Source organism: Mytilus edulis, chromosome 9 (assembly GCF_963676685.1).
Source record: "Mytilus edulis chromosome 9, xbMytEdul2.2, whole genome shotgun sequence".
In the NCBI taxonomy this organism is placed as follows: domain Eukaryota; kingdom Metazoa; phylum Mollusca; class Bivalvia; order Mytilida; family Mytilidae; genus Mytilus; species Mytilus edulis.
Genome location: NC_092352.1, coordinates 25,282,559 through 25,570,916, shown reverse-complemented (window position 1 = coordinate 25,570,916; position 288,358 = coordinate 25,282,559). Strand labels below are relative to the sequence as shown.

At 31.6% G+C, this 288,358-nt stretch overlaps 4 protein-coding genes across 38 annotated transcripts; 2 read left to right on the top strand and 2 right to left on the bottom strand.

Annotated features, from left to right (window-relative positions):
• Positions 1–50,587: 50,587 nt before the first annotated feature.
• LOC139487895 (uncharacterized) lies at positions 50,588–62,909 on the bottom strand. The gene is made up of 9 exons (XM_071273094.1): positions 62,750–62,909; positions 61,210–61,278; positions 60,163–60,225; positions 59,327–59,565; positions 55,915–56,558; positions 55,342–55,476; positions 53,595–53,780; positions 53,013–53,253; positions 50,588–51,518 (listed from the first exon to the last, which is right to left on the bottom strand). The coding sequence occupies exons 2-9, from the start codon at positions 61,274–61,276 to the stop codon at positions 51,420–51,422; spliced, it is 1,674 nt and encodes a 557-aa protein (XP_071129195.1). The 5' UTR covers positions 61,277–61,278; positions 62,750–62,909; the 3' UTR covers positions 50,588–51,419.
• A 6,271-nt stretch (positions 62,910–69,180) lies between these two features.
• LOC139487894 (protein sidekick-2-like) lies at positions 69,181–105,993 on the top strand. The gene is made up of 34 exons (XM_071273093.1): positions 69,181–69,630; positions 72,453–72,722; positions 73,607–73,900; positions 74,937–75,045; positions 75,305–75,522; positions 76,035–76,185; positions 76,669–76,796; positions 77,331–77,447; positions 77,765–77,935; positions 78,465–78,743; positions 79,418–79,570; positions 80,084–80,275; positions 80,777–81,391; positions 81,780–81,878; positions 82,332–82,523; positions 82,760–83,130; positions 83,535–83,760; positions 84,092–84,207; positions 84,741–84,930; positions 85,244–85,534; positions 85,987–86,182; positions 86,455–86,558; positions 86,910–86,980; positions 88,533–88,758; positions 89,640–89,755; positions 90,165–90,345; positions 90,706–90,843; positions 91,205–91,363; positions 93,009–93,134; positions 94,518–94,676; positions 96,347–96,475; positions 97,731–97,884; positions 100,626–100,773; positions 101,172–105,993. The coding sequence occupies exons 1-34, from the start codon at positions 69,522–69,524 to the stop codon at positions 101,544–101,546; spliced, it is 6,573 nt and encodes a 2,190-aa protein (XP_071129194.1). The 5' UTR covers positions 69,181–69,521; the 3' UTR covers positions 101,547–105,993.
• Positions 105,994–109,785: 3,792 nt separating this feature from the next.
• LOC139487892 (uncharacterized) lies at positions 109,786–168,842 on the top strand. 3 transcript variants are annotated; one of them, XM_071273090.1, is made up of 20 exons: positions 109,786–109,870; positions 116,828–116,884; positions 126,467–126,526; positions 127,459–127,515; positions 127,913–127,969; positions 128,368–128,424; positions 134,999–135,055; positions 138,935–138,991; positions 140,156–140,194; positions 141,950–142,111; positions 149,969–150,526; positions 155,123–155,191; positions 156,177–156,344; positions 158,075–158,156; positions 158,326–158,513; positions 160,196–160,372; positions 160,884–161,005; positions 162,881–163,052; positions 164,258–164,416; positions 166,350–168,842. In XM_071273090.1, exons 1-20 carry the CDS (start codon positions 109,825–109,827, stop codon positions 167,339–167,341), a joined length of 3,336 nt encoding a protein of 1,111 aa, XP_071129191.1. In that variant the 5' UTR covers positions 109,786–109,824; the 3' UTR covers positions 167,342–168,842. The 3 variants fall into 3 exon arrangements, with proteins under 3 accessions (XP_071129191.1, XP_071129192.1, XP_071129193.1); XM_071273091.1 differs by lacking the exon at positions 127,913–127,969; XM_071273092.1 differs by lacking the exons at positions 127,913–127,969; positions 128,368–128,424.
• A 45,201-nt stretch (positions 168,843–214,043) lies between these two features.
• LOC139487890 (regulator of G-protein signaling 6-like) lies at positions 214,044–279,009 on the bottom strand. Of its 33 annotated transcripts, none has more exons than XM_071273056.1 (18): positions 278,879–279,009; positions 256,324–256,411; positions 253,663–253,823; positions 243,420–243,474; positions 242,669–242,733; positions 242,069–242,145; positions 241,331–241,354; positions 238,906–238,987; positions 235,636–235,734; positions 234,935–234,996; positions 234,103–234,222; positions 232,776–232,979; positions 230,877–230,978; positions 226,139–226,276; positions 225,399–225,599; positions 221,006–221,020; positions 217,227–217,271; positions 214,044–215,239 (listed from the first exon to the last, which is right to left on the bottom strand). In XM_071273056.1, exons 1-18 carry the CDS (start codon positions 278,918–278,920, stop codon positions 215,029–215,031), a joined length of 1,791 nt encoding a protein of 596 aa, XP_071129157.1. In that variant the 5' UTR covers positions 278,921–279,009; the 3' UTR covers positions 214,044–215,028. The 33 variants fall into 33 exon arrangements, 31 of the variants coding, with proteins under 31 accessions (XP_071129157.1, XP_071129175.1, XP_071129159.1 ...); XM_071273074.1 differs by lacking the exon at positions 278,879–279,009 and adding an exon at positions 270,590–270,761; XM_071273058.1 differs by lacking the exon at positions 278,879–279,009 and adding an exon at positions 262,255–262,527.
• Positions 279,010–288,358: the final 9,349 nt, after the last annotated feature.

Genomic DNA, 288,358 nt, shown 5'->3' with positions numbered 1-288,358 from the left:
TTTGGACCAAAAAATACTGTCCTAATAACTTTTCTTTGATTCTAGCAAGGTTTCGTTAAAAAAATCAACTTCCTAAAGTCTGTGTCTCGAAAAAGGCTACCATTGTCGCCTATGGGGAAATTAATTGTTTATTTCAATCTATACAGCATCGACATTTCTTTATCATAGTGCTCAAAAAGTGTCAAAAACAGTCATTTTACTTGACATTTGATGTGAAACCGTATTTTTTGGTGACAAATGAAATATTGATTATCTAGTTTTTAAGCTATAGTCTGTTTCATATTTGTATTGCGTTTCACCTTAGAAACATGGGTGGGCTCGACTTTTGACTTACTGTGGAACGAATATGTCATTTTCTGAAGTTCTGTTGATTTGTTCGAATAGAGCAAGTACACGTCTAGAGTTTGTGAATATAAACCGATTTTTAAACATAACAATCTCGACCCAAGTGCTGTTATCGAAATTACCAAATTCAGCGAAAATGTACGGAAATGATCCCCTTCGAACATTGAAATGTTCAAACGAATAACAAACTAAAAGAATAAGAATAAGCATGCCATTTTGTAGTTAACAAACAGTTATCGATGTCAAAACACAAATATTTAAACATATTCCATATTTTGAAATGCTATAGTCTGTTTCAAAAATGTACTTTTATACGAAAATGGTTTCATTTAAAACTGTTGTTCAAAATTCACCGTAGTAGTTATATATTGGATTGGTTTTGGTATCAATATAATCAGTACTTGATGATATATAAAGAATCATTGGAGAAAGTGGGCATTATCTTCAGTCCCTTTTTAACAGTACCGCATTTACTTAAAAAAACAAAATTTTTTTCTTCACATTTTTCGACTGGGGTCACCTCCGATAAAAAATTGTGAAAATTCAGAGAGTAAAGCCAGAACGGTTTGAAGATGATTTATTTGTGGCATATATATTTGTGCATCTAACGCACTATGAATTGCACGATACAAGAAAGTATTAAATACCGTATAGGTTACAATACACCATTAGATTTTATGGGCGCAGCCATTTTATGAGCATAACATGGTGTTCAGAATTAAGAGTATGGCGAATCCTGATTGGTCGATATGTGCGCCCGTTATTTTTTATTATTAGAGACTTCGTGCACTCTGCTTTATACAAAAGGCAAAATAAAAATTATTCCGTAGCCCTAAAGGCACTGAGATGACTTTTCAACGCTAGGACAAGACACGTATTTTTAAGGGCAAAATTGATAGGCATGGGAGATAAGTACAAAATACGCTAAGAAAAGCAACGCGAACCTATATTTTTTGGACCAAAAAATACTGTCCTAATAACTTTTCTTTGATTCTAGCAAGGTTTCGTTAAAAAAATCAACTTCCTAAAGTCTGTGTCTCGAAAAAGGCTACCATTGTCGCCTATGGGGAAATTAATTGTTTATTTCAATCTATACAGCATCGACATTTCTTTATCATAGTGCTCAAAAAGTGTCAAAAACAGTCATTTTACTTGACATTTGATGTGAAACCGTATTTTTTGGTGACAAATGAAATATTGATTATCTAGTTTTTAAGCTATAGTCTGTTTCATATTTGTATTGCGTTTCACCTTAGAAACATGGGTGGGCTCGACTTTTGACTTACTGTGGAACGAATATGTCATTTTCTGAAGTTCTGTTGATTTGTTCGAATAGAGCAAGTACACGTCTAGAGTTTGTGAATATAAACCGATTTTTAAACATAACAATCTCGACCCAAGTGCTGTTATCGAAATTACCAAATTCAGCGAAAATGTACGGAAATGATCCCCTTCGAACATTGAAATGTTCAAACGAATAACAAACTAAAAGAATAAGAATAAGCATGCCATTTTGTAGTTAACAAACAGTTATCGATGTCAAAACACAAATATTTAAACATATTCCATATTTTGAAATGCTATAGTCTGTTTCAAAAATGTACTTTTATACGAAAATGGTTTCATTTAAAACTGTTGTTCAAAATTCACCGTAGTAGTTATATATTGGATTGGTTTTGGTATCAATATAATCAGTACTTGATGATATATAAAGAATCATTGGAGAAAGTGGGCATTATCTTCAGTCCCTTTTTAACAGTACCGCATTTACTTAAAAAAACAAAATTTTTTTCTTCACATTTTTCGACTGGGGTCACCTCCGATAAAAAATTGTGAAAATTCAGAGAGTAAAGCCAGAACGGTTTGAAGATGATTTATTTGTGGCATATATATTTGTGCATCTAACGCACTATGAATTGCACGATACAAGAAAGTATTAAATACCGTATAGGTTACAATACACCATTAGATTTTATGGGCGCAGCCATTTTATGAGCATAACATGGTGTTCAGAATTAAGAGTATGGCGAATCCTGATTGGTCGATATGTGCGCCCGTTATTTTTTATTATTAGAGACTTCGTGCACTCTGCTTTATACAAAAGGCAAAATAAAAATTATTCCGTAGCCCTAAAGGCACTGAGATGACTTTTCAACGCTAGGACAAGACACGTATTTTTAAGGGCAAAATTGATAGGCATGGGAGATAAGTACAAAATACGCTAAGAAAAGCAACGCGAACCTATATTTTTTGGACCAAAAAATACTGTCCTAATAACTTTTCTTTGATTCTAGCAAGGTTTCGTTAAAAAAATCAACTTCCTAAAGTCTGTGTCTCGAAAAAGGCTACCATTGTCGCCTATGGGGAAATTAATTGTTTATTTCAATCTATACAGCATCGACATTTCTTTATCATAGTGCTCAAAAAGTGTCAAAAACAGTCATTTTACTTGACATTTGATGTGAAACCGTATTTTTTGGTGACAAATGAAATATTGATTATCTAGTTTTTAAGCTATAGTCTGTTTCATATTTGTATTGCGTTTCACCTTAGAAACATGGGTGGGCTCGACTTTTGACTTACTGTGGAACGAATATGTCATTTTCTGAAGTTCTGTTGATTTGTTCGAATAGAGCAAGTACACGTCTAGAGTTTGTGAATATAAACCGATTTTTAAACATAACAATCTCGACCCAAGTGCTGTTATCGAAATTACCAAATTCAGCGAAAATGTACGGAAATGATCCCCTTCGAACATTGAAATGTTCAAACGAATAACAAACTAAAAGAATAAGAATAAGCATGCCATTTTGTAGTTAACAAACAGTTATCGATGTCAAAACACAAATATTTAAACATATTCCATATTTTGAAATGCTATAGTCTGTTTCAAAAATGTACTTTTATACGAAAATGGTTTCATTTAAAACTGTTGTTCAAAATTCACCGTAGTAGTTATATATTGGATTGGTTTTGGTATCAATATAATCAGTACTTGATGATATATAAAGAATCATTGGAGAAAGTGGGCATTATCTTCAGTCCCTTTTTAACAGTACCGCATTTACTTAAAAAAACAAAATTTTTTTCTTCACATTTTTCGACTGGGGTCACCTCCGATAAAAAATTGTGAAAATTCAGAGAGTAAAGCCAGAACGGTTTGAAGATGATTTATTTGTGGCATATATATTTGTGCATCTAACGCACTATGAATTGCACGATACAAGAAAGTATTAAATACCGTATAGGTTACAATACACCATTAGATTTTATGGGCGCAGCCATTTTATGAGCATAACATGGTGTTCAGAATTAAGAGTATGGCGAATCCTGATTGGTCGATATGTGCGCCCGTTATTTTTTATTATTAGAGACTTCGTGCACTCTGCTTTATACAAAAGGCAAAATAAAAATTATTCCGTAGCCCTAAAGGCACTGAGATGACTTTTCAACGCTAGGACAAGACACGTATTTTTAAGGGCAAAATTGATAGGCATGGGAGATAAGTACAAAATACGCTAAGAAAAGCAACGCGAACCTATATTTTTTGGACCAAAAAATACTGTCCTAATAACTTTTCTTTGATTCTAGCAAGGTTTCGTTAAAAAAATCAACTTCCTAAAGTCTGTGTCTCGAAAAAGGCTACCATTGTCGCCTATGGGGAAATTAATTGTTTATTTCAATCTATACAGCATCGACATTTCTTTATCATAGTGCTCAAAAAGTGTCAAAAACAGTCATTTTACTTGACATTTGATGTGAAACCGTATTTTTTGGTGACAAATGAAATATTGATTATCTAGTTTTTAAGCTATAGTCTGTTTCATATTTGTATTGCGTTTCACCTTAGAAACATGGGTGGGCTCGACTTTTGACTTACTGTGGAACGAATATGTCATTTTCTGAAGTTCTGTTGATTTGTTCGAATAGAGCAAGTACACGTCTAGAGTTTGTGAATATAAACCGATTTTTAAACATAACAATCTCGACCCAAGTGCTGTTATCGAAATTACCAAATTCAGCGAAAATGTACGGAAATGATCCCCTTCGAACATTGAAATGTTCAAACGAATAACAAACTAAAAGAATAAGAATAAGCATGCCATTTTGTAGTTAACAAACAGTTATCGATGTCAAAACACAAATATTTAAACATATTCCATATTTTGAAATGCTATAGTCTGTTTCAAAAATGTACTTTTATACGAAAATGGTTTCATTTAAAACTGTTGTTCAAAATTCACCGTAGTAGTTATATATTGGATTGGTTTTGGTATCAATATAATCAGTACTTGATGATATATAAAGAATCATTGGAGAAAGTGGGCATTATCTTCAGTCCCTTTTTAACAGTACCGCATTTACTTAAAAAAACAAAATTTTTTTCTTCACATTTTTCGACTGGGGTCACCTCCGATAAAAAATTGTGAAAATTCAGAGAGTAAAGCCAGAACGGTTTGAAGATGATTTATTTGTGGCATATATATTTGTGCATCTAACGCACTATGAATTGCACGATACAAGAAAGTATTAAATACCGTATAGGTTACAATACACCATTAGATTTTATGGGCGCAGCCATTTTATGAGCATAACATGGTGTTCAGAATTAAGAGTATGGCGAATCCTGATTGGTCGATATGTGCGCCCGTTATTTTTTATTATTAGAGACTTCGTGCACTCTGCTTTATACAAAAGGCAAAATAAAAATTATTCCGTAGCCCTAAAGGCACTGAGATGACTTTTCAACGCTAGGACAAGACACGTATTTTTAAGGGCAAAATTGATAGGCATGGGAGATAAGTACAAAATACGCTAAGAAAAGCAACGCGAACCTATATTTTTTGGACCAAAAAATACTGTCCTAATAACTTTTCTTTGATTCTAGCAAGGTTTCGTTAAAAAAATCAACTTCCTAAAGTCTGTGTCTCGAAAAAGGCTACCATTGTCGCCTATGGGGAAATTAATTGTTTATTTCAATCTATACAGCATCGACATTTCTTTATCATAGTGCTCAAAAAGTGTCAAAAACAGTCATTTTACTTGACATTTGATGTGAAACCGTATTTTTTGGTGACAAATGAAATATTGATTATCTAGTTTTTAAGCTATAGTCTGTTTCATATTTGTATTGCGTTTCACCTTAGAAACATGGGTGGGCTCGACTTTTGACTTACTGTGGAACGAATATGTCATTTTCTGAAGTTCTGTTGATTTGTTCGAATAGAGCAAGTACACGTCTAGAGTTTGTGAATATAAACCGATTTTTAAACATAACAATCTCGACCCAAGTGCTGTTATCGAAATTACCAAATTCAGCGAAAATGTACGGAAATGATCCCCTTCGAACATTGAAATGTTCAAACGAATAACAAACTAAAAGAATAAGAATAAGCATGCCATTTTGTAGTTAACAAACAGTTATCGATGTCAAAACACAAATATTTAAACATATTCCATATTTTGAAATGCTATAGTCTGTTTCAAAAATGTACTTTTATACGAAAATGGTTTCATTTAAAACTGTTGTTCAAAATTCACCGTAGTAGTTATATATTGGATTGGTTTTGGTATCAATATAATCAGTACTTGATGATATATAAAGAATCATTGGAGAAAGTGGGCATTATCTTCAGTCCCTTTTTAACAGTACCGCATTTACTTAAAAAAACAAAATTTTTTTCTTCACATTTTTCGACTGGGGTCACCTCCGATAAAAAATTGTGAAAATTCAGAGAGTAAAGCCAGAACGGTTTGAAGATGATTTATTTGTGGCATATATATTTGTGCATCTAACGCACTATGAATTGCACGATACAAGAAAGTATTAAATACCGTATAGGTTACAATACACCATTAGATTTTATGGGCGCAGCCATTTTATGAGCATAACATGGTGTTCAGAATTAAGAGTATGGCGAATCCTGATTGGTCGATATGTGCGCCCGTTATTTTTTATTATTAGAGACTTCGTGCACTCTGCTTTATACAAAAGGCAAAATAAAAATTATTCCGTAGCCCTAAAGGCACTGAGATGACTTTTCAACGCTAGGACAAGACACGTATTTTTAAGGGCAAAATTGATAGGCATGGGAGATAAGTACAAAATACGCTAAGAAAAGCAACGCGAACCTATATTTTTTGGACCAAAAAATACTGTCCTAATAACTTTTCTTTGATTCTAGCAAGGTTTCGTTAAAAAAATCAACTTCCTAAAGTCTGTGTCTCGAAAAAGGCTACCATTGTCGCCTATGGGGAAATTAATTGTTTATTTCAATCTATACAGCATCGACATTTCTTTATCATAGTGCTCAAAAAGTGTCAAAAACAGTCATTTTACTTGACATTTGATGTGAAACCGTATTTTTTGGTGACAAATGAAATATTGATTATCTAGTTTTTAAGCTATAGTCTGTTTCATATTTGTATTGCGTTTCACCTTAGAAACATGGGTGGGCTCGACTTTTGACTTACTGTGGAACGAATATGTCATTTTCTGAAGTTCTGTTGATTTGTTCGAATAGAGCAAGTACACGTCTAGAGTTTGTGAATATAAACCGATTTTTAAACATAACAATCTCGACCCAAGTGCTGTTATCGAAATTACCAAATTCAGCGAAAATGTACGGAAATGATCCCCTTCGAACATTGAAATGTTCAAACGAATAACAAACTAAAAGAATAAGAATAAGCATGCCATTTTGTAGTTAACAAACAGTTATCGATGTCAAAACACAAATATTTAAACATATTCCATATTTTGAAATGCTATAGTCTGTTTCAAAAATGTACTTTTATACGAAAATGGTTTCATTTAAAACTGTTGTTCAAAATTCACCGTAGTAGTTATATATTGGATTGGTTTTGGTATCAATATAATCAGTACTTGATGATATATAAAGAATCATTGGAGAAAGTGGGCATTATCTTCAGTCCCTTTTTAACAGTACCGCATTTACTTAAAAAAACAAAATTTTTTTCTTCACATTTTTCGACTGGGGTCACCTCCGATAAAAAATTGTGAAAATTCAGAGAGTAAAGCCAGAACGGTTTGAAGATGATTTATTTGTGGCATATATATTTGTGCATCTAACGCACTATGAATTGCACGATACAAGAAAGTATTAAATACCGTATAGGTTACAATACACCATTAGATTTTATGGGCGCAGCCATTTTATGAGCATAACATGGTGTTCAGAATTAAGAGTATGGCGAATCCTGATTGGTCGATATGTGCGCCCGTTATTTTTTATTATTAGAGACTTCGTGCACTCTGCTTTATACAAAAGGCAAAATAAAAATTATTCCGTAGCCCTAAAGGCACTGAGATGACTTTTCAACGCTAGGACAAGACACGTATTTTTAAGGGCAAAATTGATAGGCATGGGAGATAAGTACAAAATACGCTAAGAAAAGCAACGCGAACCTATATTTTTTGGACCAAAAAATACTGTCCTAATAACTTTTCTTTGATTCTAGCAAGGTTTCGTTAAAAAAATCAACTTCCTAAAGTCTGTGTCTCGAAAAAGGCTACCATTGTCGCCTATGGGGAAATTAATTGTTTATTTCAATCTATACAGCATCGACATTTCTTTATCATAGTGCTCAAAAAGTGTCAAAAACAGTCATTTTACTTGACATTTGATGTGAAACCGTATTTTTTGGTGACAAATGAAATATTGATTATCTAGTTTTTAAGCTATAGTCTGTTTCATATTTGTATTGCGTTTCACCTTAGAAACATGGGTGGGCTCGACTTTTGACTTACTGTGGAACGAATATGTCATTTTCTGAAGTTCTGTTGATTTGTTCGAATAGAGCAAGTACACGTCTAGAGTTTGTGAATATAAACCGATTTTTAAACATAACAATCTCGACCCAAGTGCTGTTATCGAAATTACCAAATTCAGCGAAAATGTACGGAAATGATCCCCTTCGAACATTGAAATGTTCAAACGAATAACAAACTAAAAGAATAAGAATAAGCATGCCATTTTGTAGTTAACAAACAGTTATCGATGTCAAAACACAAATATTTAAACATATTCCATATTTTGAAATGCTATAGTCTGTTTCAAAAATGTACTTTTATACGAAAATGGTTTCATTTAAAACTGTTGTTCAAAATTCACCGTAGTAGTTATATATTGGATTGGTTTTGGTATCAATATAATCAGTACTTGATGATATATAAAGAATCATTGGAGAAAGTGGGCATTATCTTCAGTCCCTTTTTAACAGTACCGCATTTACTTAAAAAAACAAAATTTTTTTCTTCACATTTTTCGACTGGGGTCACCTCCGATAAAAAATTGTGAAAATTCAGAGAGTAAAGCCAGAACGGTTTGAAGATGATTTATTTGTGGCATATATATTTGTGCATCTAACGCACTATGAATTGCACGATACAAGAAAGTATTAAATACCGTATAGGTTACAATACACCATTAGATTTTATGGGCGCAGCCATTTTATGAGCATAACATGGTGTTCAGAATTAAGAGTATGGCGAATCCTGATTGGTCGATATGTGCGCCCGTTATTTTTTATTATTAGAGACTTCGTGCACTCTGCTTTATACAAAAGGCAAAATAAAAATTATTCCGTAGCCCTAAAGGCACTGAGATGACTTTTCAACGCTAGGACAAGACACGTATTTTTAAGGGCAAAATTGATAGGCATGGGAGATAAGTACAAAATACGCTAAGAAAAGCAACGCGAACCTATATTTTTTGGACCAAAAAATACTGTCCTAATAACTTTTCTTTGATTCTAGCAAGGTTTCGTTAAAAAAATCAACTTCCTAAAGTCTGTGTCTCGAAAAAGGCTACCATTGTCGCCTATGGGGAAATTAATTGTTTATTTCAATCTATACAGCATCGACATTTCTTTATCATAGTGCTCAAAAAGTGTCAAAAACAGTCATTTTACTTGACATTTGATGTGAAACCGTATTTTTTGGTGACAAATGAAATATTGATTATCTAGTTTTTAAGCTATAGTCTGTTTCATATTTGTATTGCGTTTCACCTTAGAAACATGGGTGGGCTCGACTTTTGACTTACTGTGGAACGAATATGTCATTTTCTGAAGTTCTGTTGATTTGTTCGAATAGAGCAAGTACACGTCTAGAGTTTGTGAATATAAACCGATTTTTAAACATAACAATCTCGACCCAAGTGCTGTTATCGAAATTACCAAATTCAGCGAAAATGTACGGAAATGATCCCCTTCGAACATTGAAATGTTCAAACGAATAACAAACTAAAAGAATAAGAATAAGCATGCCATTTTGTAGTTAACAAACAGTTATCGATGTCAAAACACAAATATTTAAACATATTCCATATTTTGAAATGCTATAGTCTGTTTCAAAAATGTACTTTTATACGAAAATGGTTTCATTTAAAACTGTTGTTCAAAATTCACCGTAGTAGTTATATATTGGATTGGTTTTGGTATCAATATAATCAGTACTTGATGATATATAAAGAATCATTGGAGAAAGTGGGCATTATCTTCAGTCCCTTTTTAACAGTACCGCATTTACTTAAAAAAACAAAATTTTTTTCTTCACATTTTTCGACTGGGGTCACCTCCGATAAAAAATTGTGAAAATTCAGAGAGTAAAGCCAGAACGGTTTGAAGATGATTTATTTGTGGCATATATATTTGTGCATCTAACGCACTATGAATTGCACGATACAAGAAAGTATTAAATACCGTATAGGTTACAATACACCATTAGATTTTATGGGCGCAGCCATTTTATGAGCATAACATGGTGTTCAGAATTAAGAGTATGGCGAATCCTGATTGGTCGATATGTGCGCCCGTTATTTTTTATTATTAGAGACTTCGTGCACTCTGCTTTATACAAAAGGCAAAATAAAAATTATTCCGTAGCCCTAAAGGCACTGAGATGACTTTTCAACGCTAGGACAAGACACGTATTTTTAAGGGCAAAATTGATAGGCATGGGAGATAAGTACAAAATACGCTAAGAAAAGCAACGCGAACCTATATTTTTTGGACCAAAAAATACTGTCCTAATAACTTTTCTTTGATTCTAGCAAGGTTTCGTTAAAAAAATCAACTTCCTAAAGTCTGTGTCTCGAAAAAGGCTACCATTGTCGCCTATGGGGAAATTAATTGTTTATTTCAATCTATACAGCATCGACATTTCTTTATCATAGTGCTCAAAAAGTGTCAAAAACAGTCATTTTACTTGACATTTGATGTGAAACCGTATTTTTTGGTGACAAATGAAATATTGATTATCTAGTTTTTAAGCTATAGTCTGTTTCATATTTGTATTGCGTTTCACCTTAGAAACATGGGTGGGCTCGACTTTTGACTTACTGTGGAACGAATATGTCATTTTCTGAAGTTCTGTTGATTTGTTCGAATAGAGCAAGTACACGTCTAGAGTTTGTGAATATAAACCGATTTTTAAACATAACAATCTCGACCCAAGTGCTGTTATCGAAATTACCAAATTCAGCGAAAATGTACGGAAATGATCCCCTTCGAACATTGAAATGTTCAAACGAATAACAAACTAAAAGAATAAGAATAAGCATGCCATTTTGTAGTTAACAAACAGTTATCGATGTCAAAACACAAATATTTAAACATATTCCATATTTTGAAATGCTATAGTCTGTTTCAAAAATGTACTTTTATACGAAAATGGTTTCATTTAAAACTGTTGTTCAAAATTCACCGTAGTAGTTATATATTGGATTGGTTTTGGTATCAATATAATCAGTACTTGATGATATATAAAGAATCATTGGAGAAAGTGGGCATTATCTTCAGTCCCTTTTTAACAGTACCGCATTTACTTAAAAAAACAAAATTTTTTTCTTCACATTTTTCGACTGGGGTCACCTCCGATAAAAAATTGTGAAAATTCAGAGAGTAAAGCCAGAACGGTTTGAAGATGATTTATTTGTGGCATATATATTTGTGCATCTAACGCACTATGAATTGCACGATACAAGAAAGTATTAAATACCGTATAGGTTACAATACACCATTAGATTTTATGGGCGCAGCCATTTTATGAGCATAACATGGTGTTCAGAATTAAGAGTATGGCGAATCCTGATTGGTCGATATGTGCGCCCGTTATTTTTTATTATTAGAGACTTCGTGCACTCTGCTTTATACAAAAGGCAAAATAAAAATTATTCCGTAGCCCTAAAGGCACTGAGATGACTTTTCAACGCTAGGACAAGACACGTATTTTTAAGGGCAAAATTGATAGGCATGGGAGATAAGTACAAAATACGCTAAGAAAAGCAACGCGAACCTATATTTTTTGGACCAAAAAATACTGTCCTAATAACTTTTCTTTGATTCTAGCAAGGTTTCGTTAAAAAAATCAACTTCCTAAAGTCTGTGTCTCGAAAAAGGCTACCATTGTCGCCTATGGGGAAATTAATTGTTTATTTCAATCTATACAGCATCGACATTTCTTTATCATAGTGCTCAAAAAGTGTCAAAAACAGTCATTTTACTTGACATTTGATGTGAAACCGTATTTTTTGGTGACAAATGAAATATTGATTATCTAGTTTTTAAGCTATAGTCTGTTTCATATTTGTATTGCGTTTCACCTTAGAAACATGGGTGGGCTCGACTTTTGACTTACTGTGGAACGAATATGTCATTTTCTGAAGTTCTGTTGATTTGTTCGAATAGAGCAAGTACACGTCTAGAGTTTGTGAATATAAACCGATTTTTAAACATAACAATCTCGACCCAAGTGCTGTTATCGAAATTACCAAATTCAGCGAAAATGTACGGAAATGATCCCCTTCGAACATTGAAATGTTCAAACGAATAACAAACTAAAAGAATAAGAATAAGCATGCCATTTTGTAGTTAACAAACAGTTATCGATGTCAAAACACAAATATTTAAACATATTCCATATTTTGAAATGCTATAGTCTGTTTCAAAAATGTACTTTTATACGAAAATGGTTTCATTTAAAACTGTTGTTCAAAATTCACCGTAGTAGTTATATATTGGATTGGTTTTGGTATCAATATAATCAGTACTTGATGATATATAAAGAATCATTGGAGAAAGTGGGCATTATCTTCAGTCCCTTTTTAACAGTACCGCATTTACTTAAAAAAACAAAATTTTTTTCTTCACATTTTTCGACTGGGGTCACCTCCGATAAAAAATTGTGAAAATTCAGAGAGTAAAGCCAGAACGGTTTGAAGATGATTTATTTGTGGCATATATATTTGTGCATCTAACGCACTATGAATTGCACGATACAAGAAAGTATTAAATACCGTATAGGTTACAATACACCATTAGATTTTATGGGCGCAGCCATTTTATGAGCATAACATGGTGTTCAGAATTAAGAGTATGGCGAATCCTGATTGGTCGATATGTGCGCCCGTTATTTTTTATTATTAGAGACTTCGTGCACTCTGCTTTATACAAAAGGCAAAATAAAAATTATTCCGTAGCCCTAAAGGCACTGAGATGACTTTTCAACGCTAGGACAAGACACGTATTTTTAAGGGCAAAATTGATAGGCATGGGAGATAAGTACAAAATACGCTAAGAAAAGCAACGCGAACCTATATTTTTTGGACCAAAAAATACTGTCCTAATAACTTTTCTTTGATTCTAGCAAGGTTTCGTTAAAAAAATCAACTTCCTAAAGTCTGTGTCTCGAAAAAGGCTACCATTGTCGCCTATGGGGAAATTAATTGTTTATTTCAATCTATACAGCATCGACATTTCTTTATCATAGTGCTCAAAAAGTGTCAAAAACAGTCATTTTACTTGACATTTGATGTGAAACCGTATTTTTTGGTGACAAATGAAATATTGATTATCTAGTTTTTAAGCTATAGTCTGTTTCATATTTGTATTGCGTTTCACCTTAGAAACATGGGTGGGCTCGACTTTTGACTTACTGTGGAACGAATATGTCATTTTCTGAAGTTCTGTTGATTTGTTCGAATAGAGCAAGTACACGTCTAGAGTTTGTGAATATAAACCGATTTTTAAACATAACAATCTCGACCCAAGTGCTGTTATCGAAATTACCAAATTCAGCGAAAATGTACGGAAATGATCCCCTTCGAACATTGAAATGTTCAAACGAATAACAAACTAAAAGAATAAGAATAAGCATGCCATTTTGTAGTTAACAAACAGTTATCGATGTCAAAACACAAATATTTAAACATATTCCATATTTTGAAATGCTATAGTCTGTTTCAAAAATGTACTTTTATACGAAAATGGTTTCATTTAAAACTGTTGTTCAAAATTCACCGTAGTAGTTATATATTGGATTGGTTTTGGTATCAATATAATCAGTACTTGATGATATATAAAGAATCATTGGAGAAAGTGGGCATTATCTTCAGTCCCTTTTTAACAGTACCGCATTTACTTAAAAAAACAAAATTTTTTTCTTCACATTTTTCGACTGGGGTCACCTCCGATAAAAAATTGTGAAAATTCAGAGAGTAAAGCCAGAACGGTTTGAAGATGATTTATTTGTGGCATATATATTTGTGCATCTAACGCACTATGAATTGCACGATACAAGAAAGTATTAAATACCGTATAGGTTACAATACACCATTAGATTTTATGGGCGCAGCCATTTTATGAGCATAACATGGTGTTCAGAATTAAGAGTATGGCGAATCCTGATTGGTCGATATGTGCGCCCGTTATTTTTTATTATTAGAGACTTCGTGCACTCTGCTTTATACAAAAGGCAAAATAAAAATTATTCCGTAGCCCTAAAGGCACTGAGATGACTTTTCAACGCTAGGACAAGACACGTATTTTTAAGGGCAAAATTGATAGGCATGGGAGATAAGTACAAAATACGCTAAGAAAAGCAACGCGAACCTATATTTTTTGGACCAAAAAATACTGTCCTAATAACTTTTCTTTGATTCTAGCAAGGTTTCGTTAAAAAAATCAACTTCCTAAAGTCTGTGTCTCGAAAAAGGCTACCATTGTCGCCTATGGGGAAATTAATTGTTTATTTCAATCTATACAGCATCGACATTTCTTTATCATAGTGCTCAAAAAGTGTCAAAAACAGTCATTTTACTTGACATTTGATGTGAAACCGTATTTTTTGGTGACAAATGAAATATTGATTATCTAGTTTTTAAGCTATAGTCTGTTTCATATTTGTATTGCGTTTCACCTTAGAAACATGGGTGGGCTCGACTTTTGACTTACTGTGGAACGAATATGTCATTTTCTGAAGTTCTGTTGATTTGTTCGAATAGAGCAAGTACACGTCTAGAGTTTGTGAATATAAACCGATTTTTAAACATAACAATCTCGACCCAAGTGCTGTTATCGAAATTACCAAATTCAGCGAAAATGTACGGAAATGATCCCCTTCGAACATTGAAATGTTCAAACGAATAACAAACTAAAAGAATAAGAATAAGCATGCCATTTTGTAGTTAACAAACAGTTATCGATGTCAAAACACAAATATTTAAACATATTCCATATTTTGAAATGCTATAGTCTGTTTCAAAAATGTACTTTTATACGAAAATGGTTTCATTTAAAACTGTTGTTCAAAATTCACCGTAGTAGTTATATATTGGATTGGTTTTGGTATCAATATAATCAGTACTTGATGATATATAAAGAATCATTGGAGAAAGTGGGCATTATCTTCAGTCCCTTTTTAACAGTACCGCATTTACTTAAAAAAACAAAATTTTTTTCTTCACATTTTTCGACTGGGGTCACCTCCGATAAAAAATTGTGAAAATTCAGAGAGTAAAGCCAGAACGGTTTGAAGATGATTTATTTGTGGCATATATATTTGTGCATCTAACGCACTATGAATTGCACGATACAAGAAAGTATTAAATACCGTATACAGCATCGACATTTCTTTATCATAGTGCTCAAAAAGTGTCAAAAACAGTCATTTTACTTGACATTTGATGTGAAACCGTATTTTTTGGTGACAAATGAAATATTGATTATCTAGTTTTTAAGCTATAGTCTGTTTCATATTTGTATTGCGTTTCACCTTAGAAACATGGGTGGGCTCGACTTTTGACTTACTGTGGAACGAATATGTCATTTTCTGAAGTTCTGTTGATTTGTTCGAATAGAGCAAGTACACGTCTAGAGTTTGTGAATATAAACCGATTTTTAAACATAACAATCTCGACCCAAGTGCTGTTATCGAAATTACCAAATTCAGCGAAAATGTACGGAAATGATCCCCTTCGAACATTGAAATGTTCAAACGAATAACAAACTAAAAGAATAAGAATAAGCATGCCATTTTGTAGTTAACAAACAGTTATCGATGTCAAAACACAAATATTTAAACATATTCCATATTTTGAAATGCTATAGTCTGTTTCAAAAATGTACTTTTATACGAAAATGGTTTCATTTAAAACTGTTGTTCAAAATTCACCGTAGTAGTTATATATTGGATTGGTTTTGGTATCAATATAATCAGTACTTGATGATATATAAAGAATCATTGGAGAAAGTGGGCATTATCTTCAGTCCCTTTTTAACAGTACCGCATTTACTTAAAAAAACAAAATTTTTTTCTTCACATTTTTCGACTGGGGTCACCTCCGATAAAAAATTGTGAAAATTCAGAGAGTAAAGCCAGAACGGTTTGAAGATGATTTATTTGTGGCATATATATTTGTGCATCTAACGCACTATGAATTGCACGATACAAGAAAGTATTAAATACCGTATAGGTTACAATACACCATTAGATTTTATGGGCGCAGCCATTTTATGAGCATAACATGGTGTTCAGAATTAAGAGTATGGCGAATCCTGATTGGTCGATATGTGCGCCCGTTATTTTTTATTATTAGAGACTTCGTGCACTCTGCTTTATACAAAAGGCAAAATAAAAATTATTCCGTAGCCCTAAAGGCACTGAGATGACTTTTCAACGCTAGGACAAGACACGTATTTTTAAGGGCAAAATTGATAGGCATGGGAGATAAGTACAAAATACGCTAAGAAAAGCAACGCGAACCTATATTTTTTGGACCAAAAAATACTGTCCTAATAACTTTTCTTTGATTCTAGCAAGGTTTCGTTAAAAAAATCAACTTCCTAAAGTCTGTGTCTCGAAAAAGGCTACCATTGTCGCCTATGGGGAAATTAATTGTTTATTTCAATCTATACAGCATCGACATTTCTTTATCATAGTGCTCAAAAAGTGTCAAAAACAGTCATTTTACTTGACATTTGATGTGAAACCGTATTTTTTGGTGACAAATGAAATATTGATTATCTAGTTTTTAAGCTATAGTCTGTTTCATATTTGTATTGCGTTTCACCTTAGAAACATGGGTGGGCTCGACTTTTGACTTACTGTGGAACGAATATGTCATTTTCTGAAGTTCTGTTGATTTGTTCGAATAGAGCAAGTACACGTCTAGAGTTTGTGAATATAAACCGATTTTTAAACATAACAATCTCGACCCAAGTGCTGTTATCGAAATTACCAAATTCAGCGAAAATGTACGGAAATGATCCCCTTCGAACATTGAAATGTTCAAACGAATAACAAACTAAAAGAATAAGAATAAGCATGCCATTTTGTAGTTAACAAACAGTTATCGATGTCAAAACACAAATATTTAAACATATTCCATATTTTGAAATGCTATAGTCTGTTTCAAAAATGTACTTTTATACGAAAATGGTTTCATTTAAAACTGTTGTTCAAAATTCACCGTAGTAGTTATATATTGGATTGGTTTTGGTATCAATATAATCAGTACTTGATGATATATAAAGAATCATTGGAGAAAGTGGGCATTATCTTCAGTCCCTTTTGAACAGTACCGCATTTACTTAAAAAAACAAAATTTTTTTCTTCACATTTTTCGACTGGGGTCACCTCCGATAAAAAATTGTGAAAATTCAGAGAGTAAAGCCAGAACGGTTTGAAGATGATTTATTTGTGGCATATATATTTGTGCATCTAACGCACTATGAATTGCACGATACAAGAAAGTATTAAATACCGTATAGGTTACAATACACCATTAGATTTTATGGGCGCAGCCATTTTATGAGCATAACATGGTGTTCAGAATTAAGAGTATGGCGAATCCTGATTGGTCGATATGTGCGCCCGTTATTTTTTATTATTAGAGACTTCGTGCACTCTGCTTTATACAAAAGGCAAAATAAAAATTATTCCGTAGCCCTAAAGGCACTGAGATGACTTTTCAACGCTAGGACAAGACACGTATTTTTAAGGGCAAAATTGATAGGCATGGGAGATAAGTACAAAATACGCTAAGAAAAGCAACGCGAACCTATATTTTTTGGACCAAAAAATACTGTCCTAATAACTTTTCTTTGATTCTAGCAAGGTTTCGTTAAAAAAATCAACTTCCTAAAGTCTGTGTCTCGAAAAAGGCTACCATTGTCGCCTATGGGGAAATTAATTGTTTATTTCAATCTATACAGCATCGACATTTCTTTATCATAGTGCTCAAAAAGTGTCAAAAACAGTCATTTTACTTGACATTTGATGTGAAACCGTATTTTTTGGTGACAAATGAAATATTGATTATCTAGTTTTTAAGCTATAGTCTGTTTCATATTTGTATTGCGTTTCACCTTAGAAACATGGGTGGGCTCGACTTTTGACTTACTGTGGAACGAATATGTCATTTTCTGAAGTTCTGTTGATTTGTTCGAATAGAGCAAGTACACGTCTAGAGTTTGTGAATATAAACCGATTTTTAAACATAACAATCTCGACCCAAGTGCTGTTATCGAAATTACCAAATTCAGCGAAAATGTACGGAAATGATCCCCTTCGAACATTGAAATGTTCAAACGAATAACAAACTAAAAGAATAAGAATAAGCATGCCATTTTGTAGTTAACAAACAGTTATCGATGTCAAAACACAAATATTTAAACATATTCCATATTTTGAAATGCTATAGTCTGTTTCAAAAATGTACTTTTATACGAAAATGGTTTCATTTAAAACTGTTGTTCAAAATTCACCGTAGTAGTTATATATTGGATTGGTTTTGGTATCAATATAATCAGTACTTGATGATATATAAAGAATCATTGGAGAAAGTGGGCATTATCTTCAGTCCCTTTTTAACAGTACCGCATTTACTTAAAAAAACAAAATTTTTTTCTTCACATTTTTCGACTGGGGTCACCTCCGATAAAAAATTGTGAAAATTCAGAGAGTAAAGCCAGAACGGTTTGAAGATGATTTATTTGTGGCATATATATTTGTGCATCTAACGCACTATGAATTGCACGATACAAGAAAGTATTAAATACCGTATAGGTTACAATACACCATTAGATTTTATGGGCGCAGCCATTTTATGAGCATAACATGGTGTTCAGAATTAAGAGTATGGCGAATCCTGATTGGTCGATATGTGCGCCCGTTATTTTTTATTATTAGAGACTTCGTGCACTCTGCTTTATACAAAAGGCAAAATAAAAATTATTCCGTAGCCCTAAAGGCACTGAGATGACTTTTCAACGCTAGGACAAGACACGTATTTTTAAGGGCAAAATTGATAGGCATGGGAGATAAGTACAAAATACGCTAAGAAAAGCAACGCGAACCTATATTTTTTGGACCAAAAAATACTGTCCTAATAACTTTTCTTTGATTCTAGCAAGGTTTCGTTAAAAAAATCAACTTCCTAAAGTCTGTGTCTCGAAAAAGGCTACCATTGTCGCCTATGGGGAAATTAATTGTTTATTTCAATCTATACAGCATCGACATTTCTTTATCATAGTGCTCAAAAAGTGTCAAAAACAGTCATTTTACTTGACATTTGATGTGAAACCGTATTTTTTGGTGACAAATGAAATATTGATTATCTAGTTTTTAAGCTATAGTCTGTTTCATATTTGTATTGCGTTTCACCTTAGAAACATGGGTGGGCTCGACTTTTGACTTACTGTGGAACGAATATGTCATTTTCTGAAGTTCTGTTGATTTGTTCGAATAGAGCAAGTACACGTCTAGAGTTTGTGAATATAAACCGATTTTTAAACATAACAATCTCGACCCAAGTGCTGTTATCGAAATTACCAAATTCAGCGAAAATGTACGGAAATGATCCCCTTCGAACATTGAAATGTTCAAACGAATAACAAACTAAAAGAATAAGAATAAGCATGCCATTTTGTAGTTAACAAACAGTTATCGATGTCAAAACACAAATATTTAAACATATTCCATATTTTGAAATGCTATAGTCTGTTTCAAAAATGTACTTTTATACGAAAATGGTTTCATTTAAAACTGTTGTTCAAAATTCACCGTAGTAGTTATATATTGGATTGGTTTTGGTATCAATATAATCAGTACTTGATGATATATAAAGAATCATTGGAGAAAGTGGGCATTATCTTCAGTCCCTTTTTAACAGTACCGCATTTACTTAAAAAAACAAAATTTTTTTCTTCACATTTTTCGACTGGGGTCACCTCCGATAAAAAATTGTGAAAATTCAGAGAGTAAAGCCAGAACGGTTTGAAGATGATTTATTTGTGGCATATATATTTGTGCATCTAACGCACTATGAATTGCACGATACAAGAAAGTATTAAATACCGTATAGGTTACAATACACCATTAGATTTTATGGGCGCAGCCATTTTATGAGCATAACATGGTGTTCAGAATTAAGAGTATGGCGAATCCTGATTGGTCGATATGTGCGCCCGTTATTTTTTATTATTAGAGACTTCGTGCACTCTGCTTTATACAAAAGGCAAAATAAAAATTATTCCGTAGCCCTAAAGGCACTGAGATGACTTTTCAACGCTAGGACAAGACACGTATTTTTAAGGGCAAAATTGATAGGCATGGGAGATAAGTACAAAATACGCTAAGAAAAGCAACGCGAACCTATATTTTTTGGACCAAAAAATACTGTCCTAATAACTTTTCTTTGATTCTAGCAAGGTTTCGTTAAAAAAATCAACTTCCTAAAGTCTGTGTCTCGAAAAAGGCTACCATTGTCGCCTATGGGGAAATTAATTGTTTATTTCAATCTATACAGCATCGACATTTCTTTATCATAGTGCTCAAAAAGTGTCAAAAACAGTCATTTTACTTGACATTTGATGTGAAACCGTATTTTTTGGTGACAAATGAAATATTGATTATCTAGTTTTTAAGCTATAGTCTGTTTCATATTTGTATTGCGTTTCACCTTAGAAACATGGGTGGGCTCGACTTTTGACTTACTGTGGAACGAATATGTCATTTTCTGAAGTTCTGTTGATTTGTTCGAATAGAGCAAGTACACGTCTAGAGTTTGTGAATATAAACCGATTTTTAAACATAACAATCTCGACCCAAGTGCTGTTATCGAAATTACCAAATTCAGCGAAAATGTACGGAAATGATCCCCTTCGAACATTGAAATGTTCAAACGAATAACAAACTAAAAGAATAAGAATAAGCATGCCATTTTGTAGTTAACAAACAGTTATCGATGTCAAAACACAAATATTTAAACATATTCCATATTTTGAAATGCTATAGTCTGTTTCAAAAATGTACTTTTATACGAAAATGGTTTCATTTAAAACTGTTGTTCAAAATTCACCGTAGTAGTTATATATTGGATTGGTTTTGGTATCAATATAATCAGTACTTGATGATATATAAAGAATCATTGGAGAAAGTGGGCATTATCTTCAGTCCCTTTTTAACAGTACCGCATTTACTTAAAAAAACAAAATTTTTTTCTTCACATTTTTCGACTGGGGTCACCTCCGATAAAAAATTGTGAAAATTCAGAGAGTAAAGCCAGAACGGTTTGAAGATGATTTATTTGTGGCATATATATTTGTGCATCTAACGCACTATGAATTGCACGATACAAGAAAGTATTAAATACCGTATAGGTTACAATACACCATTAGATTTTATGGGCGCAGCCATTTTATGAGCATAACATGGTGTTCAGAATTAAGAGTATGGCGAATCCTGATTGGTCGATATGTGCGCCCGTTATTTTTTATTATTAGAGACTTCGTGCACTCTGCTTTATACAAAAGGCAAAATAAAAATTATTCCGTAGCCCTAAAGGCACTGAGATGACTTTTCAACGCTAGGACAAGACACGTATTTTTAAGGGCAAAATTGATAGGCATGGGAGATAAGTACAAAATACGCTAAGAAAAGCAACGCGAACCTATATTTTTTGGACCAAAAAATACTGTCCTAATAACTTTTCTTTGATTCTAGCAAGGTTTCGTTAAAAAAATCAACTTCCTAAAGTCTGTGTCTCGAAAAAGGCTACCATTGTCGCCTATGGGGAAATTAATTGTTTATTTCAATCTATACAGCATCGACATTTCTTTATCATAGTGCTCAAAAAGTGTCAAAAACAGTCATTTTACTTGACATTTGATGTGAAACCGTATTTTTTGGTGACAAATGAAATATTGATTATCTAGTTTTTAAGCTATAGTCTGTTTCATATTTGTATTGCGTTTCACCTTAGAAACATGGGTGGGCTCGACTTTTGACTTACTGTGGAACGAATATGTCATTTTCTGAAGTTCTGTTGATTTGTTCGAATAGAGCAAGTACACGTCTAGAGTTTGTGAATATAAACCGATTTTTAAACATAACAATCTCGACCCAAGTGCTGTTATCGAAATTACCAAATTCAGCGAAAATGTACGGAAATGATCCCCTTCGAACATTGAAATGTTCAAACGAATAACAAACTAAAAGAATAAGAATAAGCATGCCATTTTGTAGTTAACAAACAGTTATCGATGTCAAAACACAAATATTTAAACATATTCCATATTTTGAAATGCTATAGTCTGTTTCAAAAATGTACTTTTATACGAAAATGGTTTCATTTAAAACTGTTGTTCAAAATTCACCGTAGTAGTTATATATTGGATTGGTTTTGGTATCAATATAATCAGTACTTGATGATATATAAAGAATCATTGGAGAAAGTGGGCATTATCTTCAGTCCCTTTTTAACAGTACCGCATTTACTTAAAAAAACAAAATTTTTTTCTTCACATTTTTCGACTGGGGTCACCTCCGATAAAAAATTGTGAAAATTCAGAGAGTAAAGCCAGAACGGTTTGAAGATGATTTATTTGTGGCATATATATTTGTGCATCTAACGCACTATGAATTGCACGATACAAGAAAGTATTAAATACCGTATACAGCATCGACATTTCTTTATCATAGTGCTCAAAAAGTGTCAAAAACAGTCATTTTACTTGACATTTGATGTGAAACCGTATTTTTTGGTGACAAATGAAATATTGATTATCTAGTTTTTAAGCTATAGTCTGTTTCATATTTGTATTGCGTTTCACCTTAGAAACATGGGTGGGCTCGACTTTTGACTTACTGTGGAACGAATATGTCATTTTCTGAAGTTCTGTTGATTTGTTCGAATAGAGCAAGTACACGTCTAGAGTTTGTGAATATAAACCGATTTTTAAACATAACAATCTCGACCCAAGTGCTGTTATCGAAATTACCAAATTCAGCGAAAATGTACGGAAATGATCCCCTTCGAACATTGAAATGTTCAAACGAATAACAAACTAAAAGAATAAGAATAAGCATGCCATTTTGTAGTTAACAAACAGTTATCGATGTCAAAACACAAATATTTAAACATATTCCATATTTTGAAATGCTATAGTCTGTTTCAAAAATGTACTTTTATACGAAAATGGTTTCATTTAAAACTGTTGTTCAAAATTCACCGTAGTAGTTATATATTGGATTGGTTTTGGTATCAATATAATCAGTACTTGATGATATATAAAGAATCATTGGAGAAAGTGGGCATTATCTTCAGTCCCTTTTTAACAGTACCGCATTTACTTAAAAAAACAAAATTTTTTTCTTCACATTTTTCGACTGGGGTCACCTCCGATAAAAAATTGTGAAAATTCAGAGAGTAAAGCCAGAACGGTTTGAAGATGATTTATTTGTGGCATATATATTTGTGCATCTAACGCACTATGAATTGCACGATACAAGAAAGTATTAAATACCGTATAGGTTACAATACACCATTAGATTTTATGGGCGCAGCCATTTTATGAGCATAACATGGTGTTCAGAATTAAGAGTATGGCGAATCCTGATTGGTCGATATGTGCGCCCGTTATTTTTTATTATTAGAGACTTCGTGCACTCTGCTTTATACAAAAGGCAAAATAAAAATTATTCCGTAGCCCTAAAGGCACTGAGATGACTTTTCAACGCTAGGACAAGACACGTATTTTTAAGGGCAAAATTGATAGGCATGGGAGATAAGTACAAAATACGCTAAGAAAAGCAACGCGAACCTATATTTTTTGGACCAAAAAATACTGTCCTAATAACTTTTCTTTGATTCTAGCAAGGTTTCGTTAAAAAAATCAACTTCCTAAAGTCTGTGTCTCGAAAAAGGCTACCATTGTCGCCTATGGGGAAATTAATTGTTTATTTCAATCTATACAGCATCGACATTTCTTTATCATAGTGCTCAAAAAGTGTCAAAAACAGTCATTTTACTTGACATTTGATGTGAAACCGTATTTTTTGGTGACAAATGAAATATTGATTATCTAGTTTTTAAGCTATAGTCTGTTTCATATTTGTATTGCGTTTCACCTTAGAAACATGGGTGGGCTCGACTTTTGACTTACTGTGGAACGAATATGTCATTTTCTGAAGTTCTGTTGATTTGTTCGAATAGAGCAAGTACACGTCTAGAGTTTGTGAATATAAACCGATTTTTAAACATAACAATCTCGACCCAAGTGCTGTTATCGAAATTACCAAATTCAGCGAAAATGTACGGAAATGATCCCCTTCGAACATTGAAATGTTCAAACGAATAACAAACTAAAAGAATAAGAATAAGCATGCCATTTTGTAGTTAACAAACAGTTATCGATGTCAAAACACAAATATTTAAACATATTCCATATTTTGAAATGCTATAGTCTGTTTCAAAAATGTACTTTTATACGAAAATGGTTTCATTTAAAACTGTTGTTCAAAATTCACCGTAGTAGTTATATATTGGATTGGTTTTGGTATCAATATAATCAGTACTTGATGATATATAAAGAATCATTGGAGAAAGTGGGCATTATCTTCAGTCCCTTTTTAACAGTACCGCATTTACTTAAAAAAACAAAATTTTTTTCTTCACATTTTTCGACTGGGGTCACCTCCGATAAAAAATTGTGAAAATTCAGAGAGTAAAGCCAGAACGGTTTGAAGATGATTTATTTGTGGCATATATATTTGTGCATCTAACGCACTATGAATTGCACGATACAAGAAAGTATTAAATACCGTATAGGTTACAATACACCATTAGATTTTATGGGCGCAGCCATTTTATGAGCATAACATGGTGTTCAGAATTAAGAGTATGGCGAATCCTGATTGGTCGATATGTGCGCCCGTTATTTTTTATTATTAGAGACTTCGTGCACTCTGCTTTATACAAAAGGCAAAATAAAAATTATTCCGTAGCCCTAAAGGCACTGAGATGACTTTTCAACGCTAGGACAAGACACGTATTTTTAAGGGCAAAATTGATAGGCATGGGAGATAAGTACAAAATACGCTAAGAAAAGCAACGCGAACCTATATTTTTTGGACCAAAAAATACTGTCCTAATAACTTTTCTTTGATTCTAGCAAGGTTTCGTTAAAAAAATCAACTTCCTAAAGTCTGTGTCTCGAAAAAGGCTACCATTGTCGCCTATGGGGAAATTAATTGTTTATTTCAATCTATACAGCATCGACATTTCTTTATCATAGTGCTCAAAAAGTGTCAAAAACAGTCATTTTACTTGACATTTGATGTGAAACCGTATTTTTTGGTGACAAATGAAATATTGATTATCTAGTTTTTAAGCTATAGTCTGTTTCATATTTGTATTGCGTTTCACCTTAGAAACATGGGTGGGCTCGACTTTTGACTTACTGTGGAACGAATATGTCATTTTCTGAAGTTCTGTTGATTTGTTCGAATAGAGCAAGTACACGTCTAGAGTTTGTGAATATAAACCGATTTTTAAACATAACAATCTCGACCCAAGTGCTGTTATCGAAATTACCAAATTCAGCGAAAATGTACGGAAATGATCCCCTTCGAACATTGAAATGTTCAAACGAATAACAAACTAAAAGAATAAGAATAAGCATGCCATTTTGTAGTTAACAAACAGTTATCGATGTCAAAACACAAATATTTAAACATATTCCATATTTTGAAATGCTATAGTCTGTTTCAAAAATGTACTTTTATACGAAAATGGTTTCATTTAAAACTGTTGTTCAAAATTCACCGTAGTAGTTATATATTGGATTGGTTTTGGTATCAATATAATCAGTACTTGATGATATATAAAGAATCATTGGAGAAAGTGGGCATTATCTTCAGTCCCTTTTTAACAGTACCGCATTTACTTAAAAAAACAAAATTTTTTTCTTCACATTTTTCGACTGGGGTCACCTCCGATAAAAAATTGTGAAAATTCAGAGAGTAAAGCCAGAACGGTTTGAAGATGATTTATTTGTGGCATATATATTTGTGCATCTAACGCACTATGAATTGCACGATACAAGAAAGTATTAAATACCGTATAGGTTACAATACACCATTAGATTTTATGGGCGCAGCCATTTTATGAGCATAACATGGTGTTCAGAATTAAGAGTATGGCGAATCCTGATTGGTCGATATGTGCGCCCGTTATTTTTTATTATTAGAGACTTCGTGCACTCTGCTTTATACAAAAGGCAAAATAAAAATTATTCCGTAGCCCTAAAGGCACTGAGATGACTTTTCAACGCTAGGACAAGACACGTATTTTTAAGGGCAAAATTGATAGGCATGGGAGATAAGTACAAAATACGCTAAGAAAAGCAACGCGAACCTATATTTTTTGGACCAAAAAATACTGTCCTAATAACTTTTCTTTGATTCTAGCAAGGTTTCGTTAAAAAAATCAACTTCCTAAAGTCTGTGTCTCGAAAAAGGCTACCATTGTCGCCTATGGGGAAATTAATTGTTTATTTCAATCTATACAGCATCGACATTTCTTTATCATAGTGCTCAAAAAGTGTCAAAAACAGTCATTTTACTTGACATTTGATGTGAAACCGTATTTTTTGGTGACAAATGAAATATTGATTATCTAGTTTTTAAGCTATAGTCTGTTTCATATTTGTATTGCGTTTCACCTTAGAAACATGGGTGGGCTCGACTTTTGACTTACTGTGGAACGAATATGTCATTTTCTGAAGTTCTGTTGATTTGTTCGAATAGAGCAAGTACACGTCTAGAGTTTGTGAATATAAACCGATTTTTAAACATAACAATCTCGACCCAAGTGCTGTTATCGAAATTACCAAATTCAGCGAAAATGTACGGAAATGATCCCCTTCGAACATTGAAATGTTCAAACGAATAACAAACTAAAAGAATAAGAATAAGCATGCCATTTTGTAGTTAACAAACAGTTATCGATGTCAAAACACAAATATTTAAACATATTCCATATTTTGAAATGCTATAGTCTGTTTCAAAAATGTACTTTTATACGAAAATGGTTTCATTTAAAACTGTTGTTCAAAATTCACCGTAGTAGTTATATATTGGATTGGTTTTGGTATCAATATAATCAGTACTTGATGATATATAAAGAATCATTGGAGAAAGTGGGCATTATCTTCAGTCCCTTTTTAACAGTACCGCATTTACTTAAAAAAACAAAATTTTTTTCTTCACATTTTTCGACTGGGGTCACCTCCGATAAAAAATTGTGAAAATTCAGAGAGTAAAGCCAGAACGGTTTGAAGATGATTTATTTGTGGCATATATATTTGTGCATCTAACGCACTATGAATTGCACGATACAAGAAAGTATTAAATACCGTATAGGTTACAATACACCATTAGATTTTATGGGCGCAGCCATTTTATGAGCATAACATGGTGTTCAGAATTAAGAGTATGGCGAATCCTGATTGGTCGATATGTGCGCCCGTTATTTTTTATTATTAGAGACTTCGTGCACTCTGCTTTATACAAAAGGCAAAATAAAAATTATTCCGTAGCCCTAAAGGCACTGAGATGACTTTTCAACGCTAGGACAAGACACGTATTTTTAAGGGCAAAATTGATAGGCATGGGAGATAAGTACAAAATACGCTAAGAAAAGCAACGCGAACCTATATTTTTTGGACCAAAAAATACTGTCCTAATAACTTTTCTTTGATTCTAGCAAGGTTTCGTTAAAAAAATCAACTTCCTAAAGTCTGTGTCTCGAAAAAGGCTACCATTGTCGCCTATGGGGAAATTAATTGTTTATTTCAATCTATACAGCATCGACATTTCTTTATCATAGTGCTCAAAAAGTGTCAAAAACAGTCATTTTACTTGACATTTGATGTGAAACCGTATTTTTTGGTGACAAATGAAATATTGATTATCTAGTTTTTAAGCTATAGTCTGTTTCATATTTGTATTGCGTTTCACCTTAGAAACATGGGTGGGCTCGACTTTTGACTTACTGTGGAACGAATATGTCATTTTCTGAAGTTCTGTTGATTTGTTCGAATAGAGCAAGTACACGTCTAGAGTTTGTGAATATAAACCGATTTTTAAACATAACAATCTCGACCCAAGTGCTGTTATCGAAATTACCAAATTCAGCGAAAATGTACGGAAATGATCCCCTTCGAACATTGAAATGTTCAAACGAATAACAAACTAAAAGAATAAGAATAAGCATGCCATTTTGTAGTTAACAAACAGTTATCGATGTCAAAACACAAATATTTAAACATATTCCATATTTTGAAATGCTATAGTCTGTTTCAAAAATGTACTTTTATACGAAAATGGTTTCATTTAAAACTGTTGTTCAAAATTCACCGTAGTAGTTATATATTGGATTGGTTTTGGTATCAATATAATCAGTACTTGATGATATATAAAGAATCATTGGAGAAAGTGGGCATTATCTTCAGTCCCTTTTTAACAGTACCGCATTTACTTAAAAAAACAAAATTTTTTTCTTCACATTTTTCGACTGGGGTCACCTCCGATAAAAAATTGTGAAAATTCAGAGAGTAAAGCCAGAACGGTTTGAAGATGATTTATTTGTGGCATATATATTTGTGCATCTAACGCACTATGAATTGCACGATACAAGAAAGTATTAAATACCGTATAGGTTACAATACACCATTAGATTTTATGGGCGCAGCCATTTTATGAGCATAACATGGTGTTCAGAATTAAGAGTATGGCGAATCCTGATTGGTCGATATGTGCGCCCGTTATTTTTTATTATTAGAGACTTCGTGCACTCTGCTTTATACAAAAGGCAAAATAAAAATTATTCCGTAGCCCTAAAGGCACTGAGATGACTTTTCAACGCTAGGACAAGACACGTATTTTTAAGGGCAAAATTGATAGGCATGGGAGATAAGTACAAAATACGCTAAGAAAAGCAACGCGAACCTATATTTTTTGGACCAAAAAATACTGTCCTAATAACTTTTCTTTGATTCTAGCAAGGTTTCGTTAAAAAAATCAACTTCCTAAAGTCTGTGTCTCGAAAAAGGCTACCATTGTCGCCTATGGGGAAATTAATTGTTTATTTCAATCTATACAGCATCGACATTTCTTTATCATAGTGCTCAAAAAGTGTCAAAAACAGTCATTTTACTTGACATTTGATGTGAAACCGTATTTTTTGGTGACAAATGAAATATTGATTATCTAGTTTTTAAGCTATAGTCTGTTTCATATTTGTATTGCGTTTCACCTTAGAAACATGGGTGGGCTCGACTTTTGACTTACTGTGGAACGAATATGTCATTTTCTGAAGTTCTGTTGATTTGTTCGAATAGAGCAAGTACACGTCTAGAGTTTGTGAATATAAACCGATTTTTAAACATAACAATCTCGACCCAAGTGCTGTTATCGAAATTACCAAATTCAGCGAAAATGTACGGAAATGATCCCCTTCGAACATTGAAATGTTCAAACGAATAACAAACTAAAAGAATAAGAATAAGCATGCCATTTTGTAGTTAACAAACAGTTATCGATGTCAAAACACAAATATTTAAACATATTCCATATTTTGAAATGCTATAGTCTGTTTCAAAAATGTACTTTTATACGAAAATGGTTTCATTTAAAACTGTTGTTCAAAATTCACCGTAGTAGTTATATATTGGATTGGTTTTGGTATCAATATAATCAGTACTTGATGATATATAAAGAATCATTGGAGAAAGTGGGCATTATCTTCAGTCCCTTTTTAACAGTACCGCATTTACTTAAAAAAACAAAATTTTTTTCTTCACATTTTTCGACTGGGGTCACCTCCGATAAAAAATTGTGAAAATTCAGAGAGTAAAGCCAGAACGGTTTGAAGATGATTTATTTGTGGCATATATATTTGTGCATCTAACGCACTATGAATTGCACGATACAAGAAAGTATTAAATACCGTATAGGTTACAATACACCATTAGATTTTATGGGCGCAGCCATTTTATGAGCATAACATGGTGTTCAGAATTAAGAGTATGGCGAATCCTGATTGGTCGATATGTGCGCCCGTTATTTTTTATTATTAGAGACTTCGTGCACTCTGCTTTATACAAAAGGCAAAATAAAAATTATTCCGTAGCCCTAAAGGCACTGAGATGACTTTTCAACGCTAGGACAAGACACGTATTTTTAAGGGCAAAATTGATAGGCATGGGAGATAAGTACAAAATACGCTAAGAAAAGCAACGCGAACCTATATTTTTTGGACCAAAAAATACTGTCCTAATAACTTTTCTTTGATTCTAGCAAGGTTTCGTTAAAAAAATCAACTTCCTAAAGTCTGTGTCTCGAAAAAGGCTACCATTGTCGCCTATGGGGAAATTAATTGTTTATTTCAATCTATACAGCATCGACATTTCTTTATCATAGTGCTCAAAAAGTGTCAAAAACAGTCATTTTACTTGACATTTGATGTGAAACCGTATTTTTTGGTGACAAATGAAATATTGATTATCTAGTTTTTAAGCTATAGTCTGTTTCATATTTGTATTGCGTTTCACCTTAGAAACATGGGTGGGCTCGACTTTTGACTTACTGTGGAACGAATATGTCATTTTCTGAAGTTCTGTTGATTTGTTCGAATAGAGCAAGTACACGTCTAGAGTTTGTGAATATAAACCGATTTTTAAACATAACAATCTCGACCCAAGTGCTGTTATCGAAATTACCAAATTCAGCGAAAATGTACGGAAATGATCCCCTTCGAACATTGAAATGTTCAAACGAATAACAAACTAAAAGAATAAGAATAAGCATGCCATTTTGTAGTTAACAAACAGTTATCGATGTCAAAACACAAATATTTAAACATATTCCATATTTTGAAATGCTATAGTCTGTTTCAAAAATGTACTTTTATACGAAAATGGTTTCATTTAAAACTGTTGTTCAAAATTCACCGTAGTAGTTATATATTGGATTGGTTTTGGTATCAATATAATCAGTACTTGATGATATATAAAGAATCATTGGAGAAAGTGGGCATTATCTTCAGTCCCTTTTTAACAGTACCGCATTTACTTAAAAAAACAAAATTTTTTTCTTCACATTTTTCGACTGGGGTCACCTCCGATAAAAAATTGTGAAAATTCAGAGAGTAAAGCCAGAACGGTTTGAAGATGATTTATTTGTGGCATATATATTTGTGCATCTAACGCACTATGAATTGCACGATACAAGAAAGTATTAAATACCGTATAGGTTACAATACACCATTAGATTTTATGGGCGCAGCCATTTTATGAGCATAACATGGTGTTCAGAATTAAGAGTATGGCGAATCCTGATTGGTCGATATGTGCGCCCGTTATTTTTTATTATTAGAGACTTCGTGCACTCTGCTTTATACAAAAGGCAAAATAAAAATTATTCCGTAGCCCTAAAGGCACTGAGATGACTTTTCAACGCTAGGACAAGACACGTATTTTTAAGGGCAAAATTGATAGGCATGGGAGATAAGTACAAAATACGCTAAGAAAAGCAACGCGAACCTATATTTTTTGGACCAAAAAATACTGTCCTAATAACTTTTCTTTGATTCTAGCAAGGTTTCGTTAAAAAAATCAACTTCCTAAAGTCTGTGTCTCGAAAAAGGCTACCATTGTCGCCTATGGGGAAATTAATTGTTTATTTCAATCTATACAGCATCGACATTTCTTTATCATAGTGCTCAAAAAGTGTCAAAAACAGTCATTTTACTTGACATTTGATGTGAAACCGTATTTTTTGGTGACAAATGAAATATTGATTATCTAGTTTTTAAGCTATAGTCTGTTTCATATTTGTATTGCGTTTCACCTTAGAAACATGGGTGGGCTCGACTTTTGACTTACTGTGGAACGAATATGTCATTTTCTGAAGTTCTGTTGATTTGTTCGAATAGAGCAAGTACACGTCTAGAGTTTGTGAATATAAACCGATTTTTAAACATAACAATCTCGACCCAAGTGCTGTTATCGAAATTACCAAATTCAGCGAAAATGTACGGAAATGATCCCCTTCGAACATTGAAATGTTCAAACGAATAACAAACTAAAAGAATAAGAATAAGCATGCCATTTTGTAGTTAACAAACAGTTATCGATGTCAAAACACAAATATTTAAACATATTCCATATTTTGAAATGCTATAGTCTGTTTCAAAAATGTACTTTTATACGAAAATGGTTTCATTTAAAACTGTTGTTCAAAATTCACCGTAGTAGTTATATATTGGATTGGTTTTGGTATCAATATAATCAGTACTTGATGACATATAAAGAATCATTGGAGAAAGTGGGCATTATCTTCAGTCCCTTTTTAACAGTACCGCATTTACTTAAAAAAACAAAATTTTTTTCTTCACATTTTTCGACTGGGGTCACCTCCGATAAAAAATTGTGAAAATTCAGAGAGTAAAGCCAGAACGGTTTGAAGATGATTTATTTGTGGCATATATATTTGTGCATCTAACGCACTATGAATTGCACGATACAAGAAAGTATTAAATACCGTATAGGTTACAATACACCATTAGATTTTATGGGCGCAGCCATTTTATGAGCATAACATGGTGTTCAGAATTAAGAGTATGGCGAATCCTGATTGGTCGATATGTGCGCCCGTTATTTTTTATTATTAGAGACTTCGTGCACTCTGCTTTATACAAAAGGCAAAATAAAAATTATTCCGTAGCCCTAAAGGCACTGAGATGACTTTTCAACGCTAGGACAAGACACGTATTTTTAAGGGCAAAATTGATAGGCATGGGAGATAAGTACAAAAATACGCTAAGAAAAGCAACGCGAACCTATATTTTTTGGACCAAAAAATACTGTCCTAATAACTTTTCTTTGATTCTAGCAAGGTTTCGTTAAAAAAAATCAACTTCCTAAAGTCTGTGTCTCGAAAAAGGCTACCATTGTCGCCTATGGGGAAATTAATTGTTTATTTCAATCTATACAGCATCGACATTTCTTTATCATAGTGCTCAAAAAGTGTCAAAAACAGTCATTTTACTTGACATTTGATGTGAAACCGTATTTTTTGGTGACAAATGAAATATTGATTATCTAGTTTTTAAGCTATAGTCTGTTTCATATTTGTATTGCGTTTCACCTTAGAAACATGGGTGGGCTCGACTTTTGACTTACTGTGGAACGAATATGTCATTTTCTGAAGTTCTGTTGATTTGTTCGAATAGAGCAAGTACACGTCTAGAGTTTGTGAATATAAACCGATTTTTAAACATAACAATCTCGACCCAAGTGCTGTTATCGAAATTACCAAATTCAGCGAAAATGTACGGAAATGATCCCCTTCGAACATTGAAATGTTCAAACGAATAACAAACTAAAAGAATAAGAATAAGCATGCCATTTTGTAGTTAACAAACAGTTATCGATGTCAAAACACAAATATTTAAACATATTCCATATTTTGAAATGCTATAGTCTGTTTCAAAAATGTACTTTTATACGAAAATGGTTTCATTTAAAACTGTTGTTCAAAATTCACCGTAGTAGTTATATATTGGATTGGTTTTGGTATCAATATAATCAGTACTTGATGATATATAAAGAATCATTGGAGAAAGTGGGCATTATCTTCAGTCCCTTTTTAACAGTACCGCATTTACTTAAAAAAACAAAATTTTTTCTTCACATTTTTCGACTGGGGTCACCTCCGATAAAAAATTGTGAAAATTCAGAGAGTAAAGCCAGAACGGTTTGAAGATGATTTATTTGTGGCATATATATTTGTGCATCTAACGCACTATGAATTGCACGATACAAGAAAGTATTAAATACCGTATAGGTTACAATACACCATTAGATTTTATGGGCGCAGCCATTTTATGAGCATAACATGGTGTTCAGAATTAAGAGTATGGCGAATCCTGATTGGTCGATATGTGCGCCCGTTATTTTTTATTATTAGAGACTTCGTGCACTCTGCTTTATACAAAAGGCAAAATAAAAATTATTCCGTAGCCCTAAAGGCACTGAGATGACTTTTCAACGCTAGGACAAGACACGTATTTTTAAGGGCAAAATTGATAGGCATGGGAGATAAGTACAAAATACGCTAAGAAAAGCAACGCGAACCTATATTTTTTGGACCAAAAAATACTGTCCTAATAACTTTTCTTTGATTCTAGCAAGGTTTCGTTAAAAAAATCAACTTCCTAAAGTCTGTGTCTCGAAAAAGGCTACCATTGTCGCCTATGGGGAAATTAATTGTTTATTTCAATCTATACAGCATCGACATTTCTTTATCATAGTGCTCAAAAAGTGTCAAAAACAGTCATTTTACTTGACATTTGATGTGAAACCGTATTTTTTGGTGACAAATGAAATATTGATTATCTAGTTTTTAAGCTATAGTCTGTTTCATATTTGTATTGCGTTTCACCTTAGAAACATGGGTGGGCTCGACTTTTGACTTACTGTGGAACGAATATGTCATTTTCTGAAGTTCTGTTGATTTGTTCGAATAGAGCAAGTACACGTCTAGAGTTTGTGAATATAAACCGATTTTTAAACATAACAATCTCGACCCAAGTGCTGTTATCGAAATTACCAAATTCAGCGAAAATGTACGGAAATGATCCCCTTCGAACATTGAAATGTTCAAACGAATAACAAACTAAAAGAATAAGAATAAGCATGCCATTTTGTAGTTAACAAACAGTTATCGATGTCAAAACACAAATATTTAAACATATTCCATATTTTGAAATGCTATAGTCTGTTTCAAAAATGTACTTTTATACGAAAATGGTTTCATTTAAAACTGTTGTTCAAAATTCACCGTAGTAGTTATATATTGGATTGGTTTTGGTATCAATATAATCAGTACTTGATGATATATAAAGAATCATTGGAGAAAGTGGGCATTATCTTCAGTCCCTTTTTAACAGTACCGCATTTACTTAAAAAAACAAAATTTTTTTCTTCACATTTTTCGACTGGGGTCACCTCCGATAAAAAATTGTGAAAATTCAGAGAGTAAAGCCAGAACGGTTTGAAGATGATTTATTTGTGGCATATATATTTGTGCATCTAACGCACTATGAATTGCACGATACAAGAAAGTATTAAATACCGTATAGGTTACAATACACCATTAGATTTTATGGGCGCAGCCATTTTATGAGCATAACATGGTGTTCAGAATTAAGAGTATGGCGAATCCTGATTGGTCGATATGTGCGCCCGTTATTTTTTATTATTAGAGACTTCGTGCACTCTGCTTTATACAAAAGGCAAAATAAAAATTATTCCGTAGCCCTAAAGGCACTGAGATGACTTTTCAACGCTAGGACAAGACACGTATTTTTAAGGGCAAAATTGATAGGCATGGGAGATAAGTACAAAATACGCTAAGAAAAGCAACGCGAACCTATATTTTTTGGACCAAAAAATACTGTCCTAATAACTTTTCTTTGATTCTAGCAAGGTTTCGTTAAAAAAATCAACTTCCTAAAGTCTGTGTCTCGAAAAAGGCTACCATTGTCGCCTATGGGGAAATTAATTGTTTATTTCAATCTATACAGCATCGACATTTCTTTATCATAGTGCTCAAAAAGTGTCAAAAACAGTCATTTTACTTGACATTTGATGTGAAACCGTATTTTTTGGTGACAAATGAAATATTGATTATCTAGTTTTTAAGCTATAGTCTGTTTCATATTTGTATTGCGTTTCACCTTAGAAACATGGGTGGGCTCGACTTTTGACTTACTGTGGAACGAATATGTCATTTTCTGAAGTTCTGTTGATTTGTTCGAATAGAGCAAGTACACGTCTAGAGTTTGTGAATATAAACCGATTTTTAAACATAACAATCTCGACCCAAGTGCTGTTATCGAAATTACCAAATTCAGCGAAAATGTACGGAAATGATCCCCTTCGAACATTGAAATGTTCAACGAATAACAAACTAAAAGAATAAGAATAAGCATGCCATTTTGTAGTTAACAAACAGTTATCGATGTCAAAACACAAATATTTAAACATATTCCATATTTTGAAATGCTATAGTCTGTTTCAAAAATGTACTTTTATACGAAAATGGTTTCATTTAAAACTGTTGTTCAAAATTCACCGTAGTAGTTATATATTGGATTGGTTTTGGTATCAATATAATCAGTACTTGATGATATATAAAGAATCATTGGAGAAAGTGGGCATTATCTTCAGTCCCTTTTTAACAGTACCGCATTTACTTAAAAAAACAAAATTTTTTTCTTCACATTTTTCGACTGGGGTCACCTCCGATAAAAAATTGTGAAAATTCAGAGAGTAAAGCCAGAACGGTTTGAGATGATTTATTTGTGGCATATATATTTGTGCATCTAACGCACTATGAATTGCACGATACAAGAAAGTATTAAATACCGTATAGGTTACAATACACCATTAGATTTTATGGGCGCAGCCATTTTATGAGCATAACATGGTGTTCAGAATTAAGAGTATGGCGAATCCTGATTGGTCGATATGTGCGCCCGTTATTTTTTATTATTAGAGACTTCGTGCACTCTGCTTTATACAAAAGGCAAATAAAAATTATTCCGTAGCCCTAAAGGCACTGAGATGACTTTTCAACGCTAGGACAAGACACGTATTTTTAAGGGCAAATTGATAGGCATGGGAGATAAGTACAAAATACGCTAAGAAAAGCAACGCGAACCTATATTTTTTGGACCAAAAAATACTGTCCTAATAACTTTTCTTTGATTCTAGCAAGGTTTCGTTAAAAAAATCAACTTCCTAAAGTCTGTGTCTCGAAAAAGGCTACCATTGTCGCCTATGGGGAAATTAATTGTTTATTTCAATCTATACAGCATCGACATTTCTTTATCATAGTGCTCAAAAAGTGTCAAAAACAGTCATTTTACTTGACATTTGATGTGAAAACCGTATTTTTTGGTGACAAATGAAATATTGATTATCTAGTTTTTAAGCTATAGTCTGTTTCATATTTGTATTGCGTTTCACCTTAGAAACATGGGTGGGCTCGACTTTTGACTTACTGTGGAACGAATATGTCATTTCTGAAGTTCTGTTGATTTGTTCGAATAGAGCAAGTACACGTCTAGAGTTTGTGAATATAAACCGATTTTAAACATAACAATCTCGACCCAAGTGCTGTTATCGAAATTACCAAATTCAGCGAAAATGTACGGAAATGATCCCCTTCGAACATTGAAATGTTCAAACGAATAACAAACTAAAAGAATAAGAATAAGCATGCCATTTTGTAGTTAACAAACAGTTATCGATGTCAAAACACAAATATTTAAACATATTCCATATTTTGAAATGCTATAGTCTGTTTCAAAAATGTACTTTTATACGAAAATGGTTTCATTTAAAACTGTTGTTCAAATTCACCGTAGTAGTTATATATTGGATTGGTTTTGGTATCAATATAATCAGTACTTGATGATATATAAAGAATCATTGGAGAAAGTGGGCATTATCTTCAGTCCCATTTTTAACAGTACCGCATTTTACTTAAAAAACAAAATTTTTTTCTTCACATTTTTCGACTGGGGTCACCTCCGATAAAAAATTGTGAAAATTCAGAGAGTAAAGCCAGAACGGTTTGAAGATGATTTATTTGTGGCATATATATTTGTGCATCTAACGCACTATGAATTGCACGATACAAGAAAGTATTAAATACCGTATAGGTTACAATACACCATTAGATTTTATGGGCGCAGCCATTTTATGAGCATAACATGGTGTTCAGATTAAGAGTATGGCGAATCCTGATTGGTCGATATGTGCGCCCGTTATTTTTTATTATTAGAGACTTCGTGCACTCTGCTTTATACAAAAGGCAAAATAAAAATTATTCCGTAGCCCTAAAGGCACTGAGATGACTTTTCAACGCTAGGACAAGACACGTATTTTTAAGGGCAAAATTGATAGGCATGGGAGATAAGTACAAAATACGCTAAGAAAAGCAACGCGAACCTATATTTTTTGGACCAAAAAATACTGTCCTAATAACTTTTCTTTGATTCTAGCAAGGTTTCGTTAAAAAAATCAACTTCCTAAAGTCTGTGTCTCGAAAAAGGCTACCATTGTCGCCTATGGGGAAATTAATTGTTTATTTCAATCTATACAGCATCGACATTTCTTTATCATAGTGCTCAAAAAGTGTCAAAAACAGTCATTTTACTTGACATTTGATGTGAAACCGTATTTTTTGGTGACAAATGAAATATTGATTATCTAGTTTTTAAGCTATAGTCTGTTTCATATTTGTATTGCGTTTCACCTTAGAAACATGGGTGGGCTCGACTTTTGACTTACTGTGGAACGAATATGTCATTTTCTGAAGTTCTGTTGATTTGTTCGAATAGAGCAAGTACACGTCTAGAGTTTGTGAATATAAACCGATTTTTAAACATAACAATCTCGACCCAAGTGCTGTTATCGAAATTACCAAATTCAGCGAAAATGTACGGAAATGATCCCCTTCGAACATTGAAATGTTCAAACGAATAACAAACTAAAAGAATAAGAATAAGCATGCCATTTTGTAGTTAACAAACAGTTATCGATGTCAAAACACAAATATTTAAACATATTCCATATTTTGAAATGCTATAGTCTGTTTCAAAAATGTACTTTTATACGAAAATGGTTTCATTTAAAACTGTTGTTCAAAATTCACCGTAGTAGTTATATATTGGATTGGTTTTGGTATCAATATAATCAGTACTTGATGATATATAAAGAATCATTGGAGAAAGTGGGCATTATCTTCAGTCCCTTTTTAACAGTACCGCATTTACTTAAAAAAACAAAATTTTTTTCTTCACATTTTCGACTGGGGTCACCTCCGATAAAAAATTGTGAAAATTCAGAGAGTAAAGCCAGAACGGTTTGAAGATGATTTATTTGTGGCATATATATTTGTGCATCTAACGCACTATGAATTGCACGATACAAGAAAGTATTAAATACCGTATAGGTTACAATACACCATTAGATTTTATGGGCGCAGCCATTTTATGAGCATAACATGGTGTTCAGAATTAAGAGTATGGCGAATCCTGATTGGTCGATATGTGCGCCCGTTATTTTTTATTATTAGAGACTTCGTGCACTCTGCTTTATACAAAAGGCAAAATAAAAATTATTCCGTAGCCCTAAAGGCACTGAGATGACTTTTCAACGCTAGGACAAGACACGTATTTTTAAGGGCAAAATTGATAGGCATGGGAGATAAGTACAAAATACGCTAAGAAAAGCAACGCGAACCTATATTTTTTGGACCAAAAAATACTGTCCTAATAACTTTTCTTTGATTCTAGCAAGGTTTCGTTAAAAAAATCAACTTCCTAAAGTCTGTGTCTCGAAAAAGGCTACCATTGTCGCCTATGGGGAAATTAATTGTTTATTTCAATCTATACAGCATCGACATTTCTTTATCATAGTGCTCAAAAAGTGTCAAAAACAGTCATTTTACTTGACATTTGATGTGAAACCGTATTTTTTGGTGACAAATGAAATATTGATTATCTAGTTTTTAAGCTATAGTCTGTTTCATATTTGTATTGCGTTTCACCTTAGAAACATGGGTGGGCTCGACTTTTGACTTACTGTGGAACGAATATGTCATTTTCTGAAGTTCTGTTGATTTGTTCGAATAGAGCAAGTACACGTCTAGAGTTTGTGAATATAAACCGATTTTTAAACATAACAATCTCGACCCAAGTGCTGTTATCGAAATTACCAAATTCAGCGAAAATGTACGGAAATGATCCCCTTCGAACATTGAAATGTTCAAACGAATAACAAACTAAAAGAATAAGAATAAGCATGCCATTTTGTAGTTAACAAACAGTTATCGATGTCAAAACACAAATATTTAAACATATTCCATATTTTGAAATGCTATAGTCTGTTTCAAAAATGTACTTTTATACGAAAATGGTTTCATTTAAAACTGTTGTTCAAAATTCACCGTAGTAGTTATATATTGGATTGGTTTTGGTATCAATATAATCAGTACTTGATGATATATAAAGAATCATTGGAGAAAGTGGGCATTATCTTCAGTCCCTTTTTAACAGTACCGCATTTACTTAAAAAAACAAAATTTTTTTCTTCACATTTTTCGACTGGGGTCACCTCCGATAAAAAATTGTGAAAATTCAGAGAGTAAAGCCAGAACGGTTTGAAGATGATTTATTTGTGGCATATATATTTGTGCATCTAACGCACTATGAATTGCACGATACAAGAAAGTATTAAATACCGTATAGGTTACAATACACCATTAGATTTTATGGGCGCAGCCATTTTATGAGCATAACATGGTGTTCAGAATTAAGAGTATGGCGAATCCTGATTGGTCGATATGTGCGCCCGTTATTTTTTATTATTAGAGACTTCGTGCACTCTGCTTTATACAAAAGGCAAAATAAAAATTATTCCGTAGCCCTAAAGGCACTGAGATGACTTTTCAACGCTAGGACAAGACACGTATTTTTAAGGGCAAAATTGATAGGCATGGGAGATAAGTACAAAATACGCTAAGAAAAGCAACGCGAACCTATATTTTTTGGACCAAAAAATACTGTCCTAATAACTTTTCTTTGATTCTAGCAAGGTTTCGTTAAAAAAATCAACTTCCTAAAGTCTGTGTCTCGAAAAAGGCTACCATTGTCGCCTATGGGGAAATTAATTGTTTATTTCAATCTATACAGCATCGACATTTCTTTATCATAGTGCTCAAAAAGTGTCAAAAACAGTCATTTTACTTGACATTTGATGTGAAACCGTATTTTTTGGTGACAAATGAAATATTGATTATCTAGTTTTTAAGCTATAGTCTGTTTCATATTTGTATTGCGTTTCACCTTAGAAACATGGGTGGGCTCGACTTTTGACTTACTGTGGAACGAATATGTCATTTTCTGAAGTTCTGTTGATTTGTTCGAATAGAGCAAGTACACGTCTAGAGTTTGTGAATATAAACCGATTTTTAAACATAACAATCTCGACCCAAGTGCTGTTATCGAAATTACCAAATTCAGCGAAAATGTACGGAAATGATCCCCTTCGAACATTGAAATGTTCAAACGAATAACAAACTAAAAGAATAAGAATAAGCATGCCATTTTGTAGTTAACAAACAGTTATCGATGTCAAAACACAAATATTTAAACATATTCCATATTTTGAAATGCTATAGTCTGTTTCAAAAATGTACTTTTATACGAAAATGGTTTCATTTAAAACTGTTGTTCAAAATTCACCGTAGTAGTTATATATTGGATTGGTTTTGGTATCAATATAATCAGTACTTGATGATATATAAAGAATCATTGGAGAAAGTGGGCATTATCTTCAGTCCCTTTTTAACAGTACCGCATTTACTTAAAAAAACAAAATTTTTTTCTTCACATTTTTCGACTGGGGTCACCTCCGATAAAAAATTGTGAAAATTCAGAGAGTAAAGCCAGAACGGTTTGAAGATGATTTATTTGTGGCATATATATTTGTGCATCTAACGCACTATGAATTGCACGATACAAGAAAGTATTAAATACCGTATAGGTTACAATACACCATTAGATTTTATGGGCGCAGCCATTTTATGAGCATAACATGGTGTTCAGAATTAAGAGTATGGCGAATCCTGATTGGTCGATATGTGCGCCCGTTATTTTTTATTATTAGAGACTTCGTGCACTCTGCTTTATACAAAAGGCAAAATAAAAATTATTCCGTAGCCCTAAAGGCACTGAGATGACTTTTCAACGCTAGGACAAGACACGTATTTTTAAGGGCAAAATTGATAGGCATGGGAGATAAGTACAAAATACGCTAAGAAAAGCAACGCGAACCTATATTTTTTGGACCAAAAAATACTGTCCTAATAACTTTTCTTTGATTCTAGCAAGGTTTCGTTAAAAAAATCAACTTCCTAAAGTCTGTGTCTCGAAAAAGGCTACCATTGTCGCCTATGGGGAAATTAATTGTTTATTTCAATCTATACAGCATCGACATTTCTTTATCATAGTGCTCAAAAAGTGTCAAAAACAGTCATTTTACTTGACATTTGATGTGAAACCGTATTTTTTGGTGACAAATGAAATATTGATTATCTAGTTTTTAAGCTATAGTCTGTTTCATATTTGTATTGCGTTTCACCTTAGAAACATGGGTGGGCTCGACTTTTGACTTACTGTGGAACGAATATGTCATTTTCTGAAGTTCTGTTGATTTGTTCGAATAGAGCAAGTACACGTCTAGAGTTTGTGAATATAAACCGATTTTTAAACATAACAATCTCGACCCAAGTGCTGTTATCGAAATTACCAAATTCAGCGAAAATGTACGGAAATGATCCCCTTCGAACATTGAAATGTTCAAACGAATAACAAACTAAAAGAATAAGAATAAGCATGCCATTTTGTAGTTAACAAACAGTTATCGATGTCAAAACACAAATATTTAAACATATTCCATATTTTGAAATGCTATAGTCTGTTTCAAAAATGTACTTTTATACGAAAATGGTTTCATTTAAAACTGTTGTTCAAAATTCACCGTAGTAGTTATATATTGGATTGGTTTTGGTATCAATATAATCAGTACTTGATGATATATAAAGAATCATTGGAGAAAGTGGGCATTATCTTCAGTCCCTTTTTAACAGTACCGCATTTACTTAAAAAAACAAAATTTTTTTCTTCACATTTTTCGACTGGGGTCACCTCCGATAAAAAATTGTGAAAATTCAGAGAGTAAAGCCAGAACGGTTTGAAGATGATTTATTTGTGGCATATATATTTGTGCATCTAACGCACTATGAATTGCACGATACAAGAAAGTATTAAATACCGTATAGGTTACAATACACCATTAGATTTTATGGGCGCAGCCATTTTATGAGCATAACATGGTGTTCAGAATTAAGAGTATGGCGAATCCTGATTGGTCGATATGTGCGCCCGTTATTTTTTATTATTAGAGACTTCGTGCACTCTGCTTTATACAAAAGGCAAAATAAAAATTATTCCGTAGCCCTAAAGGCACTGAGATGACTTTTCAACGCTAGGACAAGACACGTATTTTTAAGGGCAAAATTGATAGGCATGGGAGATAAGTACAAAATACGCTAAGAAAAGCAACGCGAACCTATATTTTTTGGACCAAAAAATACTGTCCTAATAACTTTTCTTTGATTCTAGCAAGGTTTCGTTAAAAAAATCAACTTCCTAAAGTCTGTGTCTCGAAAAAGGCTACCATTGTCGCCTATGGGGAAATTAATTGTTTATTTCAATCTATACAGCATCGACATTTCTTTATCATAGTGCTCAAAAAGTGTCAAAAACAGTCATTTTACTTGACATTTGATGTGAAACCGTATTTTTTGGTGACAAATGAAATATTGATTATCTAGTTTTTAAGCTATAGTCTGTTTCATATTTGTATTGCGTTTCACCTTAGAAACATGGGTGGGCTCGACTTTTGACTTACTGTGGAACGAATATGTCATTTTCTGAAGTTCTGTTGATTTGTTCGAATAGAGCAAGTACACGTCTAGAGTTTGTGAATATAAACCGATTTTTAAACATAACAATCTCGACCCAAGTGCTGTTATCGAAATTACCAAATTCAGCGAAAATGTACGGAAATGATCCCCTTCGAACATTGAAATGTTCAAACGAATAACAAACTAAAAGAATAAGAATAAGCATGCCATTTTGTAGTTAACAAACAGTTATCGATGTCAAAACACAAATATTTAAACATATTCCATATTTTGAAATGCTATAGTCTGTTTCAAAAATGTACTTTTATACGAAAATGGTTTCATTTAAAACTGTTGTTCAAAATTCACCGTAGTAGTTATATATTGGATTGGTTTTGGTATCAATATAATCAGTACTTGATGATATATAAAGAATCATTGGAGAAAGTGAGCATTATCTTCAGTCCCTTTTTAACAGTACCGCATTTACTTAAAAAAACAAAATTTTTTTCTTCACATTTTTCGACTGGGGTCACCTCCGATAAAAAATTGTGAAAATTCAGAGAGTAAAGCCAGAACGGTTTGAAGATGATTTATTTGTGGCATATATATTTGTGCATCTAACGCACTATGAATTGCACGATACAAGAAAGTATTAAATACCGTATAGGTTACAATACACCATTAGATTTTATGGGCGCAGCCATTTTATGAGCATAACATGGTGTTCAGAATTAAGAGTATGGCGAATCCTGATTGGTCGATATGTGCGCCCGTTATTTTTTATTATTAGAGACTTCGTGCACTCTGCTTTATACAAAAGGCAAAATAAAAATTATTCCGTAGCCCTAAAGGCACTGAGATGACTTTTCAACGCTAGGACAAGACACGTATTTTTAAGGGCAAAATTGATAGGCATGGGAGATAAGTACAAAATACGCTAAGAAAAGCAACGCGAACCTATATTTTTTGGACCAAAAAATACTGTCCTAATAACTTTTCTTTGATTCTAGCAAGGTTTCGTTAAAAAAATCAACTTCCTAAAGTCTGTGTCTCGAAAAAGGCTACCATTGTCGCCTATGGGGAAATTAATTGTTTATTTCAATCTATACAGCATCGACATTTCTTTATCATAGTGCTCAAAAAGTGTCAAAAACAGTCATTTTACTTGACATTTGATGTGAAACCGTATTTTTTGGTGACAAATGAAATATTGATTATCTAGTTTTTAAGCTATAGTCTGTTTCATATTTGTATTGCGTTTCACCTTAGAAACATGGGTGGGCTCGACTTTTGACTTACTGTGGAACGAATATGTCATTTTCTGAAGTTCTGTTGATTTGTTCGAATAGAGCAAGTACACGTCTAGAGTTTGTGAATATAAACCGATTTTTAAACATAACAATCTCGACCCAAGTGCTGTTATCGAAATTACCAAATTCAGCGAAAATGTACGGAAATGATCCCCTTCGAACATTGAAATGTTCAAACGAATAACAAACTAAAAGAATAAGAATAAGCATGCCATTTTGTAGTTAACAAACAGTTATCGATGTCAAAACACAAATATTTAAACATATTCCATATTTTGAAATGCTATAGTCTGTTTCAAAAATGTACTTTTATACGAAAATGGTTTCATTTAAAACTGTTGTTCAAAATTCACCGTAGTAGTTATATATTGGATTGGTTTTGGTATCAATATAATCAGTACTTGATGATATATAAAGAATCATTGGAGAAAGTGGGCATTATCTTCAGTCCCTTTTTAACAGTACCGCATTTACTTAAAAAAACAAAATTTTTTTCTTCACATTTTTCGACTGGGGTCACCTCCGATAAAAAATTGTGAAAATTCAGAGAGTAAAGCCAGAACGGTTTGAAGATGATTTATTTGTGGCATATATATTTGTGCATCTAACGCACTATGAATTGCACGATACAAGAAAGTATTAAATACCGTATAGGTTACAATACACCATTAGATTTTATGGGCGCAGCCATTTTATGAGCATAACATGGTGTTCAGAATTAAGAGTATGGCGAATCCTGATTGGTCGATATGTGCGCCCGTTATTTTTTATTATTAGAGACTTCGTGCACTCTGCTTTATACAAAAGGCAAAATAAAAATTATTCCGTAGCCCTAAAGGCACTGAGATGACTTTTCAACGCTAGGACAAGACACGTATTTTTAAGGGCAAAATTGATAGGCATGGGAGATAAGTACAAAATACGCTAAGAAAAGCAACGCGAACCTATATTTTTTGGACCAAAAAATACTGTCCTAATAACTTTTCTTTGATTCTAGCAAGGTTTCGTTAAAAAAATCAACTTCCTAAAGTCTGTGTCTCGAAAAAGGCTACCATTGTCGCCTATGGGGAAATTAATTGTTTATTTCAATCTATACAGCATCGACATTTCTTTATCATAGTGCTCAAAAAGTGTCAAAAACAGTCATTTTACTTGACATTTGATGTGAAACCGTATTTTTTGGTGACAAATGAAATATTGATTATCTAGTTTTTAAGCTATAGTCTGTTTCATATTTGTATTGCGTTTCACCTTAGAAACATGGGTGGGCTCGACTTTTGACTTACTGTGGAACGAATATGTCATTTTCTGAAGTTCTGTTGATTTGTTCGAATAGAGCAAGTACACGTCTAGAGTTTGTGAATATAAACCGATTTTTAAACATAACAATCTCGACCCAAGTGCTGTTATCGAAATTACCAAATTCAGCGAAAATGTACGGAAATGATCCCCTTCGAACATTGAAATGTTCAAACGAATAACAAACTAAAAGAATAAGAATAAGCATGCCATTTTGTAGTTAACAAACAGTTATCGATGTCAAAACACAAATATTTAAACATATTCCATATTTTGAAATGCTATAGTCTGTTTCAAAAATGTACTTTTATACGAAAATGGTTTCATTTAAAACTGTTGTTCAAAATTCACCGTAGTAGTTATATATTGGATTGGTTTTGGTATCAATATAATCAGTACTTGATGATATATAAAGAATCATTGGAGAAAGTGGGCATTATCTTCAGTCCCTTTTTAACAGTACCGCATTTACTTAAAAAAACAAAATTTTTTTCTTCACATTTTTCGACTGGGGTCACCTCCGATAAAAAATTGTGAAAATTCAGAGAGTAAAGCCAGAACGGTTTGAAGATGATTTATTTGTGGCATATATATTTGTGCATCTAACGCACTATGAATTGCACGATACAAGAAAGTATTAAATACCGTATAGGTTACAATACACCATTAGATTTTATGGGCGCAGCCATTTTATGAGCATAACATGGTGTTCAGAATTAAGAGTATGGCGAATCCTGATTGGTCGATATGTGCGCCCGTTATTTTTTATTATTAGAGACTTCGTGCACTCTGCTTTATACAAAAGGCAAAATAAAAATTATTCCGTAGCCCTAAAGGCACTGAGATGACTTTTCAACGCTAGGACAAGACACGTATTTTTAAGGGCAAAATTGATAGGCATGGGAGATAAGTACAAAATACGCTAAGAAAAGCAACGCGAACCTATATTTTTTGGACCAAAAAATACTGTCCTAATAACTTTTCTTTGATTCTAGCAAGGTTTCGTTAAAAAAATCAACTTCCTAAAGTCTGTGTCTCGAAAAAGGCTACCATTGTCGCCTATGGGGAAATTAATTGTTTATTTCAATCTATACAGCATCGACATTTCTTTATCATAGTGCTCAAAAAGTGTCAAAAACAGTCATTTTACTTGACATTTGATGTGAAACCGTATTTTTTGGTGACAAATGAAATATTGATTATCTAGTTTTTAAGCTATAGTCTGTTTCATATTTGTATTGCGTTTCACCTTAGAAACATGGGTGGGCTCGACTTTTGACTTACTGTGGAACGAATATGTCATTTTCTGAAGTTCTGTTGATTTGTTCGAATAGAGCAAGTACACGTCTAGAGTTTGTGAATATAAACCGATTTTTAAACATAACAATCTCGACCCAAGTGCTGTTATCGAAATTACCAAATTCAGCGAAAATGTACGGAAATGATCCCCTTCGAACATTGAAATGTTCAAACGAATAACAAACTAAAAGAATAAGAATAAGCATGCCATTTTGTAGTTAACAAACAGTTATCGATGTCAAAACACAAATATTTAAACATATTCCATATTTTGAAATGCTATAGTCTGTTTCAAAAATGTACTTTTATACGAAAATGGTTTCATTTAAAACTGTTGTTCAAAATTCACCGTAGTAGTTATATATTGGATTGGTTTTGGTATCAATATAATCAGTACTTGATGATATATAAAGAATCATTGGAGAAAGTGGGCATTATCTTCAGTCCCTTTTTAACAGTACCGCATTTACTTAAAAAAACAAAATTTTTTTCTTCACATTTTTCGACTGGGGTCACCTCCGATAAAAAATTGTGAAAATTCAGAGAGTAAAGCCAGAACGGTTTGAAGATGATTTATTTGTGGCATATATATTTGTGCATCTAACGCACTATGAATTGCACGATACAAGAAAGTATTAAATACCGTATACAGCATCGACATTTCTTTATCATAGTGCTCAAAAAGTGTCAAAAACAGTCATTTTACTTGACATTTGATGTGAAACCGTATTTTTTGGTGACAAATGAAATATTGATTATCTAGTTTTTAAGCTATAGTCTGTTTCATATTTGTATTGCGTTTCACCTTAGAAACATGGGTGGGCTCGACTTTTGACTTACTGTGGAACGAATATGTCATTTTCTGAAGTTCTGTTGATTTGTTCGAATAGAGCAAGTACACGTCTAGAGTTTGTGAATATAAACCGATTTTTAAACATAACAATCTCGACCCAAGTGCTGTTATCGAAATTACCAAATTCAGCGAAAATGTACGGAAATGATCCCCTTCGAACATTGAAATGTTCAAACGAATAACAAACTAAAAGAATAAGAATAAGCATGCCATTTTGTAGTTAACAAACAGTTATCGATGTCAAAACACAAATATTTAAACATATTCCATATTTTGAAATGCTATAGTCTGTTTCAAAAATGTACTTTTATACGAAAATGGTTTCATTTAAAACTGTTGTTCAAAATTCACCGTAGTAGTTATATATTGGATTGGTTTTGGTATCAATATAATCAGTACTTGATGATATATAAAGAATCATTGGAGAAAGTGGGCATTATCTTCAGTCCCTTTTTAACAGTACCGCATTTACTTAAAAAAACAAAATTTTTTTCTTCACATTTTTCGACTGGGGTCACCTCCGATAAAAAATTGTGAAAATTCAGAGAGTAAAGCCAGAACGGTTTGAAGATGATTTATTTGTGGCATATATATTTGTGCATCTAACGCACTATGAATTGCACGATACAAGAAAGTATTAAATACCGTATACAGCATCGACATTTCTTTATCATAGTGCTCAAAAAGTGTCAAAAACAGTCATTTTACTTGACATTTGATGTGAAACCGTATTTTTTGGTGACAAATGAAATATTGATTATCTAGTTTTTAAGCTATAGTCTGTTTCATATTTGTATTGCGTTTCACCTTAGAAACATGGGTGGGCTCGACTTTTGACTTACTGTGGAACGAATATGTCATTTTCTGAAGTTCTGTTGATTTGTTCGAATAGAGCAAGTACACGTCTAGAGTTTGTGAATATAAACCGATTTTTAAACATAACAATCTCGACCCAAGTGCTGTTATCGAAATTACCAAATTCAGCGAAAATGTACGGAAATGATCCCCTTCGAACATTGAAATGTTCAAACGAATAACAAACTAAAAGAATAAGAATAAGCATGCCATTTTGTAGTTAACAAACAGTTATCGATGTCAAAACACAAATATTTAAACATATTCCATATTTTGAAATGCTATAGTCTGTTTCAAAAATGTACTTTTATACGAAAATGGTTTCATTTAAAACTGTTGTTCAAAATTCACCGTAGTAGTTATATATTGGATTGGTTTTGGTATCAATATAATCAGTACTTGATGATATATAAAGAATCATTGGAGAAAGTGGGCATTATCTTCAGTCCCTTTTTAACAGTACCGCATTTACTTAAAAAAACAAAATTTTTTTCTTCACATTTTTCGACTGGGGTCACCTCCGATAAAAAATTGTGAAAATTCAGAGAGTAAAGCCAGAACGGTTTGAAGATGATTTATTTGTGGCATATATATTTGTGCATCTAACGCACTATGAATTGCACGATACAAGAAAGTATTAAATACCGTATAGGTTACAATACACCATTAGATTTTATGGGCGCAGCCATTTTATGAGCATAACATGGTGTTCAGAATTAAGAGTATGGCGAATCCTGATTGGTCGATATGTGCGCCCGTTATTTTTTATTATTAGAGACTTCGTGCACTCTGCTTTATACAAAAGGCAAAATAAAAATTATTCCGTAGCCCTAAAGGCACTGAGATGACTTTTCAACGCTAGGACAAGACACGTATTTTTAAGGGCAAAATTGATAGGCATGGGAGATAAGTACAAAATACGCTAAGAAAAGCAACGCGAACCTATATTTTTTGGACCAAAAAATACTGTCCTAATAACTTTTCTTTGATTCTAGCAAGGTTTCGTTAAAAAAATCAACTTCCTAAAGTCTGTGTCTCGAAAAAGGCTACCATTGTCGCCTATGGGGAAATTAATTGTTTATTTCAATCTTTAGTTTGATCATTTTGTGCAGAGTTGTGGTCCTTGAACTTAGAAAATTCACTTGAATAATTAGTTGTCCACACTTTTTTTAGTATGCTTTGCTTGAAGATATTGATTTGATATTTGTTAGGCCTATATAGTTTACACCATGACAAGTTATAGATCAAATTAGCATTTTGTTTCAGTACAACAAATTTTAACCAGTAGCGGACTATGAATTACTGCATGCAATACTCAGAATGCTTGTTAATTCCAACCAAAACAGAAATGCAAACTCAACAGTAAATCATCTTCTGACAGTAATGTCCAAATTTCAGATGAATTTCTGTAGGCACAAGGAAAAAATAACATGAACTAGATAACTATTTATTTCAGAAAGACTTAGTGGCAGGACATAATTAATAAAATATCACAGAAGACTATCACAAAGATAACAAGGCTAACATAGCTGATTCAAAAAACAAGATGTGTTATTACTTGGGTGTTAGAACTCAAGAAGACATTAATCCATGCACAAATGGCACCAAATTGCTATTTCGATTTTACATGTACCAACAAAATATAATATGCATTAAAGTTCAAATCCATTCCATCTGAATCAATAAATAATAAATAGAGCTTAAACATAAAATAAATGAGGAATATGTACATGGGACATAACACAAGAACTGTAAAAGTGATGCTACCCAAAATTTGTACTTGACCTGAGTTTTGCAGTAATAAGCATGGAGAGATGTCTCATTGGCGCTCACACTACATCTTCCTATATCTATTGTTCATAAGTTTCATAACATTTGAGTTAGAGAAAGGAAACAAATATTTCAGCAATTTTCTATTTGTAAAGGGGCAGAAGTCTAGAACGATAAGGTGATGCCACCAAAATTGAAATCAAAAACTGGTCTGTGTTTTGTGGTAATAAGCATTGTGTATAAATTGCATAACATTTGGTTGAGGCAAAGTTAGAGAATGGAAATCAATTTGGTCAAAGGTACTGTTGTACATACATACATACAGTCAAGGGTAAAACTTGATGCCCTTTCCACTACAGTGGGGGCTTAAAAGAACAAGCCTTTTTCCCCCAGGAAATCTTTAAAAAGAAATGCATCTAAAATTTTGGCAAAGTAAGAAAAAAGAAAAAGATTTCATACTGTTCCATACCATTATTCTAATATTATTTTGGTATCAAGACCTTTTTGTAGTCATAATCCTAATTATATTATTACTTTTTGATATCACTTCATCCTTCTTTACAGGTCTCTTCTTTTGATTTTCATCACAAGCCTGTAAAAAAACAAACAGAATTGATAGAAATCAACATACTAAAGTATCCATAACATATGCTATAAACCATATACTTGTTTTGTGAACATTTATTTGTTCAACCTAACAAATGTTTTACTAGAAACTTTATAATAAACAAATGATATTTGCTTCCTATTGGTACAAATATTCTATACCATTTATTCTGTTAGCAACATATTCTGTATTATTTAGTCCAGTGGAAATAATATCCCAGAAAACATTTCTATTTAGAACTTCTTCTATTTCGTGACAGTACAAAATGTATAACAATTTAATCAGAAGTGGCGAATTCAATTTATGCCATTAAGTGCCAGTCTGCCTATGAATCAGGCAGTGGTGAAAACATGATAAAAAAAACCCACCCTATTTGACATTGATTTCAGTTCATAATATGTAGTTATGCACAAAAATAACATTCATTTCCATTTTATGTTCTGGTAATACATTTTGTAGAAGATACAATTTGGTTGAAATGCACTAGAAATTAACAAAAAGGGGAGATAACTCTGTAATTTGCTATCATTCTAACCAATTTTCTAACCAAGTTATTTGATATTACCAGACACACACAAACAAAAGACCAATTATTTTTAACTCAGGATGATGGTTAGTATTAAATAGCATGATTAGCTCGGTGGGTTTTTTCTAATCATGTTTTAATTTTTACTTAAATTGCCTGATTCTTACAAAGACTGGCACTTAAATGCTAAGAAAGCAATAATCAAATTAAATCAATCTACCAATGAATGAAATACATATGGCTATCTGTGTAAAAATTTAAGTTTATTTTTTCAATTGGACTTATTTTTGTTTTTTGTTTTTCATATGGAAAGTCAGTCATATCAGACAAACTAAAACAGAATACAATGTTTTGGAGAATAACTATAATTCAAGTTGAGGGTATATAAAAAAGAAAGATCACAAAAGAAGTTTGTATGAGTTCACAATTTTGGAAGTTTGATTCATAAGATAATTTCCCAAAGTCAAAATTTATCCAAAATTTATAAGAATTTGAATTTGTTTTAGTCTGATGATCACAAAAGCAAAAGGAAACTTTCATCCAAATACTTTTCATAATAGTTTCAAAGAGAGATTTATAAAATTTCAGTTGTTTTGTTAAAAAAAAAAATATTGATGATACAGAATAACTGTTAACCCTTTCCTCCATGAATTTTTTTTTTTACATACTTGATGCGCATAGGATTTTTTCAATAATTTTTTTTTATCAGGTTTAAGGTATAAATGCATTGCGAAAAACAAATATTTCATCAATGAAATTCCAGTCAGATATTCTCATGAATAACCTTTTTATATTGGATACAAATCTTATTAAGTCTGATACAGATTTTTCCAAGGTAAAATGTTTCAACTGAGGCACTACACAGGTGTCAAAAGGCGTCATTATGGAGTAAAGGGGGTGGCGTCAAAAGGCGTCATTATGGAGGATAGGGTTAAATAATATGTTAACTATACCTCAGCTCTTACAAAATCTCCTGTCAACATCTGTAAAGGGTAATACATCATAACATTATATAATTCCTCCACAGTAGTTCTGGGTTTTAATAACAAGCAGTCTAATAATACTTTACTATCATTATGACTGTGTTTTCCTATTGAATGAAATGTATCTAAACAGTGCACTGGATAAGAATACACAGGTTCTTTTAATTTAACAGCAAGCCTTAAAGCTTCCAGCACATTTGTTGACCCATATCTATAAGGAAAATGAAGAAAAAAGTCAATAAATAACAAATCTATTAGTAATTGAAAAACATGTTTTTAACTTTTTAAAAATCATTCTCCTATTAGTTTTCAGAAGAACACAGTCCGAGGTTAGGCAAGGGTTGAGCCCTAACAAACATTGAGGTCCTTCATTATAATTTAAAATCGTGTCATTCCAATATGCAGGTCTAGAAAATTTGAGAGCAATAACATGATCAATGACCATTACTAATTGAGAGGTAATGTAGCACTTTGCTATGTAAAAAAGCTTTTTATCTTTTCATTCCATATAAATGTACCGGTACTGTATCCTGAATTAATTATTTCACTCACCTAGAAAAAATATATTGTGCATATTTAATGAAGTTATTGGTGTTTATATCACAGTCTGAACATATATCAAAGTGGTTATCTCCTGGTTTATATTGTATCACATTATCTTTGGCTAATTTTTGTAACCCACATTCTGTTTTGGCACTTACTGGTATCATGGTATAGTCTGGTAATTCCTCTCGTATTCTGTAAAGCAGAAGTAAATTAACTATTATAAGAGGTTACTTAAACATGCATCCTGTTTATTTTTAAACCTGCCAATTTTCCTGATTTCTCATAAGGGGTGTCAATTTTACTCTTGAGAGCATTCAAGTGGTTAAAATAGCAAATATACTTATTGACAATCACATTATTTTAGACAAAACACTGTTTTTCATGCATAATGTTTAACGGTAACTACTGAATGAATGTAGTCGACGTTACTCAACCATAAGAAAAAGAGCTTTATTTCCTTAAAAACTCATTCCGTCTAATCGCAAACATTAATTATTAATTCCTTGAGTTTTCTTCAGTTTATTTGAATATCAGTAAGATCATATTTATAATTTTTACAACACAATTTGAATCCACAATTTCAAAGTTTTTTACCACATGAAAATCTAAAATTTTATTCGGACAATATCTTTAAAGTGCACACATAATCTAAACCAGGTGCTCTGTAGGGTGCAGCTTTAAACGACCGCAGAAGTCGAAACCCTGCAATTAGTCCAAAACCTGACATTTCTTAATACTGTACATAATATACAAGTAGTGTAAGGGAGGTAAAACTGAACATACCCAACATTGTATGTTAAATGTTTTAGAATTACCTCCCTTACACTGCTTTTAAATTGTCTTAATTGTTCTAGACCAGAAATACCTAGTTATTCCCCTAATTCCAAAACATTTGAGCCATAACCCCCAAAGTCAATACTAACCATCCCTTTATGGTATTGAAACTTGTGGTTTAATTTTAGAGACATTCATACACGTAAACACAAGTTATTGTTTGAAAACTACAAAAATGATTATTTTGGGCCCCCTTTTTGGCCTCTAATTCCTAAGCTATTGGGAACATAACCCTCAAAATCAATCCCAACCTTCCTTTAGTGGTATTGAACCTTCTGGTAAAAATTTATAGAGATCCATACACTTAGACACAAGTTACTGTCTGTAAACTAGAAAAAATGCTTCTTTTTGGCCCCTTGTTCCTGCATATTTGGGAAAATTAACCCCAAACTGAATCCCAGCCTTCCCTGTGTTATGTGGAACCATGTGGTACAATGTCAGAGAAATCCATACAGTTACACACAAGTTATTGTCTGTAAACTAGAAAAATGCTTGTTTTTGACCCCTTTTTGGCCTCTAATTCCTAGACTGTTTGCCCAATAACCCCTTAAATCTTGATCTTCTACATATGGTATTAAACATTGTAGTACAATTTCAGAACAATTGAAATGCTAATGCACAACAGTTTGTCCTGAAACTAGGTAAATGCTGTTTTTGGCCCCTTTGGGTCCCTAATTCCTAAACCTTTGGGACCATAACCCCCATTTTTTTTCACTTATTCAAAAGTTATTATCAGGAAACAATCCGTCTTGGGACGACACTGACGACGACGAAGTGATACCAATATACGACCAAAATTTTTTTTATTTTTGCGGTCGTATAAAAATTTAATGCACATTCTACTTAACAAACAAAAAACGCTTAAACTTATTCATATTAACTTTTATGTTAATAAATGTTCTATGATAGTACACTGTACCTTTTAATATTACTTTCAGAAGTTGTTAAATCTGCTTTGTTCAATACCAATAACATAGGAAATCTAAGTTTTAAAAAATGATCAACAATTCTGTGAACAGTGTCTTCTTTCCAATCAGGCAGGCAAGATAGTTCTCTACAATATAACAAATACAAAATAAAACCAATAATTCACAAAATCATACACTGGTATATGTTTATACGTGAGCAAATGGAGAGGTTGGTTATAACTAGGCAGCAACCAAACAACAAAATACAACAATATTACACATGAAGTTTCTGTTAAGGATTGTTTCCTTTATGTTTTTAGTTTTATTGCACTTCAAAACAAAAATTTTAAAGAGATAATAACTGACCTGCAGTGGAGGATCCAAAAGGGGGCGTAGAGGGCATACCCCTACATGGAAGCCAAATTTTTTTTCTTTCTAAAACTAATGTTTTTCAAGAAATATATAAAATTTTAAGTATAAAATCGTCCAAAAATTTGATAATAAATTATCTGAAATTATGCCTACCCCAATAAAAAATCCTGAATCCATCCCTAACCTGTAGCTACAGGTTGATAAAAAATTACCTTTCTTTAATTCCTGCATTAGCCAATGCTGTATGAATTGTTGCTCTGTTTGCATGGTATCCAGTGAACATATCTATCAATTTATTTGGCTTTCTAACAATATTATCCCATTTACTCCACACATTTTGAAATATCCACTGATGAAGTTCTTGGTATAACCATGATACATCTTTAACAGGATCATAATGTTCAGTTTCTTCTCCTTTTTCATTTGTAGTTCCAGAAATGTCAACTATGTGCACTAAAACATCAGCATCTAATAAGTCATTTAAAAATCTGTTACCCTTTCCTTTACCCTCCCATGCACCAGGAACCAGTCCTGCTACATCTTTAAGTAAGATGGGAATATTTCGATCCCCTCTAAAATCATGTCCATAAGTAGCATCACACAAAGTCAATCCAAGGTCATGACAAGGACAACATATAGAATAGAATGCCTTTCCAATATTTGGTTCTATTGTTGTAAATGGATGAGCAGCAATTTTAGCTAAGTCCATTTTTGTAGCTGCATTAAAGAAAGTTGATTTCCCAGCTGACGGCTTCCCTATTAATCCAATTTTATATTCCCATCTACCTCCTGATACCTTTGGTTCAGTCAGTTTTATTTTTGTGAACTGGTTACCATCCTCTTGTGCTTTAGAAACCTGATATAAGAAAATGATTTGACATGTTATACATTCAAACGAAAATGGCATTGCATTACAATTACATATACAATGACATTGCATTACAATTACAATGTCATTGCATTACAATTACAATGTCATTGCATTACAATTACAATGTCATTGCATTACATATACAACCAGATGCTCCGCAGGGCGTAGCTTTATACGACCGCAGAGGTTGAACCCTGAACGGTTGGGGCAAGTATGGACACAACATTCAAGCTGGATTCAGCTCTAAATTTGGATTGTGATTAAATAGTTGACACAGCATAGGTTTCTGACACAGAATGAATGTGTTCTAATGAACTTAAATTTTTTTCTCTTAGAGCAATTCACTATGCTGTTGAATATTAATCCTCTCAAAAAAATGTTTGAAGAAATTTTCTTTTTTATTTATGAAATTACAAATGAGAAAAATTGAACCCAATTTTTTTAATCACATCCCCCTTTCCCTTATTCCAAAACTAATCTCAATTAAAATTTCTAATGGAGTTTGCAACAATAACTACTCATTAAAATACATCATAAAATATTAAGATGTAAAAAAACTGCTTGTTATCACTGAATGGTAAAGATTATTTTAATTTATCAGTTGGTAGTAAAAAGTGAATATACATTGTATATTGTATATAACAAAGATTTAAGTTGATTCTGGACAAAGAAAGATAACTCCAATTAAAAAAAAATCTTGCTATTGCACAATATTTTGCAATTAGATATTTCTTGCTTACTATTCTGGACAAAGAAAGATAACTCTAATTAAAAAAAAATTTGCTATTTCACAATATTGTGCAATTAGATATTTCTTGCCATTGCGCAATACTGTGCAATTGAAAAGACTTGCTATTGCACAATACTTAATATAATAATTTTAGATCCTGATTTGGACCAACTTGAAAACTGGGCCCATAATAAAAAATCTAAGTACATTTTTGGATTCAGCATATCAAAGAACCCCAAGATTTCAATTTTTGTTAAAATCAGACTAAGTTTAATTTTGGACCCTTTGGACTTTAGTGTAGACCAATTTGAAAACAGGACCAAAAATGAAGAATCTACATACACAGTTAGATTTGGTATATCAAAGAACCCCATTTATTCAATTTTTGATGAAATCAAACAAAGTTTAATTTTGGACCCCGATTTGGACCAACTTGAAAACTGGGCCAATAATCAAGAATCTAAGTACATTTTTAGATTCAGCATATCAAAGAACCTAACTGATTCATTTTTTGTCAAAATCAAACTAAGTTTAATTTTGGACCCTTTGGACCTTAATGTAGACCAATTTGAAAATGGGACCAAAAGTTAAGAATCTACATACACAGTCATGACAGTTAGATTCGGCATATCAAAGAACCCCAATTATTCAATTTTGATGAAATCAAACAAAGTTTAATTTTGGACCCTTTGGGCTCCTTATTCTGTTGGGACCAAAACTCCCAAAATCAATACCAACCTTCCTTTTATGGTCATAAACCTTGTGTTTAAATTTCATAGATTTCTATTTACTTATACTAACGTTATGGTGCGAAAACCAAGAAAAATGCTTATTTGGGTCCCTTTTTGGCCCCTTATTCCTAAACTGTTGGGACCTAAACTCCCAAAATCAATACCAACCTTCCTGTTGTAGTCATTAACATTGTGTTTAAATTTCATTGATTTCTATTTACTTAAACTAAAGTTATTGTGCGAAAACCAAGAATAATGCTTATTTGGGCCCTTTTTTGGCCCCTAATTCCTAAACTGTTGAAACCAAAACTCCCAAAATCAATCCCAACCGTTCTTTTGTGGTCATAAACCTTGTGTCAAAATTTCATAGATTTCTATTAACTTAAACTAAAGTTATAGTGCGAAAACCAAGAAAATGCTTATTTGGGCCCTTTTTGGCCCCTAATTCCTAAAATGTTGGGACCAAAACTCCAGAAATCAATACCAACCTTCCTTTTGTGGTCATAAACCTTGTGTTAAAATTTCATAGATTTCCATTCACTTTTACTAAAGTTAGAGTGCGAAAACTAAAAGTATTCGGACGACGACAACGACGACGACGACGCAGACGACGACGCCAACGTGATAGCAATATACGACGAAAATTTTTTCAAATTTTGCGGTCGTATAATGACATTTCATTATGTATACAATGTCAATGCATTCCATATACAGTCATTGCATTACATATACAATGTCATTGCATTACATATACAATGTCATTGCGTTACTTGTATAATGTCATTGCATTACATATACATTGTCATTGCATTACATACACAGTGGAATTGCATTCCATATACAGTGACATTATATTATATAGTGAAGAAAGAAAGATTTTTTTTTCAAAGATATATTGAATCTGCATTGGAGAAGATACTTAATAGGTTTTTGTCTTGCATTCCATTTTTATATTAAAGCAAATTGAATATGCTTAAACAAATAAATCAGCGCTTTCACTTTGCTTTTGGGTTTTTAAGTAATTACTGTGTCAAGAATTAGGAAAACACAACTTCCTGTCTTTTCCATGGACATTTACAATGAGTCTTGTGACAAGGCTGATTGTGAATTTAAAAAAAAATATATTTGCCTATCTAATAAATTAAAATAAATGGGATGCCTATTTCATGGAGTCCGGACTCCATGAACATTTAACTGATAAAAAGACATTCTGCTTTGAGCTGATGATGTCATCGTATTATGTTTATTCAATCTTTTGGAGAAACTTGTTTATCCAATTAAATTAATTTTACCTCTTCAACTGAACTTTCAACCTGTTCCTCAATATTTGTATTAATCCATTGCTGTGCAGCATCTACCAAGGTAAATATGACTGACATGCCTAGGTTTTCGTCTGCTACTGTATGTAAGTACTGTAACAGGTCAGACACATGTTTGTCTGATAAAACTTTGTTCCTCATAGGTACTTCTATTATAGGTGGGCTTGTTCCAGGATAGCCTAGGGGCATGGTTAACCTTATAGACACAGGACCTTAAAATATAGAATTTTAAATGTAACCAAATTTATGAATCAAAAGCATATTTTTTTTTTTGTAATTGGAGTAATGATGATTTAAAAACAAATTTAAGAAAGTTTTTCGTCAATTTTATTTGCAAATGTTCACATATTTTGAAAGAATTCATTCAGTTTTATTTCACAAAATATAAATGCATTATTTTTCTTATTTTCACATAAAGTTCAACAAGCCAAATGCATATATATGCATTATAATTTTTAATACCAAAATCTGTGCCATAGTCAATTTACTGTTCCTTGCCTTTTTCATCAATTTTAAATGTATGCAATCTTAAACAAATGCACAACTATTCCAAGAATGTTCATTCAATATTTATGAAAATAAGAGATAAATGTATTGATCTTTTTTTTTAGTTAAAGTTCATAATTGTTTTATGCAAAATCAGTGACATCATCCATTTACTGTAACTTGACCCTTTTTACTCATTACAAAGCCATGTTACATAATTTTCTAAAGAGCTGAACAGTAGGATAATAAATGAAGAAAAATTCTACAAACAATACCACTTTTTACAATATTTTAAAAGTAGAGCTTCTCATTTTATATTTTACCTGGCAGGTTAACTGTTATATCTGTCAGCTTTATCATAAAACATGGTGGGTTACCAGATATCTCTAAAAAAAAACATATTTTAAAATAAATAATTGATTCTCTGAATATGATATACTTTTCAACAAAGGGTTATAAGTTCAGCAATTTATTTAATCTCCAACAACACATTAATTGATAATAATGATATTAAATCAAACAATTTTTTTTGTATATATTTCAGTATGTTTTGTGGTCAAACTATATATTTCTATTTTAATTATTTAATGTATTCTTAATTTTCATAAAAAATAATTCATATTTTTCATTTTAATTATCAACCCTCTGCAATAAAAAAAAAAAAATTAACGGTACCAATTTTCTTGCACCAGATGCGCATTTCGACAATACATGTCTCTTCAGTGATGCTCGTGGCCAAAATATTTGAAATCCAAAGCTTATGTAAAAAATGAAGAGCTATAATCCAAAAGGTCCAAAAAGTATAGCCAAATCCGTGAAAGGAACCAGAGCTTTGCATGAGGGAGATACATTCCTTAATTTATAATAATTTCTATCATTTTGTAACAGTAAATTTTAATAACACAAAAAATCCATATTTTCATGCCAGTACCGAAGTACTGGCTACTGGGGTGGTGATACCCTCGGGGACTAATAGTCCACCAGCAGAGGCATTGACCCAGTGGTAGTAATAAAATTAACTGTACCAATTTTTGCACCAGATGCGTATTTCGACAATACATGTCTCTTCAGTGATGCTCGTGGCCAAAATATTTGAAATCCAAAGCTTATATAAAAGATGAAGAGCTAACCAGCTAACTTCAAAAATACTATTTAAGTTTGTTTCTAAATTTTTTCAGCTGATTGGTCTCAGTTCCCATCATTTCAAATAGCGGGTCCAACCCTGTGTGGAACACACACCATGGATTTGCAAATGTTTAAATGTTTTATCTGAAATAGACAATAACCTACTTATTTTTTTCCCTTTTAGAATACATGCAACCAATGTAACCCTCTTAAAATGCCATTAATATATAATTGTAATACAAAACCTGTTATATCTTCATTAAATATTGCATGAAGTGCCTGTAATTCTTCTTCTTGTTCTTCTCCCGCCATTTCTGTCAGTGAAAAAAAAAGTCATTTAAATATTAATTTACTGGAGATGAATGAATATTCACACTTCAGTAAAATAACAATATGACCAAGTAAAAGTGGAGACTGTCAAATGTTTTAGAACAAAATAGAACATGTGACAAGTTAAAGTGTAGATACTCTCAGACTTTTTCAATGGAAAATCAATCAAACTATGGTACATTAAAAAGTACCTGATAATCCACTGCAAGATTATACACTTCACCACTTTTCTAAGATATAATTTTCTTTAATTGGAAAACAGAATATCTGGAAAGTTGTTTTCGTTCATAGCAAATATGTGACTTTCATAAATGATTTTACCCAGTATAAAAGATGATACTGATAATAATTTGTTTTTAGTGCAAAATTGCTTAGACATCCAAACTATCCCTGTTGTGCAGTACTACTCATAGATTGGGCTAGACCTATCATTAGTCAAATCCAAGTCACAGAAGTGTATTCGCAGTGTCACCTATTCAAGTAAGAACTGTTATCTTCAACATCATCTTTTATTCATGCCTTATATACCTACAAGTTTTATACTTATAATGGTTATATGCAGGAGGAATGCTCATAAAAAGCCATATATGGCAAGGTGTTTTTAATATATCTATTCTCTAAAGATTTTTAATATAAAAATAAGAAAATGGTGTATGATTGCCAATGAGACCAAATGACACAGATATTTTAAACTAAGGTTCAACTTGAGCAAATCCCATACATTAAGCATGATTGTATTTTTTTTTATCAGGTCTTTTACATCTTTTATAATGAACCTTGCATACCAAGTTGTAAAACATGTGTACATTTACAAGCTTGATGTTAATGAGTCTATCTTAAAAAGTAAGGCAATGAAACTACTTGTTTTTAGAAAGTTTATTTTTTATAAACTTTTAATACATCGATCAATCCGATTTTAGTTTAAATTTTGAAGAACATTAAGAACTTATTCAGATAGATAAAGAATAATATATAGCCTTCCAAGTGGGTCTATAAGATCATTAAGATTGTAAGTTGCATGTTTTATATACCATTTTCTGTTTAACAGTTTATATTTTCACAATCATCCATACTGCACACAGACTCAGAAATTATTGTAGTTATAAAAAAGAAGATGTGGTATAGTGTTTTCTAACAAATGTTTTGTCAATGGTTTCAGAAAAAGTATCAGTCGCTACAAGGGACCAAATTTTGTGTCATTTTAACCCCCCTTTTTGCAATAGTTTGTATCAATAAAGGCCAATTTTTGCCATGGTTACACAAACAAGGTTTAAACTATTGGAAAACAAATCTATGGAAGATGATGTTTCAATACATATGCACATACAGGACACAAACAGTTATTTGTTAGAGAGCAAGTGAAAGAGAGTGGATAAAAATAAGGAATGTAAAAAAAAATTTAAAAAAAATCTAACAGTACCATTTTATATATTACATGTTAGTGTCGAACCTTACCTGACACAAAGGAAAGAATATGATTTTCTTAATTTTCGAATAAATCTGTTCTTTTTATGTAAGTTTTCCTATGGTTTTACGGACTGCCAAACACTTGTGTTGCATAACAAACTTCTCTTGCAGTACAACGTGCAACTTCCGGTTTCACTTTCACTTTAATGTTTATCCCAAAAAGGTTCCTAAGGGGGCAAGGTTAGAGTCATAATCAAGGTATATTGTGTCATAATATTCAGTTATTTCAAAAAATATTAAGAGTGAGTAATTATAACAAAAAAAGAAAAAAGAAATTTGTTTTTTTTAGTTTTTTCAGTAAGTATATAATTTTCTGGGAAAAAATCAAGTCGAACGCAATCTAAAGATTTTTCGCTACATATTGTATATAAAACTACATTTAAAAAAAAATATATATATTTTGGGTCATTTTTGGTTTGATTTTAAGCAACTATAGGTACCAATAAAAGCAGAATTGTCACAGTTTATTTGTTTATTTGGTTATCATTTTTTTCGTGGATCATTTTCATTTTTTCACGAGATAAACACACATATATTATTTTCTGTTCAGAAATTCTCTATATATATTCAACCAAATTAAATTATAACAAATTACGGTATGTGTTCACATCAAGAGAAAACAAAAAAAAAACCCGAAGACAGAACATCAACTATTACTGAATAAACAAACATATTTTAGACAATTGATTATTCTACGTCTTGGATCAACTCCTGTGCACACGTAGTTCTACCCAAATATAAAACAAATACTATTGCTTATGTTAGCCTTGTCAGTTGTGTCTTGCAGTTATGAGAAATCGTTTTTTGCGCTACGGCGCCTTTAAACATGGAACAGGTCAACAATGACGAAGTTGAAATAGCTCGATTTGGACTGTCAAAAAAGCAGGATAAACCACAAAAAAAAACTATCAACTTCAGGGGGGGGGGGGGGGGGGGGCTTTCATTTTAAGTTCGCAAATTGTTTCCATTAAAATAAGTAAAAAATAGCTTGTGAAGAGTCATAAAGCAGGATAAAGCGTAAAAAGAATCTTACTTTAACGGCACACCCAATCTAATATAAATAAAAAAGAAGATGTGGTATGATTGCCAATGAGACAACTCTCTACAAGAGACAAAATGACACAGAAATTAACAACTATAGGTCACCGTATGGCCTTTAACAATAAGCAAAGCCCATACCGCATGGTCAATTATAAAAGGCCCCGAAATGACAAATGTAAAACAATTCAAACGGGAAAACTAACCGGCCTAATTTATATGCAAAAATATGAACGAAAAACAAATATGTTACACATCACCAAACCAAAACCACTGAATTACAGGCTCCTGACTTGGGACAGGCACATACATACAGAGTGTGTCGGGGTTAAACATGTTAGCGGGATCCCAACCCTCTCCTAACTCTGCTGTATTCAATATATTCAAGGCGCTTATTTATGAAATGTAGCAAAAATCTAACAAGTGGTGGATTCTGTGGAGGTACATTGCATACAGGGAAAATGCCCGAAAAAATATGATTTTTTGCATAAAATGGGTCCAAAAAAAAATCGGCAAGCTGCCTCCCCTTACCGAGGCCAGGCAATTTACGGCCCTGCAAGGCATGGACTTAATAATATGTATAATGTTTCTTAGCTCGTTTTGACAAAATTGAACCAATCTGACTATCTAATAGCTAGTGCCCCTTTCAAGTAAACTATAGAAAATGAGAAACAAGCTCATGTCAAAATTCAAATAAACCAACTGAAGTTGAAACACATCATCTTGAATTTAATATAATCTTGACTTTTCTAAAATTGAACATGACATGAATGTTGTCGAAGATAGGAAGGATTTTTTGTTACAGAGGATGACCTTGAGGTCACTCCGATGTATTGTTATCGCTTAAATTTCCGTCATTCATAAATAATAGTCAAATTAGTTTTGGGTTTTCAACACCAGTGAAAAAAGTGCATTTTCATACCTGCGATTTCTGTTCTCCGGTTGTACGATGTTTCAACAAAATATGGAATCATTTCAGTTGTTGATTTAGTGGTGAAAATTTGACTGAATTATATCTTAATATATACGATTTTATATGTTTAATTGGTGTTTCAGAAAGAGGTCAGGTGCTCTTGTTCATTCATAAAATATCGTTCATTCATAAATTTATCGTAAAATAAAAATCACTACACAGGTTATACGTGTAGTGTAAATGACCACCTGTAATCTAAAAATAGCGGTCTCACTTATAACGACAAGAAGCGTCAAGAACGGACAAGAAGAATAAATCAAGCGACAAGAAGACTATTTAGCGACATGAAAACTTCTCGTATCGCATGAGGATGACACATATCAAATGAACAATTATGTGTGGGACTTAGTTTTAAGAAATGATGTCAAAGTAACACTATGAAAATATTTTTAGTAAGCTTAAATATATATTTATTTTTTACATGTTTATGTCTTGTAAGTTATTTTATTTCTGTCCCAATTTCAAAATTAGCGTCTCGAAAGGTGAAATGTTTTAACTGAATGGTTAATTTAAATTAATTATGAAAATTGTTAAAATTAAATAAATAAAAGTAATTATTGCCCAGTTACAAACACTACCAGGGGATAATCCATAATTACCCCCAACTTTAGCCTGGTAAACTTGTTGTCTCCTTGTGAAATATAAAACATATTAAAAATAATTTCCTGCTTAAGTCTTTTATTGATATAAAGTCAAAACCTTCTTGCTTTTCACTAGACAACCATGTCCTGTCAGGTTTAATTCTTATATATGTAGATAAAAAATAAAAGTCCCCAAATAACATGGCAGCAATTGCTTTTACAGCCTTTACGGCTTTGATTTTTTTACAGAAGTGTCCACCATGCACTTGCACTGCACTATGATAATAGTAGAATAGAATTATCATATACAAATAGATGAAAATTAGATATACATGCAATCGTAATATTAATAATATATATAACAACAAACCAGTGTATTCTCTACGACTATCATTATATAAGTATAATAGTCCAAGGTATACTGATTTCTTGCACTACAATATAATAGACTAAGTTATTACGGTGAGGTTGAATTTCCTGTCATTTATTCATCATCCAAGCACGAACTTGTATCAGAAAAAAATATCTCTGTAAATTAACCCAAGTTTCAGGTATAGAGATGTGATCTGTTTCTGTGAAATGTGCTTTTGACCATCCACAAGAACCTGCGGTCATCCGATGTTCAGTACTTCAGTACTTTGATTGTAGTTGTATTGGTTCTATCAAGTTTTCTGAAAAGAATATATCATAACTAACAGTATTTTATAACTAGATGCGAAACTTTTAATGACGATTTCTCTAATACGAATAATATTCGGTTAAAATGTCAAGGAAATCGACAAAACATTTATCACCATTCATCATTTGTAAATTACTGGAACAAACGAGCAAAATATGTAATCAATATCCTCATTATAGTTACTTCTAAATCCATTTAGCTCACATATTTATTCATTAGTTATTCATTTCAACTCTTTTATCAAAATTAATAAGTTTAAAAATGAAATAAGAAAAGGCTAAATCTAATGTTACTTCAATATGGACTTGGGATATTGTTATTGTGTAAGACTACTTGTTTTCTGTTTTTTATTCACGTTCTCTTGTCAGGACCACAGTTGTGAAGAGGAAGAAGGTAAGAAATGATGTCCATAAACGCGATATTCAAAAAAAGGGTAATCGTAACCTGATCAGTTCATGCCCTCCAACGGTGACCGATCCCTCAATCCCGCTCGCGCGTAGCCGTCGTATATATATGATACACTAACAGTATCCTCAAAGCAGTATAAAATTTGACATTGTTTACTTTTTTCGTATAAGAGTTTTCTGACTAATAAGTTTTAACATGTTTTGTATCCATACTATACGAATAGAGGTTTAAGTATTGACATTTTTATGTAGCCCATAAACGGGGCTCATAAATAACACATATTTTGATTCGCTTTATAAGTTTTCCTGTTTGTGATAAGATTGGTGAAAAAAGTTTGTAAGACTGCATATATATACGACAACAAAGGTGCAATTTTAAAACTTCATATGATAATTCAATTTTTAGAATTTATGCATTCGTGTTTTCTTAAAAATTGAGAATGGAAATGTGGAATATGTCAAAGACACAACAACCCGACCAAAGAACAGACAACAGCCGAAGGCCACTAATGGGTCTTCAACACAGCGATACTTGAAATCCCGCACCCGGAGGTGGTCCTAAGCTGGCCCCTAAATAAATTTTGAACTGTTTCAGTGAAAATTGACGTCACACTAAACTCCAAAACATATAAATGAACTAAAATTAAAAATCATACAAGACTAAAAAAGCCAGAGGCTCCTGACTTGGAACTGGCGCAAAAATGCGGCCGGGTTAAGCGTGTTTTTGTGAGATCTTAACCGTCCCCCTATACCTCTAGCCAATGTAGAATAAAGAAACACATAGCAATATATACAAACAGTAAAAACTCAGTTTAAAAGAAGTCCGATGTCAGAATAGGTAACAAAAGAATCTAAGCAAAATGACAATGCTACATAAATGAACAAAGTACTATACTAGCAATTACTGAAATGCCAGCTACAGACATCAATTAAACTGATTAAAATATTATGACTTCGTCATATGAAAAAATCAAGCACAATCCCTCCCTTAATGGGGTTAGTATCATACCATGGATGAACAAGTTTATAGAGGAAATGGCAAAAAATGCAGAATATAAAGGACAAAAAAGAACAAAAGAAACCACATCTTCCTATATCTAAAGAATAGAAAAAATGTGCCTAAAAAAATAAAGAAAAAAAGTCAAATAGCGTAATGACATAAAATTTACGAGTATATATATATATATAGAATAATGGACTAAAACTTAAAAAAAGAACTAAAAAACAATTGTTGAAGGCCATATAAATTGTGTTTGTATGCTTGTCCTTTGCAATTTGGTAGAAAGTTTGAAGCGAGATGAAAACATTTATTTTATTTCCCTGCATTTAAAAATAAAGATGTACTGTAATTTTTTTTAAATAGCGTTTTGAAAATGGCTCTTATGCATGTCAAATGAATTCCGTGGGTCTCGCAAGTGTTCGTCGGTTCTATATACATCTTTGTCAAACCAAAGACGAAAAAAATGATATTGTCATGACGGCTTCTTTAATAATGCCACTCGCCATTAGCTGATTAGGAGTTGCATCAAAAACTGGCAGACTTGGATCCAGATCATCCGGGTAAGTGGACATGTTTTTTCCTGCAAAATACAGTCGAAAACTCACGGAGGGTTTCAACCAAGGATAAAAGGGTGTTTAACCATACGTTCCCATTCAACTTGAAGCATTGATTGTTCAATAGATAGGAGTGTCGGCCCTCCCTTTGATCCGCCAATCGGGAAACTACTGCATGTAACACGCACGGTGTGCTATTGAAGTCTCAAGTGTTAGCATATTACAAATACGTAATCCGCGTGTCAGTCAAGTACAACGTATGATACATCCATTACTCACTCATACATGAAATGATTAACTCATATAGTTCAAAGATTATATAAAATATGTCTTTTTTATAAAGACATGCATTTTATAACTTGTTTACATCTTTCTTCAAATATAATTATAAAATATTACATAAACTAAAAATATTTTTTCAGCTTAATTTTCAAACTTTTAAGATCTTTAAAGACCTAAAAATATCATAATGTTGGCCTATAGCTTATCTGACTTTAACTTTTACTTAAGTAATTATACAGATTTAACTATTTTGCTATTATTGAAAACGACGACCATGTTCAGTATATAATTGTTCCAGGGTGGTCCTGGGACTGCTTTTTTTTTTTTTTTTTTTTTTTTTTTAATAGTTTTCTTTAGTTTAGTCGCAGTCGTAATGAATTAAATAGAAAATGTATCGTACTATATTAATTCTTGTTTATAGATAAATATTTTGTTTTGTGAAGCAAGGATGTCACTATGCAAATCCTTGTGGGAAGATTTATAAATGTCACCCGGCATGTCTTCAGCACGTTTTCAGCTTAAAATTTAAATTTTGTTAGTTTGCTTTCAGATTGATTTGTTATTTTTTCTTTAATGTTTTTGTTTGTTGTTGTTTTGTTATATTTTTTTGTATAATATGAATGTCTATTTTATCACTCGAATAACTTAATGTTTCCATTTGTGCCGATTATATAAAAGAAAATCATGATACTGAAACTTTTATAAGACTTTGTTATTTTTTTCACATAAACTACCACCTTATTTTCAACAATTGAAAATGAATTTGTTACATTTTTTCTAGGAGTGTATTACAAGTTGAATAAGATCAAATATTTCAAACAATTATACAAAATTAGTGGGTGAGAAGATTTACGCGATATGACACTTTTCATACCTTTGCTTACCTGACCTGACTCATCACTTTCATCCAATCAAGTTATTTGTTTTGGTCACATGAACGGAACTACTAATGTCGAATGGAATTTGGACAATTACTCTACTTTAACACAAAATATGCTTAATTAGAAGACATTTGCAGACAAAAAATCAACAAAAAGATTTTATTTATAAATTTCTGGAAATTTATTTCGTCGAACTATTCAAGATAAACTTTAAAAAGAATATTTGGGATGCCGTGTCCCGAAGTGTATTTATCAATATGGCGGATCATAACTTCCGATGGTGGAGAATAAAGAATTTTAACAATATTCATTCTAAATACTTTTGAAATACATGCTAATTACTGATAAATGTAAATATCATTACAATGAAACGTTATAAGCGATTAGAAATGCCAATGCTATCCAGTAAAGCATATTTTACAACTCTTTTCTTAACCTTTTTGTCTGTTTGGCCTGACAAATGTCTCATGCAAGGTAAGAAAATCAATGTTAGGTAATTCAGAGTCTTGAATATTATAAAATGGACCACATCTTCACACAACATTTACACATTTCCTAACCAAATATGTGTGCAAATTGAATATTATTACGATTGCTTCTAGTCAGTTTTGTTATCAGGTAACCCTGGGGGCTGATCGAAGGGATTGTTTCACCACACTATCGCTGAACGGGTCACCAGTTCACGGTTGACCTGTGAATTATGAGAAAGCACCCTAGGTATGTTTCTTGTTTGGAAACTTACCCAAATTGAAGTAAAACCTGTTACAGGTACCTAGAAAAGGAATCCGGTTCCGTTCGCGCCCATTCACGTTCGCCCCCTTTCACTTTCGCACCCTACACGTTCGCGCCCAATTTTTATTGGTTTTGTGTTAAATATTAACTTTGTAGTCAAGTTTTGGCAATTGTATTCCTATACGTATATTTGTTGTCATTGTCCTAAATTAAAGTGAGACAACGTTTTTTTTTGTGTTGAATAAATCTTAATCTTGTTTTGGTTAAGTGTATTGCTAAATTTAATTTCAGTGTTTCAAAATAAAGAGTGACTATGACAACGTATTTTTTTGTGTTGAATAAATTTTAATCATGTTTTGGTTAGTGCATTGCTACATGATTTTTTGTTTCATTGTTTCAGATCAAAGGGGCCTATAAGCTGTTTTATAAAACCTTATGTGTTTTTCATTTAAAATCTTAAATGTTTTTACCCATACCAAGCTAAATACATGCAGTATTTACATCAAATCAATTAAAAACAACAATCTTGATTTTCTACTTATTCAACTGGAATTTCATTTAAAATTGGGTGCAAACGGACCTTGGGTGCGAACGTGTAGGGCGCGAACTAACCTGATACCCTAGAAAAGTGGCGAATCTGGGAGGGAAGTAATGCCGTTTATCGTCAGGCATCAAACGGCCATTTTCGATTACTGTTAGCGTCAAATTGATTAAATTTTTACCGTGTTTCCTCAAAATATCCTTACAGGGATTTGTCAGAGGTCTCAAATAATTATTGTTACCCTTATGGAAAAAAATTAAAGTGATTCGTCAAAATCATTCGATTTTTGTATTGTCATGCACCAAAAATCACCGTTAACGTCATTTGGCAGGTATTTTTACCGTTATTCGTCATGCAGGTACCCCCATTATCACCATCATCCAGGGGGAGGGTTCACAGGGTTTGAACCCCCTCATTTTTTTGGACAAGCAATGCAGACTTGTAGTTGGAAACCCCTTCTGCCCCTGCACTGCTGGCTGCTGCAGGGCCAGATTAACCCTGATGATGCTGTTTTTGGAATATTTTGGTAATTTTAAAAGTTGCAAATGCTGAATCGGCACTTGTATTTTAGTCATTATGGCAGTCATAATAAAAGTAAATGATGGTATGATACTAAACCCCTAACGGGAAGGATTGTGCCTGATGTTCATATGATGAAATCATAATCTTTCAGTCAGTTTCATTGAAGTCTGGAGCTGGCATGTCAGTTAACTGCTAGTAGTCTGTTGTTATTTATGTATTATTGTCATTTTGTTTATTTTCTTTGGTTACATCTTCTGACATCAGACTCGGACTTCTCTTGAACTGAATTTTAATGTGCGTATTGTTATGCGTTTACTTTTCTACATTGGTTAGAGGTATAGGGGGAGGGTCGAGATCTCACAAACATGTTTAACCCCGCCGCATTTTTGCGCCTGTCCCAAGTCAGGAGCCTCTGGCCTTTGTTAGTCTTGTATTATTTTAATTTTAGTTTCTTGTGTACAATTTGGAAATTAGTATGGCGTTCATTATCACTGGACTAGTATATATTTGTTTAGGGGCCAGCTGAAGGACGCCTCCGGGTGCGGGAATTTCTCGCTACATTGAAGACCTGTTGGTGGCCCTCTGCTGTTGTTTTTTAATTGGTCGGGTTGTTGTCTCTTTGACACATTCCCCATTTCCATTCTCAATTTTATTTTATGATTTAAATGGTTTCCTGAAATAAATAGAAACTTATAAATGTACTGAAATTCACAATGTTCTGCATACTTTTCTCTTTCCAAATGAATCTTACTACTATTGCACAAAAAACATTTAAATATTTGATCAAATAAAAGTACCCATGTACTTTATAATGGTAGCAAGGATGATGATGACCTGTGTTGTCATACTACCTTAACAGAATGAAAATAAAAAAGACTAACAGGACAGAAGCTTTATTTCATGACTTTATAACGGAAAATTACCATTATAATAAACAATCAAGCTATTCAAAGTTCTACAAGGCTACTGTTGAGGTACATATATGAGATTGTCTTGTTCTTCAGTGATTTCATTTCAAACAGTAATGTAACTTGATAATTCTACTGATTTTGGATTAACACTGCATGAAATATAAACTTATAAGTAATGCAAGGATTCCACTGGGTCAATTCCAATAAATATATTTGTATCCAATACACTAAGCAAGTCTGGACAAAAGCTGTACAACTGTACTTATATTGTGTGTGTATTCATGTATGTTATATAAATACAAATGTATATATAAAAAAAGAAGATGTGGTACGTATGATTAACAATGAATGAGACAACTCTCCACAAGAGACCAAATGACACAGAAATTAGCAACTATAGGAACTGTTATATGTATGTCATTTCAATTCTTGTAATTACCATAAAAACTTTTTAAGTGAACTATTTATTTAAAACACAATTCAGTGATGATTTTATTGATAAAATTTACCAATTAAAGATACTCTTGCAACACTCATATTAACCTTTATCTATATAATGTTACAGTCTTAGACAATGTCTTTTTTTACAGACTATCCACCACGAGAGTTTTCCACAGAGCCAAATACACAGAATCCAATACCGGAACTCTCATTAAAAATAGTATTATGTCGAGCGAGTAGTTCACCTAGTGCACAATACAGATGGATGAAGGATGGAACATATATCACAGAGTACAATGCATTAGATTATTCATATAGAATGATGTCTGTTAATAGAACTGATGCTGGAATTTATAGATGTGTTGCAAAAAATTATCTAGGTGCTATACGAAGTAAAGGAGCAAAAATAGTCATTGCTTGTAAGTATAATTGTGAAGGTTGTAAGGTATATGCAATCTGGGTGGAGTAGCGTCATGAATTGATTCTAATAAGGTCATGGTCATGATGGTAGATACATGTAGGTGATAATTTTATTCTTTTTGAATCAGTTAATTAGAAAATGAAAGACATTGGTTTTATGTATGATTCATTCATCTTTAACTTTCATAACTACTGATTTAGTTCTTATGATCTAGTGTTATGTTAAATACAATTTTTTTACATGTCAATCATTTCATCATGTGTAAATCAGTATGGTTGTATGATTTCTCATAGGTAACTAAATTACATGAACTTTACCAGTTACCCATGGCTAACCGTGTAGAAAAGTAAAAAAATATCTATTAACAAGTTTTACAACAGCCCCCTCATTTCCTCAATAAATGTTGATCTAACAGGGAAAAAATAATGAAAAATACAATAAATTATTTCTTAAGATTTCATATGTGATAAAAAATCATTTAAAAGCAGTAAAATAAAAACAAAAAGGACCTTATCTTATAATTTCCACTAATAAATAACTGTTCATCTTATGTCCATATAAGATTTCAATTGATATAAAAAAAAATAACAATTTAGTTGTTTAAAATCAACTGGAACACTTTCATAGTTATCAGCAAACTGTAATTTACCTGGTAGGAAATACAGGATTTAATAAGTTGATAAAACATTGTTTTAGCTTAGCTTTTGTCGATGATTTGAATTATTGACATGTCACAGAAATGCAGACAACCAAATTCAAGCCAAACTTTTCAACAAGAGTTGAAGATCAGGATTTTCATAATGCAATTTCATTTCTGAATTGATTCATAAATACATAATTTATTATTACAACAGCAAATTTACATATTGTTTATCATTTCAGATATTGATAATTTTGAATCTCATACAAATCAAACAGTAAACGTATTGTCAGGGGACGGTGTTGTGATCAACTTACCTAGTATAAACTCTGTACCAGATCCAGCTGTATCATGGTATGCTAGTGGTGTAGAAATGGCACCAGAAGCACAGAGGCATCAAATTACACTTGAAAAAAATCTAGTTCTATTGAGCACAAGTATTCATTCTGATAACGGGAAGATATATAAAGCAGAAGCTCTTAATGGTATCAATGGAGTCAGTAGAACAACAAAGGACTTTGCCCTCAGAGTTGGAGGTAAGTGATAGAGCATGTACTTATGACAACATTCATATCTGTATGATAATATCATATGTATTGTATAAGGGGCCTCAGGGACCAACTGATCTAAGAAGTCAAACTACTGTATCAATAGCTTGTCAACACTCAGGTTGTGAGTTCCAATCCTGCAAATGGCAGGTGCATCTGAATCAAATCTTGAGGATGTTCGCTTGTCATGTTTTGGAATTTTTGTCAGATTTTCAAAATCCTCTGTTTTTATCCATTGAATGCCTTAAAAAAAATTGCCCATTGACCCCCAATTTTCTTTTTATAAATCTTTTACATGTTGTATAATTATAAGCCATTTGTAAAAGTCTTATAAAATTAATAGTTTTTGAGAACTTTAACTTGTCAATGATAAAGCTATGAAAAATCAAGAGAGAACATTTCCCTGCCAAAATTTCAATGGCTAATATCTTGAAAACATGCACGTTGACCTCTATTTTTTTTTTGTTGCTTTTTTGCTTCCTTAATTAGTTCCCTATCAATATATACCAGTGTTATGGAAAGTTGTTTATTTTGAAACTGAGTAGCAAACTTCCTTTATTGACTAAGATTGTCAATTCTCACAGAAAGTCGGTGGTTCTCTCTGGCACATCGGCTTCTTCCACCAATAAAAACTGACTGCCATGAAATAAACAATTGTGCTGAATGTGGAATTAAATACTGACCAATCAATCAATCAATGTACTAAATTGTATAGAACTTCTGTAAGGAATAGACCTGACTTTAATTATGGTTTAATATTTATTTTGCACATACATACAATATTTAGAGTTGTCATTTAGATAAGTCCATGAACATTTAATTTGACTAACCACTTTCTTCGTTGATTAGTTCCTTAATGCATACAGATTCTAGAGTGCTGAGTGTTAAATTATTATATTATTACTCGATAATTAAAATTAGTAATATAATTCTGAATGACCTCTCAGTTGGTTTTAAACAGAAGACTTAAAAATGATAATTGTGCTGCCATAACTCTTAGAATCCTGATATTTCTTTGTTTCAGACACAGGGGAAGGAGTAACAAAACCACCAGCTTTACTTGTTGGTCCTAAAAATACCACTGCTAAGACAGGTGATCGCGATACAAAGCTAGAATGTATTTATAATGCCAGGTGAGCTTTTTATAGTAATTTTAATTGTCTTAAACAAATAAAAGTCTTATTTTGTACAAGTACAAAAAATTCTTTAACAATGCAGAATAACCACATACGTGATTGAGAATATCAATGAATTGCTGACATCTCATTTACTAAATGTCAGAAAATGTATCTTGTTATAAAGTTAGAACATCTCGACAACTGTTTCTCACCTCATTAAATTAACCAAGGAAAGAAGATACTAATTACAAAACAATATTTGATGTTTTTTTAGGCCTTTATCAGGATTACAAACAAAATGGTACAAAAAAGGATCTCAAAGAACAGAAATTGTTGCCAATAATAAGTATATATTTAACACACTGTATAAACGTGTATTGACAATAAAAGATCCAGATCTTAGTGATGCAGGCCAGTATGAATGTGAAGCAGTGTTTGTTAGTAATGGACAATCCAGTACCATGACATCAGATGCTTACCTTACTGTTAATGGTATGTGGAAACACTAATTTACTTCCTTGTTTGTTGATCTTATTAAAATATATTTTAATTAGCATACCAATCTGATACCAAGACATCATATACTTACCTTACCGTTCATGGTGTGTGGATTCATCAGAATATTTTGTAGTCAACAGGCTTAATCTTAAAATGTAGAATTTTTATGATCATTTCCTGTGAGTTTGAGGCCATTATAATCTGATAATATAGTATTGCTTACACTTCAAAATTTATAACTCTTACAATGTGAAAGCTTGAACATGGACAGGATACACACAACTTTGCTGATCTGACAGAGTTCAGAACAATAATGAAATGCTACAGAAAAAAGATAGTCTTGAATTAACGATATTTGATGATAGAAAATTTGTACATATTACTTTCCTGTTTCCTTAATTGACAAGATTGCCAGTTTTACTTTAAATCCTCTGAAATGGAAATAAATTAATGTTTTAAAGGGTTTAAAAAAAATTGATAAGCATATTGTTTGTTTAATTTTTCAGAGGCTCCTTTGATTACATCACAGATACAGAGCCAGTATCTTAGAGACTTTGGACAATCAATACAAGTTGACTGTCAGGCAACAGGAAACCCATCTCCTACAATCACCTGGTACTTCAATGCACAGCCAGTATCTTCTGTTGCAAACAACAGGTAAACTCATTGTGTAAAACAAGGCCAGTTATTATTTAGGAAATGTTCAAGTGAGCATTAATTCTGTAACTGATAAAATAAGCAAAATGGCCATGTAGAGAATGAAAAAGAGCACTTTATTAAGCTTTTGTATTCAAAGTGATGTTAGGAAAGCTTAACCATAAACATTTGAAAGCCTGGAATATGTCAATATTTAGAAATGTTAGGAGCTGCTATAAGACTGAAAAGGAACTAAGAATAATAGCCAAATTCATATATTGTCAACTTTGCCTGATAGAGTTAGAACCATAGTATCTTATTTCTTGTTCAATTGTGATGACACTTATCATATCAACAGACATTCTCCTATTCATATTTAGTTCTTTATACTTTGAGTAAAAACAATAGGTGTGTGATGATTATTCTATAGTTTTTTTTATATTATAATATGATATATGTAGATTAGTTATTGATACATTATAAAATTACTACATTTTTTTTCAGATTAAGCATAACTCAGGGTGGATCCTTAAAAATAGAGAACTTAGAACTGAGTGATTCAGGAGTGTACCAGTGTTTTGCTTCCAATGCAGCAGGAGAAACAAAAGTATCAGCATGGATTAAAGTAGACCGTAAGTCTGAAGATTTTGCAAAACTGAGCATTTTAGTTGTTATACCTACCAAGTTTGTTGCATGTAGATTAAACAAAATCTGTTTTTATAGTATACATGTTTGATTTTTTACTGTCAAGGCTAACTCACATGGGAACAGTGAAATATGTTGCTCTACTAAACCATTTTTTTTCTTACTGATAGCTGATCATTTAAGTAAGGAATAAGTAAATATCAATTTAAAGTTGTTACTTGTTGATTGAATGCATATTAGTTCCAAGACCTCTCATATTCCATACAAAAATTCCACTGTATAGCCACGAAGACTGTTTATTTCTCAGTGAATCTGTGATGATCTTTAAATGAAATACCCATACTGCAATCCACTTAAAAAATACATTTGTTCAGTTTCATTCTTGCCATCTTAAATTTGATAGAATTCTAGACTAGATTGAAAAACATTAATGAAATAGTAAAATAATCTTATACATAGTTTCTGAGACTGTTAGGTTAATTATTGAACTTTCATGAATGAATGTTTCATTTTATTTACAGAATCACCACCAATGTTCATCTCCTCACCATTGAATCTGACATTAGTAGAAGGAGCAGATGCTAGATTTCCATGTGAAGTTTCAGGAGCACCTAAACCAGTTATTATATGGAAGAAAAGTATGTACATTGTAACTTTCTTATTTCTGATTAATGGCTAACTATTTGAGAACAAAATATAAAGGTACATCATAATTTCACTTATTTGCTCATGTGAATATAAATCTTAAATTTCTTTGAATGTGTATTCTTTAATCTCTACAATATCTACATACACTGGTACTTATATGACATCTTGTTGGTCTAAACTTTATATTTTCCTTTTGATTCTTTATAAGAAGTGCTCAAATGGGATATTTACATTTATCCTGTTTTATTTGTTAAATGTATTGTTATATAGATGTAATCAATAACAAGTTTATTTCATATTCACATAGAACTAGACAATATAGAATCAGAAGTAACAACTGGTGGCAGGTATCAGATTAGTCCAACCACAAACGAGTTACTGATCATCACAACAGAGCCTAGTGACTCAGCTTTATTCTCATGTAATGCTTCAAATAGCCAAGGGAGCATTTATGCTGAAGCTACCCTCAATGTTTATCGTAAGTAAATCTTTAAGGTCTTAAGGTATTATAGACTATATAGAACACAGAAAGTTCAAAGTTAGTTATGACTTTTTAAAAATAAAAGACATTTGTTTTCTTAGAAAATCCAAACCAATATTTTCTGGTACAGTTTCCTTAAGTATTGTTTGATGATTTTTACTGAGTTGATGAATGTTTTTGAAATCTGTGATTAATACTCAGTTGCAAAATATCACACCTATTAGGACTAGTATATGTTAATGCAATATAAATCTAAACCCTGCTTTTTAAATTCCAGATTTGCTAGCTTAAAATTTAAGTCTAAATGAAGACATGCCATCCTACTCAGACACATTATTGCACCAACCAGACTTTGCTTTTAGTCCTAAGTGCTGCAGACTTTGCATAGAAGCAGCAAATTATATTTTCAAGTCTTTCAGACAAGGGATAAAACCAACACTCTACCACAGAGACATTTATATGAGTAAAAGCAAACCTATTGAATCTTGTGAAATGAATCAACCTACATATATTCTTCACATTTCAGAGAGAACTCAAATAACCCAACCCCCACAAGCCATTACAGAAGTAGAGAAAGGATCTGTAGCCTCACTTCAGTGTGGAGTGTCACATGACGTCAATGTCAACATAACCTGGAAGTGGTATCAGGGTCAAGTAGAGCTCAATCCATCAGACAGAATAACAATAGAACAGGATGGCACATTGACGATCCTTAGTGTTTATAGTAGTGACAGTGGTGTCTACAAATGTCAAGTTTTATCTGCAGGTGGTAATGATGAGAGGTCTACTAACCTTAAAGTTATAGGTTTGTGTTATTTATATATTCATTCAGATAGCCTTAAATACCAGGGTCATTATCTTATACAGTTTTAGCAAAAAATCTTTACATCTATTGAAGTTCTGAAAGAATAGTGTTCCAAATAATTGAGTCACCTATGAAAACAAGCGTTATTGATTTGGTTTTAAATATACTTATCTCATGATAAAGTAGTTAGCAAACATATTTTCATGAATGTTTTTTCCGATTTAGTCTATCCTAGCCAAATATGATTTGACTTATTTTCAGGATTTTTTGAAATATTAATACTAGTACATGTAGTATGTGGGAAGATTCAAGTTTCACGTATTCATGATGAATTATAATTGTCTAATCTTCCTGTCTTGATAGTGGCTTGAAAAATAAAATGTCTGAAAATTTGTTAGGTTGTATTATTTTTGTCATATGTTTATAATGGTTGCATATTTTCACAAGAATGATTAACTGCAGTTTGATTTCCTAGTTTGTTGATATTGAAGTTATAGATCAGTATACCAGTTGACACAAGTTTTATTTGATGTTTATTTTGGTAAAAATGTGAAACTGAAGAAATGTTAAATCCCAATTGATTGGATACATAGTAGGTTACATCAAATACTCATGTTTATGAACTTCTGGTATAGTTTTGATTATACCTCAAGATGTCTTACATTTATTTCCAGAATTACCTTTCATGCCTGTAATAACAAATATAGCTGTGCCTCCTACTGCCCTGAAAAGTGCCAACATTTCATTTTCTCCTGGTCCTAATGGTAACACACCAATAGAGAGGTTTATATTCCAGAAGAGAATGGTTACATATTATCCTGACAAAGGTTGGTAGAAAAGTTATATAACAAAATATATTCAATGATCTAATATGCACTATCAGTTTACTCCTCAGATAAGAATGTGACAAAAATGTAAGTTTTAACAGAAAATGTGTGTACTCAAAGAGGTCGCTTCAGTACAGAAATATCCTTTATGACATCATGAATAGACATATTGGACTATGAAATAGCAATTCACATATAAGTTTGATTTAATGAAATAAGGATTTAGCACACTTAAAGAAAATATGTTTAACTTGCATCTTGTATGACATTATATTTTTAGGCTAAGGCTGTTGCTCATATGTAAAGATTAATTTTAAGATTAGAAATGAAGAAATGTTCCCACTTTTTACTGTCTTCTCTTCCCTGCAAGCAGTTTAATGGCCTAAAGTTATTTGACGGAAGTGATCTTTGTGATTTTCTAGCTTACAACCCTAAAAGTTAAAATTTACATTTTTATCTTGCATGTATTTGTGTAATCAGCAAAGCATTCCACTATAGTGTTATTTTTTACAGGTGTAACTATGGGAGAAGATGAAGGCTGGGAGACATACCCACAAGATGTCGCTCCCAATGTCCGTTTCTTTGTTATGCCAAATCTACGACCGGCAAGATACTTTCAGTTTCGATTAAAGTCTGTTAACAAAGTAGGGGTAGGACCAGCCAGTCATGCTAAACCAAATACTCCATTACTTATGCCTGAACAGCGTTAGTATTAACTCAATTATAATTACTTGTTGATTGGATGGTATAACAAAATTACCTTGTCTGTCTGTCCATTCACCATGTTCATTGTTGTAACTTTCTTTACATTTTATTCTGCTTATGAAGTAAGAGACAATTTGATATTTGATTTGTAATGTTAAATTTTTTAGATGAACCCTGTAAGCAATGTTCAGATCTGTCAAATAGTCCCTTCCTTTTTGAATATACTTACATGTGCTTGCACACATATCTTTTATCTGATACTTCTCTTAAACAAGGTTTCAGCAAGAACATAAAAATTTACAGTCCTGAATTATTTTATCCACAGTAAAGATGGTAGGTACTTTATGAACTCAGAGGAAGAATTTTCCATGAAATAATATTGATACAAATTAAAATGTAATTTAATATTATAAAAGCTATGATCATTCTGTTTTATTTAGTTTAAAAAAAATTATACTTGAAATTTTAAAAAATTGTATCGAGTATTTTTGTATTTTATAGCACCGGAAGCTGCACCAAGAGGATTTTACGGAAGCCCAAGATCAAATTCTTCTATAATGTTGAATTGGCAGGCCCCACCATCAGATACTTGGAATGGAGACTTAACAGGCTATAAGGTTAAATACCGATTAAAGGGATATACTAGCCCATTTTTAGAGAGGAACACAAATCCATGGCCAAGTACTTCTTTCGAATTGACGGGACTTATCGTATTTACAGAATATGAAATAAAGATAGCAGCATATAATAATGAGGGTGTAGGCCTGTACAGTGATAGTATAAATGTCCGTACTAGAGAAGGTGTACCAGGAGTACCACCAACTGATGTAAACGTATCATCTGTTAATTCAACAGCCATTAAAATTGTTTGGCTACCTCCAGATGCTTCAAAAATAAATGGTGTCAACTTAGGGTATATCATTTTAGCCAAAGGTCCAGGGAATATTGAAGAGAGGCTTACTGTTCCGCCTGATCCTACAGACCCCTATAATTTTCAGCAGGCCTTTATGTACAATCTGAAGAAATTCACGGACTACACAATAACAGTTACATGTTACACAGGTCAGGGACCAGGACCTGCTAGTACTCCTGTTCATATCAAGACTGAGGAGGATGGTTAGTATTTCCTATTTCAAATCCTTTAAGGAATTCGCAGTTTTAGAATCTTGTATATTGCAAACCCTTTATGGAATTCAGAATTTTCCTGGTTAGACAAGTGCTGTTTTACAAAGGTTAAATTATCAGCAATATTTATTATTATTATATCACAACTCAAGTGTTCCTTTAGTCATGCTTCAGATGTTTGCAATGTTCGATTTGAACAGACAATACATTAAAGACTTATAAGTTTGCATTTTACAGAGTTACATATTTTTAGTGTTAGATTTTTATTCTTTTGTTGATAAAAACAATTGCTTAGGAATTTTTATCTACAATCCATTCATTTAAGCTGGTAATGAACTTATTGTATCTGTTTTGTTAACAAATTTATTTTATCTTTCAGTGCCTGATGAAGTAGTGCATCTATCCTTCACAGATATTTTTGATACTTCTGTCAAAGTTATATGGCAGCATCCTGTCGAAATCAATGGTATACTCACAGGTGGGTATTTTATGTAAAAAAATAATAATTATCATGATTATATAAACAAACATTGATTTGCAACAAAGAATGAGAAAAATAAGGGAAATGTTTATTCTCTTATTAATCTGTACTTCTGAAAGTTAAATTATGGTGTAACCTATTACTAACGGAAGATTTAAAAAAAAAAATTTGTTCAAAAATAGGTACTCTTCATTCAAAAGTACTCATTAACTCCTTATTCAGTTGTTGATTGGCAGGCAATAATGTCAGATCAATTATTAAATGGAATTTAAGTAAATTTTGCCTACGATGTGATTAGAATCTAAAATGTTTTCATTTTTCTCAGTATAAAAATATTGTATTAATTTCTAAGCTTACAGTGTTTTTTGCTTAAAGCACCAGCAGTAGTTAAAAATTTTGGTTCTCCAAAACAAAATTTAAATGCATTTAATTTTTTATTTACGTATTAAGGTTATACATTATTATGGGAAAAGAAAAATCAGAATAAGACTCGTAAAGATATCAATCTGAGTAACACTACACTGACCTATACTGTGAGAGACCTGGATCCCACAACTAAATATACCATCTATATCTATGGTAAAACAAGTAAAGGAGCTGGCAAGAATTCATCTGCTGACTTTGAATCTGGAGTGCCACCTGGTGAGTAGAAATTGAATTATATTCATATTTCAGAGTTTTTTTTCACAATATGCACTGACATTACTGACAGTTTTGATTAAATATTTATGCACCTTTTAAAACTTCACAATTCAGAAAATTAACAGGTAAAATAGTATGAATTTATGTGATAGAAGATGAGAGTGCATTTCTTTAGTTAAAATTTTGTTCTTGTATATTCTAATTCAATGACATATTTATATTGCTTTATTTAATAGAGAGACCAGGAGCACCATACAATCTGGGAATTTCAGACATTCAAGCAAGGTCTACACTACTACAGTTTTTACTAGGGTATGATGGGAAAACATCCATTACATTGTGGAGAATCCATGGACAGATTGATAACAATGATACATGGGTACCAGTTTATGAAATCTCTGATCCAGATGCAAGGACGATACTGGTACCAAATCTGAGGCCATTTACCATGTATAGACTCCGCATTACAGCTGTAAACATCGTAGGACCTGGTAATTACAGTGCACCTAGCCGACAGTTCCAGACTGCTCAGGCTCCTCCTAATGTACCTCCTGATAATGTTACTGTTCGTGCCATTAATTCCACTGCACTCAGGATAAGCTGGGCTGTAAGTACTGTTACTATATAATTCAACTTTTAGTTGAGAATAGGCCTCTTTGAGTGATGCAATTTCACAGTCAAATACACCAATCTCTAATTGTTTTTATATGAATGAGTTACACTGATTGACCTGTGGTGAGTTAGTGTAACTGACATCATTTAACAATCAGTTCTTACTTTGATTTAAAAACAAAAGCATTGTGACATAGGAAATGTAAAGCAAAGTGCATGAATTTGCAAGACGCCTATATAGTTATATTATTACATACATATATATTTGCTTTAAAATTTTCTGTTTGTGACACAAAACAATGCCAGATACATGTATAATTATTGAAAAGTTAATAATATTCACATTCTGATTGTATTAATTGTCTAAATCTTATATCTGTTTTATAATTATTTTGACAGCCTCTTTCCCAGTTGAACTGGAATGGTTACCCTCGTGGTTATAGAATGATTTACAAACGTAAAGATGAGGTGAATACCCATGAGGTAGTGTTAGACACAGACAGTGAGAGTTATACATTGGCTAAGTTAGAGGAATGGATGGAGTATGAAGTGAAGATGAATGCCTATAATGATGTAGGGTCCAGTCCCTTTAGTCCCATCAGTACAGAGAGGACCAGAGATGCAAGTAAGTATTTTTATGTGCATTATTGTATAAGGCTTTAAACTGATTTAATATGCAAAATTATATAGATATATACAGATAGTCATTTTGGGGCCCTTTATAGCTTGCTGTTTGGTGTGAGCCAAGGCTCTGTTTTGAAGACTATACTTTGGCCTATAATGGTTTAGGTTTTACAAATTGTGACTTGGATGGTGAGTTGTCTCATTGACACTCATACCACATCTTCTTATATGAACAATAAGCAAATATATGAATTTGGTTATATGACAAAACTTATCTTGGTACATTAAATTGTTATTATGGCAATTCTATATTTGAAAATAAACAATTACAGAACCCAGTCATGGTCCAGTTGCAGTAACAGCTGATGCAATATCATCAACAGCCATAAATGTTACATGGGGAGATGTACCACTGGATGATAGAAATGGCATTATACTTGGTTATAGGGTGAGTAATCAATACATATTGGTTTATAATGAGACTGTTTTAAACAAATTTTAGCACTCAAATAGAAAATTCAGTGAATTCACCATTGCTTTACACATATTTGTAATAATCTCCAGAAATAAAAAAAAAAAAAACTAATTAAGGCATTAATAAAATTGAGAATGGAAATGGGGAATGTGTCAAAGAGACAACAACCCGACCATAGAGAAGACAACAGCAGAAGGTCACCAACAGGTCTTCAATGCAGCGAGAAATTACCGCACCCAGAGTCGTCCTTCAGCTTGCCCCTAAACAAATATATATACTAGTTCAGTGATAATGAAAGTTTATAGCCATGTGGATAGCACCTGTGTGATAAAATTATATTTGAAATGGCATATTTTTTTTTATCCAAATTACATATTAAGTAATATAAGAATTAGTTACATGATAGAAAGAATTTTGATGGTATAAAAGTTCCTATCTAATGTCCTAACACTAATTTGTCAGAATAGACGATACAAGTTTATCAGGCTTTTACTTTTTTTGTATAGGTTATGTACAAGTCCTTATCAGAGAACATCAAAGACCAGTATAAAGATGTACCAGGCAATGAAACATATTATGTACTGCTAACTAATCTAAGAAAGTATGTGGAATACCAGGTACAAGTGTTAGCTTATACCAGAATGGGAGATGGTGTCCTCAGTCAGAATGTACTTAGTGTGCAGACAGATGAAGATGGTAAGATATAAATTGATTATGATCTGTGTATAAACCCCAAGATAGGCTCTTAATAGTATAAATTGGATAAAGGACTGTGTTAATGCATTCGACCTGATTACAAGACCTACAGTGATTTGAGCCTCAGTCTGAATTGATTTTCTTTATATTTCAATACTTTAAGGTCAAGAAAGATTTATGGACAATTTTGCAGTACCTAAGGCATAAACCATGATAGTATTTTTAATGTGGCATTTTTAATGATTTTTTCCCGTTAGACTTAGGTTTTAAAAATGGATTGTCTACTAGAACTATACCCCATATTATTTTACAGTACCAGGACCTCCAACTAAAATATGGTTTCCAGAAGTTACTTATTCCACTGCTAAAGTTGTATGGGAGCCTCCAACACAGCCTAATGGTATACTAACTGGTTACCTAGTATCCTATAAAGAGAGAGATGGCAGCCTGCAGGGTAACAGTTCAGACTTACCCGTCACACAGAAGCAATATACAGTGGCAACATTACAGAGGGAACAGTATTACATCTTTAAAGTGATGGCAAGGACCAGATTAGGATGGGGAGAACCTAAAGAAGTTCTTGTCTATACCATCATCAACAGAAGTAAGTGAATATCTAGGAACAACCAGATAGAAAATATATATCAATATAAAACATGGCTGAGTTAACCATGTTTGTTAGCACTCAACACTCCCCCAACCTGGGAAAGTAATACAATGTAGCAGCAAATCAGTTTTTAAGAAAATTATGTCACATAATGTAGGATTATATACAAGTAAAACATGTTAAAATGTATGAAATGATTGGGAGTTAATGGTGTAATTTTCAATAGACATCATAAGTTTCTCTCTTATTTTACCGAAGTAAAATTTGAAAAAATAATTTTTAAGAATCATTTTAATTTTTTGTTGGAACATTGTTACTTCCTGTTATTGCGGACAAGTTAGACATTTTTATGTTGACACATTAATAGTCCATTCTTTATTTTCACCTTTTATTTGGTAAAAATCATCAGTCAAATACATGTCATTTTAATGTATTATTTCTGACTTCAGGAAAGCCAGATAAGCCAATGAAACCTCAGATAACAGCTGAAGTACAGGCCAGGAATATAACAATTAGTTGGCAACCAGCCTATGATGGTTATGGTCCTATTAGAAACTATACCATACAGTATAAGAGTGAAGGAAAGAATTGGGTTGATTTCCAAGAGAGTATTCCTCCATCATCTTCAACTTTTACAGTTACTGGGTAAAATTTTAACCTATTTACCAGAATAGACCATTACCAATTTAAACAAATAAATTTTACCAATAAATGGCAGTCAACCTTACTCTTCTACAGTTATAGCAGCAGTCCTTTACAAATGTGTTGTTCAAATGATTATATTAAGTCGTTTTTTTCCAGGCATGTTTGTGCAAACAGCTTCTTTTCTTATAACATGTACAAACTGCAATCTTCTTCTGAATTCTAATTTATTGATATTTCAGTGATATATGACTATTGTATATTATTTACTTCAGATTACATCCTAACACTCGTTACAACTTTCGTGTAGCAGCTACCAACGATATAGGAAAAAGTAATTTCAGTGATCCTTCAGATGAAGTGAGAACTCGACAAGACAGTAAGTTTAACCATTAACAATGATTAAAGGATTGAACTATGGCTTTAATCTGAGCTACCCAGCAGTCCAAGATTGTTAAGAAATCTACTAGCCCATACAACTTACAGATTAATTACAACTTTCTCTTTCTGCTGGCTGATTTGCAACTTTGTGTATCACTTATCAAAAATTGGAGAAATACTTTTTGGATTTACATCTTCTTTGCCCTTTGTTAACTTTTGAAAATATCGTTTCCTCTGAAACTAATATTTTGGTACAAATTCTTTAAGTAATGTCTGCAAGTAAAAATAATTTGTATGGTTTGGTATCTTTTACATTGCATATAAAGTTAATTTTCTATTTACTTTTCAGAACCTGAAGGAGCTCCACTTAATTTACAGGTCAAACCTCTCACTACCGATTCAATTCATATAACATGGGAGGTAAGTCAACCTATAAAGTATAAAAAAAAACCCAATAAATTGTGCTTTTTTTTTTTTTTTAAATTTTGAAACCTATAACTGGATTTTTTTTTTCAAAATCAAAAGTGGCAACAATTTAGATTTTTAAGTAGGTGAGGGAGTGTAAAGCTAAATATGATACTTAAAGCATAATTTTAAGTAAATATTTGATATTGTGAAATTACAATATATAATTATATAATCAATCAAACATACATCTTAGTGATACACCATTTTATTACATAGATTATTTATATATTATATAAATATTTATGTGAAAGTAGTTAGCGTTAATATTTAAGTTTGTGCATGATGCTGGCATGAATAATGCATATTTGAAAGTTATGAACATGAAACTTTTGAAAATGAGATGTGCAACTGCTGTTTTTTTCTAGTTGCATGAATATTGAAAAACTAATAATATCTGATAGCTCAGGTATATTAGATATGTGAAGTATTTTAATGAACTAGTTTGGCTTATTATGCATGTAGGCTCCGCCGAAGTTACTTTGGAATAGTGACAAACTAAACTACACAATGAGTTTTAGAGAATATTTCCCAGAAGGACCATGGATTTATCAGGCAGATACATATTTGTACTCGAGTGTTGTCACTGGTCTTCATCCTAAGACATATGAGTTCAGAGTACGAGCAGTCAATGACCTAGGATGGGGCTCGTGGAGTACTAGCACCGTGGAAGACATTGAGCTTGGTACTAAACATTGGTGTACCTAAATATTTGGTGTTGTAGCTTATGAAATACTTTCCATAAGAGAGAAATTTAAATTTAGAAGAAAATAAACTCAAAATATATGTGTTTTTTTTTGGTTATTGTTGTAATTCAGTTAAAATAAAAATTAAAAACCGTTGTTGTAATTCAGTTAAAATAAAAATTAAAAACCGCTCATTTTCTCTCTCATGAAAACAAGTATTTTTGCGTCTTTTCTGCATGACTTTTTTATGGTTCTGATACTTGTGCACTCTGCATGTTTATGAAATGAATGTTTAAAATCTCTCCTAAAATCTTAAGCTTACATGTATAGATGGAAAATATGAATGTTTTTTTAGATAATTCCATCAAAACAGTAGATGAAACTTTTATTGTAAAAGATAAAACAAATTTTTAAATAGAAGAAATACTGTAAACCAACTTATATTTCAAGTTTAGTTCTTCCTTTCAAGATTCTAAAATTGTCTCAATGAAGATAGATAAGGAAAAATCGAAGTTTTACATATTCACGGCGATTCATATTGGTGTTATTTTTCTGCTCGTGAAAGTTGCGAAAAAAATTGCTATGGAAAATTAGTTGGTTTACAGTAATAACAATTGTTTGATGATTTATTTTACTACAATATTTGAATTTGAATTGAAAGGTCATTTATATTTTCCATCTTGATAGAGTAAGAGCATTTTGTCAACACTGATTGCCAACAGATGCTCCTATTCCATTTATGTCAACACTTATTTCTCTTAGCTTTTTTATGTTTTTAGTACTATGTTATATGTTGTGGTAATAATTTTGTTGTTGTGTAGCATCCTGATCCTGCAACTTGGAATGGCGCTATTGTTGGTTACCTTATACAGTACCGTAAAGCAGATATGGCGAGTTACAACGAGATATCGGTACAATACCCAAAAAAGGAACTCATACTTGATGATCTTGTCAAATATGTCAATTATGAAGTGAAGATTATTGCTTTTAATTCAATTGGCAATGGGCCACCAAGTACTATTTCATCTGTATATGTTGGAGAAGCAGGTATGATAATAATAACAACACCCTGTATGATTGGTATTGGGGTCATGGCACTACCATTTTAATAGGTCATTTTGCATATAACATTGTTCAAAGTTATAAAACGTCTTTGCTGGCCTTCTGTTTTCAACAAATTCAACTCCTTGGACACAAGATTTTTTTTTGGTGATGTTTTGACTAAGATAAACTAATTATTCATTGAATGCTGTATAAAGATAATTTGTTTGATAAGTATAAAATGAAAGAAACAAAAACTTTCTTGATTATCAAAAGTACAATTTAAAAGTGATTCCATATCATCTCAGGGCTTTCTAACCAAACTATCATGAGAATAGTGGATGAGTCATTTATCATGGGGTATGGGTCCATTAAGTTATGGTTTCATATGTGTCCAAGAAGTCAGTTTAATTATATAGGGAGGGAATTTAGAAAGTGCAGACATGAGCTTTAAATTAAAACATTGAAAATTGAACAGATAGTTTAAAAAAGCCATGGTACTTTTTACATTTCTTTATGCTTTCTTTGAATGGACTGGTATGTCATTTGCATGAGGTTTATTGTACTATTCTATTTAAATGTGTTTATTTTTGTATTTAATTCTTTGTAGATTAACTATAACATTGATGGGTCTTTATTATATGTTATAACAATGAGGAATGAATAGCTAAGTTTTGACAAGCATGATGTCTACAGTTTATTTTGAATGTTTTAACTTTGAAACTAAAAAGCCTGTTCTATTTGTAATTAAAATGTATGTTCTTTAGATTTTAATACTCTGTGATGTTATAATTTGTCTCAGTTTTGCTGATCAAACATGCATTGCCAAGAATTGATTGTTTCTTCTATGATTGATTGATTAACATTGCTTTATCTGATTTCTATAGCACCATCAGCTGCTCCTGTCAGTATTACTACAGAGGCAATGAATTCAACACAAATCAAAGTTAAATGGGAACCACCACCTACAGAAACACATAATGGAGAACTTTCTGGATACAAGGTATTAAAAATATAAATAGGAATAGATATGAGTGAAAAAAAGAATAAAATCTCGAAATATATACTAATCTGTACAATGATGGTTTCACAATTGGGCCACCTGCCTATTTTTATGTTATTAAAGCTTTCTTATTACTTTCAACGTAGTAAATTTCAGGCAGTCCTCAATAAGGTGGTCCATGTTTGTTAATATTTGGTAACTTGATAATGTCAATAGTGAACATTTCTCAGGGTTGGAAGACAATTGCTTTTCCCCTAGACAGCAGAAATAACAAAGGCTTATGATGTCATGCATTCTGTTTATACTCAGCTGATGAGAAAAAAACATATCTATTGTGAGATGAAAAATGGCCGTTCAGCAAGGTCAAACTAGAACTAATTTGAATTTTTGAAATGTATAACTTTTGTAGGTGTTCTACTGGTTGGCATCCTCAGACCCAAATACAGCATTGTCAGTAATAGTGAGAGAAAAGGAAGCATTCTTGAAGCATCTGTCAATCTACACAATGTATCTTATAACAGTCCAGGCTTACAACTTGGCAGGAGAGGGACCTAAAAGTTCCCCTCATTCTAGTAGAACGAAACAAGAAAGTAAGAATGTGTTGTATTATAGTCTGTAGAATTAAGCAAGAAAGTATTTTTGTGTTTTAATTGAGCAAGAAAGTATATGTTTTTTTTATAGCCATATATCATATGAATTTATTCCCCCACTTTTATAATCAGATTTGAAGTTATGCTTTATTTATTTTAACTTATTAAGGATGTGAGATGAGATATCCATGTTAAAACCAAACTTTTAATTTTAGAATATTGATTTACCTTCCAGTTACAAAATCATCAAAGTTGTAAAAGAAAATTATTTTCATTTTCATATTTTATGTATCAAGCTTTCATTACAGTAAAATGGATGACCAGACCAGTTAAATTAAACTTATCTGTTATATCTTACAGAACCTGGAGTGCCTGGTGAAATAGTCATAGTTAATGCTACCATGACAACAGTCAATGTAACATGGGGTCGTCCTAAAGAGCCAAATGGTATAATAACAGCATATGAATTAGCGTATAAACAACAGCAATCTGGAGATGGTTAGTATTTTTGAATTATTGATAAATTGTTACTGTTAGCACATCTTTTGTGGAAATATATATATCATAAATAAAAAAGGTTTCTGAACATCACACTAAAGTATACAAAATATAAATGAACAAAAATGTGAAAGTATTGGAAATACTTCCAAATGATCGAATTAGTGTTTAGATATAGATTTTAGAATATTTTAAATTATTGGAAGTACCTATATTGTTCTAAAAACCTGATATAAGCAATATCCAAAAGATATTTAAATCACTACATATAAGCGATAAGTTTATTATTATGTTTTATATAGAATTTATTATGAAGGCCATAAAAGTGTACATTTAATAAAATTGTTGTATTTATTTTTAGAGAGTCGTCTTACTCAGTTGACAATACCAGGAACCAGAGAGCATGTTGTTATAGATAAACTGGAAGAGGGAAAGGTTTACGATTTCACTGTCAAAGCTGTAACATCTATAGGGGCTGGACCGGAAACAACTAAATCTATAACCATGGGACCACAGCCAGGTTTAAATTTTAACAATTTTATCATCATATGATCCTTTTAATTTTTCTGAAAAGTTGAATATGTTTTGCAGGGCCATAACTAGCCTGTTTTAAAAGTGAGGCAAAATATATTTGCCGAGCGTAGCAAGGCGAAAAATTTTCAGCGAGGGGTCTGGGGGCCGCTCAAGGCCCCCAGAAGCTCTGAGAAAAAGAAAGCAAAATCGTGCATTCTGAGCGTTTCCCGGACTCTTTCTTACATTGAAACGCAATTATCTTTTAGCTATTTTTTTCGACAAATTCTGGTCTCAAAGCAAATATATAGATTGATTGTAATTTAAAACTTTTAGGTTTTAGGGACAACATCAAAAGGCTGATATATAGGATAAAGCAAACATCGTTATTCTCATAATCATTAATACCGAAGCTGTCTGTTCTTGTCTTGTTTTGTGTTTAGACTTGGGTGATTTTTCTATAACTGGATTTATTTATATTGACAGTGCAGTATTATACTTTTAAGTACTAGTACTGCTTAAGTCGATACTAGGGACAATCTTGACCTTGTGTAATGGTATTAATGATTCATGCATTGTTGAAGACCCTCCAGTGACTATTAAGATGAAGAACAGGAATGAAAACCCTGACCATTGATAATTTGTATTTTTTCTATGCATTGACTTTGTGTGCGATTAGGTTTCGTGCACGTTTACTCCATATTCCTTTATTTTCTGCACTGTGAAACTCTGTTACAGGGTCTGAACATGACTTAATGCAAGTTTAACCCTTCAATGCAGGGACAGTCTATACCTAGTATAGAAAGTCCCTGTTCAATGTAAAAGATCATATGGCAAAACATTGTTGTTGTTTTTTAATGATTTGATACCGGCAGATTGGTGGTCTTACTTTAGTTAAAACCATGTCAGCTATCTAGTTTTATCTATAAAAAAGAGCCAGTTTAGTATTCTTTGATATTAACCTCAATTCTCCTTGAAGAAACGAATATTTTTTCTGTGTCCAGTAGCATCGTATCTTAAAACATTTCTCGCATAATTTCTGAACATCGGTGGATATGCAACATTGCCAAACCGCACATTTACAAATGAAAGTCAACACTTAGACAATAGTCATAAACTAGGACAATAAATGAACAAAAGACAAACCCGGGTACAAATAATGACATCAACACTAAAAACTAAAAGTAAAATAGAAACAAGGATCACGAAAAACATGCAGGGGTGAAGAAAGCTTGCTTCTTGCAAGACACTTGCCGTGAAAACAATTTAATAGGAAGACAAGCTTTTGATTCAATTTTTTTTTTTTTTTTTTTGAAATTTCCAACATGAGGCATTTGCCTCATTTGCCTCCATGTAGTTACGGCCCTGTATTGTATACGGCCCTGTTTTGTATACTTGAATGGCTATGTTTCACTCTTAAACATATATACAAAGGCTTTCTTTAAAAGAATATTCTATATTTTATCCAAATCTTTAGAAATGTACTGCTATTGAAATATTGTTGTTCTGTACTTGCTGAGGTTTCTGTATGCAGTGACCTTAATCATGACACTTCTCAATTGGTACCTTTCCATCATGATTTCTCAATTTCCCTTTTTAAAAATTACATTTCAAGAAAAGCTGACATATTTCATAACAATAACTTCTATTTTCAGGTTCTCCTGGTAGACCAGATCAACCCACTGCTGTAATTGAAGGAAGAAATGTTGTGCTACAATGGAGAAATGGTTCAGAAGGGATAGCACCTATAACAGCTTATTACATACAAGCTGTTAGCAGAAGTAAGTAGTTTTATCCCCATTTATTGTTAAATACATATTCAAATGATAGACATACTGTATTGGGGGGAAATGATATTTTTGTAGATATTCAATTTTCATCTGGATACAAGTATATCTAGTATATTCTTCTTTGACCATATATATTATACAAATATAGCCTTTGTATGAGGTCGATACAAGGATATATTGACCTGAAAGAAGTATATTGACTGAGAACGAAGTCCGAGGTCGATATACTTCTTTGGGTCGATATATCCTGTATTGACCTCATACAAAGGCTATATTTGTTATATTATTAATTTCCGACCATGTTTGTATCAAAATCGTCATTTTGGTTTGTTGAAACTTTATAGATATTACATTGTCTCCTTGACAATAACAACATATTAGTTGTTATTTAATTTACTTTTTTTTTGGACATCTTATGTATTTGAAGATTTTTTTTCGTCAAATAATCGGTCACAGATATCATTTGTTTCAAAACATTAAACAATATCCTGAAATTCATTACATGACGTCACAAAGTATATTTCGGTTTTTAAATATTCTAAAAATAACCGTGCAATATGCTTTTTGCCGGTCAATATGCTTTTTGCTATCCGCCGTTTTCTCTCTACCTTCGAAAATATAGTTTAACATGTGACTATCCCTAAACGAATCAAATTTGTTAAAATATACGAATTATTAATATTAAAAGTTATTATCCTTTACCTACAAAATAAATTAATATTGGTATTCCATGAATAATAATTGAATTCAGATAAAATTTTAACTACAACTTGCTTTAATCTGGAAAGTAAGATAGTAACTGTATGTAGAAAAAATATGTGAATGATTGTTTGAATGCTGTAGTTTTTTCCCAATCATATATGGACTTGCATTCCATTGCCTTTTCTGCTTCACATTAGGATGAATGTATTCTCTCATAATGTTGTTTTACATGATATAAACACTATAAAATAGTGTTCCTGTCTACATCTACTTTATTTATATAAATAGAAATCAATATATAGACATTAACTAAATAAAACATATAGAACAAGAATGTGTCCCCAGTACACGGATGCCCCATCCGCACTATCATTTTCTATGTTCAGTGGACCGTGAAAATGGGGTTAAATCTCTAATTTGGAATTAAAATTAGAAAGATCATATCATACAGAACATATATACTAAGTTTCAAGTTGATTAGACTTCAACTTCATCAAAAACTACCTCGACCAAAAACTTTAACCTGACATGGGACAGACGGACGGACGGACGAACGGACGAATGAACGAACGAACAGACGGACGGACGCACAGACCAGAAAACATAATGCCCATAAATGGGGCATAAAAATAGGAAATTTTAGTTACAGATAGATTATTATATTCATTACAGGTACCTTGACATGGAGAATAGTTCATGTCCAGTATTCTAGCAGCACTAGAGTCAGTTTACCATGGCCTAACATGTGTAATGATGGTGGCTGTCAATTCAATGTTATGGCATTCAATTATAAAGGAACAGGTCTTGCAAGTAAACCAACACAATGGCTAGGTATGTTACATTTGATATACCAGTTTTTGACATCATCACTATAAGAATAGAATATTCTTTTTAATTATAATGGCAGTTTTTTACATACACAAAAAATGTTAGCCAATCAAGGAAGAAAAGCTGTTTTTTCTTTATGTAGTAAAATTGTAGATGAATATTATAACTGTGAAACGTTACTGTCCTTATTTGATACTTATGTATCTAGTATACTTAATTATAGCTGTGAAGTGTGATGATATAGAGAAAGTACTTTTATATTTTTTAAAACGAATTCTAAAGGTTAGAAAAACTGCTGTAAATAACCTGGTTTACTGTGAATTGGGACGTTATCCAATGTATTATGAAAGACAAAGAAGACTGATTCAGTTTTGGTTTAAATTATTAAATACTGATAACTGTATACTTAAAGCATGTTATGAAGATATGTTGGAGAGTTCATTTAAAAAACCCAATGACAAATCGAATTGGGCATGTTCAGTCAAAGATATTTTATGTAGATATGGTTTTCATGATGTATGGCTACAACAAAGTGTAAATAATGTTTATATATTCATACATGAGTTAAAACAAAGAATGAAAGATACCTTTATTGCTGATGTTAATGCTTTTTTTAATGATTAATCAAAATGTATTCTTTATAGATATATATATGACACAGATATACTGCAATTTAATTTAGATAGACCTGTTAATCAAATATATAAACCTTTTATATGTAAATATCGTATATCCGCTCATAGCCTCAATATAGAAACAGGCAGATATTACAATGTAGATAGAGAAAACAGATTTTTATGTACTATGTGCGATAACAATATGGTAGAAGATGAATACCATGTTATTCTAGAATGTAATAGATATAGTGATGTAAGAAAACTATACATTAAGAAATATTATTGGCAATATCCATCCACTTTTAAACTTATACAGTTGTTATCAGTTCATAATGTGAAAGAACTTAATAATTTAGGTAAATTTTTGTTTAATATTGAAAAAATTCGTAATATGTAGTTGTATTATTTATTTATCATATGAATTTATTTTCATTCTCCGCCATACATGTATTGTGTATAATTATTGTATTTATATTTCACTGATGCATTCAAAAAAATATTGAAAAATTGTATATTCTATAAGCTGTATTGCTTCTGAATAAAGTAATATTATTATAGAGAACAGAAAATTTACTTATATGGCTTATCATGTTTGTTGATGTTATCATTGTTTTCTTTTAAATTTTTGGAAATTATCATTTATCATAAAATTCAGTATATAAAATTGAGAATGGAAATGGGGAATGTGTCAAAGAGACAACAACCCGACCAAATAAAAAACAACAGCAGAGGGTCACCAACATGTTTATTTTCAACATTATATGTGTTAACTATTGAGGAGTTATGACTTTTTAAACATTCAAAATTCATACAAAATTATTTTTTTTAAGTGTCAATTTCTGCTTGCCTTTAAACTCCTAACTTCCCAATATAATAAGTTTTCATTCCACTTATAATTCTTATTAATTCTAAAGAAAAGCAGCCTCCCACAATTTATTACTGTGAGTTCCCCTCATTTCCACCATGTGTTTAAATTTAGAACAGGCAATTTTATATTGCTACAGTATTGACTGAAGTAAATTATTCATTCATTAAACATTAAATTTCTCATTACAGAACAAATAGCAGTAGCTAAATCATTCCATAATCAGTGGTGGTTTCTCGTTATAATGGCATTAGCAGGAGCTGTGATTATACTGATGGTTGTGTCACTATTATGCCTAGTTCACAGGAGAACCAAAAATGGTAAGTTGTTTCTTATTTGTAACAGTGGCTTCTTTTCAGGGTTGGCAAAAACCCGGGTTTTATGAGTATTGCCCAGCCCAGTGGGAAATACTGGGAAAACCCGGGTTTTACTGGGTTTTAGTGGGTAATACTGGGCAATACTGGGTAATATAAAATACTGGTCTAAATTTTATAGAGGATTCAGTGAATAAAAACAGATGTAATACAGTTAAGATATTTATAACTGGTTTTGTGTGTCTAGATTGGTCAAACTGTAAATATAAAGCAAAAAAAATCTTTTTTTTTCAAATAAGTATAACTCTTATTAACATGATTAAGAATTAACAATTACAGGTAAAATAAGTACATTTGAATAATGTATATATGTACTGTCACTAATTAATAAGTAATTATTCAGATTAGAACACAGATTTGTTTATGTAACAATAATCAGCCCTTTCAATTCTTTAAGGTTAATGGCATGACCCCTTTGGGTGTTTATTTAGCAATATCATCAATTTCAATATGAATGTTAAAATGACAATTCACTTTAAAAGAAGCAATTTTATCAAAGTTTGGAATATTGAAACAATGCTTGGTAATTAACAAGGTATCCTTAAATGTGCTAATCTTGTATTCTGCCTACATATAGAAATAATGAAAAACAAGTGAAATTGAATATTAATTCTTCTAGAAATGACTCTCAATGATTATCTGTATAAAAAGAATGTATTTAGCTGTAATACTATGAAACTACAACAAGTCTTTACTATTTTGTGTTAAAAAAAGCTTAAAAAATCATATTGCCCAGTAATGCCCACTATTACCCATTTCTGGGAGTATTGCCCAGCCCGGGAAAACCCGGGTTTTCCCACCCGGGAATTCCCGGGCGGGTAATACTTTGCCAACCCTGCTTCTTTTTATAACCTATACATAGTGGTAAGTTAGTGCCTAAAAACAAGGAAATACCAACATTATATTTGATAAATGGCCCAATGTTTTGGAAGACATGCAGAATTGTTTGATAATAATCTAAGTGAAAATAGTGATGACACAGATTTGAACCAAATTTTTATAGACATCCAGAATTTTGATAATCAGCAATGCTAAATCATAAAACAGTTAAAAGTTCCACACTTCTTTTAGACCCTAGAAGTTCGAATTTGGGTTACGTCACTGTTACTTTTCTTGAGTCATGTCCTTTTATAACATGTATATGCCAGCTGGGGCATCTTCTCTATCCCATGGATGAATTCTCCATTTATATTTTTTATAGATAAAAAACCTGCCAATGTTGGTATGTCAAACCCAATGGAGACTATGGAGCCTGAGGAAGGAGGCTTCTCTACACTGGATAGAAATGCCAGACAATCACAGAGAAATATAGCTACCATCAGAAATGGCTTTCCAAGGACAGGCACACTACCAAGGTTCGTTATATCTGTTAATAAGGATGTCAACCTGTACTCAATTACTATAGTGTCCCTGGGAACAAACTATTGAACAAAATAGTATCAACTGGGAAAATTGGTTCTTGAGTAATCAAGCTTTTCATTAGTGGAACTATGTGATTGGGTGATGATCCCAATAATAAGAACTTGCATTCTAATATCTGATACATAAATCTGTATGAAGATTTTCCTGAAATTATACACACATATTTTTCCATTCTAAAAAATTCACAATATTAAATGCACACATTTTTTTCTGAATTTGCAGTAATTATTCATTTATGTGTTTTATTTTTCAAGCAAGTGCTTGGTTATTGTTCAGTTATATATTGAAATAAGTATCCTTACTTATAACATACTTTTGCTAGAAAAATAAAACAATATTTTTATACAGAAGAATTGTTTCTAAAGATATTTTGAATGTTTGATTCTTTGCACTCCTGTCTAAGGTCTAATTTCCCATATTGTTGAGGTTGATTTATGTTCCAGACTTAATGCACTAAATTCAGAAATTATTATGTGTATTTATTTTTTCAATAGTTGGACAATCAACACAAAACAATTGATATAAATGTGAGTTGAATTACAGTGAGATGCTTGTAGGTGTTACTGTAAAATTTTACCTATAGCTCAACCGGTTTTTAAAATTGTCAACACAATAGGGACATTTAAATTGACCAGTTGGTATTGTTAGATTTAAATCTACCTTGATGCTACCTGTAAAAAATTTTATTCACCTAACCAAAAGTTTCAGCATGCTTTTTTCCTGAACTTTTTTTTACCTAGGATTATTCTGTTGAGAGATTTTTATTTTACTGTCATTCAAAATCTTATATGAGTGATCAAGCCAAACAAGAATGACTATATCATATATTTTATTTTCTTGCAGTTGTAATTTAAAATTGCATGACCTAAAATGCACTACATTTCATCTAAATGTTTGCATAGCCACTACTAGCAGTGTTTAATACCCTAAATAATCCAGTTGTAATATTTCACTCACTTTAATGAAACCTCAAAATCATATTTGAATAAACAATTTCATTTATTTTTTTACACTAATATTTGACATCTCAACCAGAATTCCAAAGACTTTAAATAATTCCCAATTTCATTCATTTTTCACTACTTCACTAGATTTTTTTCTAAATCCATAGTATAAATTCTGATTAACTTCCAATGATATACATCCTAATTTAACAGGTGCAGAATCTATACATAATTCAGAATCATTTCCATTACTATATTCCAAATAGTTATCCTCACTTAATTTTAATATATCCACAGTAAACATTGTATTTCATTTCCTATAATAAATTTCCAAATCAAACAATATTTGATTCAGAATTTTATAATGACTATTTCCAATTTCACATTCACTGAAAACATTTCCTCATGTTAGGAATATTTTAGAATATTTTACTTTCATTTTTCACTTTATCACTAGATTAGACTATATCCGCTGCATTACTTCAACATTTTATTTCATTTCCTATAATAATTTCCAAATCAAACACTATTTGATTCAGAATTTTATAATGACTATTTCCAATTTCACATTCACTTTTAAAAAACATTTCCTCACGTTAGGAATATTTTAGAATATTTTACTTTTATTTTTCACTTTATCACTAGATTAGACTATATCCACTGCACTACTTCAACATTTTATTTCATTTCCAAGATCCCATTTAAATAGGGAATCATCTTAAATTTGTAATAGATCCAAAAATTAATAATGAATATTTCAAAAATCACATTTAAAGCCACAGAAACATGTTGGATGAACACACACTATATCTCCTACTTGAATTCCAGTTTTGAAATTTTGAAATCTTTAACATAATTAAATCCCATTGTATGCAAAATTGAATTTCCTTTAGTGAACACAGCATTTTCTGCACAAAACTCCCACTAATATTATAATAGATTTCAAAGAAAAAACACTGCAAGGTATACTCCAAAATTGTTTCTAATTTTATATGTACAACATCATATGTAAGCCCCACAAAACGGTTAGAATGAATTATTTCCTCCTTGATGTCCGTCATGACAATAAAATCTTGAAAGAAACACATCACATTTTAAGAAGCAAAATTGCTAGTGAATTCAAATAAAATAAATCCAATATTGTATGCACAATGACACCAAAAGATTTAAAACATTGCAAATAATAATCCAAAATGAAAATCTTGAAGGGTCATGTGAAGAAAAGAACAACATATCCCTCTGAAAATTTAAACTGTAAACACCTGAGCAGCTATTTCTTGTTTCACTGGCAGCTGGACAATACTATATATAAGGGTTAGAATTTTAAAGAAGCATTTTGGTGTAAAAACAGTTTAAATTTTCAAACATAGTAATACATATTTATTTTAATCTTTTACTGATTTCAGGAAAAAAGCATGCTGAAACTTTGGGTTAGGTGAATAAAAATCTGTACAGGTAGAATCAAGGTATATCTAAATCTAACAATACCAACTGGTCAATTTAAATGTCCCTATTGTGTTGACAATTTTAAAAACAGGTTGAGCTATAGGTAAAATTTTACAGTAACACCTATAAGCATCTCACTGTAAAGCGATTTAAGAAATACTACATACAAACGATGCCATTAAAATGTAAAGATTTTGGCAATTTTCACAGTGATGAAAACATTGCAAATATTTTTGAGTTTACAGTAGTACTATGTTTTACACAAGTATACTTCTTCTGTACAGACAACCACCAAGACCAAGTCCTGCTAGTGTGACGTACTCTGAGAGTGATATAGGAGCTACACCACAGAAAGGACCGTTACCAGATGATGATGATGATGGTAGTAGTGACACAACACAGAAACCATCAGATCTAGAAGATAGTTCAGGGGTAAGAAACATCACACAATTAACTATAATACAAAGGTTAATCAGCTTGTAGCTTTTATATATTGTCAAGTAAAGAAAGAAAGATTTTGCTTGAGGGACAAATGTAGGCCTTCAATCAATGGAAGCAAAATAAAAAATGGAATTCATTTCAAAACAATGGAACGAATTAAAAAATATTAAACAAGAGTAACATTTCAATTGTAATATTTTCTTAGTTGTTTTAGTTATGGTTTTTGATGCATGTAACTATTTTGACTTAATCTAAGGTAGTTATACACAAGAGCTGAGTTGTCTGAGAAAGATTCAATGATTGAAGTTAAATCTGCACCTTTGGCAAATGGACAATTTATGTTGTGTATACATATTATATGTATATACATTTTTATTTTATCTTTACAGGGAAGTGAAGATGAGAGTGATTTGGATGACAAGCCATTACCACCACCACCACCTCCCCTCCCACAGGAATCTCCCCCACGCCCTCCATTTCCAAGGGGCACCTATAATAATGACTATTCAGATGAATATCCTAGACTTAATCACCATGATCATCATGATCGCCATGATCACCGTGATCGTCATGATCATCATGATCACCATGATCACCCACCACAAACTCCACATAGAAATCAGAGTCACTACAATGCTTATAATTATACAGACAGTGAAGCCAGTAGTAGCCATTATGGCATCAGCTTAAACTCAGGACAGATTGTGATTAACAATGCAGCAGGATCAAGAGCTCCTTTACCAGGATTTTCATCATTTGTATGATGAAGGCATGTTACAGTATTGTGTTATCAACGATGTTAGTTAATCATGACACGAAAATTTGAAGAGACAATCGATAAACGAATTGATGTCTGTTTCTGTGATCAGTCAAGAGTTACCTCCCATCAAGGCCAAAACATGTTTATGTCGATTAATATAGTGCTTAATCATAGATGTACTATAATCATACTATATCATCTGCTCTTCTGTTCACCCCTTTAGAGCCTCCATGAACAGAAGTGGGAGAAATCCAAAATGGTCATTTTACTGCATATGTTTAAATGAATGTATTTCAGACTGTATAGAACTTTTACAGTAAAGGTTCAGTCCTGGTGCAATAAGTATTTATAATAAGCATTGTATATTTAATCATATCATCAATGATATTTAATAGTTCATAAACAGTTCTAATTATTGACAAATGTATTTTATTAAATACAAATGACATATATATATATATTGTCTACATGGGTGTTAAAGTGATGTAAGCTTGCAGTGTTTACTATTTATTGTGCATTTAATGTTGATAATAGAATGTTTGGGAAATTCCCCCAATAAAAACGAAAAGTATTCAGCTGAAAATCTGAGAATTATTTAACCAGTCAGTATAGTTTACTATTATGTACTTGATATAGTAACCAGATTTAAAACACTATAAGTGTGCCTGTAATTTCTTATAGGATCACGGCAAATCCATTGGGTTTTAATAAGAATATGTTTTGTGATAATATATGGTTGTTGTTTATGTATGTACATAGAATATTAAACACTATTTATGTACATAGATACTATGTTATTTTTTCAGAAATGCAAGATTAACAATTGTAAATTTTGAAATGTACATATAACAAAAAACAAAATATCTAAATATCTTTTTTTAGAGATATATGTATATGTACATTCTTGGTAAGATTAAAAAAATTAACAAATTTTAACAATACTCAATTTATTTGACAATGAGATGTAATTCAAATGAGCTGCATAAGTAAGGAATGGACCTTATGCAAGTGTGCATATTCATGTTCATGTATATGCTTTTGATTAATTTTGTAAAGGTTAAATACAAAATTAAAAAAAATATATGGAATCAATTTTCAAACAAGTACAGACTTTGTATAGAGATTTATTCAACCCAAAATAAATTTACAGAGGTAATTTTATTTATTTGCATAAGGTCGACCTTTATCCCACACAGCTCAATTGTTGAATAAGCTGATCAAAACAATTTCATTTATTCATCTGAATTGATGTAGAAAATGAATGATATACAATTTAATATGATTAAAACTAATTCTTTTTGCATAGAATAATTTTTTTGTTGATGCATTCTGCAAACACACAAGCATTAGAATAATTTGTTTTTGCAAAGTGCAATTTAAGTTTTGTTGATTTCAACTTATCATGATAAAGGTCTGTAAACCAAAAATTAGGTTGTGTTATACACCTAACAAGGAGAGAAATGTTTTAAATGTTGTATTTAAATCTTATTTATTGTATTTTTACACGATACCTAAATCATATCAAATAACAAATTCCAAATATCGAAAAAATGAATTTTATAAATAGATTCTATTTAAATTATACATATCAACTATTAATTCAAAGTATGAGAAATATATTTTTCGTGAATCTAAAAAGAAAAATGGACCAATTTACTTTTTCATGGAGTTATTTACGAATTAAACCTGATGTTAAATATTCTCCATGAACTATGTTGATATTGGTTTTATGTGGTTGTGAATATGTTAAAAAGTATATATTTTTCTATGCAAGTCATGTCAGCATTGTTTTATAATTGTTTCTATGTACGAATATTTAGGTATCCATTCCATATCAGAAATAACATTCAGCATTTGTGATAAATATATAGATACATTTTATTTAAGATAACAAAGACTTTATTTTTTCTGAAATACCACAATAATTTTATTAGTTTTTTGTACTTTTAATATTTAAAAAAGCATAATCAAAACCATTAGTTCAGGGAAATTATTTATTTAGCTTTTTATCCCGTTGGCATTTCACAAGATTAATTTGCATTTTTTTTCTTTCGTGGATGTACTTATGTGCTTTCTCAAAAAAATTCATTGAATGCATAATTTTATTATAATGTAATTCAGATATTTCTATTAATGATTTTTTCAAGATTACTTTGAGATAGAAAAGATTTGATATCAAAACTTAGTTTCAGTTTTTACTAAAAGAAAAAAATTATTAATTGTAAGGGACATAATTCAATGACAAGAAAAATTACAAGAGGATCTTTTTAACATATTAAACTTAAATAAAGGATATTATGAATAACGAAATAATTGATTTTGAGGTTTAAATTTATGTTTATGTCAAATGATGCCCTGCCCTGAAAAGTAAATTATATCTATGCATTCATTAGAATACAATTTTATTATTTTTGCTGTGAAGACTTAATATTTCATTTTTTTAATACACTTACCAAAAAAATGTAATTTAATTTCTTTTATACCCAATAAAAAGATGCAAACCAAATACATGAAAGCCTTGCAAGTTATCTTAAACTTGTAGTATTACCATCATTTAGACATAAACTCATTCAAGCTTCAATTTTGACAATATAACTGTTCCTACAAATTCGACCCTAGGACCTAATAGTTAACATTTATTTTCACTATATGCAGGTTGTCTCTCCACCAACCAATTGGTGCTACAGGTTGTGGTTAATGTACTTTTATGTGTTTATTGTGTATCATAGTGCAAACTTTTTTGTTTTATAGTTTTATATATAGTTCTGTACATATTTGTTATACAATTATATTTTAGTTATTCTTAGTACAAATTAATCATTGTTCAATGCAATATAATGATGTATGTAGCATGTTTAATGGTCCATACAGAATATATTTTTTAAGCTCGCTGATTATGAAAAATATTATGTATGACTATTAATTGAAATTTAATGAATTTTTCCAAATGCACTTGTAAATATCATAAACTTATTAACCATAATAAATTTAGAATCACAATTATTCATTTATTAACAATCTAGTCTTAAATGTGACTCTAAAAAAAGTTTTAAAAAGAGTTTTTACTTATTTTTTATGCTCATAGATTTGTACTTAGCCAATATCGCATTATTTACTTTGCAATAAAAAAACAGTACAGCCAATATGTCTATTTCTACTTTGCAAGTAAAACATCAAAGCCAATTTCTCAATATTTACCTTGCAAGAAAAACATAAAGATAAAGTAATTACTTTTTTAGGTACCTTGATTAGGTAATGTTCAGACAATATTAAAAGACACTTTTTATTTTCAAAATATTAAAATAATTTATTTTTCTTACACATATTGTGTAAATTTAATTATAATAAATAAATACATTAATACTGTTAATCTTGCAAAGTTTTTAATTTTAGTTCATATATTTTTGTCTCATTTCAATGATTTTTATGTGTGATGGATGTGAGTTTTATTTTACCAGATATCATGTAATTCTAAAACTAAAATATTCAAAGGCTTGAATCAAGTAGAATTAAAAAAGTATATAAGCATGCACTAGAAAATTTAACATTTACACTGAAATACTATAGACAAGTACATTAACATGTACTAGCATTTGATTATTAATAAATAGGTTGTGATATATTAAATAAAAAAAATAATATCCTTTTTTTAAATGAAAAACGAGAAGTGGACAATTTTTATACAACCAGCAGTTTATTTACTGTTAAATGTCTCATTGGAACCAGTTGTTTTACTGGTAACGTTCCTGATAATACTTACAGTGTAGTGAGGGCATTTCTAATTTAATGTTTGTTTTCTGGACCCATGAAATAGATACAATTTTGTCAACGAAAATTTGAAATGGGATAGCAAATTTTGTCATATGAAATTCCAATAGAAAACAAGGTTGTTTAATTATATATTGACTGAACCTGAAAAGTAAAATTTTATTGTTAGTTTATTCAAAACATATTTTAGTTTGAATTATGCCATAAACATTTAGGTCGACACAAATCAAAAGCAAATTACTTTTGATTGTATGTTGAATTCTATATAAGATATTATTTACCATAACAAAAACAAGTACAATAAGACTGTGTATCTAAGTTTAAATAGAAAAGAACTTAAGGTTATGAATATTTATTTTTAACCAAAAACAAGTTCGAATTGTTGAATGAAAATAGAATTTCAAATTGTTTGCTTAGTTATGATATACAAGGTAATGAAATATGCATTTCAAAGTTTTATCAATTTCGATACCATTTCTATGGTATGTTAAGTATTGTAAAATCTGAATTGTCAATGATAAAATATATTTGACTATTGCTTGACTGAATGCATTAAATCCTGGATTAATTTTATTTTACTTTTATTTTACAATTATCATGTGATACTAGTTGATGATCTGTTTACCAAATGGTATGTTTAATGATGAATGGTTTTCCATTTTGAATAAATTCATTACGATATAGATGAGAGTTTTTATTTATTGCATGCAACAATTATCAATTTACTTTATTTGAGTAGAAAAATGTGACATGATAACAGTGACAATAATGTAATCTCACATCATCAGATACTGCAATCACACTATTGTCAGTTGTTTAAATACTACATAGAAATATGCACACATTAACTTCTGAATTATACAGTAAATTATATTCATGTATAGGTACTCATGTAGCCCTGGCAGAGTAAATATTTTTAACCACCTGTTCAGCATTTCAAAAGTCAGATGATTACAAATCTTTTTGTTAGGATGCAAACAACAATAAGTTAAAAGCCTCAATGTCAGGAAGTATGTAAAAACATTCATGATGCATTCTAATGCAACAACGTTTGTAACGTTCATTTTGATTGGATAACGTCACTTTCTTACATGGCATCAATTGACAATTGATGCTATGGGACGTACGCGCAAGCGCAGACGGCATATGACAGATTTTAAATACATGTTTTAACGTTATTTTCTGTCAGTTTCATTAGAATGGAGATAACAATATTGTATTTTAAGCTCCGACGGCATCAATTGGGGATTTGATGGTCGCAAAAACCCGTTTACGGTCTCCGCTAACGCGTCGCCAGTAAACTTAATTTGCGACCATCAAATCCCCAATTGATGCCGTCGGAGCTTAAAATACAATACAGTTATCTCCTAATTATCTAATTCAAACATAAACACATTACAATATGAATACATTGATATTCCTAAATTATGTAACAATCACAGGATGGGAAAATCTTTTACCTTATTTATATTAATATACCATTTTTGATCAACTTTGCTACAAGCCTTGTGTATAGAGATACTACTGTTTAACGGAGTCAATAGCATTGGTGTTCAATTATTCAGATTTGAGCATACCTGAAAAAGTTCAATTCAGAAAAGCACTCTGGGTGCATGGAATTTAAACGTGGTGAGACAAGTAGTACAGAAGTCCTTTGCCTTGAGATTTTATAGTTCACCGATACTGGTATTACTGGCATCTTTGTACAAGACTAGTATTTTTTGGTCTTTGGATAGGTAAGTAGTGGTACAACATTAAGACTATCTCTTAAGGAATCAAAATCCTTCTGACATCCAACAGTTCACTTAAGACTAGAATTCTTGTTAGTGAGTGATTAGTGGCTGAAAGGTATGATATAAGTTAGAAATAGTCATTTGTCATAGGCAAACACAGTTTGATCTCTACTGTCTACTTCAAATTTGACCTGCCAGTTACCACTTTTTATACGACTGCAAAAAATTTTGCGGTCGTATATTGGTATCACGTCGTCATCGTCCGAAGACGGATGGTTTCGGGATAATTACTTTAGTATAAGTAAATAGAAGTCAATAAAATTTTAACACAATGTTTATAACCACAAAAGGAAGCTTGGGATTGATTTTGGAGGTTATGGTCCCTAAGGTTTCTGAATAAGGGGTCCAAAGGGGCCAAAACAAGCATTTATCTAGTGTCGCTAATTACCATTAGTTTTTCATAAAAATACCCTTTAGCAATCTCCACGTAATTTTGCATAACGATGCAATTCTTAGACCAATGACCCTCTCATCCACATCTAAAGATTTTTTTTCTTAAATGTCATATCTCCCTAGGTCCAATGTTTTTTTTATTAACCCTGGTTCAAAAAAGGCATGTGAAATGATTTGCCAAAATTTGATAACAATTCTTTACTTTCTAATCTCCAAATTTAAGTTTCAATTTTGCCAAATTCATAATCTGATTTATCTCCAATGCGTTTTCTTAAAATTTGTTAGTTCATTTTACTATGTACTGCCGTCTCAAATGTTGTGTATCTCAAATGTGGGTATCATGCTATGTAGCTATACTGAAACGGTTTGTAGCTCTTTTAATTGACCAAGGGCTACTTATACCCGTCGAGAGGTTCTCCCAAAAAATCATGCATAGATTTACTTGAAGGTTGGGGATATCTAATAACTATGATTACTTAAGCCTCACATGTCAACTGTATACATTTGTCTACCAGTTGAGAAATTGTCAGTAGTACGAAAAGATACTAGAAAAGGTGAATACTCACGGTCTTTACTTCTCTGATAAACTGATCACGATACAAAATAACAAATACTCCTTTGAGATTTGAGTCAACTATAACACTGATCTTAATAAAAAGGTCAATATTTTGGAAATCGTCAGTTGCCAGTGACTTTTTACTAAGACTTTTATAAGATTAATTGCTTTTAAATGGCGGATTGTTCCTTTATATATTGAATGTAGGAAAAAAAGTCACAGGAAAAAAAGTCACGGAAAAAAAGTCACAGGAAAACCGGTCACAGGAAAAAAAGTCACAATATGTATTTTGTATGAAGCAGTCACATAGTTTTCCTTTTATTTGAGTCAAAATAAGAAAAAAATCACAATTATTTATATATTTGACTACATGTTATTTTGATTTTTTAAGATGAGAATCCTTAGATTGAGTATCAAACAACTCATTACCATTAGTAATAGTTAGGTATTTACAACAATTATTGATAGGGACTGTTGATATCGTTTAGTGGCTTCTTATGGCACATTTCCCTTTTTAAAGACTTTTCACTACCTGTATTGGTAGGAAGCCATGCCAATGAAAAACAATGTGTGCTCATTATTAAATAAAAGGAAACAATAAGCTTTCCCTGTTTATTAAAATGTCAGTTTTGAATAAAAAGAAAATATTCTTTTACACTATTATTAGTTGATATATAGTATGTCAGATATAATGAAATAAAATTTACCACTAAAAGATAATTAATCTGATACAAGTATATAATGACTTTTTCTATGCATTCAAAAACTTAAGTTATCTATTGCATACATGCAAATAGTGAATTGTTAATGTGCATTCAAACATACTTCTGATAAATAATTATACTTAAATATATATTGTGACTTTTTTTCCTATGACTTTTTTTCTTGTGACTTTTTTCCTGTGACTTTTTTTCCTAGGCATTTTGTGACTTTTTTTCCAATGACTTTTTTTCCTGTGACTTTTTTTCCGTTTACCTATATATTGGCTATTATTTTGGAACAATAATATAAGTAATAATGATTGAGCTTTATTTCTTAGTTTGCTGGCCAAGGGTGTTAGGAAATTGCTGAAGAATGAAACAGACAGTCACAAAGACGGAGAATCGAGTTAACTTCCTAGAAAAATTTATTATTTAATTGTAGAAAAATGTTTTACAATGACAAATGAGCTTCTATCATTACGTAGTTCATTATGGCTCCTTTTTTCATTTATTTTATCAAAAATCTCTTAAAATCTTGATTTTAAACAACACACAATACAAAACACATACGACTCAATGGGTATCATCAAGATAACAATTTGGAAAAATAACCGTTAGAAATACCACGGACTCAAATTATTTCAAATTTTTCATAAACTGTGTTTACTAATACAAGACATCAATTACCTAGCAAAACGAAAAAAAAAATCTCATAAAACTCTGCGCACTCTTAATGAAATATACGTACAAAACAAAAATAGGGAATACAAATATAGTTAGTATGCATGGAACATTGTAACAATTGACCTGCCGTGCTGTAATTCGTGACGTTTTTATATTACCAATCTGATCGAACTAAGATAACTTTGAAGTGTTAAAACAAAAACATAATGTATCTTGAGCTTTAAACATTTACGTACTTTAATATGTGTTATCAATAAATTAATGATTATTAGGTTTTGGTAAAACATACCTTTAACGTAAACTGATGAACTTGAACAAGATTTTAATTTAGCTATCCAGAATAAAGTGCACCCTAGATTTAATTCAATATTGAAATGCCAACGAAGCATGTTTGTTTTGGATTTACCAGTAGTTTCTATGTATATTTGTATTGGTAAGTATATGCTATCGCCTTAGAGTCCATCTACTGAAGGGAATCGGGAATAATAAAAAAAAATGTATTTTCTTGCAATTCAAGTAAAAACTGTATGTATTGTCTTTACGGTTTATTCACTTTTATTAATTCCGTTAGTCTTAATCTAAACGTTTGAATTTTTACTGCATATCCTTATATATTAGGATTGTTGGCATAAACTTGTACAAAATATAGCAAGTAGAAATAGAAATAAAAGTTGATATATTAGATATACATCAACATAGCAACTTTAAACTGATTTTTACCTCGAAACTCTGTGCTCCTCTACTTTCGTCATCGTAAAATTACAATCAAATTAAATAAAAGGCGAAAAGAGTTACACTTTTATATTGAGGATCTATTTTTGGAAGTTTGTATCAAGTGAGTGTTTTAAATTTGTTAGTTTATATAAATATTAGACATCCTTAAAATGTGAGAAAAAAGAATGCCGATATTCACGTATGGTTTAGGAATTTCATTATATATTTCAGTTTGATATATAAAAGAAAATGATGTTCCATTATATTTCAGAAAAAAACCCAATATGTTGGTCGAAATAGATCAAAATTAAGGTACACTGAATCAGTGACGAATGTTATTAACATTTCTTAAAGTTTAAATTAAGTGTTCAAAATAAACATAATTGAAGTATTGGTCATGCATGTTTATATTTCAATAGCAAAATATTTTTTGGTCCTATACTCCCGTGATTGCCCCATAAACGTGCCTCCATAAACAAAGCAACTCCGACTAAATTATATAAAAATGCTATATTTAAGAACCATTAAGACTGAGTGAAACCAACGATTATTTGTATATAAATTATGAAACAGATCTTACAATTTTTCAACGACAAACTAAAAAAACATCTCGTGCTTTTCAATATTTTTTTAGGCAAGTAAACTTATCATAGATACCAGGAATACAATTTTGTACGACAGACGCGCGTTTCGTCTACAAAAGACTTTTCAGTTAACCCTAATTTATATTCCAATTTCATGATTTTACTCGTATGAGTGTTTTTGAACGAGTTGATTAGGTAAACTTACAGTATTCGGCAACAGGCAGGTGACTTTACAGTTTACCAAGCCCTTAATCAGAGTTGAAATAATTTATAGCATCATAACCTACCATTAGAACCAAATTCTACCGAAAATAAAAAAAATCGTATAGAAATAAAAACAAAACTACTGAGCTTTGCAAACGATAATAAGTTACAACTTATCAAGGAATTCTAGGAGTTATTATAAACAAGATCAAAATGCTGAAATTGCTGATAACAAATAAAATGTCAAAATAATAGCCATATGTCAGACAATGTATAAATTCTGCAAGTTTCTGTATCAAAATAAAATTCCTGGTCTAAATAATTTTTATTTTCGTTATGTTATAAAAAGTATAATGTTATTAGGGTAAATTAACCTCTCATTCTCCGATACAGTGTTTTCCGCAAAAAATAATATCCCGATTTAAAAAACCGTCTCTATAATTCAGTAAAGGTTATGGCGATGTCTTCCTCTGAAATTTATATTTCAAAGCAGGCGCAAACCATGTTGAAATTACACAAAGAAATCGAACTCTTTATTAGAGAAAGTAAAAAAAGGCCAAGCAGATAAATTTGAATTGCAAACATGCTTCTACGGGCTTTAAAAGTTTATGATTCCGATATATTTATTTTAATTTAACTCATGGTATGGAGTTTCCAGATATTTATATATTTCACATAACAATCGATTGTGGTAGTTTCAAATACGTTTTGATATTTTTTTGTGTATAAGCACAAATTCCATCGAAAAAACACAAAGAAAGTTAAAAGATCAAATTTTTTGATAATTTATTTGCATCTCTGACACACTAAACCTCTCACTTGTACGACAGTTAAATCAAATTTAATAATATTGATAATTATGCGTGAACAAAACAAACAGACACAATAGGTAAAAATGTCACAAATAAAGGTAAAAAGTCTAACACAGTCGTGAAAAAGAAACGGGATTGTAGTATCGACATAAGGAACATATCCGATATCATCTATATAACAGATATGCCTTAACGGTCAACCAACTTGTGATGGCGTCCGTAAAATTTACGAAGTGATGATTTCAACTTCCCAATGCTTCACTATTGGGAAGTTGAAATCATCTCTTTTGTCGTAAAGTTTTGTTTTCAACCAACCCTCATAGTCAATTTCTAGATATAAGTCCTAATCAAGTAGCAAAATCAAGAGCTCAAACACATCAAACGAAGGGATAACAACTGTCATATTCCTGACTTAGTAACACAGTGATGACTATTGTAACCATATGTGGACTATTTTACCGATTATGTCTGTTTTGTTTACGCATCGTTGTAAAAATAACGGTATTTGATGCGACTGTCATAAAAGTGAGAGGTTTAGCGCTATAAAACCAGATTAAATCCACCATTTTCTACATTTGAAAATGCCTGTACCAAGTCAGGAATATGACAGTTGTTGTCCGTTCATTTGAATGTGTTTTATCCTTTGATATTTGCCATTTGATTAGGAACTTTCCGTTTTGCATTTTCCTCGGAGTTCAGTATTTTTGCGATTTCACCTTTTACTAAAATTACTTGACGACCGATTAACTTTACAAGTTGAACTAAAAGAAAAAAAAAGAAAGAAGAAAAACCAGCTTAGTTGTGTCTAGGGTAATTCAACCTAAATTGACAGCACGTCATCACAACAACAGCTTCAAATTTTACGAATTAAAAAATAAGGTAGCGTAATGTGGAGAGAATTAATGGTATGAGTGCCATTGAGACAACTCTCTATCCAAGTCACAATTTATAAAAGTAAACCATTATAGATAGGTCAATGTACGGTCTTTAACACGGATCCTTGGCTCACACCGAACATCATATTTCTGGACTTTAGTAAAAAAAAGATACAAGAACAAACTTAAGTTTTGACAATTGTAAATTCCAGTCATATGTTACATTGGAATTTCAACGCGAGTTGTAATTCATCATACTTTGTATATCTGTCAGCTGAAGACCATGCGCTATTTCCCATTTTTTTGCATCTTTATCCTCCTGTAGTTTTTATGAAGAAATTGTGGATTTCGAACTGATTGTTGCTGACTTGCGTGTGGTTGTTTATCTTGGATAAGTCATATTTTACCTGTTCAGTGATACACTATAGAACATGTTTTACTTGTTCAGTGATACACTATAGAACATGTTTTACTTGTTCAGTGATACACTATAGAACATGTTTTACTTGTTCAGTGATACACTATAGAACATGTTTTACTTGTTCAGTGATACACTATAGAACATGTTTTACTTTAGGTTATTGTCTTGATGTCATATTTTTTATTTTAAAGATTTCATGTAACTGCATATCCTGTTTACAGTTTCAGACGAGTTTTGTTCTAATCGTTTCTGAAGCCCATTCTTCCCCATGTCTGAAGTCTAATCGTTAATTGTTTTCTCGCGATACATTTAAAAAATTGAAATACATAAACTTGAGGGCAGTTTTAACCTTTGTATGTTTTGATTATAGTGACTGTATTATCGTAAGAAGTTTCGGAAAAACATTAAGGTCGAATGCTATTTTTGGAAGACGTATCATAATTATTTGGTCTGTCACAATCAACACTTTGTACAATTTAGTTTTATCAGTAATTGTTTCATTTGTTACCTTCGCTTGGATACTCCGGTAATTAATACGATAACATCTTTTTAAATTTAAATCGTCTTCAAAATCTGCATTTTATTTGCTTAGTATTGGATAGGTGTCTGAAGAATTAAAACATTTGGTTACTGATTGTATCATCTAATTTTGATAAACTATTGTCCCCGTATATCCTTTGTTCATGTGCACTAAATCTAACCTGGATCTCGACTGACGACTACACTTGTGGGAAGCCTTACATACTAGCGGATTCCAGTTTAGACTAAACCTTGACCGATTAAAAGCACAGTCAATACTCCGTATTATACCGACTCCACTTAAACGTTTTCGTCACTTGATTAATTGATTTATTTGTGTCATCATACAGACAAATATTCTACCCATATATTGGACGAGAAAAAACAGAAGTGGAGGATGAGAAATATGAAATTGCACTAGAATGAGAGAATCTGATAGTAGAACTTAAATTGTACCGTGCGAATAGATCGCATGCAGATGGCTGAAATTATTTATAGGGTTTTTCTGCAAGCAGAAAGTGTGAATCTATCCTTGACACATTGCATTCAATTAACGTTTTCAACAGACTTAAATAAAACCATAACCGTGTCTATGTTTGCTTCGCTGAAATTGTTTGAATTAACATGAAGCTGAATGTTCCCTTAAATCATTAATACCCCCGAAATCTTTAATGAATATGAATGTTGTTAAAGTACAAACTATTGACAAACAGGATGTGGCTGCATGACAGATGCATAATTGCTAAAACGCTTCATGTCATGAATAATCTATGTTTGTGATATTATAGTGAATCGTTCATCGTAATTTGCTGATCACCTTATAATGTATTCCACTTATTTTTTTTCTTTTAGTTTCTAATTCCACCAAAGAAATTATATAGATTTTTTTGGTGAGAACCTTTCTTCCTTTTTTTTGTTCTTAATGGTTATATATTAGATGACAATTTCACTAGAATATTAGATCTTTTAAAAGGCACCATAATACCAACAATAGTAGTTTATCTGTTAATTTACCGATTATGTTTTGTTCACTTTGATGATACATTGAGTTCTGATTCTCATGGCAGATATTGCACACATAACAGGAGACACATACCCTATCTATACACCTGTCTGGATTGTTTGAAAGATTTTGTTCTGTTATGAAATTTGAACATCGTTAAACTTCTGTTATATATATATATTCTACCTATTAAGATACTAGATGCTTCTACGATCATATCGTATTGATTACAATATCTGAATAAGCTTTTCGAAAATAATTTTATTCAACTTATTCTATGAATTGGCATATTGATATGCATACTCACGGTGGGTATGGTTGTCCTGCGAGAGAACGTTCTGTGCTGGTGATTTGGTCCTGTCTGGTGCTGGTGGGTCCTGATTCTGTGCTGGTGGGTTTGTTTACATTGTATCAGAACGGCAATAAAACGACTGTTTTGTTGATTATTTTTTCTCTGATACGTCATAAGTACCATGCAAAGTATATTACAACAATATTATATTGCAAAAGTCGTGCAAGTTCGTTAAACGGAATTGTCCTGACGCTGTGCTGGTGATAAGAAAAACTGTCCTGGTTCTGTGCTCCTATGTCCTGGTTCTGTGCCTTTCTATTTTATTTAAAAGTGGCATATATTCAAGATTATTGATGCTGTACTGTTATTGACTAATTAACTGTTGTCTGCTATCTTGAAATTGACATTGTTGTGAATCTGTTTACTGTTATTATGAGAGAAAAATACCCCTATTTTTTTCTATTTTTTTTTAAATTAACTGTAATCTTATTTATTGATTTATTGGCCTGTTAATGGAACCCTTCTTGCCCCCTTTTAAGATAAGAAAATATGTTTACGATTTTCGGGATAACGATCATTTTTTTTTTGGGGGGGGATGGGGGATAAGTTAGAGCGAGGTTACAGTGAAAGTTTTAAGCTTGGAATAGTTTCCCGTTAGATTTAAAAGTTGTATTTTAAAAGAAAAATGTATCTTATAGCTATTAAGAATCACTTGCTGTATCTGTAAGATTTTTTCAACATAAGTTTTGAGACTTTTTTAATCGACACATTGGGATTTTTGTATATGAGAACATGGTTTATCTATTAGTTGAAAATGCGGCTTTGAACTAGCTTTCAGTACCTGCGAGCATTCGTTGTCAGTCAATAATGTATGTCTTTGTGTTATTATTTTATGTGATAAATTGTTGTGTTGGTACACCACTGTAACAATGAAGGAGGAAATGAGGAGGGTTGGTTGGGTGGAAGTGGGGAGGGGTATGCGGAGCGCTAACAAACATGTCTATGCGGCATGGGCTTTGATCATTGTTGAAGCATCAATGTAAGGGGCATTTAATATCTTATTAAAACTATTCTTATTTTAGATACTATATATTGTTATCTGATATTAGACGAAAGATATTGCCCTTTTATGTAATTAAGTAATACAAGTTACGATCATTTGAAAACACATATTAAACAGCCAAATGGATGCACAAGAGCTAAAATAGGAGTCATAGATCCTATTGACAACAATTATCTGCCCAATTTAATTGATTTTGTAACATTTGTTTCAAATATGACCAAATTCTTATCCAAAATCACCAGCACCGTATCAGGACCCACCAGCACAATGACAGGACCCACCAGCACAGTATCAGGACATGAATAAATTGAGAAAATGCTAAATTTTAATAAATTGCAATGTTTTTTCACAAAATAGTTTTGTCGTGTGGATTGCGGTATAAAAAGCGGACTCTATGAGCATTTTTGTTTTATTTTTTTCAGTTCTAGATTTTCTGAAAATGAGCATTTTTGTGTTACGCTTACTGAAACAGTTTAGAGGGTCTACTTTTTAATGGTTTACATATGAACTCATAAGAAACAAAATTGAAAAATCTCAACTGTTTTTTTCCATTTTTTATGAGTGAAAACGTCAAAAATCATCATTTTCGTCTTTGTTTACATTTTTTCATTGATCGCCAGCACCCGTCAGGACCGAATCACCAGCACAGAACGTTATCTCGCAGGACAACCATACCCACCGTGATACTATAATATTGAAATATTTTTGACAGCCTGAAGATATAATACAATCCCATAGAAAAAGATATTAACTCCACATTTGAAATATACCCACCCATCTGACAACCCAGAAAACTTGGTATATTCCATGAATTGAGACAAATCATTCATTTCTGTTACATGACTTTTACTATACTTCATATATTGTTTGGAAGTCAATTACTTGATAATATACTTTTTGTAGGTCTTATGATAAGTTCCACATCAGCAGAGACAACTATACCAGCAGGGGATCCAATTCGTAAGTGGCAATGCTTTTATTTCATTTGATCGAAATTTGTTAAATGTATATTGTCGAAGCGATTTTTTCTCTCATTTAAATCAATCAAAACAGAAGCGAAGGACACAAAAGGGACATTCAAACTCGAGAATAAACCGACAAAACTGCAAATAGAATGATCGCCTGATTTAGTTATGATGAAATTAACACCTGAACAACAGTACTATCTAACGTATGTTTTAAACAGAAATCTGACATATAAAGAACTATAAAAAGATATAAGCAGATGTGGTATGAGTGCCAATGATACAACTCTCCATCCAAGTCACAATTTGTAAAAGTAAAACACGCGGAGCCTTGGGCCTCACCGAACAGAATGCTATAATGGGCACAAAAATTACTATTGTAAAACCATTCGAACAGTAAAACTAATGGTCTGATCTATATAAAATACAAGAACTTATCTGAAATAATAGTTTAACATCACAACAAAGAAAAACACACTATAGAATATCAATTGAAATGGCTTAACTCAATCAAAAGATATATCAACATAAGTGAACATACCCATAGAGAATAAATTTGATCAACAATATTATGTAAAAACAAAATCAATAAGATAAGGGGTGAATGAATAAAGGCAACAGTAGTATACCGTTGTGAAATGTTAAACAATTTAAAAAAAACCCAACAATCACCTTGAACAAAAAGCCGCCAAATACAAAAGCATACACAGGTAAATGAAAAGGATTTTGTTGTAAGGAGTACAGTTTAAATGGGAAATGGAAATATTTTTTACAAAATAAATAATTGTGTTGTTCATAGTACGAAGAAGTGAAAATCTATAGTAATACCAAACACTTATCAAAGCTGGTATATAGACGAGATATAAACCTGAATTAGTAAATATTATATAACAAAAAAGCATTACAAATAGTATCAACAGGTCATATTAACAAGAAAGTACGATTGGAGAGTACTTGCAGTTACTGCTAGCTAGTTAAACGCCAAAAACTATTAATAATAATGAAAAAAAACATGCATAAGAGACAAAAATCAATTTCAACACATCCAAAGGAATTTTAACGTCATTGACAGTCAAAGATGCAATGCCAAATGTATCGATAGGCAGTAGGAAAGTTAGCAGTTAACTTCTTTATAGATTTTTTTTTAACTTGGATGTGTTTCTTTACATCCCGTTTGAAAATTGCCAATGTTAACTATATTCAAAGATCTAATAACAACATTAGAAAGATAACCTCTACTAATAAGTTTGTTTAAAGGCTCGATTTAGTGATTTCCGCGCTTTTAGTACAATATTTCCGTAAAATTTATGATGTGAAATACCGTTTTTGATAAGGGTTCTACAGGTAAAGCCACATGTACTACTCAAATCTTTGTATCTTTGAAAGGATTCAGTAAAAAAATTAAGTAATTTGTGGTAACGAAAGCCCTGACTTATTAATTTACCAGTGATGCATAGATAAATAAATAAAATAAATAAATAAATAATCTTTATTTCAAGAGGATGATCCCATTAGTTAAAACTAATCTTCCTGAGAGTCCTCAAAATAATAATAACATATTTATAAGTACATAGAGTATTATAAAGTTATATTATACACAATATACAATTGTATTTAAATAATAATGAAAAAGCATATTAATTTGCACAATTGATGAAAAATTTGTAACATTTTGTTTTAAAAGATACAAGTGTATTACTCATTTTTATTTCATTTGGTAAACTGTTCCATATTTGAGAACCTGAATATGTAAATGTTTTCTTTAAAAAATTTGTTTTTGGTTTTGGAAGATTTAATACTTTTTCATCAGCTGAACGTAAGTTATAATTTTGATTATCAGTAAAATGAAAATTTTCTTGTAAATAGTTAGGAACCATACCATTTAATGATTTAAATACAAGTATTGCCTTTTGGTATTGAATGCGTTTTTCCACATTTAACCAGCGTAAACTATTAAACAATAAACTGGATGATGTCATTATGTCAGCTTCTACTATAACCCTAGCAGATTTCTTTAATAACTTATTAAGTTTATTTATTCCACTTTCACAACAGCTTCCCCATATATTGCAACAATAATCAAATAATGGCAGAATATAAGCATTAAAATAGATAATACGTATATGCATAGGTAAATATTTTCTTATCTTTTGTAATAAATTGATTCTGTTTGATATAGTACATGACATTTTATCTATCTGCTGATTCCAATTTAGGTTTTTGTCAATATATAAACCAAGAAGTTTTTCACAATCTACATTTTCTATTTGTTCATTTGAAATATTGATATCTAAACTGTTTCCAGTTGAACAAAGTCTTTGTTTTGAACCAATAATCATTGATTTACACTTTTTGGCATTTAATTTCATACAATTTTGCGCACACCAGTTTTCAATTACATGAATATCATTTTGAAGGTTAGAAGTTAACTGAAGTAAATTATTACCTTTACAATGTAATGTAGAATCATCTGCATATAAATCTATTAATGAATGTTCTATATTAAGTGGTAAATCATTGATATATAAAATAAATAACAAAGGGCCCAGGATAGAACCTTGTGGTACCCCAGTTTTTATGCATTTAGTATTAGACATGACGTTATTGACCTTAACTTGTTGGCTTCGTTCAAACAAGTATGACTTAAACCAGTCAAGTGTACAATTTGAAACATTATAATATTCAAGTTTTTTCAATAAAATTATATGATTAACCAGATCAAAAGCTTTCTTTAAATCTAAAAATATAACTCCGTTTATCTCTCCATTATCTATATTTGCCAACCATTCATCTACTAATTTAGTAAGTGCAGTAGTACACGAATGTTTAGGTCTGAAACCTGACTGTGTAGTATTAAGAAGGTCATTACTATTTAAAAATATATACAAACTATTAGCTATATGTCGTTCTATGATTTTTGAGAGACAAGGCAAAACTGCTATTGGTCTATAATTATCAGGATTACAGGCATCGCCACTTTTAAAAATTGGGCAAACTCTTGCAGTTTTAAAAATACTTGGAAATTTACCACTTTTGATGCTTAGATTAAATATATATGTCAAGGCTGGTGCAATGACATCGCTGCACATACTTAAAATATTTGGTCCGACATCATCTAAACCAGTTGCTTTAGACTTGTCAAGTTTTTTTAAATACATGTTTACATCTAAAATACTCATTTCTGGTATAATGAATTTTTCACTACCCGTTTGTAACTTTGATTTTACAAATTTATTGAGTGCATCAAATCTGGCACCATCATCATTATTACATAACTTGTCATCAACTATACTTTCAGCAATATTTGTGAAATGCACATTAAATGTATTTGCTATATCAACATCATTTTGAATTACACTATTTTTATATTCTAAATGCGTGATATTATTATGTACTTTTTTAGGATTTAGACTTTTGACATACTTCCAAATAGTTTTACTATCTTTACAATTTGAAATAGCATTTTGGAAATATTTTTTCTTTGCATGTTCTATTAAAAATGTAACCTTATTACGCCAAATTTTATAATTATATATATCACCAATTCTTTGAAAATAATCTCTTTGGTGTCTAGCGCTATTTATATCAGAAGTCCACCACTCTGGTTGTTGGGTATTTTTCACCCTTTTAATTTTCTTAGGAGCATGTTTGTCTAGGGTGCTCAGAAATAAATTATACCAATAATTAGCTGCTTCATCAACATCTCCAATCGATTCAATGAGATAAAAAGAAGTATTTGTTAAATTTTCAATAAATTTATTTTTATCAAATTGTTTGAATGATCTATATTCTATGGACAAATGCTCCATTTTTGTTATTTTGGGGTTAAGTTTTCTTGTTACGCAAACAGGATAATGATCACTGACAGCATAACTAGGCACCTTTACTTCTATAATATGGTCTACATCGGTCGTATATATATGGTCTATGGTAGTTGCACATTTATCTGTTACTCGTGTCGGTTTATGTACAATTTGTTGTAAACCACACAAATTAATACAGTCCTTCCATTTTTGATTTCCGACAACTGTATGATTTATATGTGAAAAGTTTATATTGAAATCTCCTAAGAGTATAATTTCTTTATTTTCTGCAGACGCTTCATCTATTTCTCTTTGAGCTGAATCAATCCAAGATTGAAATGAACTCGGTGGACGATAAAAAATGCCTATTAAAATAGAGTTTGTGTTTGGAAATTTAATTTCAATCCATAAAGATTCAATACTACTTATTTCTAAATCGATTCTTCTCTGATGACATACACTATTTCGTATGTACGCAATCACACCTCCGCCATAATTAATAGCGTTTCTATCTTTTCTTTCTATTTTGTAACCTTCAATTTGTAATGTTTCGGTACCAATTTCATCATTTAAAAATGTTTCTACCATACCAAATATATCAAATAATTGTTCATATTTTAATAGAAATTTTATTTCTTCAATTTTTGGTTGTAAATGTTGAATATTTAAACAACCTAGTTTAAACCCTTTTTTAAACAACCAACTTGCTTCATTATTTCTACTTTTATTTACAGAACTAGGTGTTTTATTTTGACTCTTTCTATGTCTCTTTTGAGATTTTCTCCAATTATTATTATTACTGTTGTTTATATTATTAATGTCTTTTATATTACATGAACATTGTATACTACTACATTTATCACATAACAGATTTAAAATATTATATCTGTTTGAAAAACTAGAACAAGCTAAATGCTACCTATGAACATAATCTGACTTACGTACAGAGTTTGGTGAATGATAGTTAAAAAATGGTGCTCTGTCTACATTTTGTCTATTTAGCTCATTATTGTTTTCCCACGAGTCACGAGAGTTCATATTGAGATCATTCCTGTCCTTTACGTTTCTGGGGTTGATTCCTGAATGGTTGAAATTTCTTCTGTCTGTTGTATTCATGTTGCTCCTAGGTTGATATCTTGGTTTTGTAGGGCTCCTTCTGAAGTTGTTTGCGTAATATTGGTGACTGGAACTTTGATATCTATTTCTGTTTTGTTGGTTCAAATGATGCTGTATTTGTTTTCCCTTGAATACTTTAATTACTTTATTAACATTTGCCAACAACTTTATTGTTCCATATCTATTTAGATGAATGCCATCTGTGGTGTAAAATGATTTAGCTATATGATCATCTTTGTAGACAAAAGATTCATAATTTGATATGAATTTGACATCATTATAATGGCACATTTGTTTTAGGATTGTGTTATACTCAGTGACATCACATTGTATCCTTGGTAATATTCCAGATACAATTGCTCGACAGTTTTGACATCTTACAAAGTTAATGATTTCTTGAAAAATGTCCACAAATTGTTGTACATTCATTTTGCTACTTGCATCATTGCCACCTACATGAATTATAATTGTATTGTATGTACTCAGATCCATATTTCTTATGTCTTCGTATAAATCTAGTACATTTGCTCCTCTGTGAACATGGACATCTATATAATCTTTTAATTTAGATGGGTCAATTCCTTAGATTGAGTTGGTTAAAATATATGACATCACTACACACACGGGTATAACGAATGAGTTGTGATATATAAACACCATATGATGGAGCCAAAGAAACATCGGCGTCTCAAAAAGGAAAATTAACAATAGCGAATAAAAAAATCATTTCTTTTGTCGTAAATTTGAGTATGGACTTTCCCTTTAGAAATTGCAATATTTAAATCTAGAACAGGACAAGTACTGATGTTTATGTCAGATTTATTCAAAGTAAGTTCCTTTGGGTAAATTCCGGTAGTATATCTAGATAATTCTGGATTATTTAACGAAAAAATATCAGCAAGATAACGGTTGGTATTGTTGAACGTATCGAGCAAATGTAACAATGAAGTATCTTTAATGAGTTTGGTCATAAACTGAGATTTATAGCAATGCCGGAATAAAACAGTTAGTGTACATAGGAATACCTACACTTCAAAAGACATCTGACATACATCATATCTACATTAATTTATGTAATTAAACATAGTCCACTCTGCTGGTGGACTATCAGTCCCCGAGGGTATCATCAGCTCAGTAGCCAGTACTTCGGTACTGACATGATTTAACAATCTTTACTAAAATTGTCCGTTTATAAATTTTGAAATTATTAAAAAACTAAGGTTTCAACTCCCTCAGGCAAAGCTGACTTTAGATGAATTTGGCTATTTATTTTAGGTATTTTGTCATATAGCTCTTCAACGGTTTCAGTACTTATACATCTTCGGATTTCAAATGTTTGGATTTGAGCGTTCCTGATGAAAGTTAATCAAGAAAAGTGTTTCGAACGCATAAAATTATTTAAAGTGTTGTTTTCAATTTTTTAATCTATATAAACGCATAGGTGAAGATTGACGATGAAATTTACCTGCAACAGATGTGCGTTAGGTGCGTGCTCGATATTTGAAAATCTAAAAAAAATATTCAAAAGTAAAAAAGCATAATAAATTCCCAAATTACTATAGGTATAACTTTACCTGGACAATATTAGCGCTTCACAAAAGGAAGATATATTCCTTAATCTTACAATTTCCAACAATTTATAACTGTACTTAAAAGAAACCACAAGATATGTATGTCATGCCCGTACCGAACTACTGACACTGGTCTTATGATACCAACGGGTACTAACAGTCCACCGACATAGAAAATAACACACAGCTCGCTTGATAGAACACCTGACTAAATAAAATAACCTACCTTATTAAGATACATCAAATACAAGATAACCTGCATCACGCTTATTGAGCCATCTAACATATTTAGTGTAGGTACTAGTATATAATGTTTGAATTGACATATATTCCTAGTTTTGGATTAGTTAGCCCAAATATTTCCAAGAAGGTCTATTATTATTCTAAGTTATCCACCGTAATTCATACATACTAAATCTAACGTTAAAAAGTGATCAATGTATATGTATTTACAAGATTTTCACAAACCTTTGTGTTCTTATAGTTCTGAGTGCGAAAAAGCATATATGTTCGTCTCTCTGTTGACTTTTTAATACAATGAGAGAGAGGCTTTATATCAACACAAAAAAAAGACTGATTAACCCATCGAAATTCAAGTCAAAAATAAACTATTTCCCATTTTCTATTATGGAATACGATTTGTGGACACTTAATGCATCTTTTGGAATCACTGTTTTGTTGCCACTCCATTGTAATATGCCTCATTCTGTTTTTTATTTATTAGACATTCACGTTTTTCAATTTTTCTTTCTAGAATTACAAACGGTCATTTGCCAAAACGATGATGGTACAATATCATGCGACGATGATTTTATCATAATAATAACTAGCTCGACGTACGGGCGACTAGATGGGACATTATAATTTGCCTTATCTAATGTCAACCGATTAATGTTTGTTTAGAAATACTTGGTGTAGAAACATTTGATTATGCAACACGCCAACTTTTGTGTTAATTTTGGTTAACTGGGTTAATGGAAGGTATAATGCGGTTTTCTACACATTTTAGTTTTAATCAATATTGTATAATGATCTGTAACATAAAGCTAGTAACAATATTTTCTTAGAGATAAATACCTGCACATACATAGGAAACTGTCATATACTTTAATTGACCAAGATACGGATCGGTAACAATATCGCCTGGTTTGAAAGTGCAAGATAGGTTATAATTGCACTGCTGCATAACCCAATCTTGGGAATCAATTGTACACGGATCAGTATAAGTATCTGCAGGCCCACATGTTGTCCCATCTAGTCGCCCGTACGTCGAGCTAGTTACTGTAAAAGCAGAAATTTTCGTGGAGGATTTAATTTCGTTTATTTCGTGGAAAGAATATATCCACGAAATTAAAAACCCCACGAAAATTTAACTTTCATATAAAACCACTTCCAGTTTAAGGAAACCACGAAATTAAATCCCCATGAAATCTTACAGAGAGACAAAACCACGAAATTTTAACCCCACGAAAATTAATGTTTCTACAGTATGTTCTCATTTCATTTTATTTGTTCTAGAATATAAAGAAATGGTTATTTTCTCACTGTTTCAACATGATGTACTTTATTTAAAAATGAAGATGTAAATCAAGGGTTTTCGTGAATAATGAAATTTATTTTGACTTATTTAGGGCTGTTTCAAGTTCCGATTAGTAACACAATCTAATAGCGTACTTCCTTTGTCCCTTGATTAAGGCATGTAAGAAAATGGTCTAACGCCATTTAATTTTGATTTGCAATACGCTTGTAGAAGGATGCATTGAAAGCAAGCTGACAATGCCAGGGCAAAACACGACGAAAAGACAGTACACAAAACACAACAAAGAAAACTAAAACTGAACAACACTAACCCTATCGAAAAACGGGGGTGATCTCAGGTGCTCTGTGAAATTTGGCAAAAAGAAATCATTTAGATATCGTCTTTGGATTGAATGATTTTTTATCTGAGCGTCACTGATGAGTCTTAAGTAGACGAAACGCGCGGCTGGCGTATCAAATTATAAGCCTGGTACCTTTGATAACTATTATGGTTATCATTAATTAATCAATGGACATCCAAAACTCATCTAAATTCAATTTGATTATCGTGATATGATTTTATGATATCAATGAATCATATAAGGATATTCTATACCATTCAAAGAAATATATACATCATTCAACGATATCTATTTTTTTTCTATTGATATCATTGATCACAAAAAATATCACTTATAAGGTCAAGTGATGGATGTCTTAAATCCAGCTAATGATAAATCTCCTTAAATGAAATAGTAGTGTTAACGATGATATTAAAACGCCATGGCTACAAAAGAAAATGATCAACAGTACTCAATACACAACATAGAAAAAACACACTAAAGACTGAGCAACACGATCACAATTAAAAACTAACGGGTGATCTCAGGTGCTCCGGCAAGGTTAACAGATTCTACTTCACATGTGACACCTGCCATGTTGCTAATGTAAACATGAACCCGGTGATAAGTCTAATTCGGTCGGTCACATACGGCTTAAAGGGGACGGGATCGTTGTTACGATAATTGGAACATATCCGTCGTAATCTGTGAAACACACATTCCATAACGGTCAACAAATTCATGTTATTGAAATATATTAATTCTTTTTCAGTATTCATGATAAAGGGATTTGGCTTCTCAGTTTCAAAATAATTAACTTTTCATAACACTAGCATATACTGATAGGGGATTAATAAAGGAATCAAGAGAGCAAAAACAATATATAGGTCACCGTGCTTGTTTTCGAGATATTAGCCATTGAAATTTTGGCGGGAAAATGCTCTCTTGACTTTTCATAGCTTTATCATTGACAAGTTTAAGTCCTCAAAAACTATTAAAAATAATTAAAATTTTATAAGACCTTAACAGACAGTTTATCATTATACATCATCATATATATCATTATAAATTCAACAAAAACCGAAGGAAGATCTTTCCTAAAATTATTTTTTGTTTTCCAATTGATCTGAAAATTGTTGCTGAGAAATTGGTATTTGACAAAAGGTAATATAAACTAATTTTAAGTTGTTGAAGATTGTATTCATTAATTTGTTTTTTCACCATGTAGATTCTAGTATGTTCAATACTGACACAACAATAGCTGCAACAGAAGAGACTGTACCAGTTGGTAAGTAAACTTTATCATTTGCTAAAACAAAGAAGGTGTTTGTAAAATGAAGTCATAATGTGTGTGTGTGTGTGTGTGAGAGAGAGAGAGAGAGAGAGAGAGAGAGAGAGAGAGAGAGAGAGAGAGAGAGAGAGAGAGAGAGAGAGAGAGAGAGAGAGAGAGAGAGAGCAGTTTGTTCAAAGCTATTTGTTTCGTTAGGTCCCGCTAAGTACCATTTCCTCAAAACAATAGGTATTTTTTTGGAACTTAAGTTTACAAGCAGTAAATATAAATGTTTACGGAAAAAGTTGATTCTTTAAAAGTTCAACTTGACATTGAATACAAGTGATAGATATCATCAAATCTCTTGAATGATGAGTAAATATAAAAAAAAGTCCATATCGCATAGTCAGCTATAAAAGGACCCGAAATGACAATGTAAAACAATTAAAACGAGAAAACTAACGGCCTTATTTATATACAAAAAATGAACAAAAAACAAATAAATAACATACAAACAAACAAACGACAAGCACTGAATTACAGGGTGAAACATGTTAGCGGGATCCCAACTCCCCATAACCTGGGACAATGGTATAACATAACGACATAAGAACGAACTATAAAAATCAGTTGAAAAAGACTTAACTCATCAGATGGACAAAAATTTAAGTGGACGTGTCCGGGTACTTGTACATCCAAACAACAAAATGACACTAAGTACAGATCTGAGAATACTCGCAGTTAACTGATAGCTAGTTCAAAACCACTAACAACTAATAAAAAAATCATGCATCTAAGACTAAATTATCAATCCGTACACATCAAACATCTAATGTTAAGGTCCCTTTAAGTACAATTTTCCTGACAATTGATATTTTGCCATCGGATTTATTAATGTTTAAGTTGTAACACATTACATTGTTTATTCATTACATTTGTTTTCAATGTAGATCCCATAATAAATTCTGAAACAACAACAACTACGCCATTAGAGACTGAACCAGAAGGTAAGTTAAATTACCAGTATCAGCTGATAAAAACACGTTTAAAGAAAACCACAACTTCTCAAGTGGAGACTGTATTGTTCCAATGTTCAGTTTGGTCAAATCTTTTTGTTCCGTAGGGTCCTGTTAATCCAAATTTCCTCAGAACAATGGGTATTTTTGGAACAGAATATTAATTTTCCAAAGCGTAAATATATATATAAAAAAGGGCTAAGAACTATAATGTTTCTCACACACTCTTAAGCTAAGTGTAAAAAGTGACATTTTTATACAAGTGATAGGTTTATGAAATATCTTGATAGTTGGTAATGTGCCTTTAAGTAAAATTTACCTGACAATTGATATTTTGAGGACCGGACTAATCTCATTCTTTCATTCATAACATTTGTTTTCAATGTAGATCCCATAATCAATTATGAAACAACAACAACGACACCATTGGAGACTGAACCAAAGGGTAAGTGAAATTACCTATATCAGCTGTTAAAAAAATGTTAATAGAAAACCAATACTGCTTGAGTGTATTGTTCCAGTGACCAGTTTGGTCAAATCATTTTGTTCCATAGGGTCATGTGAATCACAATTTCCTCAGAACAATAGGTATTTTTGGAACGGAATCTTAATTTTCAAAAGCGTAAATATAAGTCTTAAAAAAGGCTAAGCATTAAAATGCCTCTTAAGCTAAGTGTAAAGCGTAACATTTGTATACAAGTGATAGGGTTATCAAATATCTGGAATGGTGTGTAATGTTCCTTTAAGTAAAATTTACCTGACAATTGATATTTTGAGGACCGGACTAGAAAATGTTTTAGTTGTACTACATTGTTTTATTCATAACATTTGTTTTCAATGTAGATCCCATAATCAATTATGAAACAACAACAACGACACCATTGGAGACTGAACCAGAGGGTAAGTGAAATTACCTTTATCAGCTGTTTAAAAAGTATTAATACAAATCGCCAGTATTTCTGCTGTCAGCTTATAATTGACAGAAAAAAGAAAAATCTGAGCCCACAATACAGGAGGAAAATGAAAACGTTTCAATACTATATGACTTCAAGTGTCCGACGAGTATATCGAAAATGTAACCACACCAAGAACATTCTCAAAGGTGAGTTCGGATACCATTTTCTAAGTGTAATTAGATTATTTTTGTACCGCAATTAGGTTTAAATTGTTTTGCATTATATTCATAACTATTTTTGCTTGAAGATCATATCATCAATTATGAAACACTTACAACAAATCCATCAGAGTCTGTAACACGTTGGGTAAGGTTGTCCTGCGAGAGAACGTTCTGTTCTGGTGATTTGGTCCTGACGGGTGCTGGTGGGTCCTGATTCTGTGCTGGTGGGTTTGTTTACATTGTATCAGAATGGCAATAAAACAACCGTTTTGTTGCTTAATTTTTATCTGATACGTCATAAGTACCATGAAAAGCATATTATAACAATAATTTATTGCAAAAGTCGTGCAAGTTCGCTAAACGAAATTGTCCTGACGCTGTGCTGGTGATTTAAAAAAACGATCCTGGTTCTGTGCTCCTATGTCCTGGTTCTGTGCCTTTATATTTAAGTCAAAAGTGGCAAATTTTCCAGATCATTGATGCTTTACTGTAATTGACTATATCTAGCTGTTATCTATTTTCTTAAAATAGACATTATTGTGACTATGATTGTTATTATGAAAAAAGTAACCCATAATTTTTTAATTTATTGTTTTCTGTTTTCTCATTTAAAATGATTTAAAAAGCTGTTATCGGTTATCAATATGTCAATGAACTGAAATTTAAATAAAAACATGTACAAGACTTACAAAGCCAAGAGTCTCCTGACTTGGGCCGGGCGCTAAAATGCTTGAGGATTTAACATGTTTTGTACGAATCAGACACAAACAAAGTTGATCAAGGCAAACAATCGGATTCAGTTGAGCCTGAACACCTCTTAGATGAGTTTAGATAATATCAATTATTGGTAATATTAATTATTTGGAAAACAAAATGTCCTGGAATGGAGTATTTTCTTCAACAGCATTGTCCTATATAAGTTATAAATAAAGTTGAATTCTTTGATTACAAAATGTAGCTGTTTTACGTCATGCCCGCTAACAAATAGAAAACTGTACCTATACGCCTTATTTTAAGTCCAGATTTTTAGTATTCGTATTGTCATCTTAGAAAGTCTTACTGATTAAAATACTATAATAGGGAACAATTTGACAATGATTGAATTTAGTAGTGTCAACCCTGTGATTATGACCCGTGTATATAGCAAAATCCGAAATACTACGTTTGGTGGTGCGCCTGTCAGATGCAGAACGTACAGATAAGGTAATAGATAACAGGTGAATATACTATTGGTATCGGTTTCGGATTCTACCCGGAACTTGTTAATTAGTGGCAATATTAATTATGTGGAAAACAAAAGGGTTTTGAGCGTTGTAAATAGTTATCAAAAGTACCAGGATTATAATTTAATCAACACCATTGTCCTATATTGGCTATATATATAATTGGATTCTTTATTTGCCGTTTTTACCCCATGACGGCTGACAAATTGGACCTCGTTATTTTAGTATTATAGATATCTTGCATACATTCTTTCACTTGCAGTTTGAAGCAGCCAGAAATATTACTGGACTTCCGCAATTTGCAAGTAAAGAGTCCCTACTTTTTAAAACTGGATGGGAAACTGTGAGTTCTAGAAGAAATAGACGTAAACTATGTTTATTTCATAAAATACACAGCAATAATGTTCCAGAATATCTTATGGATTGTATCTCGAATTATACAGATGATAATAGTTATAATACTAGTAACCGTTCTCACTATATAATACCGAGATGTAGATTGGGCATATTTTCTAAATCTTTTTTCCCTTCTTCAATTCGTGCATGGAATTTATTACCATTAGCTATTAGATCCATACAATCATCTCCAAATTTCAAAAACACAGATGTAGTCCTTTAAAAGCTGATTTATACAGAGTTAATTAAGCAGGTGACCCATGATTTATACAGAGTTAATTTAATAAGTGACCCAAGTTGTGAATGTGGCTGCCCATTAGAAGATTCGATTCATTTTTTCTTAGAATGTACACTCTACATAAATTTTAGACATCAGCTCTTTAAAAACATTCAACACTCAGCTGCTATCTCTATAGAACATGAATATAATCATGAAAGACAGCAGGGTCACCAGGGTGTGAAGTCCCTATCATCTGAAGTTAATACTAAGCATAGCTCTAGAAATAGACAGATAACTAAATCATGACATTTAAAAAAAATCTCTCTTGTTTTCGAGGTTTTTGTAGTTTTGTTTTGCCTAAACAAACTGACACAATAAATTTAGTATTGTTGAATTTTTATAATTTATATTCAATATATACATTGGTAACACCGGTTACTAGGATGATAATCCTGTCACGTATGAGTTGGGTAAAATAAATCAGAAAAAAGATGGTAATATGACAATTAACATGCGATGAGTGCAACAACATACCGACGATTAACATGGCTCACCAGAGTTGAAGCTAAAAAGTAGATCAAACTTCATGAAAAATTGATAAAAATATAAAAAAAAAGATGTGCTTAAGGATGATCGCTTGTCATCTTTTGGAAGTTTTGTCAATTTCCGGAATCCTCTAGTTTTATCCATTTGAATGCCTTGACAAATTTTGCCCATTGACCCCCATTTTTTCTTTTATAAATCTTTTAAATGTATAATTATAAGCCATCTCTAAAAGTCTTACAAAATCGTTGTTATTTTTAATAGTTTTTGAGAACTTAAACTTATCAATGATAAAGCTATGAAAAATCAAGAGAGAATATTTTTCCGCCAAAATTTCAATGGTTAATATCTCGAATACAAGCACATTGACCTATATTTTTTTTGCTATTTTGGTTCCTTTATCTATCCCCTATCACAGTATACTAGTATTTTGAAACTGAGTAGCGAACTTCCTTAAGATTGCCTATGATGATCTATGATACAACTCTCCGCAAGAGACCAAAATGACACAGAAATTAAGAACTATAGGTCACCTTTGTTCTGTTCGTTCCAACAAAGTTATTTAGATTTTGTTGAAAATTTAACCATTTACGACAAGAAGAAAATTGTTTAGAATTTAATGCAAAGAAGTTTTAAAGTTTTTTGCCAAAACAAACTATCAATTTCTTCTTATCCTTTGTAAAATTCCATGCAATGTCCATCCACTCATGATCATTAACTGTAAAAGACTTCTTGGTATCTTTTAAATGCCTTTATAATGTCTGATTTATACATAGTTATGAAATAACTGTTGTGAGCACAAGATTCATTGCACACTTTTAAAAGTTCTAAATTATCAAACATTAAAATATGAACTTTATGATCGGTACGATTGAGATTTTTATCTAAGGGAATTTGGTTTATCTACCGGTATTAGTTGAAGATGCGTCTTTGAACTAGCTTTCAGTAGCTGCGAGTATGCGTTGTTCAATAATTTTTGTCTTAATGTTATTTATTCATGTGATAAATTGTTGTGTTGTTACACAACTGTACCAATGAAGGAGGAAAGGAGGAGGGGTTGGTTGGATTGAGTTGCGAGGGGTGTGTGAAACGCATATTTAACTGAAATAAGCCAGTCAAACCTTAATGTCAATATAAGACCCCCTCTTATAAATGTCGCTTTATTTTAAGCACCTTTTAAAACTGTTTAAGTTAACATATTTTGTAGAAAATCATCAATTCAAGGGCATTTAATATCTTACTAAATAAAACTATTCTAATTAGATAGACTTTCATCTGATATTGGTCGGAAGATGTTGACCATTTATGTAATATAAGTTACGATTTATCATATAAAACAGCCAAATGGATGCACAAAAATTAAAAGGAGTCACAGATCCGATTGAATACAATTATCAGCTAAATTTTATTGATTTTGTAACATTTGTTTCAAATATGACAAACGTTTTACCCAAAATCACCCGCACAGTATCAGGACATGAATAAACTGAGAAAATGCAAAATTTTACTAAATTGCACTGGTTTTTCACAAAATAATTTTGTCGTTTGGATTTGGGTATAGAAAGCGAACTCCATGAGCATTTTTGTTTTAGTTTTTCAGTTCTAGATTCTCTGAAAATGAGCACTTTTGTGTTACGCTTACTGAAACAGTTTAGAGGGTCATCTTTTTAATGGTTTGCCTATGAACCCATGAGAAACAAAATTGAAAAATTTCAACTGTTTCCTTCAATTGTTATGAAAGAAAACGTCAAAAATCATCATTTTTGTCTTTTTTTACATTTTTTTCATTGATCACCAGCACCCGTCAGGACCAAATCACTAGCACAGAACGTTTTCTCGCAGGACAACCAGTTTGGTCAAATCTTTAAACTCATGTAAAGTACCATTTCCCCAGAACAATTGGAATTCGTTTGAACGAAATCTAAATGTTACAAAGAATACATATAGATCTTTAAAAAGGCACAAATAACATGTACATAAAAACTAAGCGTCAAACGTGAAATTTTATACAAGTGATAGGGTGTATCAAATCTCTTGGATGATTGTAAAGTCCCTTTAACTACAAATTTCCTGACAATTGATATTTTGCGGAACGGACTAATAAATGTTTAAGTTGTGACACATTTTTTATTCACTACATTTGTTTTCAATGTAGATCCCATAATAAATTCTGAAACAACAACAACTACGCCATTTTTGTCCATGGATTTATGAGTTTTGAACAGCGGTATACTACTGTTGCCTTTATATATTTTGCGCAATGTTTGATATTTCTAATGATGTTTTGTGGATAGGAATATTTCATGTTTTGTTTGGTGGGCATTGTTTTTATAACATTAATTTTCAACGTAGATCCTTTAAAGGGGCACTAGCTGTCAAATTCATGGTCACTGATTTGACTCAAATTCTCATATTTGATTTATAACAATGTAAAACATTTATCCAAACTATCAAAAGTCTAAAATAAACAGTTTACAGAGCATGGGGTAGATAATATATAGGTTCGTTTCGTGTGTATTTTAGTCCAGACGCCATCTAATTAACTATCGATTTGACCTCAGATGACCATATAAGCGATGTAAACATAAATAAAGATATGAATAGATTAAACCAGCACGTGCAATTGGATTTGTAGAGGTCTGTTTGATTTTATTTAATAGATTAAAAATAGATGTTTCTCATTGTTTTTAACCGTATAAGAATGATTTTATGTGCATCGAATTAGTATTCAAATGATTTACCGTAGTTTCACTTTCATTGTTGACATTCTCTTTCTTTAAATAACCAGTACACTACAATGCATGCGTTGTCAATTTCTAGCTAGGGGTTAAATTGAAGGTCACATGAATACGGATTTAAAGAGGTCGACTCATTCACTTGCAAGTGAATTACTAATTATCAATGTTTTTTAGCGTAATTTGTCAAAATGGAACCTTTTTGGCTGCAAAAAGCGAATTATTAGTTCACTATTTCACTTTCATTATTGATTGAACAGAAAAAAAATCAAACTTTAGATTTTTTATATATCTCGTAGCTAGTGCCCCTTTAATCAATTCTGAAACAACCTTAGTTACACCAGTGTGGACTATACTAGAAAGTAGTTACAACATAATTTTCATGTTTAAAAAATTGTGCGTCAAATCCAAATTGGTAGTATTAATAAAATGCCAGTTAGTATTTAAAAGTCAGTAAGAGCGTTTTGACAAATGAAGAAAGATTAGAGTCTGCAAAATATGAATACGGATATTTTTCATACTATTTTACCACAAGCAGTTATAGACACTGATTGAAAACCCATTAACTGTAGTTTTTGCGCTTTTAATCAGATATAAAGATAGATAGAGATAAGATCAGACGTTGGACATTACACTTTTATTATTATCAAAATTCAAAGAAAATGGTTAATGTTTTTTTTTATTTATTCATTATATATCATGCGCAAGATTGTTCATATTTTTTATAAAAAGAAATAATGTAAAAATATGATACTAAGAAACAGCTGAGATGTAATTACCAGATACTCAACAATTCTAAATAGAACCATAATTCATGCATAAAGATCACAATATTCAACCTCTTTACAATGATAACTTAAAACTCTGTATAAAGTTCTTCTATGTCATTCGAATCATGATCGCTAAAACGAATAACAAAAGGGGAAGAATTTGAGAATTAGTGAATATAAATTCGTTGAGCGCCAAGTCTTTGTGATTCTAACAAATAACTAAATAACCACAAAAGGGTGTACAAGTGATAAGTTGGAACAAATCTCTGTATTCCGTTTGATAAACAGTGAAAATATTACACCACTTTTTAACTTCATGCGTCCGAGGAGCTTTTCTGTAATAACCTTCATCAGGAATGCACCAAAGGTCAGCTGACAAACTTATTCCTAAGTGTAATTTGTACTTTTCGTACCGAAATAATTAATGTTTAAATTGTTGTGCATTGTATTCATAACATATTCCCTTGTAGATCCTATAATCAATTATGCGACAACAACATCTACTCCGGTGGAGACTGAACCAGATGGTAAGTATACATTATCATTGTTATAAAAGGTGAAATTCAAATTCAGTTAGGCAGTATTTGTGAAATGTCAGTTAGTATTTTAGGTGATAGAAGAGAGCGTTTGATAATCATAGAAAATTAAGGGTTTCCATTATATGAAGTCTGATATGATATTAGACAGGTTTAACTTACCATTTATTTTTAAAATGTTTTATGCCAATTCGCGAATAAAGGAGTTGTTAGCAAATAGTCAGTTTCTATGTATGTTGGCATTAGTATTTGTTAATATTCATTGTGTCCGATGTTTTGCTCTTACAGTTGATGTGTTTTCCTCGGTTTTAAGTCTTAACCCTAATTTTGATTAATCGATTTATGAATATTGAACAACAGTATACTAATGTTGCCTCTATTCATCATATGTTAGTACACACAATTTAATTTTGAGTGTAACACGGGTTCTGATTGGCTGAAGGTGTTTTGTTAATCAGCCCATAAACATAACTTTGTCATGTGACCGTGATGTCACTTTTTTTCCTCTTCAAATTTTACTTCTTACAAATGAAATTAAGAATTAAATTATAAGGAATGACTGGAATATTTTTTTCTGTCCATTCGAAAAAGACTGAAACGTTTAAAAAGACTGCACACGTTTAAATAAATCGCTCATCAAATCCTGGATCCATGTCTGAAGAAGACCAAATTTCATGGATTTAATTTTTATATTGGTGAACCCCTTATCTAAAATTTCTATAGACTTGTTTATAATACAGACTTTATCAAATATTCACTCACAAAATTTACAATTTTCCGCCAATCCACTACTAAATTTTTATCTTTTCCAGTACAATTTCGAACAACATTGACCTATCATAGCAGGCATTGTTAACTATATTAACCTGTCAATCTGTTATGTGATATTCTGTATATATTTCTTCGTTATTTAATTAAGGCAACATTCCAGATTTTTCTACAAAAGAAATAATATAAAATATAAATAGCTGTCGTGCTATTGGCAAATACAAAAAAAAATCCAATGAAAAATAATCAATAAAATATATCTATAAGGTCACAACGAACAATCCATAAACAGTTAAGACGTTAAACCCCATTTGTTTTAAATTCGAATCACGATCAATAAACGAATAACAATTACAAATGTTTTAAACATCATCGTGTCTTACAAATAAGTAAACATAAATGTGAAACTCTAATCTTTAAACTATTTATAAGTGATCGGTTTTATTTAATCTCATTGTATCTTAACGAATCTGAGATACTAGATAAACAATACAATTTACCGCACATTTTTATGCCCCACCTACAATAGTAGAGGGCCATTATGTTTCTGGTCTGTGCGTCCGTTCGTCTGTCCGTTCGTTTGTTCGTTCGTCCGATCGTCCCGCTTCAGGTTAAAGCTTTTGGTCAAGGTAGTTTTTGATGAAGTTGAAGTCCAATCAACTTGAAACCTAGTACACATGTTCGACATGATACGATCTTCCTAATTTTAATGGCAAATTAAAGTTTTGACCCCAATTTCACAGTCTACTGAACACAGAAAATGAGAGTGCGAAGTTCAGGTTTAAGTTTTGGTTAAAGTTTTTGGTCAAGGTAGTTTTTGATGAAGTTGAAGTTACATCAACTGGAAACTTAGTTCACCTATTCCCTATGATGTGATCTTTCTAATTTTAATTCCAAATTAAAGTTTTGATCCCATTTTTACGGTCCACTGAACATGGAAATGATAGTGCGAGTAGGGCATCCGTGCACTATGGACACATTCTTGTTAGTAATGTTTTTATAAGGGTTGTTTGAGTAAAGACCAGTAACAAATATATCTGTGTACCTCCATTCGATTCGGAAAGATATTTTCAAATGAATTATGTGTTCGGCAATGATAATACTTTGAGATTTGATAAAAAGTTAATAAAGTTTCCTAAAGTCTTTTTTATAACAAATAAATATATAAAATTTAGACAAATATTTCTTCAAAGAACTATTAATAATTGTTATGAATATCACTTTTATTCAAAATTATTTCTTCTTTATATATACCTAGTAAAATTCATGTTCTAAATACCTTGTTTTGTGTACACTTTACATACACAATGCCTACCTATCGACTGCATGTAGACAAAACATTATTAAACTACATGTAAACATTGAGTTTTATTAATAGGAACATAATTATGTTTAGTTTACGTGTGAATCACACTAACACGGTCACAGAATATAAGTTCCCTCATAATATTTATTCCAAAGATAATTTATTATGTAACAAAAGTTCCAATTGGAATTATTGTTATGTGATATTTATTCCATCTACATAATAAAAGGACCGAGGCCTCAGAATTTTTATCACATAAAACAAATTCCAATAGGATGTTTTATTACATAATAAATTATCTTTGGAATAAAAATTATGGTAGAAATTTCATCTTATGACTGGTATAACAGTTTATCATTTTGACTTTTATCATTTTGACATATCTCTCATTAAAATGAAAAAAATCTTATATGATAATTATTCCGATTGGAAAAAATATTATGCAATATATATTCCGTTTGGAAAAAAATTATATAATATCTTTTCCGACTCAAAAATATTATTATATTCTATCCATTAATAATGCCGGATTGGTAAATTGGTATTTACAATTATTATCAGAACAGGTATCGTGAATATGGCAAATAATTGTTCCCGATCTTGAAGATATTAAACAATCATTTTTGAATTATCCACAATGACTGGTATGCATTTAAGAACATAAATGTTTTCTCATACTCATCAGTCTCTGTGTTTCAGTATACATTCAGGTGTTGTGTACAGGTGAATATATATATATATATTACGGATTACAAATGTGTCGAGGTTTGTGATTGGATAACAACACAGAGATGTCAGTATATATTCAGGAAACTGCCGGGGTATATACGACGTTTTTATCCCCAATTGGAACCTCAAAAACGTCATCATAACACCGGTTACCATGTGACGTAGTCAAAAGCTATCAGACTGTCAGAGGCTCACAGAGGGAAAATAATGACGTGCTTCAGTCAATAATACATTTTTGATACAAAATCACGCATTTTACACTTTTAATACTTAAATTTAATGTTAAAAGTGTTATTATGAATTATTACATACACGATAAAATTATTTTCACAGCAAATTAGAAAATCCTTCACGTATGCCGAACATATCAGGTTGGGTTTTTCAATATATATGTGTTGTCAACAAATACCTGCACTGGAAAATAACATTAAGTCAGGGGTAATCCGTAATATATGTGTAATTCAGGTCTCAGAAAGGGTATATACTGTGACATTCCCGGCTTAGGGCTTATATCCCCTTCGCCTTCGGCTCAGGGGATATAAACTCTAAGCCGGGAATGTCACAGTATATACCCTGTCTGAGACCTGAATAACATATAATATCCAACTCATAAACACTTTTCTATTTACATAATAATCCTATAATTAGCATTTAAAACCTGTTTTGATTAAGAATATAATCAGCATTTAAAACCTGTTTTGATTTATATAATAATCAATCAGGTGTAAACTAAGCTTCAGCATAAAAAGGAACATTTGTTATACTCATCAATATATAAGATAAGTTCCTGTTATCAGAGGAACAAATATAATACAGATGGAAAAAGTATTCCATGACACAATTTCCGCAGAACAAATATTATTATAATATTGTTTCCTTCAGGAACAAATATTATTAGGAACAAATATACGTTGACAACACAACACCGAGCTTAGATCAATGTGAACACGGCCTAAGTTCATGTTATGGAGTACGATTTCCTCAGACCAATTAATACTTTATGGAACGAAATTATTCATGTTTAATTTGTCACACATTGTTCTTACAACATTTCGTTTTTAATGTAGATCCAAAAATCAATGCTGAAACAACTACAGCTACAACAGTAAAGATTGAAGCACAAGGTGATTAAACATGACATATGTTATTAAAGTTGTACATCAAAAACGCCAGTTGGTATTTAAAAGCCAGATAGAGATGTTGACATACATAGACAAATTAGAGTCTGCTATATATAAATACTGATATTGTTTCATACAATTTTACCATATATTAGTACACAGGGCTGTATTATCTAAAACTAGTTTCCAGCAAAGCCTGATGTTTATCCAAAATACCCCAAGGACAATGAAGTTAAAATTGTATTACCAAAGATCAGTATACAGTACAACAATGCCTTATGTTTACTTAGCAAACATCAACATTATAGTATAATAAAGTCTGATCAGTGCAAGTCAGGAATGTGACTGATGTTTTCCATTCGTTCCGTTGGTTGATATAAAGAGTGTTTGTCATGTTTTGTGGACTTCCTCTTTGTTGTTTGTCATGTTTTGTGGACTTCATTCTTGTTGTTTGTCATGTTTTGTAAACTCCCCCCTTTGTTGAATTTACCTTCGTTTCCGGTATTATTTTTAATCTTTCTAATTACCAAAGGTTAGTCTACAGCAATGAATTATATACACTCTGCACAAATCAAAGAAGTAAGAAGTCGTAATAGGGAGAAAGAGAGAATATATCAAAGTGGTAACCCCAATTCATTAGTCCAATAAAAACAGACAACACCATCTTTTGTAAACCTAGATATGATTTGCATTGATACACTGTCACTGCATCACACATTACTGAGAAAACTGATTATCTGTTTTTCAAGTTTGCAACTGATTGTTGACCTACCGAATTAGACTATTTACCAGACTTGTTATAACATAAGCAACACGACGGGTGCCACATGTGGAGCAGGATCTGATTACCCTTCCGAAGCAACACAGATCACCTCTAGTTTTTGGTGGGGTTTGTGTTGCTTATTCTTTAGTTTTCTATGTTGTGTTATGTGTTCTATTGTTCGTCTGTTTGTCTTCTTTCATTTTTATCCAGGCGTTGTCAGTTTATTTTCGATTTATGAGTTTGACTGTCCATCTGGTATCTTTCGTCCCTCTTTTACCTTCTTCGACAATAATTTAACCCATATCCGTAGTTTTCAAATCAAAACATATATCATAGCTATGTTGTTTAACTTTCCATGTTATCATATATATTTTTTTGATAAATACAATTTAATTTTTTAACAGACTCTACAATAGCACCAGGAACAACATTACCTCCTGAGGGTAAGCTTTCAAAATATCCAATTTACAAACAATAAAATTGAGAACAGAAATGAGGAATGTGTCAAAGAGACAATACACTGACAAAAGACCAAGCAACATCCGAAGGCCAACAATGGGTCTTCAATACAGCGAGAAAATCCCTCAACCGGGGCCTGAGTTTTAAGAGCAAGAATAAACCTTCATTTTTGGAATATTTCAGGTTCAGACAGAACACTTTATACCAACCTTTCAACAAAAAAGAAAAAAAAATATCGAGTGTTTTCCTTGTTAGACGTCCCTTTGGGCCCTTTCATTGTGTGCTTATTTTCAAAAACCGTGCAATTCACCTGTGTTTGTAGGAAAATGTAAGATTTAAATGAACGTTATATATGTTAAAGTAATATATTATTATTAAGTCACCGATTTCGTTATTATAAATAACTACAAAATTCTTTCATATACATTGTAATCAAATGTTTTATAATTTTACACTATCTGTAAATATCTTATCAAAAAGATATATTATCATTCTCTTTTTTCGTTTATGATATTGTTTTTACTGCTCTTATATTAAAATATGACAAAATTATACTTAAACTCTAAAAATTACATACTTAATGAATGGCAATAACTTATTTTGAATTTATTGAACCATAAAATTAATTTTTGACTCTTCACATTAAATAATTCGCGAAGCGGATTATGTAAAATGTGAAGAGTCAAAAAATAATTTTATGGATCAATAAATCCGAACTTAATTATTGCCATTCATTATAAATAAATTTCTGTCAAAAATAAGGCTCAAAGAACTTTTTATATTATTTTTATTAACAATAACAACGTACACACATGTTGGCGTATGAATACACAACGTCAGAGTCGGCTGTCGCCATAAAAATTGACAATATTGAAAATAGAAGTAATATTTTTAACCAATAAATAAAGGCAACAGTAGTATACCGCTGTTCAAAACTCATAAATCCATGGACAAAAAACAAAATCGGGATAACAAACTAAAACCGAGGGAAACGCATTAAATATAAGAGGAGAACAACGACATAACACTAAAATGTAACACATATAGACAAAATCCCACGAGAATAACAAATATAACATATATATATAACATCAAAACCAAATACATGAATTTGGGATAGACAAGTACCGTGACACGTCTTATCGCAATGTGAATTTACACTCAAAAATAAGAGAAAACAAACGACACAACGTTATAATGTAATACACACAGAAACGAACTATAATATAACAATGACCATATTCCTGACTTGGTACAGGGCATTTTTAAAGGAAAAAATGGTGGGTTGAACCTGGTTTTGTGGCATGCCAAACCTCGCACTTTTATGGCCATGTGAAATATAACATCAAAATGACAACACAGGACTACAATATAAATAAATTGGAGAACACAATTGACAAAGAATCACACGAACAACAGCCGTAAATACACCAAATTTATTTATTAATCTGTACATTTATCAATAAAATAACATCATTTGAAAAGGCTTGAAAACGTTTACCTTTTTATGAAATTTCAAAGACCAAAAAATGGCAAATACCCTCCTTAAAGAACATTAGTTATATATATTTGTATGAGGCATGTGACAAAGTCATTCAGGCAGAAACGGGTGTTCTATATCCTGTTCCATATTGGGTTGAGACGTGAATTGAAAAAAAACCTCACATTGATCTGCATGACCATAGTTTTAAAGCACACCAACAGTATTATTATATAGATATATCTGTGTTCAATTACAGACGGAGAATGGGGGGAATGGAATACATGGACAACTTGCAATGCATATTGTGGAACAGGAAAACAATACAGATCAAGGTCATGTAACAATCCAGTTCCATCGAATGGAGGTCAAGATTGTCCTGGTAGTTCAGAGGAGTCTAAAGATTGTGTAAATGGTGAATGTAAGTGGGAAAAGTACTTAATTGTCTTTCAACACTCAATCACGCAAGATTCCGAGATAAGATTGCAATATGCAAAAAAAAAATAATTTAGCAAAGGTTCTTATTTAGAACTCCCTGTTAACTACGGCAATATTTTTTAATGACAGATATTTCACCTCCTTTTATTTTATATAATCATCTATACTATTAAATGAGAAGACCTCAATGTGTGTGTCGCTTCTCTTTCTTCCACACTAAATTGATCATCATGCCTTTGTAGGATTACGTAGGAACCTGGGGGACAGGACAATTTTTGTGCTGTATACTATGAACGTACATATACTATGAATAAAGTGTACATTGTATATGCTATTTACTATCAATTCCGAGTTAAGTATCAGCGGTGGTAATATATTATAGGGTTATAGCTGTATATGTCTTTCCATAATATACAGAAAAACGCGAAAATAATTGAAATTAATAGAAAACTAAAAAAAAACCCTGATTTTTAAAAAGGGTTGGGCTAAAAAATGTTGTCCTGTCCCGTAGGCTTTTGTCGCCTTTCCTGAAAGTCATAAAATCTTTAAAACAAAAATCATCCTATAACAGTTTAGATACACTCTAAATGCCCGCGATTTAGCAGGTGTGTTCCAGTATTGATAAAAGAATGATGTCTTAGTTTCTACTGTAGGTCATCTAATTCATATGGAACGGCTGCAATATGAAAACAATCCAAGTATAGTCGTCTGATCTGTAGCTTTACCAATTGTAATAAAAAGACTTTAGTGTCTGAGGTACAGTGGTTGTCGTCTGTTTATGTAGTTCATAGATTAGACCGTTGGTTTTTCCGTTTGAATGGTTTTACACTAGTAATTTTTGGGGCCCTTTATAGCTTGCAGTTCGGTTTAGGCAAGGCTCCGTGTTGAAGGCCGTACCTTGACTTATAATGATTTACTTTTATAAATTGTTACTTGGATGGAGAGTTGTCTCATTGGCACTCATACCACATCTTCCTATATCTATTTAAAAACTTTTTTTTTAAAGTATATGCTAATATATCCGATTTTGGTACATATTGGCTTCACCTTCGGTCCTTTTTTGGTTTGATCAGCGCTGAAACGTTTGTATTATGTTCGGGTTTTTTTTTGGCCTCCAGCATCACCATAGGGACATTAGTTGTAAAAATACGCTTATTAGGTAGTAAAATTGATATTGTTAATAATAATGTATTGCAAACAGCACAGATAAGGTCGTTTATACATATAAATGTAAACGTTGTCGACAATATTTTATGTATATACATATGTAGGACTAGGAGATGCGAAGGGTACACTGAGGTGCGATGGTCAATTTGGAGTGCGATGGTTTACGCCGGAGTGCGATGGTCCGTACGATGATGTTTAATGGTCTATAAAACGCGTGATGGATAGTAAAAAATCTACAAATGTGTTATAATTATCAGAAGTATATTGTTTTCAACTTTGCACTTGTTTGGCTTTATAAATATTTTGATATGAGCGTCACTGATGAGTCGTATGTAGACGAAACGCGCGTCTGGCCTACTAAATTATAATCCTGGTACCTTTGATAACTATTTGATATAAAGTTTATAAATTTGATTACTGTCTATGTATGTCCTTAATTGCAGTTGCATACTAGATGAGAGATTATCCTCATTGATTTTCTACATGTAGACAAAATTCTGCTTTAACTTTTTATTTTTACTCTGTTCCTTTCATGACTTCATCGTATATCGTAAAATTATAATACAGAGATTCTTTCTGCGGATCCGTATGTATTAAGGGAATGTCACGCTCCATCAAACGTAAAAAAGATTATCTTTTTAATGATTTCAAAACAAATCCGGTGAAGAAGGTTATATTATTTCCCCTGTTTACCAATTCTCACTGTATCTAGTAGTAGTATTTCATACGCCATTTATTAACTAAGAAATCTGAAAAATTGCTTTTAACAAACGAAGTTACTTCTACATCAACATGAAAACTATTAGAAATATGGTTTATGCAGATAATCGCACTGCAGCGTTATCACCATCGCACTTCGGCGTAGCTATCAACAAGTTCACGTCACAATGCCACTTTCGCACTCCGGCATGATCAAATCCGCACTTCAGCGTGACCTTCGCGGTTTAAAGTAGAACATAGATCAAGGAAATTTTATCTTCAGGTTTTAACCATCAATGCCCTCTTATTATCAATGATAGAAAAACACTAGGATGTGCATATCTTAGATTGTTTTATACATGAATTTCATACCTGGTGTTAACTATAACATAAATGTACGAGTATGTAACGTTACACATATTTAATATGTAAGTTACATTCAAAATGTTATTTTCTTTTTCATTGTAAAGCAACCTAGTATTTCCAACAGGACGTAACGAGAAAGTTACTGTGTCAAAGTGTATTACATTGCACTTTGTATAGTGGAAAAGCTTCAAATATCTGAAACAGTCTTTCAAGTTTGTTAAACAGTAAAATGGTTATTGCATGAATACTGCTGAATACTTTTCATCTTAGAATAAATATTGAACTCGCAAGCATTATAATATCCATTTGTTTGTGTTGCCTACTATAATTTGAAAACTATAATAGATGGATAAAAACTGTAAAAAGCTAAAATATTTGATAACACACGATCTTCAGATTAGTATATACATTTTGATTATGATTGAACCCGTGAAGTGACACCTTTTTAGTAACATTTCTATCATTTTTGCACTATTTGGTCGATACCACTGCTGGTGGACGTTTAGTCCCCGAGGGTATCACCAGGCCAGTAGTCAGCACTTCGGTGTTGACATGAATATCAATTATATGGTCATTTTAATAAATTTTCTGTTTACAAACTTTGAATTTTTCGAAAAACTAAGGATTTTCTTATCCCAGGTATAGATTACTTTAGCCGTATATGGCACAACATTTTGAAATTTTGGGTCCTCAATGCTCTTCAACTTTGTACTTGTTTGGCTTTATAAATTTTTTGAAATGAGCGTCACTGTTGAGTCTTATGTAGACGAAACGTGCGTCTGGCGTATTAAATTATAATCCTGGTACCTTTGATAATTTATTACTCATTGCTCTGCATTTTTTGCTTTAAATTTGAAAACATATGATAGAAAGGATTGTAGGGATAATAATACGGTTTAAGTAATATATTAAGCGCGATGATTAAAATATGGACAGTATATAACTTTACCCTCTCAAAATAAACAAAAATAATGATTTTTTTAAAAGGAATTTTTTACCTTGATTCTAGTAACAAAGATATATAACGTTACTTTATAAGAATGGTTCTCACAAACATGTTAAACCCTGCTGCAATTTTGCGCCTGTCCCAAGTCAGGAGCCTCTGGCCTATGTTAGTCTTGTATGATTTTTAATTTTAGTTTCTTGTGTATAATTCGGTGTTTAGTATGACATCCATTATCACTGTACTAGTATACATATTTTTTAAGGGGCCAGCTGAAGGACGCCTACGGATGCGGGAGTTTCTCGCTACATTGAAGACCCATTGGTGGCCTTCGGCTGTAGTCTGCTCTATGGTCGGGTTGTGTTCGATTTGACATATTCCCCATTTCCTTTCTCAATTTTATTCTGCGTGTGACACTTCCGGCAAATAATAAATTAAGAGAATTACAATAAGTGACAATATCAGTAATTATTACATAGAATTTTAGACAAAACACTATCAACATACTTTAAAACTCATGTGCTCCTTTGCAAAGAACAAACAGGCTTAACAGATCATATGTTTTGTATTAAAAACTTTACGAAATAACTTTTTGATTTCTCTTGTGAACCTGTAACATTTAATGACATAATTTTTGTTATCTACCAGTAAAAATATGTAATGAATTGTCCTCATTTGCTAAAGAATGACATTTGGAAAAAAAGTCGGGTAGAATCAATAATAATATTTAATTCCAGTATGATAACGTTTAAATTGAAAATGTCTGAAAAAAACATCTATCTAGGTGCCTGTTTTGCATCATCTGGTACATTTACATATTATAAGCTTGATATTCATAATAAATGTTTTAAAGCATTATATAAATTAAAGAAAAGTATTTATTATAGGAGAAATTTATGGTGTATAAACTGGATCTCCGAAGGACTTTTTCATGTTTGTGAGTGACTTGGTCTAGTTTATACACCATTAAATTCCTTTAAAAGGGCGATTAATCCTTATAATTCTTTAAAATTGGTGACGAGGAATTTATTTTTCCACACTCTTAACCTCTATCACACGTTTATTGTATATATGTGTCGTAAATTAGCCTGGCGCATGGATATATTTGTTGGTTGACACAAACATGTGTACTCCATGAAATTTGCTATATGATAAAAAAATAAACTAAAAATATATCTTAATATCATTCAGATGAATGTCTTATTATTAAATTTAACTTTTAGCAGGAAGTGAAAATAAATATTTCCAACGTCGAAGCTGAGTATGTTATTATCGCCACCAACTTGTTTACATTGGTTACAAAAAGTATTTCGGTCAATGTCGTTTAGACTCGGACTTCTCTTGAACTGAATTTTAATGTGCGTATTGTTATGCGTTTACTTTTCTACATTGGTTAGAGGTATAGGGGGAGGGTTGAGATCTCACAACACAGGCACTTGTTTCTGTCAATGTGGGGTTTACTATCCATACCAGTACAAAAAAACACAAGGTAGCTAACGGAAATTTTCAATGTGTTCGCTTCAACCAATATTTTTTTAATTTCCCTTGATTTTTTCACAAATAAAAGTACACCAGTCTGTCGGTAATTGATTTATCTTTACAATGAACAACTTTCACGTACCTTGAGAATACCCCTCAAACAGAATAACACACTTCAGATGAGAATTATTGACCTTTTTCCAGACCATTGAATTTGTAAGGACTTAACTTCCGGTTAACTTAGGAAGTTAATATAACTGTGTAATCCCATTGGTCATATTTTTCTGGTTACTGGTAACTAGTATAAATAAACAGGTAACCAGATGAGTTAAACCAATGGGATTGCACAGTTATATTAACTTCCTAAGTTTACCGGAAGTTAAGTCCTTACAAATTCAATGGTCTGGAAAAAGGTCAATAATTCTCATCTGAAGTGTGTTATTCTGTTTGAGGGGTATTCTCAAGGTACGTGAAAGTTGTTTCATTGTAAAGATAAATCAATTACCGACAGACTGGTGTACTTTTATTTGTGAAAAAATCAAGGGAAATTAAAAAAATATTGGTTGAAGCGAACACATTGAAAATTTCCGTTAGCTACCTTGTGTTTTTTTGTACTGGTATGGATAGTAAACCCCACATTGACAGAAACAAGTGCCTGTGTCATACAAACATGTTTAACCCCGCCGCATTTTTGCGCCTGTCCCAATTAAGTCAGGAGCCTCTGGCCTTTGTTAGTCTTGTATTATTTTAATTTTAGTTTCTTGTGTACAATTTGGAAATTAGTATGGCGTTCATTATCACTGTACTAGTATATATTTGTTTAGGGGCCAGCTGAGGGACGCCTCCGGGTGCGGGAATTTCTCGCTACATTGAAGACCTATTGGTGACCCTCTGCTGTTGTTTTTTATTTGGTCGGGTTGTTGTCTCTTTGACACATTCCCCATTTCCATTCTCAATTTTAATCATATGTTAATTATATTCAGAAAATATTTAAATTTTTGAATCTTGAATATTATATATATAAATATATCAAATCATACACAGAGCTATATAATAAATAAAGAAAAATCTTGTTTAAAAAAAATTAGGTCTATGGCACAAAGAACTAAATTATAATAATAAGACAATAGCCAAAACCGAAAAGAAGTTAAGAACATACAGAAAATTTACCGCGCTGAATTACGTCCATTATTCATTTTTCATTATTCAAAATTAAATAATGAATATTGAAATAGTTCATTATTCACTAATCAACGTTTAAACAGAACAAATATTCTTATTAATATAAGAAAAAAAACCATAACGCTCTGAAATTTCATATTTATTTATGTATTCAGTTTCGGAGGATAAATTAGTGGGTTTCCTAGCTATTTTTAACAGAAGTTCCTTGGTTTAATATATGGAACCAAATCATACAAAAAATAAAATACTATACATTGTCTTTTTTTTAATTTTCACTGCACCTTTGCTATTCTTCTTCCCCTGATTATATATATAACTTGCCGATTGTGCCGCAATGACCAATGGAGGGGTTACGGAGGACCTAAATGCCAAAATACGTGTGAAAATTAAAAATAGCAAATTTTGAATAATGGAATGGATATTTTAGATAAAATTATGGACTGCTGCGACCCTTCAGCCCCTAATTACAGATATCATTCAAAGGGCATCGTGATTGGTTGATAAAATCATCTGTATCTGTATCTAATAGGGTAATGAGACTTTTAATTCAAAAATAAGGAGATGTGAAAGGATTGCCAATGAGACAACTACCATACAGTAAGCTTTTAAAGATTCAGTCACGTCAAAACAATAAGAAAAAAACCGGCCTGATTTATACTTTTAAATACAACAAATCAAAAAGCAAATAATGAAGACAGCAATTAACGGTAACCACTAAATTATAGTATGCTGACTTAGGATAGGCAGCGATAACCACTAAATTATAGTATGCTGACTTAGGATAGGCACATATATAACGGACGCTCAACCCTCCCATAACCACTAAATTATAGTATGCTGACTTAGGTTAGGCACATATATAATGGGCGCTCAACCCTCCCATAACCACTAAATTGTAGTATGCTGACTTAGGATAGGCACATATATAATGGGCGCTCAACCCTCACATAACCACTAAATTGTAGTATGCTGACTTAGGATAGGCACATATATAATGGGCGCTCAACCCTCACATAACCACTAAATTATAGTATGCTGACTTAGGATAGGCACATATATAATGGGAGCTCAACCCTCCCATAACCTATTGTAACCACTAAATTCTAGTATGCTGACTTGGGATAGGCACATATATAATGGGCGCTCACCCCCCCCCCCCCCCATAACCTATTGCAGTGGCGTGACAGCACAGCATACGAACAAACTATAAAATCAGTAATAAAAGCTTTTGCTCATCAGAACGACACTAAGCACACATAACAATCTAACAAAAAGATAGAAACACAAAGTACCGATCTAAGAGTACTAACAGTTACTAGTAGCTATTAAAAGCCTATTTCAACGACTAAATAAACCATGTTTTACAGACTGAAATTAAAGTACCCTCCACCTTTGTCTCTAGAAGGTAAAATAAACAAACATACACCAATGCGCACAGTTAAACTCAGTTTAAAATAATTCCGATACCGATGTCAGGGTAGGTAACAGAAGATACAAATCAAAATGACAATGATACATAAACTAACAAAAAAAACTACTAGCAGTTACTAACATGCCAGCTCAAGACCTCAATTAAATTTATTGAAAGATTATATCTTCATTATATGAAAATAAAGCACAATCCCTCCCATTAGGGGTTTATTATCATACCATCATATAATATATGAGAAGAACATATCCCGTAGCATGCCAACAACTGGTTTGAGAATAAATGTGTGTATTCCAATGCGAAAAGAAATTTCAAGTTAAAAAGATAAATTAAAGCCCTCTAGAAGAATTCTCTAAATATAACCTTGCGCCTGATCTCACTTTCTCGTTTCTAAGTCTAAAAGGTTAAAATTGCTAGCACGACAAATGTTCAAGTGTTTACCCATGAATCAAGTTTTTGTGTAGAATGAATGTGAGCGAGACTCTCATTTGTCAAATGTGTTCATGAAAATCTGACGTTTGTTAAATGTTTTCCATTCCAATATATATTTGATAGCGTATTAACTTTTTGTTTAGGTTGTGCGCCAAGAGTATTTGACATGGTTTTCTTGGTTGATGTTACATTTTCTTCATGGCGCATTAGTTATATTAAGACCTTCGTAAAAAATGTAGCTAACGTAACAGCAATTGGACCTTCCAGAACAAGGATATCGTTGGCAACATTAGGTTCCACTGTAAACCTGGAGTTTGATTTTGTAACTTACACATCATATTCAGACGTATCTGAAGCTCTTGGGAGTAGTATATCAAAAAAATATGCAACACCAAATATTAAAGACGCCTTAGAGTATGCAAGGGGTACAATGTTCACACCAGAGAATGGGGATCGATCTGATGTTAGCGATGTTGTAATCATGGTTATTTCTGATAGCGTTGTTGACGAAGACGTAGACATTGCTGCTCAAAGTCTGAAGGATAATGGAGTTTATCTGATAGTAGCCGAAGAGGAATCATATTATTCTACATCCGTAGTGGAACCTGTGTCAGACTTATATGCTTCTTTTTACTCCCCAACGACATCTTATTTAGCCACAGTGCAAAGTACCATTGAAAATGGATTTCCTTGTAACTATTGTAAGTTTTCCTATAATATAGTACAGTTGTAAATGAGTTGAAAATACAAATTTTTGTATTTTGATTTCTTAAAAAAATACTTAATAACAATTCTCTGTAATCATCAACATTTTGTACAAGCTTATGCCGCTCATAGTTGTTCATTTGTTCAATTTTGTTGAAATAAAATAACTTTTATCAAATATGAAGGAAACAATATCAATTTAAATTCATGTTTTTATGGTTGGAATTGTAACGTCGAGTACTGTTTTTAATGAAAAGGCTGCATAAATCCAGAAGATGACAATAACAAATAGAACGTGGTTTTGGACTAAAATAAACTTGTTTTTAATCATCTTTTATGGTACGTAGTAAAAAAGGATTAAGAAAATTATTTTGGGAATGTTGACCTTTTTTTAAACAGTGATATATGCGTATTGTTTTGTTATTAAAAAAATCCAGATATTGAGGAAATTGATGATTAAAAGAAATGATTAATACTTGCATTCCTATCAACATAAGCTTTTATTGTGATTCAAAAAAGGTTAATGACCTATTTAAGCTTAGATACTGATCTACATTAAGTAGTGTTCATCTATATACACGTTAAAATTTAAAAAGGTAGGCGAAGAATATCAAAGGGACATTAACCTTACAATAAAACTAATTTAGGCCAGATAAAGACAATTAACTTTACCAAATGTTTTAAAGTGCAGAACTTCTGACCATATTTTGTCTGGTACAAGTTTAAATTATTGCACTAATTCTTGGAACCAACTGTTTACCCCTATATCTTCATATATGTTGCTAGGAAACGTTGAAAAGATGACAAAATCAAAGATCAAAACCAGTTTAGTGTACAGAAGTTCTATCACGATTGATTGATTGTTGTTTGATTTACGCCGCATTAGCACAGAAAGGCTATATCGCGACGAGAGCTAATTCGAATATTATAATAATTTCTATCAATAAGACTTCTGATATACACCAAACAACTGTAATGTAGTATATACTGTGAGATTTATACTCAATATTGAAATATAGGAAATTAAAGTTATCTTTCTTCGTAAAATTTTATCAATACTATAAACACCCTGTCATTGCTAGGGGCTAGTTGTGCAAAATGACAGATTGCATTGCATCCTTAAAGATTTATCACTATTATAAACAACCTGTCACTGCTAGGTGCTAGTTGTGCAAAATGACAGATTGCATTGCATCCTTAAAGATTTATCACTATTATAAACAACCTGTCACTGCTAGGTGCTAGTTGTGCAAAATGACAGATTGCATTGCATCCTTAAAGATTTATCACTATTATAAATACCCTGTCATTGCTAGGTGCTAGTTGTGCAAAATGACAGATTGCATTTCATCCTTAAAGATTTATCACTATTATAAACACCCTGTCATTGCTAGGTGCTAGTTGTGCAAAATGACAGATTGCATTTCATCCTTAAAGATTTATCACTATTATAAACACCCTGTCATTGCTAGGTGCTAGTTGTGCAAAATGACCGATTGCATTGCATCCTTAAAGATTTATCACTATTATAAACACCCTGTTATTGCTAGGTGCTTGTCGTGAAAAACGACTGATTGCATTTCATCCTTAAAGATTTATCACTATTATAAACACCCTGTCATTGCTAGGTGCTAGTTGTGCAAAATGACAGATTGCATTGCATCCTTAAAGATTTATCACTATTATAAACACCCTGTCATTGCTAGGTGCTAGTTGTGCAAAATGACAGATTGCATTGCATCCTTAAAGATTTATCACTATTACACCTACCCTGTCACTACTAGGTGCTAGTTGTGCAAAATGACCGATTGCATTGCATCCTTAAAGATTTATCACTATTATAAACACCCTGTTATTGCTAGGTGCTTGTCGTGAAAAACGACTGATTGCATTGTATCCTTAAAGATTTATCACTATTACACCTACCCTGTAACTACTCTGTGATAGTCGAGGAAAATGTTCTGAGACACGTAGTTCTTGAGACAAATAGTTCTGAAACACCTAGTCTTCGAAACACCTAGTTCCTGCGACAACTAGTCTCCAAAGCACCGAAGTCAATAGACAATTAAAAACTACCTGTGAGAGGGATTGCGACAATTCCCGTGGAAAATTACAGTTTTACGACTGGCTTATTAATTTTCCAGTAAAGGCTTCAAACCACAAGCTTTCAACTGGAGCTGATTGGTTTACAAACTTCCCAGACCCTATTCTAACTGCTTTATTTGCTAGGATTCACTTTCCGTTGCTTAACCATCACCCACCAAATTACAAATGAACGAACATGCACAATGTATTGGTGTCTTTATATACCTATAGCGCGGACCTCAAGGAGAGAACCGTAGCAACAACGAGTCTCATAGCAACCAAGGATAAAGGAATGATGTAGTTTTCGTTAACGTATTGTTCAAACGGATAATTTAATATAGATTATAATTACACATTGAATTACAAATATTGTCTTATGCTTAAACTGCATTTGTGTCACAATATCTTTACATTCAGCATTAGTTTGATAATAAATTGATCATCAGTATTAAAATTCTTTTACCAACTGTGACGCTCGAATAAACAAATTATTCAAAAGGCCAAATAAAATATTCCTTGGGTAGGAAACCCTTAGTATTTCGTACATAGCCTAAGCTTGTCAACAGGTAATTTGTGATTTTAACCATATCAATGATAATTCATGTCAACACAAAAGTGCTGACTACTGGTCAGGTGATACCCTCGAGGATGAAATCTCAACCGGCAGCGAAATCGACCATAAATGTGATCCTCATAGTCACCATACATTGAGTCATGTAAAAGGATGCACATACCCATAGAGCGGACTGTAATAAGTTTAAAGAACATGCTAGGTTTGTTTTTATCAAATTTCTTGACCAACACATTTACTTATCTTTTTTAGTTTAGTTTAGTTTAAACATATTTTATTTGCTGAATTAAAGCAAAATGGATTAGACACAAGTAAATCATACTTATGAAGTCTTCTCCATAATACAATATAAAGTTACAATAATAGTATAATATAATGGACATGCATATAAAACAAACAGTTTATACAATATAATACTAGCTTTCATAGGTGAACAAAGAGGAGACAAAGTAAAAAAGGAAAAAGAAAGTTTGAAAAATCGTATACTTCTGTGACGATGACTTGTGGATTGATGGCAACGATGACGTCCTGTGTCAGCAATAATAACGCTCTATCAAGGCATAAGAAATCTGTTTGACCTTTTTATGTAATTCTGAACATGTTTGAAAATTTGAATATTTTGTTCGTTCGAAAGTTCCAAGTGTCCGCAAATTAATAGTTTTGTATCTAAAACAAAGTTTTCAGATAGCCAGTTAAGGTTATCGAATAAGTTTTTCCTACATAATGTGTATTTTGGGCAAACGAAAAAGTAATGGTAGACATCCTCAATATCGGACCCACAATGACAAGAGGGATCATTTATAATGTTAGCTCTAAATAGGTCATATGTCCGTGAACAGAGTATACAGACATATTGGCCAATGTCGACAAACAAATTTCTATGCAACCTACAGATTGTATAACCACTGACTCAGCACTCATTTATTTGGGACGCAGGAAATTGAATTTCATCTATTTTTCTTCTTTTTGATAACCGAACGTTTGGAAAGACAATTATCATCCATTATTTGGATTTGATGTTGAGAGTGCCAAGTTGTAGCAAAGGAGTAAGTTAGGTAAGGGCCATATTTGGCACCGATCATAAAGTTTAATGTAACAAGATGAAAAATGTTTAAGGTTGACTTTAAGACATGTGAGAAAGTTAAATAGAACTATGTTTGTGTAAAGTTTCATTCTAAAGCGTCGACTTTTACATCCAAAATAGGTCAACACAAGAGATTTTGGCAAAATTTTACAATACGAAATCGGCCGAATTTCAACCAAATTTAGGACCAGGAAACATGGAGCGCAGGCGTCGACATACTAGATATTCAAAGAAGACATGTAAAATGTATTTACAAACATTATTTAAAAGATCTTTGTTGTCAATGTATGCGCTCTATGTTTCCTGTCCAAAAATCGAAGATTTTTTCGGGGAAAATCAAAATAAGTACTAATTGTGACGTCATAAGTAAAATTCAGGAACGCAAATTTTCAACAAAAAGGCTTATTTTCTATCTAGTTACTGTATAAGCTATGATTTATTGATAAATTGGTTAGTGAATGACAGTTTGAAATTTAAGCTAAAAATGGGGGCCATTTTAGGACCTTACCAAACCTACTTGAATTTAGGAAACTCTCACGATAAAATTTGGAGGAAAACATACTGAAAAATACATAGATGTAAAAACCTTCATCTTAACAAGCATGCAAAATATTGTTAAGCACATCGAGAACACAATGAAAACATATATGAATGTTGCTTTTAAACAATACAACATTAATAGCGGAAGAAGAATAAATATTGTTCTTATGCTTTCTTTTGGCAACAACGAGTCGTTCTATTAGTTTGAGCCTTATCTTGTCTTTTGTAAACAAGTAGTAATTGTCTTGCTGAAATGCAAAAAAAATAATATCAGAGCCATATTAAATTTATAAACAAATATTTTTTTTTCAGTTTGTGCAACATCTTTCTTTGCCTTAGATTCCCCTTCAACTCTGTCAACAGGAAATGACTCAAGTTCAGGTAAATACTTATTTCACCTGATTGTACATAACATTTTTTTAATTTACTTACTCAGATAAAAAAAATCTTGAGATTAACTTATATATAAAACACACATAATTTAAAATTGCACACTAAGATTTAAAAGTTCACTGAGATTTAAAAACAACCTATTAATAATGAAAAACACAAGTGAAAAATATAAATTTACACCTAGACTTGTTGGCACATTTAATGTGCGTTGGCACATTTAATGTTCATATATTTGATAAGCATACTTCGGATGTGCTTTTATATGTACTTGAGGTCACCTATAGAAGGCATTTGTAAAAGATAAAAGACCCATATGCGAAGCACATCATATAAAAACGAGTTGGCGTCATATAATGATTACGATTTGTGCACAGCGAACATTATAAAACGCATAGTGCACATAATATGAATTAGAGTGTATATAGTATAAAGTAGAGAGTACATAATATCATCTACTTATCATATTAAGTTATCTTTTAAAGTGTATTCATAACATTTTTTTCTGATTGACCTTCCCCACCAAACTAAATATGTTTTTGCGACAGCAATACCATGTTGCCCGATCTATTTCAAATGTGTATACATGAAAAACGTTAAATAGCAGAAATGGTTCATTTTTATATTAAAGTTGTACAAGGTCTAAATATATGTTGTGAGACCTAAAATATGATGATCCAAAAATTGATTTTAAAATATATGGTATTATTGATGAAATTGTACGAATGAACGGGCGACATCATTCATTAATGAATTTCTAAATAGGCGCTGTCTAACTTAATCTTTTGTGGACTCATTATCTATAGCATTTACAATACAAAAAAAAAACAAAAAAAAAACAAAACAAAAACAAAACAAAAAACAAAAACAAACCGTGTTATCATAGAGGTAGATAAACAGTCAGCTCATTGTTGCCGATTGCATCTTCACTACTGATAGCCGGTTATAAGGTTTAGAATTGTTTTTTTTTATACAGGATATTTATATGTTATGACGGACAGTCCTTTCAAAGCTACGTGTTGTGGTGCAGCATCAGCATGGGAATTTTTTGCGGTGAATTATGGTGTTGTGGAAATGATGATTTTCAGACAAACATCTTCTAATGACTATTACTTAGTTGGATCGACGACCATAATAGTACCTGGTAACTAGAAAAATTGCAGATTTTTTTATTTTTTATTAATTCATTTTCATCGGTTGTAATATATGTGTTTGCATATAAGGAGACGAATGTTTGTGAGAGTGCAATCAAAGGGCACAATGAACAGACAGATATGTGGGGTTCATCAATAGGCAAGCTTCCAATCGCTCCCCCTTTTAAAAGAATTGCGAATCGAATAAAAAACTATCAAAGATTTCTATCTTCATAAAATTCGTTTAAGGAAAAAAAGGATGATAATATGAGACAATCATTGACTACTCTTAATATATCTAAGGCTTCAAATACTATTTTTTAAACAAGTAATATCCTAAAAAAATGTTTAAATAATTCGTGAATATTATAATTGTGTTTAAAATTATTATACTAATACACAATGCTTAAATGAAGATTCCATATACGATTTTTTTTTAATAGTGAGATATAAATTTCCTAAAAGTGACAAGTAAATAGTGAACTCTGGACTTTTATTTGCTGATATGGTATAAAGTATAAAGGCTCTTTAAATCTTGTTTGTTTATTACTTTAAAATCAGTACCATAAACAATTTAGCATAAGCTCTATAGAGCTTTTATAAGACACAAGGCCCAAGGACAAGACTGATATTCATAAACATTACACAAAAACACATTTACGAATGAAAGACAACAATGTTAGAAACATCAGGTATATGAACGCATAAAAAGCATGGGATTGTATCAAGATAACATTATAATTAATGCACAGATCATATCATTTGAATTAATACAAATATATGTGTATGTTAAAATACAATTTTACAATGAATTTGTGGTCACCACAGCTTAGAAACACAGTTTACATGTTTATTAGTATGCGATATGTTAAACAACATATTCCATATCGAGGTTTTGAGCAAGATTTTTGCGGTTCACTGAACATGTAAATGTGATAGCGCGCGCATGGTGTCCTTTAGCCACATAATTTTTTTAAAATGTTAAGTTTTAACTATATAAATTTCTATTCCAATATACAAGGACTGTGTAATAACAAACTAAATTTATCCAACAACATGTCGTGGTGTTTGACCATAATATCGCAAGTTATTTTCCTATTAACCGTCTTATTGCTGGCGTTAAAATACGGAATCAAGTTTAAGAAAACGTATTGAAATTAAAAAAGTGAATAATAATTGTCTTTTCTTTAAAAGTAAAGCTCCATAAATTTAGGTTCTCTGCGACATTTCTGACTGTTCTTGGAATTAACAATGACATACATTTATTTAATACTCTTCTTTAATTGATTTTAAAACAACATAAATAAATGACATTTATTGATATCAACTTTATACTAAATATTCCAATATAATCTGTTCTCACATGTTTTATTAGTGTTATATTTAACATTGCCATGAACGGAGGAGGTTCTGCTGTCCACAAAACCAGGTTCAACTCACCATCTTTTCTTTCTTAAAATGTCCGGTACCAAGTCAGGAAAATGACAATTGTTATCTTATAGTTCGTTTCTGTGTGTGTTGCATTGTCGTTTGATTTTTGATGCACTTTTGTACTTCTGTTGTTACGTTGTTTTTCTATTATGTTTGATGTGTTTTCCTCAGTTTTAGATTGTAACCCGGATTTGTTTTCTCTCGATGGGTTTATAACTTTCGAAAAGTGGTATACTACTGTTGTCTTTATTTAACATGCAAATAGTGGCAAATAAAGGTAAACATGTATATAAGAAACTCTCTATTTCAGAGGAATATGCCAACACAACAGTTTCTTTCTCTTTGACGTCTTCAGAAAGAATAGCGATTGTTGAAGGTGACATGTTGGCATGGTACGTAGTCAATAAACGTTTAGATCAAGTGATTCTTTTCTAATTAGCTGATAGAGACAATTGAAATTAATTTGACTTATAATATCGATACACTTTATTTAAATTGAACTATGAAAATTCTTTTTACTATTAAATTAAAGTCTTCTTATATTTATCCTTTACTTGATAGGTATACAAATGGGCCTAATATGATTGGTCATGCTGATTGTACTACAACAAGTAGATCGGATTGTCCACAATTCAACAAAAGACTACACTTACCAAGTGCAAAATTTAACGCAGGAGATTCTATTGACTTTTCATCAGCAGAAACAATAGCTAACAAGGGTTTCTCAATAAAAGTGTCAACAACAAATAGTAAGAAATCTCGTTATTCATGTCATTTTCTGTAAAATTCTTGAGATGTAAGTTTTCAGTTGCAAAACGTATTTAAATATGATATCTCAAGCTAAATATATTTTTTATCAACTAACTAAATATTATTTATCACTGACAAAATATGTTATCGGTCAAAGATTCATTTTTTGAAAGGAGCAAGAACAAGTTAATTTCACATATTCAAGTAACTTTTTAAATCAACACTTAATGAATAGCTTTTTCCTATAAGTAAACCAAAATATAAAAACAACATTGTATGTGGATGTGTAAAACAGATGACTGCCTGTACGAAATGAAACGACTGTTAATTACATAGAATAAGGCGCAGATTTCATACAAAATCCTGACCTGATTGCTGTTTTTAGCGAATGTATGTCCAAGCGTCACCGAGGCGTTAAACAAGAGTTACTGATGCAGAAACAATGCGTAAATTTATTCATTTGAACTGAAAAATCAGTGATAATACAGTTATTTAACTGTTGACGCCTGTGAGTGCAACACACGCTATTAATCATTTTTTTCTCAATATTTAACACTATGAGGCCTATCTACTTGTTTTCAAATTAACAGAAACTAATCAAATGAACTCATCATAGATACCAGGATAAACATTTTATATTAACGCCAGACGCGCGTTTTGTCTACAAAAGACTCAAATGATATCTAAATAATGAATCTATATGGAAAAATGTGTATTTTGCGATTTGTTTTTAAGCCAAATCATAGTTTAAAAAAAATCTAAGTAGTTAACTTTAAGAAAATGGTTTAAAAAAAGAAAAATATGAGTGATTATTTTGTTATCTCAATAAGTTACAGTTATTATTTATAGTGACGTCTCTGTAAAATACCTTATTTGATAATCTCCCCAATTTAAATATATTTTCAAAACAATTCACAATAACAATTGTCATACGGCCTTCCAAGAGCAAACTGCAGGTTAATGAAATAAAATATTATACATTCTTTGTGACTTTTGTAAAATAATTAAAATGTTTTTCAATATATTATAATTTGTGTTGCTTTTGATAATAAACCAAATGATATAAAAATGTTAAATCAAAATTGCAGAAAACACCAAAGCTACTGGAAATTGACAAAATACCATCATATAATGTCAAATTACCATCGTATAATGTCAAAGTACCATCATAATTAGTCAAAGTAATATCGTATAATGTCAAAGTACCATCATATAATGAAAGTTTTTAACATAAGGCAGTTACGGCGTTCCATACTATACGGTATGAGGAAAACAGAGGTTTAGAATATATTATTTTGTCGTCTGCCTGATCAGAACTTTTTTTTTATCAAATTGGGAATTATAAATTTTCAAAAAATAGAATAAAAGACATAATTCCCTCCACAATCCCAACTCCCCCTTTGAAATTAAATGGGCGTTCCCTGACGCCTGGTTTAGGCGTAATGTGCCTAATGATTTCATACTTGTACATATAACCTTGAAAACCCCAAAAGACTTTTAGATAAAAAAAAAAAAAAAAGAAGGGATTCCAGCATTTGGTATGATAAATACGAATCAATGTTGCTAGAGATAAAATCCAACAGATCAACAGTGAAGACCATCGATATTTTAATCTGAAGACAAGAAATAATATTTTGGTGCCACTGACACATCATCCAGTAAATTATTCTTTATTTTGTAGATACAGAACTTACTTTGATAACCATTCAGAACGAAACAGAAATAGAAGAGAGTACACCAATTGGAACTAAAGTATTATACTTTAGAGTTGAAGATACCGATTTAAACGATAACATCACATTTACCCTATCTGGAGATAGTGAACTATTTGTAATTAGTGAAGTTCAATACGAAAAGGGTAAAGATTTAACTACAGCTTACTTCAGCTATACAAATCAACATGGTTATATCTTCAAAACTTAAATATCATTTGATAGAATATGAGTTCTTATTTAATGGCAACAATGCAACATATTTGTCGTTCATGATCTGATGAGATGTAGTAACTCTATTTGTTTGTGTTTGAATAATAATATTACATGTGCATTCACTATTGGATTGATTGATTTTTTATTTTTGGTGTTTTAGAGAACTTGATACACCCTTTTAAAATTATCCTTATCATGCTACAATAAAAGCAACGGTAGTATACCACTGTTCAAAAGTCATAAATCGATTGAGGGAAACCAAATCCGGGTTACTAACTTAAAGCGAAGGAAACAACGAAACAACAGAAACACTGAAATGCAAAACAAAAACTAACGTCGATGCAACATACATAGAAACAAACTATTTGATAACAATTACCAAATTCCCGACTAGTCCATTTATTATATAATCATTTAATAGTTTTTCACTGTTTATTGCAGTTACATTAAACCTAAATTCGACAGTTCCTAGGAGTGGTGGTCCTTACATAATAACAGTGGAAGGGACAGATTCTTGTCAGCATACAGCTTCAGCAACTGTCACAGTTTCTACCTATAACGCTGTAAGTTTTTGAATAAGCGTATCAATGCCATATGCATCGGCAAATGTAAACTAATGGTACTTGTTTATTTATATAAAAGAGGGACGAAAGATACCAAAGGGACAGTCAAACTCATAAATCTAAAACAAACTGACAACGCCATGGCTAAAAATGAAAATGACAAACAGAAAAACAATAGTAAACATGACACAACATAGAAAACTAAAGAATAAACAACACGAACCCCACCAAAAACTAGGGGTGATCTCAGGTGCTCCGGAAGGGTAAGCAGATCCTGCTCCACATGTGGCACCCGTCGTACTGCTTATGTGATTACAAATCCGGTAAATAGTCTAATTCGGTAGGTCACAAGGGATTGTAGTTACGATGTAAGGAACATATCATTTGTGAAACGGTTATTCCATAACGGTCAACCAACTCGTAATGGCGTCCGTAAAATTTACGAAGGGATGATTTCAACTTCACTATTTGGAACACTTGGTTTAAAAGCTTCCTTGTGAGCAGCAACCCTCTATCAAGAAAATCATGATAGGAAATGCAAGCACGGGAATATCGTATCAATTGGGAGATATATACCCCGTATGCAGGTGCTGCTGGAATGTTGCTACTTAGAAATGGAAAGTCCACAATTGGAAAGCTGAAATCATCTCTTTTGTCGTAAAGTTTTGTTTTCAACCGACCGTCATTGTCAATTTCTAGATGTAAGTCAAGATATGTAAATTGCACGACTTAATTTAGAACTAAAGGTATAATAAGCAAAGTTCATTTTTTTTAATTCGAAAAGTGGAGAGTTTATGTAGACGAAATGCAAACCTGGCTTACCAAATGTAAGTCTGGTATCTATGGAGACAAAATGCAAACCTGGCTTACCAAATGTAAGTCTGATATCTATGGAGACAAAATGCAAACCTGGCTTACCAAATGTAAGTCTGGTATCTATGGAGACGAAATGCGAACCTGGCTTACCAAATGTAAGTCTGGTATCTATGGAGACAAAATGCAAACCTGGCTTACCAAATGTAAGTCTGGTATCTATGGAGACAAAATGCAAACCTGGCTTACCAAATGTAAGTCTGATATCTATGGAGACAAAATGCAAACCTGGCTTACCAAATGTAAGTCTGGTATCTATGGAGACGAAATGCGGACCTGGCTTACCAAATGTAAGTCTGGTATCTATGGAGACAAAATGCAAACCTGGCTTACCAAATGTTAGTCTGGTATCTATGGAGACAAAATGCAAACCTGACTTACCAAATGTAAGTCTGGTATCTATGGAGACAAAATGCAAACCTGGCTTACCAAATGTAAGTCTGGTATGTATGTAGACGAATGCGCACCTGGCTTACCAAATGTAAGTCTGATATCTATGGAGACAAAATGCAAACCTGGCTTACCAAATGTAAGTCTGATATCTATGGAGACGAAATGCAAACCTGGCTAACCGAACTATAAGTCTGGTATCTTTGATGAGTTTCTGCATTATCACTTCACATCATATCCTTTAAACGTTATTCGTTTTTGTATTTAGTGGTTTGAAGATTTGTTTGTCTTTTCGATTTTTTTGTCATGACGTTTTTAAAATTTCCCCTTTGAATGTATCCATTCAGCCTTCTTTCAAATAGCTGTGAATTGGAAGATTTTTTATTTCTAATTAATTGTTTTCTAACAGTTTGCGTGGTATTATAAAAAAAATGATTTTGTGAATAATAGAATAATGCCACTCTCCAAGTATCTAAGTTTCCATCCACATTCTATTGAGATTATTGACCTTGCTTTGCATTTCTTATTTGTTAACAGTCTTTTCTATATATATCATATAAAATATGAATATGACATAAAGATAGAATATAATGATAATTTTTCTTATTGTAGCCACCTATTATTAACAATTTGCCATCTATTCTCGAGATCAGCGAGTCAACGACATCGTCAATATTTCTATACACAATCAATGTAACAGATGCCACGAATGATGAAATATGTTGTACCTTAGCATACACATTACCTGTCACTTATAACTTTAAGTTTATAGAGAACGCTGGAGGTATGAGAATGTAAAAAAAGAAACTCATTAGCAATCATGTCACATCTTCTTTTTTATTGACACAATCTCGTCATTATTGAGATGAGATGTATGGTTTCTTATACAAACCGAAATATTGACCTACTTAAATTGACCTAATTAAAGACGTTACCATGTACAGTATGTTAAAAGTTTAAAGTTAGTTATGAATTAAGCATTACTTAGGAGAACGGGACCGAATAATCTTTGTCTTGTATGTTTTTTTTATTTTTAGTTCATTTATATTTTTTTTAGTTTAGTGTGACGTCCATTTTCACTGAATTAGTATACATTTTGTTAAGGGGCCACTTTAAACTCGCCTGGGGGTTCGGGATTTTCTTGATGTGAAGAAGATCCATCGGTGGCCTTGGTCTGGTTTCTGTCCTTTGGTCGGATTGTTGTCTCTATGATACATTTCACATTGCCATTCTCAATTTCATCATCAATATTAGACTAATGATGCTCATAAAGCTGCCTACCAAATATTATTAACTTGCAATTAATGGACTGTCCCCTTTATTTGGCATTATCCTAAACTTGAACAAATTTTTGACGTCGCCGCATTCACATGAAACAACATACTGCATCGAAACGAGGTAGCTACCTTTTCTGAAATATTGGTACGGTTAATGGTATAATAACATTTGATTCCAATTTTCTAATTTTTTTAAAAACTTTTCAAGACTATCTTCTCAAATTTAAGTTTAGTACTATTGCAAATTGGACAAACCTGTTTTTCCAACTTAATTGATTCACCACCCTCAGTTACTCATCTGTCACTAGATGACATACAGAAAAAATATAAATTTATTGAATGAAATAAATGTTTTATCTACGAACTGTTAATTCCTGTATGCTGATATGGTACAAATGATGAAAGCAGAACTTTTGAGTAAAAAATCTGTGCCTTATTTTTAAAACAATTTTCTTCTTTGCTTTATCTTGTAAATGAGAACTGCAAATGTTGCTAATAGATAAACAATATATAGAAGAGGGACGAAAGATACCAAAGGGACAGTCAAACTCATAAATCTAAAACAAACTGACAACGCCATGGCTAAAAATGAATATATCAATTTCTAGAATATATCTTATTTCTACTTAAATTTATATAAAAATAGCAAAATCTAGCCAAATTTTACATATTCGTCAGAAAAGTTATTCAAGATGACTGTTGTGTTTTGTAGTATATTCAATATGGACTGTTGATGAGCCGGCTTTTGCATACAACGATATAGACTCATATCGAATCTTTATATGCTGTCAGGATGCCCTTGGGTCAAGTTCAAGTTACTTAATATTGAGATTGACAGAGGATACTGAAACTATACCATATATCCCTCCAGGTACTTATGTCACATATATAGTTAATATAAGACTAGAAAATATGATGATAGTTAAGCATGAAAATCTGAGCCCAAATTTATGAATTTTCGAACATAATGAATAAATGTATATACACCATACGTAGTGAAAGTCAAAACAACATAATGGACGAATCAGCAGCAATAACGACGAATATGTAACATGACAAGTATTTATCTTGAAGGTGGAATTATAATTTTTTTCGACAAAGGATGAAGCACAACAGACATACTTTTCTGATATACGAAACGGAATTATCACTTCCAGAAAGTAACAAAACTGTCTAATCTGAGCTGTCTTTTGTGTGTAGTTTTAGCTTGAATCAGGCATTTGGTTTTCTCTGATGAATTGTTGCAAATTATAACATGACAGTTACTTTTATGACGTTTTAAGCTATGTGGGATTTGCTCTTTGCTGAATGCCATACACTGGCCGAAGGTTGTAAACATATCATCTTTTTGTCTCTAGTGGTTGCATTGGCCTTGCATACCTGATCTCCTTATTTTTGAAAATAATAACTCTTGGAATAATTAGAAAATATCACAACAAAGACAATAGCAAAACAGGCATACTCTCTGCTGGACGATTCATAAATTACTACTAAAAGACAGTAATTAAACAGAAAATGTTCTCTGATTTAATATGATAATGAAGGTTAGACCCGGAGACATCTTACAATTCAATAAACTGGTGATATTCAGTAACACTTATTTATAAACATGAGGAGTTTCTGGCTGTAGAGTAAACAAATATTTTCACATTACCGTGACCACGTCATGCTCCGGTATATCATTATACTAAAATTGGTGTAAAGCATCCGCAGATTGTAAGCAACTAACGAGAAGTTTGTACTAGAAAACACGTTTTAAAATTAATTCGTTGCTAATATTTCCCATTTTTGATGCGTCTATCGGTGTTCACTGGAGAAAACCAAACATTTGAAATAGACTCATGGTCTCTAGAGTATCCATCTTCAGGTAACAAGAGACATACTAGATGTAATCACTCACATACAGATGATCAAAATATCGTTAAAGATTTTGCTCTATGACGCTTGGGTATTTTTTGTTTGTTTTTATCACTCAGTAGGTCTGTCTTTAAGCAGGCTTTATATTAGTTTAAGACCACGTCGAACCGAGAGGGAAAACAATAAGTACCATTTGGAATACAGACTATCGGTTGTAATATCGAACCTTCAATAAAACAAAAAAGAATGTTATCGATTTAAATTTTTAGCATTCATAAGATGCAAAGTCAGCATAGTTTTTAAGCATTCATAAGACACAAAGTCAGCATAGTTTTTAAATGAATATTTTATTGGCCTGGGGCAAGAAACGTGTGTTTGGGTTTACCAATCTCAAAGAGAAAAGGCATTGGAAAGATTTAAAATTTATTGTGAAAGGTGGCTTTTGTAAAACTTGAGCTAATTTTCAAATGAAATGTTACGCTTCTGTCATAGGTAATAAGGATAAAGGTTGGCGCATGTTAAAACGTTTAAACCTGCTGCATTTTAATCAAACTGTTCTAAGTAAAAAATGAAGCCTGTTGTTGAGTGATTGTCGTTTAATTAGGTTTTTCATATGTGTTTCTCGTTTTGCATAAAGGTTAGACTATCGATTTTTCTGTTTGAATTGTTTTACACTAGTCATTTCAGTCCCTTCTGCTTGGTGTGAGCCGATTCTCCATTTTGAAGGCCTTACTTTAACCTATAATGGTAACTCTTTATATATTGTGACTTGGGTTAAGAGTTGTGTTATTGGCACACATACAATATCTTCTTTTTTTATATAGAATGTTGAAAAAAAATGATTCATGTATCTCTTAATTAAATAATGTTAATCTTGAAGTAAAAGAAGGACATATCAGTTAAAAAGAATATCAGCCATTGTTAAAATTATTTTTGTTTTTATACAGATTGGTTCTACAGAGCAATCATTATTTCTTTGCTGCCTATATCATTTATGACAATACTTTCCGTTGCAACGCTTGTAATAACCATGTTTTTCCTAGACGGCGATATTATAGTACCAGAAAGGACTGAAACGGCAGTATTATTCAGCAGAGAGCCAACACTGGTATCAGATGACGACGATGCTACTATTCTATCTGAAATAGATAACACCACAATTAAGCCTGTAGGAAAGAGTATAGAGTTTAAGGACTTATATAAAAATGAAGTCGTACAGATACCAGTATGGACAGGGAAATTTCGTAAACCTCCCCAGGAAACTACCCAGAACGCATGGCGTGAAATATCAAATCGTTCCTCTAACATTGATATTGAAGAGCAATCTAATTTGCCATCTGGATCACGAACAAAAGGAGATGCTTTTGGAGTACAATTGAAGTTATTTCACTTTGGTAAAAAGCCAATGAATTCACTTTCAGCAGAGGAGAAAGCAACGCAAATGCTTCAAAAAAAGAATGCACTTAAAGAAAAGTGGAAAGAAATAATTGCAAAAGCAGAATCAGATAAAAGAAAGAAAGAAATGAAAATGAAGACGGGAAACAATGATTTGACGCCACCTTTAGATAAACAAAATTCACTCGTACAGAGTAGGAGCAATTCTATCAATATCGTTGACGAAAAAGGCAAATCTCCAAATATAAATGAAGAAAAAAGTGTATCTCCATTAAAGAAAAAAGCTTCTATCACAGTTATCAATGAAAACAATTGTGATATTTCCATTGAGAAAAAGGACGAATCTAATGAAACAGTGAGTCTTGATTTAAACATTGTCAACCAGTCGTCCGATAGTGCTGCTGACAATACAAACGCAACAGCAGACGAACATTCTAGCGTCGCTAATGTGAATGCGTTGAAAGATGAAAGTGAAAATCTCAGTATATTCAATGAAATCGTAGAAACAGGTACTGCAGCTATTGTTACTGATATGAATACATGATTTTCATATGACACGATATATGTTTCGCTCAACAATTGAATCAATGTAACTTTCTTTAACATTTTAGGTATATGATGACAAAATTTGTTTTCGCATGCATGAAATTGTTATTTCCACATAATTCGAAAATGACCATGCTGTTGATGACGGTACTCTTTATTTTTATCAGTTTTATAAGTTATGAAGAGTAACAATATTCGACATTGTAAAACCGTATACAAACAAATTTCAGTCCTAATTAACAGCTTTCCTTAATTCACATATAATTTTATCAAAAGCCTAAAGAGGATTGATAATTATATAAAATACACATACAAATGGGTTCACCTTCTTGTGGTGTATAATTGCAGCCATATCTAATTTAATAAGAATTTAGTGTATTTGTAGAAATCTTCTGAAGGCCGCTAGGCTGAAAAAGATTTTTATTCACAGTCGAGTTTAGTATGATAAGAAATCTCTTTCTGATTTAACCATAATGACATGTGGCCCACTGAACAAAATCGGCTATTATTGTACAAATTTCCCTCCTGAATATGATAGAACTGGTAAATGATATTGAAAATCCATAGAAGTTGAGTTTAACATTTGAAGACTAGTAAAATTATTCATCCAAGATGTTAACAAAAACAGCCGCATTTAGCATGATACACACATAACCAACCAACTGTGTAAAGGGTGAAAAGTAAAATTACAAAAATACTGAACTCCGAAAATTCAAAAATGGAAAGTCCCTAATCAAATGGCAAAATCAAATGAAAAAACACATCAAACGAATGGATAACAACTGTCATATTCCTTACATGGTACAGGCATTTTCTTGTGTAGAAAATGGTGGATTGAACCTAGTTTCACTGCGAGCTAAACCTTTCACTTATACGACAGTCGCATCCAATTCCATTTTATTGATATCGATGCGAAAAAGGCATATATTATCCGTCAAAAACCATTGCAAAGGGGTGTAAAATCCATATCCAGTGCATATCCTTGTAGATGGTTTAATATGAACAATATTCAACTTGTACACGTAAGTATATGATAAATAGATTGGCTATCAACGAGTCAAACTCCAAGATGCATGTATAAAGTGTATAAAGTTTGAACATGTAGAATATCTGCATTAATAAACTATGGATCATGTGTAGTATTTGTAGCTGTGGACGTATTGTAGTTTTAAGTTTATACGAATTTGATAAGGTGTATTTGACGTCAATAATACGTGAACCCTTCGTCACAAACCACAAAAAGACATCTAGACGGGTTTGCAAAAAGACACGTTCCTATAAAAATTGAAAAATAACGTGAAAATGTCGTTATCACAATCAATAGGCACGAAATACAAATACTATATATTCATATTAAAATGTATTAATTGAAATATGATTAGATCTAACTACGTAAACAGATAATGAATAATAATGTCCAAATAACAAATACATGAACTATAAAGAATTGTACATAGTAATACATAATTGGTTTAATTTAAAAAGGTTAATGTCTCTAATGTCGTGTTATCATTTTGGTTCTTGTGTCCGCATTGTACTACTTAAACGTGATAAACTACTTATGATATTAAAGGAGGTGAATATTATATAGAATATAATTGATCTGTTAAACAGATAGATGTAGTATCGTTAAAATGATCTTTATAACAAATTAAATTGCAAGAGTTTTTGTGATCAGAGGTGGCTTATATATGTGACATGTTATCTAATTCAAAAAGACAAAATGTTGTTATTTAATTGTCTCATATACTTATTAAAGTACGGTTATTAACATATTCACAGAAAAATATTTTGTCGAAAATTGACTTAACTATGGTAGAAAATAGTTAAGAATTTAGTAATCAATTGTTAAGCAGTTGAAAACAATTTTGATTTCTTTAATAGGACGACTAATGCCAAATATTGTTGAAAGCCTGAATTTGTACAATCACTAAATTTTACGTGCGAACACAACCTTTGTAAGTTTGTGTTTTGTATTGTTTTTTTTTGTTAAATTGCGGAAAAATGTAAAAACTATTTCATAACTGTTGACCAGCAATACATACGAAAATGCCCGTACCAAGTCAGGAACATTATAGTTATTTTCTATTCGTTTTGATGTATATATGAACTTTTGAGGTTTTGCCATTAATTATGTTAAGGGACTTTCCGTTTTGAATTTCCCTTGGAGTTCGGTCTTTTTGTTATGCTACTATTTATATATACAAAAAGGAAAAACAATTCAAACATTGATTCTCAAAATCTTAAGTTTTCCAACAAAATAAAATATAAATCCCCTCTAACAAAATATCACAAGCTTCGTTTTATAATTCTCTGCTCAAGAGCTCGCTGCAATAGTCATTATGAAAACTTGTTTTTCAGGGTTTACAAATCACTTCTAAATAATTCTTAATATCAGGTATATCAGAAATCAAAAATAAATTTTGTGTTACGGTTAACACTCCCTTTATAAGGGCGTTATGAATTAAATGTGAAAAAAATCAAAAGATTTTGTGTGAATACAAAATTGTAAGTATCTGTCCACCTGCAATATCATTAATTTATTTACTTTGGTACTGGCATTGAAGTACGGATATTTATTCATTAAAAAGTGCTGTAACAAAATTTGGCAAATCAAAGAATGCTATAATCTGATTCCTTGCCTATCTTAGACTTACTTTTTATTGGGGAGGGGTTGGGGGGTTGGGGGGGTCTTCCAATTTTCTAATAATCCTTGGATTTTCAAATGTTTTGGTCTTTTGTTTCACTGAAAAGACTGAAATGTGCATCAGGTGCAGTTAAATTTATACCGTTAATGTGATTAGATAAGAAATAAGAAGTATCCAAACAATGTTTCATAAAACCTATTGTTAAAATAAAAACACATTTGTTGAACTACGAAGGGATTAATCATACTTTGTAAGAAGAAACAAACTTTTTTAAATTCTCTAAATGATTACGTAACCAAGGATCTTAATTTTCATTGGAACATATTTTTTACGTTTAGAGGCTGTATTTATCAGAGACTATCGACATTCCTTTGGGAACTAAATGTATGATTTTCTTCTTTCCAGTTTGTTCCTTTATCTATTTGAGGCAGAGTTAATATATGAAATTCCGAAAAAAATAAATGCAGTTATCGTTCAAATTCACATGCCGTTATATGTATGGTGTCCTATCCCTAAACAAACACGATTAGGGGGACATATGTTATGCCTGATCTTCTGACCTTCCCGGAGCACTTGAGATCACAACTCATTTGGATTCCAGTTGCGAAGTCTTGAGTTTCCTTTGAATTGTTTCAGAAACTGTTGTGACTTTTCGTCGTTACTCAGTTTTTTTTTTATTTCTCTTTGACTTTATCCTGACTATTTGATTTTTATAGCAACAATGTGAGGAAGATTATTTCAATTATTTTTCATTTGTGGTAGTCGTAATACCGTCCACCTTTTACTGTTGATAACCTCATCGAATGAAATTTGCTATCGGATTCTCGATTAGCATCAACGAAGCGTGTCATTTATGGAGTAGAACTGATAATCCTATAAAGACAATCCATTTGCATTGGGGTTCGTGTTTCTTCTTTTCTTTGTAGTATTTTTTGTCTGTTTCTTGTTGTCTGTCTGCCTCGACTTAATGTTAAGATTGGTATCATTTAATTTGATGCAACTGTCATATTAGTGGGAAGTTTAGCTAACATTAAAACCAGGTTCAATCCACCTTTTCTACATAAAAAAATGCCTGTACCAAGTCAGGTATATGACAGTTTTTATCCATTCGTTTGATGTGTTTGAGCTATTGATTTTGACATTTGATTAAGGACTTTCCGTTTTAAATTTTCCTCGGAGTTCAGTATTTTTGTGATTTTACTTTTTATGTTATTGTTATTATTTCCAATCTATCATACTAGTCCAAACAAGTCCATTGCAGTATTTGGGTTAAAAGGTCCGGTTCTTAATTTTTATTTCACCGCCCTCACAGCTCATATCTTTTTGGAAATATAATATTTGTAAGGACTTCTTGTAAGGCACTTTTTTTCTGGAACATTTTAACCATTGTCTGGCAAAATACTCCACAAAATTCATGTGGATGTTAAAACTACGTTAACAATTATATAAATCTTAGCTTATAGTATTAATGCCTGTTGATTTACACATTTAGGCCATACGTCTTGTTGATAGTTGGTCACGGTGAGTTGTTCATCCGGATTATATGTGAATGTTGAACTTAAAGAAGTGCAATGCAGTTCTGAAATCTAGTATTAAGATCCTTCAACACGTTTGTTGTTAAATTTGCTAGGTTACAAATGGTATACCTGAAAGCTATTTATTACAGTTGCAGCTTCCGAAGGGTGCTCCGAATAGCGGAGAAATATATATCAGTACATGCATGCATACGATGATGTATACCACTGCTGCCGATAACTTAATACATTTCAACTTCGTATTTATTACAGTGACTTGACTGTTAGTGTTGCTCTCCACCAATTGCAACTCATTCAAAATTTTGACCAAATTGCAATTTGTTTTATTAAACTAAACTGTTCAACTGGTCAGAATATTGAACAAATTGTTCAGTCAAAATGTGAAAGTGCAAGGTGATAAAATAAAATATACTTACAATCCTATAAGACTTTAACTTCACTTTAATGATGTTGTGACAAAATTAGTTTATCAGTTTGTATAGTTATATTATAGTCATTTCCATGCTGAAGAGGAACTGTTTATTTTGAATTGTTATAAAATTGTCCAAACTAAGCTTTCATATAGTTTTTCTTTCTAAAAGTATTCTATATTTATAAGAATCAGATATCATTTTAAATAAAACATCATATATTCAGTAAAATATGTGTGAAATAACAATACGCTATTGATAAGTTTTCAGGGGAGATAACCTAAAATATTATTCTTTTGAATAAAGACTTTTTGAAAGAAAAGTTATTATCTCCCCCATGGAAACTTCCTACAAACATATATTGCAATTTTACACATATTTTACTGAATATGAAATGTTTTAATTCACATAATGTCTGATTCTTATAAATATAGAATACTTTTAGAAAGAAAAACTATATGAAAGCTTAGTTTGGACAATTTAATAGCAATTCAAAATAAACAGTTCCCCTTCAGTATGGAAATGAATATAATATAACTATACAAACTGATAAACTAATTTTGTCACAACATCATTAAAGTGGAGTTAAAGTCTTATAGGATTGTAAGTATGTTTTATTTTATCACCTTGCACTTTCATGACTTGGCTGTGGTTTTCTACAGCAGTTGGTTTAAATTTCTGACCAGTTGAACAATTTGATTTTATAAAACAAATTGCAATTTGGTCAAAATTTTGAATGAGTTGCAATTGGTGGAGAGCAACACTAACAGTCAAGTCACTGTAAGGCTTTTTAACTTTTTGGTTTTAAGCGTCACTTATTATTCTTTTGTAGACAAAACTCGCATCTGGCGTAAAATTTTGTAATCCTGATATATATGAGTCCGAATTATTAAGGATTTTTTTACCGCAGAAAATAAGATTACTTAAGCTGTCTTTTGCGAATCCGCAATGCTCTTTTGCATTTTTTATTTGGTCTTTTTAAAGCATTTGATCTAAGCGTCATTGACGAGAATGCGCGTCTGGCATACATAATGTTAATCCTGGTATCTAAAATGAGTAATTTTACTGATCAAACTATAGATAAATTTCAAACGGTACTCCATTAAATGAAGGTGCAGAATATCTGGACAGGTGTCACAAAACAAACTTTGTTTCTTCCGGTGTCACCTATTAATTCTTACACTTACACCAAGTCTATTGCATCAAAGATTTTCAACCACAAGAGGGTTTTAGAGTCCTTTTACCTCAAAGATGTGAAATCCAAGCCTACGGATTGCTCATGTGCATCGTCACAATACAATTATAGTCCAGCTGGTTATGTTATTACTGGTGACCTTGGCATCGCTAGCAATGAACAACTAAGAGAGTTGTTAGCCAAGGGACAAAAAATATAGAATACCCCAGCCCATCAACTGGAAAAAGAACTTCAAGTTACTGATGAATGCAGTTGAGGACTATGCAAGAAAATGGGTAAAGCGTGAACCAGTCGAACCAGAACTGGACACTTTGTCTGAAAGGATCAAAGCTATTAGATCATGCTACCAGAAGCGCATTTAAAAACTACGATGTACTATAATCACAAGATTAACTAACCCTTTCAGGAATCCGGATGTTGTGGATGCTTTATCCTCTTTGCATGACAAATATTTCGTTGTTCCAGCAGATAAAGCCTCCAATAATATTGTCTTCATATGTTAAAACCATTATTTGCAATGTTTCACAACAGAGCTTGGAATAAATAGAACTACTGGTAATCCTAAATATTCTTTAACATCATTTACCAAGGACGAAATTTTACAAATTCACAAATCTGTCCTTCTTTCTTTTGGTATCAACATCAAAGAAAACGAAAAAAAAAATTACCATCATTATACTGGATACCAAAACTGCACGAAACTGTATATACATACGATACATAGCTTAATCATCAAAATGTTCGACTATACATCTTTCTAAAGTACTGACTACTATTCTTTCTACAGTTAAAGATGTGCTTTAAAAATATTGTGATGAGATATATTCTTCCAGTGGATTCTCAAAACATTCGAAAGATCTACGGCCTAATACTCGATCACAATCTTTGCAATTTTGCAGCAACATAAAGACTTTTGATTTTTCTTCGCTTTACACCATGATCAGTTGAAAGATCAACTTCACCATCTCATTAAACAGAGCTTTTTCTATAAAAATTGGAATCGTAGATACAAATTTCTTGTGTTGGTTTACAATAATTCATAAGAACCACATAAATCTACCAGAAAATATACTAAAAAAGCAACTTGCGAAATTCTTTAATTTTACTTTCTGATATATTGATGATGACCAATCATTAAATAACCCATATTTCAGCCAATACTTACATTTCATATATCCCAGTGAACTTAAAATTAAGGATACTATTGGTACTAGAACGACTGCTTTATTTTTCCCAGGCGGATAACCCTGGCCTCACAACTTTTGGGAACTTTTGTTCCTCGGCGATCTTCAACTTTGTAGTTGTTATGGCTTTCAATCTTTTTTCATCTGAGCATAGTTTTGTGTGAACGTAGCGCGCGTTTGGCGTATAAAATTATTTATTAACCTGTTTCCTTTTGATGGCTATTATTCGTTTGTTTCTCTGTCCTATATTTTCTCCCATTTATTTATTGTAGTCTTGTCGTGTAATGTTGTCATTTTAATGTTAGTATTAACACTGCCATTAAAGCGGGATGTTTTGGCATGCCACAAAACCAGGTTCAACCCACCATTTTTTTCATAAAATGCCCTGTATCAAGTCAGGAAAATGGCCATTGCTACATTATAGTTCTGTGTGTTTTATATTTCGGTGTTGTGTCTCTGTTGTGTCGTAGTTCTTTTATATTTGATACGTTTCCCTCAGTTTTAGTTAGTAACCCGGATTTTGTTTTTTTTCACTATCGATTTATGAATTACTACAGTATGCTACTGTTGCCTTGATTTATACCTTGATCTTTACCTCAATATTGACACAGATGGACGACTTTACACCAAAATATATGATGAACGGGGCGATGGCAACTTCCCAATTATCAATTTCAATTTTCTCAGCAGATACATACCCTCTGCCCCTTCGTATGATGTTTATGTATCTCAATTGCTACGTTATTCTCGTGTATGTTCACACTATACGGACTTCATATACAGGAGTGTGCTCCTTACGCAGAAACTGCTTCGACAAAGTTATGAGGAGAACAGATTAAAAATGACACTCCGTAAATTTTACTGACACCATCACGAATTGGTTGATCCATACGATAGGTCTTAGTCAAAACTAACTAAGGACATTTTTAGCACGTGCCAGATTGTGGTTTGTCATTATGTCGTCTGATCTTTTAATTAACGAACGTGACTTATTCCCGATTGTGACTGTTTTGCTGAGTGTGAATTGGCATTGCTATAAGACGTGCCACGGTACTTTTCTATCCCAAATTCATGTATTTAGTTTTGATGTTATATTTGTTATTCTCATCGGATGTTGTCGAATGTCTTAACGTTTGTAGTTGTAACTTTTATTTTTTTCTGTTATATACGTGTGTTATGGTAAAGATAATTAATTATCCAGTTTATTTATTAGATTTTAGTTTGGGTGAACGAAATTTATACGACATATTTGGTTTACAGATTGAATCAGAAGAAACACCGACATAGCTAGATAATACCATTAATTATCTAATTACTACTACAATTTGATATTGATTAGTATTGTAATTTTCATTGTTATTCATAAATGTTATATCAGTATTACAAATCTTATCTGGAATACTATCCTTATTCTATCTTCTTTTTTTTAAATGTTTTTTTTTAGAAATTCGAATTTGATGTTACTTTGTGCGTTGATAGCCTTGGCTAACTCGGCTGTGTATTTTTATGTGCTGGTTTGGGATGTTTTATGTAATATATCCGTTTTATTCTGTAGTTAGTCACCACTTCGGTTTTATCATGTATATCTATTGTATAGTCATTTAATAAAATTCACTATTTGCAAAAGTATAAATTATTCTAAATAATAAGAATGTTCAGGCAGAAAACCCTAGCCATATTGGGCACAACTTTTGGGAACTTTTGATCTTCACTGCTCTTCAATTTGATACTTGTTTTGGCTTTCGAACTTTTTTCATCTGAGCGTCACTTGTTAGTCTTGTGTGGACGAAACGTGCGTCTGGCGTATTTTATTTTAAACCTAGTACCTTTTATTAGCTGTTATTCGGGTGTTTCTCTGTCCTATATGTTCTCCCATTTATTTGTATTGTAGTCTTGTCATGTAATATTGTCATTTTTTAAAAGTCTATATTTAACATTGCCATAAAAACGGGAATTTTGGCATACCACCAAACTAGGTTCAACCCACCATTTTTTTCTTAAAATGTCCTGTACCAAGTCAGGAAAATTGTTATTGTTCGTTTCTTTGTGTGTTACATTTTAATGTGGTGTTTCTGTTGTGTCGTACTTCTCTTATTTGATGCGTTTCCCTCAGTTTTAGTTTGTAACCCGGGTTTCTTTTTTCTCAATCGAGTTATGAATTTCGAACAGCGGTATACTACTGTTGCCTTTATTTTTTCCTCATGTAGAAAATGATGAATTTTACCTGGTGTTATATAATTTGTGTGGCCCCTCAACAAAAATGTGTACTAGTTCAGTGAAAATGGACGTCATACTTTACTCCTAAACATGTAAATGAACAAAGTGCGAGCAAAAAAAAAAAAACCCACATCTTCTTATATATATATATTTATCTGTGAATATAATAAATAAAAACGTCATAAATTGGAGTACAACAGTCGACTTTGTAATATGATCTTAAACACTATACAACACATAATTGTTTCAATTAAGATAGATATATGATAGAACTAATTCCAGAGAAAGATTAAATTTTAAATTATCAAGTTATCTAGAATTACGTGAATAAACATTTTTGCGCTGCGGCTAATCTAGTGGACAATTTCTTTTATAATAAATGCAGATGAGACTGCAATGACCGTTGCTTGTATGGAATTTTGTGAAACTTTTAGGTATCCAATCAAACACAATAAAACCTCAGATTTCCTGTTCAATGTAATGTTCATTGAAGCCATGAAGGACTTATGATTTGCCAAAATCTCATCCTTTGCAAATGAAATGATTTTGTATGTGGTATTACCTGAGTGGTCATTTATTCACAGAATATATCCTTTTCTCTCATTAAATCAAAAGTATCTACCGCCTATTAATAGGTTCTTTAAAAAATATTCTTTTCAGTATAAACACAGACAAAGCACAGACAGTTGGATTTCGAAGAAATGATCTGAAAGTATGAGCATGCTCGCAATTTCTGTTTTACTGCTTTCCAGTTTTAGACTAGGTAATTTTTTTAGATTTTTCCTAGACAACAAATATTAATTCGTATAAGCCTGCATTCTTCAACATTTTTAGAACACAAAGAATTACATGAGAATGAATGCTTCAGCAGATCAACAATCAGAGGTACAAACATGAATATATAATGGTCACGCAACATCGACTTTACCAATCACACACTTCTCATAGTAATTTACAATAGACAAGATACACAAATCTTACATTACAGGCCAATCAGCACAAAGATACATTAACTGCACTGGGGTAAAGCTGATGACCGTAACTGCATTCACGGTCATCCCAAGATGTCGGATGAAAAATTAGGTCAGTTTCTTTATTGTCTGTTTAAGTGTTTCTATATCATTTTCTTTACAAATCATACATTGAAACGATGTAAGTTTATAAAAGAATCACTCGAAAATCACTAATTACTTCCGAGGAATGTGCATGAAACGGGAAATTCGATTTGAAAAAATCGTTAAGATGACCGTAAATCATAATCAAAATATTTTCAAGATGACCGTAACATAAAACAAGGATGACCGTGATTGGTAAAAAGATGACCGTAACTTGTAAAGGATGACCGTAATTTGTAAAGACTGACTGTAATTTATATAGGACGACCGTAACTTTTATAGGATGACCATCAATTCTAAGAAATATCCGTATTGTATTCAAAGCTTTTTTGTTGAGTTTGTCGATCTCAATAGGGGGTCGGTTAACGGATATAAATATGTTTCATAAATTTCTTTTTTTAAACTATAATTTAATTGGCCATATTTAGGATTTATAACAATGATAGCAAATTGCATATTTCTCGTAAACAATGAAATATTTATTGATATCGACGTTAAACTTTTAACACAAATTTACAGCGATACGACGAAAATTTGAAGAAACATGAATGTGTCCCTAGTACACGGATGCCTCATCTACACTATCATTTTCTATGTTTAGTTGACTATGTAAATGGGATAAAACTGTAATTTGGCATTAGAAATAAAAAGATCATTCCATAGGGAAAATGTGTACTAAGTTTCAATTTTATTTAACTTGAAGCTGGACAAACGTACAAACAAACAGACGAACGGACGAACGTACGCACAGACCAGAAATAACATAATGCCAATAAATGGAGCATTAAAAACATTAATAATACATACGAATATTTGGTAATCGAGCCCATGTGTATGGGTCCAGAGGAAGCAGATTAAAATCTTAATTTGTCTTGATATATGCAGGCGGAAACACTTTTGAAATAGAACAAAAGAATCGAAGCTCTGTGTTTATCGAGAAAGCGATAAAAGTTAACTGTAATGTTTGATATAGTAACAAAATTTTAAAAAGTTATTAGAAACAAATAAAACGACAATTTTCTTATTTTAAAAACACCATTTGCAAAAGTTTTCAATGTATCTATTACATAGTAATGCAAAACAATAAGATATCAAGTCGACGACATGGTTCTTATCGGGGCCTTTTATAGCTGACTATGCGGTATGGGCTTTGCTCATTGTTGAAGGCCTTACGGTTACCTATAGTTGTTAATGTTTGTGTCATTTTGGTCTTTTCTGGATAGCTGTCTCATTGGCAATAATACCACATCTTCTTTTTTATATATAGTATCTATAAGTTGGATGTAGAAAATGCATAACCTCCGATTTTTTTTTTATCACGGACGGAGAACATATCAATCTTTTAGTTCAGAAATTTTCGTGTCTGCCCTTCCATTATGTGAATCAAGAAAAAATTCCCCAAAACGGGTAACGATTGTATCGAAAAGAGAAAAATCGAGTGCACCTTTCTATGTTTGGGCATGTTTGGGGTGTATATTTTGTCTTTAAAACGTACAAAACAAGAGTATTTTTATATAGCATCTCGCTTCAGATTCTATCATTATTGTATATCAAAGCTACAGGTTGACTTTATAACGTAAAAAAATGACAGTACGAAAAGATGAAATATATGGTTTTATTGAGATACCTATCTAATGAATCACAAAAACACAGTAGGTGTGTTCGAATAGCTATTTTTTTCTAAAAGTACTTGACGAGTCTTTTAATTTGGATGATGAAAATGTGTGTGTGATAACTAGGTTATAATCTTCAACCACTGAAAATGTTTAGTCTGCCCTTCCACGAAATATTTAATTAGAATTTTTTTAAATGGTTAAGAATTTTCAAAAATTCCATCTGACATCCAAACAGACAATATTTTTAAGTTGAATCAATGCAGACAAGATCATTAACTAATGCTCATTAGCTAGTAGATACATTTGTATTTTAAAATATAACTGACATATAACGATCGACCGTAATGGTGCTATGTGGATCAATTTATCAGTTTTCAAGAGCAAAATTGGCAGAGCGTCATCCCTACAATGGCTTCCATTTCTACGACTGTGAGCATGAACTTGCGTAATGGGGAGATAATTTTGAAGAAGTAGAATCCTGACTGTATGAATAACATGAATAACATTTCTGTATATATACAAATTGACAACGTTCCGCCTTGTGATACGCTTTTCGCACAATACTATTTTAAGGATCTATTTTGCTGGAGCTCACCTTCACTAGTTTATTCGAATGATATTTTCAAAATATTTCTGTTATTTTATTTGCACGACAAAATGAAAGACGATATAATATCAATGGGTGTACATGCAATTTTTTGGCATTTTTAAAAATGTGTATTTATTATATGTCATTAAAAGGAATCCCAGAAACAAAAACAAAATCTTTTGGCGAGCAGTTGAAGGCTGTGCACCGCATGTCTTTTGGCAAATTCATTTTAAAAATTGAACCCTCTACTTAAAAAAAGATACATATGGTAATCTGCATTTGAAGCACGTCTTATTTTCTTCTACCTATAGGATAAAACTTTCATATTAATATGTGTATACCAACACGATTAATCATTTGATACAAAAAGATAGTTATATAAATACGGATATTTCTTAGAATTGAGGGTCATCCTTTAAAAGTTACGGTCATCATTTACAAATTACGGTCATCTTAAAAGTAGTTACGGTCAGCCTTGTTATGAATCGCTGATTCTGTTACGGTCATCTCGATTGTGATTAACGGTCATCTTGGCGATTTTTTCAAATCGAATTTCCCGTTTCATGCACATTTCTCAGAAGTAATTAGTGATTTCCGAGTGATTCTTTTATACATTTACATCGTTTCAATGTATGATTTGTAAAGAAAATGATATAGAAACACTTTAACAGACAATACAGAAACTGACCTAATTTTTCATCCGACATCTTGGGATGACCGTGAATGCAGTTACGGTCATCAGCTTTACCCCAGTGAACTGAGTAGATTCCTATCTTTCAGCAGCCACATGCGTACATGGTATAGTGTTGTCATTAGTTTTGTTGACAATTAATCTTTGAATTGTTACCTGTGGAAAAGGGGGAAAATTGTTTCATAGAGGCGATCTATCATTGATACTGAGCTGTGATATGTTTATATCAAGTAATTACTTATGCTTCAAGCGAAAATGATGGTAATCTTAAATCCTGGTGACAATAAAATCATGATATTTATGAATATTTTGGAACATTATCTTTTGCATCTTTGATTTTTGGGTCACTAGGGCATAAATTAAGGGCACACCATCTATGAAGTAATTAAATAGTTATCAAAGGTACCAGGATTATAATTTAGTACGCCATAGGCGCGTTTCGTCTGATAAAACTCATCAGTGACGCTCATATCAAAATATTTATAAAGCCAAACAAGTACAAAGTTGAAGAGCATTGAGGATTCAAAATTCCAAAAAGCTATGCCAAATACGGCTAAGGTAATCTATGCCTGGGATAACAAAATCCTTAGTTTTTCGAAAAATTCAAAGTTTAGTAACAGAAAATTTATCAAAATGACCACATTATTAATATTCATGTCAACACCGAAGTGTTGACTACTGGGCTGCTGATACCCTAGGGGACGAAACGTCCACCAGCAGTGACGCTCATATCAAAATATTTATAAAGCCAAACAAGTACAAAGTTGAAGAGCATTGAGGATCCAAAATTCAAAAAAGTTGTGCCATCTAGGTAATCAATGTAATCTATGCCTGGGATAAGAAAATCCTTAGTTTTTCGAAAAATTCAAAGTTTTTGCCAGCAAAATGTGGGCAAATATTTGGTATCTGGACGTTAACTATGAACCAATAACTTTTCCGTACAGTGAGGAACGCATCTTATAGTTTTGCGCTGAATCTGTCAAAGGTGACGATCGTAGCAGCTCTCTGTAAACTTAAACTTTAGAAAAAAGGTTGATTATGGATATTATCTATGAACCACTTTCCAAAATGCCAATATCACAGCAGCAACATAAAACGGGGAAAACTTTATTTTTAGTATACTAGTATATATTTTCCATTCGTTTTATGTGTTTGAGCTTTTGATTTGGCTGTTTGCTTATGGACTTTCCATATAGAATTTTTCTCGGAGTTTGGTATTTTTGTTATTTTACCTTTTAAACCATTTGTCCAACAATCATCAAAATTAGCCTGATAATTTCCAGTTGAAAAAAAAAATAGACTCCTGCAGATATTTTGAAAGGTATGTTTCTTTTTATCATTTAGCAAAAATTGTCAACCGCCTGTGCACTTTTCGTAAAAAAAGAAATTATAAACAAAAAGACAATAAATTGAAAGGGTATTAATAATTATAGAAGCAGATCGATTTGGACCAAGATATTGCATAGAGATGTTTTTATTTAGTGCCAGACTCGTTAATTTACCTCATTTACTATAAATCGTTAAGATAAAAAACGAAGGCTTTTGTAACCTTCATATACGGTGCCTCTGTGATTTTCTTTAACTTTAGTAAGACAACTGGTATTTTCATTTGTCTCTTCAGCTGAAAGTGGAGTCTGGGGTGACTGGACACTTTGGACATGCTCTGTTCCCTGTGGATCTGGAACTCAATATAGATCAAGAGTGTGTGATACTACATCTCTAAGTGCATGTGTTGGGGACTCTGATGAATCATCTAATTGTGATACTGGAGTTGATTGTGAGTAAATAAGCTCATCATAGATACCAAACTAAAAAAAACCATTAGTAATGTTTTTTATTGTTCTCAAATGTTTCAGAACGGCTAATTAAAGATCAATTACAATAAGAAAAGTAAATGTGTTATGATTGCCATTCAGACAACTATCCACCTGATAGCTCAGTTCAGAAAATGTAAAAAGCTATATGTTATAGTACGGACTTCAAAAATGAGCAAAACCAATATCGTATAGTTAGCTATAAAAGGCTCAAACTTTAAAAAAAAACGAGAAAAAACAAAGTACTGATGACAAAATAATTAACAAAAATATAATGGCAGAAGCAACCAAAGACTACTCCTGGAATACAGACTTTAAATTTGGGAAATGAACTATATAAAATGTGAGAAGCTCCACACTACAATTTATAACAAAAGAGACGATTTTTCGTTTCCTATTGTTAATTTTCCCTTTTTGTATAGTGATGTTCCTTTGGCATCATCTTACGTTTTTTATATTTCCTAACACGTTCGCTATGCATGTGTCTGTTGTGACGTTTTTTTTTATTTTAACAAACGTAATATATGTGTTACTGGTAAATCATTAAGGGCATACAATACAGTTACAGGGGAGGTAATGACGTTTCTAACGTAAATTGTTATTTTCGAGAGGTCAAACTATGACTTATCGGGAAAAGATACAGTTGTCGACTGATTTTTATCATTCAAACTTATTTAACTTGAAAACGAGTTCATGAACCCTCATTTTTAAAATGCCATTTGGTATGATTGCGCAAGAGTTATGTCTTTCTTTTGAAAGAGAAAGTACGGCTACAAATCCGAATTTTGAGCAAATATACAAAATTTCGACCTCATTTTACTACATGAAGGTATATTTTTTTTACATATTTGATTTAATCAGGTAAAAAATAGTCCATATGGAATTTTTTTTTATCAAAATGTAAATACGGGATCAAAACTGTATCGTATGCCCTGAAGCCGGAGATTTCGTTACCACACATTACTTAAAAATTTACTAAATTCTCCCATAGATATAAAGATTTGGTTTTGAACTTTGGTTGTTTCTGTAGAAAACTTATTCCAACCGGGATAGCACATCGGAGATGTTGTTTATCGTGCCCAGAAGTTTAGAATCAATCCTGGTAAACTTATTGATCCTTTAAATAAATTTATTCTATACATTTACCAATTCAGCACTGCAATTAGATCATTGAATATTGTTTTATTGATATTAAAATTGATTTTCTTATCAGTAAACTAAATGTTATTGTTATAAACATATACGCAGTCATGGATTTTTTTATTAGCTTTAGTGGTTTTGACCTAGCTGTCAGTAACTGCGAGTACTCCCAGTTCAGTACTAAGTGTATTTTGGTTGTTGTGACATACAAGTACCCGGCAACGTTCATTCTGTGTTTTGTAATACATATATCTATGTGTACCCATGTGATGAGTAAATCCTTTTTTAACTGATTTTTGTAGTTCGTTCTTATTTCCTTTTTTAAAATATTATTATTTTATGTTTTTGTGTGCTTAATCCTTTTCTAACCTTGAACATTTGTGAAACATAACATGAGATCAAACTGTTATTACCAGTTGCGTTTTGCGGATTGGTACGAAGCACAAACGAAGACTTACATAAAATTGAATACACAAAGTATCGACATAAGAGAAATCGCCACATTTGCTGTGTGTGCTGCATAGTCATTTTTTGGTTTTTTAAGGTGCACTGCAGTGTTTCGGTTGTTTCGTTGTTTTCCTCTTATGGTTGATGTGTTTACCTAAGTTTTAGTTTGTAACCCGGATTTGTTTTCTCTCAATCAATTTATGACTTTCGAACAGCCGCATTCTACTGTTGCCTTTATTTACTGTTGAAAATGAGGGGCAAAAGATAGTTCACAGCAAATTACAACTTATAAATTAGCCATACTCCTCAAAACATATGCAACGAATTTAGAAGAAAGAGATCCTAATAAAAATATAAATTTGTACAATGCCAAATAAAAGTATTGGTAGGACAGGATGTATTACCAAAAAAATTCATAACATATTTTGTGATGTGTTATAATAAAGTTTTTTTTTAAAAAGATCAGTGATTTCGCATTTATCGTGTCTTCAAAATATGCTATCAAATGTTCATTTACTGTTTATGATACAATCTGATCGAACAATTTTGCATATAGAAGTATTTTCTTTTGAGGTTTGTTTCCTTGTGTGTTTGAATCCTAGTTTAAGTCTTTTCTGTTTACAAAACCTTGAATTTTTCGAAAAACTAAGGATTTTCTTACCCCAGGAGTAGATTACCTTAGCCGTATTTGGCACAACTTTTTAAATTTTGGGTCCGCAATGCTCTTCAACTTTGTATTTATTTGGCTTTTTGAACTATTTTGATCTGAGCGTCACTGATGAGTCTTATATAGACGAAACGCGCGTCTGGCGTATAAAATTATAATCCTGGTACTTTTGATAACTATTTACTTTTTAAAAGTATGCTCGTTTAAAAACATTTTTTTATGGTATTTTGTTTTATTTCTAGTCACCTTTTTTGTTTGCCTTTGGAATATTTAAATTTACAAGTTACACGTTTTTCTTTTTTCATTTATAATTTGTTCTTTCTGACTATCCTGATTAAAACGATGTGTTCCCTTCTGTTCTCATACTGTGAAGAACAAAATTATATATTTTGTAATATACATTTCCGTACCTTATTGTATCCTTACGACATTTTTTTTTTAATTACCTGTGTACGATATTGTCTTTGGCGGAACTTTGTCGAAGTTGTCTTTCTGATATTATTTGATATCTAACTGGTTTTTTTTTTTATTTTGTGTGTACATTGTGACATAGATAAAATTTATTCGTTCAGTGTATACTCATTTGTTTCTGTTAATATGTCATTGGATTGAAGTCCGCCATTTCAATTGATATTTTATAGTTTGATGTTACACTATGGTTTCAGGTTGCGTGAAAAATAGTGCCTATTAAAACGTTAAAACCCGCTACATGTGTTTGTACCTGTTCTTAAAGAGGGGCGTAAAATATCAAAGGGACATTCTAAGTTAGGGACCTGATGTTCAGTGGTTGTCGTTAGTTGAAGTGGTTCATAAGTGTTTCTCATTTGTTATATAGATTAGACCATTGGTTTTCCTATTTAAATAGTTTATAATAGTAATTTCTGCGCCCCGTATGTCTTAACTGATCGATCTGAGCCGAAGCTCCGTGTTGAAGACCTCCGTGTTGAAGACCGTACTCTGACTTATAATGGTTTATTTTTTACAAATGTGACTTGGATGGAGAGATATCTCATTAGGAATCATTCCACATGCTCTTAAATCTATGGTACACATTTTCCTCAAAGATGAATTGATTAAAAAGAACAGAAATTAGAATTTTTGATATTTTTGACAGTTTTTACATATTTTCTTTATGTCCGTCAAATTCCAAGTTTCACTGTTTTACTTGATAATTTTTGCTATCCAAGAATTTACGATTTTGTGATAAGTAAAAACTGAATTCAGTTTTTGTGATTAGTGAATACTGATTTTAGTTTTTGGGATTTCGTTATTAGAATATTCTGTGTTTGTGTGTTCTTTGGTTGTTTTTTTTTATATCTCAGCCCAATATCCTGAAAAATGTTTTTATATTCTGTTTATTATTTTTTAAATTTAAAGGTACGACGAATGTGTATGATTTGATATTTCAAATACATTTTCATATATGGAATTGAATTACACAATTGCTAATCTTGTTATTGTTACAGGTTGTGCACCCAAAGTGTTTGATATAGCGTTTCTGATCGATGTGATGTATAATTCATATCAAGTAAAAAATATAATGACTTTCTTCAAAAGTATAACAAACACGTTGAATGTGGCTTCTTATCAAACCAGAATACCAATTGCCAAAATGAGTTCAGTGGTGTCTTTGGTCATTGACTTCAAAACAGCCACATCAAATATGGCAGTGGAAGATGAATTAGACGACATTGACAGGTCATATGGGACAATAAACACAGAAGACGCGTTTATTTTTGCAAGAGGGACAATGTTTACAGAAGAAAATGGAGCACGGTCAGATGTAAGTGACATTGATCATGCTGAAAGACGGTACATATTCTGATTCGAATTCAGATGTAGAGGAAGCAGCTCAAAAGCTTCGGGATAGTGGGGTATATGTTATGATTGCTGAAGAAGATACTACAAGGCTTAAAGATGTCGCTGATCAACATTCAAGTTTTAGATCGGCAATAACAATAAGCCTTAACGACACACTAAATCTTTTCACCAGCTAACAGCTAGTTATAAAACTAAAAAGAGGCAATGGTACAAAACTACAAAAATATAATTGATCAAAACATGAACATAATGATGAGGAAATTCCGAATATCATAATATCATATTGTTATGTATAAATACTCATGTATGCCACTGGCATTAATTATCGTTTCCCCCTAAAAACTCTAGTATCATTCGTCGTAACTTACAGTGAGTGGAACGCTTTTGCTTAATGTTCAATGTTTAGATATAGGTAACAGTACTATACCGCTGTCCAATAGTCATAAATCGATTAAGACAAAACAGTTCAGGGTTACAAACTAATACAGAGGGAAACAACATATCAACTATACGAAAAAAATAACCAGACAATAAAGACACAAAACTGAAACAAAAACAAACACCGATATACATAGAAACGGACTTTTGAGAACAACTGCTATTTTCCTAACATGATACAGGACATTTTAAGAAAAATGTTGGTTTGAACCTGGTTTTATAGCTAGTCAAACCTCCCGCCGATGTGGCAATGTCATTGTGAATTTAAGACAAGATCATATCCATTGTATTTTCTATAATAATCGAAAATCGGAACAACGGTGATCGCAAAAAAGCAAATCCTGAATTTATTTTTATTTCTTAGGTATCTTGAATCTGCTAGCATTTGACATATATGTTCTTAACAATGTCGAGTTTGTCGCTAATGCGATGAATGACACTCATTTCCTTTATCTTTATGTCAATAACACTAAGCAGACGAACAATTAACGTCCCCGATTTACCTTTTAGTTTGTGCAGCTTCTTTCTTTGCCTATGACGATCCTGCAAATCTGGGAAGCAACGCTGATTCTAGCTCAGGTAACTAAAAACTCGTTAATAAACAGTTACAAGTAGTATCCTAAAAAAATGTTAATTATTAAATGAATGAATAAGTTTCACCTTTTCTCTGTTTAGACTTGTTCATCGAATTTGTTCATTTAAAGTCTTTGTTGTGATTTAACATAAGAAAATGAATTTGACGAGAAAATGTTTGCATACCTATCAATTTAAAAAAAAGTTCAGAGTCTAAACAGCATCATTCATTACATGCATAGTACGATTCGCAGCATCATTCATTACATGCATAGTACGATTCGTAATCATTATTCATAGATATATAGAAATTACAATTCAAGTACATTTTATTTTGAGTTCAGAAGAACTTTAATAATTAAAAGATAAATGCAAGAGTAAGGCAGTTCAAATAGTTAACTTGCTACTATTGTCACCACGATTTAAGGATATATATTTTAGCCATGAACTTTAACAACCAGAAATGTGCTCTTTTGTATATAAAATCACACTGAAAACTTGAAGTGTAAAACATTTTGGAATTTTACTTTTTACATATAAATGAAGAATATAATGCCGTTCTGATATATAGAAAATGATTGATGTGATCGGCAAAACTTCTTGATGTATGTTTTATATACAAAAAGATAAAATAACCTTCATAATAAAACATTTCTTTTAGGTTTCCGTGTATGTCGTAGGGCATTTCTTCTGTAAACATTGTTTTGATGTGCCTACACAAAAAGAATATGTTTCAAAATTGCATTACTTTTTTTAAAATACAGGATATCTATACCTTATGACAGACATCCCATTTCAAGTTACTTGTTGCGGTGCGACGTCTGCGTGGGCATTTTTTGCAAAGGACTATGGAATAGTAGAGATGATGATTTTCCGGAAATCTTCTGCAACTAATTATCGGCTGATTGGATCTACAAGAATTATCGTTCCAGGTGGTATAATTAGGCGTCCATAAACATTAGGCGTTAAAAAACAAATCTAAAGCATGGTTTACTCATTGTAATTGATTCATTAATATTGGTCTAATTTTTGATTTTATCAAAATGTCTTTAATCAGGAACAATATTGTTTTATGTATATATACCAGAAGATGACTACAAGAGACTACAGGACAACTGCAGATCACAGTGCTGCATCGACGAGCAATAGCCATAATGTATAATAAACTTTAGTAGGTCCAGTGAAGTCAAAACGTGAACCAATCTAAGTGTATGCTAAACGGCCTCATTTTTAATAACACAAATAAATGCTCACAATTATTGCATACAGGCTATCAGTATATTACAAGATCCTGTTTTTAGCAGCGGTTATAGATTGAGACAAGGGAAACATATTTGTGAGCAAAGAATCATCACCCTAACCTTTGAAAGTGAAACTACAATAGAACAATCGAACAATTAAAGTTGTAAAATTCCGTCGAAACAGTCTAGACTAATGACTTTTGTTCTAGGCATAAAACAATATAAACGAATCAACACCATTAAGGCCACATTTGTATACATATGTTCAAAGTTGCAAATCGATATAGAGGAAACAAACCGGGTTACATGTCTTTTGAATGAGTCAAGTCATTTCAATTGATATTTCATATTGTGTCTTTGTGAAATTACACTATTGTTTCAGGTTAGGGTGAATGTTGCTACCTATTAAAACATTCACACCAGCTGCATTTGTTTGTAACTATCCTAAGTTAGGAACCCGAGGTTCAGTGGATGTTGATGTGGTTCATTATTTTTTCTCTTTTCTCGTTTTTTTAATATAGATTAGACCGTTGGTTTACCCGTTTGAATGGTTTTACACTAGTGATTTATTTTGGGTTCCTGTTAGCTTGCTGTTCGGTGTGAGCCAAAGCTCCGTGTTGAAGACCGTATTTTGAACTAAATTTGTTTACGTTTATAAATTGTGACTTGGATAAAGAGTTGTCTTTGCACTCATTCCAAAGTACATAACTCTAATATAGAGCATCTGAAAAGAAACTGTAATTGTAAGCTGATTAACCTTAACTCATAATATCCGCCCAAAAACAAAGAATGTTAAAACAAGACAAAATAGTTATCAAAAGTACCAAGATTATAATTTAGTACGCCAGACGCGCGTTTCGTCTAAATAAGACTCATCAAAAAGTGCATGCCAAAAGGTAATGTGTTTTGTTTTTATTTGGTCGGGTTGTTGTCTCTTTAACACATTCCCCATTTCCATTCTCAATTTCATATGGTAACAATTGACTAACATTATGTTCTTGTTATATATTTTCCAGAGGAATATGTTGACACGTTAGTTACGTTTTCGTTGATAGCGACAGAAAGGATAGCAATAATTGCAGGAGATGTTATATGATGGTAAATATACATTACATAGAAAGAAATATAGAAATAGTTCTTGAATCGGATGCATTTAATTAAAACATATTTATAGTAGTATACTAGTAGATAACTTCTATTTGCCCGTACCAAGTCAGGAGTATGACAGTTGTTTTCCCTTTGTTTAATGTGTTCGAGCTTTTGATTTTTCCATTTTGTAAAAGACTTTCCGTTTTGAATTTCCATTTGTTATTTGACTTTATCTTGTGGAATAGAACATGTCTCACAGTTTGAAAACTAATACTAAACGAGACGAGTTAGTTCAATTAAGGATGTATTCTTCTGACATTTCAGTCTAGTTCAGTCTCATTGAAATCTCGTTTTGGAATTATTTCCAAAACATGTGATATAAGTGGAAAATAGCAATGAATTTGATAATTATCATAATCAAACTTAACTCTGTGAAAGAATTGTGTAATTCCAGTAAGTAGTTTTGAGTAATGAAATTTTCAAATTTTATTACTAATCAAGTCAGTCTTTTTTAGTGAAATGTTTAGAAAAATGGGTACAAAAAATGATTTTGCCAGAAACATAAACATCCCATTTAACTTTTTCTTTTCAAATTTCATAAATATGTATTTTTTTCAATTATTTATAACAAGGAAGTTGAAAAAAAATACGCATTTTGTTTTTTCAAAAGAGAAAAATCACAAATTTACAAAATTGACAACATGGTAAATTTGACACGAAAAAACATCAAAATATGATAAAACCTTCTTATATTAACACCTACCTATAGTTTTTTTAATTTAATTTATTCAGATTGGTCCCCTTCATCTTTACTGAGAGTATGAAAAAAAGTTAAATTGTGGAACTGTGATTTTTTTCACGATAATATCCCAAAATGGTAAAAATTGATGAAAAATGGAAAAATCATCAAAATTGGGTACTTTCCGAGGGCCATACCAAAAAAAAAGAAGCGCACCACCATATGATTTTTTTCTTCACCAATTATTTTTTTACAGTCATATAAACCAAAAAATCAGGTTTAGATAAAAAGTTTAATTCTAGAAATTGTTTGCTCCTCAGAGGTGTACATCCTAAAATGATACATTCCGTTTTCCAGGTCTTTTTTTCATTAACTGGGGGGTTTTCTTTAATGTATTGCTCTGTTAAGAATAAATACTTTACATCAGATGCCTTAAGAATGCATGGTCTATATAACTACTTACCAATTAACTTAGTAGAACTTCATCATATATATATTCGTTTATTAATTTTGAAATCTCGCTTGTTTTCAAACATTACTTCTTTTTTAAGGTACTCCAGTGGGTCTAACATTATAAGCTATGTAGATTGTGATACAGTCACACGATCAGATTGTCCACAACAAAGTAAAAAAATACATAGGCCTATGCCAAATGCTTTATTCACTGCTGATGACGACATAGATTTCTCTGCAGCGACAACTGTACCAAACAGGGGATATTCTGTTAAGTTATCGACAGCAAACAGTAAATTGCATTTAACAAATTACGTTATCAAAAAGAGTTAAACATGTCGCTTTTTATTACTTATAATTTCGATCACCACTGCTTTGAACCACATTGTCTAAGTGTGAATAGTGTGCATCACATTACAATTGACTTCTGTTTAGTCAGTAACAAAAGCCATTGAATATTTGAATGATTGAAAATACCTAAATCAAATACTACAAGGCTGTCTTACCCTTCCGGAGCACCTGAGATCACCCCTAGTTTTTGTTGGGGTTCGTGTTGTTTATTCTTTAGTTTTCTATGTTGTGTCATGTGTACTATTGTTTTTCTGTTTGTCTTTTTGATTTTTAGCCATGGCGTTGTCAGTTTGTTTGAGTTTGACTGTCCCTTTTGGTATCTTTCGTCCCTCTTTCGACCATGTTGACAAAACAATTAACATGCTGTACGCATGACGCGCGCTTCGTTTACAAAAAACTCATAATAAAATTTCGAATAAAAAAATTAATAACGTCAAAAAAAGTACGTAGTCAAGATCATCGACAAAAAAAAATCATAGACTCTCAAATAAAAGAAAGTGAGTGATGCCAATTCAAAGAATAGTCAAACTCATAAGTCAAAATCGAACAAATCCTTGGCAAAACACTACACAGTATATAATATTGTATTGCCATGTTTTATTCAATACTTCAATCAACAGGAAACATAGCTTCATATAATTCAGAATTTAAAATTAAAAATCGGTTCCATTTGAAGTATCAATTTTAAATTTTAGTGAATAAGATATGTATCTATCTCTGGTGAGGAAACTTGATACCATAAGGAATATATATTACTCAGGTGGCATGTATTGATCAAATCCAGTATCTGAAAAGGAAGGAAACAAAAACGTCAAATATCATAAGTAGAACATACACAGATATTAACCTTGCTTAAATATAAAAGGGCTACTGACATACAAGCACAACACAAAGAAATCTGAAGATCACGGCTTATATTCAAATCCACGCTGAACTTATTACGTCTATCCTGCATATACTGTTCTTCTAGCGAACATTGACGTTGACATGTCTGTAAAGATTTAGGTTACACCTTACAATTGACATTTACAATCATTTACAAAATGTTCTTAAATTTATTTTCATAGTTGATTTATATATTCAGATACAGAGTTAGTTCTTAGTCCAATACAAAACGAAACAGAACTTGAAGAGAATACACCAGTTGGAAAAAAAGTTTTATATTTTGATGTAACAGACACCGATGTCAACGATAACATAACTTGGACTTTAACAGGACAACATGAATTGTTTATAATGAGTGAAATAAAAAGTGAAAAAGGTACACATTTATATGACTGTAAGCATATTGTTAAACTTTAGAAAACAAGGGACAACCACAAAATATGCACATACATGGAGGTTATTGTTCTTTATATTTATTAATAATGATCGTCTTGCCTACACAATGTTTTGTATATGAATCAAACACGAATTTAAAAAAAAACCATTATATTATTAATATTTAATGGATGCATACACATCTGCCATACAAGTGGGAGGTTTAGATAGCAATGAAACCAGTTTTAACCAAACATTTTCGTCGGGAAAATGCCTGAACTGAGTCAGAAAATGGTACTTGTTTTTTCACTTGTTTCTTGAATTAATAACGTTTAATTCTGTCAGTATTAACATGATTAATGGACTTTGTTAGTCTTGTATGATTTTTAATTTAGTTTCTTGTGTTTATTTCGGAGTTTAGTATGACGTCCATTATCACTGAACTAGTATACATTTTTGTTAAGGGGCCAGCTGAAGCACGTCTGCGTGTTTCTCGCTGCATCTAGGAAACATTGGTGGCGTTCGGCTGTTGTCTACTATTTGGTCGGGTTGTTTTCTCTTTGACACATTCCCGATTTCCATTTTCAATTTTATTGTTCTCTTTGAATTTGCCTCAGAGTTCGGTATTTTTGTTTTACTATTACATATAACTCATTGAACCAAAAACAAACATCCACTTCTGTTTTTCGTTAAAATGTGCGATTGTGCTAATTTTATTCATCTTGATAATTGTATACTCTTTCAGTGCATGTTTTGGATACTATAAAAATTCAACTTAAATTTTATTTCGGAAAAGAGATTTGATGACATGGACTACTACAATCAGTTAGACCGACGTTTCTTTTAAAAGGGGATCGTTCCATCCAATTTAAAATGGTATGCTCCTTGTTGGGTTATCTTAACCTTAATAACGTTGCTACTTACTAGTTTGAGAGATCTGTGGTAAAATTATTTCTGGGCAAACATTGTTTACAGATACAAACTATACACTTTTATATAACTAGCAATTTTCTGCAATTCCTCCGAAATGATCCACTATTATGAAGAACAAAATAGGCGAACGATACCCTTGGGATATTCAAAACTTATGAATAGAATAAAAATAGACATCAGAATGGTTTGAATTTTCCTTTGACATCGTTCGCCACTCATTTCCTTGATATCAAAATTTGTACAAACATTGTGATTAAGAGTTTATACATGTACATATATTTAAAAAAAAATTCACATGAAAATATTTTGTCTATTGCAGTTACTTTGAACTTGCAGACAAAATTACCATGCGGTGGTGGTCTGACATATATAATCACTATCACTGGTACTGATTCATGCCAACATACAGCATCGGCAACTGTTACTGTAGCCTCCTATAACGCAGTAAGGACAATTTTAAGTTCATTGTACATAAAATGTCCCATTATATTATATCATACTCAGGTTGATATCCATTTGAAATCCTACGAAAAAAAATTAAACTTTTTATTGCAGATGGTAAATTAAACCAATTTCATATATTTTGAATTGTTTACATCTGTTCTATGGGCTTTGAAAAATTAAGTAGGTACATAAAAGAGGGACGAAAGATACCATAGGGACAGTAAATTCATTCATGCTTTTGAGAATCTTGTATACGTGTCTATACTTAAATTATATTATGGAGTTTCGAGATACATTTGTACTTGTAAAAATTCTATGCGTATTGTTGTGCGTTTTTTTTTTCTATATTGCGCCATTGGCTAGAGGTATAGGGGGAGGATTGAGATCTCAAAAACATGTTTTACTCCGCCGCATTTTTGCGCCTGTCTCAAGTTAAGAACCTCTAGCCTTTGTTAGTCTTGAATGATTTTTAATTTTAGTGTCTTGTGTATAATTCGGAGTTTAGTATGACGTCCATTATATTAGTATACATATTTTTTGGTGGCCAGCTGAAGGGCGCCACCGGGCGCGGGAGTTTCTCGCTGCATTGAAGACACATTGGTTGCCTTCGGCTGTTGTCTGCTGTATGGTCGGGTTGTTGTCTCTTTGACATTCCCCATTTCCATTCTCAATTCTATTCAAATTATAGACAATATTGTTTGCAAAACAGACGATTATAGTATGTGCAAATATATGTTGATTTTTTTTGTACATAGCATATATTCCTCCGAAAACGATTCCACAAAAAGATAAACGAGTGGACGTGTTAAAGCATTAAGGGTGAAAGACCTCTCTAGTGAGTCATACAAGGTGTGTTAGAATACCAAAAATAAAAGAAACTTCGTTTTAAGTTTGACGTATATTTCGGACTTGTATTTTATTTTATTTTCATTGACTTATTTTTCAATTGAAATTAAGCCATAGTAATGATTTTATTCACGAACTTCACAAAAGTCGAGTCGTTTACACACTTAGTTATATTACGGAAAATTTAAGATAATAGACTTTGCTTACGGACCTTTTGTATGCATAACTTTTTTGTTTGTTTTTGCGATATCAAGGCTAATAAGTACTCGACCTCAGACAATTTTAAATCTGCCCGTCTTCGAATTATCTAAATAGAATATTTTTGTGATTGTTCGATTATTGGTTATTCTTTCTGTGCTAAATTGACAGCCCGTCATCTCTACAATGGCTTCTATTTTTAAGATTGAAATATACTTGGCATGATGGAAAGATGATTTTGGCGTAGTAAAATAATGTCTGTTAACATCAATTTTGTTGTAGCCACCTATTATTAACAACTTGACGTCTATCCACAAGATCAGCGAGTCAACAAAATCTTCAATATTTCTGTACATAATCAATGTAACAGATGCAACATACGATCCATTATGCTGTACCTTATCGTACACACTACCTAACAGTTATAACTTTCAGTTTCAAGAAGAAAATGGCGGTATGTGATACTATAGTCATTATCTCATTTAGGGTAATGTAATTATAAATATGTATGTCTATCATAATATATTAAACATGTCTGTTACAGCGTTGGCTTATTTCAGCTTTTGTACAACGTTTAGTAAGATAATTTAAGTCAGAGGTCAGTAAATATACAGACGTTCCTGGTTAGATCATAAAAATAACTTATTATGAATCTTAGACAATAGAGGCAAAGCAACGGGAAAACCACCCAGACTTCGTGATTAAAGTATCAAATGAGCCTGATATGAAAGTAATCAAGCGTTGCAGAAATACGAAATTTTTATCACAAGTAGTTACTAATAGTTGTCATTTTTTAGTTTTCCAATCAACAACGTAATAACCGAACATATAAATGCATACGCATACTTCTTATGTGCAATACTTGAACTAATATTTTTAAGAAAGAGGGACAGTATTTTTGTGATTTTACTTTAAACATTTATATTTGTGATTACAGCAACTGTTTAATATTTTTGAAGTAGAAAAAAGCAATTTACGTACACAAAATTCACCAAAAGAAAGAAACAAACAACTTTTTTAAACACTATTATGAGGCCAAATTTACATGTGTAATGTATATTGTGAACTTTTTATGAATTTTGTGTTTCCAGTATATTCAATATGGACTGCTGATGAACCAGCATTTGCATTCAATGACATAGACTCATACAGAGTATTCATTTGCTGTCAGGATGCATATGGGTCTACTGCCAGTTACTTAATATTGAGGCTAACAGAAGATAAAACAGAAGTGACCTATATCGCTCCAGGTACTGATCTCATGTAAACATATATAAGTTGATCTTTATTAAGGGTACAATCGAATTAAAATTTGGGAAACAAAGAAAATAATAGTTATCAAAGGTACCAGAATTATAATTTAATACGCCACACGCGCGTTTCATCTACATAAGACTCATCAGCGACGCTCAGATCAAAATAATTAAAAAGCTAAACAAGTACAAAGTTGAAGAGCATTTAAGACGAATAAGTTCAAAATAACACTGAATGTGTCAAAATTCGTCTATTGTTGTTTCGTGGTTCTCCTCTTATAGTTGATGTGTTTCCCTCAGTTTTAGTTTGTAACCCGGATTTGTTTTTTTCTCAATCGATGAATTTCGAACAGCGGTATACTACTGTTGCCTTTATTTGTTATAACTAAATTTATCTTGGATATATCAAATTAAAATTGATTTTTTATTCTTATACAGAATGGTTCTACAGAGCAATCATCATTTCTATGCTGCCTATATCATTTATGACGATACTAGCCATTACGACGCTTGTTATTACAATGTTTTTCCTAGACGGCGATAGTATAGTACCAGAAAGGCCTGAAACGGAAGAACCAATCAGCAGAGAACCAACACTGTTCTCAAATGACGACGATGCTATAATTCTATCTGAAATAGATAATACTATAATTAAGCCTGAGGGCAAGTGTATAGAGTTTAAGGACTTGTATAAGAATGAAATCGTACAAATACCTGTATGGACAGGGAAATTTCGTGAAGCTCCTCAAGAAACTGCTAATAACGGATGGCGTAATATATCAAATCGTTCCTCTCAGATTGATATTGAAGAACAATCTAATTTGCCAACTGGACCACGAACAAAAGGAGACGCTTTTGGAGTAGAATTGAATTTATTTCATTTTGGTAAAAAGCCGGTAAAACACTTTCTTCATAGGAAAAGGCAGGTAAAATATTACAGAAAAAGAATACCCTTAAAGAAAAATGGAAACAAATAGTTGTACAAGCTCAATCGGGTCCTAAAAATAAGGCAAACGGAAAGAAGATGGAATATCTAGATGTTGCAAAACGAAACACTGCAAAGAGTCCGATATTAAGCAAGACGGTTACCACGAATAAAATACAAAAGGAGCCGGAAAAATATACAGATTCTTGTACTGTAAGCAGTGAAAGCGATTCTGTTATAATTGCAGTGGAAGAGGACAAACAACACACAAAAGAAGACGAACACTCTGTTATAAGCCACGACTTCCATATGAATTTGGAAAATGCGGCTCGTAGCACCAGTGAATTCCAACAGACAGATTCCGGAGATGAAGATACACCAGAAAACAAAGAAGATACAATTAGCGTATTCGGCGAAATTATGAACACAGGTACTGCAGCCATTGGAACTAATATAAATATTTGATGTTTATCACCTTCTGGACAGCTGATTTCAACATAATTTTCAGATAAGACGTTTTGTGTACATGCATGAACTCCTTACCATTTTTTTCCATATAGTTAATCTTCCCTTGGTTTATTGATTTTACGTCTGTATGAACTGTTTAAATCAAATGTGAACTGTGAAGAAGATAAGATATTATCCTTGTTGCTATGTGTTACATTTGATATTAGAGTTATCCAAGGGCAAAAGGTTATATATATTTTTTTTAAAATATAACCGAAATATCGTCTACATTCTAAATAAAATTTGAAAGAATTCATGTAATTAGTTATGATGTGTCTTTTCTAAGTCTGGTTCGATATTGTCTTATGTCTTATTGTTTGTAGTAGTTCAGTGCTTTTATTATTCCGCTGTTTTGCTCTTACAGTTGATGTATTTCCCTCGCTTTGGTTTGTGACCTTGATCGCTTAATCGATTAATGACTTTTGAACAGGGGTGTACAAATGTTGCCTTTATTGATCAGATCAACAGCTAATTTTCTCCACTACAAAATTTTGGTACAGAAAAGAGAAGACAAATCGCATTGGAATCTTTGTTTGTTGTTGAGGAAAATAGATAATTAAAAATGCAAGACTCTGGTTGATACTCGTAAAGATATTTCACATCGGGAAGTATGAATTTTTTGAGTGAACAAATCTTCATTACTCCCTCAGACTAGGGAAATAAATATAGCAGGAACTCCAAATATTTCCTGCTATGAATTATTATTGATCATCAGCCACATGATAACACAGTCATATCAAGTAGTGAGAAGTTAAAGCAAGGACATGAAAAATCCGATACAATTGGCTTGTTCATGTAATACAGATTTAAACACATCCCACGTTACTTCAAAACTTACTGGTACACACTAGCGATCAACCAATCAATAGTAACAAACATGTGAAGACATAATTTCAGTCATTCATGCAAATAATTTTGATGGCGTCATTTATTAATTAAAACATATCTTTATTAGTGAATTCTCCATTATGAGAACAAGCAGTAGGAAGATTAGTTACCGGAGGTATGACATTGCAATACATTGCAATAAGCTGGAGCAGTACGTAATGGGGATATATCTTCCGTTTAAAACCATTTTTTTAAAGAATATTTCCCAACAGCTAATTTGTAAAGCAAGTAAGACATTACAGTGGTTCATTCTTTTATTAGGCCCACCAACTATGAATTCAATTAACACAACAAAAAAGATGGCTTTTAACTGCAACACCAATGGACTTTGAACTGACAACAATCAACCAATCTTAATTATAAAATGTGTGCCCTACCAGTGTGTGTCCTGGTGATGGTCTTTGACGTTGATCTTGTTTTGGCTTTTTAATTATTTTGATCTGACGGTCACTGATGGTTGCTAACCCTTTCAAGATCCCTATCTTGTGGATGCTTTATCCTATTTACATGACAAATATGTCGTTGTTCCAGCAGATAAAGCCTCCAACAATATTGTCTTCATATGTAAAACCCATCGGTTGCATTGTCTCACAACAGAGCTTGGAATAAATAGAACAACTGGTAATCTTACATATTCTTTAACATCATTTATGAAATTTTACAAAATCACAAATCTGTCCTTCTATCTTTTGGTATCAACATCAATAAAAAAGAAGAAAATTTACCGTTATTATACTGGATACCAAAACTTCACAAAACTCCATATATATTAACGACACATAGCTGGATCATCAACATATTCGACTAAACATCTTTCTAGAGTACTGACTACTATTCTTTCAACAGAAAAAGATAGCCTTCAAAAATATTGTGATGAAATATATTTTAACAGTGGTGTTAACCAGATGTGGATTCTCAAAAATTAGAAAGATCTTCTTCTTAATCTTAGATCACAGTCTCTGAAATTTTGAAGCAAAATACAGACTTTTGATTTTTCTACGCTTTACACTACTATTACTCATGCTCAGTTGAAATATCGACTACACCATCTCATTAAACAGAGCTTTTTCTAGAACATTAGGAATCGTAGATTTTCTTGTTTTGGGTTATTCAATTCAATTCAATATTTAATTGGAAAGAGCACAATAGAGGCGTGATCCAAATACAGACAACTATAATATTTAAACAACGTATAAATGAAGTAAAGATGCATGAAAAAACAAGTCATAAGTAAATTCTATGGATACCATAACATTCTAAGTATATTCTATGAATACCGTTACATTCTAAACTCATATTAACTTATACATCAGTATTGTTCTAAAAAAAATATAATGATTCTTATTTTGTGGAGAACACACTGAAACTACCAGAAAACATACTGAAGATTTTATTATCAAAATGCTGGTCATTTTGATCGACAATATATTTGTTGGGTTTAGAGGATTGATATTTAAACAGACAGTCGGTATTCCAATGAGTACTAATTGTGCACCCCTACTGGGCGATTTTTTTTTTTTTACTCGTTTGAAGAAGAATTCAGAACCTTCGAAAAGTCACCTTGTGAAGTTCTTTAATTTTACTTTTAGATATATTGATGATGTCCTATCACTGAATAACCCATATTTCAGCCAATACTTACATCTCGTATATCCCATTGAACTTGACATTAAGGATACTGCTGATACTAGAAACCTTGATCTTTTCCTCAATATTGACACAGATGGACGATCTCACACTAAAACTATGACAAACGGGACGATTTCAACTTCCCAATTATCAATTTCCCATTTCTCAGCAGTAACATACCCTCTGCTACTAACTATGGTATTTACATATCTCAGTTGATACGTTATGCTGGTGCATGTTCACACTATATGGACTCGTTATGCAAGAGTGTTCTCCTTACGCAGAAACTTCTCCAACAAAGTTATGGGGAGGAAAGATTAAAAAGACACTCCGTAAGTGTTTTGGACACCATCACGAATTGGTTGATCCATACGATGTGTATTTGTCTGAATTAACTAAGGGCATTTTTACCGCGTCTTAGTTTGTGGTTTGCCATTGCATCGTCTGGTCTTTTAAGTACCGAACGCGACCTATTCCCGAATGAGACTGTTTTGCTGAGTGTGAATTCGCTTTGCTATAAACGTGTCACGGTATTTGTTATCCAACATTCATGTCTTTAGTTTTGATGTTATATTTGTTATACTGATTGGATATTAGTTCAAGTCCTATCGTTTGTAGTTGTAATTCTAACTTTTTTTATCACCCCGTTCATTTATAAGATTTTAGTTTGGGGAGCTAAACGTTCACGATGTATTTTGTTTACAATTAGATTGAGAAGAAATACCGCAGAGCTAGATAATACAATTAATTCTCTAATTACGGACACAATTTTATATTAAAAGGATTGTTATTTTTATTAAGAATTGAATGCTTCTTTGTGTAACTTCATTGGGGGTGTAAAAGCGTTGACCAAAGTTCATTTTGTATCTAAAAATGTGCGTACGGTCAACGCTTTTACAAACATATGAAGTTACAAAATGAAGTATTCAATACTTATAATTACATTTATTTGGTTAGGATCATGAAAACACGATTTTTATCAAGTTTTTATTTAATTTACCTGTGCACTTTATTGTGGGACCTCGTGTCATCATGAATGATAAATTTTATTGTGTAATGGAGTTGCTTAAGGAATAACGCGAGTTTGCAGTGTAGCCAATCGCAATAACGTATTATAATGAAACATACAACTAATGTAATTATTTGTTATTAAATACGTCAAATATCATTACTACGAATCTTGTTTTGAACTATACCCTATTTTGGGAAATTTTACGAAATTTACATGTGACGTGACTTATTTGCGTCGATCTAGTCGGTGACATATAAAGACAACAGTAGTATACCGCTGTTCAAAACTCATAAATCCATGGACAAAAAGCAAAATCGGGGTAACAAACTAAAACTGAGGGAAACGCATTAAATATAAGAGAACAACGACACAACATTAAAATGTAACACACACAGAAACGGACTAAGCATTAGACAAAATCCTATGAGAATAACAAATATAACATCAAAACCAAATACATGAAATTGGGATAGATAAGTACCGTGACACGTCTTATAGTAATGTGACTTCACACATACAATGCGTGGTTCGGCTGTGCTGTTTTATGTGCTGACCCAAGTTGTTTTACGTGTTCATTTTTATTCTGTGGTTAATCACCACTTCGCTGTTGATATGTATATTGTTTATATTGTTATTTATATAATTTACTGGTTGCAAAAGTATGAATTATTTAAAATACTAAGGATTTTTTTTTATCCTAGGCAAGTAACCTTAACTTATTTAGGATAACTTTTAAGAATTTTGGGTCATCAATGCTCTTCATCTTTGTTTGGCTCTCTCTACTTTTTTTTACCTCAGCGTCACTGATGAGTCTAATGTAGACGAAACACGCGTCTGGCGTATTAAATTATAAGCCTGGTACCTTTACTAACCTTTTGCATGTCCCAATGTTCTATTGTTTTGTTTATTTTTGTCTATTTCTTTGTCCTGAATGTTCAACCATTTATTTGTATTGTAGTCCTGTCAGGTAATGTTGTCATTTTAGTGTTATATTTAACATTGCCATAAAAGCGTGAGGTTTGGCTAGCCACATTTTTTCTTAATATGTCCTGTACCAGGTCAGGAAAATGGCAATTGTTATCTTATAGTTCGTATGTGTGTGTTGCACTTTGGTGTATCTGTTGTTTCGTTGTTTTCCTCTTATATTCGATTTGTTTCCCTCAGTTTTAGTTTGTAATCCGGTTTTGTTTATCTCAATCGATTTATGGCTTTCGAACAGCGGTTTTTTTTTTTGATTTTGATTTTAAACATATTTTATTCATTAAGATATGAAAAGGATTGAGCAACAGGCACAGCCTATAAAAGCTCTCTCCATATTACATGTACAAGGTATAATTCAATCACAACAACTGTATTTAAAATAATGCAATATAGTGGAACATGCATGCTACTTGTGAGCACACACGAGCAAATATATGTTAACAGTGTTACTTACTAAATGCAAAATATATTTAAATATATAGGCAATTAATCATCAGTTATTTAAAGTACCTTGAAACATGCAAGTATCCTTTATAAGTCATTAGAAATATATATATGGCTTGAAAGAGACACTAACTTGCTTAGTGGAACAAATGAATTAATGTTGGAGTGTAGAAAAAAAAAATTAAAAATAAAAATAGATGAAACAAAAATTAAAGTAAGTTTCAAACAAAACGTTGAGTGTCACTGATATATTTCTGAACAGATTTAAAAATAGCAATATTCATATCATATGAAAATAATCTGTTTCCAAAAAGTAGTAATTCAATATTTATGTCAACATTATCAACAATGGAGTAAATGGAATCAAGAAGGATCTGTCTTACATCATTATACTTAGGGCAAATAAAAAAGAAATGTTGGTTATCCTCAACAGGATGGTTACAGTTTGTGCAAAAAGTGTTCTCGGATAAGAACTGATTAAACAAATGAGATTTAAGGTTGCTAGCATTATTTCTGAGTTGACAATGACTTATATTTAGTTTCCTTATCCCATAGTTGAAAGGTTTAAATATATCATCAGTCCTATAAAACTTATCTAGTCCACTTCTAAATATACCCAAACTTAGTGATTTTTGTAAACTCAAAGGAAGACTATTCCAAAGTCTTATAGTGGAAGGAATGAAACTATTAAAATAAGAGCTAGTTCTAGCAAGAGGCGGGTGAAAAGTGTTATTTTCATTCCTCAAAGTATAAGGGGTTTGTCTGGGAAGATATGGCTGAACTAACTCATATAAGTATGCAGGTGTCATCCCATTTAATATTTTGTAGAATAGTATAAGCTTATGTTTATTACGTCTATTCTCCAGAGTTTCTAAACCTAATTCAATATAAAGTTTTTGTCTGGAGGAATTTCGTCGTAATCCTGTAATAATTCTAGCAGCTTCTATCTGAATATTTTCAAGAAGCTCAGTCTCATGCTGGGAGCAATTGCCCCAAATAACATCACCATATTCTAATATAGGTATAATAAAAGCATAATAAATACGTATAAGTGAACTCCTATCTAATAAGTGTTTAACTTGACGAAGCACAGAAAGACGAGAGCATGCTTTTTTATAAATAATATCAATATGCGTGTGCCATGAAGCTGATGACTGAAATGTTATCCCAAGATGACAGTGAATATTTATTTTCTCAACCTCTTCACCATTTATCCCAAAAAATACAGGTGGATGCTCCCTTTCCCTTCTAGTAAATACAATATTTTTAGTTTTCTTAGAATTAAATTGAACAGCCCATGATTTTGCCCAATTTGAGATAACATCCAAGTCATCAGTCAAAGAAGCAGCCGCTACAGCATGATCATCATCTACTATGACAAATAAAGAGGTGTCATCTGCAAAAAGTCTAATATCATTAGCAATGTCATTTACTATATCATTTATATAAATAAGAAACAGAAAGGGTCCCAAAACTGATCCCTGGGGGACACCTGCATGTATACTTCTTAGAGTTGATGAAAAGCCTTCTGAAACTACCTTTTGTTGACGATCCGAAAGATAACTTTCTATCCAAGATAAGAGCTGGTCATTTAAGCCAGATTGTTTAAGTTTAAATAAAAGTCCTTTATGCCAAACTTTATCGAAAGCTCTAGATACATCACAAAATACAAACCTTACATCCCTACCACTATCCATATTACTAATAATTTTATGATATATTTCAATTAACTGATTAACAGTAGAATCACCTGGTTGGAATCCAGATTGAAACTTTGACAAAAGGTTATTACTCCTCATATAATTATACAAATGTTTAAATAAAACTTTTTCCATAATCTTACAAACAATACTAGTAACAGATATTGGACGATAGTTTAGAGCTGAATGTGGGCTACCTTTCCCTTTAAAAATAGGATTAACATGTGCAATTTTCCATAACAGTGGAACCTGTTTAACTGATAGAGACATATTAAATAACTTAGTTAATGGTTTAGAAATAAAGCTAGCAACCTCTTTTAAAATTCTAGGACTGATACTATCAGGTCCAGCTGGTTTATTAACATTCAAAATTTTTAACTGGTCTAAAATTTCTTTCTCAGTGATGACAAATTTGTTTAAATGACATGGAGGAGGCTCATTATTATCAGGAATTTCTGGTTCTATATCAATATTAGCTATATCAGCAAAATGATTGTTCAGGATCTCTGATTTGTCCAATGGATGAATAAAAATTTGGCCATCATGTTCCAAAAAAGGGGGGGGAATCTCTGTTTTTAGTAAAATTTGAAACAGACTTGGCAATGCGCCACCATTTACCAGGAGGAATATTTTTGTCAATAAGTTGTGATGTCAGTTTGCACTTATAATCATCCTTTGCCTTTCTAACTAAACTGATAATTTCATTACGAATTTCTCTAAATTTTTTCCAGTGATCTGGATTATTTGAAGTTTTCGCTTTGTGGTGAATTCTATAACGATGTCTTATCTTGTTTCTAATCAAGTTGTTCATAAATGGTTTATCATTTGGTCTAACTGTAATAGTTTTAGTAGGTATGTATCTATTGACAGTACTTTCGAATGTTTTGACAAAGTTCATATAAACATCATTTATATTATTTGAATTAAAAACAACATCATCCCAGTCAGTATCATTCAACTGGTTTTTAAGACCTTCATAATCTGCACGCTTAAAATCTCGAATTTGTCTTTTAAACGAGTGTTGTTTAAAAGTTTTAAATGAAATTTCGACTGAAACAGGAGAATGAGAACTGCATATCGGTGTAAGTACAGTCACTGATTTAATTAAGTTTTTGCGATTAGTCACACATAAATCAATACAAGTTCCAGTTTGGGTTGTAAAGTTGGTAGACTCCCAAACAACATTTTCCAAGTTTAACCGGTTAAGTAACTTTTTAAAAGAGTTACTTGAGTTTGACATCATATCACAATTGAAATCACCACAAAGGAAAATTGGCAAATTACAATCAAGTGCTTTATCTACTGACTCACTAAATAAGTCCCATAAATTAGAATTTGAGTTAGGAGGACGGTATAAAACACCAACTAAAATTTTTTCATTACTACAATTCCTCACTTCAACCCAAAATAATTCAAGATTACTTACAGATATGTCATTCCGTATAATAAAATGTAAGCTATTTTTTATATAAATGGTCACACCTCCACCATGTCTATTTCTATCTAACCTAATAGGTTTATGAAACCCATTTAATTTAATTTGGTCATCAGTAATTGACTTGTCAAGATGAGATTCTGATATACAAATAATGTCATAATCGTGTAGTTCATTGTTAATGAGATCTAACTTAGGAAGTAAACTACACACATTATTGTGTACTATTTTCAAATTATTTTTGTTACTCTGATCTGGACCTGGATTTTGCTCAATTCCAGCAACCAGTAATAAAAACTGTATTATACTACTGAGGACAAAAACATTTTTTATGATTATAGGGAGGATTATGTTATGAATAATAGTATAGTTTACAAATTCGAACAGCGGTATACTACACTTGCCTTTTTTATAAGTCTTATGTAGACGAAACGCGTGTCTAGCGTATCAAATTATAAGCCTGGTACCTTTGATATCTGTTGACAAAAAAAATACCAACAGTATTTTTACCAGTTCCAGGCAATGTGTAAATATCCTTAAAATTTGATTCTTTGCCAGTTTTCGTGATCTTATTATTTCATATAATTTATCCAAATGATTTGGCTTTACATGTCCTTAGAATTGTGTTGTACAATCTCAATTCATAAAAACGGAGCTATAGGAGTACAATTTTCTTATGAAGAGTCGTCTTACATTTTTTTTTTTAATTATGAGTAATGTATAACGATATTTGGTACATTGGTTCACCTGACTTCCGAGCTTATTTCGTAAATCAGTTTTTAAGGTTAAGTATTGGTGGTCAAATCCTTATCTCAGATACTGTAAGCACTAGGTCAACTATTATATTTGCTGTGTGCAATTACGAGTATTGTAATGTGAACCTGTCCTGTTGACCTTATTCTGAACTCATTTTTAAGGTTCACTGGTAAATGTTTAGTTTTTATAGTTCTATAAGTATTATATCAAATATATGTTGTACAAAATGATTGTATAGTGTACATGTCTGTTTGAACTTGACCTCATTTTCATGTTTCCAGCAGATTATGTTTTCAATCCTGGTATCTATGAGTTTATTTATAACCACTGGGTCGATGCATCTCCTGGTGGAATTGTTTTCCCTTATGGGTATCTTTAGCCAAGAAGTCAACATTTCTTTGTTGCCATGAATTATCATTCATATAGTTGGTAATTATAATTCAACTGTTTACAAAAATGTGAATATTTCGAAATAAATTTGTTTACTTTATTTTCTAGCCCATAAATAGATAATCATAGGCAAAACCTTTCGGAACTATGTGTACTTTTGGCCTTTCGAACGTTTGTTTCGATTGTCACTGATAGTATTGTGTATGAAAAACGCGCGTCTGACTTACACATTCGAATCCTGGTATCCATAGTGAGTTTACTTATAAACTGTATTTGGTGTATTGAATGATTGCACAGCGTATATGTACTTCATTCACATTGATCTTTATATTAGTAATTTTATGTAATACTTGTTGAATTACTTTTTTCTCTAAGACTTTCAAGATAAATTCAATCATGTTCATAAAAGCAGGCGAGAGTGTGTATTCGCGGTAAGGTAATAGACAATTCCTACATTTTACCAGTTGTATCTTTCGGTATGTGTGTTGGCAGGTGCAATAGTCGATTTTTCTTTAATTTAACACTCTAAGATCCTGGCATAGTCTTGATCCAATTGACCGAGTAGTGTCAGAGAGGAATTTTGTTATAACTGAAGTATGACATGCGATAGTTAACTGACCCTTTGATGAGGGTGATTTCAAAATAAGTCAATATTTTCAATTCAATAGGCAACAATTTCCGGAGAAGATTTCTGACAGTCTTTGACAAAATTGACAGTAAATATATCATACTGAACATATTTTTTCTGTAAGGTTTTGCTATCCTTTAAACTTTTTTGAGATAAAAGACAATCATGACATAGTTTTTGCTTTTTATCCCTTTTTGATTTCTATTGGTTGGTTGGCAGAAAGAATCAATATACATATTTCATAAGCTAGACACTTGAATAATGATTATGGCATAGATACAGTTCCAATTGACGATAAGCTATAGATAAAACGTTTTTTGTATAAGTAAAAAGATGACAGAAGCCAAGTAATGGTAATATCTCACACTTAGGCCATAGTTATTATATTTTTAGTTTTACGAAATTTTTTGACAAAACCAATGGGTAGGAGGACGAAAAAAAAAAAAAAAAATGCTGCTGCTGATTTTTTTTTTTAATACCAACTGTCAATATCAAAATTTTTTTTTTTTTATTTCACCAGGAGATTTTCTACTAGTGTAACAACTATTTTTTTTTTCTTGACAAGGTTTGAATTGAAAATCAATGTGCAACAACTTACTAAATCACCAAGAGCATAAATTTAGATTCTTTCATGCAGTTATGAACTAAAAATTTATTTTTTTTGCATGAAAAACACTGGGTCGGAGGAGAAAAAAAAAATAAAAATCAACATTTTTGATTTTATTTTTTTTCCTATTTGGCAAAAATTAGGGTAGGAGGGTTCGTAAAACTAAAAATAAAAAAACTACGGCCTTACCCTTTGCATCAGCTAAGATAACATATTCTCCATGTTTATGTCCAATTAATCTGAAACCCGTGAAACCATGGTCAAAACCCTAATCTCTTATAATCTCTCATATATATTTAATTCTAAAATAATTTGAAAACAGATGTGACCAAAAACTGTTACTCAATATTGGATGGCAGATGAATTTACAGACTTAACAGACAGACTTGCTATTGTATAACTAGCGGTTAAGACTCACAACAGTACATGAAGTGAAAGGCATAGAAATATCATTTTAACATCGCACAGTTTGATTTTGGTAATAAAATGACAACACAGGACTACAATATAAATAAATTGGAGAACACAATTGACAAAGAATCACACGAACAACAGCCAACAAAAGGCAACAAGTTCAAAATTTTAATACGCCAGAAGTGTATTTTGTCCACACAAGACCTATGTGTGACGCACAGATACAAAAGTTTGAAAGCCGAAACGAGTACAAAGTTGAACAGCATCGAGGACCAAAAGATCAAAAAGGTTGTGCCAAAAACGGCAAGGGTTTTCCGTTAAGTTACCAGAAAATCCCTATAATTTAGAGTAATTTATACTTTTGCAAACAGTAAATTTAATAAAATGAATATTCAAAAGATGTACATGATAAAGCTGAAGTATTAACTAATTACAGGAAACAACTGAAATACATTTACATAACCAGACATTTGAAACACAAAAGTAGACACATCCGAATACGTTTAAACCTCTACGCCAAGTGACGTCCTATTTGAAACTGAAAAATGACGAAAAAATGACGTCATTAGAATTAGTAAAACAGAGCATCAAAAAATGAAAAATGACGAAAAAATGACGTCATTAGAATTAAGATTAATTTAAGATTATATATTTGAACTAAATACTGATATTGCATTTAATAACAAAGCACATTTTAATTCTTATTAATATAAAACTGAGGTAGCAATTAACTATATTATAAAACTATGTCAGGTTTGTTATGAATCTAACTTCAAACGTAAAATATCGTACTGATTACTTTGAACGAAATCAAATCTGAAAAGTGCGAGGTTTGGCATGCCACAAAACCAGGTTCAACCCACCATTTTTTCCTTTAAAAATGCCCTGTACCAAGTCAGGAATATGGTCATTGTTATATTATAGTTCGTTTCTGTGTGTATTACATTATAACGTTGTGTCGTTTGTTTTCTCTTATTTTTGAGTGTTAATTCACATTGCGATAAGACGTGTCACGGTACTTGTCTATCCCAAATTCATGTATTTGGTTTTGATGTTATATATATATGTTATATTTGTTATTCTCGTGGGATTTTGTCTATATGTGTTACATTTTAGTGTTATTCTCGTGGGATTTTGTCTATATGTGTTACATTTTAGTGTTATGTCGTTGTTCTCCTCTTATATTTAATGCGTTTCCCTCGGTTTTGGTTTGTTATCCCGATTTTGTTTTTTGTCCATGGATTTATGAGTTTTGAACAGCGGTATACTACTGTTGCCTTTATTTACAGAAGTAAAATTTAATAGAGTGCTTTGTGAGCAAAATTTACATTGCAATAGTCAATATGGTCTGATTTTTAAGTTTTGAGTATGAAAAAAAGTATAACAAAAATACCGAACTGGAAGGAAGGTACATGAAAATTGGGTATGCCATATTTACAGACAAAATGAAACGTTTAAAATGGAAAACAAAAGTCACATACGTGACTTGATACAGGTAATTCTCAAAGGAAATGGAGGGTTTAACTTGGTTTAATAGCTAGCTAAAATTTGGTAAGAAACCTTAACAGGCATAATAGGTTAAACATGTGTAAACACACATTATAACTCACTAAATATTTTTATACAAACACAAATAAATCTAACAAAGAGGCAAACATAAAAACTATATTATAGTTGATAAAATAAATTGACAAAAAGCAACAACTTTATACCTCAAAACTGAGTGCTCCCCTATTGCTTGGATTGATTACTGTTGAATTTATATGGTGTGGCAAACATTTCATGCATATATATAGTTATGGACTTTCTGGCCCCAATTTTTTCTTCTGAAAGAAAACAAATAATCATATTTTGTGATTTTTTAAATGTTTTATTCATTCTAAATTAGTTCATAACAATTGATGTGGTTCAGAATATCAGTTTAATATAACATATTTTTATACAAAATCAAATCTGGGTAAAAATATAAAACATTTCCATAGGCAAACTTTCTAAAATTAAAATCATTTCTAAAAAAATATCAGCATATAACTCAATGGGATTTACTTTATACAAAATTAAAACACATATTAATCAGTTATAACAAACAGCTATCAACTCACTCACACATGTATTATCTTGAATTATATAACAATGGAATAATGTATAGTACTTTATATATAATTCAAACAATAATAATTATGCTTGGTAATATCTAGTCGCTGAATTTTAATATTTCAATGTCAAGACAGTATGATATAGTGTAAAAAATATTTTATGAAAATAGGAAAAGCAGTTAATAAATTCTAAATCCACGGAAATTAAATTTTAAAACCATCCCGGAACCATAATGGTTTCCTTAAGTATGGGTAATTGTTTATGTTTATTATTGAGAAAATCTACATAAAAAGTGTTGAAGTTGAGAGGACAATCGGTATTCAGATAAAAAACTTGACCCTGACTACCGGGTAGGTCAATTTGTAAAGGAATTTCTTTCAAGCAAGATTCCTTTTTTAATATTCACGATTGGTAGGTTTTAAATTATGTGGCATTGCAAAATGTTATCATTTGATGACAATATGAGGGAAAATTGTAATGAAATTCGGTCTTCAAAATAGAAGGAACAATAATAAACCTACTTATTTGGATCATCTGTTACAATTGACCATTTTATACAATAATCATACCATCCACACAATGTATTCTGATATACTAAAAAAACAAAAAATCAACAATAAATTCTATCAAAACATAAAAAAAACATTTCAATTCTAACATAACAAATGAAAATAAACTTGTATAAATTGATCAACATTTTATGGCTAATAGTATGTATCACAATAGTTTAATAAACAGTCCCTTATTCTACTTTGTGCACTGTGGAATAAATCATTACTTTGGTCACAAGTAATGAAATCTTAACATGTCTTTAATAATAGCTTAAAAATGAATGACACCATAGAATTTTTCTGAACTTTTGACAACAAATTGACATTTTTGATATTTCAAATGCTTTTTAATAATTTATGTTGTTAGCTAAGTTTGTCAGTAAGTTATATCTATGCATCCCTCTCTTCAATCCACTTCTCAACACAGCAAGATTTTAAAAGGTAATTTATGATAAAGTGATATTAGTGCTTTAGTTAGTTACCAAACAGACCTCACAAACAGAATGGTCTTTCTAGTGAACTGACCTTGTTTAAGAAGTACTAACAGCAATATTAGTTGTCAAGAGTTTGACTGATTGGAAAAATGAACTAGCTTGTCACAGATGTATTGAAACAATCTAATGTATTAAAAAAGCTTTTTATTCTGGACATCTTAAAACATGACCTTTGTGACTGTGATAAAGTTCGGTTTTAGTGACCAACTACATGTTATGTACCAGTGCTACAAGGTATAAGTTTCCATGTAAGAAACATTTATAATAACAAAATAATTGAATATCTATATAACAGGTAAATGAGAATAACAAATTAAAATATAATTGGTTTTATTTTTTAACTTGTCCGACTGCACAATCTTAACAGTAAATTTACATACAAATAAAATTTCCTTGAAACAATTGAGATATCCACAATTTAGTAATCCTTGGGAATTTCATGACATTTAAACACAAATATCTGTTATAACAGTTTTAAGATTTAAATAAAAATGTGATTTTCTTACTGTAAAAAAACACACACACAGCGGTCAATATGGCACATCTATCATATTTTTGGGAAAAAGTCTTTTTACCAACAAATTTCAAGAGCTGACAGTAAATAAATATTGAGCACAATTTCTGCATTGTTATTAAGAACTGCAATTGCATATGCAAATTCATGTTGAATACATTTGACATGGCTTTGAACCCCCTTTTCATTTAAAATGTCATGTTTTGAAAGAATAAGTTGCATAAGACTGATAAAACTAATAACATGCTTTTATCATCAGATGAAATTTGTTTGAACTATTTCTAAAATTTCAGAAACATTATATAAACATTTATATATGGTATTAACAAGTTTAATTGATTATAATAAATGCATCAGCACTTTAAGAGCTTTTATATTTAATTAACATTTTGAAACACTAACTTGCTCAATAAATCTTTAAAATATTACATATCTTAATATTACACAATAAAAATAATCACTATGACTGAAATAGGCATGTGATCCTACAATCTGGAGACAATATTATAATGTTTCCATAGGGTAAATATCAATTTATAGTAGGTTTATTAGTCATTTCAAAACAACTCAATAGCCTGTGTCTGAAAATGTCTTTGGAAATGCAATTGTTTATATTGCATTCTGTTTGACTAACAAATCTTAAATAAATTTTAATATGGATTAAATCATGTCAGACTTTTTTATGTGTAAAATTTCCTTTGTGGTAATCAATGCAATTTTTAAGAATGATAATGTGAAAGTTTAAATCAATATACAAAAATATTGTTTCATGATCTCAGTATTAAATAAAGATTAGTTTTTAATTCATAAAGAAATAAATAGGATAGCATTGAGCACTTATCATGCAAAACTTGTCATGGAAAGGTTATTAACACATGAAAAGGATTTCATATTTTTAGAATTAAAATGTTAATGTTATTTTATATAGAGTGGGGTGCTCATTTTCGCCATATCTTCCCATGTTTTCTTCAGTTTATTATCAGGTCCTTATGTTTTTGAAGTATACTGATATTTCTATATGAAGATAACTTCAAATGCAAAATATTCTTAGCTTTAAAACGTGTTTGTTTTGAGAAAAATCATTTGAAATGTTGGATTACAGGGTGTTTGAAATTTACTGATGTTTTGTCAACGGGGGACACATATTCGCCGTTGTTACACATCTATTAAAAACCAAATAACTGCAGCTTTAAACAATATGTATAAAATAAATTTCATTATAGATGAATAGCAGACATTTGAAAGGTGTAAACAAAACTGAAATTTAGGGCAATCATTCTTCTTTGAAATCGTTTTTTTCATTCAGGAAATTTGCTGAAAATCGTTGTCCGTTTTTCGGTCCTTTGCGGTAATTGCCGAAATTTGGTCTCATTTTCAAAAATTATCATATTTGTTATAAAAATATAATTTACCGGCATATTTCTTCCATTTCAACCATCCTTTGAAGTTTTTACACCTCAAAATCATAAAACGGTGAAATTGTGTCCACGGCGAATATGAGCGCCCCACTCTACATATACTTTGCTGAGACACACTTAAGATTTGTCTTTATAAAGTTTCTTCTCTCAATTTGTTACTTATATCTCAGTCACTTTCATTTTCATAAATTTGCTGTTTTTGCCATTTTGAAAGAAAATGAATCATTTGCTTAAAGTTTGGTAGCACTTTTGGCCAAATCTAGGATTTTCAGAATAACTTATTTTTTTCTTTTAATTTTCAATGTATGAGAAGCCATGTCAGTTGGTCAGTAAGGTTTAAATTATATATTATAATTTACAGGTCTCATCTGAGTCAAAGGATTAAGATAAATTTTTCCATTACTTTGTATAAGTTTTCCTTGCATTATAAAATCCTTTTTTTTTTTCTAGCAAAATGAAAACAAAAGTGACAAAAATATTTTGTGGTGGTGCTCACAATTGAATTATTTTGCATATCTTAGTGAACAAGGGTTATCTGAAATTTTCATATGGTTTTAAAGATCATAATACCTAAATAATATTTTTTTCAAATTATTTGAAATACAAGATGGTTATAATTAAACAGATCTAGATCTTAAAATAGAACACTCTCACCCTTTGGGTTATGAAATTTGTTTAAATGCAAAGCAAAGTTAGAGAGGGGATATGCTTATGCACTTGACTGTATGTATTCTTCTCATGGGAATCATTCTATTCTGGTTGGACTAAAAGTAGTGAGATCTATCGTGCTTACAAGATGCATACAAATATGTTATTAAATTTCTACCTTAACTATGTAGTAACAGGATAAAAACTAACAATGGAACAATGTGAATTTCCCTAAAGAGTTGTGACTATAAAAAGAACTGTAAAATTGTGCTTTAAAACTTTAACATTGAAAGGGGAATCCTTGATCAAAGTTTGTAAGGCAAAATGAATTTTATCTTTTATTTCCCTAAATTCCATTAGGTTTGTTCATGCATTCATTGACATACCACTGAATGACCAAAATAACCAGCCAGTATCATTATTCAGTTATCTAGTCTTGACGATTTGATCAAATAAAAGTAAAAAATAATTTTAACTATTTTTTTTCATCTATATTGCCTTACCTGAAAAAGATCTCTTATAACCTCAAACTAAAATCTTAAATAAACACCTTTTTTTCTTTAATATATACCCAGATATTGAAACATAACAGGTTTTTATAATAATCTAAACTATGCTAAAACAATTCGATAAAATCTGGACTAGTATTTTGCTATTCATTTTCTGTTTGACTAGAGAATAAAGCATTTGAAATTAAAAACTCCACAGTTAATTGTCATCTATTCTAAATAACTATAAAATTATTGTGACCCTTCCCATGGTGCAACACTGTTTGTCTTTGGTACATTTAAACTTTTAGTTTGTGTGACCTCGACTTTCCGTTTATCTACATTAACTCCATAGTGTTTAGGGACTTCCAGATTGCTCTTCCGACGATTGCTTCCACTATTTACACTCAAGATTCTTGTTGGTTCCTCTGATCGTCGCCGTACAGATCCTGGTGAAAGACCACTAGAAATAATGATAAATAAATTATTAAATTTAACTTATAATTGATGATTACGGGTTTCCAAATAAAGTGGTAACAGCAAAACTAATTGAAAGTATAAATGTCCGACTAGTAAAGTCTCCACTATTCTTTTTCATTAAGTATTTAAAAATGTCACATTCCTTTATATCATTTCCAGACTTCTGAAATCATTAGAAATTCATTTATGAATATATAATTAGCTTTCATTATAACTGTTTACCTAGATCTGCATAAATCCTACTGAATATTAACAAAATGTTTGTTAGGGAAAGAAAAATACAACCACCAATTAACCTACTAAAACATGATGTTTAACTCTCTAAGATCTAAAAATAAACCTCCCAAAACATACTGAATAAAACTATGAGACTTTGTACTATTGTAAATATCAATACAAGTGTGTTTTTTAATTCGCCTTTTCAGAATCTAATGCATTCTGGGTAATGTTTTCAAAAGTGTACACCAAAACGTTGTGATTGGTTAAAAACGTCATAAACAATGGAAATTCAACCAATGACTTAACATTATTTTCATTTTGGGGTACGAACAATGAAATAACCCATAGTCCTTTAGATTCTGAAACGGCCAATTGAATTCTTTTTTGTAACTGAAACATATGCTATGATAAGCAAGTTATGGTTTTAAAATGATATAGAAGTTAATACAGATATTAGGATATAAAGATTAGATTAACATAACAATCAAACATACAATTGTACCATAATAATGCCTTTTCTATATACAAAAATATACCTTAAAAATATAAACAAAATATGGTATTCAATACACAATCATAATTTCTCCACCAAAATTGTTCTGATAAGAAAATGTAACAGGGGGTAAACAAAGGAAATTTAATTGAAATCTCTCTACAAATGAAATAATGCCTAGCACTAATATGGAGGTAATACTCTATTCCTTGTCATTAAGTGTAATTACTCTTAATTTTAGTGTATCTCATCCTTAATGAAAATAATTAACAAACAAGTATGAACATATATATGCTTTGCCTGCTTAGCCAAATATGACTGAATTTATATTAGCCTTTGAAATCAAAGTCTTTACAGCACTTTACATATCAATAATTAATCAAGTAAGGTTGAGATCAGATAAACCCTGTCCGATGGATATGTACCTTGATGTGTACACCTTACAACCATTCCATAGGCATATATCAAAATAAGAAGATACTCACTTAACCTAATACTTATAGTATCTGAGAAACAGAGGTAATCACAAAAACTACATATTGACAAAAGAACAATAAAAAAGTTGTTGAGGTCAGATGAACCTACCAGACAATAATATACAACTTACAACCATCATTTCTATGGAATTAGCTAAAATACTACTACAGTATCTATGAAACAGACCTAATACTCTTAACATTAGCCAATGAACCATGAAAATAACTCAAGAGTTAAGATAAAATCTGCTGGACATACATGTACACTTCTAATCATTTAAAAAAAACAACATCAAACATAACTGATCCATTGCTTATACAGTGTAGTGTCTGAAATTGGAATCCAAAACAGAAAACTAACAGTGATCACTGAAACAAAAATATAAGGGCATGGCAAATTGAATCGGCATGAACAGACTGTAGACCTTTCTATAAACCCAATTAAGTTGACCTAGTACTTGTAATAACTGAAAACAGATATGGAATATCTATTTCTTCTCTCCTCTGAAATATTAAACTGATACAAATATACTGGATATAGAGCTTCAGTTGTAAGATATAGACAGAAGCAATTTGACATTTAAATCATTTACATCATAAGGTTAATTCCATTTTAACTTTTACCCTCATGTTGATTAAGGTGATCAAAGACTGAAGATATTTGTTCCAATATAGTATTCTGTGTTCATGCTTCTACTGTAGTTTCTCTATACATCATAACATAAGAATTATATATGATGCAGAGTCATGCAACAAAGGGAAGCAGCAATTACAAATTTTACCTTGTTTCCAAGTGAACAATTTTTGGTTTCGGTTTGTCCTTTTCTCTGAAATTTTTTAAAGATGAAAATTTAAATTTTGTAGTGAAAATACTGTGATATTCCTGATGTGAGAACTACTCCTATAGTATTTTATAACTAATGATTATATTTATCACTTTTGTAGTTATTTGAATGATATTGATGGATATATATATATGGATATACATACAGATATATTGCAGATATGTTTAACAAAAAATTTAGAACAAAAAACAAGCAGAGCTTATTTATAAATACATGAATAATTTAAACACAAGATATTACATGGACTAAACATTGTCATTGATCCATGAACATGAGAGGTCAAGGTCAGATAATCCCTGCATGATTGACATGTTTACCATACAGTTATAGTTGATATACTGCTTATAATCTGAGAAATGAACCTTAGTACACAAAAAAACCAACATGAAAATGAGGTCAAGGTCAGATGAACCCAGTCAAAGGGGTAAATTATAAATCTTACAATCAAACCTAAACCAAATATAGTTGATTTATAGCTTTTAAAAAGTATTTGAGAAACGAACCTAGCCACATAAGGGGTTGATCAATGAACTTTATAAATGATGAGGTCATGGTCAGATGAACCATATCAGGTGGACATGTTCACCATGCAATCATTCCATACACAAAAATACCGCTGACCTTTTGCTCGTAGGACTAAGCCATAAAACTTAAATTGATCACTTATGTATGAAATCAGGTCAAGGTCAAATGAACCTGTATATTAAACTTACAATGATTCTATATACCAAATATAATTATTCTTTTACTCAAAATAAGTGAAATAATCAAGCAATAAAAAAGTAGTGGATTGAACCATGATATTGAGGTCAAAGACATAGTACATATGCCAAAGGGAAACTTCAAAACATATGGTATCAGTATACAAAATTCAGCATCAAGTTCTCTAATCTTCTGAAATATTCAGCTTAATACAATTAGTTTACACTGCCAGATTAGCATCCCTATATCTTACACTGCAGGCAAAATAAAAATGAATAAACCATCTGATACTAATCTATACAACTTTCATGCAGTATATACTAATTACGGATGCTTCCACTATTTTTCACCTTGATTGTTCTTATGTATTTATCTTATATCTAAGCCTTCTTCAGGCCTGTCTGTAATATAAAGTACGCACAACGAATCCACAAGTTTCATTAGGAAATCTCCATTTGTTTTACTACATTTTACAGAAATATTTTCACTAAAGCATAAAAGAAAGTTATTTTTCTTGTTTTAATTTCCTTTTTATTAAATTTCCAATCTTTTATCTCTCTTATTATTTTAATTCTGCAAAACAAGGTAAAATTTGTAACGAAGCATTAGTAAGCATAAGCCTACTTGAAGTCTAGACCTTCAACATACATCAGGGTTCAGGGCTCATTGTTATCAATAATTATATCAGAAGCCAATCATCTGTTGACAAATTTTCTTGCAAATTGTCAATTCTATTTAAAATGCAATAAAAGCTTTTCATACAGTGACAGTTGTTCAAATCAAGTCACTCAGATTGAATCCAAGTTTGTGTCAAAGCTATCTGACTGAAACTGTTTCATATGTTAAATTTCCATTCCAAAATTAAAAAGATTATTTAACAATAATAATAGAATTGATCAATTGTTGATAGATGAGTGGTTTCTGCTACAATACATTATTATCAAAAAATTTGAATTTATAGTCACAATTCCAATGCAGTGTTGACAACAGTTGTTAGTAAAACATTTCTCATAAAGGCAAAAGTTATTTATAACCTTACATCACACCAAAAACAGAGGAGGTCTTTAGTATAAACCTATATACTGATAATAAATTACTTATATCCACCACAACATGCTTTTAAATTTGTATAAGTTCCCAATCACTGAAACCTTAACCTAAACCTGTAAGAAAGCGTTAATGTTGTATGTAATGACTATCATGTTAGTTCTAAATCATTAGCAGTAAGATAAATATGACTTTTTTACCAAATTATTCTGGTTTGGAATGAACTACTTCCATGGCTTTTGTCCACAGTGACTCTAGAAGATATCTTTAAACAACAAAATTGACATTGAAATAAATTAAGCTGAAAATTGAAAAATCATGTCTAGCACTAGCCTCGCATGAATTAATTCAGTTGAAATTACTTGTATTTTATTTTACTCTGCCTTCTTCAAAGGAGAAATACCATCACTGGCAAGGGTTTGCATTGAATTATCTGCAAATGTTTGCCTTCAAAAAACAATTTTCTGATTGTAAGAGTTTATTGTCAACTTTAAGTAGACCTAAGTAAGTAAGTGAACCTGTGTGTCATACATCTACAAGTCTTAAAATGTGATATCATTTATAAAATATTAGATGTGTATTCTAAGGAATATATTTACTACTTTGAGCAAGATTAATAAACCAATTTATGCCCTCAAAATAGGAATCAAGTTTTATAATTTTTGAAAATTTAAACCAGACTAACCAGTCTTATAATATTTCTTTTAACAACACATTTGTTAAATTGTTGAGTGTGATTAATTTTGACACATCTATTCTGGATATTATACTTGCAAAATGTTAATACAATCATGAATAAAAAAAGATTTCATCAAATTATCCAACAGACTATTATATCAATCCATTCTGGATCAGTAGATTTTGACATTTTACTTTCTGGAGTGGATTGATATCATAATTATTGGTGTATTGAGGTAGAATCTAAGTTTAACATGCTGCTGCCGAACATTGTACTGAAAGGAGACTTTTGGGTGATTATGATATGTGATCTGCTTAAAATAATCAGGATTTTATTTGCTGCAAAGATGCTGCTATATTTCTTCGATTAGATTACATTAAGCGATCTACTCTCTAAAGATATATGTGATAGCAGATTTGGTTACATGGCTACAAAACAAAAGCTGTCACCGGAAAAAAAACCAAAGACAAAAACAACTTACACTACAAATGCTATAAATTTTCCATCACAACATAAAACCTTTTTAAATAAAAATAAAAACAACATTGAAGATGTATGATCTTATGGGTAATATAAAATTGGTACTGTACTGAAAATGTATGGAAAAGACAACAGATTTATTTCAGCATGGTGTTTGCTGCCCTGCTAGCAGGGATAACAACATTGTATTGGTGTTTTGAGCTAGTAAAATATGTAAGGTGTATATATAAACAATTAAATGATATGAATAGACTGTGCATTGGTAAAAAGTGCTCTTAAAATGAGAAACATCAAATGAATTTTGACAAGGAGGGGGGGTCACTCTTACCTGGTCATTAAACTAGAATCTGATCCTTTCAAAAGTTGTCTATTTGATAGATAAGTAAGTGTAGTATTGGCCTTTTTAAAAAGCTAATAAATTAATTACAGGAGTAAAATCCTAAAACGGAGACATAATCATCAAGGAGACAGCAATATAACAAATGATTTCCTTCAAAAGTTAGTTTTAAAATCAGAAAACAGAAATTCATCTTTGCCACCGTATAAAATAATTGATAGTACCTTACATTTCTGAATCATCTTAAAAATAATTTGACAGTAACCATGGTGATACCTCGAACAAAAAAGCATGCTTAAGATACAAATTTTAAAACCATGTAAAACAATTGGAGTTGTCATTCATCCCCTTATTTAAAAAAAAAATGGAAACTTTTGTTAACTTCTTAATAACAACAGATTTCTTAATAATGACTACTTCCTAACTTCATGCACATTCAATAAAGAAATATCAAATGACAAATATTCTTACCGGAAATGGAATGTTCTAAGCATTTGTAGAAAATATCTTAATTATCTAATAATCAAAAAAGCAAAAGAAAATCTTTGGGATAGACTTCTGAGCATATTTTAAAAACTATGAAAAAATTATATAAACTGTTTACACAGAGATATATCTTGCCTGTATCTAATTTTGATATTTAATAGTAAAATGCAAATGTTTAAATAAAAAAAGCCGAATATGCAAAAATATTTAACATCACTGAACCATGACTGAATGTAGAGATCAGATCATTTCTGTAGTAAGTAATAAGATATGCCAATGTGAATACAACTGCATATAAAAGATTATTTACTTATCATAAGTGGTTCCCCCTTCAACTGTTCTAATCTCAAATTTTAACATGTTAATAGACCATCACTGAGGGGGCAGATCCAGCTAAATCTCCATGGAAATGAGATGTGCCAATGCTTTTACAACTGCATACCAAATATCATTTACTCATCATAAGTGGTTCCCTTTAATCTGACCTAATCACAGAAACTAATAAATAGATGCTGCCAATGGAAACAGCCTACCTATGTCTCGCTTTTTGACTTCTTCAAGGCTAGACAAAACTAGTATGATTCATGTGCAGATAAATAAGACAGACAAATAAGACACAGTTAACTGGTAGATCCATTATATATTTTGCCTGTAGAATAGGCAAACAGTGCAGTTCAAATTTGCTGTTTTGAGTGATGGAATAAATTTGAATAAAATTATACATTAAAAAAAACTCTTCTAGACAGCAGTCTTCCCAATTAATCACATGTCAATTGTCGAAGGCCAGAAATTTTTTGTGACGGCTTAAACATGGACCCAGTAAGACATGCAAACCAAAAATTAAAAGGTGCTGTATCCATATTGTAAGCTTAAAATTAAGCTTTGGTCAAATTAACAACCAAAATTCTGAACCTTGAAAAAATTGTTCTGCAAAGAGCATGGTTAATTCTTGTTTCCAGGGATGAGTTGTGAATATTGAGATTTTTTGTGTGCAAAAAACCATTCAATCAAAACAGCAAATACAGTCAGGGTTGGCAAAGTATTACCCGCCCGGGAATTCTCCCAGAAATGGTTAGTACTGGGCATTACTGGGCAATATGATTTTTTAAGCTTATTTGAACACAAAAGAGTAAAACTTGGGTGTAGTTTCATAGGATTACACCTAAATTAATACTTTTTAGACAGATAACCATTGGCAGTCATTTCTAGAAGAATGAAAAATTCAATTTCATTGTCTTCTATGTAGACAGAATACAAGATTTGCATATTTAAGGAAACCTTGTTAATTACCAAGCATTGTTTCAATAATCCATACTTTGAAAAAAATGCATTTTATTGTAGTGTTTAGGTGAATTGTTAATTTTAAATGTTATACATTCATATCACTAATTATAATATAAATAAACACCCTAAGGGGTCATGCCATTATTAAATTAACACTTATAGAATTGAAAGGGCTGATTATTGTTACATAAACAAATATGCATTCTAATCTGAATAATTACTTATTAATTAGTGATGGTACATATACATTATTTAAATGTATTTTTTCTTCCGTGTAATTGTTAATTCTAAATAGGAGTTATACATGTTATATTTATTTGAAAAAAATGTTCTTTTTTGCTGTATATTTACAGTTTTACCAGTCCAGACACACAAAATAGGTTATAAATATCTTAAATGTATTACATTTGTGTTTGATCACTGAATCCTTTATAAAATTCAGACATATTACCCAGTATTGCCCAGTATTAACCAATAAAACCCAGTAAAACCCCAGTTTTCCCAGTATTTCCCACTGGGCTGGTCAATACTCATAAAACCTGGGTTTTTGCCAACCCTGAATACAGTTCTAAAGAGAAAATACAATATCATTATACAAAACTGTAGTTTGCTGAAGAATACAATTGAAAGTGAAAAGATTTTTCAAAGTGTTTGTGTCTTGTTCAGTGCCAAATTGTCAAGGAAATGAAGCTGTCACATGAAGCTTTTTCACAGCAGTTTTTAACTATTTCTTTGTGACCTTTAAAAATATACAGGTCTATATGGAGTAAAATGCAAACTGTGGGTCTTTAGGTGATCTAAATGTTGAACCTAGGTCATGTTTATTCATTGCAGACATAGCTAAATTTAAAAAAAAGTTTCCTTTCAAACAAATATTGAGCTAACTAAAGAAAACTACTCTGGTGTATACTCTGTACATTACAGAAAAAGGGGGTGTAAATTTAGAAATTTGTTACATAACAGGCTATTATTTGAACTTGGAATTATTTTTAATTATGGAATTTGCATAATTTCTTGTGTTTAAATTTTTTGATAAATTCCATGTAATATTTGGTATTATGATCTTTTGAGCAGTTAATAACACTTTCCATACAATGTATTTTGGTTAGATAGTGTTGTGCGCGGCACAGTACATTCTATTGAAAAATACTATTTTCTTTGTAATAGAAAGTGTTGTGCGCAGCACAGAACATTTCAGTACAGAATAAACGTGGAATTTATTGAAAATTTCAATAACAAGAAATCAAGCAAATTCCATAATAAAAAATAATTCCAAGTTCAAATAATAGCCTGTTACATATATATATGCTGCATCTTAGGGACAAATTCAATCTTTCAGTAGTCAAATGGGCAAAACAAGTACCCAAAAAAATAATAATAAAGAATCAGACAAGAGGCTGTCACAACGACAGCAAACCGGATTTATTAATATTTATTTGTGTCCTGGCAATATCACAAGAACCATTACTGATGAATGGTGAAAGTGAAAATCATCAATATCAAATTTGACCTCCATTTTGTCATCAGTATCAACATCTTAAAATTTGAAAAGCTTAGATTGAATGGTTCATGAGTAAATGCAACAACGTGAATGGAAACGCCATTTCACAATCTTTCAAGAACCATAACTCCTGAACACTAAAAGTCAAAATCGTCATTATTGAACTTGACCTCAAATTAGCCATCAGTAACAACATATAAAAATTTCAAAAGCTTTGGTTGAATGGTTCATGAGAAAATGCACGGACACGACTGGAAACACCATTTTTCAATCTTTCCAGAACCATAACTCCTGAACGGTAAAAGTCAAAATCGTCATTATTGAACTTGACCTCTATTTTGTCATCAGTAACAACAAATTAAAATTTGGGAAGCTTTGGTAAAACAGTTCATGCGTAAATGCACGGACACGACTGGAAACACCATTTTTCAATCTTTCAAGAACCATAACTCCTGAACGGTAAAAGTCAAAATCGTCATTATTGAACTTGACCTCCATTTTGTCATCAGTAACAGCATATTAAAATTTGGGAAGTTTAGGTAGAACAGTTCATGCGTAAATGCACGGACACGACTGGAAACACCATTTTTCAATCTTTCCAGAACCATAACTCCTGAACGGTAAAAGTCAAAATCGTCATTATTGAACTTGACCTCTATTTTGTCATCAGTAACAACAAATTAAAATTTGGGAAGCTTTGGTAAAACAGTTCATGCGTAAATGCACGGACACGACTGGAAACACCATTTTTCAATCTTTCAAGAACCATAACTCCTGAACGGTAAAAGTCAAAATCGTCATTATTGAACTTGACCTCCATTTTGTCATCAGTAACAGCATATTAAAATTTGGGAAGTTTAGGTAGAACAGTTCATGCGTAAATGCACGGACACGACTGGAAACTCCATTTTTCAATCTTTCAAGAACCATAACTCCTGAACGGTAAAAGTCAAAATCGCCATTATTGAACTTGACCTCCATTTTGTCATCAGTAACAACATATTAAAATTTGGGAAGCTTAGGTAGAACAGTTCATGCGTAAATGCATGGACACGACTGGAAACTCCATTTTTCAATCTTTCAAGAACCATAACTCCAGAACGGTAAAAGTCAAAATCGCCATTATTGAACTTGACCTTCATTTAGTTGTCAGTAACAACTTATTAAAATTTTTAAAGCTTTGGTTGAACGGTTCATGAGTTAATGCACGGACAACATTTGATTACCGCCCGCCAGACCGCCGTACATCCCCAAATCAATAACCGACATTTTGTCACAAAAATCGAGTTAAAAATCAGACCTGAAATCGAAGAGACCTTAGCCAAAAAATATATCCACGAAATGGAAGGCAAAAGGGAAAATTGGCTTGGATAACAGATGCACATAGGAGAACCATGTTTGATCTTTTAATTGTTGGTGTTTCATTGGTGGAGGAAGTCGGACTACCCAGAGAGAGGCTATTGATCACTATAGACTAAGAACTTGGACCACATCTTCACTGAGGCCCTCAAAAAATATACCAGTTTACTAATTCCAATTAGGCAGTTACATTTACTGGTGTTTATTTGGTGCTGGTTTGATCGCAATAATTACCTTGAATTAGTTCGTGAGGATTTGTGCGAGTCTAAATCCTGTAAATTTCCTGTGCTGAACGAATGATGTGCCACATGGACTGGTGATGATTCTCCACTGATGTCAGAACTCACATCTCTATCACTGGAAGAACTACCATGACGACGATTTATCTTTGGACTTGGTGTTGAAGGTCGCTTCTTTGGTCCTCCAAAGAAAAATCTACAGTAGTGAAAAATTGAACAGAATAAAACAAATTCAGAATCCATCCATACTAAATCAATTTTTTGCATGGTGCCAAAAAATTGTGTCAGCAGGATTTTATTATAGAATCTTAGCCAAAAATGTCAAGAGTTTTGTTTTTCCTTTATTCTCTCAACATCATTGTCAGTGAGTGACAGTTGTCTTTTTAGCACACAAATAATGAACTAAAACTCATGATACATTCTTAAATTGGTAGGACATAAAATAAACATATTGCAGCCATATATGTTATAACAGAACTATCCAGATTTAGTTGCAAATCTTATAAATTATCCCCTTTTTTATAGACCGTACTAACGCTTCATATGAGTTTAAGTGCTAGCTATAATGTTCTGTTTTCTAACTATTCATTTGCATGCTGCATGCTTAGTTTCATTTGTTACTGTATATGTTTATATTTTCAGTGAAAAGCTCATTTGTGCTTATGTTCGAATGTTTGTCAATATGCTGAATCTGCTTATACTTTTACTTACTTACTCATCTGTGTTCTCACTCACCTGCGTTTTGTTAGAGGTTGTTGTTTGGCTTTTTCCATTAAGTCTTTAAACTGATCAGATCGTAGATATCTTGGATAACTATCTTTTTTCATTAATACATATATATGCTCTTGTGCAGGTTCAAATACATAACGAGCTCTGAAAAATGAAAGCGTGTTATAAATTCTAATGTCAAATAATGGTTAAATTCATTCATATATATATTCTTTAAAAATAAGGAGATGTGGTATGAATGTCAATGAAACAACTATATAAATAATATGGAGTTATAAGACAGAGTAATTCCTTCAACAATGAGATAAACCTAGTCAACAATAAATGGCCCAACATAAAAAATGTGAATTAATTAACCAAGAAAACAAACAACCTGGTATATATATATATATATATTAAATTTACAAAAAACAAATATGACAGGTATGAACCATACTGTATCTGTTGTTAGAAATCCAGGAAGATGTATTTGACCAGCTTATTCATATATGAAATATTTCCCCCCCAAAAAAAACTCTTTAAAAGAAATTAAAAGTGATCACAGAAATATCCATAAAAGAGCATTGTAATGTAGGTACCTTCATGACAAATTATGGTAAAAATTCTTGTCAAATGACTTTAACAGTAATTTTTGGTGCAAAACATTAAAATGTACCCTTTTTTTTAGAAGATTGACTGATTTTGACGAATCACATTACTTTTTTTCCCAAAATAACAATAACAATAATTACTTCAGACCTGAAACAAATCACAATAAGGATATTTTGACAAATAACGGTAAAATTTAAACTAATTTGATGCTCATGGTAGCCGAAAATGACCCTTTGACGCCTAACAGTAGAGGGCATTCCTACCCTCATGAATCATTCATTCTCAAACATATCCATGCATCTTAAAGATTAACATTATTGTCTGTCACTTATTTTAAGTGTGCAACTAATTTCAGATGTTCTAAATTGCTGAAAGTTCAGAAAACAAGTCTAAACAATCACAAAACATCTTGTAAAATTTTCATTGGGCCTGAATGTGAATGAAATATTTGCCTTATTTTAAAGATGATTATAATCAATCATATGGACTACTGTATTTATTAATTTTTTATATATATATACTTTCTACCCAACAGTTGTAGTGTTATGATAGACACTGGACTGGATATCCAATTAAAAATGATATTGCAAATGAAGTTAAAATGCCATAGTTAACAAGACATTTCTCAACAAGACAAACTAAATAATAGACCCATCTACCATCTAGATCGATTCCAAAATGAATCAACCATTTTCAAGCCAGTATTCAACAAGCACAGCAGAAAATTCAAACCGTGCAGGATACTCCTGATGTTGACATTTTGATAGTGGTTGCGATTAAAAAAGGATTTCAAAAGGATTTCAAAAGGTGTAGACTTAGTTCCAGAGCATTAAAAAATGATCATATTAGCAGATTTGTATGAGTTAGGATTGTGTGTGATGAGGGTAGCATTTCAAACCCAAAATTGCTGAAGATTCTGAGAATGAGAATCCAATGGCTAGAGCCGAGAGAATTTTGAGGCCATTAAGACAAAAAATGGTTCAAGGTCTTTCCCATACAACAGAACAAGATGTTCTGAAAAGACGAAAACACAAGCTAAAAACCTAGTTGATGTTGTGCCTGCGGGAAGAGAAGTCATTGGAGCAATAGTTGTCCAGAAAATGAGATGCCAAAGATAGGTAGAGCTAATTTTTTAATATAAAATGACAATATGATAATTTCCGACACACATTATTTCTCTATTTAGTTTGCCTTGTCTCAGTTTACATGGTTAAGAGCAAATAAAAAACAAGAATATAATGTCTGAACAGTTGTCATCTGAAACTGTTGTATACTTACATGAACCACCTGTAGGTAGATTAAAGATCAGATAAGTTACTAAATGGAAATTGATACCTGATAATCGATACATGCTTCATCTATGCACAAATGGTTATAAAATACCTTTCAAAACAAACACTGAGAATAATCATGTAAAAATAAAACTTTATTAGAAATTTGAGAACAAAAAATGATTTCATCAGAAGTAATTAATTAATTTGTTGTTAAAAAATTTAACACTTACGGTTAATTATTAACCCACTAACATTAGCAATGACAGTAGTAAACCAACAATTATTTAAAAATTGAAATACATGTATAAAGATTGTAAAGTGGGATTATTCAATGAAAATGATATTAGATTTACAGATGGGGTTTAAAAACAGCTTATCATCATATAAAAACATTTCATGAACATCACCAATATCTAGGTTTTTATGGGTTTTTGATAATACATTAAAATATTTAGTTTTTAAGTTCTATCCTTTGGAATATCAACAGGATGCCCTTCCTATTTAGTCCTCTAGAAAAGTACTATGGACAGATTTGCAACACCCAATAATACTCAATGTGAGAAATCAAATGTATGGTGTCCAGGGACATAGTCTCTTGACACGTTATCTCAGTTTTGTGTTAATGAAATAAACAGGCTTGTTCCAAAATCAAATTCAAAATCTCTCATTAATTCAAACAAGAATATGCAGAAGGAGCTGGAATGGGTTTCTTTCCAGTATTAGCTATTTCAAAAAGAAATGGTGTATTTTTATTTTATTGAGAAATATCTATTACTTACCTCAAATTCATTGTCAAGGAGGCAGGGGAAAATATTATTTTTAATATGGGTTTACTTAAATTCAAAATACAGATTTCAGCGGTGGAGGAAATTTGAACGCATTGATAGGACATTTTAGCAAAAAAATAGGACGTTTGAGCGCCAAAGTAGAACCCATTTGAGCGAAAATCAAAATTGTCAAAGCACATTTACGCGAATTTTAATTTATTTTTAACCCTTTCAAGTAAAAAAATAATACATAATAAATTAAAAAATGTTTAAGAGACTCAAGACAGCACAACATAAAATAATATAAAACTTTTCAATTAAAATACAGCACTAAAAGTCTAAAAGGTTAAATCAAATGTTAAAAGTCTGTTCTAGCCTGGAATTTATAACCTAGAAAACGTACGTAATGGGCTCTGGATACAATACTGTTCATAGAATTGCATTAGGAACTTTTCTTTTTCTTTATCTTTTCTTGATTGTGGTGCACATTTCTCTATACTTCGTATCTTTATATATGTTGTTGTTTGTAATTTTATAATAGTATGGAGGAAAACTTAAATTGCTGGGTGACAACTATAAAATTGCTCATTATAATGCTATTTCTTGGTCTTTCAATACTTTGTCTTTCCTATATCGGAATTCATCACAAATTAAACATTCTTTTTCCTTTGTTCGTTTCAACAACTTGTATTTCCATGATGAAAATATAAACAACTTAAACATTTAACCAATATAAATTACTGTTCATTGTATATATAGTAAGGTGAGCATTATTCAACCAGGTAAATTTTTGCTAAAATGGGCTATCGAAAATAAGGGTGAGCGGATTAATCCGGCGCTTAAATGGGCTCTAATAATGTTTTTCTCTGGCTGTTTATGACGTCTTTACACTAAATCCATTGGATGTTGGATGTGTACTGATTGAGAGTTTAGTCTTAGATGCATGATTTTTTTATTAGTTGTTAGTGGCTTTGAACTAGCTGTCAGATAACTGCGAGTACTCTCAGATCTGTTCCTAGTGTCTTTTTGTTGTCGGGATGTATAAGTACCCGGCCACGTCAACTTGTATTTTTGTCCATTTGATGAGTTAAGCCTTTTTCAACTGATTTTTATAGTTCGTTCGTATGTTGTACTGTTATACCACTGTCCCAGGTTAGGGGGAGGGTTGGGATCCTGCTAACATGTTCAACCCCGCCACATTATTTAAGTGTGTGCCTGTCCCAAGTCAGGAGCCTGTAATTCAGTGGTTGTCGTTTGTTTATGTGTTACATATTTGTTTTTCGTTAATTTTTTTATATAAATAAGGCCATTAGTTTTCTCGTCTTATCAGGGCCTTTTATAGCTGACTATGCGGTATGGGCTTTGCTCGTTGTTGAAGGCCGTACGGTGACCTATAGTTGTTAATGTCTGTGTCATTTTGGTCTCTTGTGGACAGCTGTCTCATTGGCAATCATACCACATCCTATTTTTTATATCTAAAGGTGGCGCTCAAATGTCCCCTAGTAGTTTTAATTTTTTCGCTCAAATGTCCTGCGCCCGCTTTCAGATTAGTATTTTGAATTACTCATTCCATTTTGCAAGAATAAAATTGAGGTAGCCTCTACATACAGTTCAGATATCAATGAATGATCCATCTTATGGCACAGCAGATGGTGGTCTGACACTATATTTCTTACCATAAAAAAGAGACCATCTATACCTCAGAGTCTTGCTTTATTAACAGTTTTTACTCATATTTGAACCCTTTGTATATTTTCTAGCTGTCAAGGCTATTGACAATATCCCACTTTCTCCACTACATATTTAGTTTTTAATGTAATTTGACTGAGCTAACTGGCTTTAGTTTTCATGTCTGGTGGCAGGACAGTTGATTATATGCAAGTAATGGCCCAGTTAAATGTTAAAAAAACTTTACTGTAATTATAAATTATTATTTTATATTTTATCCCTATAGTCACTTATAACTGTAATGCAACATATCATTTTCAACACTTTGAACATTTTAACTATACACTTCTCAGTATCAGTTGTGAAATTTAATTATAAAATATAGAAGCGATGCAGATATATATTTGAATATATGTGCTTAGTGCCATGATTATAAACACTCACTTTGCATTGGATTCTGAACTGGATCTCATATTTTGGTGTACTTGATCTAATGTTTTACTATCTACATTCACTTCACTTCTAGATCCTTTCTCTAAATACATTCTGAAAATATCAATATATATATATATTATGTTTTTAAAAAGTGAATAAATAAGGCATCAACCTTTCTTTTAAATATTTCATTTCTGCAAGTAAATATGATATACCTGATGAGTATAGAGTAATTGTATATTGACATAAGAGGTCTTTAAACACAGTACATGTATCTCCAAATGGATTTTTTGTTTAATATAAATATCTGTGTATATCTATTTAAAACAAAACTCTTTTTAATAGCAGATAAAAAAAAATACACTTACTACTTTTATCTTTGTCAAACCACATTTTAATCAACAAAGGTAGCATACAACAGTTTTTGTATAATACTGTTAACATAAGGAAATAAATACAAATGCACACACTGAAATGTCTAAACCACTTTATTGATCATGATATTTTTTATGTTGAATGTAACATATATTTCACATTATCAATGATCCATGAAAATGAGGACAAGGTTGGGTGAACTATGCCAGATAGACATTTACTGGTACACCTTAGAATCATTCCATTCACCAAATATAGTTGATTTATTACTGATAGTTCCTCAAAAAAGACCTAATCACAAATACTTAACATTGACCAATGATCCATGAAAATGAGGTCAAGGTGAGAAGAACATGCCAGATATAAATGTACACCATAAATTCATTCTATACACATTATGAAGTTGACCTATTGCGTATAGCATATGAAAAAAAGACCTAACCATAAAAACTTAAAAGTTGTTCACTGATGCTTAAATAAGGAAAGTCAGAAAACATTGTATGATAGATAGGTATACCTTGCAATGATTCTATTTACCAAAAATAGTTTGTCCTATTACCCATAATAACTAAACAAATTGCTTATAAAAAAGTTATTTTAAGCAGTCTGTTTTAAAACAAAAAAAGAGAGGTCAAGTACAACAGACATGTCTGACAGAAACTCCAGAACAAAAGGCACAAAAACAAGAAAAAAAGCCATTGATAGAAAGTATCAAGGTCTCAACCTTCTGAAATATAAAGCTTTATACAAACAGTTCACACCATCACTGTCGACAGATTGCATCTCTATTGCTCCCATTTGTGACATTTGTACCAGGCACAACAACTACATATCATGACATTTTTTATCCTTTATCCTTTATTGAAAGCACTCGTTTGTTCTCATAAAGAATAGTTTTTTCATGTGAAAAAGTCAAGGAAATATTTCTAAACTGAAATAAGTAATATATATCCAGTGCAATTGTTTAAAATACTATGAATACTTCCTTGGGAACTATTTTTTTAAAGCTGTTTTACACATTTGTAGATGACATCAATTAAAAAAATTTTCTATGAGGAAAAAAAAATAAACATTCCTAATTTTTCAGAAATTATATCAAAATAAAGAATGATGAGGATTAAGGGTAAATTGAAAGTCATTCAAAGTCCAACATAAACTCTAAAATTGTGAACAATCATAAATATTCAAAGCCTTCAACCTAGGCACAAATAAATAAAATCTTTTTCTTATTAATGGCTTTGAATAAAACTTACCCATGTTCCTATATGTTACAATAGATTATTTATAACTGTACATTCAAATATTATTTGTGATTGTCTTACTATATTATTGCAAACAAATGCATTGGCATCATCATTGGATCAATAGTTAATTACATTTCAAATTTTGATATCATTTTTAAGAACAATTTTTCTAAAATTGCAATAATCAGTCTCATCTTCTTATATTGCAGAAGACCAGCCACAAGAAAAAACATGACAAATCCATGCAATAATTTCTAAATTTATAGTATGGTTATTCATTTAAACTTACTTATATATACTATTCATTTCTTCTTTCTGTCGAGATCTTGGACAACATTTATAATTTTCCACAGCACACCAGAAATGTAAATTTTCATGGCTATATTCTTTTTGTAAATATTCATCAAATTCACATTGTCCACGAGGGTCATTAATTAGTTCATAAAAACTTATAGCCCATTTCTTCATTCTGGAATCGGTAGGAATGTGAACACTGGTTTGAAAAAGAAAGTAAATATATTATTATATAGAACATTAAGACTTGACATTAGAAATTAATGTTACTGTGGATTCATGTGTGGTACCAATTTTCATGGATTGAGAAAAAAATATATTTTCATTGTATATATGATTTAGTTGTCTGCTAAGGTTTACATAAAAGCTTATAAAAAATTGGCACTTGGTTGAACATTTAAATTCATGGATCACATTCATCCACAAAATCTATGTTAATTGGTATCCCACGAATTATAATGTATCCACAGTAACTACACAGGAAAAATTTGCTTGTGAATTTCACATGAAAAACTTCAACTCAAACGAGCTTATACATGAAACTAACCTGAAAATTTTTATGTGAATTACATGTAAATTGAGATTCACATGATTCTCACATGAAATCTTTCACATGAACTTTTCCAAAAAAAATTGGACTTTTTCATGATTTTAATTTAATTTGAAAATTTAGATGTTGTTTGAATTACTTTATTTTAAATATTCATGTGATTTCATGTGAACAAAATTCATGTGAGTTTCACCCGATATAAATGTGAAACGCACATAAACTAATTTCATGTGATTTTCACATATAAGCTTTGTTTGAGGTGAAATGTATGTGAATTTCATGTGAGATTCACATGAATTTCAATTCATGTGAAATTGGTGCGAGAGATATTAGCCTGTGTACGTCCAACCTAATGTGTGGGTTTGACTACAAAACTTCAGTTGTTATCTTGTTTTTTTTTGCAGATAGATTCTCCATACTAGTGCTCGACAATATGAAAGGTTTTTTTCCTCATTTAAAGTGTATTCTTTTTTTGCTGTGGTATCCTACAATTTTTAAGAGTGGCAATTTTTCATAGCATTTAGTATAATCATAAGTACCCAGCATTCCATGAAATCCCACGTATAAATCTCCAATGTATTTCCGTTGTCAAACTATTGCAATAATAAATGCATGCAAAAAATTTCTAAACTCATAGTAGATGGCATGGAATGATCTAAAAAAAATTCTAAACTCATAGTAGATGGCATGGAATGATCTAAAAAAAATTCTAAACTCATAGTAGATGGCATGGAATGATCTAAAACAGTAATATTTTGAGATGGTTTCTTACTCTGGAGAATTAATTTCCCACAGCATGGTTTCATCAGACATCCAAGGATTTGATGGTTGGGTTGCTATCACATCCATGAAAGGATCAAATTCTTTATACTGTTCCCAGCGTAATTTGTACCTGAAATAATAACCTGTCAATTAATTTATTGTGGTATATGATTCTTCAACTTTTGATTTACAAAGGATATATTTCAGATACGATATCTCATACTTGATTGAATGGTTAATTACATGTACTGTATATGTAATTTTATATTAATACATAAAGTTGACAAAAAAGTCTTCACTGCATATATACAAACACTATGAAATTTACTTAAATTGCTGGTGTATTATCAAAAGAACCAGTGGATTATTACTTTGTTAAATGTTGATACTTCCATTTTCATTGGTTTCTAATTAATCAAATATTAAGACCAAACGAGTATACAAGTTTTGCTGCGTTAAATGTAACCCAAATAGCATTTAAAGTATTGGAAAACATATTACTGCCAAGCTGCTGACCAAATATGATGTCATTCCTTTCATTTTTACAGGAAACATGTGTGAAATATTTTTGAGTTCATTCAACATATTAAAAATTTCAAAATATTGGAAAGTAGAGAGTTTGTCTAACATATTTGAAAAACGCTCACATTACACTTTTTATCAATGTTAAGCTGTGGACTAAATATGAATTAATTTTGTTCTGTGATACCTGAGAAAAGTGGAATATAAATGTTTGTTGGACCGACACATAGACTTAGAAGATGAATGCACTCCAAGATTAGTGTATAATAAATCTTCCAAAATCTGAATGCTAAAATATGTTTTCCTGAACAAATACTTACGACTCAAACACCATAGAAAACTTCATTCTCGGTCGTCCAAATGATTTCTTTAAGAATGCAATCTGAAAATACACAAGTCATTTACTATATGTTTAGACATTTTCATGATATGTTATTCTTGCTATTTGTAAATAAGATCTGTTTTTTTTTCTTTTTTCTTCTTCTTAAATTTGATTGAAAAAATGCATTTCTTGTATATATGTTCAATTTTGCAAAGATTATTTTTCAAGTGGACATTGCAACAAATATCACGAAAACTAAAAAACATAATTTGACATTAATTTTTCCTGTAGAAATTGCTATCTATATATAAATAGTTAATGGGCATACCTGTTTCTCTATTCTCCTTTTTATATAGATTAGACCTTTTGTTTTCCTGTTTGAATAAGTGTTTTTTATTTCTAGTTTTCATATAGATTAGACTGATTTTTGTTTGAATTGTTTTACACTTGTCATTTTGGGGCTCTTTATAGCTTACTGTCAGGTGTGACACAAGGCTCTATGTTGAAGGTTGTACTTTGACCTATAATTGTTTTACTTTTTACAATTTGTGACCGTGAGAGTTGTCTCATTGGCACTCATACCACATCATCTTATATCTATTTTAAATTCAAAAACATTTGAAGATGTGGTTTATATCATGTCATACTAATCATAGGCAGAATTGACCTGATTTCAAATTTGATATGTCTAAAACAAACCTCTTTACGCAAAGCTTCCTTTGTCTTCTTTCTTGCGATGATTTGTTGTGGTAGAAAATTTTTCTTTGGTCCCTCTTCTAAATTTTTCACACAGCCAGGCTGGAAAAAAAAGTTCTCACATGTTTTAATTGTCTTATGTTTAATTACTTTTCAAAGATTCTAGAAAAAAAGCATAATAACTATAATTATCCTTAATTTTAATCTCAGATTAAAGGTTACCAATCCCATGATTTTGACATATTTTGTTTGATATTTTTCAAACATCCCACTTGCATGACTTGTTTAAAAGAAAGCTAGGTAAAATATCTAATTCTACTAAAAAGATATTTTTAAGTGGAAACAAACATGTAGTGGTGGTGTGACGCATATACTACACGAAAGTTCTTCAAAACGAAATTATCAATTCCTCTACATTCAGGTCAGTGCGCACCACAGAGAGTCAAATCGTTAACAAGCATACCACTGCCACTGCCCAGCTTAAAGCATCTTCCGGACATTTGAAAGTCCCTACCATGTACTGGTTACCGAAATTACACAAAAAACCATTTAAATTCCGTTTCATCTCCGCTTCCAGTAAGTGTTCTACTACTAATCTATCAGTGCTTCTAACCACCTCCCTTACTACTATCAAAGAACTGGTTATTAACTTTTGTAATAAAGCTTATGAAAATAATGGTATTAATTATTTTTGGAGTGTTAAAAATTCTTTAGAGGTTTTAGATAAAATACATGCTTTCAATGGTCCTTACAATTCTGTTGACAGTTATGATTTTTCTACTCTGTACACTACACTTCCACACAATCTTATAAAGAAAAAGTTTTTGTATTTGATAAAATGGTCTTTCGAAAAATCTCATTGTAATTTTATTTGCTGTAACTCATTTAAGGCCTTTTTCTGTAACGAAAAAGGAAAGTATGCTAGATACACTTACTGGAAATGTGAGGATATGATTGAAGCTTTAAACTTTCTGCTTGATAACATTTATGTACGTTTCGGCGATAAAGTGTATCGTCAGGTAGTAGGTATTCCTATGGGCACCAACTGTGCCCCTTTAATAGCAGATTTATTTCTATATTGCTATGAATCTCAGTTTATGACCAAACTCAGTAAAGACCCATCATTGTTACATTTGGTTGATACATTCAAAAATACCTACCGTTATCTGGATGATATTTTTTCGTTGAATAATCCAGAGTTCTCTAAATATACTTCAGAAATTTACCCAAACGAACTTACTTTAACTAAATCTAACATAAACAGCAGCAGTTGTCCTTTTCTAGATTTAGACATTTCAATTTCAAACGGGAAACTTCACACTAAAATTTACGACAAAAGAGACGATTTTTCATTTCCTATTGTTAATTTTCCTTTTTTAGACGGCGATGTGCCTTTGGCTCCATCATACGGTGTTTATATATCGCAACTCGTTCGGTTTGCCCGTGTGTGTTCTGATGTCATAGATTTTAACGAACGTAATCAATGCATCACTGGTAAATTGTTGTGTCAGGGATTTCGATACCATAAATTACTTAAAACTTTTACTAAATTCTTTCATAGATACAAAGATTTGATTAGTAAATTTGGCTATACCTGTAGAAAGCTTATTAAAAATGGTATTTCACATCCTAAATTTTATGGTAATATTGTACTTAAGGCGAGGAAATCACTATGTGATCCTTGTAAACTCATCGAACCTTTAAACAAACTTATAAGTAAGGGTTATCGTACCAATATTGTAATAAGATCTCTGAATATAGTTCACATTGGCACTAATATTGATATTGTCATTAGCAAATTAAAACATAACTAAATTTCATTATCTTTTGAGGCGAGATGTATAGAGACACAGACACGTTAACTTTTATTTCTATAGAAGTCGCTCTTCACTATACTACTACCTGTCGATACCTTTATTTTTGGCATTGCACAAGTCATGTCTTCTTTGACTATTAATGACGTTAAAATACTAAATCCCTGTGATGTGTTTTAGTCGATTTTAGTCTCTGATGCATGATTTTTTATTATTTATTGGTTTTGGCTTTTAACTAGCTGTCAGTAACTGCGAGTACTCTCAAATCGTATTTTCTTGTTAATTCGACCTGTTGATACTGTTTATAATGCTTTTTTGTTATTTTTTATTTATATGGATCTTGTCTGTACACCAGCTTTCATTATTTGTAATATCTTCAATTTTTCACTTATTCTTACAACATTTGTATAAACTTCAAGATTATAAAAAAAACGTTTTTTTTCTAAAGTGAACATTGATTGGTTAAATATTTCTCAGTCATGTCCTGTGTTTGAATTTGTTTGTTAGCTTTTTGGTCATGAATGTTTGTCTCTAATATTTAATTAACTGTGCATTTGTATTCAGATATCGCAGATCAAATTTATTCGTTCATTGTTTAATCATACGTTTTTTGATTGAGTTAAGTCTGCCAATTGATATTTTATCGTATGTTTTTCTTTGTTGTGATGTTATGCTATTGTTTCAGAAAAAGGGAGAAGGTTTGGATCCATTAAAACGTTTAATCCCGCTGCAAATGTTTTCACCTGTCCTAAGTCAGGAATCTGATGTACAGTAGTTGTCGTTTGTTTATGTAATATATACGTGTTTCTCGTTTCTCGTTTTGTTTATATAGATTAGACCGTTGGTTTTCCCGTTTGAATGGTTTTACACTAGTAATTTTGGGGCCCTTTATAGCTTGTTGTTCGGTGTGAGCCAAGGCTCCGTGTTGAAGGCCGTACTTTAACCTATAATGGTTTACTTTTTAAATTGTTATTTGTATGGAGAGTTGTCTCATTGGCACTCACACCACATCTTCCTATATCTATTTACTCAAGGTCTCTTCAGTTTAAAATCATGAGAACTGAAAAATTATTCAAATATGTTCTTGTTTGAAATTTTGTAGCAATATTTGCAAGTGATTTATATATTATTCAATTGACCAACCCATATTGCTATTTTAAGATTTTTGTATGTGTTGAAAAATGATTCAGTTCACCTCCTCTTTTTATTCATATTGGACAGAACCTATAGATTTCTTTTTTCTATGTATTATATGTGATTTTGTTTACTTAACACTTACTATCTTCCTCAAATATAAAAGAAAAAAATTTTCTAAAAAGTAAAATCACAAAAATACTGAACTTCGAGGAAAATCAAATCGGAAAGTCTCTAATCAAATGGCAAAATCAAATGATAAAACATATCAAACTTATGGGAAACAACTGTTATATTCCTGACTTGGTACTAAAATATTGCTTACTGGTGGTCGATGTATTCTCCAAAATGCTCTCTCTTGTTGGTCAAATATTATCTTCTCATTTCTCTTCTTCTTCTTTATTTCACTGAAAAATTATAGTATGCAATGTATGGCGTTCATTATCACTGAACTAGTATATATATTTGTTAAGGGGCCAGCTGAAGGACGCTTCCGGATGTGGGAATTTCTAGCTGCATTGAAGACATGTTGGTGACCTTCTGCTGTTGTCTTTTCTATGGTCGCGTTGTTGTCTCTTTGACACATTTCCCATATCCATTCTCAATTTTATATTATAAGCAAGGTGCAACATTTCTATATCAAACTATATTAATACAATGCATGCATTCGAAAAGAAAATAATGTAACTGATATTGAGAAAATACTGTTTTAAATATGGTACCAATTGATGTGAACTTAGTGCAATAAAAATACCCAACAAAATACATAAGGTCCACTTTGTTCATTCATGAAAATCCCATTCATTTTTTCTAAGAAAATATAAAACCCAAAATATACTATCATTATGCACAAAAACTAAACACCCAAAACATACTATGTCAATGAATAAACTCTGAGTGTAAAATTTACTTCCAGTTTCTATTCCAGTGCTGTGACCTATTACCAAAAAAGAAGAAGTTTTTTTCTGCAAATTTGAGTAGACAAAAATAAATGCTCCGACACTTTGATAATCTGAAATGTTTTTTTAAAACTATATACATGTACTATAAAGTCTGTGAACTGATTGATGAGACATATCTTGTCCATATCAAGGGTTTAATTGTGAAAATAACTTATAACAAAAAATATTTTAAAAACTAACAAATAGAAAACTGTTGCAACAAGGCAAATTTAATATGTGACAAATGATTTGTTCCAAAATTTTTTAAAAACATTTATATATAATTCTCAACCATATATGTATTAAGACCTCTGCACTATTCCAGAAAAATAAGGAACAAATAATGTGTCACTAAATTCTTTTCTTCCAAGTGATTTTCATATGCTGTGAGGCCTCAAAACAATCCAAAAACACACTTGTTAAATTTAACACTATGTTAGTTTCCAGAACAAAAACTAATTGTTAATTCAAAAGAAATGAACTAAAAAAGGATTCAAAACATATCTTCTAAAGTAGAGATGCAAACTGTATAAAAACTGAATAAATGGTCAACTAAGTTCAATGAATATTATGAACATATTCTTTTGCAGTAACACAAGAACCAATTGTCAATGTGAAGAAAACAGGAAAAGGCTAAAATTGGGTAAAAGGGATAAATATTTGTGTTGCAATCTTGTAAAAGAAAGCAGCATCATGTTATATAATCTTCTTAAATAAAACATTTATCAAAAGAGTTGCTGAAAGAATATAAAGTGGACATATTTTCTACTTTCAGACATAACCAAACCTTATTTTCATTTATGACTAATACCTTTTTCTGTTGGTTATCAAATAGTTAAGTATTGAAATTATTTTTGCTTGCTGTGAACTTATTTCCCCTAAAAATAAGATCCATTTGAATATGACTTGCAACCTTAACTTTCAAAAGATTTATTTTAGATCTAAATCCAATTAACAAGGATCAGAAACCTTATCATTTCATTTTAGATATTATTGTTTTCATTCAATATTTATATATATTAGGCTAAAATCTTTGATATTCAATTATCCCCCCTCCTATCAATGTAATCATTGGATAAAACATGATGTGTCCTAAATATCAAAAGTCTCCATTTGAGATCTTTACTTGGTTTAAACCTGCTGTTGGTAAAAGTCCAAATGCATGATTGATTGATTGATTGGTATTATATACCACCCAAATGCATAAAAATATAATATTGGATTTTAGGTCACAAAAACTTTTGTTGCAGTTTTTAAGCATATCATATCAAACTTTAAATGCAATATCTTGTTTAGAATCAGGGATAGAATTTCTATTGCTGTTCAAACTCAGTGTATACTCACTACAAACAAAACCAACTATAATAAACTGAAAATAAAATCATGCAAAGTCAGTTTACATAAGACACTCTAGAGATCTGAAAAAAGGAATCAATGATGAGAAAAAAACCAAGCTAAGAATTTTATCATAAGCAAATACAAAACACTTTACTTTTACACCTATTGCTACATAACTTTACATAATTTGAGTTAAATTTCTTTTAGTACACCACGAATGAGGGTCATTCTAATAATTTGAAGACTGAGGTCTTTGTCCATTTTGGGAATCTCTACCAACTGTTTTGTATCTAATTTGTTTGTTAATTTAATAAGTTTGCATTTGCACCTTCAAATCTGACAACTATGACATATAAAGATAGATGAAGCTGTGTATGCTATAAGGAGGGTCTATGAATCCCTCCTTTTAAATGAATTCTACTGTGTTTTACACTCTGATTATATTTTACACTCTTTCTACATCACACTTACCATTTAAATATTTTTCTAATCAGCCTGAGAATAGTGTGTATTAAGGTTACTAACACAACCAGAATTAGAATATTACTCTTGGAAACAGTCAAACAAGGGACTGCTATGCATAAGACAAGTGGCTAAAATGTATTTTTCCTAGTTATGATTTAAGTGGGTTTATTCCCACATGTATACATGCTGTTTAAATGTTTAAAAAAGTATTTTTTCCAGATTTTGTTAGAAACAGTATTTTTTCAAAAACAAGAGGCATCCAGGAGAGAAATAAGTATAAGCAATAATATCATAGCAGAGCAAGATGTTTGTCTACAACAGAAGAGGGCTTCAATAGTTTTATAACATGCCTACATTCTATATTATTCGATCAGAAAAAATTGTACATGTTGTATGACATTTTTGGATCTTTTTTAGGTGTTTTAAAAATTACTAAATACAATTTGAAAGCTATTATGTAATGTTAATCTGAAGAAAACAAACATTTAAGATCAAACAAGTTTTCCTTAATCATAGGTGATAGGAAACTAAGCAAATATGACATTTTGTTTTTGGGGCTAGCTGAAGCCTGCCTCTGGAAGGTGGTCTGGGCCGTTTTCTGCTCTTTGGTTGGGTTGTTGTCTCTTTGAAACAATCCCTGTTTTATTCTCCATTTCATGATAATACTATCCAGTAGTAAGTAAGTTGTTTATTTCCAGAATCAATACGTTTATATTCCTTTGCTTCTATCCAATATGTACTTACTCAACCTGTTCTGTTGCTTGTTTCTCAATAAATTCCTTTTTATCACAGTAGACTTTCAGTAATTTATCAAATGCTTCCTGAAAACACAAGTGTCAACAATTTGTTTATCTATATATTTTTGAATTAATTGCTTTTCAATGAGAACAATTTTAATCATAAACTTGCTTTTCAATTTGAAACACTTATGTAACCAGAAATGATTAGGTCCATTTAGAAGTATGGAAAATCAAAATAATCAATCATTTCAAAAGCATTGTTGGAGATTAACAAAATATGATGTGGATGATGAGGACAACTGAACTGATTTGGTAATCACAGCAAGATGCTGTTTTAGATGTTATAAATGTCTTTTTGTGTTTATTTTCTAATAATATTTGTTTAATTCATAAAGAGTTTGATAATAAAACAACTGAAAACTTAGTATTCATATAAATTGTCTATTTTAAGAACATGAAATAACTTTTGGGTGATTTTTCTCCACTATTAATTTTGGGAAAGAATTTGATTCATTTCCACTTTGACAGGCACAGTACTTTTGTGTAAGTTTTTTTACTTCACTCATTATGTGATAAATCTCCTGTTATTTTCATGTGGACAAACCTGCTCATAAGGTTCCAAACCATGTTTCTGTTTATTTCTCATGCTTCTCTTCTGAAGATAAATTGCTGAAAATTGAAAGAAATGCATTGAGAGAAAGAGATGAAACTCTTTTATGATATAATGAAATATTATTACATTCTCTAGCTTGGATGACATTTTCATTTGAAACTTTTTTCCTTACTTGTTACATCTTCTTTTGTCTTCAGACAGAAGGGGGCCTCTATGGCCTGGTATCTAAGTAGACAAACTAATATATAATTTCTTCTAACAAACAAAATGACCACCACAGAATAGCACAATAGTGTTGAAAATGGTGTTAAAAAATATTCATTCAATCAATCCATAGATAGAAAGCTGTTAATATATAAAAAAGCTGTGGTCAGTGACCCATACCATATTTTCTAGTACATTGTGTACTTCTTGTTTTTTTTTGTTTTTTTTTTATAAATATAACATACTAAATGTCCCAAAAGAATAAGATATATATGTAACAGATTTTTTTTATAACTTTTAAGCTTGAACAGATGGAACCTGCATTGTTGTATAAAGGAAACATTTGACTTTTGATATGTTTAACTGTGAAGGACATATGATGTCAGTGTTGTGTCAGTGATCCCTAGACAGGACTGTCTCATTGATCATCAGTACTCCAGTCATTCTAAAACCAGTATAGAAAATATCATACTTTATCATAATTCAATTCATTGATAATTCATAGAAAGTCAATATTGGAGTAAAACATTATACAAACCATATTCTATACTGTCTGTTGATACTTGACTACTGAATGGCCAATAAAATGGTTTCTGAAAAATAAAACAATTTCTTAATAGGAATTATTGACAAGAATCACATTTGTACCCATTTCAACCAGATGTGCCGCAGGGCGCAGCTTTATACGACCCCAGAGGTTGAACCCTGAACGGTTGGGGCAAGTATGGACACAACATTCAAGCTGGATTCAACTCTAAATTTGAATTGTGATTAAATAGTTGACACAGCATAGGTTTCTGACACAGAATGAATGTGGTCTAATGAGACTTAAAATATCTTTTTTGCCTTTGAGCAATTCACTATGCTGTTGAATATTAATCCTCTCAAAAAAATGTTTGACGAAATTTTCTTTTTATTTATGAAATCTGAAATGAGAAAAATTTAACCCCTCCCCCCCATTTTTTTTTATCACATCCCCCTTTCCCTTTTTCCAAAACTGATCTCAATTCAAATTTCTAATGGAGTTTGCAACAATAACTACTCATTTAAATACATCATAAAATATTAAAATGTAAAATAAAGTGCTTGTTATCACTGAATGGTAAAGATTGTTTTAATTTATCAGTTGGTAGTAAAAGTGAATATACATTGTATATTGTATAAAACAATGATTTAAGTTGATTCAACTACTATTCTGGACAAAGAAAGATAACTCCAATTGAAAATTTCTTGCTATTGCACCATATTGTGCAATTAGATATTTCTTGCTATTGCACAATACTGTGCAATTGAAAATATTTGCTATTGCACAATACTGTGCAATTGAAGTTTTCTTCCTATTGCGCAATACTGTGCAATTGAAGATTTCTTGCTATTGCTGAATACTGTGCAATTGAAAATTTCTTGCTATTGCACAATACTTAATATAACAATTTTGGATCCTGATTTGAACCAACTTGAAAACTGGGCCCATAATCAAAAATCTAAGTACATGTTTAGATTCAGCATATCAAAAAAGCCCTAGAATTCAATTTTTGTTAAAATCAAACTAAGTTTAATTTTGGACCCTTTGGACCTTAATGTAGACCAATTTGAAAACAGGACCAAAAATTAAGAATCTACATACACAGTTAGATTCGGCATTTCAAAGAACCCCAATTATTCAATTTATGATGAAATCAAACATAGTTCAATTTTGTACCCTTTGGGCCCCTTATTCCTTAACTGTTGGGACCAAAACTCCCAAAATCAAACCCAACCTTCCTTTAATGGTCATAAACCTTGTGTTTAAATTTCATAGATTTCTATTTACTCATACTAAAGTTATGGTGCGAAAACCAAGAATAATGCTTATTTGGGCCCCTTGTTGGTCCCTAATTCCTAAACTGTTGGGACCTCAACTCCCAAAATCAATCCCAACCTTCCTTTTGTGTTTAAATTTCATTGATTTCTATTTACTTATACAAAAGTTATAGTGCGAAAACCAAGAAAATGCTTATTTGGGTCCTTTTTGGCCCCTAATTCCTAAAATATTGGGACCAAAACTCCCAAAATCATTCCAACCCTTCCTTTTGTGATCATAAACCTTGTGTTTAAATTTCATTGATTTCTATTAACTTATACAAAAGTTATTGTGCGAAAACCAAGAATAATGCTTATTTGGGCCCTTTTTGGGCCCCTAATTCCTTAACTGTTGGAACCTCAACTCCCAAAATCAATCTTTCACAGATTTCTATTTACTTAAACTAAAGTTATAGTGCGAAAACCAAGAAAATGCTTATTTGGGCCCTTTTTGGCCCCTAATTCCTAAAATATTTGGACCAAAACTCCCAAAATCAATCCCAACCTTCCTTTTGTGGTCATAAACCTTGTGTTAAAATTTCATAGATTTCTATTCACTTTTACTAAAGTTAGAGTGCGAAAAATAAAAGTATTCGGACGACGATGACGATGCAGACGACGACGCCAACGTGATACCAATATACGACCAAAAACTTTTCAATTTTTGCGGTCGTATAAAAAGTTTGATGAGCAGCATCTATACAGACCACTGCAGTTCTGTTACATTAACCATAAATCATAGCTTAATAATACATGGCCATTACAATATATATCAAAAGGTCAACTGATAACCTCATTTAAGATCTGAAAAAAACTAAGTTGGATTCATTTATTTTCATGGGTACCAATTTTAGTGGATAGGGGAAAACTTGCCTTTTTATGGATATTTGATTTCATATTTTTGCCATATTCTGCATACAATCAGATAGAAAATTTGTAATTCGTTGAACAGTTAAATTCATGGTTCACATGTATCCACGAAAAACCACAAAAATTGGTATCCAACAAATAGTAATGAATCCACAGTAATAGACAAATAGCTAGTATCAACTCTTTATAGGAGAGTTGACTTCAAATGGAAACCTGTCATTTTCATAAATCAAAATAAGTTTCAAGTTTATGTGACCGTAACTTCTTCGTAAACTACATGTAACCAAAACTAAAACCTAAGACTGGGCAGATCTGACTGTAAACCATTATCCCCTCTCTAATATCATATGTGTGGGTCATGAAAATAATTGGAAGGTTAAACATGGATTAGGTAAACAGGATATTATTATGTAAAGAGTATGAAAAGGGTCACAAAGTGTGTCTTACTTTAAGTCAAGCTGAAGAAGCTCAGTACAAACTATGATGTGTAGTAACAAACTAACTACAGTAGAATTGAGCTATGGGGCTTTTTTTTATCTAAAGTTTGTGTAAGGCATTCCAGCAATTAGAGTTGAATAAAATTGAGAATGGAAATGGGGAACATGTCAAAGAGACAACAACCTGACCAAAGAGCATAAAAGAGCAAAAGGCCACCAATGGTTCTTCAATACAGCAAGAAAATCCTTCACTCTGGATAATTTAGAGCTTGACATATTATATAGACAGCAAGAAAATCCTTCACTCTGGATAATTTAGAGCTTGACATATTATATAGACAGCAAGAAAATCCTTCACTCTGGATAATTTAGAGCTTGACGTATTATATAGACAGCAAGAAAATCCTTCACTCTGGATAATTTAGAGCTTGACGTATTATATAGACAGCAAGAAAATCTTTCACTCTGGATAATTTAGAGCTTGACATATTATATAGACAGCAAGAAAATCGTTCACTCTGGATAATTTAGAGCTTGACGTATTATATAGACAGCAAGAAAATCGTTCACTCTGGTTAATTTAGAGCTTGACGTATTATATAGACAGCAAGAAAATCCTTTACTCTGTCTGATAATTTAGAGCTTGACGTATTATATAGACAGCAAGAAAATCGTTCACTCTGGTTAATTTAGAGCTTGACGTATTATATAGACAGCAAGAAAATCCTTCACTCTGGATAGTTTAGAGCTTGATGTGTTATATAGACTGAGCAAGAAAATCCTTTACTCTGTCTGATAATTTAGAGCTTGATGTGTTAAATAGACAGCAAGAAAATCCTTCACTCTGGATAATTTAGAGCTTGACGTATTATATAGACAGCAAGAAAATCCTTCACTCTGGATAGTTTAGAGCTTGATGTGTTATATAGACTGAGCAAGAAAATCCTTTACTCTGTCTGATAATTTAGAGCTTGATGTGTTAAATAGACAGCAAGAAAATCCTTCACTCTGGATAATTTAGAGCTTGACGTATTATATAGACAGCAAGAAAATCTTTCACTCTGGATAATTTAGAGCTTGACGTATTATATAGACAGCAAGAAAATCCTTCACTCTGGATAATTCAGAGCTTGACGTATTATATAGACAGCAAGAAAATCCTTCACTCTGGATAATTTAGAGCTTGACGTATTATATAGACAGCAAGAAGAAAATCCTTCACTCTGGATAATTTAAAGCTTGACGTATTATATAGACAGCAAGAAAATCCTTCACTCTGGATAATTTAGAGCTTGACGTATTATATAGACAGCAAGAAAATCCTTCACTCTGGATAATTTAGAGCTTGGTGTATTATATAGACAGCAAGAAAATCCTTCACTCTGGATAATTTAGAGCTTGACGTATTATATATACAGCAAGAAAATCCTTCACCCTGGATAATTTAGAGATTGAGGTATTATATAGACAGCAAGAAAATCCTTCACTCTGGATAATTTAGAGCTTGACGTATTTTATATACAGCAAGAAAATCCTTCACCCTGGATAATTTAGAGATTGAGGTATTATATAGACAGCAAGAAAATCCTTCACTCTGGATTATTTAGAGCTTCAGACAACTCTCCACAAGAGACCAAAATGACACAGAAACTAATAACTATAGGTCACCTTACGGCCTTTAACAATGAGCAAAGCCCATACCGATCACAATTTATCAATTTGAAAAATCTACTGGTAATAGCAATAAAACACTGGTTATTTCTAAGTGCTTGTAGCATTTCATTCATTCATTGCTTTGTTGTTTCACATTCACCCGACCAATATATCTCTTCTTTTCAAAGTTTTGTTTTAAATGCATTACAATTTTAAGAAATTCCTGTAGATTACTGTGTAAACAGTAATTGTTGACTAACTGGTTTTTTTTGGTACTTTTAGGAAACAGACAATTGTTGGTTTCATTTAATTTAGTTTTTAAAAATTTCATTTTTATTGAAATTCATAAAGTGTATAAACACTTATTGATGGAACAAGCTGTTACTTCTAGGAGACAGACAATTGTTGGTTTCAGTTCATTTATCCTTAGGTCACACCAATTTAATTCCTTGTTCGACGGACCCGCCCGCACCTATTTTTTTCAAAACAGTTTTTTTTTTATTTTTTTTATATTCCCGCTTCCCGCATCCGGAAATGTAATCATGTCCATTTCCCACACCGTTTTTTTGTAAATATTATAAAAAGATATAAACATTTGTCTTTAGATCAAAGTCTTTTAAACCTGTATATAACGATTTTAAACCTATTAGCACCCCACCACACTGTACATATCTGTGAAACCAATTAATCCAAAGTTGGAGTGCTCCGAAATATAACAGCGGAAATACCTATACAGAACAAAACATAGGTTTCTTTCCCCCTTACTTATATTCCCTATCACAAAATGTCGTTGTTAGAATAAAATACAAGGAACTTCTGAAAGAGTTGCCTTCATTTACTGCAATTATATTTTATGCTGGCAAAACAAAACTATCCATAGCCGCTGTATGTTTATGCACCTGTCCTGATTAATTCAGGGACCTGTCGTTCAGCAGTTGTCGTTTGTTGATGTGGTGGATTGGTATTTTCCCGTTTGAATATATAAATTAGATCGTTGGTTTTCCTGTTCGAATTGTGTACACTTGTTTGGGGTCCCTTATAGTTTGCTGTTTGGTATTGATCAAAGCCCTGTGTAAAAGGCCGTACTTTGACCTGTGTTTGTTATTATCAGGTTGGGAACAATACCCCCCCCCCCCCCCATCCCTTTTTCAGACAAGGGGTCATTTTACTGTTGTAGAAAAGAAAATAATAGAAATACCAAGGATTTGTAAAGTGCTACTATACAAAACCTTTGATAACTTAGAATTTTTTACTCAAAAAGAGGTTAAATACAACATATTTTTAACAACTACAACAATGTATTCTAAAAGAGGGGTCAAGGACGTATAACTAACATACGTCCTTGGAGGGGTCCACTCATTTTGAATAATATTAAACTGTTAAAGTAAATGTGTTAACATGGTTAAAGTCCAGAAATATTACAAAATTTTTGGACCATTTAATACCAGATAGATATATAGTTCTTTGGGAAAATATGAGCCCTTTTGTCGTGTTTGTACTAAAAAGTGTTTTTTACAAAAAAATATATTATAAAGTTGTATTGACCCCTCATTAAAAGGGATATTTATAACATTAAGGGGTTGTTCCCAACCTGATTATGACTTGGATGGAGAATTGTCTCATTGTCAGTCACACATACAAAGACCAGATTTAATTATTCAATAATTTCTTGGTAAACAGGGGGAAAAATACTTCATAAATTAAAGAAATGTCAAAGTACAAGTGATAAATCAAGTTTTGATATTGTCAAATCCTACTATTTTATGTTTACAAAAAAAAATTATAATCGCTCGTCTTTACTTTTCAAGCTTCGCCTCAATAATTTGCAAATTAAATATTTTTTTATTAAAATTTTCAAATCTCTCGCTCGCCCCAATTTTTAGAGTTCAAAAATCCGTAACACAAGAAATTAAATTGGTGTGGCCTTGGTAAAATATGAAAAAACAAAGAAAACACAGTAATCAGTTGTCTTTCATTTTGATGAAACAGATGTTTTTAAATGTAAAAAAAATTTTGCTCACAAAATTAAGTAAATATAACAATACATGTAACTTTACATTTTCTCAGATGTTAAAAATAATATGATGTCTTTTGGTTATTTTTGCTGTGTTGCTGTCTAACTAATGTTTTAAAACAGCATCACTTATTATTCATATAAAAACTTCAGCAGAAACAAAATCACTATTCATTTAATATAATAGCTATTTCTTAGTATTCCGTGGGTTTGTTGTTTTATATACACATAAACTATATATCTCTTCTATACCAGACAGATTTTTGTTTAATTACATTACATTAAATTACATTTCATTAAAAATCATGATGTGTGTAAACACTAATTATATCAGATTACTTCGTGGGTTTGTTGTTTTATATACACATAAACGATATATCTCTTCTATACCAGACAGTTTTTGGTTTAATTACATTACATTAAATTACATTTCATTAAAAATCATGATGTGTGTAAACACTAATTATATCAGATTACTTCGTGGGTTTTTTGTTTTATATACACATAAACTATATATCTCTTCTATACCAGACAGTTTTTGGTTTAATTACATTACATTAAATTACATTTCATTAAAAATCATGATGTGTGTAAACACTAATTATATCAGATTACTTCGTGGGTTTTTTGTTTTATATACACATAAACTATATCTCTTCTATACCAGACAGTTTTTGGTTTAATTACATTACATTAAATTACATTTCATTAAAAATGATGACATGTGTAAACACTAATTATATCAGATTACTTCTAGGAAAAGTACAAATGTTGGTTTCAGTTTCTGTTTCCTAGAGAGAAAAAAGTCAAAACAAAGGAACAAAGATGTCTCTTATTTCGATGGAACAGATGTTATTACTAGTAAATGATTAAAAAAAAAGCTATGCTCACTTGCAAATAATACAGTACATGTATCAATTTTCTCTTAGAAACTACATAACTTTTTTGTTTAATTCAGAAATTCATTTACATTAAGGTGTGAAATAAATTCTTAGAAAAAATAGACCATGTAGAAAGTGGCATTGCTCATTATTAAAGGCCATACAGTTGTTAATTTCTGTGTAATTTGGTCTGTTGTGAAGAGTTGTCTCATCTGCAATTATACCACATCTTCTTTTTGTATATATACTGTAAATTCAGAAATTATTGCGAGGTTTTTATTATTGCGAAAAATACAACAAGGTTGTAAATGCAATAATTTAAACTCACATTTTAAGATATTTTTATATGAATTAAACAGAATTTTTCTCAAAATCGTAAAAATTAAAATCACAAAATCACAATAATAATTGCATGCAATAATTTCTGAATTTACAATAGTTGGTTTTATTGACACATCAATTTCCAGAGCACTGATAGTTGGATGGAATATTAATTATAACTTGCCATTTTTAAGGTTAAGGTCAACTTGAAAAATAAGCACAAATTGGTCATATTATTTCTTACAAGATTTTTTAATATTACTTTTTCAACAAACCCTCTGAATAATATAAAAAGAAAAGCTGTTGACCTTATCAGAGTAAATAACACATGATAACTTGGTTTTTCTCATAGTAAACACAATTGGATATGAAAAATAAAACAAACAAAAAATATGATTATGATAGAATTTTGTTTGTGACATCAAAAATTGGTCCAAATATGACTTATCATCCACACCTTCTCCTTTTGATTTAAAATGTGCCTAGAGATGAAATGGTTTCCCAGTGTTATCCAATAAAATTCAAGTCTGATACAGGTCTAAAGATAAATCATTTTCACCACAATATTTTGTAGGATAGAATCCATTTCTTCTTTCAATATTTGGTGGCATTTGACATTACTTATCAGGCCATAAAATAATTTCCTCTGGATTTTGGTGCTAAAACTCATACACAGGTACTACAAGTGTGAGAGAAAGGATCATACTGGTTTGAGAGAAATGATCATACTGGTTTGAGAGAAATGGTCATACTGGTTTGAGAGAAAGGGTCATAATGGTTTGAGAGAAAGGATCATACTAGTTTGAGAGAAAAGGTCATACTAGTTTGAGAGAAAGGATCATACTGGTTTGAGAGAAGGATCATACTGGTTTGAGAGAAAGGATCATACTAGTTTGAGAGAAAGGATCATACTGGTGTGATAGAAAGGATCATACTGGTTTGAGAGAAAGGATCATACTGGTTTGAGAGAAAGGATCATTCTGTTGTGAGAGAATATGAAAGGATCATACTGGTGTGAGAGAAAGGATCATACTGGTTTGAGAGAAAGGATCATACTGGTTTGAGAGAAAAGGGTCATACTGGTTTGAGAGAAAGGATCATAATGGTTTGAGAGAAAGGATCATACTAGTTTGAGAGAAAGGGTCATACTGGTTTGAGAGAAAGGATCATAATGGTTTGAGAAAAAGGATCATACTGGTTTGAGAGAAAGTATCATACTAGTTTGAGAGAAAGGATCATACTGGTGTGAGAGAAAGGATCATACTGGTTTGAAAGAAAGGATCATACTGGTTTGAGAGAAAGGATCATACTGTTGTGAGAGAATATGAAAGGATCATACTGGTGTGAGAGAAAGGATCATACTGGTTTGAGAGAAAGGATCATACTGGCGTGAGAGAAAAGAGCATACTGTTGTGAGAGAATATGAAAAGATCATGCTGGTGTGAGAGAAAGGATCATACTGGTTTGAGAGAAAGGATCATACTGTTGTGAGAAAATATGAATGGATCATACTGGTGTGAGAGAAAGGATCATACTGGTTTGAGAGAAAGGATCATACTGGTGTGAGAGAAAAGAGCATACTGTTGTGAGAGAATATGAAAAGATCATGCTGGTGTGAGAGAAAGGATCATCATACTGTTGTGAGAGAAAGTATCATACTGGTGTGAGAGAATACGAAAGGATCATGCTGGTGTGAGAGAAAGGATCATACTGATGTGAGAGAAAGGATCATACTGTTATGAGATAATTTGAAAGGATCATAAGTGTTTTTTAATAAGATGATCTTTCTATATTTTATATTTAGTAGATTTTGTTAGTTGGTTGGCAGAATCATTTGATGAAATTGTGAAATCATAATGAGAATTGAGATTGGTTAAGCTATTTTAACAGGCTGAAACTGGCCTGTGGCAAAAATATTGAGTGAGGCCAAATGTAAATGTGAAAATAGACATCCTGTAGTTCACAAGTTCTTTAACAGTGTATCAAGTATGTTTGAATTTAAGATTCTCAACAATTCTATTTTACTTTGTTAATTACAATCACTGTTCAATTTGGATTTCCTTATTAATCAATTCAAAATTGAAAAGTGATATATATTATACACCTGATCAGAGGTTCATATGGTGTTCTATGAACATAAACACATAGAGATCTCACAAATTAGAGAGAGACTATGTAACACTATATGATTCACATATTACTATTAGGTTTAATGGTAATGATCCCGTGACTAAGAAGAGGTATATAATGTAAGCTTTATAATGTTCTTAAAATCAGGAAGTACTTATTCAATAGTATCTCTTTCATCTGAAGTAGTATCTTCCAGAAAAGGTTTGTAACTCCCTTTATGTAAAACTGTTCAAAATCTTACAGTATTTTCCTGATATATAACTTGTAAGTTTTAAGTAAACAAAATTAGTCTTTTGCCGCTTTTCCATTTCGTCAGCATTGATTTTAAGTATGCTGTTGATTATGATTTTTTGATTCACCAAGTATTTAACTTTTACAGACACACCTCAAACGCCTCACTTCCAAAAAATGACAGTTTTGATGTATTTGACTTTCAGATAAAAAACACTATTTCACAGAGAAATATAATCATGTCATAGTTTGGTTACTGTTCCCAGTTTATAAAGTTGTCATAATGAAATCTTTTTCCTTTGGATGGAGTGATAGGCAGAGTTTTTTAGACAGGTTTTTTAGACCTGTTTCTGCCTTCAACTACGCAGATAATAATATGAGTGAAATGTTAATATAATGTACCTGGAATCTGTATTCTACTGATCGATCCTCCTTTATACTGTAACTTTTTAGGTCCAGTGGGTAGATATATCCATACTGACATAACAGCTGTGATAAATGTATGGCCTCTTTCTGCTCCTCCATATCAAACCTCTTCCTCAACCATTGTACTAAATCATAACCTGGAGACAGAAAATATATAATCATATATAAAATATATTGTTTATACATGTACTGGCAATCCTAATTTGTTCTACTACTGAAATGATGCATTTGGTATAACTTACTGAGACACAGCATCCTAGGCCTATTTACAAAACATGCTTAAAATTTGGGACTTTGAATAGAATGAAGGAAAACTTAGTATTGTTATGTTCATCAGGTTTAAGGTCCACTTTAAGTTCCAATTAATTAATATTTAATGTCTAGAAAACTGTTGCTCCTGACCCCTAAAAGAGAGGCAGGTCCACCAATTTTAAGTGTATAAGTCCTGATGTTCAAATAAAGCTTATGGTGGTTTTTATTCTTTTTTATGCTTTCTGGCATTTGGTGTAGCTCATAATCACAATGTATATCAATATCTAGTATGGATAAAGATATATGGAACCACATAAAATTGGCCTAATCTTATTTATACCTAAGGAAATAATTGATGGAACTAATTAAAGTGCAAATACAGTAAATGTACCACCAAATACTCTCTGGAACCACCAGATATGTAGTCGTGGCAATATAAGATTACAAACACTCTGGAATTTTAAGAAAAATTATAATCGTTGAGACCGGAAATTCTCGTCTGTGTTTGACCCACACCATAAATAGGTATTGAAATTCCAAATAATAATTAATAACAATGTAAATCTGCTAGAACATAACTACTGCCAGTATTTATAAACTCAAGTGTGGTGTGAAAGACTACTCTAGGTTACAGGTCCAAGTGAAGACAAAAATTGGAAAAAATATAAAGACAGGATTTTTGGTTGAAATAGCCTTCTTTGACTGCCATGCCCAGACTAGTTCTCTTGGACATAAGCTCATCATATGTCCACACGGCTAACATTCTCTACAAGTTACTGTTTGCAAATTGCAGCACGACATATAAATATGCATAACTATATATCATGCACTGAAACTGCAAAATTTCATCAGTATTCTACCTATGCTTTTGGAGTTTTTGTGAGTTTTTTTTGTCAGAGAGATGGAGGGAAAAGGTGAAAACTATGCAATCAGATTGAAATAATTTTTATGGATCCTGTGTCAAAGCTTTGCTCACAAGCATCTAACAAGTCTGTTCTACTTTCTGTTCTGATAATTATAAAAATAAGCCAATGAATATTTAGCCTTCAAATTTTTGAAGATGTGTATCATTATGACAAACCTGGCGGATCCCAAAAGGTCTGTTTGACATAAAGAGTGTTATCTATAAGCAATGCTTGGGCACAGAATTTGTATTTTAATCACTTTGAAACCTTAAATGCTGCCTGTATTTTGATGCACTTCACTCAAAATAAGATTTTTGTTATAACTAAATTCTGTCTTTTTTGGTAAGTAAAAAGGCCTATAAACATGAATTATGTCTAAATAATTTGCTTGTGTGAAGTTTGATTAGAAAGTGAATACTGTGGATTCATTTAAATTATATTCGTTGGATACTAAATTTCTTGGATTTCGTGGGTACATGGGAACAACGAAATTTAAGTGTTCAACGAATTACAAATGTTTTGAAGAAATGTATGCAGACTTTGCCAAATCCATGAAATTAAATACTCATGAATATGAAAGTTTTTCTCAATCCTCAAATATTAGTACCCACAAAAATAAATGAACCCACAGTATATAGATAGCATTATGCCCTAAATTGGAAAAAAAAAATAAAATTATAAGACCTTTAATATACTTATATCATTGCTTGTTTAATTTGTGCCAACAAATATTTGATTCTGCACAAAGTATGTACTGTGGATTCTTAATATTTCGTTGGATTACTATTTTTGTGGGCTTTGAGGGAACAGATGGAACCATGAATTTGAATGTTCAACAAATTACAAATTTTCTATAAGCATTGTTTGCAGAGATTGGCAAAATTAACCACTTAATCAAATGTACATGAAAAAATGAAAGTATCCTAAATCCATGAATTTAATACCCACAAAAACAAATGAATCCACAATATATCATAACATTTTAAGAATTACCATCCTATCATATGAGAATCAATAAATTGAACAGGCATGTTATGTAAATGAATATCTTAATACCTCATGTATATAAGTGACATGAATGCATTAATTACTTTGCATGATACATATATTAAGCAGGAAATGTTAACTTCATGTGAGGAGAAAAAATGCAATTAGAAAATATAGCTGTAGTTGTTTTTCAGTGTGCAAAGGTCACAAAATGATACCCCAACCCATGTTTACGTCTTAATTTACAAATTAGACCCTGACCTAGACAGATATTCTAACCTTATTCACAACACACATTCCGGTGATGGCTAAACAATATACTAGACAAAGTGATGCCACAGCACTCCACTCTGAAGTAACTGTATTATAACAAAGTCAATGTAGTTTTTGAGATATTATTGTGTCTGGGAGGGAGACACAAGTAACTTAATGCAGATGCAAATTGCAAAGCGTTATTTTAAATACACAATATAACCCCAAACTTTCAGTTTACCTGTAAATGCAGTGACAGGCCGTCTGACTTTCATTGCTTGAAACAAACCAAACTTTTCACTCTGTAATTCTTTTATAATCGTCTCCATCTACAAAAGAAAACAACTATGTTTTAAGCTATCATTTCCACACAATGTGTACAAACCATCTATGATAGAGTTATTATCTAAGATCAGCTTGAAGTTCTAATTAGTTTGAATTTTCATGTATTTAACATGTTTCATATATAAGTGGAACAGGCATAAAACAATGCATATGATATATAATAAATCTTTAACTTCAATCTAAGTTACCATTTCTTTAAAGTATGATTTACTCATCAGTAAATGAATGGTTCATTGATCAAGTATCTCTTCAAAAATAAGAAAATTTTATTTTCATTTTTGATTTTTAGTATGTTATTTATCAAATATGCAAATTTGAGTCAAATCTGTGAAAAGGGACATAAGAGTGAGTTTTTCTGTTGGCCGACTCTTTCAAAAAAACAGATTGTCTTTAAACCTCCCTTGTTTTACTTTTTTCAATTTCAGCATTCTTATCTATTATCAACAGAAAATACTGATCACATGTACAACCCACATCTAACTGAGGGTCAAATTAACTGTTTTGCATGTATATGATATGACCCAACTGAGGTCGAATTATCACATGCAAGACATTAATATATTAGTGATGTTTTTGAGCTTATTTTTTACAAAATTGAACCCAAATAGCTGCTGAAAGCAAATTATTATTTCAATATTCTGCTTTTATATATCTTTATTTAAACAAACAAAAATATTATACTTCATCATTTGTCTAAATTTAAGTACAATTCTCCTTTTAAGTTTATAAAATGGGTGTATATCAATGCTTGCAGATATATGTGTAATGCATAAGAAACAAACTAGCATATAATACTTTTTCTAAAGTTTGTAACCAAAACATACTCCAATATCATCTATAAGTTTAATGTTCCAACATATACTACTAGTATTGAAATAGCACTCTATTAGGTCAATAATTTAGCCATCATTTTATTTGATAATTGTCAGGGCCGTAACTAGCCTCTTTTCATAGTAAGGCAAAATGTATTCGTCGAGCATAGCGAGGCAAAAAAAATTTTGGCGAGGGGTCTGGGAAAAATAACGCAAAATTGTGCATTCTGAGCGTGTCCTGGACTCTTTCTTACATTGAAACGCAATTAATTTTTAGCTTTATTTTTTTACAATATTCTGGTCTCAAGGCAAAAACATATAATTATTCAATGTAATTTAAGACTTTTTGGGTTTTACAGGGACAACATTAAAAGTAGACCGATATGTAGGATAAAGCAAAAATCGTAATTCTCATAATCATTAAAACCGGATCTGTCTGTCTGTTCTTGTCTTGTATTGTGCTTAGACTTTGGTGATTTTTTTATGACTAGATTTAACCAGTTGCTCCGCAGGGTGCAGCTTTATAAGACCACAGAGGTTGAACCCTGAACGGTTGGGGCAAGTATGGACACAACATTCAAGCTCGATTCAGCTCTAAATTTGGATTGTGATTAAATAGTTGACATAGCATAGGTTTCTGACACAGAATGAAAGTGGTCTAATGAACTTAAAAAATTTTTTTTGCCTTTGAGCAATTCACTATGCTGTTGAATATTAACCCTCTCAAAAATATGTTTGAAGAAAAATCTGAAATGAAAAAAATTGACCCCCCCCCCCCCAATTTTTTTGTCACATCCCCCTTTCCCTTATTCCTAAACTGTTGAAACCAAAACTCCCAAAATCAATCCCAACCTTTCTTTTGTGGTCATAAACCTTGTGTTAAAATTTCATAGATTTCTATTGACTTTTACTAAAGTTAGAGTGCGAAAACTAAAAGTATTCGGACGACAATGACAACGTGATACCAATATATGACCAAAAAATTTTCAATTTATGCTGTCGTATAAAAATAGTGACAGTGCAGTATTCTACTTTAAGCAGTAGTACATGTACTGCTTAATTCAACACAAAAAAAAAAGGACCATTTTGACCTTGTTTTACGGTATAAATGATTGTTTTATTGTTGAAGACCCTCCAGTAACTATCAAGATGAAGAACTTTGACCATTGATAATTTGTATTTGTTCTATGCATTGACTTTGTGTGAGATTAGGTCCCGTGCATGTTTACTTCACATTCCTTTATTTTCTGTTTAAGGGTCTGAACACGACTAATGCAAGTTTATACCTTCATTGTAAAAGGTCATTATGGCAATACATTGCTGTTTTTTTATAGATGATTTGATACCAGGAATTTGGTGGTCTTACTTTAATTTAAACCATGCCAGCTATTTTAGTTAAAAGAGCCAGTTTTGTATTCTTTGATATCAAGTTCAATTTTCCATGCAGAAACAAGCTTTTTTTTTCTGTGTCCAGTAGCATCGTATATTCTTAAAATATTTTCTCGCAGAATGGCTGGACATCGGTGGACATGCAACATTGCAAAACCACACGTTAACAAATGAAAATTAACACTCAGACTATAGTCATCAGGTAGGACAATAAATGAACAAAAGACAAACCCAGGACACAGAAGTACAAATAATATATATATAGACTATCAACTCTGAAAACTAAAAGTAAAATAGAAACATGGATCATGAAAAACATGAAGGGGCGACATCAGAGAGTGAAGAGAACTTGCTTCTTGCAAGACACTTTCCGTGAAAACAATTTGATATGCGGACAATCTTTTGTTTCAATTTGTTTTTTGAAATTTCCAACCTGAGACATTTGCCTCATTTGCCTCAATTAGTTACAGCCCTGATTGTCAAGAACCAAATCTTTGTGTGTAATATCCCAAGGAAAAAACCTTTTTCACGGAACAGATCTAGGGTTACCGTAACTATCAAAATAAGGAAGTATTTATAAATGTGATTGCCAGACTAGAAACACCATGATAAAGCAAATAAATTATCTTTTAAATTCAAGTTGAAATCAAGAATTATTTTGGGGGTATTCCCCAACAATTTTACAAATCCAAGTGAGAGATATAATACAAATATGTTGATAGTATATTTTGCATGTTTTAATAGACAACTATCAAATTGTCCCACAAACATTTAAAATCCATTAAAAAATATCTTATTTCAATATCTCCATGCTGGAACTACATGTAAGGCTACATTGCATCAAATATCATACATATTGTACAAAGATATTTGACAGATCAATATAATGAATTAAATTAATGTTCAGTGGCAAATATTACATATATTAACCTATACAAGAACAGAATTAAAGATGTGTATGTTTCGCTTAATTTTTATTTCATGAAACTAAAACTTGAAGTCTCTGTTACTACATGTACTACAGTGATCTAGTTCGTCACATCATTATAAAATTTACTAACTGACTAATTCTATAGAAAATAATATTTAAAGTTATAGTTTTTTAGAAGCTTACTTACTTCGATCATAAGTCTATTATTTCTTGACATCATTGTCATTTATAATGCAGCTTTATGTACCTAACATAATGTATTTGTGATATAAGATATAAAAAGGTATGAAGTATTTGTAATAAAATATGGGACAGATAGTAAATCACTTGTAGTTAAATCTTCAATAAACCAAACATCCTAATCTAACATTTAACAGATTCAATGGTCAGATTCAGTGAATTTTCTAAAGATAATTGAAAGCTTTGTGAGAACACACTTCCTTCTTTGTTAGAAGAGAGAAAAAAGAATAAATTGAGATAAAAAAGATATTGTGGTAGATGCACACAATTTACTTTTCTTAGCTTACTTCCAGTGGCAAATATCTCAAGAGAATAAATTTAGTAATAAATCAATTTATAGGTTTTAGATAAACCACAAAAAAGTAGGGAATTTAAACTGCGGCTAGAAAAATAGGGCATACTGTTTAAGGGCTGATATTTTGCATAGAGAATCATTAATCTTTGAATTTAAGTAAAGATAAGCTAACAAACTTCACCAAGACAACATGCAAGTTATCCAAATAACTAATTATCTTTTCCATCAATAGCTATTGTAAAGTTCATTTATGTTAAAGAGTTTTACCATTGTTTACATTTTATACAGAAAAACTTCACACACAAGTCTTTTTTCTCAATTTAATCTCAATACATATAAACATATTTAATTTTTCTATGACCATGTCAAAATTCAATTATGACATAACATTTTCTTTATTGCATTTGAATTTCCTATTGTGATGCCTGATGACATCACATAGAAAAGAACACATGTCTTTACAGATCAAAGCAAAAGAAGTATTGAAATTGTCTTCAGTGGTACAGTGTTCTCCCCAGAATTTTCAAATAGCACCATGGAAATAAAAATAGCACTAGTTTTCAAAAAAATATCGCACCATGGTCCCTATACATTCTATTATAAAAAAATCCAAGATAGCACCATGGTAGATAATATATCACCAGAGTACAAGGGTGCTTAAAGGCCCTGGGGATGAACATTGTAATAAGGACCTATATTTAATCATTTAAGAAACAGATTCCACCACAAAATTTGTGCAATAAGACATTTCTTCACTCTGGAAAGCGAAATTTTGAATATATATAAAATGCTCGGCCAGCCTCATATTTTAAATTTAAAAATTAAACTGTCTGGAGTGGAGAAATATCATATCACCCTAGATTCAGAGGTAGAATCTATATACCTACATTAAACTTCCTACATCATAAATAATATTATATGATGATATTTCCAAGAAAAAACATCCTACCTTATCAGGAAATGGTAATCCTACTGGTATCTTATCCCATTTCATAAAATATGGGGTACTCAGTACAGAGTTAAGAAACAGCATCCCTCTTTTACCATTCAATGAAGTCTTTAAATTTGGTTCCCCTCCATGAGGACTTAAAGATAGTTTGTTGAAGTTGAAAGCCATTATTCACTCTAATGATAAACTTAAACAGGTTCATCAGATTACCTCTTTTGTCAAAATATGAAACCTGCGTAGGAACATCCTTCCTTTTTCAGTGAAAGATAAAAATCTATGAAATGGAACAATTTGCGGTAGATGTACATGATTTGATTGTTGTTTGTTTATCTACAGTGGCAGATATTAGACAAATATTGGAAAAGAGAAGTCAATTTGTAGGATATACATTGACCATAAGAAAGGTAGGAAATTGGACTTTGCACTGGTAATACTAGTATAAGGCATAGTGTGTTGGGGCTCAAATTTTACATGAAATTGTACCAGTTTATCATAGGACCCTTTTAAGATTGTTACAGCATTCCCAACAAAAATTAGGAACATTAAGACATGTACATATACTAGAAGAGGATGAAAATGACATTAATCAATATTCTACACTCTGGTTGTTAATAGAAGGTCTTTAAATAAAGAGGAGCTTGAACAAAACTCCACTAAGACATGTTATCCAAAAGTATCACTTCAAAAATCAGGAGTCAGCTTCACAAAACAACTTGCAATTAAGATTGATCCTAAGTCATGAACAACTCAGTATGCTTACAATAAATCTTTAAGTCATAAGTTTTTTTGTGAAACCAACTTCATGTGTCCAATTCATGTAAATTTTCAGCTATCATGTCGTTTAAATCATGAAGTTTAAGGGACATGACATAAAACAAAAGCTTCTTGGGGGGAAAGAAACCAAAGACAAAGATTGGATTACACTGAGAGCAAATCCCATTTAAAATTTGGAGTAAAATTTAGTTGTTATTAATTATAAATGTCAAATTATTTCCTCAATCCATAGCTAGTGGTCATTTTTATTTATGGTCAACAATTTTACCATTGTTTTCATTTTATATAGAAAAAAAATCCACACAACCGTCATTTTCTTAAGTACATGTAAATACATCAATCTATAATTAAATGTCAACAACAGGGAAGACATTAAATCACCAAACTTCCTACTGTATAAATCACAAATGATATGGTTCCAGGTATATATATCCTACCTTATGATGGAATGATAATCCTCGTGGTATCTCGGTCCATTTCCTAAAATACTGGGTATCAAAAATAGACACCAGATGAGGCATCCCTTTCTGTTCTTCAAAAGAAGTCATTAACATAGGTTCACCTTCTTTGGTACTAATAGATAATTTGTTAAAGTAGACAGTCATTATTCCCTCTTATAATGTTTTTTGAATATGCAAATAAAACTTAAATATGTCAGATCCTTATCTAGAGTTTATACAAAGATACTAATTTTAACAGTAACTACTAAAGACTCTGAGTACTTCCTGAACAACTTACAGTCAAACCTACTGAATCATGAAAAATGACTACATAACAATGTACTTAATTTGTTATAGCATGTATAAGTAATGAATATCTGATTACTTTTCTATTTATTGATAAAATGACCTGGTTAACTTAATAAAACTAATTAAACAATTGTTTTACTGTTCATTAAGCATGTTATTTCATGGAAACAATCATCATTTGAATTCATTAATTTCACTAAAATGATGAATTAACTTTTACTAGCAAAAAAAAATCATTTACATGTTGTACATGTCTAAGTTGATTAATTTTTTTTTTTTGGCGGAGTAATGAAGTAATAGATATTTTAATTTTAATTATAAGAAAAAAAGTTACAACAAAATAATCTATTTAAGGTAAGATGGATGATTTTTTGGAACACAGTTTCAGGCCATTCATTAGGAGGCAGTACCTGGTATTTTTATACTCCTATGCTACTGATCATGCTGATAAGTTAAAGTAGCGCCTGAATTCAGGAATTTTTATTTAAGATGTTCTTTGAATATATTGAAAAGTACCACCTACAAATAGGAATGTACTGGTCAGTCAACCATGAAAGATAATGAAACACCTAGGGTTTTAGAGAAATGGGTACATTGACAAGGGTCATGTAACATGTCAGCAAAAATAGTTCTATGAAGCTTTTAAAGCATCACATTAAAAAGGATGGCAGTACAAAGATATGGTTTGGACTTCATTTTATCATGTTTTTTACTATATGGCTTTCCCTGCAAGGGTCAGGGTTACTTCATATTCTTTAGGAAAAAAGAAGCAATTAGTGATATTTTATTGAGAACTTTCATGAAATGCTACAGGTGTCAAATCATAACTTACCTTAATTTCTACTTGAAAAGCAATTGTTTAAAGTTATATCTCTTGAATCCAAGCAGGTGATACAAAGTTATGACAGGTATTTGAAACAAGATATGGATCATAATAGGAAAACTGATCATTCAAACTTGATTTCAGTGGGGTATAAATTTAATGAGAGCTTTTCAGTTATATATATGGCCTACATCTATGTCTTGATAAAGACAATCTTATTCAATGAAATGAAAGTAAGTGTTAAAAGTCTTCATTTTAATACCTCATTCCAAATGAATAGTAATAAGTACATTTAAGCTACTTAGTCTATAAAATATACAGGGGGTGTCAACTGTTTGCATGGTTTGTGTTCTGATTATAGGACTTTCACAAGTTTATCATGTCTATAGAATAAAAAGGCACCTTTTCTTGAAATTTCTTGAGTATTTATTAACGTTACCAGTTCTTTTCATGAATAAATAAAATTCAATCTGGCCAAATTTTACAGTTTCTAATTAGACTGCAGTTTAGACTTCCAGAACTTACAGCTTAACCCTTTTGAGAAACATCACACTTAAGGGGGCTCGCAGGTCTAAATCAATTTTTTTTATTTAACATAAGATTTCGCTAATTTTTTCTATAAATGAACTTTATCTAATATATCTAATAGAAAAATAAAATAAAAAAGAGGGGTCACCGATCATTTACGCTACCAATCTGCCTTCGAAAGAAGCATACATTTTTGTAAAGGTACTTTTTTTCTGTTGAACTAATAGGAGAAAAAGAGGTACATGTAATATCGAAATAAAAATAGAACCTAATTACAGAAATCGCTTAAATTTTACAATTATATAGTTTATGTATAGCTTATTTGAAAACAATAATAAAAAATATAGGTCACCGATGAGTAAAAAAAGATATTTTAATTTTAATGCCAATTAAAATATAGCATTTTTTCACCAAAGGGAGATAATTTGGAGTTTTTTCAATGATACAAACATTTTAAAAGTCACCTGGGGCCGAACAGAATCGATTTTTTGGGTAAATTTTTGTATCATATCATAAAGTAATAACTAATAGTGTAATGAATAGAATTTGTTATGAAAAAAACAAATGTTTAATTTTTTGCCGAAATTTTTGTACCCGCGAGCCTCCTTAAACAAGACATGATACATGTACAAGGCCTTTGTGTTACATTTGTTATTTCAGGGCCTTCAATAGCTAACTATATGGTATGGGCTATGCTCTTTGTTGAAGGTCATACGGTGACCTATAGTTGTTAATTTCTGTTTCATTTCGAAACTTGTAGTAAGTTGTTGCATTTGCAATCACACCCGACATCTGCATATTTTTGTATTTACAAATACAGCATCTTGCCAGGGAAACTGTAATATTGTTGTTATTGTAACAGTCCATTCTGTGTAGTATTTCTATTTGTATCCATCTGATGAGTTAAGCCTTTTTCAACTGATTTTCATAGTTTGTTCTTATGTTGTACTGTTACACCACTATCCTAGGTTAGGGGAGGGGAGGAGATCCAGCTAACATGTTAAACCCCCCTCCACCTCCACATACTGTCTGTATGTGCCTGTCCCAAGTCAGGAGCCTGTAATTCAGTGGTTGTCGTTTGTTTATGTGCTACAAATTTGTTTTTTGTTCATTTTTTTGCATAAACTAGGCCGTTTTCTCGTTTGAATTGTTTTACAATTGTCATTTTGGAGCCTTTAAAAATAGCTGACTATGAAGTATGGGCTTTGCTCATTGTTGAAGGCTGTAAGGTGACCTATAGTTGTTAATTTCTGTGTCATTCGATCTCTTGTGAAAAGTTGTCTCATTGGCAATCATACCACATCTTCTTTTCTATAAGCATACACTGACAGCTCTTTGTAACTTACATGGTTAATTTGGTCAAAGTTAAAATCTTAATTATTTCCAGAGTATTGGCCTCATAATACATGTAGTTTAAAATCACTAACCATTGCCTTAATTCCTAAAGCAAGGCAATAATGTGCTGACACTATTATTGTAACTTCATCTTTTAACGTTAAAGAAACAAAAGCAAAGGTCAATTTTAAAATCAAATAATTAATATTCAATGTAGCTATCAACTCAAAGAACATGCACATGCATAAAGAACTATCTTCTCTTTTTTAAAGTGAAAATATTTCATGGCTTTCTTTTATAAAATACATTTAGACACATAACTTATCAAATATTAATAAGATAAACCAATATTTTGTGATTTATTATTGTAAACTGTACCATTTAAGCAACTAAAAGACATTATAGTACACTTCATGTTTTTTTACACAAGAATATTGTAATTTTATCAAAACGCTGATTAAACAAAATCAATTGACATTCTTTACAGCAATGAGAAACAATAATCAATATAACAATTGCGTTATATAATTTGTCTAGTAACAAAGTCTTTATTTATATCTTTTGAAAAGTTCAAATTAAATTAAAGTAATCAATGAACAACTTAACAGAAGTGTTTTAGCATTAGTTTCTACCATTATTTTCATCTCTATTTTAGGTATTTATTGGAAAAACCAATGTATTTTGAGTTACTTAGTTTAAACAAGTTTTGGAAAATATTTCACAACACAGTTTGAAAACATCTTCTTTATCAATAACCTCAAGCTCTGTAAAGAGAGCCAATGTCCTATTCAATTATTCCATGCAATATTATTCAGAATAATTTATAGGTATTTTGACAAAGAATATGATAAATTCCTATTTGATTTGTAAACTGGTAATGGGTATATATTTTTTTTTGCAATTTTATTACATACTGAAGATAGATTGAAGCTAAGTGTGTAGTTAAAATATCATTGAGGCTGTTATTCCAAAATTGACACAAAAAAGACATAAAAGACATAAATTGTTCACTAAAAATACATCTTTCCTCAATCCACAAAGTTTATACCCATGAACATTTTAAAAAGGGTAGACTTTATCTTGATGGATGATTGAATCAGGTGTCTTTATTTTTATTAAACTAAAGAGCATGTGCTGATTTTGGTCCTTCTGGGTTTTTTTCAATAAATGTGTGCATTAATACACAAAATTCTAACAATTCTTTATTTAGAGCCATAAGACTTTTGTTCATATTTTTTTTTAGAGAATATGAGTCAACCAGATCAAAAAGTTATTGCATGGAAAAAGTGTTGAAGTTTGTTATTAGGCCTGATTTTACATTTCCTAATGTTGATGACTGTATGTTGACCTCTAGATGACTTTGGAGTTTTTTTTATCAATATAGCCATGTCATTGATGCACATTCATGTTTAATTCTATTGTAGAAACAATAATTAGCCTACACATTGTTTAAACCAGTTGAATTTACTTCAAAAAAAGAAGTTTTTGTACTTGCAGTTCAGACAGCAGCTTGGTTAGTTAAGGGAATAATTCTTTGTCTTTTCCACATGACATTTTTTCTTTTAAACAGATAAGAATTTATGATTAATTTATATTCATCCTTTGAACAACTGTTCTAACAACCAAATTGAATCTATCAGCAAGCTTCTATTATTTCAAACTAGCTTCCTAGTATCAGTGAATATAAGCCATAAATCTATCTGAGACATATCATTCTCCTAATCAATGTATTGAACACATATTACCACAAGAAATGTTTCCCTTGCTCCACAATACCGATAAACATGAATGAGGCTTCGCTAAATAAATGTAAAAATGTGATGGATGTCATTGACTAGTCACTGAGCCAACATAGAATGCCTAATGCAGGCTTAATAACTTGTAAGATTTGCTAAATTATTAATTAAAAACATTTCTCTTAATCATTGATTAAGTCATTTGTAAGTGGTCATGGAAAAAAAATCTATAACATGTACCATATTTTGATACTGGCATAAACAATATTGCTGTCTATAGAGGCCAAATGTTGTAAAGATTTCTCGTTTAAAATGTGTTAATGGGAAAATACACTAAATATAGCATATGATTTGACCATGTTTGGGAATTGAAATGAGGAATATCTATCACAACACATGACATTCTAAAGGCACAACCAAATCATAATAGACATGCAGGCATGTTTTCTGAATGAAAATAACATTTTGATTTACTTACTGGTGTACATAGGAGCCCAAGGACAGAAGAAACCCAAAATTAGACAAATCAAGGAATCAAGATACAATGTGTGTATTTATATCAAATTATATGACCTTCAATGGAGGACAAGTTTTCATATGTAATGGTCATATTCTTCCAGGGAAAACTTTCAGATCAAATGAGCACTTACTTATATTTGATAGTCTCAGTATGCAAGTCTTATTAAAAAAATAAGTACATTCTCAAGAATATTTTTCTTTACAAATAATTAAGATAATTACATTAATACATGCAGCTGTAAGTGTAATAATAGATTGAAGGGCATAAAACAAGAACATGCTACAGAGTACAGACTTATATTCACATGTTTTTGAAATAAAATACTGGCTTCTATCACCAACGAAAAAATATGTACTTTTCATTGGCAATAATTTTATCTGATTGTATTTAATAAATCCGTATTTTTCCTAAGTTAACCAACCCACAGCTCTGAGTTAGTTCCCCTGATCAGAATGGGCTGCAGAACGTCTGCTAGTACCCCCATATATTGACATGCATCCAGCCTGGTCATACTTCCATAACATGTTTGAAAGACAGATGGAGTCTTTAAACATAATTCTTAACAGGGGTGACAAAATATAAAATTTGAAAATTTCCTCACAGTGTTATAGCAATCACTACAAGACTTTCAGAATTTTTAAATTAACATTTATTTCATTTCACTTCAATGTATATTGTTCTTGTTTTTAAAAAAATAGCAATTATTGACCATGACGTTTTATGAAAGGATAATCAGACAAAGAAGACACTTGAACAATATTGATAACAAACATTTCTGCTGTTTAAGCTAAGAGGATTTAAAAAAAAATCATGTCTGATTTTTTTCTGTCAGTTTCTTTCTATTTTCAGTAGAGTTTTGTTACACAGTCATTACCAAGATCTCCATACACTGGGCAAAGACCAGTAAATTCATATGCATTTATTACTGGACCAAATGACTAGAAGTAGTAATTTTTTTAATTTTGTCCCAATCACATGTTTAAATGATCTTTAAGAAAAGAGTCTGGTCCAGTTAAATCTTAAGTAGAACCCATTTGTATGATGCAGGATAACTTTTGTACCAATTTGCTAATTTTATTTTAAGGGGAAGATTTCTGAAGAAAAAAAGTTTGAAATAGAGGCCAGTGTTAGACAACTGACAATTTAAGTGTATCAAGAATAGCTGGACAATTAAGAGTTTGAAAAACAAATAAAAAGTACAACATTATTAATTCGGAAGAATATAAATCATATAACATTTTCCAGTTTTTTTCTAGAAGTAAACTTATCACACAGATCAATGTAAACCTAACTCAAGCCTTCAATAACTTATAAAGCCATGCCATAAATGTATCTTCTCTAATCATATCTTCTGTAAACTATAACTTATATCTTTTTATTTATTTTTAACAACTCCACCATGATCAAACAGAAAGGTCTTGTTAAAATGTTAAACATTTGACATTGCAATAAAATGATGTATAACATCAGTAAATTGACATCAGGTACCCAAATTATATGCCAATAGCTTCATAAAATACCTTGTAAATTACACAGTTTGCTTGTATTTTGTGGTTAATCGATAGTAAATGCTGATTTACACTTATATAACCTATTAATAAGATATACCCAATCAATGCCTTGGTAATAGCTAAGTTTGTTCAGGATTGTTCGCATTTTTATAAGATCAATTTGTTCAGCAATACAATCAATGAGAGCCAATAATACCAGGGAATATCACGTCACACTCTTTGATTTCATCAGTCAATTTCCAATCATCAAATAAAAATACTACTTGTTTTTGGACATGACGTCTTTGGTGGATCCATATTAAGAGACCCGATTTTATGTATAGAAAGTGGATTAACCTTATCAAAATTTGTGCATGTAATATCGTTTATCTATAAACATGATAAATATGAGAAAGCAAATCTGGTGGTTTCGTGTTTAATGGATTAAGAAGTCTTTTGTTCTTTTCTACATCTACATCCTCTGCTTTTACATTTATTAAACAACAATGCCAATGATATGAAATGAAATTCAAAACAGCTTCTATGCAGCTTTTCTGTAATCATATTGTGTTAATTCACTATTTGAACAATACTTTTTTTATCTTATTTTGACAGATTTAATATTATATCAGCAAAAAAAGAATAATTTCAATATTGCCTGCCTTTCTGATAACTGCACCTCCCTTATCCAGATTTAGTGTGTATAGGTGTTCTACAAAAACAGGGGACATTTAAAGGGCACAAAAATAATAATAGCCTGATTTATGAACAAGACTTGTCTCTATCCTAATCTCTTCACTAAATAACCTGACTGTATGTGTTGTCTTAAAAAATTGGGAATTATTTCCTGTTTTAAGATTGAAATTATCCATTTTGTCAATTCAAGTATATAAATGTCAAAATTTACTAGTCTCAGTGAGGGATACATGTACTAGATAGTAAATCACTCTGATTCAAACAAAAAATTCCCTGTAACTGACATTATCAGATCCATTTCAGATAGAAAGTAATGGTAATGTCTTTTCAATTTCTCTACCCACATCATAAATGATGCTAGAGCAGCAAGTTAAATGGGGTCTCATTGGAAAGGGGATCTGATCCTGGATCCCCCTTATTGTTTTGTCAGAATCCCATATCCCGCTTATCACTGTTATACTAATTAACACTTGAAATTTCATGTGTCCCATCCGTCTTTGTTTCCCACTTTTAATGGAATAATTTGACTTTCATGTGTCACACTTACAAAAAATCTGCCAAACCTGTGTCATGTTTAGATGTCAATGAGACCCCCCTTAAATAATCATTTCAGATCACTGATGTTAAGTGTGTCAGAGAATCAATGCATTTATATACATGCATTCATTCTAAACACATAAAGTTTGGATTTATTAACAAATTAGTCAAACTACATGCATGTAGCCCAATACCAGATAACAATCTGTACAACCCTAGGCTTTGTTTAATGCATAATCTTGAAAGTTTCTTTACACATAAGGAAATTATACAACTGCTGATAAGAGGGGAAAGTTTCTTAACTCATGTGAAAGTGCAAAACAAATTAACAACAGAATCCTAATAAAAGTAAACTCACCATTTGCAGTGACAAAGGCGAATATTACAGCAATGCTTAAAATAAAATATTTCAATATTCTGTTTTTAATATCTTTTTTCTTCCTGTATCAAAATAGATATACTTAATTCATACTGTATAAATGAACATTCTTTAATGGAGATCAGTATAACAAAAGCTTTCAACGGAAGACAAGTAAATCCGGAAACTACTCATTACATACAACCACAAGTAGTCTAACACATGATTCACAGTACAGATTTCCTCACGTTATGATACATTGAAAAAAATTGCACAATAAACTAAAAGAGGTGCTGAATGAATCTTGGAGGCACATTAAGTGACAGAAACAATTATGTGGTGAAGTTTTGACTAAAATTTAGGTGGCAAAGTGACTCACAGAATAAATATTTCTATCTGTGATAATAAAACAAATATATACTCAAGTGGCACAGTGAATTAGCATGTAATACGTTTATAATCAAGGTGGCTTAAGTTAGTGACTTCTGGACTACAAATTTTACTTTTGTTGACATACAAGACAAAGTTGATTCAAATGATCATAGTTCATGTAAATAAACAACACTAAATTCTCAAATATCCAACCAAAATTAAAAAAAATTGACAACTCAATTATCTATATCTCACGACATCATTCAAACAATTGTTGAAATTCACTCCTTTAATATTTTATATTTGACCAATTGATTCCAACTTAAATTCAGCAAGGATTCCTATCTGCAGTTGTCAAGACATATAGTCTTGTATTATGAGACAAAACAAAGAAAATTTCAAAAACAAGTAATTGGCATTTGCAGTCTTCTTACAAAGTACATTTATGTTGACTAAAATAAATTATCTAGATCTGTAAATAAAGAAAGTATAAATATCAAATATTTAACATTTACTAATTATCCAGAGAAATTTTGCTGAAACCAGTAATAACTATTAATTAATAAACTGTTGACATATTGATATGTCTAGCCTGTATGTAATTTTTATTGTAAAATGCAAATGTTGATATTAAAATGGAAATTAATAGTTTAACATGTAAACTATATGTAAAGCATTAAAAGAAAAAGAACAATATATATATCTGAAGGATCAGGTAGAAATAATCTCAAAGAAATTTTGAGATATATGCCAATTTTTGCAATGCTTACACAGCTTACCAAACATCATTAACTCTTGATAAGTGGTTTCCCTTAAACTGAACTAATCACAAACATTAACATGTAAACTGTGCAAGATCCAACATCAATGAACCATGACTGAATGTTCAAGGCCATGTACATGATGGAAATGAGATATATTCAAATTATCTTACAACTGCATACCAAACATCATTGATTTCTCATAAGTGGACCCCGCTTAAACTGACCTAATCTTCAAACTATATTAAACTTCTAAGGTCAATATTAAACCATGAATAGGGGGTGGCCATATATCACCATAGAAAAGGGATGTAGTATTGTACTAATACTTATAAAACTACTATCCAAATATCAATGACTTATCTTTATTGGATACCCCCAAACTGATCTCATCACAAGCTTCAACATGTATAAAAGTAAACTATGCAAGAGTTTCAAAGCCAATAGACCATGACTGCAAATTATTTCCATATATTAGATATAAGAAATGCTGATGCCCTCTAACTAATCTCATCACCAACTTTAACGTGTAAACTGCAAAAGTTTCAAAGTCAAAAGACCATGACTGCAGAGGGTGGTGCCAAATTATCTCCTTGGACATGTGACAATGCTGCTAAATTACTATGTAGCTACACACCTTTTATCATTGACTTGTTATTAATGGTTCCCCTCAAACTAACCTAACCAACTTTAACAATAAAACTAAGAAATAAACCCAGACTGAGGGGTAGTTTCAATCACTACCAATGCTACATTTTGTACATCAACTGCCAACCAAATATCCTTTACTTCCCATTACTTCCAATTAGCGGATCCCATTTAAATTGACAAATTTTAATAAATGTTGATGCTGTCCCGTCAAGAACCAGCAGTGAGCACAACTTGGATTTGCAACTTTATGAAGGTGAGACAATCATATAATGTAATACCATTACTTGTGAAAACTGTTATCATGATGAGATAATTATATATATTTAGATTCTACCACTAAATCAAGTGTGATACGATATTTATCCACTCTCGACAGTTAAATTTTCAAATTTAAAACGCGAGACTCGCCGAGCGTTTTAAATATTTAAAATTTAACTGTCGAGAGTGGATAAATATCGTATTACACGAGATTTAGTGGTAGAATCTGTTTCTCTAATGATTTTCAAACAATACGTAGGCAAACTTATTCCTTCTTTGCGACTGATCTGCAAAAAGATGTGCTCTTTCTATGTGACGTCATCAGGCATGGTTGCCTTTTTTCATGCCGTCACAATAGAAAATTCAGAGGAAAACAAGAAAATTCAACGTCATAATTGGATTTTAACCAATGAAGAACTGAGATCAAACGAACCATACGTTGATTAAATTTTTTTATACAACGGGTGCAGAAAGGGATAAATTGACGAAGAATTAGAGAAATATATATATCTATATTAACCACACAGCACCTTTGTGAAACATTTAAGAGATGTATGTTCATCTAATTTTTGTTTAAGAATTTATTTCCAATCAAATAATCTGACAAAAACTTTTGCTGTTTCAACATATGAAATTTTATAAATTTACTTTTTTTTATTACAAATTTTCAAAAGAAGCTAAACGAGAAAATCTCATTTTTGACATATACATTTATGTAGGAGATCATCCGTCTGTTCTTCTCTTTTACACTAGCCAGAGAGATGACCATAAGATTTATAGTCTGTGTGCATGAAGAATAATCATTAATTATCAGATACTTCAAATAAGATTGAAATCTACCTGAAAGAAATTTTCTTCTGATTTCTTTCTGTATTAATTATTGTCATGCATGATTGGAATATATCTAGCAAGATTACATACCAGTCAAATAGGAGATTTTTCTAGCAAGATTACATACCAGTCAAATAGGAGGTTTATCTAGCAAGATTACATACCAGTCAAATAGGAGGTTTATCTAGCAAGATTACATACCAGTCAAATAGGAGGTTTATCTAGCAAGATTACATACCAGTCAAATAGGAGGTTTATCTAGCAAGATTACATACCAGTCAAATAAGAGGTTTATCTAGCAAGATTACATACCAGTCAAATAAGAGGTTTATCTAGCAAGATTACATACCAGTCAAATAGGAGGTTTATCTAGCAAGATTACATACCAGTCAAATAAGAGGTTTATCTAGCAAGATTACATACCAGTCAAATAAGAGGTTTATCTAGCAAGATTACATACCAGTCAAATAGGAGGTTTATCTAGCAAGATTACATACCAGTCAAATAGGAGGTTTATCTAGCAAGATTACATACCAGTCAAATAAGAGGTTTATCTAGCAAGATTACATACCAGTCAAATAAGAGGTTTATCTAGCAAGATTACATACCAGTCAAATAAGAGGTTTATCTAGCAAGATTACATACCAGTCAAATAAGAGGTTTATCTAGCAAGATTACATACCAGTCAAATAAGAGGTTTATCTAGCAAGATTACATACCAGTCAAATAGGAAGTTTATCTAGCAAGATTACATACCAGTCAAATAGGAGGTTTATCTAGCAAGATTACATACCAGATTACATACCAGTCAAATAGGAGGTTTATCTAGCAAGATTACATACCAGTCAAATAGGAGGTTTATCTAGCAAGATTACATACCAGTCAAATAGGTTTATCTAGCAAGATTACATACCAGTCAAATAGGAGGTTTATCTAGCAAGATTACATACCAGTCAAATAAGAGGTTTATCTAGCAAGATTACATACCAGTCAAATAGGAGGTTTTATCTAGCAAGATTACATACCAGTCAAATAGGAGGTTTATCTGGCAAGATTACATACCAGTCAAATAAGAGGTTTATCTGGCAAGATTACATACCAGTCAAATAAGAGGTTTATCTAGCAAGATTACATACCAGTCAAATAGGTTTATCTAGCAAGATTACATACCAGTCAAATAGGAGGTTTATCTAGCAAGATTACATACCAGTCAAATAGGAGGTTTATCTAGCAAGATTACATACCAGTCAAATAGGAGGTTTATCTAGCAAGATTACATACCAGTCAAATAGGAGGTTTATCTAGCAAGATTACATACCAGTCAAATAGGAGGTTTATCTAGCAAGATTACATACCAGTCAAATAGGAGGTTTATCTAGCAAGATTACATACCAGTCAAATAGGAGGTTTATCTAGCAAGATTACATACCAGTCAAATAGGAGGTTTATCTAGCAAGATTACATACCAGTCAAATAGGAGGTTTATCTAGCAAGATTACATACCAGTCAAATAGGAGGTTTATCTAGCAAGATTACATACCAGTCAAATAAGAGGTTTATCTAGCAAGATTACATACCAGTCAAATAGGAGGTTTATCTAGCAAGATTACATACCAGTCAAATAGGAGGTTTATCTAGCAAGATTACATACCAGTCAAATAGGAGGTTTATCTAGCAAGATTACATACCAGTCAAATAGGAGGTTTGTCTAGCAAGATTACATACCAGTCAAATAAGAGGTTTATCTAGCAAGATTACATACCAGTCAAATAGGAGGTTTATCTAGCAAGATTACATACCAGTCAAATAGGAGGTTTGTCTAGCAAGATTACATACCAGTCAAATAGGTTTATCTAGCAGGAAAAGAAGATGCAGTGTAGTACAACCTATCTAAGTATACCCCCAAGTCGTCATTAGATGTTAAAGTGCTGTTAAAGAGGAAGCAATTGCCTAGCAGATATGAAAATAACTAACATAAGGTACAAGTTGCAACTGAACATCATAAGGTTCCAGCTAAATATCAAATTATTCCTAAATACAGAAGCTAAAGAGGGGTTGCACCCTGACAGTTCTGTTTTCTCAGTTGTGAAATAACACTATCAAATGATCTCAGACTCAGCATTTGCTTAAGGTATACAGAAAGTCTACTTCAAAATAACTATTATTTTATATTGACATTCTCGAATCAATAAACATGATAAAAGGTCAAATATCTTGAAATATAAAAAAAATACTTTAGATTGTTCAACCTAAACATTTTGAAATACACTTATTAAATTTTCACTCAGATATATATTTTAATACTTAATCCACTCATTAATGATAAATTGGCCGATATTTTATATTTGAAAAGCACTTAATATCATAATGATCCTTTAACATACTATGTTATAAAACAAATAAATAATCAGAAAAGATCAATTTATTCTAGCATTAATTACACTTGCAATGGTCTTATACTTCTGTAATAAATATCAAAACAATGATCATTAATCATATCAGGTAAAACTGAACAGGTGTGGAGGTCCTTGGCTCGTTAATGAAAACCCCATATAGTGCTATAACTTGACAATAAAATAATTCTATAAAAACAATAAAGGTCCAGCCAAAATACTCTCATGTAAACATGTGATTATTAATGATCATTATATCTTTATTGGTAGCATTAATTTGATAATAACCCTCTAAAGGGCAATTTATACACATATTGTAACATGTAAGCATAAAAATAGACAAAGACATCTTAAATTCTAAATCTGCCATAGAACCAGCATATAATTGTAAATATAAGATGATATGGAAAGCTAAAAGTCATACATGTTCAAAAGTTGCAAAGGAAATTCTAGAACCAATAAAATGTGACATCATATATATGGGCAATTTACAATTAAACATATTCTATCAATATGAATAATGATTTAAATATGATATTTTCAGTTCACACATTTAAAATCATTTAAATTTCAAACCATGTAAACACTTGTATCAGGTAACATATCAAGTCTTTTCCTTACAAACAGTTACCCAGGTGATATCATAGCCATGTTGTGTTTTTTCTTTTCAATGTTAGTCATGTTATTAAGCTACTTATATATTCTGCTCACAACTTTTTTGGAATGGAGTACTCACTTCAAAGTATAATCAACCCACCCCTGTCAAGTCAATAAATTTACTCAGCAACAAAATATAAATTTGAGCTTCAAGGTATCATCATTGTATTTATGCTGTAAACCTGGAGCAGTATGATGTCCCCCTCACTCTCACTCACCGCACACTTCACCTCAAAGTACCCTGCTTCTTGCTTAAAAATGCCCTACATCAATTTACTTATTGCTTAAAAGCATTCAATTCTTATATTTGTATATAAAAATTATTTGTATCTAAATAGAATAATCATTTAAATAATCAATATCATTTATTTAATTTGAATAGATCATGTAGATATATTGTACTTATCATTTATGTATTGATTGTGGCATGTGGTACAAAGCTTTCATCAATTTTTATACAATAAAACATGTTGTGATATCGCAACATGACCATTGCATTTGCCAATAAAAAACAAGGAAAAAAATAAAATGTAGACACACATTCAGAATTGACCTTTAACATGTGTAATATACTTGCTGCCACGCATGGGTTGAGGGGAAGGGTTGTGCTCTTAAGTTTGCAGATTCATCCAGACAGATGTCTTTCATAAAGGAGATATATAAATGTAGGCTTAAGTAAAGAATAGTCATGAATAGTTCATGCTGAAAGCAGTACTCTGTTCATTATCTAAACACACTTTTGAGCATGTATTATGTATAGCATGTATAGATAATAGATCTTTATATATGTATAATGTACCAAGCAATCATGATTTTCAGCATTTTTTTCTTTTATTAAAGCTGGGACAACAATACACATGTAAAAGTATAAAATAAATATATGTATATATGTATATATATATATGCAAGACTTGTTCAAAGGTACCAAAATCATCAAACATTGTCACCTGAACCTTTTATAATATTATAATTCAAACTTCTTTAATGAATTATGTATTTGGTATCAATGATGAAGTTGAACTATAACCCTAACTTAGTCTGTAGAGTATGGGAGTAATCCACTTTTGTTGTGAAGCTGTTATACTCTCTTAAATGCTTCTTTTACACTTATATACAAATGCAGTACAAACTGTACATCACTGAATGTAGGAGAAAAAAGATTCAGACTGTACATATATGCTCTTTTAAATTCTCTGTGATTGAAATCTGATTATTGGCATTATTAAGAGTGTTGTGTCTTTTGACAATATTTGCATTTTCTTTACAGTTCACATGATTATACATTGTTTCAGTTTCAAAAAAAGAAAACAAGGTATTACTGAAGAAGGATATAGCAGAATAGCAGTCTTGTGTGCAGTATAGATGTGCATATATATATATAGGACTTTACAGTTTTTGACAGGTGTCCTTTTGAACTTAAAATGAGACATAACTTCATAAGGCTACATACTGGATATTAAGGAAGTGCCACCAAATAAATACAAAAGGTTTCTGGATATGTGTGACAGTGTCAAAACTATGTTCAATAAAACAATGTTCAAATATGTTAAACAATGTATAAGGAGCAATGGCACATAGACAGAACAAATTATCCTGATATCACACACACAAATGACACGATTTGCAAATGTAAAATTTTGCAAGTACATTTGTAAATGCACAATTGAAAAATAAACATGATAAAAATATTTTTTTTGTAACTTGCAATTTCTGTATGGGGGTCCCTGTCTGGAAATACATTTTGGCAATTATCAAGATTAGTCTTGGAAGAAACAATAGCTGTTTCTTATTGTAACCTTTTGAACTTAATATAGCCAGTGTCAGGTGTATAACCTTCAAAAAGTCAAAATGAAAGTAGGGTATTTGGAGGCCATTATCTTTGACAGTAATCACTTATAACCATAAACAGGGATCATAACACCCATTTATAAGGTTCTCCCCAAGTTGATTAAATCATGTGGTTGAAACTGGGCCTTATCTTATTAGCCCAAATTTTTGTGCGTTTTGATAAATATTTCCACAGGTTATGAAGATACACAATATTGTCTTATTGAAACAGCAACTTGAACTTGTCAATAGAAAGGAAATTTCGGCCGGAAATTTAACCACATTGTCATGCAATGTACGTGAAAAAAAATAACTTCAAAGATATTATGGTGATAAAATATATCCTTTAAATCCAGGAATATTCTTGAAAGTCATTTCAAATAACTAATTTTCTGTCTAATTAAAGATGCAAAATAAGTCTATGTCTTCTCATTAAAAACAACATCATAGTCGACTTTCTTATCTTCTTAAAACATATTTTTAATATCTATTTGAATCCTCCAAAGCTGATTATTATGCTTGACCTAGGTTGGGCTTACCTTACTGAAGACTTGTAATTTATTTCGATGAATGATTTCCATATTTTTGTGGCCTCCATTCAAATGCGGAAGTGAGCCGTCTGCTGTGAGACCGCTTACATCAATAAAAAAGGCGCGTTTAAAATGCGAACAAAATCGGAGAAAAGATGAGTTTCCGAAATAAAAGTTTACCTTTTGGACAGCCACCATAAGTACTTTTTACCAACCATTGTTTCATCGTATTGATGTGGTAGAGCTATATATTTTATATATATTGATTCTTGAGTATGGGGATTTATCTTTTAAAATTTGATAGTGGAAATATGAAACACAACTGAAATGCACTTTCAACTGCTCCAACATGACGCGGGGTGCCACTAGTCACGGTGCGGGATATATCCACACTTCAAAAACCGTTGTGACCTGGTTCTGGCCACCCAGAATAGATAAAGGTTCGTGTTGCTCAGTCTTACATTTTCAATTGAGGTTTTTGTAGACTTGTTAATGTTTTGGTCGTATTTACCCCACGCCGATGATTATCTGTTTTCTTCGACTGCTTATGGTTTTAGATTGTCCCCTCGCCAGATATATTTTGCCTTCTCGTGTAGTATTCAAATCGTCACCAGTAAGTGGCAACCAATATTCTACACAAAAATCTATAATAGGTTTGTTGATATGGTAAATAACTGCAGCCTATATCAAGTGGTAACATTCCCCACAAGAGGAACAGCAACACTCGACATTTTCCTCACAAACAGATCATCCTTATATAATAGATGTGAGCCTATTCCTGGAATAGGTGGCCATGACATCGTCTATATTGATAGTAATGCCATAGTAATGCACCCCAAACCAACACAAAGAATAATTTACATCTGGAAGAGAGCAGATATAGAAAAGATAAAATCAGAAGCACATTAACTATCCAAAATATTCCATGGCTTTTACAACACACAGAGTTTAATATCAGAGAAGTGGGACTTCATAAAATCAGGACTCAAGAATATCCAGGATAAAAACGTACCATCCAAAATGTCATCAACAAGATTCCACCATCCTTGGATAAATGGTACAATAAAACGTATCATACGAAGGAAATGAAAGCTTTTAAAACTGAAGCTCAAACGATACAAAACTGTTCAAAAAAGAGCGCACAAAAAGAATGTAAGAAAGCTTATTCTACATACATCCACGACATCACAAGCTCAGGACAGAAATACAATCCTAAGAAGTTTTGGAGCTTCATAGAGAATAAAAGATGAGAAGATGGAGGAGTGGCACCACTTAGAAACACAGACGGCTTCACATACTTGGATAACAAAATTGAAGGAAAATATACTCAACAATCAGTTCTCTTGAGTATTTAACAGCAATGAGAACAAGAATACCATAAAGAAAATGAAAATGAAACCGTACCCACACATGGAAAACATCACTATTGGGGGAAACGGAATACACAACATTTTGCAAAGTATTGTCAAATCTTAACAAACATAAAGTATCAGGGCAAGATGAAATCTCTACAAGATTATTAAAATCAATAGCTACTGAAATATCAACAATACTTACCACCTTTTTTCAAGCCTCGGTCGACCAAGGCACATTACCAACTGATTGGAAAAATGCAAATGTAGTACCGATATTTAAAAAAGGGGATCGTAGCCAAGCATCAAATTATCGACCTGTCTCGCTTATTGCAATATCATGTAAACTATTGGAGCATATCATCTGTACCAATATCAAAAGGCTCAAAATTAATAAAATGATATATATATATATATAGTTAAAACTTGTGACACTTGAAGAAGGCCATTTGTTGAGCCGAAATATTTGTCAACACGATTTAATAACAACATTTTCGTAACATCTTATATCAGTACCGTTGTGCAAATCTTTAGACTGATATAATATTTTCCTTATCTGCATAGTATCGCCTATTTTAGACGATCCGGTACATAGTAAATTGATAAATATATATATTAGTGGAATTATTTTAAGAATTGAATGCTTCTTTTTGTAAATTTATTGGGGCGTGAAAGCGTTGACCGAAGTACATTTTGTATATGAAGCGCGGAAACGCTTCATTCTAAAAATGTACGCACGGTCAACGCTTTTACAACTTATAATTACATTTTTTAGCTATGATCATGAAAACACGAATTTTATATATTTTATTATTTAATTCACCTGTGCACTTTATTGTTGGAGCACGTGTTATCATGAATGAAAAGTTGTATTGAGCAATGCAACTGCTTACGGAATAACACGTGATGTGCAGTTAGCCAATCAGAATAAAATATTATAATGAAACATACATCTAATGTAATTATTGGAATATAAGGTTAGTTATTTTTGTGCTTTGTGTAAATATGATGAGTCAACCTTTTTTTAACTGCTTATTATGTTTTCTTATGTTGTGCTGGTATACCATTTTTCCATGTCTAAACCACCGTCATAATATATAGGTGGACAAAGTCAGGATCCTGTAATTCAGAAGTTGTCATTGTATTAATGGTCGCTGCCACTCAGGCCTATGGTGTTCCATCTCTTTTCAAATGTTAAAAATGCAATTGATCAGTTCAGAACATTTTAAAGCCTACATGTACTATGCGGTATGAGTTTAGCTTGAATGAATGCCACACGGTAACATACAGTTGCTTACATCAACTTCTTATATGGTCTCTGGAAGATAGTCGTCTTAATATTGGTATTCATTCCACATTTAATTTGTATATGAATGTTTTTATAATCCTGTTGTGGAGTTCTATTTACTATTCAAGTCGAGTTTTGATTTACCATTTTTCGTAGAATGGTTTGTTTGCTTCTGTCGGTGTCTCCTAGATTGATGGGTGTTTCGTGTTGATGCTTTATTGGGTTCTACTGGGATTTCGGTAAAAAAAAAAGTAATATCACTCTTTTGACAAATAGCAGTTTGCTTTTTTATCGTGTCTCAATACTTTTCTGTGCGAAATAACTACAGGTTAGTTTTATAGATGCTGCATTCGATCGGATGATCGTTTAGTATGACTTGACATATAAATATAAGGTTTTAATTTTGCTGTTTGGAACTTGTATCATCACACCGCTACCATTTGATGCATGTTTGGTTTTTTTAGGTGCACTTTTCGGTGAGTGCTCTTACAGTTTATAGGGACGCGGATAAAGTATTCAATGGACAGTTTTGAAAAACTTGAGCGATAAATTTTGCCAGCGCACAAAGATAACCCATTCTGAGTCAGAGCATGGATCTGTGTTTTGGAGATGTTTTCTTCGACTTTTTATCTCACGCTTCAAAAGAGAGAAGAAAGATAACAAAGAAATATTCAAACTCTTAAATCGAACACAAATTGACAGTGAAGTGATGAAAAAAAGAAAAACTACCAAAAAGACTAACATCAGTATACAAAACCTAACGTGATTTTGACGTATGTATTTTTGACTTTTTCAATGCCCAACTAATAAAAAAAAAAACACGCGTTATAGATTATCACTTTATACATCATGTATAGAATATTTCATATAAAAACCTTTTATTTTCAATCGGATGGAGTATTATTTTAGTTTCGTACAGAACTAAATAAAAGAAGATTTTATAAATAGTTACACTGGCTCATATGACCGGTTTAAAGAGAGAAAAGAAAGTATTGAAATGAGTATAGTTAACATTTCAGATGAAACAACTCAAAACAAAATTTTAGAAAAAAATGGAGGGGAAAACCCAGACAGTTCCAAAGCAATAACTCCAATACCACCAGTTCGATTTTCCCCCCAATTTTTAGAATAGATCTACATCTTGTCATGTTGCAATTTTAGTCGAGTTATACTTTTAATCTAGCTTCTATTTATAGATTTAAAAACAACAGTCAAATACTGTGAGGTTAAACTTGTTTTAAGTAAGCACAAACCTCCGCCGTTGCCTATTTAGAACATATTTCTTAAAGGTCTTAAATGCAATAAAAAAACGAACGTTCATAACTAAGCTGAAAGAAGACGATGCATTCAAAAGTCACGACCACAGTGATATATTGCTATTACAGCAAAATGATAAGTTAGCCATATCTGTTTGTTAAATAGTGCCGATCAAGAAAACAATTCTCAAAAAACAATACTACTTACAGGATTTAATGTCCTCTCATAATGTTTAGTTTCTGTTGGCATTTTTGGAAAAGGTACGTAATAAGTATTCAAAATTGTCAGGCCATCGGAAGAACGAACCAGTTAGGAAATCAATAGGAAATCACGCATTAAGACCTTGTTGTTAAAAGATATAAGAAACTCTTCATGGTTTAAAAATGTTTATGTTTGTTAATATTTCAGTTCTATCTATACGACATTCAAGTTCAAGAGTAGGGGAGAAACATTTCACAAGAAACAATGTTATCATTATATATTATAAATAAAAACGACTGTCAAAAAATGGGAAAGATTTTATCAATATACTAAGAGAAACGAAATATATCAAAAACGGACATTCAAACGCATCAGTCGAAAACAAACTGGCAATGACATGGCCATGGCATAATACGAAAAACGGACAAAAGACCAACAATACAAAAAAAAAAAAAAAATATCCAAAACTTAAGAATGGGAAACACAAACCCCATAAAAAACGGGTGTGATCTCAAGTTCTACAGAAGGGTAGGCAGTTCCTGCTTCATATGTGCCATCCGTCGTGTTGCCCACATAAGTACAAATCTGATGATAAGTATAATTTGGTAGGTCACAATCGAGAAAAAAGGACGGAATAGTGGTTACGACAATTAGAACATGAAACATATATTCAATAAAGGTCAACCAACTCGTGATGGAGGACATACTACTTTTGATAGGAGGATGATTTCAACTTCACCACTTATCAACATGGCATGAGATATATACTCCGAATGCAGGCATAGTGCATGCGGGAATATTGTTACATAAAAATGGAAAGTTCACAATTGGGAAGCTGAAATCATCTATTTTATCGAAAAGTTCTGTTCTCAAACAACCATCGTGCATTGTCAAAATCTAGATGCATGTCAAGATATGAATCAAACTAAACCGTAAACAACCTATGTATTAAATCACGAATGGTGCTCTCGTTTTTGGTATTGCTGAAATAGCACTGATGTGGTATATATAAGTCTATTCGGTATGTCACACTCGGGGAAAAGGGGACGGGATTGTAGAAAAGTGTTTCCAACACGAAAAATCGATCTAAAAAATAGCTTTGATCAGGAGGTATGGTATGATTGACAATTAGGCAACTATCCACCAAATACCAAAGGCTAATGATAAAAACAATAATAAAAGGTAATCGTCCTATCTTCAACAATGAGCAACACATACTACTTGGTACACAAAATTAACCAACTAACATTAAATGTACTTACAGTTTCGTTAACTAAGCTAGTTCAAAGCCAATACAAACTTATAAATAGATCGTGGTTTCCAAGACTAATGTATCATCAAGTACACCTTTAACAACAGATTTATTGAAGTACAGAATATCATTAATGCAGACTAAGTTTGAACAGTCATATTTATTTTATTTGCTTATGTATGCAAAGGGGTGAGACACAAGCTAAGCAAACTCATAAGTAGTTCTCTAATTGGCAATTATACTCATTTCTTATTTTTACAATATGTACTCTTTTCTCGTTGATTAAATATTATTAGTTACATAGTGTGCTAGTGACCTAATACGGTATATATGGGGTCAGTAAATCCCATTTGGGGTGAGAGCGAAGTGTGCTAGTGACATAATACGGTATATATGACTTCGCTCTCACCCCATATGAAATTTACTGACCCCTTATATACCGTATTAGATTACTAGCACACTATGTAACGAATTTATCTTACCAACGATTTTAACGTGTGAAATTTAGACCTATCAAAATGAGCAAGTCTTCAGTACTGTTACCATTAAGAAACTACTTCCATTAATCCTACAAAAACAGACACCAACAATAACAACTTAGGTTTAAATGTGTTTTATGAATTTATTTCCAACAAGGGACGTAACACCACTACTGACCGTGTATGAAATAAGCCCCGCCTCCCTTCTTACCTAATATGGAATATAAAGGGACGTAACACTACTACTAACTGTGTATGAAAAAAGCCCCGCCTCCCTATTAACCTAATATGAAATATACACGGTCTCCACGCGGACGCTTTTAATCAATCATCTTCCTTGAAATGAATAGGAGGTAAGATAAAATTTTATACATGATTCAGACAATACAATACAGTTCAATATAATATAATAATAAGTATGATGTATGATAAGTGGTGATGTGAATGGTTGTATTCACATCATATGGTGGTAATTTACACAACTAGAAACCTCTGATTTTTAGTTTTAAGTCCCCAACGGAACACAATGACAACATAAGTTACAAAATGCATTCACATTCGTAACATATAAATAAGGTGCTAGAGTAATCAACTAAATAAATTGCATTTTTCGTATCACACTTAAAGGAAGGTGGGGTTCATTCAATTCTGTATTCTTTAAAATTCGTTATGGCCCTTTTCTCTATTCTTTATATTATATGGTTTGTCCCTTATTCTCTCGGTGTTCTTTAAATTTTAGCACTCCAATATTCACTATTCTTTATATTTTAGCACTCTATTATTCTCTTTTCTGTTGTTTTTTTTGGGCGATTTTCTCTTTAATCTTTTTATTTGTTTGGCCTTTATTCTGCACTTTTTACCCATTATTCTCAATTCACACCTTATTATAGGTGTGTGAAATGAAATATATCGCTGTTTGCAATGAATAGTTAACAGGCTGACCACAACTATAAGAGAAACTGTGGCTTTTTCAACATCACATTCGTATCAACCCGTGACAACAAATGAATATATATAATCCCAAGAACTATGATTGTTGGATTATATTGTCACACTCGGCGAAAAGGGGACGGGATTGTAGTAACACCATTTAGAATTAACATATATCCACTATCATATGTGAAACGGATATATTCCATGACGGTTAACCAACTCATGATGTCATCCGTAAAACGTAAGAATTATTTCAACCAGTTATCTGTTTATCTACATCTATACATCTACATCTTGCAGCTCTGTCGTCACTCGAAAAAGGCTCTTCGACCCATCACACAAGTATCAAGTTAAGTTTGACGTCTTCCTACATGACGAAAAAATTGTATATGATATTTAATATACAATAGTTCCAAATTGTGCTCAAAATTATGTACAGGTGCTGGTTATAAATATCATCTATCTTTTGTTGGTGTTGGTTAGCCATTACAGAGAAGCTTGGTGAGTTTGGACTATAATTCCCCACTGCATGCTCTCAATCTCTAGTAAAGTTAGACTTGTAGTTTATTCCAGTCTCTGGTGGCCCAGGGAAGAAAGCTGTACATGTAAATATCGATCTATTTGATCTGATTTGTACGTATCTTTTAATATCTCGAAGTTCTTCTTGGTTTTAAAATGGGATGGCATAGGTACAATAACCTTTTCACGGATGGCTTTATGAAAGAGCGTTGTACGTGCTATAATTCTTCTTCTGGTTTCTAGTGGTTTCGGGTTCAATTCTAAAAGTGTTGTAACTGTTCCAGGCTCTCTTGAGTAGCTGCAAGCGTATTAAAGGTGATGTCGGACAAGAGCAAGATAGGCTTGTTTCTTGACTTCCTCTGGACATGACCCAACCTTTCTTCGTATGAAGCCTAGTACTCTGTTTCCGTTATTGACATCTTTTCCCCATGCATGACATTGTGTTGGTAAGTTTAGCTCCAAGGTATTGGTTTGATGCGCCTGATCATGCCAAGAACATGTCAATTGATGTTGAGGTTGAAATGGATGTTTTTCTCTTTTTGGTAATTGTAATGACATAACATTTTGAGAGATCATTTGGTCCACTTTACCATTTTGTCAAGATCTTCTTGTAATTTTTTACAGTCGTCCTTTGATGATATCGCTAGGTACGTTAATTTATCGTCTTCGAATAGGCGAATCTTTAATGTTATTTCGTTTTGCTATGTCGTTTATGTATAGGAGAAATCATCAGTGGTCCTTAAACTGTTTCCTGTGGTACGCCGGGTGTTACTTTAGTAGTACTTGAACTTTCCCCTTCCAGTGTGACTTGTTGTTCTCTTTGTGTCAACCATGCTTCTATAACCAGGTATGTTTCCCCTGGCCTTGATACCATTTGATGCAAGGTTGCCAGTTATGTCCTCTGCTGTAATTACTGGTTGCGACTCAAGCAATCTTTTGCTTCTGAAGCCACGTTGGAATTGCACAAGTATATTATGCTTGTCAAGATGGTTCATCATGATGTGGTTGAATATGACATGTTCCATTACTTTACATGGAACTGACGTCAATGATACTCTTATTCCCTTTATTGAAAAGTGCAGTGACATTTGCAACTATAGGCAGTCCTGTGGTACACTATGATCTTTTAATGTTTTGGTGAAGATAAGCTGTAAATATTTTGATATTGACTCTGCACACTCTTTCAATATTCTGTATGATATGTTGTCTGGACCAGTTGCCATGCTTTGGTATACTCCCTTAAGTAGTTTGGTTAAGACCTCGAGATCTGTACTGATGTGTAGATTTGGTATTTCTGGTGTTTCATTTTCAGTTATGATTTCAGTCTTCCATTATAAATACTGATTGAAATTGTACATGCAGTTTTTCTATCTTTCCTTTGCCATGTTTGCTGCTGTCTATTGTTCCTCCCGTAACTTTGAGTGTTGATACTCCCATTGTTTCTCTCTTACACTTGGAACTTTAATAGCTTCCTTGTGAAATTGATGATTTATGCATTACATAGCACTTTAGCAGTACCTCTTTCGGATAGTTTTTCTATTGCTACAAATTTCAAAAATAATAAGGACCTACTGTATACTTTTTTTCAAAAAATATTTAATTTGAAGAAGAAAAAACATTGTCTAGTTAAATAATATTAATTAAGTGTAAATTCAAACTTTTGTAAAACTAATATTTTTTACATCTAACTTTAATTGATACTTCTACCATTTAATAAGCATACATATATATTACAATAATATTGTCAGTTTGATTTATTTTTTTGCAGCTATTGCAGTTATGTTCGTATACAAGTATAGTCATTGAAAAACCTAACAAAGATATTTAGAGATTAAAGTTTTAGAAATGAGTTGATTGACTGATAATTGACACCTGTCACTAAAAAAACACCAGAGGCGTATATATGTCTTTGAAAACACTAATTAGTTTGTATAACACTCAATTCCTTTTTTTTTTTATGACAAGTGAATTTGTAATTTTAAAGTAATTGAATTACATTTAGATTAGATTAAATTAACAATATGATAAAAAAAAAAACAAACTTATACGGTAATGGTAGATTAGAATCCTGAAAAAAACACAGAGATAAAAACTTCGAAATATAAAAAGTCTGACCGGCAGAGGAACAACCTTAACTTGCATTTCTATACTCTAGTCTATATATCAGTTATACGCCATATATACAATACAATAAAGAGCTTTGATAAA

Excerpts from the sequence above, each read along its gene's own strand:
- LOC139487895 (XM_071273094.1), bottom strand. The coding sequence starts at position 61,276 with ATGGCGGGAGAAGAACAAGAAGAAGAATTACAGGCACTTCATGCAATA. Across the intron at positions 56,559-59,326 it reads TTGAAAGTTCAGTTGAAGAG|GTTTCTAAAGCACAAGAGGA; the intron begins GTAAAATTAATT and ends TTCTTATATCAG. Across the intron at positions 53,781-55,341 it reads TCTGAAAGTAATATTAAAAG|AATACGAGAGGAATTACCAG; the intron begins GTACAGTGTACT and ends TCTGCTTTACAG.
- LOC139487894 (XM_071273093.1), top strand. The coding sequence starts at position 69,522 with ATGAAACGTTATAAGCGATTAGAAATGCCAATGCTATCCAGTAAAGCA. Across the intron at positions 86,559-86,909 it reads AGTGAGAACTCGACAAGACA|AACCTGAAGGAGCTCCACTT; the intron begins GTAAGTTTAACC and ends TTTACTTTTCAG. Across the intron at positions 93,135-94,517 it reads CATACAAGCTGTTAGCAGAA|GTACCTTGACATGGAGAATA; the intron begins GTAAGTAGTTTT and ends TATTCATTACAG.
- LOC139487890 (XM_071273058.1), bottom strand. The coding sequence starts at position 262,422 with ATGACTGTCTACTTTAACAAATTATCTATTAGTACCAAAGAAGGTGAA. Across the intron at positions 241,355-242,068 it reads CAAGCAACAGAACAGGTTGA|GCTGATTAGAAAAATATTTA; the intron begins GTAAGTACATAT and ends CACTATTCTCAG. Across the intron at positions 225,600-226,138 it reads CAACCTCTAACAAAACGCAG|ATTTTTCTTTGGAGGACCAA; the intron begins GTGAGTGAGAAC and ends TCACTACTGTAG.
- LOC139487892 (XM_071273090.1), top strand. The coding sequence starts at position 109,825 with ATGTTTGTTTTGGATTTACCAGTAGTTTCTATGTATATTTGTATTG. Across the intron at positions 135,056-138,934 it reads GGTGGAGACTGAACCAGATG|ATCCAAAAATCAATGCTGAA; the intron begins GTAAGTATACAT and ends TTTTTAATGTAG. Across the intron at positions 140,195-141,949 it reads AACAACATTACCTCCTGAGG|ACGGAGAATGGGGGGAATGG; the intron begins GTAAGCTTTCAA and ends GTTCAATTACAG.